The sequence below is a fragment of the Salvelinus alpinus genome, chromosome 3 (assembly GCF_045679555.1).
Source record: "Salvelinus alpinus chromosome 3, SLU_Salpinus.1, whole genome shotgun sequence".
Taxonomy (NCBI): Eukaryota; Metazoa; Chordata; class Actinopteri; order Salmoniformes; family Salmonidae; genus Salvelinus; species Salvelinus alpinus.
Genome location: NC_092088.1, coordinates 19,397,007 through 19,685,364, shown reverse-complemented (window position 1 = coordinate 19,685,364; position 288,358 = coordinate 19,397,007). Strand labels below are relative to the sequence as shown.

Here is a 288,358-nt window from a genome sequence, read left to right as displayed (position 1 = left end):
GCCATGACATCATTTTCTGGAATTTTCCAAGCTGTTTAAAGGCACAGTCAACTTAGTGTATGTAAACTTCTGACCCACTGGAATTGTGATACAGTGAATTGTATGTTATATAATCAGTCTGTAAAAAATTGTCATGCACAAGTAGATGTTCTAACCGACTTGCCAAAACTATAGATTGTTGATAAGAAATTTGGTTGAAAAACGAGTGATTGAAAAACTAGTTTTAATTACTCCAAACTAAGTTTATGTAAACTCCCGACTTCAACTGTACATGGTAGTGGTATACAAGGGAATAACTGCTGTGTCATGTGCTGTTATTGTAAAACGTGTACAGTTTAGAACTGAAATGTATAGCACTGAAATGTAACATGCTGCAGTACTTCTTCTTCCTCGTGTGTGTGTGTGTGTGTGTGTGTGTGTGTGTGTGTGTGTGTGTGTGTGTGTGTGTGTGTGTGTGTGTGTGTGTGTGTGTGTGTGTGTGTGTGTGTGTGTGTGTGTGTGTGTGTGTGTGTGTGTGTGTGTGTGTGTGTGTGTGTGTGTGTGTGTGTGTGAGAGTGAAAGATGAGGCTAAAGTGTGACGTGTGACTACCAGGGTTGGGGTCAATTCCAATTCATTTTAAATTCCAATTCAATATTGGAATTCATTTAGTGTAGTGGAGAATTTACATTGAATTCAATTTGAATTTTAAAAAATCTTCAAGTAATGGAGATTGAATTGGAATTGTAAAACTATTGAATCTTTTTAATTTAATTCAATATATTCCCAGTTAATGGAATTAATGGATTTAGTATAAAAAAACTGACAGCAGGAATTGAATTCAAATTGGAATTTGGGGAATTGTTAGCTAATTTAATTCATGGAATTTATCTAACATTGGAATTGAGAGGAAGTGAATTATCTCTGAATTCAAAGACCGACTTCAATGGAATTTACAGGGACAGGGAATTTAATTAGAATGTAATTTGTGGAATTAATCCCAACCCTGGTGACTACTACACTGCAGATTTATGCCTCTTGAAAAACAGTGTGTTGTCTGTGCCATTACTCTTCTCTGTGGGTACTAAACCAACAAGCATGTTACATGTGAGAGAGCTGATAGTGAGAGGCAGTCGAATGGTTTACTTTAATCTAGGTAGCCTAGCAGTTAAGAGATTTAGGGCAGTAACCGAAAGGTCGCCGGTTCCAATCCCTGAGCTGACTAGGTGAATCTGTCAATGTGCCCTTGAGCAAGGCACTTAACCCTAATTTATCCTGTAAATCGCTCTGGATAAGAGCGTCTGCTAAATGACTAAAATGTATATATTTCTTTATGAATAATCTGGTGCTTGTGCTTTCAGAAAAGCTGCAAAATACTGTCTGACCATACTGACATGATTATAAGTGACAGGAAAGAAAGATAGGAACATCTGAAAGAGCCGTTTTTATACTGTATGTAGGTCTATCAGAGAGAAAGAGGAGAGGCTGTTGTTGGCATGGCGATGTTCTCCTCGTCACACACAACTAAAGATAGATCTAAAGATAGATCTTCTATTACTCTCATCAATCTTTTTATCCTGGAGTAAAGGAGTGTGTGTGTGTGTGTGTGTGTGTGTGTGTGTGTGTGTGTGTGTGTGTGTGTGTGTGTGTGTGTGTGTGTGTGTGTGTGTGTGTGTGTGTGTGTGTGTGTGTGTGTGTGTGTGTGTGTGTGTGTGTGTGTGTGGTGTGTGTGTGTGTGGGTGTATACGGGCAATGGAGGTGAAAGGAAAAGAGAATCTGTCACAGCAAGATTAGTAGAAATGTGGCCTGTGTCCCAAACTCCCAGCTTGTTAGCCCATCACCCGTTCAGCTAACAGCATGGCACCTGTGCTATAAAGAAAGCTGAGAGAAGGTGAAACACGTCCATTGCGTCATTGTGTTCCAGGCTACTGCGGGAGCAATGGATCCGAGCCAGGTACGAGAGGAACGAGTTTGAGTTCATCGAGAAACAGGAGCCTTACTCTGCAGGTGAGCTGACATTAGGGGTGTTACGGTGACCATATTACCGCTACACCGGCAGTCACGAGTCATGACGGCAGTCAAATTCCACGTGACCGTTTAGTCACGGTAATTAGGCTTCCCCATGTGCTGATGGTGCTGATGGTCATTAGTAGCCTACCAAACTTCCTAACTGCCTAGTACTCAGTACTCTATTGTCCCTCTATCAATGCATATGTATTCGAAAATCTAATCAAACACTTCATGAGAGCCCATGAGCTCATGTTGCGCAACATTTCTATAGGCTATGCAATTGTGTGAGAAAACAGTGTTGATTGCCTCTATTAAAAATAGGAGGATCCCATCAGCTTTCTATAGGCTAGGCCTACTATATTTATTTCTCTACTTTCCTAATATTTAGCACATTGCTTATATTTACAAAAGGAGTATAGCCTACCAGGCTGGCATGAAAAGGAACCACAGGAAAATCATCCTCCATTCGCTATTTAAGTGCATAGATGTAAATGTATTTTTTCCCCTGCCCCTGTTTCGAGGCAGGTGCATGATAATGGTACATTCTAAATTTTTAAAAAGTCACACATACAGTACCAGTCAAAAGTTTGGACACACCTACTGATTCCAGGGTTTTTCTTTATTTTTACTATTTTCTACATTGTAGAATAATAGTGAAGACATCAAAACTATGAAATAACACATATGGAATCATGTAGTAACCAAAAAAGTGATAAATGATCACAGCTTTGCTTACTCTTGGAATTCTCTCAACCAGCTTCACCTGAAATGCTTTTCCAACAGTCTTGAAGGAGTTTCCACATATGCTGAACACCAAAGAGTTAATCTTGATTTCATCAGACCAGAGAATCTTGTTTCTTATGGTCTGAGAGTCTTTAGGTGCCTTTTGGCAAACTCCAAGCGGCCTGTCATGTGCCTTTTACTGAGGAGTGGCTTCCGTCTGGCCACTCTACCATAAAGACCTGATTTGTGGAGTGCTGCAGAGATGGTTGTCCTTCTGGAATGTTCTCACAGAGGAAATCTAGAGCTCTGTCAGAGTGACCAAAGAGTTCTTGGTCACCTCCCTGAACAAGGTCCTTCTCCCCTGATTGCTCAGTTTGGCCGGGCTGCCAGCTCTCGGAAGAGTTTTGGTGGTTCCAAACTTCTTCCATTTAGCAATGATAGAGGCCACTGTGTTTTTAGGGACCTTTAATGCTGCAGAAATGTTTTGGTACCCTTCCCCAGATCTGTGCCTCGACATAACCCTGTCTCGGAGCTCTACCTCATGGCTTGGTTTTTGCCCTGACATGCACTGTCAACTGTGGGACCTTATATAGACAGGTGTGTGCCTTTCCAAATCATGTCCAATCAATTGAATTTACCACAGGTGGACTCCAATCAAGTTGTAAACATATCTCAAGGATGATCAATGGAAACAGGATGCACCTGAGCTCAATTTCGAGTCTCATAGCAAATGTTCTGAATACTTATGTAAATAAGGTATTTCTGCTTTTTATTTTGAAAACATTTGCAAAAAATTCTAAAAACCTGTTTTTGCTTTGTCATTATGGGGTATTGTGTGTAGATTGCTGATTATTTGTATTTATTTTATCCATTTTTAGCATAAGGCTGTTACATAACAAAATGTGGAATAAGTCAAGGGGTCTGAATACTTTCCAGAGGCATTCTATGTAAAGACAAAATTAAATCAAGAACAGTCTGATGGATGACAATATTAGCCTATCACTTGTGAATTATTTACTGTATTATCACTTGTGAATGATGCCTTTTTAAAACCATAGTCACACACCTCATGTAGCCTAGCCCATATGCCTATATGTTTTGATAAGGTTTGTATCACAACTAAAGTGGCCAAATATATTCTTAAAATTAAGCACATTAATCCGCTTTACAACGGGTGTAGAGACTAACTGGCAAATTTGGGGAAGATCATTTTCACCATAAAAATGCACCTAAAAGCATTACATGCATAATTGCATTTGAGGTCACTTGAGAATGGTGTTTTCCCGCTAATTGATTGCATTTTGGAACATTCACGCTTATAAGGTAAGCTTATTTAAGCTAAAAGTTCTGATCTGTTGTGTAAGCCTCGTTTCTACTGGTTGTATTAATTTGGGATCTATCGCATCCCACATCTGTCCCAGACTATGTTTGGAATATTTATTTCACGCACAGAATAGAATAGGTCAACATTTGGACTATGAGAGATAGTAGATTGACATAGGCAGCCTATGTCAATCTACTATCCCACTCAGTACAAAAGTTGATAGGCTCGTGCTTTTGCTGTTCGTTCGGCTTGTTGACTGACGAAAAGTTAATGTGGAAAGTTCTTCCAATATCTTCAATGTGAGCCTTGGAATTGGATAAGGACGTATGCAGTTGCGTCCCCGATGTGTCTCTCTTCACTTGTGCCTGTGAGAAAGACCCGATCACATGAATGGAATTGGCTAATAAGAATTGAGCTATATGAGAGAGCCATGTGAGGGAGAGGTGCTTCGGAGCACGCTGCCGGGAGAAGGGAATTATAATTATTATATTCAGTCCAAGGGCACAACGGCCACTGGCCGCAAAAGGCATGGATTTTTTTAGGGGGCATTACAGCCACACAAAGGGGATGCCTTTGGGAAATTCGAGACATTATCAAGTGCTTGTCAATTTGTGAATGAGAGACTGATGAAGTGTGTACAGCCTGCGCATGAAACAAAGCAGAGCTCATGCCTTTCATGCAGCCTTAGAACGTATAAAAAATACAAACGTTGGTCTATATGTTTTGATCACAACTAAAGTTGCATAAATAACTCTAAATTAAGCATATAGGAAGAGCTGTTTCTTTGTTAACCGCTCAACACAGAATAGCCGGCATGTGCACACTCCCAAATATTTTGGAGAAAACATCCTTTCTATTTCAGTCAGCTATGTTCAATTGTATTCTTCATACTATACAATGATATAAAATAATGCCAAGGAATTCTAAGCAAATCTTGTCTGCTAAATGAACTAGTGTAGCCCACAGCCATATGGCATAGCCAGATCAGGGCCTAACATAAAGACAAGGAGTATTCTATTCTGTTCTTCTGAAATAGTCTACATTTTCTTCTTATCATGTTTCTTTAGACCTGTCTAAAATACATCAAATATTTATTGTGATGGTGGAGTCTATGGATTTATTAGACTTTTTAAAATGTAGATGTTCCAAAGGTCTGCATCAGTGGCTTGTAGGCTATGTGTGGAAGCCAGGAGATGCTAAATGTTAATTAACGGTCAATTACCGTGAGACCAGCAGTTATTTGCTTGACAATCACCGGCTGACAAAGTGTCATGACCTCAACAGCCCTAGTTGACACGCACACACACACAGACACACACAGACACACACACACACACACACACACACACACACACACACACACACACACACACACACACACACACACACACACACACACACACACACACACACACACACACACACACACACACACACACACACACACACAGAGAGAGAGTGACACACACACACACACACACACACACACACACACACACACACACACACACACACACACACAGAGAGACACACATACACACACACACACACACAGAGACAAACACACACACACATACACACACAGACACACACAGAGACAAACACACAGACACACAAACACACACAAGCTTTGCCTATGCAAAGCTATGGATGCAGAGCTATGGAAAATGTGTGTGTGTGTATGTGTGTCACTCATGACAACAAAGCATTGCCTAAACAGTTTGCAAATACTAATAAAACCTCGAGTTTAGTGACAAATCCTGTACCACTGCATCATCAAGTCAGAATATTTCAAATCCTTTACCCCTGCATCATCAAGTTAGAATATTTTAAATAATTTACCCCTGCATCATCAAGTCAGAATATTTCAAATCCTTTACCCCTGCATCATCAAGTTAGAATATTTCAAATCCTTTACCCCTGCATCATCAAGTCAGAATATTTCAAATCCTTTACCCCTGCATCATCAAGGTAGAATATTTCAAATCCTTTACCCCTGCATCATCAAGTCAGAATATTTCAAATCCTTTACCCCTGCATCATCTTGTCAGAATATTTCAAATCCTTTACCCCTGCATCATCTTGTCAGAATATTTCAAATCCTTTACCCCTGCATCATCTTGTCAGAATATTTCAAATCCTTTACCCCTGCATCATCTTGTCAGAATATTTCAAATCCTTTACCCCTGCATCATCAAGTCAGAATATTTCAAATCCTTTACCCCTGCATCATCTAGTCAGAATATTTAAAATCCTTTGCACTCCATAGTTTCCACAGAAATGCTTTGTTTGGGAACTATGAATTTAAGATATTTTGTGTTACATTTTATTCCATTTTTTACCTTAATTACTTAATAAATATTTTCTTAACTCTATTGAACTGCGTTGTTGGTTAAGGGCTTGTAAGTAAGCATTTCACTGTAAGGTGTTCGGCATTACACCTGCATTACACCTGTTGTATTCGGCGCATGTGACAAATAAAATCTGATTTGATTTGAGAAAGGATGACTGAGGCATAGAATAAAGGCAGAGTGACTATGTCTGGCCTTGTATTCTTAATTGTGCTTGTTTGTGTTCTTACTTAACGGAGACAGTGTCAGTGTCAGTGAATGAGTCTTGTTTCGTTGCGTGAAGGCTATCTTGCTCTTATTGGAGCCAGACTGGATTCCCATTTAATAAAGATGACCTCGTCTGTTTACCATGAGATTCAACTTCCTCTTTATGCGCAGCCACACATACACGCACACATGTACACACACACAGAGCCACGCACACACACACACACACAGTTGTATGACTGGCTGTAATACAGATGGATGCATTGGGCAGGAGATTTATATTAGTTTATATCTATTTGCATCACATATATTTGTATCACATATATTTGCATCATCAATACATTTGCATCAGATGTACCTAGGGCTAAAATCAATAGATCCATAGTTTCTACCCTCTTCAGGGTCCTAGATGTTCTGTTAGCTTCTGTAGAGCAAGGAGAGTGGTAGTAAACTAGCCTCCCCAGTGGTCGATGGCAGTATTGATTCTGTATGCAGAGAAAGAGAGGGAGGTGGAGGGGGGAGGTTGTTATTGATCGATGAGGTAATGCAAGGTGAATGATTCATGTCAGACTGGGAAAAGAGAGACACCAATCTCTGTCACCAGGGGATGGAGAGATGAGAGGGAGGAGAAAATGGGACAGAGGCGTGAGTAGAGAATTGGGTGGTATGGAAGTGGGGAGGTATGGAACTTGAGGGGGGAGAGAAACGGGGGGTATGGAACTTGATGGGGGAGAGAAGTGGGGGGTATGGAACTTGAGCGGGGAGAGAAGTGGGGAGTATGGAACTTGAGGGGGGAGAGAAGTGGGGGGTATGGAACTTGATGGGGGAGAGAAGTGGGGGGTATGGAACTTGATGGGGGGGAGAGAGAAGTGGGGGGTATGGAACTTGATGGGGTAGAGAAGTGGGGGGTATGGAACTTGAGCGGGGAGAGAAGTGGGGAGGTATGGAACTTGATGGGGTAGAGAAGTGGGGGGTATGGAACTTGAGCGGGGAGAGAAGTGGGGAGGTATGGAACTTGAGGGGGTAGAGAAGTGGGGGGTATGGAACTTGAGCGGGGAGAGAAGTGGGGGGTATGGAACTTGAGCGGGGAGAGAAGTGGGGGGTATGGAACTTGATGGGGGAGAGAAGTGGGGGGTATGGAACTTGAGCGGGGAGAGAAGTGGGGGGTATGGAACTTGAGGGGGTAGAGAAGTGGGGGGTATGGAACTTGAGGGGGTAGAGAAGTGGGGGGTATGGAACTTGAGCGGGGAGAGAAGTGGGGGGTATGGAACTTGAGCGGGGAGAGAAGTGGGGGGTATGGAACTTGATGGGGGAGAGAAGTGGGGGGTATGGAACTTGATGGGGGAGAGAAGTGGGGGGTATGGAACTTGAGGGGGTAGAGAAGTGGGGGGTATGGAACTTGATGGGGGAGAGAAGTGGGGGGTATGGAACTTGAGGGGGGAGAGAAGTGGGGAGTATGGAACTTGAGGGGTGCTGGATGGGAAAAGGAGATTGAAAATAGGGGTTATGAGTGTATATGAGAGAGGGAAAGGAGAGATATATAGAGGAGGATACTTACAGTATAACTGACATTCCATGGAGTGAGAGAGTGGGAGGGAGGTGAAAGGAAAATAGAGAAGTAAAAAGAGCAAACTAGAGGGGGAGGAGGGAGAGAGAAGGAGAGTGAGAGAGATGAAGTGCGTGTGTAGCCTGTAATGAATTACATACAGTGCTCTGTACTGCCACATCATATAATGAAACTACTTCCTGTCTGTAAGAGGGCCAAAAATAGACTGGGAAGAACTTATTGAGAATTATAAACTGGGTGGTTCGAGCCCTGAATGCTGACTGGCTGAAAGCCGTGGTATATCAAACCGTACACCACAGGTATAACAAAACATGTATTTTTACTCTTCTAATTACGTTGGTAACCAGTTTATAATAGCAGTAAGGCACCTTGGGGGTTTGTGGTATATGTCCAATATACCACGGTTAAGGGCTTTGCATCGTGCCTAAGAACAGCCCTTATATGGTATATTGGCCATATACCACACCCCCTCGGGCCTTATTGCTTAAATAGAGCACTGTGTCATTAACATGTAAAAGAATGTACTTTACCATGAGGGAGGTTATTTTTTCTCCCTGTCATCTTTTCTTTTACTTCCTCTCTCATGCACTCTCTTTCAGCTAAAGCCTCTCTTTTTCTGTCTCGCTTTCTCTCTCCCACCATCTGCTTTGGTATTTCTTTATTACACCAGAGTTATTTCTCCTTCTTTCTCTCTTGTTCTCTCTCCCACCTCTTCCATATCTCTTTCTGTCTCTCTCTCTTTCACCTCCACTATGTCAGTTTGTCTGAGTTTGTCTGGTGTGTCTCTATCTACCCAGGGTACAGAGAGGGGTTTCTATGGAAACGGGGCCGAGATAACGGTCAGTTCCTCAGTCGGAAATTCATCCTGTCAGAACGAGAGGGGGCGCTCAAGTACTTCAGCAAGCAGGAGGTAAGGCTGGAGTCAACACGAGTGCTCTCGCACATGAATACAAGCATGTTGCTCGGAAATGTAATCTCCAGCTAACTTTATGCTACTAGCTTTCAAGTTAACCATCTCAAGTTAAACATGAATACTTGTATAGCAGGATATGTACAGTATACAGGTATGGGTCTACAAGGAAACTAAAACAAATGCCTCAAAAGACGTCACGTTTGTGTTTACTGTAAGCATACAGTATGTGTTATTCTAACAAGTTATATGTATAATGATTAAGAAGGGTGGGGTTAAATGCGGAAGACACATTTCGAATGCATTCAGTTGTGCAACTGACTAGGTATCCCCCCCCGTATTTATGTACTGTACAGTTTGTGTATCTCCCCCAGGCGCGGGACCCCAAGGCGGTGATGAAGATTGAGACTCTCAACGCTACGTTCCAGCCGGCTAAGATAGGCAACCCCTACGGCCTGCAGATCACCTACCTTAGAGACAACAGCACCAGGAACATCTTTGTCTACCACAGTGACTCTAAGGTGACGCATATGGTTGACTGTGACAAAAGGGACTATGGGCAATATTTATGTAGCCTGGTCCAAGATCTGTTTATGCCGGTATAGCCAATGGTTTCGTGTAAATGCACTGAATTGTTAGAGATATTACGCATGAGGAATCAACATTTCAATGGTACACCCAATATGCTGCTGTTCCTCATATCATGGAACAATGATTTAGTCTGTTCAACTAAATCTGATTGGACTATTTCAGTGTCTAGGTCTCTAATGGAGATGGGCTGTTCTGGATAACTGAGTGAGAGTGGAAATGACAATGTCTGTTTAATCAGTAGACATCAGTCTTCAAAGTGACATACAGTTTTACTCGTAATCCTGCCATGTAATCTGATCAGTGGAATTGTTTAGAGAAATGTGGAGGGAGTTGTTCACACAAAGGGCTGGCTGGCTTGCTGGCAGGCACATAGGCTGTTTTTCTCTGAGGCTTTACTGCTTAGCACACCAGATGATCATGTCTCTCAGTAGTGAGTCAGCCTTCTCTGTGGTCGTCACTAGTTACCACCGTTACAAAGTCATAGACCCTGCCTATTTGTACAATTTCTCTGATTTTAAACCTGACCCTAACCTTAAACCCAACCCTAACCACACTGCTAACCATATGACTAACCCTAACCTGAAATGAAAACCAAAAAGCTCATGTATGTTTTCATGAATTTTTACGATATAGACAATTTTGTGACTTTCATTCTCTGTGGGATGAAAGCCACAGAGCGTACAGCCCCCTCTGTTGGTCAACAGACACAATAGCAGGCTTGAACAGAACAGCAATAGTAAAGCTGCCATGTCATGATATTATCATAGCTGGGGGAAGTAGTTTGGGGATGGAAGTGCTGAAATGTTTTCGCAGCAAATACATGACTAGTAAAGGCCCAATGCACTACTTTTGTGAAAAAATGTGTTTCCCAGAATTTGTAACTTGAGTATGTTTTCCAGTTTCTTGAAATACTTTGCAAATGCAAGTTATTTCTATGTGAACTGAAATAGTCTATTCATTCCTTTTACATTTTAGTAGATGTTTTTATCCAGAGCAACTTACAATAGTAAGTGAATACATTTTCGTACTGGTCCTCTGTGGGAATTGAACCCATAACCCTGGTGCTGCAAGTGTTATGCTCTACCAACTGACCCACATGATGTCTCAGTGTACTCAATTACTGTATTGTGCATAGTTTTTCTTCGTGGTGATGGAAAGTCTACAGGTAGAAACCTAGATGATCAGCCTATGTACAATTAATACTGCTAAAAAGTGGCTTTTTTTCTATGTTATTTGATATTCAAATTGATGTGGATGTTTTGGGTCTTTGCCCATAACTTTTCACCTTTTGATGTTAATGTTTGAGGACAGGGTTTTGTTCTTTTCTGGATTCCAGTCAACTCTTACATTTCCAACTATTGAATCCTGCAAGATACTGTTCTTAATTACACAACTACCTTTTCTGCCAAAGCGGAGATGCTGAAAAAAAAATTACCACACGTTACAAATATCTATTGGTCTGCTAATACAGGACTAGTAAAGGCACAGTGCACTACTTTTGTGAGAGAGAAATAAATGTATGAATTTTCTTTTTTTTTGTACTAATATATATTTTCAAATTCTGTTTTTTTAGGGGGTGCTGCAGCACCCTCAGCACCTCTACTTCCCGTGGCTATGGATATAATAGCTTAATCATGTCTCCTATGTTCTATACTGTATCAGGTTTATTTTATTCTATGTAGGAATGACTCTGAATAAGACATGTATCTGACTAGGATGCTCTTGTGTCTTTGTTTTGGTAGGAAATGGTGGACTGGTTCAACGCTATCAGAGCTGCCAGGTTTCATTACCTTCAGGTGGCCTTCCCTGGAGCCAGTGACGAGGAGGTGAGGCCACAACACATGCAGTACTTTGAAATGACTATGACAATGATGGGTCCGGATTTCTGAACTTTGAATATTATGAATCATTAGTTATGCTAGAGACATGAGGGGTGCCATAGTCTAGGGTCTACACCAGAAGTTAATGGGTATCTGTAGAAGGAATGCATATGATCAATGCAATTAGGTCAGGTCACATTAAGGGAGAAGGAACAGTTTATTGCCCGTATCACTTAATTTCCTGCCTGGCAATAAAGATGCAATGTTTAGCGAGAAGGAGGAGACTCCACCCCAAATTGGGGTATATATACCACCACTGGTAGAACCATGTCTTTGTCTCTTCCTCTGTTCGATCCTTTGGGGTGAATAAACTTGGTTTAAGCTTTCATGGTGTCCGTCAAGTTCTTACACTGATATTTATAACCTAACAACCACTATTAAACACCAAATTAGACAATATTATATTGTTTTCTCTCTTGTCTTCTCCTTCAGCTGGTGCCCAAACTGACGCGTAGCTTCATGAAGGAGGGCTTCATGGAGAAAACAGGCCCAAAACACACAGAGGGCTTTAAGAAGAGGTGGTTCACCATGGATGACAGGAGACTCATGTACTTCAAAGATCCCCTGGTGAGGAGACAGCATCACACCCGACACTAAAATAACTGATTGATTCTGAATGAACCCTAGTCCTCGTAACTTTTTATTCTGCGGCATACTTTATTCTCTGATCTCTTTCTCTCTCTTTCTCCCCCTCCTCTCTCAGGATGCCTATGCGAGGGGAGAGGTTTTCATCGGCAGTAAGGAGAACAGCTACACCGTGCTCTCGGGCCTTCCCCCCTCCACCCAGGGCTACCACTGGAACCATGGCATCACCATAGTAACACCAGACAGGAAGTTCCTGTTTGCCTGCGAGACAGAGGCGGAGCAGAAGGACTGGATCACTGCTTTTCAGAGGGTTATCAACAGACCCATGAGACCACAGGAGTACGCAGGTTAGTCAGTAAGATGCATTATACAAGTGTACTCAAAACTATGCACCAGATTAGGTGTTCTCAAAAGTATGCACTATGTTAGGTGTACTCTGGAGTATGCATTTATGCAGATGTTGCATCGTTGCAGTAATGTTTGCAGGGTATGTACAACACCCAATTTAACTAGTCAAGGTCTCAAAAGCAGTTGCTTGGCTGAAGCCAATGTTTTTTGACCAGGCTGAAACAAAAGCCTGCACACCGGGTAACTCCCTAGCTCAAGGGTTGGTATTAATTAATTTAAGTATAGATTGATGATGTGTTTTTATAGGTACAGATGCCGTATCTTAATTTGCCCCTGCTTCTTACAGCAGGAAAAGAATCCTGCAGCAACAGGAAATTTGAATGGAAATATGTTGTAGGGGTTGATACATTTTTCATTAGGGCAAATCAAATCTGACATTTTAATGTTCAGATTACAAACTTTAGAAGCCTTTTTAAACCTTGAATACACTAGTTCTCATTTCATGCTTTGCAGGAAAATTCCTGTAACAACAGGAAGATCAAGTTTAAGATACAGCATCTGTAGTCCAAAGCAATGTATTGTGTGATTACCTCTTTATATACAGTGTCTATATGCATCTCTATGTAATTGTATCTCTATGTTGTGGTAACACTGACTGGTTTTCTGCTCTTCACCGTGCAGTGGAGGCCCACTTCAAACACAAGCCCTGAGACTGGAGCTAGAGCTGTCGGTCTACTGGACTAAGACCAGAACAGACAGGATTTCTCGACAGAGACCCCAGAATAAGTCTATGGGGCTCTAGTGTACCTTTACAGAGGGAGCAAGATGGTAGACATGGAGGAAATGCATCCGAGAGGAGAGAGGTATCAATAGAAAACACTTTCTTCTCCACCTCTCCTGACCTGATGCCCAAACCTGGGGTTAGAGGTCAGGGGGTTTGAGAGGAGAGAAAAGGACATAGAAACATCAACACCCCTGCTGCTGCTCCCCACATAGACTCTCCAAACTGCATCCCCCGCTCTAAGTGTTGTGATCAGCATCCCATGTCCGCCGTGTTTGTTGAGAGCAGTACTGTCATTTTAATTATTGATTGAACACTTTTGATGCCAGTGGATTTATGCAATTTCTCAGATTGTTCTGCATAATCTGCATACATTTAACTTTCAAGGTGCTGACCAAACCTATGCTTCTGGACAGGGTTAGGGTTTTACGCATCTCGTGGCAGTTATTTATTTTTGAAATGCAAATGTAAATATTTTCTCAGTGAATGCTGCTTCATGCAACAGGATTGTAATGTATTTAATATCATACTGTATACAGTACCATTGAAAAGTTTGGACCCACCTACTCATTCCAGTGTTTTTCTTTATTTTTGCTATTTTCTACATTGTAGAATAATAGTGAAGACATCAAAACTATGAAATAACACATATGGAATTGTATAGTAACCAAAAAAGTGTTAAACAAATCAAAATAGATTTTATATTTTATATTATTCAAAGTAGCCACCCTTTGCCTTGATGACAGCTTTGCACACTCTTGGCATTCTCTCAACCAGCTTCATGAGGTAGTCACCTGGTATTCATTTCAATTAACAGGTGTGACTTGTTAATTTGTGGAATTTCTTTCCTTATTAATGCGTTTGACAAGGTAGGTATGGTATACAGAAGATAGCCCTATTTGGTAAAAGACCAAGTCCATATTATGGCAAGAAACAGCTCAAATAAGCAAAGAGAAACGACATTCCATCATTACTTTATAACATGAAGGTCAGTCAATCTGGGAAATGTCAAGAACTTTGAAAGTTTCTTCAAGTGTAGTTGCAAAAACCATCAAGCACTATGATGAAACTGTCTCTCATGAGGACCGCCACAGGAAAGGAAGACCCAGAGTTACCACTGCTGCAGAGGATAAGTTCATTAGAGTTAAATGCTCCTCAGATTGCAGCCCAAATAAATGCTTCACAGAGTTCAAGTAACAGACATCTCAACATCAACTGTTCAGAGGAGACTGAGTGAATCAGGCCTTCATGGTCGAAGTTGCTTCAAAGAAATCACTACTAAAGGACAACAACAAGAAAAATAGACTTGCTTGGGCCAAGAAACACAAGCAATGAACATTAGACCGGTGGGAATCTGTCCTTTGGTCTAATGAGTCCAAATTTGAGATTTTTGGTTCCAACCACCGTGTATTTGTGAGACGCAGAATAGGTGAAGGGATGATCTCCATGTGTGGTTCCCACCGTGAAGCATGGAGAAGGAGGTGTGATGGTGTGTTGGTGCTTTGCTGTTGACACTGTCAGTGATTTATTTAGAATTCAAGGCACACTTAACCAGCATGGATACCACAGCATTCTGCAGCGATACGCCATCCCATCTGGTTTGCGCTTAGTGGGACTATCATTTGTTTTTCAACAGGACAATGACCCAAAACACACCACCAGGCTGTGTAAGGGCTATTTGACCAATAAGGAGAGTGATGATGGAGTGCTGCATCAGATGACCTGGCCTCCACAATCACCCGACCTCAACCCAATTGAGATTATTTGTGATGAGTTGGACCACAGAGTGAAGGAAAAGCAGCCAACAAGTGCTCAGTATATGTGGGAACTCCTTCAAGACTGTTGTAAAAGCATTCCAGGTGAAGCTGGTTGAGAGAATGCCAAGAGTGTGCAAAGCTGTCATCAAGGCAAAGGGTGGCTACTTTGAAGAATATAAAATCTATTTTGATTTGTTTAACACTTTTTTGATTACTACATGATTCCATATGTGTTATTTCATAGTTCTACAATGTAGAAAATAGTTTTTTTTAAATGTAATTAAACTTGAATGAGAAGGTGTGTTCAAACGTTTGACTGGTACTGTGTTTCGTCTCCCCGAACTGATTAAATCAATGAGTGTTTACCATTGCAAAACACTAGAGGGCACTATGGGTCATGTAATACATCACCACAACGTGCATCATCATTTTGCAGGTCTGCCGGTGTAATAAACTTGACAATCCTATTGACCTTGTCTTGTTTACTTTGGGTTAATATTATCAAACGAATAAGGAAATAATGTGGAAGGAACAGTGTAATGATGAAATGCATTATTTTGGTTTTCATCATAATGATCCCTCTCTCTGAAGGTCATCTTTTTCTGTCACCTCTCTCTAGCACATGGGTTTCCAAACTCTTTTTCTGCACAAAGTTACACTAGAAAATGCAAGGAACCCCACAAGATGCACTCTCAAATTGTTTTATCATTTCAGCCAAAACGGGTCCCTGTTATTTGTGTACTACGTCATCAAATTGTGTACTAAGTAATCCATTTTGTGTGATATGTTACAAATTTGTTGTGCTTAAGATCCTGGAGTGCATCTTTAACGCTGTTTGTTGGTATTCACTCAAGTTTAGGTCCCGCAGGCTGACCCATCACATAATAATGTCATGAAAAGTGTAAAAAGTCCTTAGTTCACACGAAAAGATTGTATTCTGTACCCATTTGAAGAGAAGGGGAAAAAATCTTAAATTGTTTGATAAAAAAAGTTTAAAGAATTCTATGGGGACCCCATTTTCAATTTCAGGGTTTGGGAACCACCGCTCTAGTAGTTCAAAACCTCTTCTCTCACAAAATGTGTGTATGCCTGTGTTTGTTTGTGTGTGTGTGTGTGTGTGTGTGTGTGTGTGTGTGTGTGTGTGTGTGTGTGTGTGTGTGTGTGTGTGTGTGTGTGTGTGTGTGTGTGTGTGTGTGTGTGTGTGTGTGTGTGTGTGTGTGTGTGTGTGTGTGTGTGTGTGTGTGTTCTCACAGTATGCATGTGTGCAGAATGGATATGTAGCGGGCACCCTCCAAAGCTGTGTGATTCTCTGTGCTGACTGATGAGTGGACATGGACAGACACAGCTGTTCCTAGAGGCGGCAGTTGGAGAGCTCAGACAGCTGTTCCATCCAGGGAGACTTCCAACCAGGGAGAATTCTAGTGTTAAGCTGATTGCTGGATGGACACTCAGAGGGAAGTGGGAAGTGCGGCTGAGCAGTTGTGAAGTGTGGAGAACCAATATTATTGTAGATATAGACTGGCGTGTGCTGAATGCATGCACAAACTCCCGCTCAAGGAGCATGATAACTGCTGTGCAGCTTACACATATGCAAACAGACCTTGTACTCAAGGGGTTGGTTGTTACAAAAAATGTAATTCATAGGTTATAACAGTGAGATCGTAATACATAGTTATAGTAACATAGTTATGGTTAGATGTCCGGTGTGGCTCAGTTGGGAGAGCATGGTGCTTCCAACGCCAGGGTTGTGGGTTTGAGTCCCACAGGGGACCAGTATGAAAATGTATGCACTGAATACTGTAAGATGCTCTGGATAAGATTGTCTACAAAATGAAAAGTGTGGTAGAGTGTTGAATCCTGCCAGTCTGTGTGGCCAGGAAATGCTTCCATTAGCGCATGTCTCCATACAGTGCCTTCAGAAAGTATTCAGACCCCTTGACTTTTCCACATTTTGTTACATTACAGCCTTATTCTAAAATATATTAAATCATTTTTTCCCTCATCAATCTACACACAATACCCAACAATGAAAAAACAGGTTCCTGGAATTTTTTGCAAATGTATTAAAAATTTAAATATCACCCTTACGTAAGTATTCGAACCCTTTGTTGAAGCACCTTTGGCAGTGCTTACAGCATTGAGTCTTCTTGGGTATGACGCTACAAGCTTTACACACCTGTATTTGGGGAGTTTCTCCCATTCTTCTCTACAGATCCTCTCAAGCTCTGTCAGGTTAGATGGAGACCGTCGCTGCACAGTTATTTTCAGGTCTCTCCAGAGATGTTAGATCGGGTTCAAGTCCGGGCTCTGGTTGGGCCACTCATGGACAATCAGTGAATTGTCCCGAAGCCACTCCAGCGTTGTCTTGGCTGTGTGCTTAGGGTCATTGTCCTGTTGGAAGGTGAACCTTCACCCCAGTCTGAGGTGCTGAACGCTCTGGAGCAGGTTTTCATCAAGGATCACTCTGTACTTTGCTCCATTCATCTTTGCCTCGATCCTGACTAGTCTCCCAGTCCCTGCCTCTGAAAAAGATCCCCACAGCATGATACTGCCACCACCATGCTCCAACGTAGGAATGATGCCAGGTTTCCTCCAGACGTGACGCTTGGAATTCAGGCCAATCTTGGTTTCTTCAGACCAGAGAATCATGTTTCTCATTGTCTGAGAGTCTTTATGTGCCTTTTGGCAAACTCCAAGCAGGCTGTCATGTGCCTTTTACTGAGGAGTGGCTTCCGTCTGGCCACTCTACCATGAAGGCCTGATTGGTGGAGTGCTGCAGAGATGGTTGTCCTTCTGGAAGGTTCTCCCATCTCCACAGAGGAACTCTAGAGCACTGTCAGAGTGACCATCAGGTTCTTGGTCACCTCCCTGACCAAGGCTCTTTTCCCCCGATTGCTCAGTTTTGCAGGGCGGCCAGCTCTAGGAAGAGTCTTGGTGGTTCCAAAAATCTTCCATTTAAGAATGATGGAGGCCACTGTGTTCTTGGGGACCTTCAATGGTGCAGAAATGTTTTTGTACCCTTCCCCAGATCTGTGACTCCACACATACCTGTCTCTGTGCTCTACAGACGATTCCTTCAACCTCATGGCTTGTTTTTTGCTCTGACATGCACTGTCAACTGTGGGACCTTATACAGACAGGTGTGTGCCTTTCCAGATTATGTCCAATTGATTGAATTTACCACAGGTGGACTCCAATAAAGTTGTAGATACATCTCAAGGATGATCAATTGATCAATGGAAATAGGAGGCACCTGAGCTCAATTTTGAGTATCATAGCAAAGGGGCTGAATACTTATGTAAATAAGGTGTTTCTGTTTTTTATTTGTAATAAATGTGCAAAAATGTATCAACCTATTTTCACTTTCTCATTATGGGGCATTGTGTGTAGATTGCTGGTGGAAAAAATAATGTAATAGATTTCAGAATAAGACTGTAAAGTAACAAAATGTGGAAAAAGTCAAGGTGTCTGAATACTTTCCGAAGGCACTGTACGTACAGTATGTGCCTGTTCTGTGAACTATGTGCCTTTCCCGTGAACTTCCAGTACATCGTAACACATTGACATGTAGGATCCACATGGCGGGAAATCCTCAAGGGATACCCCTCAGAATGGGGAGAGTGTGTGTGTGTGTGTGTTGGGGGGTCAGGATTAAGAGCTTCAGGGGGTCAGGCTCATGGAGCTGCAGCCCAATCGTCATAGTAACAGCTGGGACACGCTCCCACATGCTGCCTTCACTCTCTCTTTCCCTCTCTCTTTTTTACTTTTTTCTCCCTCCCTCGCTCAATTTTCAAGAGTAAATTAACATTGTCTTTATCTATTGGTAATACAGCAAACAATGGCATTTATATTTTATTCATATGAAATAGTATGCTGTAAAGGTACATGTACTGAACATATAAAGCGGATATATGGTATGAGTGAGTTGGCAGATTTTTGGTCAGGCATAGAGACGGGCTATCCCTCTGTCTGCAAGATAGGGACTAGATGCTTTTTCAAGGACTGGCGCCAAGGCAACGTGCTGTGGTTGACCTCAGTCACCACAGTGAGGTTTCACGGTCTCTCTGTTTCTGGCATTGTGAACCGTCACAGACCACTCCAGACCACTCAAAGGCAAAGGGTCAGAGGGCACTATTGTTCGTTGAAATGAGAGATGTACAGTATCTTTGGGAACGTCAATGTCTTGGATCCTCCTTAGACTTTCTACAGTATTTATGTATTTGTAGAAAATAGAAGCTATTACTTAGATTGAACAATATAAATGGGCCTGCCGTTTGAACAACTGTTATTCATCCTTTTGTCATTGTTGCACTGCACAGGAACAACTTGCCAGTAGCATCCTGTTATGTTGAGACAGAGATTATCACATAGACCAGACTTGCGTCAGTAGAGCTGTTAGGTCTAATTGACTGTTATACGTCTATTACACTGCTGCCCCAGTCTATTTCAAGTTAGTCGGATGGCATTTCATGTTGCTAAAGTCTAAAGAAGGGCTATGGCGAAGCTGTAGCACTAATCTAATAACAGTCCCTGGATAGACACACACACACACAAGGGATCCCTTTCACTGCTTCTAATGGGATGAAACACTTCTATCTGCTTTAACTTCTAACAGCTGTAATGGAAAATGAGAAAGATGTGAGAAACCTTATAAACGTTTCAAAATAATTAAGAAGACCAATTAAACAGAACTTAACTTGAGAGACTTGGAAGGAAATGACGCTGCTGTCTGACAGGTCTATACTGTAAGTGTGGATGGGTGTGCATTGACGAAATTACGATTTTGTAGGTGATGGAACTGTACCCAAAATGTGTTGATTCTTCCATGCCAAGTCTTAGCAGAATTTGAACTACCTCTGTGTTTTTACACATCCAAATTAGTTGGAACTGCTTTCCCACCTATACAGTAGTAGTGTGTGGCTAACCACAGTGTCAGTAAGGTCTCCTGATGTATTCCTCCACCCTGGCTCCAGAACCGTGTTGCATCATGGGTAAGTCAATGTTGGTTCTGTCTGGCAGCTTGTTGTCTTTGGCAACCCAGTGAGACTCACCAGGTCTTTTCACCATTCAGGAAGTAATTAAAAGTGGGTGGAACCCCAAATCACTAACCATCATATTTGTAGTGAAACTCAAGGGAAGAAATGTAGGGCATTTAGAATAGCCTGAGAGTAGATATAGCAACCCATGAGCCAGGTACAGTATATCTGTCTAAATCTCCTGGCTTTGGTTTGTGCAATAGTTATGTTGGTCTGTGTACAGTGTCCATATTCATGGGATGATCTCTCCATTCCAGTGAGGAAATTGATGGCGGTAATTCATGCGTCATTTGTATAATCAAACACCTGTTATTATGCAATGACACCTGATTATTTCTGTCAATAACTCTTAACAATCTGTCTCCATTCTCTATCCTCGTCTAGTTGAGTTTCTACGGAAACGTCTTGGCAAACAATAGGCAGAACAGTCTGAGATACAGAAATAGGCAGCTATAAATGAAAATGAGTTCTAACTAAAGAGTATTCTGCTCACAAGCCACCCACATCCCATCTGTTCGGATCATCTTCCCTGTGGTTAAGTCTTCCCTGTGCTTAAATCTTCCCTGTGGTTAAATCTTCCCTGTGGTTAAATCTTCCCTGTGGTTAAGTTTTCCCTGTGGTTAAGTCTTCCCTGTGGTTAAATCTTCCCTGTGGTTAAGTCTTCCCTGTGGTTAAATCTTCCCTTCTGTTAAGTCTTCCCTGTGGTTAAATTTTCCCTGTGGTTAAGTCTTCCCTGTGGTTCAGTCTTCCCTGTGGTTCAGTCTTCCCTGTGGTTAAGTCTTCCCTGTGGTTAAGTCTTCCCTGTGGTTAAATCTTCCCTGTGGTTAAGTCTTCCCTGTGGTTAAGTCTTCCCTGTGGTTAAGTCTTCCCTGTGGTTAAATCTTCCCTGTGGTTAAGTCTTCCCTGTGGTTAAATCTTCCCTGTGGTTAAGTCTTCCCTGTGGTTAAATCTTCCCTGTGGTTAAGTCTTCCCTGTGGTTAAGTCTTCCCTGTGGTTAAATCTTCCCTCTGGTTAAGTCTTCATGTGGTTAAATTTTCCCTGTGGTTAAGTCTTCCCTGTGGTTAGATCTTCCCTGTGGTTAAGTCTTCCCTGTGGTTAAATCTTCCCTGTGGTTAAGTCTTCCCTGTGGTTAAGTCTTCCCTGTGGTTAAGTCTTCCCTGTAGTTAAGTCTTCCCTGTGGTTAAATCTTCCCTGTGGTTAAGTCTTCCCTGTGGTTAAGTCTTCCCTGTGGTTAAGTCTTCCCTGTGGTTAAGTCTCCCCTGTGGTTAAGTCTCCCCTGTGGTTAAGTCTCCCCTGTGGTTAAGTCTCCCCTGTGGTTAAGTCTCCCCTGTGGTTAAGTCTTCCCTGTGGTTAAGTCTCCCCTGTGGTTAAGTCTCCCCATACTCTGTTGCTTGTTGGTGCCTTTGGTAATGATGCAGTTGTTGTTTATTGGTCCAATTAATGTCCTTTTCTTTCCCCAGATAAAGGGAGAAATAGAAACCTTTAACAAAGTAATGGCTCATTTAAAATGCATTGCTTTCTATCTGTGTCACACACACACGCATGCGCACACACACACTCACACTACCCACTCTCTAACTGCATGGCAAGCATCCAGCCTGTCTTCAAGAAATGTTGCCCAACTACTCAGAAATGTTATGTTTATTTATCTGTCATTTGCAAAAATATTCAGAATTGTCAGAAAAAGGTGTGTGGGCAAACGTATTTAATGGCTCGGCATGAGTTCTTACTCTGCAATTCAGTTATTTCATCATAAAGGTAAACATAAAACAGCATCCCACACTAAGCTTATCAAGCGTTTACAAGAGCCAGTTACAAGTCGCTGGTTATCATAGGGCCAGCATACAAATACTCCAGTCGACATATCAAGTATAAATGTCAAATAATCAAAACCTGGAATGTCCATTAGGCAGTCTCTCCATGTTTTTGGAGTTTCGGAAATACAAGCATTCATCCATACAGAACTGCTGGGCTGGAATGGACATGTCTTCTTCAAATGTTGACAAGTGCAGCAGATGCACAGGGCTTAGCGGTCCATGCTACATGGTGAGTATGGCCGTTTCTGTCCTTAGTCCAGCTGTCCAGTCAATCACAACGTATGGTAGATCGTTTAACTTATTTCCTTCAACCCTGAAATCTAGTAAACTCCATTCGTAGGAAAAATAATTGAACACCTGTTGCCTTGAGTGAAATCCACGGCTTCTTTTCAGACAAGGAATGGAACTGCACTGAAGTGATGTGAATAGGAAATGGAATTACTGTTAGTTTGATAAATCTGTTAACTGCAATGGTCATTCCAAAATAAAACATTGTATTATAAAACATAAATACAAACATAATATTTTAAAGTTATAATAATTATTCAATCTGAGATGAAGAGTTGAACAAGAAAGGAACTGAAAAAGTAAATATAGAATTGGGTTAATTTGTGATGTGGTCCAAACAGAAGTGCGGTCCACGTTTTCCTCACGGAGGATTCATGCATGCTTGTGTGTAAAGACTCTCTGTCCATCGTGACAAAACCAGCAGGCACTTGGTCTTGAATAATGTCCAATCTTGAGCCTTGTGTCATGTCCTCATTAACACGGCACAGACAGAAGAATCCCACAGACTATGTGAAAGCCATGTCAGACAGGCACCATAGGCAGTCAGTGCTGAGTCTAAGGCCTGGTGAGTGTGGAATAGACAGTCTGCTCCCAGTTTGTGGTGGGGCTGTGGCTGTGGGGTGGAGGGATAACTAGGCTGTTGATGAGCGGGCTGCCGTAGGGGTGGCGAGAGGAGTGGAAGTAGGGGTACTGATAGAGACCTGCGGGGTAGCTGGTGTAGGCACTGTAGTAGCTGGGGCTCTGGAGGTCTGCATAGTCACACTGGGGGCTGGGCAAGGAGGAGGCTGCAGAGGAGGGGCAGCTCCCAGAGTTGAGGGGGGTGTAGTCGGGGTGGGGTGGCGGGGAGCTGTGGGAGTGCTGGCTGCTGTAGTGCCTGGGACTCAGCTGCTCCGTTTTGATCTGCGTTCTGTGGTGAAGGCCATCGCTGTTACTTGAGGACGAGGAGGAAGAAGGGGGTGCCGCTCCCGGCCCTTTGGGACCCCAAGGCGAGGCATTGCTGTGGGAGTGGCCGTAGGAGGAGCTTAGGGACCCAGAGGGGGGGTTGGGTCCTTGCCCCCCCTGCCCGTGGTTGGGAGGTGCATCGGCAGAGCCATGCCCGTTGAGTGGCAGGTACTGGTCAAACTCGTGGACGTCGAAGGCCTCCATGTTGCTGATGACGTCAGTGCTCAGCTCTGAGATATCCACGTTGCTGAAGTCGATGTTCTGCCGACCACCATCCAGAGGGTGCCGGCCCTCGTGTTTCACCCCCAGGTGCAGCTCTGTCTTGGGGGTGGTGGGGGGTGTGGGGGGTCCATGTGGTTGGCCTTTAGAAAAGACACAACAGATGCCTGAACATTAGTTACCATATGCAAACAAAAAGGGGAAACCTGCATACCGCACAACTAAAAGAGATCCTCTAGTGAGGACCAGATAAATACCATGCCCAGGTCACTTCCAAACTTTGGACTAACTGTTATTATTGAATATCGATTGATCGCGAATGCAAAAATGAATCGAATGGGGAAAGCCACTCACTTGTTCGCTCTAGATGATGTTGTCCATCCCCCATGGAGGTCGGTCTGGCCAGACCAGGTTCAGCCTTGTACATCTGGCCCGGGTGGAGGTGGGCCAGCTCAGCCCCGGAGTCCGAGTCACTCTGACCTGGCTTGGTGCTCTTCCTTCTCCGTGGTTGGTACTTGTAGTCAGGGTAGTCTTTCTTGTGTTGGACCCTCAGTCTCTCTGCCTCCTCCACAAATGGCCTCTTCTCACTTTCAGAGAGCAGGCTGGAAATTGATGACAGGTTGGGTTGAGTTGTGGACTACTATAAGATGCACAATGTTGGATGTCATAATGAATATCATGTAAATGGCATGTAGAATTAGGGTAATCATGATGAAAAGGCAATGTTGTGCAGTACGTTTTAGGAAACAAGACTAATAAAGTAATAATAACTATTTTGTAACTTGTCAGCAATGAACATTGTGTACATCAATTTTAATTAACTGCAGATTTTTGTGCCACGTTCTATGCAGGCACATTATGCACGCAGATGTGTATTATATCCCCCATTACATATATACATCTCTACTGACCGCCATAGCTTCCCCAAGGTCTTGCTGAGTTCGGCGTTGTGGAGATGCGGGTACTGGTCCGCTAGTTTCCTGCGCGCCGCCTGCGCCCACACCATGAACGCGTTCATTGGCCGCTTCACATGGGGTTTGTTTTTCAGAGCTCTGTCTCCTCGTGTAGGCATCGGTACGAGCGACCAGTCGTATCCGTTCAGCACCTGAGTCACCGCGTCTCGGATGCACGCGGGAAACCGGTTATCCTCCTCGCCGGTGTCCAGTTTTGGGGTAATCCCTTCGCCGGGTGAGTGCCTGGGCGCCTGTCCATCGGAGCCGGTTGGAGAGGACGGGACGTCCGAATCCGAGTCGTCCTGCGACATCGAGCTGGCAGTTCCCGTTGGACTGCATGGATGGTTGTTGAACGACTTACTATTTTCCTCGGTCATGTTCAGCGCAAAATTGATGTGGTGTATCTAGTTACCTGTAGGTTGCACCAAATGTGCATTTTACGCACGGAGCCTTAAGTGACCAAAAATAAAATGTAAAATCCCAAACACTCTTTGTGATGTTCGTTTTTATTTATTTACCTCTCACACTGTTGTACGTTTTTTGTTGTTGGATATGATGTCTACAGTGTAGTCTCAGTTTTATACTGACACTTTTTGTTCTGCCAAGAGAATGTTGTTGGAATCGGGTTGGGTCCTCTCACGCCACGCCTCATATCTTATTGGTTTGGACATAGCTCCACTGGTTCCTCCCATTTTTAGGAAATATGAGCCAGTGATTTGATAATTTGTGTTACATCATTTCTAATGATTCGTTTAGCTGTATAACCTATGTTAAATTTATTATATCAGCCAGACATTAAATATGATACTCTTAGCCATAATTATCCATGGTCAGAATTTCTGGTTTATATTCAGATACATTGACTGTGGAACCATATGTGCAACCTATGAACCTGCAACCTCATAGCTGTCAAAAAGAAATACAGAGATTTGTTCACTCTTTTCAGAGCTTAATGTTTTCCTCCTCTTCAGTACACATAGCCGTATACTGGGGGTAGCTCATCCAGGTGTTGTAGTAGTACACGGGCTGAGCAGCATAGCAAGGACCCTGGGGCAGCCACAACAATAGGTGGGCTGGACAACAGTCTCCCAGGTGTATGTCATCTGTTCATAGATCTTTAACCGGCAGGCCGTTTGCCCGTGCGCCAGGGGTCTCAATCTTCAGGAGGTTTTCTGGAGTGAGCTTCTTCCTGTTGACCTTGGAGGCTGCGCTGGTGTCCTGGTTGCTAGAGGAGGCAGTGGCTGCGTGGGAGTCCAGGCAGCAAGTCCTTAATCATCTGCCTGATCTCTGGAGTTTGACCATGTTTGAACTTTTAGGAAACGTTCTGTTAAAGTAATTAAAATGACAAGAAAATAACGTTATTTTGAGAAGTTCCTTAAATATGCTGAGAATGTTCCAAAGCCAAGCAACCAACCTGCACCATTCTCAGAACATTTTGGTAGGCTTGTTTGCAAAAGTACCATAGGACAACAACGCTCTCACCAAGCTCTAAGAAACATGGTTCTCGGAACGTTATGCACTAGCTGGGTATCTTTTGTTGGTGTCTTACATTTTCTTTCATTTTCTTTTTACAATCTGTTGTGTGGGATGTTTAAAGCTAACAACTAGTCTATAGACCTATTTGGAGGGCTGAAAGAAACAAACGGATAATTAGACTACATGTTGAAAATAAATGTTTCTCTGACTGTAGGCTAGGAATTGGACTGCATTCATCATGTAACATTTAGCTCCCACACATTTCTATAACCATCACAACACAAGTCCTAGGGCGCAATCCTCTGCCCAGGCTTTGCCGACACATACAGATCTTACAATACCTTGATAGGTATTTTATGTAGGCCTATCAGCTAATCACATCATATGTTATAGCAATCTGGTGCCCGACTGCACAGTTGATGACATCGCACGCAACATTGGTTGATTCATGCAACATCTGAGCAGGGTAACACAACCAATGGTTGATGCATGCAACGTCTTAGCAGTGGAACGCGACCATGCACTTGCCAAATTGGCATCGTGTCTATGTCACAGGTGTGACAAGTTGCCTCATTACCCCAAAATGACCTCCTATTGGCTAATTGATGTTCCATATGATTTCAGACGATTCCATAACATAACATCTGATTTGGATCCAACAATTAGTAAGACATGAGGATTTCAAATAAATGTTAAAAAATCACCCACAGGACCCCCCTGTGTTTGTGTTCTAGATGGCCGCCCACATGAAGTGAATGTAGTCTGAAGGTATACTGGAGCCATGTTTACTGCTTGGCCCCGGAGCTGCTCCACTTCCTGTGCCTGTTTTGGTTTGTTTGATTTTGTATAAGCAAACTGTGGAATGGAACATGTGAGATGTATCCTACCTGAGCCATATGCCCTATAAAAAAAAATTAAACTGTTGTTAAGTCTCTACTTCACTGCCTGCTCAACCCAGATGCAAAAGAACATGTCACTTTTGGAACCATGTGACCACAGTTGAATAGAAGGCCCACCTGATTCCCTTTCCTTTCCAATCGAGGGTATGGGATACGGCTTGGAAAATGTTGGATGGGAAGATGATGGAAGTGGATGCTGAGTTGAAATTAAGCAGCGCGTTGAGCAAACTTGTTGAAAACAAATGTTATGAAGGGACAACAGTAGTATCGAAAACTGGAACAAAAAGGAAATTGTCTAAAATTGGAGTGGAAGATACGTGTGTAAATGATAATGAATCGCTTCTTGTTGGGATGTGTTTGAGTAGGGATGCATATGTGGGGAAACCCGTTTGAGGTGTCAAATGGTGAAGTATGCGCTTGGAAAAGTGGAGTCTGTCAGTGACCAGGAGTGGTCTTATTTTGATCAATTGTATTTCTGAAGAGCACAGGAAAATTGCTGTGAGCCTCAAAAGAATCCGGACAACATACGTTTTGTGTTGTGCACTTCGGAGTAAAGCAACCGTCAAAGGAGTCATATCCGGATGTTCAGGTTGAATACCCAAAGAGAATTCCTGGTGTGGTTGGTGCCCGGCATTTGACCCGCTGGGTGAATGGAGGAAAGGAAGAAAGTCTGTCGGTCCTGTTGTTTTTGATAGAGAAAATACCTAAGAGCTTGGATCCCCAAACCACTGAAGTGTTAGAATTGTAAAGGATTTGGCCATGTTTCAAGTGTGTGCAGATGAACAGAGTATACTGAAGAACGTTGTGTTGAAGGACGACGGCGTAGACTATTTTTGTTGTTGTTGAAAACTAGTGAAGATACGATGGTGAATACACCACAGCCTGTAGTAAATGTCTGCTGCCAGACAAAAGATACCCTGTGTTAAGGTGGATTTTGTTGTGTTCATTGACACCGTTATAAACTGTACTGCATAAGTCTTAAAGAAGTTGAAGAAACTTAACATTATTGTGCCTGCGGCAGAAAAGTTTTTGGGACTCAAGGATTTTACATCTGAAGACTTGCAAGTGGTACTGGCGCCAGAAGACCTGCCCTCCCAGGTTCCCATTGAGCCTGTGTAGGGATCTGATCATTGCTTCTTCTTTTTTTATTATTATTGGTAGTTCAGTTTTTGGGGGGAATCTTGACTCCATTCTGCATAGTAGGTGGCAGGATGCACTTTCAATTGTGTGATCGCCAATATACCATAGAAGAAGAAAGCCCACCAATCATACGATTTTGCAAGACACATCTGCTGTTCAAGGGTAGATGAGCTATAGATGGGCTATCCATTCCACGGTAAGCATATGCAATGAGCAACGCACGGATTTTTCAAAACTCAGACACTACGCTTCTAGACACTCTTGAACGAGCCCTCTGATCACGTGTTTTTTTTAGAGCGTCAACCAACATGGCGGCTCACGGTGAGAGTTCTGAAAGCACTTTGAGAAAAAGACGCGTCGAAACATGGAAGACAACAACGACACATTCAGATGACAACATCCGAAATAATGAAGAGGACACTTGCAAAGCAAAGAAGAAAGAATTGGTTACATTGCAAACCGGGACTTACTGGCTCACTCGAATTGTGCTTCTACGTTCCATTGCTTTCATCTACTGTAAGTTCGAGTGTGATATTCTGACAATGTAGCGAGTTATGATGCACTGGCTCCATTACAATGGCTTCCAGACCATTGCGTAGGCTATATTATTCTCGTCAGTTTTCATGTGTGTATTGTATGGTGGTAGTTGGAGTTAAAACCAATTTAATGTTCAAGTAGACATGGACACATCGTCCACATTACCATTTACCAAGAAACATAGCAATTGTTCTCCTGTCACATTCTTAAATGAACCAGACAGTTCGTTCTAGTACTCATAAACCTATCTTTATTCACCTCACTTCCTCCACCTCTCTTCCCCCTCTCCCTTCATCCCTCCCCCTGTAGTCATTGCATTCACTGTTGCCTACAACCAGAACAAACAGCTGATAGGAGAGCGAGGCCTCTTGCCCTGTAAGGATTACCTTCTCAGTGTGAAGCGCTATGTGGGGGGGAAGATCGATATGTCTGCCTTCGCCTACACTCCCTCTATCCTGTGGTTCCTGGACTGGACGGACATGGATGCCAACCTGGATGGCATTGCCCTGGTGGGGATGGCGCTGTCAGGCTTTGTGTTGCTGACTGGCACTGCCAACATGATCATCATGGCCATGCTGTGGGTGCTCTACCATTCTCTGGTCAGTGTGGGGCAGATCTGGTGAGTGATGGGTTGGAAAAACACCACAGGAGGTTGGTTGCACCTTAATCGGGGAGGTCGGGCTCGTGGTAGTGGCTGTAGCAGAATCTGTGGAACTGTATCAAATACGTCAAACACATGTGGTTGATTCCATTCCATTTGCTCCGTTCCAGCCATCATTATGAGCTGTCCTCCCTTCAGCAACATCCACTGGTATAAACACACACACACACACACTGCTTATGTTCCATGTGTGTGGTAGGGTGTAGTTTACAGGGTTGTGTCTGGGCCAGTAGGAGGGGACCCAGTAGTGAGTGAGAGAACATGTTGATTGGGCCTCTGTGTTGTGGCTAGAAGATAGTTCAGTCTCAAGTCTTTGGGAGGGATGGACTGTACAACAGTGACAGACAGACAAACACGTGACCGTTCTCCCTCGTTCTCTCAGCTCTGTTGAAGTTCTTTGTGGCTCTGAAGAATAAGATGAAGAGAGGGTAGACAATTCCTGGAGACATTTTCAAAATTGTTCACCATCTGCTTCTTATGTTCTGAATGAAAGATGTGGATTTGGAGACTTCAAGGCCATCATGCCAACAGTGATTCAGTTAGCTGATTAGTCTTAAAGGGTCATTACTGGTATGTCCCGTTTTTTAGTCCAGCGTGTTTAATAGGAATAAGTCAATTTATTTATCAACACTATTCAGTGTTTCATCTTTATTAACTTCTGACACATGTAATTTGATATGTACGATTGTGGGTACAGTATTGCAATATGCGGTAAGTGCTTGGTACAGAATGTAGGTTAGGCCAACTCTCTAATCAGGTCAAAATATCTATTTTTATGCTGATCTATTTTATTTTTTCCTCTCCTTACAGGTATTCGTTTGGTAAGTTAACTACTTACATTCAATTACATTTGTAAGACTACAACATCCATCTGGGACCGGTTTCCCGATAGCGATGGAACTTAGGCTTGTGTTATTATTATGTGTTATTTTTTTGTATTTTCTACATTGTAGAATAATAATGAAGACATCAAAACTATGAAATAACACATGGAATCATGTAGTAATCAAACAAACAAAAAAAATATTTTATATTGTTCAAAGTAGCCACCCTTTGCCTTTGACAGCTTTGCACACTCTTGGCATTCTCTCAACCAGCATCACTTGGGATACTTTTCCAACAGTCTTGAAGGAGTTCCCACATATGCCAAGCACTTGTTGGCTGCTTTTCCTTCACTCTGCGGTTGGGTTGAGGTCAATTGGGTTGAGGTCAGGTGATTGTGGAGGCCAGGTCATCTGATTCAGCACTCCATCACTCTCCTTTTTGGTCAAATAGCCCTTACACAGCCTGGAGGTGTGTTGGGTCATTGTCCTGTTGAAAACAAATTATAATCTCACTAAGCGCAAACCAGATGGGATGGTGTTTCACTGCAGAATGCTGTGGTAGCCATGCTGGTTAAGTATGACTTGAATTCTAAATAAATCACAGACAGTGTCACCAGCAAAGCACCATCACACCTCCTCCTCCATGCTTCACGGTGGGAAATACACATGCGGGATATCTGTTCAGCTACTCTGCGTCTCACAAAAACACAGCGGTTAGAACCAAAAATCTCACATTTGGACATCAGACCAAAGGAGATATTTCCACCGGTCTAATAACCATTACTCATGTTTCTTGGCCCAAGCAAGTCCCTTCTTATTATGGTGTCCTTTAGTAGTGGTTTCTTTGCAGCAATAGACCATGAAGGCCTGATTCACGCAGTCTCCTCTGAACAGTTGATGTTGAGATGTCTGTTACTTGAACTCCGTGAAGCATTTATTTGGGCTGCAATTACTCAGGCTGGTAACTGTAATGAATTTATCCTGTGCAGCAGGGGTAACTCTGGGTCTTCCTTTCCTGTGGCGGTCCTCATGAGAGCCAGTTTCATCATAGTGCTTGATGGTTTTTGCGACTGCACTTGAAGAAACTTTCAAAGTTCTTGAAATGTTCCGCATTGACTGACCTTCATGTCTTAAAATAATGATGGACTGTCGTTTCTCTTTGTTTATTTGAGCTGTTCTTTCCATAATATGGACTTGGTCTTTTACCAAATAAGGGTATCTTATGTATAACAACCCTATCTTGTCACAACACAACTAATTGGCTCAAACGCATTGAGGACAGAAATTCCACAAATTAACTTTCAACAAGGCACATCTGTTAATTGAAATGCATTCCATGTGACTACTTCATGAAGCTGGTTGAGAGAATGCCAAGAGTGTGCAAAGCTGTCATCAAGGCAAAGGGTGGCTACTTTGAAGAATCTCAAATATAACATTTATTTTGACTTGTTGAACACTTTTTTGATAACTACTTGATTCCATATGTGTTATTTCATAGTTTTGATGTCTTCACTATTATTCTACAATGTAGAAAATAGTACAAATAAAAACCCTTGAATGAGTAAGTGTGTCCCAACTTTTGACTTGTACCGTTTTATTTTTTTTTATACCCCTTCTCCCCAATTTTGTGATATGCAATTGGTAGTTAGTCTTGTCCCATCATTGCAACCCCGTACGGACTCGGGAGAGGCAATGGTCGTGAGCCATGCACAAAACACGACCCTGCCAAGCCGCGCTGCTTCTTAACATACTGCTCGCTTAACCCGGAAGCCAGCCGCACCAATGTGTCAGAGGAAACACCGTCCAACTGGCGATCGTGTCAGCGTGCATGCGCCCGGCCTACCACAGAAGTCGCTAGAGCGAGATGGGACATGGACTTCCCGGCCGCCCAAACCCTCTCCTTACCCGGACGACGCTGGGCCAGTTGTCAATACTGATAGGATTGCAAGAAAGTTAGCACTGCTCTCAGATCAGCTTTCTCCATTTAAATCATACCTTTTAATAGGAATTGTTCCACAATACTGACGACAGATCGGCTCCTAGACTTAGAGAGATTATCTCCTATATATTATGGCTGCAAATATTGAGGCAGCATGGCTATTGGTTATCCCATAATAGTGCACAAAATCACAGATTTGACACAGGTAATTTTGCAAGCCAATGCTAACTAAAGTTACCCATAGACTTCCAGTCATTGCGCTATCTGTTAGCATGGAAGGCCATGTGTTTAGCATGCTAGCTGATACCCATAGACTTCCAGTCATTGTGCTAATACTAGTTAGCAATTGCACCAGCGCTTGTTAGCAACTTTCTTCAAACTGCATGCAGTGACCCCATCCCTGGGTCGCTCCTCTTTTCAGTTTGCTGCAGCTAGCGACTGGAACGAGCTGCAAAAAACACTCATACTGGATCGTTTCATCTCCATCTCTTCATTCATAGACTCAATCATGGATACTTACTGACAGTTGTGGTTGCTTCGCGTGATGTATTGTTGTCTCTACCTTCTTGCCCTTTGTGCTGTTGTCTGTGCCTAATGTTTGAACCATGTTTTGTGCTGCTGCCATGTTGTACTGCTACCATGTTGTGTTGCTACCATGCTGTGTTTTTTTATGCTCCGTCCCCTCAAAACCCCAAAATATCCCTTTTAAAATTAATTGATTTCAAAATGATTGAAATAGCTAGGCCCATGTAGCCTATACTGTATTTATTTTGTTTATGCAGTCATCTCTAGTTTTATTCTTCACTTATTTGTAACAGTTGCAAAGACACTGGCAACTGTGAAGGCCTATTTTCAGTCAACAATTAATTATATTATCGGCAGTCACAGAGAAACGTATAAACAGCTAGATTCTATGTTTAGCGGAGGTTTTCTGTGTATAAAGTGACGCAGAAAGGGCAAAAAAAGCACCTCTAACGACACATTTAGCTGTCCGACAAGTGGTCCGAGGCAGTCGGAAAATAAATCAAATCAAATCAAATTTTATTAGTCACATACACATGGTTAGCAGATGTTAATGCGAGTGTAGCGAAATGCTTGTGCTTCTAGTTCCGACAATGCAGTAATAACCAACAAGTAATCCAACCTAACCTATGAAATTCTATTGGTCACATGCACATGGTTAGCAGGTGATATTGCGAGTGTAGCGAAATGCTTGTGCCTCTAGTTCTGACAGTGCAGCAATATCTAACATGTAATCTAACAATTCCACAACAACTACCGAATACACAGACGTGAAGGGATGGAATAAGAATATGTACATATAAGCATATGGATGAGCGATGGCCAAGCGGCATAGGCAAGATGCAATAGATGGTATAAAATACAGTATATACATATGAGATGAGTAGTGTAAGATATGTAAACATTATTAAAGTGGCATTATTTAAAGTGCCTAGTGATCCATTTATTAAAGTGGCCAATGATTGGAGTCTGTATGTAGGCAGCAGCAAAAACTTAGCCTTAACATGCTTTGGAGAAACCTGGACCTGAGATTTGTAACAGCCTGCTCTTTCGTCACTCCACAACCTAGCCCTTATCTAACCTTCCCACAACCACTACTGAGCCCTTGTTATCCCCTCTGAAGCGGTCACATTCAGCTCAGATGTGTTAATATGATCTGGGTCATAGTCAGAGGTTTGGGATGATTACATTTCAATCCATAATCTCATCAACACTCAGCTGACATGGTTTAATGCCCCTCACTAGTCTCTATTGGCAAATTGGCCTATTGGCATAGAGATCAGAGTCGGTGTATCATGCCACCCAAAACCCCATTATCCTCAGACCTCAGTAAACATCTGGCCCTGGATGGGCCTGGCTGTATTCAAAATGTGTCTCAGAGTAGGAGCGCTGATATAGGATCAGTTTAGCCTTTTACAGTAGATCATAATGAATATTATTGTATGGACAGGGAGGACCTAATCCAAGATCAGCACTGCCCAGGGTTAGCAGATGTGGCTGGTAAGGCTTCAGCTGGTTTTTTGTTGCCTCAGCAGGATTCCTCAGTTGTTCATCCCAATAACTCAATTCAATCAGACTGTTGAGTCCAATCTAATCGCTGCAGGGCTGAGTGTAAATAGTTCTGGATGTAGGGCGCTAGTTCAGATAAGAGCCCAGATCAATTTGACCTCACTGATTGGTTAATGACACTTTGGAGTGAATGACTCCAGTCGGATGTCTCTGGTCAGGTTTTGTGGTCTCTTTTTTCCCTTCTCCTTTCTCGTTCCCTCGCTCATTATACAGAAGACCCGTTTATCAAGGAAATCTAACACTGTAGAGATGGTGTTAGATAAAAGAAATTAAAACAAAACCAAGAATAAATGTATTTCCTCCTTCTTTAGTCCTAAGACTGTTCAACTACATACTGTACTCTGTGTCCCTCGATCTCTCTCTCTCTCTCTCTCTTCATCTTTGTCATTATCTCTGTTTGCATGTCCACTGGGCGAGGGCTACAAAGACTGCCTTTGTTAGGAGGGGCGAACAGGCCAACAGCTGCACAGATCACACTGGATCTCTCTGAGGAGAGACGGGAGCAGGTGGGCCTTCACTGGGAGCCCTCTGCTGCATTCACATCAGGCCAGTCTGGAATTAGATCGACTGACATGTTTGTATTATACATGGGTGCGTGGACTCACACACACCCATGACGGCACACGTGCACTACCTCTGCACCTTTTCACTTTACATTTATGAACAAGCCTCCAGTGATTGGCCATCAGGGACATATGCACATAGCCAGAGGAGGTTATCTGTGGTCATCATTGTAGAATGACAGATAGAGATCGTTCCAGAACAGTGATGTTTGCATAGACAGACGGATAACTGGCCCTAATTCACTTCTACAATTACAGCTGTCCATATTTTGGTTATTCAAAGCATCCCCGGCTGCTCTTCTTGCTTTGACTGTAATGCTTCAGAATGGTGAGGGCAGCTCAGACTATTAAAAAAACACACAAAAACATGCAACGTGACATGCACAAGGGGAATTTGCTTCTTTTTTTTGCTCTCCACTTCTTAACTCTCCACTGCCTTAACTTTTTGACTTTCCCTACTTCCTCACAGATGTGGTAACTGAGTAGCTCCCCTGATGTATGTATCCATGCAGCATTCGCATGCTGAGAGATGTGGTCACTTTTGACCTTTGCCACACTTGTCCTTTAGCAATGGCCTTTTCTCTCATATATCCCATGTCTTCATCTCTCCTGCCCCTTAGTCATCTCATTCCATGTCATGGTTCCTCTTATTCTCCATCCTCACTCACACACTTGGACTGTCACTCTATATTCTCCCCACATCTGCTTGACTATTCGTCATGCCCCTGTCCTTTTTCTGAAACCCCTGTCTCCTGTTCTCCCTCTCCCTGACGTCCTTTCTCTGAACGTTTGCTCTGTCTCTCTCGCTCCCTCTGTTTCTCCTCCCCTCTGTCTCTCTCTCTCCCCCATTTCCTCTCACTTCTCCCTCTGTCTTCAGGTTGGGAGAGTCAGTTGTTGGAGACGGGCTTCTTGGGGATCTTCCTGTGTCCTGTGTGGAGTCTGTCCCAGGTGCCCCCTCGCTGCCCCCCCTCGCTAATCTCCATCTGGACCTTCCGCTGGCTAATCGTTCGCATCATGCTGGGCGCCGTGAGTGACACACACAGACACACACACACACACATCTATCACACTGACACTGAATTCCCCTCATAGTCTGTGGAAAAAAACACGGGTGAAATTTTCACGTGTTTATAAGAAACGTGTTTACTGGGCTTAGACACTTCTCTATGGTCAAAACAAAACACCATCCCTAAGAAAAACAGACGTTGTAAATGCAAATATGTGAACCAGTCAGTCAGGCAACTTGTCTGTCTCTTTTATGGTTTAGTGGAGAGAGAAAACCAACCCAACGCTGTTGTCTTTTAAAACGTGGGGGTTGGAACCTGCCACAATGCCCAAAGTGTTTTTTCAATTAGGCCCATAAAGAGGACGGAGCAACGAGGGAGCTATATGTTCATTCAGCTTACCCCAGTGCCAAGAGTATGATTGACTTTAAGTGCTTACAAGTGTACAAGCCCCTCTTGTCATTTCCCCTAGACACAAAGTCATTACAACACATTTATTCAAAACAGAAAAGCACTTCAGGTCCCCTCAGACATGGCTGAGGCTTAACCAATAAGCAGCTTTTTAATCACGGGGTAATCATGGTTTTTATTGTGGTCGGGGCAGCTAGGTTACATTTGTTTTTCACTATAATTGAAAGCATATCGTTTAGAAAATTGACTCAGAGCTTGATTTTTGGATGACATTAGGTTAAAGTTGAAACCTTTTTAGGAAATTCTTGTCACGTCTTAAGTTCCTTAGATTGACACTGTAAATACAAAGTATTATTTATCCATTATAAAAGCCATGCTATGTTCACTCAGTGTTTGTCATGTAAGTGTTGGTTAGATTAGGTCAGGGTAATCTATCCCTTGTTCTGTGGTTGACCACTGTTAGAGTGCTATTGAGAACCCTTTTAAGTGAAGGGGACGTAGCCAGTAAACTTTGAAGGGACCCTAAGGAAGAAGAAACTTTGTCCTGACTTGTTTCATGTTCGGATTCTGAAAGCATCAGTTTATAACCCAATTCAATGATTTTTTTTCTCAATGTCTACTTTCTGTCTGTTTTATCCAATCTTGATTGCTTATGCTGTCAAAATTGTTGAATAACGGTGCTATTGAGGACATCACATTTTCTTCTTTGCTAATTTCCTTCAGCAGATTCATCTAAACAGATTCTCTCTTTTGAGTGACTTTACAAGTCAGGCCCTTCCTCACATGTTAAAAATATCCCTCCTGGCAGCACACTTCTTTCTCTTACCCTGTTCCTCAATGGTTCCTCTGCTTTTGCTTTCGCGTCCTAAGCTATGTGTGTGTGCGTGTGCGTACACACCTTTCATTATCCAGGCTGTTAGCATCAGAGGGTAAGTCCAGGCGGTTTGCTAAGTGGTACTAATGGGATCTGATTCACAGGGCAGTGTCAGCGTTTAAGCTGTGAAATACAATCATGGTAATCAGGGTGCTAGTGAGCTGGTGTGGTGCCCCATGATTGGGTGTGGTAGAGGTTGGACCTGGCCAGTAAACTAGCTGTCTCACAGCCTTTGCACGAGGTATCACATCTCACACTCCTGCAGGAGGAACGGTAGGCCTAGTAGAAAGAGTGCACCAGGCAATGATGGAGAGCATCTCCCCCATGCTCCTGTTTTTGAAGAAGTCCAGTAAAACCATAATACAGTAAAGTGCTTGTCTGGTTGGACTGTTCCATTCTCCTTTGGGGTGATCACTTTGCGAGGAAGTGTCTCCTGCAGGCTGTTTGTTGGTTTGGCTCGTATCCATGTCGTTGGGTTGTTGATGAGTTTTGAGGTTGGCCCTGGCCCCAATTGGCCTCGGAGTTCTCTATTGTCTCGAAGACTGTTGATGGGACTTGGGACATTGTTGGTAGGGGGAGCTACGCATAAAACAATCATTGTTTTCCAGTATTGGGAATTACCGATGGTGAGGGGTCAACGTAGCATAAAAAGTTGACACAGAATAAAAGACTCACTGTAATGTAGTTGATTGCATCCTGCGGAGAAACATGTTCATGTTTCAAGGTTTCTGGGAGTGTTTAACGCCTTCCTGTTTAGGCGGTTGGCAGGGGCATCGAGGCGTACCTTTAGGCAGCTGGCAGGGGTGATCGGGTTTAGGACGTCCCTTGGCCCCTCTCTGGTCAAGCCCAGAGCCACGTCACTCTTTCATTTACTGTAGTCAGAATGAACCCCTGACGCCAAATGAAAGTTTTCTCTTTTTGGGGGAGAGAAAAATATACTACATGTAAGTATATAGGCTTTTTTCCTTTGTAGGGAAATGAATGCTGGCTTGATCCAGTGTGCAACTGGTTACTGACTGTCTTTGAATGCCAATGGCTGCCAGTGGGAGAAAGCAGTGTCATTGGGTGTTGGTGATTTGTTTCTGTGGTTCTTACACTGATGATTGGTTATCACTGAGGGAATTCTGTTTTTAGGAAGTATCATCACTGTAGGAAGCATAGTAAAAGAAAATCGAAACCAAACCCCTAACCCATTCGTCTTGTATGTGACAGTTATCAGCCGTACAGTACCTACATTAGCGTATCATGTCGTCTAGCAGGGAGTCTGTGTCTGTTTTTACGACTGTCCCGGGTCGACCTGCTTTTTCTAGGTCTGGGTAGTGCTAATGACATCCTCAGGGCCTGCTTACCTCAGCCTGCCCAGCCTCTCTCTCTCTCTCTCTCTCTCTACTCTCTCTCTACTCAGTCCCTGACTTACAGCCTTCCAAACCAGCCACGACACTTTCACCGCTCACTCTCCTTGCCACCATACCCTACTTTTATTGTCGGGAGTCTGCATAAATCTCCGCGCGGCACCCAAACAGGAAATAGACGGACTTGCTCGCTGTCGTTTGCACATTTGCGAAGGGCTCCAGCCAACGTGCACCTGGAGTTCTGTGGTTCGCCGTGGATGGATGGAGCCCAGTGCTGTGGAACAAAACGCTCAAATGGTCTTTTATTGGAGTCGCATGCATCGACTCAATTTGTCATGGCCAGGATTTTCTTTTAATGGTGGCTGACAAATTTCATGGGATAATGGCTGCCTGCACCCAACCACTCACTGTTTTTATGCCTGTTGACAAAGTAGAACTATTCTCATTTTCTGTTGTGGTGTTAACAACACAAAGCACTACTTCAGTGACAACTGAATATCGTTAAAGGCCTTTCCGTTCAACGATTGTCAAAATGGCCTCCCTAATAACTTTGCAGTCGAACCACCTAGGTTCTCTGGAGAACGGGAAACTGGCCTACTCCGTGGTCAGAATATGGGACAATGGGAATTGATGATCCTCATGACTGAATTGTATTATAGTCAACACCCAACGATTTATAAGCAGAATCTAATGCCCTGATAACCCCAATGTGGCCTAACAAAGTCAAACAGAGTTGTTGTGTATTCCGTGCCCCATGACCAGCAATGTGTCAATAATATGTCCTGGTTGCACATTCTCACAGAGCATCAATGCTGATTTATTTGTCTAAATAAGAGATTTTTGAAGTGAGTTTGCATTGTGTTCTTGCTGCTTCAACTGGAGTTGAAGTCTCAGTGCTTTTTATTGACTGTAGTCTTCTCAGAAGAAATAAGGATTTAAGCGCTTGTCCTCCAAGGGCTGTATGGTGTTGTAGTTGATTATACGTGGCCAAGACAGACTAGTGCTTTAAGCTGTTGTATACATTTTGATTCTGGGTTTTTCCCCTCTACACATGTGTCATATGAAGTTTCTTTCCCATGCTCTTTCGTTTCGAAGGGCCATTTTGATATCATTTCCGGCAGACATCATAATATCTTGTATAGAACGTTACGGTTTGCCAATCCAAGGCCGTCTTCCAGTCTGTCATTCAACCCCTAGCTTAAACTGCAGTTGATGTGGCATAACAGTGAGTAATTACCCCCTAAGAACTGTTAATATTCCCCAATTCTTTAATTCTTCTCTTTTGGCTCTGTGTTGGAGGAATAGAACACAACACACAACACAACACAGCTTGCACTTGCTAGCTACTTCCGGCGCCGACAGAGATGGCCGCCTCGCTTCGCGTTCCTAGGAAACTATGCAGTATTTTGTTTTTTTACGTGTTATTTCTTACATTGGTACCCCAGGTAATCTTAGGTTTCATTACATAGAGTCGGGAGGAACTACTGAATATAAGAGCAACGTCAACTCACTGTCATTACGACCAGGAATATGACTATCCCGAAGCGCATCCTGTGTTTTGCCTTCCAGGTGTGATCATAACAACATACAGGAACTCAAGTCATTCTGTTCACCTGACTTAGAATTCCTCACAATCAAATGTCGACCGCATTATCTACCAAGAGAATTCTCTTCGATTATAATCACAGCCGTATATATTCCCCCCCAAGCAGACACATCGATGGCCCTGAACGAACTTTATCTGACTCTATGTAAACTGGAAACCACACACCCTGAGTCTGCATTCATCGTAGCTGGGGATTTTAACAAGGCTAATCTGAAAACAAAACTCCCTAAATTCTATCAGCATATCGATTTTGCTACCAGGGCTGGTAAAACCCTGGATCATTGTTATTCTAACTTCCGCGACGCATATAAGGCCCTCCCCCGCCCTCCTTTCGGAAAAGCTGACCACGACTCCATTTTGTTGCTTCCAGCCTACAACAGAAACTAAAACAAGAAGCTTCAGCGCTCAGGTCTGTTCAACGCTGGTCCGACCAATCTGATTCCACGCTTCAAGACTGCTTCGATCACGGGATATGTTCCGCATTGCGTCCAACAACAACATTGACGAATACGCTGATTCGGTGAGCGAGTTCATTAGAAAGTGCATCGGCGACGTAATACCCACAGCAACGATTAAAACATTCCCAAACCAGAAACCGTGGATTGATGGCAGCATTCGCGTGAAACTGAAAGCGCGAACCACTGCTTTTAACCAGGGCAAGGTGACCGGAAACATGACCGAATACAAACAGTGTAGCTATTCCCTCCGCAAGGCAATCAAACAAGCTAAGTGCCAGTATAGAGACAAAGTAGAGTCGCATTTCAACAGCTCAGACACAAGAGGTATGTGGCAGGGTCTACAGTCAATCACGGATTACAAAAAGAAAACCAGCCCTGTCGCGGACCAGGAAGTCTTGCTCCCAGACAGACTAAATAACTTTTTTGCTCGCTTTGAGGACAATTACGTGCCACTGACACGGCCCGCTACCAAAACCTGCGGGCTCTCCTTCACTGCAGCCGAGGTGAGTAAAACATTTAAACGTGTTAACCCTCGCAAGGCTGCAGGCCCAGAAGGCATTCCCAGCCGCGTCCTCAGAGCATGCGCAGACCAGCTGGCTGGTGTGTTTACGGACATATTCAATCAATCCTTATCCCAGTCTGCTGTTCCCACATGCTTCAAGAGGGCCACCATTGTTCCTGTTCCCAAGAAAGCTAAGGTAACTGAGCTAAACGACTACCGCCCCGTAGCACTCACTTCCGTCATCATGAAGTGCTTTGAGAGACTAGTCAAGGACCATATCACCTCCACCCTACCTGACACCCTAGACCCACTCCAATTTGCTTACCGACCCAATAGGTCCACAGACGACGCAACCATACTGCACACTGCCCTAACCCATCTGGACAAGAGGAATACCTATGTGAGAATGCTGTTCATCGACTACAGCTCAGCATTTAACACCATAGTACCCTCCAAACTCGTCATCAAGCTCGAGACCCTGGGTCTCGACCCCGCCCTGTGCAACTGGGTACTGGACTTCCTGACGGGCCGCCCCCAGGTGGTGAGGGTAGGTAACAACATCTCCACCCCGCTGATCCTCAACACTGGGGCCCCACAAGGGTGCGTTCTGAGCCCTCTCCTGTACTCCCTGTTCACCCACGACTGCGTGGCCATGCACGCCTCCAACTCAATCATCAAGTTTGCGGACGACACTACAGTGGTAGGCTTGATTACCAACGACGACGAGACGGCCTACAGGGAGGAGGTGAGGGCCCTCGGAGTGTGGTGTCAGGAAAATAACCTCACACTCAACGTCAACAAAACAAAGGAGATGATTGTGGACTTCAGGAAACAGCAGAGGGAGCACCCCCCTATCCACATCGACGGGACAGTAGTGGAGAGGGTAGTAAGTTTTAAGTTCCTCGGCGTACACATCACGGACAAACTGAATTGGTCCACCCACAGAGACAGCGTTGTGAAGAAGGCGCAGCAGCGCCTCTTCAACCTCAGGAGGCTGAAGGAATTCGGCTTGTCACCAAAAGCACTCACAAACTTCTACAGATGCACAATCGAAAGCATCCTGTCGGGCTGTATCACCGCCTGGTACGGCAACTGCGCCGCCCACAACCGTAAGGCTCTCCAGAGGGTAGTGAGGTCTGCACAACGCATCACCGGGGGCAAACTACCTGCCCTCCAGGACACCTACACCACCCGATGTCACAGGAAGGCCATAAAGATCATAAAGGACAACAACCACCGAGCCACTGCCTGTTCACCCCGCTATCATCCAGAAGGCGAGGTCAGTACAGGTGCATCAAAGCAGGGACCGAGAGACTGAAAAAAAGCTTCTATCTCAAGGCCATCAGACTGTTAAACAGCCACCACTAACATTTAGTGGCCGCTGCCAACATAATGACTCAGCTCCAGCCACTTTAATAATGGGAATTTATGTAAAAATGTATCACTAGCCACTTTAAACGATGCCACTTAATATAATGTTTACATACCCTACATTACTCATCTCATATGTATATACTGTACTCCATCTACTGCATCTTGCCATCTTTATGTAATACATGTATCACTAGCCACTTTAAACTATGCCACTTTATGTTTATATACCCTACATTACTCATGTCATATGTATATACTGTACTCTATACCATCTACTGCATCTTGCCTATGCCGTTCTGTACCATCACTCATTCATATATCTTTACGTACATATTCTTTATCCCTTTCCACTTGTGTGTATAAGGTAGTAGTTGTGGAATTGTTAGGTTAGATTACTCGTTGGTTATTACTGCATTGTCGGAACTAGAAGCACAAGCATTTCGCTACACTCGCATTAACATCTGCTAACCATGTGTATGTGACCAATAACATTCGATTTGATTTGAGAACAGCACAAAACAACACTTATTCATGTACACCAGAAGCACATCTGCTAGCACTTCAATAGAATATTCATAATGGCCCTCCGTCGCTGCAGGTAGTAAACAATCCTGTTTGATATGGCATTAGGACAGCAGGCGGGTGGCACAAGCAGACAACTACATTTATCCTGGTTAAGTTTATAGCCCAGCTGAAAGGTGGAGGGTGAGGAGGGGGGATAATTTTCAAATGAATGGAATCACATTTTTCAAGGGAGAAAGTACATTCCCGGCGCGCTTATTAGATTATCTGTAATGTTGTAGATGCAAGAATGCTCGCTGATAAATAGCAAAAGTAACCCATGAATTAGGCGTCCACCGTCAGCGAGCGCATCTACCCCACCCTCTGTCCCTCAACCTCTCTCCCTGCTTCCCCAGCGATATATCAGCCTGCAATATAGACCCTGATTTCACCAATCAGCGTCTATTGCATTAGTGGAGAGGGACAGAGAGACCTTTAGGACTGGTCTGTGTGGTGCATGAGACCATTGAGGAGAGAACCTATGCATGAGCTCTGACTGAGCCATGTGTGTGGCTGCAGGCACTGGTAACTGCATTGGTTCATAGGTTTGTGCAAAGAGCAGATAGAGGTGTGGCTTTAAGTTCTCTGGAGCATCCAAAGAGGAAACACAAGTCGGAAAACGAGTGAAGACTACTTCTCCCCCTTGACTGTTTTCTGAGTCAGTCGTAATGTTCTGAAGCTCATTTGAAAGTAATGGATCGCTAACCAGCTTTTAATTCCATTTTTCCCGCTCGTCTTTTATCAGTGCTGCTTTTTATTTCCTAGAATTGGAGATTAAATCCGAGCCAGATAGCTTAGTCATAGCCCGCATCAGCTGTTGGCCTTCCTCATTTTTCTCTTAATTTTGTTCATGCTTCATTTAATATGATTACGCACATTAAATCCAGCTTCATATCCGTCAATGCATCCCTCTCTCGCTCAACATAAATTCCTCGCTCTCTCGGGTCATTCAGTTGCTTTAGTAGTCATTCAGTTGCTCCTGTCTCTCTTGTTTTGTTTGTGAATATCATGGAGGCCTAACATGCATACAGTGCTTTCAGAAAGTATTCAGACCCCTTGAGTTTTTCCACATCTTGTTACGTTACAGCCTTATTCTAAAATAATACCCCATAATGGCAAAGCTAAAACAGGTTTAGCTTTGAAATTGAGCTCAGGTGGATCCTGTTTCCCATGATCATTCTTGAGATGTTTCTACAACTTGATTGGAGTCCATCTGTGGTAAATTCAATTGATTGGACATGATTTGGGAAGGCACACACCTGTCTATATAAAGTCCCACAGAGCAAAAACCAAGCCATGAGGTTGAAGGAATTGTCCATAGAGCGCCGAGACATGATTGTGTCGAGGCACAGATCTGGGGAAGGGTACCAATTTTTTTTTTGCTGCATTGAAGGTCCTCAAGAACACAGTGGCCTCCATCATTGGCCGCCTGGCCAAACTGAGCAATCGAGGGAGAAGGGCCTTGGTCAGGGAGGTGACCAAGAACCTGATGGTCACTCTGACAGAGCTCTAGAGTTCCTCTGTGGAGATGGGAGAACCTTCCAGAAGGACAACCATCTATGCCATACTCTACCAATCAGGCCTTTATGGTAGAGTAGCCAGACGGAAGCCATTCATCAGTAAAAGGCACATGACAGCCCGCTTGGAGTTTGCCAAAACTCACCTAAAGACTCTCAGACCATGAGAATACACGATTCTCTGGTCTGATGAAACCAAGATTGAACTCTTTGGCCTGAATGCCAAGTGTCACATCTGGGGGAAACCTGGCACCGTCCTTACTGTGAAGCATGGTGGTGGCAGCATCATGCTGTGGGGATGTTTTTCAGTCAGGATCGAGGGAAAGATGAACGGAGCAAAGTACAGAGAGATCCTTGATGAAAACCTGCTCAGGACCTCAGACTGGGGTGATAATTCACCTTCCAACAGGACAACGGCCCTAAGCACACAGCCAAGACAACGCAGGAGTGGCTTCGGGACAAGTCTCTAAATGTCCTTTAGTGGCCCGGACTTGAACCCGATCTAACATTTCTGGAGAGACCAGAAAATAGCTGTGCAGTAACGCTCCCCATCCAATCTGACAGAGCTTGAGAGGATCTGCAGAGAAGAATGGGAGAAACTCCCCAAATACAGGTGTGCCAAGCTTGTAGCATCATACCCAAGAAGACTCAAGGTTGTAATCGCTGCCAAAGGTGCTTCAACAAAGTACTGAGTAAAAGCTCTGAATACTTATGTAGATGTCATTTTTCACCGTTTTATTTTTTTATAAATTAGCAAACACTTCTAAAAAACAGTTTTTGCTTGGCATTATGTGTAGATTGAGGGGGGGGAAACAATTTTAAACAATTTTAGAATAAGGCTGTAACTTAACAAAATGTGGGAAAAAGTAATTGGGGTCTGAATACTTTCCGAATGCAGCGTTTATTATTCATTTTAACTGACATGTAGGGGGCAACTTCACCGTGTGCCTTAACACTAAGCTTAGAACGAAGAGTAGTATATTAGAAATGACCACAGACCCACAGAGCTGCTACTAGGAGCTGTTCAAGTGGACAAGACACAGCGCCGCAGTATTTATTGCCCAGTCGAGTTACCATAGACGGACTGAGCTCCTCTATGGCTTTGTCTTCATCTAGCCAGCGACAAAGTTCCGTAAAGTTCCGTTGTATCTCAACAGACGCATAGCGGAATGAATGAAAGGGGAAATTTAATTACTGCAATATAATCTTCCTCTCCTCTTTGCAATACAACAAACGATCTCTTCATTTGTACAGGCAGACAATACGGCAACTTATACAAGGCTTGAATGGAGACAGTTTATTCAATCACAACAAATAGATTTTTGCCTTGGCTGTATACAAATGTTTATTCTGCCAGAATTGACGAGCAGAAAGAGCCTTTATGCAACAAACAGGTTGTTTTACATGATACTTGTTTGAGTCGCTCTGTGTGAATAGCTATGCTCTCACCATTTAGCTAGCCATTGGCGATTCAGTGTTAACCGCTAGCTAGCTTGCTAGTGCTAGCTAGGTACCAACAGAAGTAATATGCTGCTTTGGCCATCATGAGGGAGATTGGTTGAATATGGAGTCACTCTTATCTAATGTACATACAAACTGTATCATACCAACCCACATCTTGCAATCCTCCAGAATTGGTTGTGATTGTTAGCACACCTTCCTACTGTCGTGGTTCATATTGAATGATCACTGATTATATGCTGTATTGACATGGTAGTAGGCCTGAAGTTTTGGTTTCATGGTAATTTCGAGGATGTTAAATTAGATACAGACCGATCCAATACAAAATCTACAGACTTTAATACAGACTGTTGGTCAATTGGAGCAGGACATGTCATTGCTGTATGTCCCAATGATATGCTCTCCACAAACCTCACAAACTAACACACCTGGACAGAACCACTGGCTAGGGGGATGGTAAAGATGGAGGGTCCCATTTTTAAGTCTGCACCATGAAAATGTCACCCTGAGTTGAGCTGAATGATTGACGTGTCGTTGTCTTCTCTGCAGGGGCTGATCAAGATCAGAGGGGACCGCTGCTGGAGGGACCTGACGTGCATGGACTACCACTACGAGGTGCGTGTGCGTTCAGTGCAATACAGCTCCCTCAATCCTTGTCAGCAGTGCTTGTTGGCATCTTGTCGTCAGGGCTTTCCCCTGGCCTGTGCTGTGTCGTGCTGAGAGATCAGGCCTTGGCACATGATCCTTATCAATCGCCTGCTGTCCCAAACCTAGTTAAACGAATCACTTTGTTATCTATCTTCCTGTGCCACACCGTTGGATCGACTGCTCCTGTCTGGCTGGCCGTGGACACACCAGTGCTTCCCCAAGCTAGATATTCTCCTTAGGCGGAGCTCCCCAGGCTAAACAATAAGCTTACACATAGACCTAAAAGTTCAATTGAAACCGACTGAGGCAATGGTTTAAGTCTTGGTCCTGGATAAGAAATAGGACTTCTGTTTACTTAGTGGGTGACGATACATTTCTTAGCATATGATAGGACATTGGGAGCCACTGTCTGCCACAACGGCTGCTAGACATGCCTCATGTTGGGTTTTCTCCATAGGAAGGGAGAACACAGCGGTGTCATCTCTAGGCTATAACCCACACAGCTGGGAGATGAGACGGCATGGAGCGTTTTGTCTAATGACAGAGACCAGGAATACACCACGTCTCCCTGGAGTCTGACTGACTGACTGGCTTTTTATGGCCTTGAAAAAGTCCCTGAACGGTCTACTGTCCTTAGGCTGGACTGTACTGATGCATACATACTGTACTGACATGCTCTGCTGTCTGGGTAGAACTTACTCTCAGATCTAGGATCAGCTTCCCCTCACCAAATCCCTAACCTTAACCATCAAGGGGACGACACATTAAACTGACCTTGGATTAATGTTCAGGGGCGATTTCATCCTACTATTGATACCAGGAATCTCTCTTCCTTGTATAGTACTTCACTGCACAGGTTTTAACGTATGACAAACCCATGCTTAGTCTGTTAGCCCTGTCCGGCACTGCTCCTTTTTGCTCTGTTCGCCTGCTGGGTGGAATTCCCATTAAATGGGAAACATGGTTATTTTCTTTGGTCAATACGACGACTCATTAATTTCTTTATGCCCGCCATTTTAAGAGCCTGCCTTTAGCAAGTTATAGGCCATAAAGAGTCATGATGATATAAGGAGGAGACCAGTTGAACTGATTTGAGGTTGATTAGAGTTAACGGTGTGTTCAACGGCCTAATTTGCTGCCTTATAAGGGGGACAGACAGGGTGGGTGAAACATTGAACAGACATTCAAATGTCTAACTGGTCAAGCATGGCTTCTAATTCGTGGCTGCGATTTTCTCATTTCTGTTCCTTATTTGTGGGTTAGTGTTTGTTTTTGTGTATGTGTATGTGTTTTTAAGTGGGTAAGTGTGTCCATGTTAATTTGTGTCATGTACCTTTGTGTCCATGTTAATTTGTGTCATGTACCTTTGTGTCCATGTTAATTTGTCACTCCTCTACCCTATCAGTATTGTCATAATTGTTGCCTTGAAATTTTACCTCACAACACTTATGTCCAAATATGCCCGCAACCTCCCTTATTCCAGGCTGCTTCTGTCTTGGGGGTTCCTAGGTGAGAGGTGTGGAGGGATGCCTGGCACCTCACCATACCCCCTTACCACCTTCCTCTCTAAACCCTGTTAACTCGAAGGGACCTCTGTCTGTGGACCATCACGCCTATCTGAGAGAGTCTGCTGAGAAACAGGGGTCTCATTCAGGCCCATTGAGCCTCCTGTTACAGATCCATCAGCCTACAGTATGTCAGCTTTGTTAGGGCTTCACGTGGAGGCTAATGGGTTTCTGGCAACAGTGGTGGTCAGCCAAGTGAACCTGTATGGATCAGAGACTAAATGAACGCCTTGTAGAATTTGACAAAAAGTGTTTAAAAAAATTAAGGACACATTGCAATAGTGTTTGTGTTCAACCTGGATGTCCATGTTGTTCAACCTGGATGTCCATGTTGTTCAACCTGGATGTCCATGTTGTTCAACCTGGATGTCCATGTTGTTCAACCTGGATGTCCATGTTGTTCAACCTGGATGTCCATGTTGTTTAACCTGGATGTCCATGTTGTTTAACCTGGATGTCCATGTTGTTCAACCTGGATGTCCATGTTTAACCTGGATGTCCATGTTGTTCAACCTGGATGTCCATGTTGTTCAACCTGGATGTCCATGTTGTTCAACCTGGATGTCCATGTTGTTTAACCATCCATGTTGTTTAACCTGGATGTCCATGTTGTTTAACCTGGATGTCCATGTTGTTTAACCTGGATGTCCATGTTGTTTAACCTGGATGCCCATGTTGTTTAACCTGGGGTTATGGTAAAGCATATATGGATCCTGAAGACTCGGACTCAGTACCTCCATGCAGGCTAACGGGCCCATATCCCCGTCTAAACATTGACCTGCCAGCTCCTAACCTGTCAACACCTCCAGGGGTAAAGCGGATTTACATTTCACCCCCCCCACCTAACACCACCTACCCCCTCTACCGGAAGCCAAGGGCGCCAGGTAAGGTTTGCCTGCCCCCCCTTGACGCTGACACACTGCTCCCTTTCAGCCTCCAATCTCTCAAAACTCACGGCAGGGCCACACAGCGCAATGCATCATGGGTAAGAAGACTGCAGAAGCTATGTGAGGCTGGCTGAGGGGGGTTGGTGGGTGTTGTTTTGTTTTTTTGTTAGTTTGTTTGCCGTATGCATACTGGGTATGTTTGGTTATCTGAGGTTGTAGGCTCGGTGCCCTAGGCTGTCTGGGGGTGTGGTGTCTCTCACACACACACGCACACTCACTCTCTCTCACTCTCCAGCCCTGTCTGGTTCTGTACTGAAAGAGCTCTCTCAGGACATTTCTAAAATAGGCAGTAGCTTTACTTAGCTCTGGAAACCTTCCTGAAGGTGTGGTGTTATAATTGTACACTGTTTCCCCACGCCATTCTGTCCCATGGTTTTATGCCAAAACAATGAGGGGGAACATTTTTTTTTTTTATATAGCTATTTTACATTTAAGATCAGCTACATTTCATGTTTGGCACAAGGTGTCATTTGGGCAGTCATTGTGGCCAGTGGGAAAGCTGGTGGGGATGTTAAGTTATACACTATCTCACTGCCATTCATCGCCATGCAAATGCAGTCATTGGAGGGACACCATGTAAATCCATGCAAACATAGAGGTCATTTAGTGTTATCTGTGATGAGCTGTGCTTTCATTAGCTTATCCTTACCATTACATGCAAAAACACACAACGTAACACTCATGCTACGGCAATGACTTATCTTTCGTTTGCCTCTTTCTATCCCTCTGTCTTTGCTCATATTTGAGTATCGATATGGTTATTTTGAAACTGAGACAAATTGCTTTTTCCTTGACCTGGAAGTACTCATGTTGTGGTTGTGCTCTCCCTGGGTCAGTGTCTGGTCCTCTCTGGCTCATCCCAGTTCTGTGGTTAAGACTGGAAGGATGTGGTGGGTTAGGTGGACCCAAAATAAGGAGTGAAGGTACTGACTCCTCTCTCTAATGCGATCTCTGGAGATGCACTGTGTGGTTATCAACAGTACAATTCCCGTGGTGTGTGTGTCTGACAAACTGCCAGTGGCTGCCTGTCTCCGTCTGTCTGTATTCATTCTGTTTCTCTTTCTCCCTCCAGACTCAGCCGGTGCCCAACCCCATGTCATACTATATGCACCAATCCCCATGGTGGTTCCATCGCTTCGAGGTTCTGTCCAATCACTTCATCGAGCTCATTGTCCCTCTCTTCACCTTCCTGGGGCGACGCATGTGCATGGTCAACGGGACGCTGCAGATAGTGTTCCAGGTGAGATGACAGTAGAAAGGCTAGGATTTCGGGAGGGTAACTGATCCTAGATCTGTGCCTAAGTATACCTTTAGTAGCTCTGACGTCACATTGCCACCTAGTGGAACCATTGGTGCATGACAGCAGTTTTATGGCAACTGCAGTCATCAGTTTGATGAATGGAGTGTTATTCAGAGCCAGCTATAATTGAATGAATACAGCAAATCAGGACTTTCCCCGCTGCAGTATGCTGAACTATTAGCCAAAGCAGATGATCCTCATCAGTCATATCATGCTATCTTTCTGGCAGTACCTTTGGAGGAATCTAAATACTACTCCTTATCCTTTCTCCCCATCTACTCTCTTTCCTCCTCCTCTCGCCTCTGTCTCTCCTCTCTTCTGTCTCTCCTCCTCTCCCCTCTGTTTCTCCTCCTCTACCCTCATTTCCCTCTTCTAGGTGACTCTGATAGTGAGTGGGAACCTGAGCTTCCTCAATTGGCTGACCATAGTTCCCAGTTTGGCCTGTTTTGATGATGCCTCTCTGGGGTTCCTGTTCTCGTCTGGCCGAGGGGCCAAACAAGCCGTACTGGACCTCCAGGCTGAGGAGGCAGCAGGATGGACCCCCAAACCCACCAGGGGTACCTACTAAACAGACATGATTTATCCTAAAGGAGTTAGAGCCCACACACCATAGAATAGATCATTATATTTCTATCTTCATTCCCTCACAACCTACACCACTCTTTGCCCCTGCCCAGACCCAACTTTACAAATTAAGTAATCGATACAGACAGGGCTACGGTATTGTGGGTATTATCCAGGATTTCTGGGTATTTATTTTCAGCCAGTTGGTGTTAGAGGCCCTGCTATCCTGTCTGGGTGTTTTATGATTGGGACTAATGATGGCAGGCAGAAAGAGGGAGAAGAGGTATTACATCAGCCTTCAACATGACTACCGCTCCACTGGGTAGGCCTGACTGATGTCTCTACCAGCCACGCTGTGTGTGTGTGTATGGATTCCCCCTTCCCACGTGCCTGGCTTAGCTTTGTGTTTACAACCCCAAAGAGCAGTCATTGAGTGGGTCCACATGAGCACCCTACCCCTCTCCACCTTCTCCACTCCCCACCCTCCAATCCCCATCTCCAACACACACACCTGGCTGTAGGCACATCTGGAGCGGGCTAGCAGGCTATAGGGCCTTGACAGATGGTAGACAGCACCAGGGTGCTGGCAGGGGGTATTAGGCATTACTAATCACACATTACCAATGTGACTGGGTGCCTAGCAGTTGGCACATGAACATAAAGGAAAGGGTTTACGATTTGGACACGATGGGAGGAGTGTGGATTACTACTGGGACAGCTGAGGAGAGGGAGGAGGGAATGGAACGAGAGCGAGAGACAGCTGGAGATGATGTGGAAGAGGGTGATGGAGAGAGAGGAAGAGAGAAAGAGAGAAAGTGAGGAAGGAATGCCCATGTGGTGTGTTAGAGCAGGCATAGGCTCTAGCTAATTGGTCTCCCAGGAATCGCTAATGGCTTTAGTTTTATGCTGGGTAATATATCTGCTAAGTGGCCCTAACATTCTCTACCTGCACCATGGCTGCTTTTTAGAATTTTTGGGGGTCATAAAAGTCCATTATTTAAGTCAAACAACAGGTATAGTTCTGATGGATGGTTTTAACATGCGTGGGACTGGTTGACGGGTTGGCATTTCAATCCGAGACGGGTCGTGGGGATTTGGAGCTGTCAGCTCCTCCAGTTGTCAGTGGCTAAATGCCTCATGACCTCATAGGCTAAGCCCCTCTCTCTGGCTACTGCCAGAGGTATCTTGAGTTCCACAGACAGACAGACAGACACACACACACACACACACACACACACACACACACACACACAGGCACACACACTTCCTCTTTTTTTGCACCTCTTCTCCATCCTAGGTATGCTTTTTCGTCGAGTGGTGAATGTGGCTCTGGGCGTTCTGATTGGCTACCTGAGCGTTCCTGTAGTGCTGAACCTGCTGAGCACCAAACAGGTGATGAACACGTCTTTTGACCCGCTCCGCATCGTCAACACCTACGGGGCCTTCGGCAGGTATCGTTCTCCTCTTCCTCTCATTTTATTTCAACACTTTCTGTATCTCTCCACTTGATCAGTCCAAACTGCCACATCCTCTCATTCTATTCTTCTCTGGTCCTCTCCTTTTCTCTACTCTCTGCCATCCTTTTTAACTTTCCCTCCCTCACAACTTTCTTTGGCTCCCTCCCTCTCTCCCTCCATTTCTCTCTCTCTCTCTCCCTCTCTGTGCAGTATCACTAAGGAGCGGACTGAGGTGATTCTGCAGGGTACTATGAATGAGGACCCTAAGGACCCAGAGGCTGTGTGGGAGGAGTACCAGTTCCTGTGTAAGCCAGGGGACCTGACCCGACGCCCCTGCCTCATCTCCCCCTACCACTACAGGCTCGACTGGCTCATGTGGTTCGCTGCCTTCCAGGTACAGTCAGAGTCCGGGACTCAGCACAGACCTTTGATCTACAGTACCCGGCTCTAAGTTGACATATAAGAATCAGGGATTCTGTTTCATTTGTTTTACTGTTTGTTGGTTTTGTGGGAAATTCCTGCCTTGGATGTGAGCTGGCTAACTCTGTGTAAAGTCTGGACCCAGAACTACCTGCTCGGAGTAATTTCCTCTGTCAGGGCTAGCTGCCCACACTCTTCTCAACTCTTGCTACAGCTCTCTCAGGTGTAGTTCTGGCCAGAGACTCGGCCGCGTGGCGCGCTGTTTTATCGTCCCCTTCTCAGGGCATAGGGTTTCCCGCTGGTTTATATCCAATCCCAGAACCAAGAAAATCCCAGTCAGACATTTTGGCAAGAGGGGGAAGGTTTATGATGTCGCAGATCAGCTCAATATCCGCTCAAAAGTTTGGAATGGTAGACTGCTTCAGATTGAGGGCTTTGTTCGATATGACAGTTGATCTTTCACTCAAATGTCCCCTGTTTTTCTGTCTTCTTCAGAACACCCTCTTTCTCCATGTATTTAACCCTCCTTCTCTCTCTCCCAGACCTATGAGCAGAGTGAGTGGGTGATCCACATAGCAGGCAGACTGTTAGCCAACGACACATCAATCCTTTCACTGATGGAATACAACCCCTTCCAGGGCAGAGACAACCCCAGGTACACTTACACTGACTAACACAGAGGAGACTGGACGCCCTTATTTTTAAAGCCCACAAACTATGTACTCCACTACAGGGTTGTCCATGATAAAAACAGAAGATGGCGTAAATCAGTTTGATACATACTGTGTGAGTTTATTTTGTAAGTACGTTTAATTTGTTTAAAATGGCCAGGAGTTGCCGTTGGAGACAGCTGCATTGAAGGCGTAACTGACCTCAGCAGTGTTGTGCTGAGGCAGAGTGGAAGTGGAAGGTTGTGTGTGTGTGCGTGTGTGTGGGTGCGTGTGTCTGCGTTATAATACGTGCAAGCCTCACTTTCTCTTAAATATTAAATAGAATAAAATAAAGAATCCTTGTCCTCTAGCCCCCTCTAGTGGAATGTTTCCTCTCGATATGAAATGTGTATTTGTATTCTCTCTGTCAGTCACACTAACCATTCCTCTCTCTCTTCCCCCCCCCCCCCCCCCACCCCCCTCTTCCTTCCCCAGGTGGGTCCGAGGAGAACACTTCAAGTATAGGTTCACCCTGCCTGGCAGTGGTCCCCAGGGAAAATGGTGGGTGAGGAAACGTATTGGAGCCTACTTCCCCGCTGTGGATCTGGTCGCGCTCAGGGGATACTTCAAGTCCCGGAACTGGCCCCATCCTGACCTTTGACCTACTGTATGACCAATCACACTGATGTATTCTATGAGCGACGGATGCCTGAGACACCGAGGTATCGCTCCCCCTTATAAGTTGGGATCAAATATGCTCTGAAAGCAAACATGTTGACATGAGAACCCTGATATTGGGGAATTTGTGCCATTCTGAAAAAAATGTTAGATTTTTTGTTCCTCTATGTTGCCTGTCTCCAGCATGTCATGTTGCCATCTGCTGTATGCACTAAAGAATGACCAATCCTTCCCGTGAATAGGGATATGCCACTCTGCCACAATAGGAGAGTTGAGGGGATGACACACAGTCCATGTTGGGTTCACATCGCAAGACAGACAGACTGTACACACATTGTGTCTTTTGAAAATAAAAGTATATTTTGGAACAAAGCTAGACTTTCCATGTATTTTTTCCTTTTGTTTGTTACCCTAAGTAGGTTGTCCAACTAATCTAGTGGTTTAAATCATCCACTGAAAGAGCCTGAGTCCTTCCCTCAAATAAAATGACTAGATTGACATTGCAGTGTTGTACTACATACAAATTCCCCTAGCCGTTGTTGTCTTTGTGTTATGGGGATCTGACAAGGATCCAATGAATAAATGCATAGAAAGGGACGGTTCTCATCAGTGGAAGAAGTGTATCTGTCATCTTGTGTGTGTGTTCAGCCTACAGAGTAGTGACAACCGCAACAGACGAGAACCCCGTTGAGACAATACTCCTACCAGTCCTTGCATCCCACAATGCACTTTTCTCCCGGAATGTCCGTTTTTAATTGTGTTCACCTCATCACAAATATCCATCATAGATGGTGTATACAGTCTGTTCAATATTGATGCTTACCTACACTAAATACATCTGCTGGTTTCGCTATTTGTAGGCCAAAACAACATTTGGTGGCACCTGTGTGTCAGAATATACACGGACCAATTCTGACCATTCTGTGGTAAGTTATTACTCCAAAATGTGGTAAATGATCTCTGTGAAATGTTTCATTATTCTACCTAGTTGTGGATGAGATGGTGGTGTTGTCTGTACAGGCAGAAGTGAGCCACCCAGATGGGTGTAGCGCTACTTCGATGTGTGCAGGTCCATACTTGGAACATCTGCTGCTTCTAATGAGGACTTCTAGTCAAGCCAGTGGGACAGGACAACCTCATGTCCCTCACACAGTCCAAGTAAGAAACACAAAGTACACGCACAAATAAGTCACAAAACATTTTCTACAGTCTCAGCAAGAGAGTATAGAACTTAATTGTCCCAATGGGCAATTTGCAAGAAGAGAATCAAATGAATAGGACGGGTGAATAGCCTATATGAAAACAAATAGTGTAGTGACCATAATACAATCATGTTTCACAGGCAATGAGTCCTGCTATGCGTATAGTTCTTGACATGTTCACATAACCAGAGTAGCCTCTGTTGTTATGGCACATATCTTTTAGAATTTGAACCTCATATTGCATTTATTTTTGCTATATATTTTTCAACTGTGCTGTGATGCTTCACAAAAGTTCTGAACCTTTCTATTCTCATAGCTTCTACAGATTGTAAATTAAAGATAAACATTTTTGCTAAAAGTTTTATTATATTATTGATTGACTATGAATTTTTAATTCACCAAGTATTGATATCTGCAGCGTTAGCTCCAGGTAAATGTTGCAATTCTTCAGCCATTCCTGGACCTGTGACCAAAAACAAGCTACATATGGACAGTACCAAAATAAATGATCTATGACTCAGTCTCTTCGCAGCAAAATCTGCAGCGCTGGGAAGGTTGTATCCCCCACATATATAACATTCTATTGGTTGCACGAATTTTGTATAACTACTAGAAATAATAGAATATAAGTTGGTGGTTGAGGATTTCCCTCTAGTGGTGCGGGGGCTGTGCTTTGGCAAAGTGGGTGGGGTTATATCCTTCCTGTTTGGCCCTGTCCGGGGGTTTCTTCGGATGGGGCCACAGTGTCTCCTGACCGCTCCTGTCTCAGCCTCCAGTATTTATGCTGCAGTAGTTTATGTGTCGGGGGGCTGGGGTCAGTTGGTTACCTGGAGTACTTCTCCTGTCTTATCCAGTGTCCTGTGTGAATTTAAGTATGCTCTCTCTAATTCTCTCGTTCTCTCTTTCTCTCTGAGAACCTGAGCCCTAGGACCATACGTCGGGACTACCGGCCGTGGTGACTCCTTGCTGTCCCCAGTCCGCCTGGCCTTGCTGCTATTCCAGTTTCAGCTGTTCTGCCTGCGGTTATGGAACCGCCACCTGTCCCAGACCTGTTGTTTTTCAACTCTTGATGATCGGCTATGAAAAGCCAACTGAAAATTATTCATGATTATTATTTGACCATGCTTGTCACTTATGAACATTTTTGAACATCTTGGCATAGTTCTGTTATAATCTCCACCCGGCACAGCCAGAAGAGGACTGGCCACCCCTCATAGCCTGGTTCCTCTCTAGGTTTCTTCCTAGGTTTTGGCCTTTCTAGGGAGTTTTTCCTAGCCACCGTGCTTCTACACCTGCATTACTAGCTGTTTGGGGTTTTAGGCTGGGTGTCTGTACAGCACTTCGAGATATTAGCTGATGTACGAAGGGCTATATAAAATAAAATTGATTGATTGAATATCATGAAACATCTAAGAAGCCAGGCCTGGTATCTATAGCGGATTTAGAAATGTTTTGTGATTTTTTTTTTTGTGTGATTCTCTTATAAAATGGGTAAAGGTAATGTATAGCAACCCCAGGTGTGAAATAGTAAATAGCGGCTAGTTCTCAGAGAGTTTTGAATTGTCAAGAGGAGGGTGTCCACTGTCACCATATCTATTCGTTATGGCCATCGAAATGCTAGCTATTAAAATCAGATCCAATAACAACATTAGAGGATAGAAATCCAAGGCTTAATAAAAACAAAGGTGTCCATGTATGCCGATGACTCACGTTTATATTAAGTCCGCAAGCTAGATCCCTGCAATGTCTCATTGAAGATCTAGATAACTTTTCTGGACTTTTTGGACTAAAACCTAATTATGATAAGTGTACAATATTACGTATTGTATATTTAAAAAATTATACTTTTACATTACCCTGCAGTTTACCTATACAATGAGCTGACGGTGAAGTAGACATACTTGGTATTCATATCACAAAATATATTGAGCTCTCCACAATGAATTTCAATAGAAAACTTGTAAAAATAGACAAGATTCTGCAACAATGGAGAGGTAAATACCTGTCTATTTATGGGAAAATTGCCCTGATTAACTCCTTAGTCATATCTCAGTTTACCTACTTACTTATGGTTCAGCCTACTCCTGATGATTCGTTTTTCATATTATATGTGCAAAAAATATTTTGCTTTATCTGGGACGCTACACAAGACAAATTAAAGCTTGCCTATCTATATAATGAATATGAATTGGGCGGGTTGAGATTATTAAATTAAAAAAACTAAACCTCTCTCTAAAAGCTTCACTTGAACCCTAAATGGTTCTCAAGTAGATTACTAAGAAAAGCTCATCCATTGTTTAAAAATTGCCTTTTTGCCTTTGTGGGTATCTCAAATGCTATGTCTCATTTTTGATTAATTGAAAATGATACTTTTTTCAAAGTATCTCTCTTTTTCAAACAAGCATTGCAGAGCTGGCTACAATTTCAATTTCATCCCCCTGAAAAGATAGGACAAATTTTACAACAAATATTATGGCTGAACTCAAATGTGCTGGTTGATAAAATACCTGTATTTACAGTGGGGAGAACAAGTATTTGATACACTGCCGATTTTGCAGGTTTTCCTACTTACAAAGCATGTAGAGGTCTGTAATTTTTATCATAGGTACACTTCAACTATGAGAGACGGAATCTAAAACAAAAATCCAGAAAATCACATTGTATGATTTTTAAGTAATTAATTTGCATTTTATTGCATGACATAAGTATTTGATACATCAGAAAAGCAGAACTTAATATTTGGTACAGAAACCTTTGTTTGCAATTACAGAGATCATACGTTTCCTGTAGTTCTTGACTAGGTTTGCACACACTGCAGCAGGGATTTTGGCCCACTCCTCCTTACAGATCTTCTCCAGATCCTTCAGGTTTCGGTGCTGTCGCTGGGCAATACGGACTTTCAGCTCCCTCCAAAGATTTTCTATTGGGTTCAGGTCTGGAGACTGGCTAGGCCTCTCCAGGACCTTGAGATGCTTCTTACGGAGCCACTCCTTAGTTGCCATGGCTGTGTGCTTCGTGTCGTTGTCATGCTGGAAGACCCAGCCACGACCCATCTTCAATGCTCTTACTGAGGGAAGGAGGTTGTTGGCCAAGATCTCGCGATACATGGCCCCATCCATCCTCCCCTCAATACGGTGCAGTCGTCCTGTCCCCTTTGCAGAAAAGCATCCCAAAGAATGATGTTTCCACCTCCATGCTTCACGGTTGGGATGGTGTTCTTGGGGTTGTACTCATACTTCTTCTTCCTCCAAACACGGCGAGTGGAGTTAGACCAAAAAGCTCTATTTTTGTCTCATCAGACCACATGACCTTCTCCCATTCCTCCTCTGGATCATCCAGATGGTCATTGGCAAACTTCAGACAGGCCTGGACATGCACTGGCTTAAGCAGGGGGACCTTGCGTGCGCTGCAGGATTTTAATCCATGACGGCGTAGTGTGTTACTAATGGTTTTCTTTGAGACTGTGGTCCCAGCTCTCTTCAGGTCATTGACCAGGTCCTGCCGTGTAGTTCTGGGCTGATCCCTCTTCTTCCTCATGATCATTGATGCCCCACGAGGTGAAATCTTGCATGGAGCCCCAGACTGAGGGTGATTGACCGTCATCTTGAACTTCTTCCATTTTCTAATAATTGCGCCAACAGTTGTTTCCTTCTCACCAAGCTGCTTGCCTATTGTCCTGTAGCCCATCCCAGTCTTGTGCAGGTCTACAATTTTATCCCTGATGTCCTTACACAGCTCTCTGGTCTTGGCCATTGTGGAGGTTGGAATCTGTTTGATTGAGTGTGTGGACAGGTGTCTTTTATACAGGTAACAAGTTCAAACAGGTGCAGTTAATACAGGTAATGAGTGGAGAACAGGAGGGCTTCTTAAAGAAAAACTAACAGGTCTGTGAGAGCCGGAATTCTTACTGGTTGGTAGGTGATCAAATACTTATGTCATGCAATAAAATGCAAATAAATTATTTAAAAATCATACAATGAGATTTTCTGGATTTTTGTTTTAGATTCCGTCTCTCACAGTTGAAGTGTACCTATGATAAAAATTACAGACCTCTACATGCTTTGTAAGTAGGAAAACCTGCAAAATCGGCAGTGTATCAAATACTTGTTCTCCCCACTGTATGTGAAAGATGTTTGAAAAGGGTATTTTGTTCTTAAATTATATTGTAAATTGGAATGGCAGAGTTTTGTCTTTTATGGAGTTATCAGAATTGTACGGGAAGGTCTGCTCAATCCAAGAGTACAACCAATTGATTACAGCATTACCCCAAAAATGGAGGAGGCAGGTGGTAGCAGGAGGAGTTAGGGAACTGGTCTGTCTGCCCAATATAAAGAATCAAAACTGGCGGAGGAATAAAAATAGCATAAATAGGAAAGTATACCAGTTTCATTTGAGGACCAGGATGTTGACAGCTGTGCCATACAGATAGCAAAATAGTTGGGAAGAGATTTTTGATGCACCGATTCCATGGTACAGGGTTGATATATAAAACGATGCAAGATTCAAGACTTTGTGCTTTTCAGCTAAAATTATTATGTAGAATTCTTGCCACCAACAAAATGTTGAATATTTGGGGCATAGAATCATCGAAGCTCGCAGATTATGTTGTGAGGATACGGAATCAATAGACCATTTATTTTGGTATTGCCCTCAGGTAGCCTGTTTCTGGTCTCAGGTACATGGAATGGCTGAAAATGCATAACAATGATCTGAAATTGACCCTAGAAATAGTACTGATGGGAGATCTGGAGAGACCGGGTCAGTCAATTACTAATATACTAATACTCTTAGTAAAAGTATTTATCTTCAACTCGCATTCCGTGGATTCTATTCGATAGATTGAAAGTGTATGTTAAACATCACAGCATAGTTGAAAGATATATGGTGCATAGAAATCCGAAGAGGGTGGCCAGCAGAGATAGATGGGATGGATTGAGGGAAGCTGAGGGTTGGGATGTGGAATTGGAGACAAGTGGGAGTGGAGTTGTTGGGTGGGGATAGAATGACGTTCAAAGATAAAAGTATCAAAAATATAGTCAAAATAAGTGTTTTTACAGCTAATGCCGGTTTGCCTGAGGCTTATGTCATGCATGTGTTTGTACACATGCATATACACACACGCTCATTCAAATGCACACGTGCACATACACGGACACACATGTAAATAGCGTCGTACATGCACTCAAACATATGTAGTTGGCCTTGCTGTTATGATTTTTGTTGTCCTTAATGTCTTTTGTTTTTTGCATTGTTGTTTTCTGTTTTTCTCTTTTTTCTCTTTTGTTAATTTCTTTGTTATTGGGGGGGGTGGATTTTTTTTATTTTTTATTATATTTTCTCGGGGGGCCTGTGGGGGGGGTCTGTGGTGGGGGTCTCGGAGGGCTGGTGGCTTGGCGGTTGGGAGCTTGGGCCGGTGGCTGATGGATCGCTGGTTCGTGTTCCTGTTTTTGACCTTGTGGGAGCTCTGTCGACGTGCCATTGAGCAGGGCGTTGACCCTGGTTGCTTCTGTCGCTCTGGATGGGAGTCTGTTAGATGACTAATGTGATGTAGATGTTCAGCGGCTTCACTGCAAGAATGTTGTATGTTGTAAATATTAATATAAAAAAATAATAATACAATTCATTTTGTATAATTTAAATTGAACAATTCTAAGTTTTGAATCTTGCATTGTTTTGTGTATCAGTTCATAAACCATGCGTCATGGAATCAGTACATCAAAAATCTCTTCCCAACAATTTTTCAATCTATATGGCACTGCTGTCAATTTTTTGGTCTTTAAATTTAACTGGTATATTTTTTTTATTTATCACAATTTTCTTTAACCAATTTTGGTCTTTAATGCAGGGCCGACAGACAAGTTCCTTACTTTTTCCCCTTCCACTTGCCTCTTCCATTTTTGCGGTAATGCGATTAGTTGGTTGTAATTTTGGGTAAAGCAGACATTTCCATTTAGTTTTGTTAGCTGCCTGTGTGACAACTCCACCAGTCCTATTTATGATCTAATTTACAAAGATGATACATTTTTTAAACATTTTATCAAAAAATGATTTTTTTTTGATCAATTAGATATTTTTCAGAGCTGATCTGATTGGTCAAAATACCTATTAGTGGAAAAAAAATCCAATGCAGCCAGAGTGAGTCATCAAATCAAAATTGTATTTGTCACATGCACCGAACACAACAGGTGTAGGTAGACCTTACCGTGAAATGCTTACTTACAAGCTCCGTCGATGTTAATGGGGGCCTGCACGGCCCTCCTTTTCCTATAGTCTACGATCAGCTCCTTTGTCTTGCTCACATTGAGGGAGAGGTTGTTGTCCTGGCACCACACTGCTAGATCTCTGACCTCCTCCCTATAGGCTGTCTCGTCGTTGTCGGTGATCAGGCCTACCACTGTTGTGTCGTCAGCAAAAGTAATGATGGCGTTGGAGTCATGCTTGGCCACGCAGTCGTGGGTGAACAGGGAGTACAGGAGGGGGCTAAGCACGCACCCCTGAAGGGCCCCAGTGTTGAGGATAGGCGTAGCAGATGTGTTGTTGCCTACCCTTACCACCTGGGGCCGGCCCGTCGAAGTCCAGGATCCAGCTGGAGAGAGAGGTGTTTAGTCCCAGGGTCCTTAGCTTAGTGATGAGCTTTGTGGGCACTATGGTGTTGAACGCTGAGCTGTAGTCAATAAACAGCATTCTCACATAGGTGTTCCTTTTGTGCAGGTGGGAAAGGGCAGTGTGGAGTGCAATTGAGATTACGTCATCTGTGGATCTGTTGGGGGGGGTAAGCAAATTGGAGTGGGTCTAGGGTTTTCGTCATGATGGTGTTGATGTGAGCCATGACCAGCCTTTCAAAGCACTTCATGGCAACCAACATGAGTGCTACGGGGCTGTAATCATTTTGGCAGGTTACCTTCTCTTTCTTGGGCACAGGGACTATGGTGGTCTGTTTGAAACATGTACACTACCGTTAAAAAGTTTGAGGTCACTTAGAAATGTCCTTGTTTTTGAAAGAAAAGCAATTTTTTTGTCCATTAAAATGACATCAAATTGATCAGAAATACAGTGTAGACATTGTTAACGTTGTAAATGGCTGATTTTGAATGGTATATCTACATACGTGTACCGAGGCCCATTATCAGCAACCATCACTCCTGTGTTCCAATGGCATGTTGTGTTAGCTAATCCAAGTTTATCATTTTAAAAGGCTAATTGATCATTAGAAAACCCTTTTGCAATTATGTTAGCACAGCTGAAAACTGTTGTTCTGATTAAAGAAGAAACAAAACTGGCCTTTTTTAGACGAGTTGAGTATCTGGTGCATCAGCATTTGTGGGTTTGATTACAGACTCAAAATGGCCAGAAACAAAGTACTTTCTTATGAAACTTGTCAGTCTATTCTTGTTCTGAGAAATGAAGGCTATTCCATGTGAGTATAGTACCCGCAATAGTACCCGCAAAACACCAGTCTCAACGTCAACAGTGAAGGGGCGACTCCGGGATGCTGGCCTTCTAGGCAGAGTTTCAAAGAAAAAGCCATATGTCAGACTGGCCAATAAAAATAAAAGACTAAGATGGGCAAAACAACACAGACACTGGACAGACGAACTCTGCATAGAAGGCCAGCATCCCGGAGTCGTCTCTTCACTGTTGACGTTGAGACTGGTGTTTTGCGGGTACTATTTAATGAAGCTGCCAGTTGAGGACTTGTGAGGCGTCTGTTTCTCAAACTAGACACTCTAATGTACTTGTCCTCTTGCTCAGTTGTGCACCGGGGCCTCCCACTCCTCTTTCTATTCTGGTTAGAGTCAGTTTGCGCTGTTCTGTGAAGGGAGTAGTACACAGCGTTGTACGAGTTTCTTGGCAATTTCTTGCATGGAATAGCCTTCATTTCTCAGAACAAGAATAGACTGACGAGTTTCAGAAGAAAATTCTTTGTTTCTGACCATTTTGAGCCTGTAATCGAAACCACAAATTCTGATGAGCCAGATACTCAACTAGTCTGAAGAAGGCCAGTTTTGTTGCTTCCTTAATCAGGACAACAGTTTTCAGCTGTGCCAACATAATTGAAAAAGGGGTTTCTAATGACCAATTAGCCTTTTAAAATGATAAACTTGGATTAGCTAACACAATGTGGCATTTGAACACAGGATGCGCGCTGTGTTAAGAAGCAGTGCGGCTTGGTTGGGTTGTGTTTCGGAGGACGCATGGCTCGTGACCTTCGCCTCCGTGCGGGAGTTGTAGCGATGAGACAAGACAGTAACTACTAACAATTGGATACCACAAAAATTGGGGAGAAAAAAGGGGTAAAAAAATAAATAAATTGACTACAAAGTGTAAATAGGATAATTTTGGTCATTAAGTCAGTCTCATCTAAAATGGAGTTTGGAACCTGAGCGCGTCACACCGAGTAAGTGAAGGTTGGGTTTGGATTGCAATTATGTCAGCAATTCATGCCTCCTTTTACCTAGCTCCACATGCAAATCACCCTTCGGTGGTGGTGAGTATACCGGTAGCTAGACCATAGACTGCTGGTTATGTATCTGGTTGTGTATATTTTGATAATCATTATCACAATCATTGCTAGCATAGCTGACATTAGCTAGCTAGCTAGCTAGCTACCTAATTACACTATATATACACAAAAGTATATATTAGTGGATTTGGCTATTTCCGCCACACCCCTTGCTGACAGATGTGTAAAATTGAGCACACAGCCATGCAATCTCCATAGACAAACATTGGCAGTAGAATGGCCTTACTGAAGAGCTCAGGGACTTTCAACGAGGCACCGTCATAGGATGCCACCTTTCCAGTAAGTTAGTTTGTCAAATGGCCCTGGTAAACTGTAAGTGCTGTTATTGTGAAGTGGAAACATCTAGGAGCAAAAACGGCTCAGCCGCGAAGTGGTAGGCCACACAAGCTCACAGAACGGGACCGATGAGTGCTAAAAAAAGTGTCTGTCCTCGGTTGCAACACTACTGAGTTCCAAACTGCCTCTGGAAGCAACGTCGGCACAATAACTGTTTGTCGGGAGCTTCATAAAATGGGTTTCCATGGCCGAGCAGCCGCGCACAAGCCTAACATGCTGTCCAGACCGGACACGTCACGTGCGCGAGCGTCGCAAAATAAATTTAGAAATCCATGTTATTCAATTATTGCACCCACACTGCTCGCACGCGCCAACGAGCGTCTGCGTTACCAAGGGCTACAATAAAAGTAATTCCTATTTCTAACGCAGATCGCGCTGAAAGTCCTGCCTCTCCCATCTCCTCATTGGGTTATAGAAGCAGGTAACCACATGCCATCTCCTCATTGGTTATACCCACGTGGGTGATTGAAAGACTAACTGTTTTTCCGGTAATCGTGGTAATACTATGAAAGTTTAGATGCGATCACCATATAAGTTCAAAGATGAAAAAGCCTGGAAGGAGGAGAGATGACTAAAAACGATTCGGTTGGCCGTGTTATGTGTGGATTAATTTGTCGGAGTAGAGGACCTTGTGCAGTTCAGGTAAAATAACAACTCAATGTTTATATCCGAGGACAAATTAGCTAGCAACAGCAAGTTAGCTAAATAGGACAAATTAGCTAGCAAGTGCAAGCTAACTAGCTAAATTGCCATTCATGTTTAATGTTTTTCGACCTGTCCCCAAATGAATGTCATTGGTTCAGAGTTTGTTTTGATATTTTAACCTGCGTGTCGTGATCACGTTTGGTGTAGGGGGACAAAATAATTTTATGCACGATAGCACATGCGCGCAGCCGGTTTGGGTTCCGTGTAAGATCACCATGCGAAATGCCAAGTGTCGGCAGGAGTGCTGTAAAGCTTGTTGCAATTGGACTCTGGAGCAGTGGAAAAGGGTTCTTTGGAGTGATTAATCACGCTTCACCATCTGGCAGTCCCATGAACAAATTTGGATTTGGTGGATGCCAGGAGAACGCTACCTGCCCGACTGCATAGTGCCAACTGTAAAGTATGGTGGAGGAGGAATAATGGTCTGGGGCTGTTTTTCATGGTTCGGGCTTGGCCCCTTGTTCCAGTGAAGGGAAATCTTAACACTACACCATATGACATTCTAGACGATTCTATGCTTCCAACTTTGTGGCAACAGTTTGGAAAGGCCTTTTCCTGTTTAACCATGAAAATGCCCCAGTGCAAAAGCCAGGTCCATACAGAAATGGTTTGTCGAGATTGGTGTGGAAGAACTTGACTGGCCTGCACAGAGCCCTGACTTCAACCCCATCGAACACCTTTGGGATGAATTGGAACGCCGACTACGAGCCAGGCCTAATCGCCCAAAATCAGTGCCCGACATCACTAATGCTCGTGTGGCTGAATGGAAGCAAGTCCCTGCAGCAATGTTCCAACATCTAGTGGAAAGCCTTCCCAGAAAAGGGGAGGCTGTTATAGCAGCAAAGGAGGGACCAATTCCATATTAATAAAGCCCATGATTTTGGAATTATATGTTCGATGAGCAGGTGTCCACATACCTTTGGTCATGTGATGCAGCTAGCTAGATAACATTAGCCTTCCTCAATACAATTCGGGTTTGGCTTGGAAACATGATAACATCTCAAAAGAAGGCAAATAATTAGTAGGAAAACCTTTTGATTGTTGCCAGATATACTGCATCTAATTTAGTTTAGTTTATTAATTCGACCATTTAAAAAAATAAGCACACATAAAACTTAAAAGCCATACATGCACATGAATAAAATCATCGAGGATAACACACAATAAAGTCTGGGACTTATTTCCATTGTGGTCCTCTTGAGACAAGATGGCTATACAAGATCAAACACAGTATGGCAGTCTAAAGTCTATCTATAGCATTGTCTTCGTATTTCCATGCCACTATAACTTTGTAATTTAGACTTAACAGTCACATTAGCCTCAGAGGTGCAACCAATGTTTAAGGCACAAATAAATATTGGATGCAGCTATGGTGGTACTAGCTAACTCATGTCGAATTACAACAGTGTACTAACTAGCAGTAATAAACCCAAACCTCTACCCGGACTATCTGTATTGACCCTTTTGGCACTAACTTTTTTAACTCATCACATACGCTGCTGCTACTGTTTTATCTGTCCTGTTGACTTGTCACTTTATTCCTAGCTATACAGTATCAGTCAAAAGTTTAGACACCTACTCATTCAAGGGTTCTTCTTTATTTTTTAGTATTTTCTACATTGTAGAATAATAGTGAAGACATCAAAACTATGAAATAACACATGGATTCATGTAGTAACCAAAAAAGTGTTAAACAAATCAAAATAGATTTCATATTGTTCAAAGTAGCCATCCTTTGCCTTGATGACAGCTTTGAACACTCTTGGCATTCTCTCAACCAGCTTCATCTGGAATGCTTTTCCAACAGTCTTGAAGGAGTTCCCACATATGCTGAGCTCTCGTTGGCTGCTTTTTCTTCACTCTACAGTCCAACTCATCCCAAACCATCTCATTTGGGTTGAGGTCGGATGATTGTGGAGGCCAGGTCATCTGATGCAGCACTCCACCACTCTCCTTCTTGGTCAAATAGCCCTTACACAGCCTGGAGGTGTGTTGGGTCATTGTACTGTTGAAAAATAAATGATAGTCCCATTAAGCACAAACCAGATGGGATGGCGTATTGCTGCAGAATGCTGTGGTAGCCATATTGGTTAAGTGTGCGTTGAATTGTAAATAAATCACCAACAGTGTCACCAGCAAAGCACCATCACACCTCCTCTTCCATGCTTCATGGTGGGAACCACCCATGCGGAGATCATTTGTTCACCTACTCTGCGTCTCACAAAGACACAGCAGTTGGAACTTGTACTCATCGGACCAAAGGGCAGATTTCCACCGGTCTAATGTCCATTGCTCGTGTTTCTTGTGTCCTTTAGTAGTGGTTTCTTTGTATCAATTCAACCATGAAGGCCCAATTCACACAGTCTCTTCTGAACAGTTGATGTTGATGTGTCTGTTACTTGAACTCTGAAGCATTTATTTGGGCTGCAATTTCTGAGGCTGGTAACTCTAACTTTTTCTCTGCAGCAGAGATAACTGTGGGTCTTCATTTCCTGTGGCGGTACTGCTGGAGGTCATTTTGCAGGACTCTGGCAGTGCACCTTCTTGCACAAAGGCGGAGGTAGCGGTCCTGCTGCTGGGTTGTTGCCCTCCTACGGCCTCCTCCACGTCTCCTGATGTACTGGCCTGTCTCCTGGTAGCGCCTCCATGCTCTGGACACTACGCTGACAGACACAGCAAACCTTTTTGCCACAGCTCGCATTGATGTGCCATCCTGGATGAACTGCACTACCTGAGCCACTTGTGTGGGTTGTAGACTCCGTCTCATGCTACCACTAGAGTGAGAGCACCGCCAGCATTCAAAAGTGACCAAAACATCAGCCAGGAAGCATAGGAACTGAGAAGTTGTCTGTGGTCACCACCTGCAGAATCACTCCTTTTTTGGGGGTGTCTTGCTAATTGCCTATAATTTCCACCTTTTGTCTATTCCATTTGCACAACAGCATGTGAAATTTATTGTCAATCAGTGTTGCTTCCTAAGTGGACAGTTGGATTTCATAGAAGTGTGAATGACTTGGAGTTACATTGTGTTGTTTAAGTGTTCCCTTTATTTTTTTGAGCAGTGTATATATATATACAGTGGGGAGAACAAGTATTTGATACACTGCCGATTTTGCAGGTTTTCCTACTTACAAAGCATGTAGAGGTCTGTCATTTTTATCATAGGTACACTTCAACTGTGAGAGACGGAATCTGAAACAAAAATCCAGAAAATCACATTGTATGATTTTTAAATAATTAATTTGCATTTTATTGCATGACATAAGTATTTGATCACCTACCAACCAGTAAGAATTCCGGCTCTCACAGACCTGTTAGTTTTTCTTTAAGAAGCCCTCCTGTTCTCCACTCATTACCTGTATTAACTGCACCTGTTTGAACTCGTTACCTGTATAAAAGACACCTGTCCACACACTCAATCAAACAGATTCCAACCTCTCCACAATGGCCAAGACCAGAGAGCTGTGTAAGGACATCAGGGATAAAATTGTAGACCTGCACAAGGCTGGGATGGGCTACAGGACAATAGGCAAGCAGCTTGGTGAGAAGGAAACAACTGTTGGCGCAATTATTAGAAAATGGAAGAAGTTCAAGATGACGGTCAATCACCCTCGGTCTGGGGCTCCATGCAAGATTTCACCTCGTGGGGCATCAATGATCATGAGGAAGGTGAGGGATCAGCCCAGAACTACACGGCAGGACCTGGTCAATGACCTGAAGAGAGCTGGGACCACCGTTTCAAAGAAAACCATTAGTAACACACTACGCCGTCATGGATTAAAATCCTGCAGCGCACGCAAGGTCCCCCTGCTCAAGCCAGCGCATGTCCAGGCCCGTCTGAAGTTTGCCAATGACCATCTGGATGATCCAGAGGAGGAATGGGAGAAGGTCATGTGGTCTGATGAGACAAAAATAGAGCTTTTTGGTCTAAACTCCACTCGCCGTGTTTGGAGGAAGAAGAAGGATGAGTACAACCCCAAGAACACCATCCCAACCGTGAAGCATGGAGGTGGAAACATAATTATTTGGGGATGCTTTTCTGCAAAGGGGACAGGACGACTGCACCGTATTGAGGGGAGGATGGATGGGGCCATGTATCGCGAGATCTTGGCCAACAACCTCCTTCCCTCAGTAAGAGCATTGAAGATGGGTCGTGGCTGGGTCTTCCAGCATGACAACGACCCAAAAACACAGCCAGGGCAACTAAGGAGTGGCTCCGTAAGAAGCATCTCAAGGTCCTGGAGTGGCCTAGCCAGTCTCCAGACCTGAACCCAAAATAATATCTTTGGAGGGAGCTGAAAGTCCGTATTGCCCAGCGACAGCCCCGAAACCTGAAGGATCTGGAAAAGGTCTGTATGGAGGAGTGGGCCAAAATCCCTGCTGCAGTGTGTGCAAACCTGGTCAAGAACTACAGGAAACGTATGATCTCTGTAATTGCAAACAAAGGTTTCTGTACCTAATATTAAGTTCTGCTTTTCTGATGTATCAAATACTTATGTCATGCAATAAAATGCAAATGAATTACTTAAAAATCATACAATGTGATTTTCTGGATTTTTGTTTTAGATTCCATCTCTCACAGTTGAAGTGTACCTATGATAAAAATTACAGACCTCTACATGCTTTGTAAGTAGGAAAACCTGCAAAATCGGCAGTGTATCAAATACTTGTTCTCCCCACTGTATATATATATTAATGTGCAAGTAATTTGAGCTGTTCATGCCATAATATGGACTTGGTCTTTTACCAAATAGGGCTATCTTCTGTACACCTACCTTGTCACAACACAACTGATTAGCTCAAACGCATTAAGGAAAGAAATTAGACAAATTAACTTAAAAAAATAAAATAATACTCTGTTTATTCAGTTTTACACACAAGACAACACAAAACAATAAATAATATACTCAACTAGAAAAAATACAAATAAAAAATAATAGTTTTAAAGATACCGTACTTTAGACAAGTTAAACACACCGGGCAGAAGTCTACAAAGGTTAAAGGGCAATCTGTAGTACAGGGACAGAGCGTACTCCTCACCATTGTTCCTGTAAACAGACAAGGGATAGGGGTGGAGAAATGCAACCACTCACAGACAGTCATGGCCACAGACCGACCATCCACTGGACCAAAAATAAAGTTTACAATGCTTTATATATATATAATTTTATGTAAGCGAGAACAAAATATAAAACAGGGCAAAACAAGCTCACATTTTAGACTCTGACAGGGCAAGATGAACAAGGCATCCGCAAGTCACATTCAATATGAATAAATAGGCACATCCTCAACCTTAATGTTCCACCCCCTCCAAAAAAAACACAGACATGCTCATCCAACCCTTAAGTCACAGGGGAGTCAAATACAGACTTGTTTTTGTTTTAATATGAATGCTACTAGAGGATGGACTGTTTAAAGTAAGACCAGAATGGAGCCCAAGCCTCATAAAACAGTTTGGGATTCCCACGTGTATTGAATTACATTTTTTCTCGTTTCAGAGAGCACAACACATCTCTCACCTAATATTTATAAGCTGCCATCTTCCAGTTCTGTAGTATTAGCCGTCTAGCTAAAACAGTTCTATAAGCAACAGTGTCCAACTGGATTCTTGACAGGGGGGTACCTATGGGCAGTACTCCAAAAAGGGCTGTAAGGGGAGACGGATCTATAACAGTGTCATATATATCAGAGAAACATTTAAATATTAATTCCCAGAAACCTGACAGTTTATGACAGCCCCAAAACATATGATACAATGTGGCTTGTTCCGTTTTACATCGGACACAGGTAGGATCAAAATCAGAGAATATTCTTCAGAGTTTGGCCCCAGACCAGTGGATACGGTGAACCACCTTGAATTGAATGAGGCTGTGTCTAGTGCTAAAAGAGGACGAATGCACCCTGTGCAGCACAGATTCCCAGGTGTCTTCCCCAAGTTCCTCCCCCAAATCCTTTTCCCATCGAGTCTTTAAAGGCACCAAAGAAGGGTTCTGTAAGTCATGAATGATTGTGTATAAATCTGAAATTGCGCCTCTAGGAAGCTTGTTTAGCTCAAAGATGCTCTCCATAGCTGTATTCGCAGGCCGATGGGGAAATTCAGGTGTGTTAGCTCTGACAAAGTTCCTAGTCTGGAGATTGGGGGAGGTTGAACTTTTCCTGTAGCTGAGCAAAAGAGGCAAATGTATCATCAAAGAATAATTGGGCTAGTGAGGAGAGGCCTAGTGAGTGCCAGATGCTAAAATCCCCATCATTTAAAGATGGAGGAAATAAAATGTTCTGATTGATTGGGCCTGATAGAGAAAAGCCTCGGAGGCTAAACGCTAAATGGAACTGATTCCACATTTTAAGAGACTGCTTTACAATTTGGTTGACACACCTTTTGCCCAGGGACACTGGGAGAGACGAGCACAATACAGAAGAAAGTGCAGCAGGTTTACTCGATTCAGACTCCATCTGGAGCAGTCTAGGGCCAGTAGGATCAGTCTGCAGCCAGTACAAAAGGGCTCTGAAATTTGCAGCCCAATAGTATGTAGTAATGAAATTGAAGCCTGATAAAGACTAGGCGGTAGCTTTGAGGTATTAAGGCACTCTGAAAATAGTCGAGACAAGAATGGGCAAAGCAGACCAGAAAATGTCCTGTAAAATTCGGTTGGAAAACCGTCCAGACCCGGTGATTTACCACTTTTCATTGTGGACACTGCTGTTGCAATCTCCTCAGGTATAAAATATTTATCTTAACAGTCATGGGAGTCTGTTTCAATTGAAGGCATATTCAGACCATTAAAGAGTGAATCAATCAGCAAAGGGTCTTGACGAGATTCAGAGGTGTATAGCGCAGAGTAAGTCGCTCTGGATAAGAGCGTCTGCTAAATGACTTAAATGTAAATGTAAATGTAAAATTGTTTGAATTGATCATCGATCTCTTTATGTATAACTGTGGTGGCACCAGACAGGGTCCTTATTTGTGGGATTAAACATGAGGCCTCAGATTTAGGGATCTGATGTGCAAGGAGTTTACTGGCCTTGTCGCCTTGTTCATACACTCTGTATCGAGCTCGTAAAAGAAACTGTTCAGCTTGTCTGGTAGAAAGCTCATCAAATTCAGATTGTAGTAGTTGGCGCTCTTTATGTAGATCAGAGGAAGGATCTGTAGCATACTTCTCATCCAATGTAGCTATGGCTTCGCTCAGGTCTCAAAAGCCGCTGAGAGCGAGCTTTGTTTTTGTTGGCTGTATAAGAAATTATTTGGCCACGTAGGTATGCTTTGAGAGACTTCCATATGGTAGAGCAGGACATACCTGGCGTTGAATTAATTTCTAGGAATAAGGTGATTTCAGAAGAAATTAAATTGACAAACTCCTTATCTGAGAGTAAAATGGGGTTACGACGCCATTGATAACACATAGGAGGTCGCTGGGGAAACTAGTTCAAGCACTAATGGTGAATGGTCAGAAATAACAATACTCTCATAAGTACACCGCCGAAGGTTAGGCAGAAGTTTTTTGTCCAAAAATAAGTCATCAATGCGGGAGTATGTTTGATGAACATGAGAAAAAAAGGAATACTGTCTATCTGTAGGGTGTAGGAAACACAGAGCCTCACACATAGCATATTTCTGAAGAAAAGTTTGAATAAGTAGGGCACATTTAGATGGGCCTGTAGTTCTTCGTGAGGACTTGTCAAGAACTGGGGACATTGTACAGTTAAAATCACCCTCTAAAATCAACAAATGGGAATCTAAATTGGGTATAGCAGACAAAAAGGAAGACATGAAACCTGTGTCATCCCAATTGGAAGCATAAACACTAGCCAAAACAAGAGGGGTAGAAAACAGTTTACCGGTTACTATGGCGTATTGTCCCTTAGGATCAGCAATAACCTCAGAAGCTACAAAGGGAGTAGATTTATCAACCAAAATGGCAGCACCTCTTGATTTACTATGAAAGTTAGAGTGGAACAATTGACCTACCCAGTCCCTACGCATCCTAAAGTGCTCACCAGTCCTCAAGTGAGTCTCTTGTAGAAATGCAGCATTTGTATTCAAACCCTTTAAGTATGTCAGCACCCTCTTACGCTTCACAGGGTTGTTAGCCCCTTTGATGTTCCACGAAATGTACTTGATCGTATTATTTCGGCCACCCTGAGCACTCCCGTTATACAACCCTGTCATTAGAGCATAGAGTGGAAAAGCAATGAATACCCCAAAACCCCAGAATAACTTGTCTCAGAGTAATAATGTATGGTGTAAGATACTTGGAAAAAGTACAGAAGAAAAAACAAAACAGACAATGACAACATTAGAACAACATTAGAACAATTCAACCTCCTTCCTCCCCCCAACCACCTCCTCCCATCCCAGACAATACCTACCCAAACAAGGTGCAAGCCTAAATAGACCATGTTCTGTTCGCACATTATGTCTCTGTTAAGAGAATTATGTTCTCAATGTTCATAAACTGAACTTCAATTAACTACTCAGTCTGCAACCCAGAATTTGTAAGATACTGGTTGAAATGAAAACAGACAGAGGCCCAGCCTACAATAGTCAAATGTTTATTCACGAGAACGTTCTGAAGTCCACAATACAAAGACATCCATTTTATAGCGGCGCACATACTTCCACACAAACAGTAGATATCCTACACACATACTGTTCCACTACCCAGCCGACAAAGATTAGTGAGACCGTGTGAATCACTCCCTGTCCTCCCCCATGATTAGGAAAAACCGTGAGAAGTACTCCCTGCCATCTCCCAAATCTCTCAGTGGCCCCTAGCCAAGGTCGGCACCGAATTTTGCTCAGACAGCCTGTGTTTAAGATACTATAAAGACGTATTGTACAGATGTATTGTTTTACCCTAATTCTGACCCTAATTCACACATCATTTCTTATAATTTTACTGACTAAGACTACACACATCATTAATAATAATTGATGATTCTAATCAATTTCATACAATTATATGGTTTCAGGGTGGAATATTCTAATCATTCATTTAAACATATAAATGATATTCACAGTCTGTGAGAGTGCGGTGTTAAACCCAAACCCACAGTCCCGCTCTTTAAAGTCGCGTTTTGTGTTAGTGGATCAAGCAGCAAAAATAGAGAGAAAAAAAAGTGAATCCCTTGTGCAATCGAAATTACAAAAGTACCACTTGTAGATGTATTTAAATATATTCCCAGTCTTATAACAGGCATTGAGAGAGAAAATAAATAAAATGTATCAAGGCTCTCAACCCCAAAAATAATTTGAAGTAAGCAAATCGTAGTAAGACGATCAAAAAATGTAAAAGAATAATTGTCTAGTTGGACGATAAGACAACTTACAGCCAAGACCCAAAAACGGTGTGTGCAACGTTGAAAGATTGCTGGGCATGAATGACATTCAAAACCTTTAAAATTGAAGTGAAGACCCCCAAAAATGTGTAGCCTCCAAACATTTACTGTTTACTGGGTCGGAACAAACGGATGCAGTAAACAAATAACCAAAAATATTTTGAGTCACTGAGACACTATGTAAACAAACTTAATAGGTGAATGAGACAGCCTAGAAACAAATGAGTACAACCTTAATACAATGAAATTAAAATGACCGAATGCTTGTAAGGCAAGCACACTAGATGATCAAAACATTAGATCACATCAAATAAGCCTGAATGGGTTCGCCAATTCCCCAAATATACAAGAATACTACGATAAAACTAAACATAGTTATATCACAGGTGGGCTACTTACTATCGACAGTTCGCAAGCAACAGTTGCTGATTTATGGGCAGGTTCAAGGCTTCTTGATGTGACATTGAATGTGAGCCATAGCCTCATCCGGAGAATCAAATGTGTAGTCTTTACCATCATGAGAAAGCCATAAAAGGCCGGGAATAGCAGTCATACTTCACACCTGGATGGTCCCGTAGCAGTCGTTTGGCCTGCCCGAAAGCTGCGCGCTGCCTGGAAACAGTGGGGGAGTAGTCCTGGTAGATAGAGAAGCTCTGTCCCTGAAAGCTTAAAGAGTGGTATTGCGGGCTCGTCGGAGAATCTCCATCTTCTCATGGACAAAGTGCACTCGAAGAATGATGTAACGGGGCCTCTCACCATCCCAGGGCTTTGGGCGCAGCGACCGGTGGGCACGATCAATCAGGGGCTTCTCATCCATGGCAAGAACATCCTTCAGCAGCCCAGAAACGAAATCCGAGGCATTTCCGCTGACTCTGGGACCGATATCAGTCTCAGGTTATTGCGGCGAGAGAATCACTCTAAACTCACACAACTCTCCTGCACACTTTTCAGATCCGCAGCCAGGCGTTTCACGTCAGCCTCCAAGGAGGTAGTTAAGTTGGAGACATTTGTAGCAGAGGTCTCCAGTGCTGCAATCGTTGTAGTGTGCGACGCTGTTGTTGTTTTGAGTGATGTGATTGCTGGCACCGTCTCGTTCCGCAGGTTGGTTAGATCTGCTTTTAAAGTATCAGAAACCTCCTGTATTCGGGCCTCAATCGTAGCATCTACCTCCAATTTCATTTCAACTATCTCAGAGCGTAGTAGTTTGATGGCCATTTGAATGTTCATTTCAGCGCCGCCAGGCCAAGCCGTACCCCCGGGTAAAGTGTGAGTCTCCGGGCCCTCAGATTCAGGAGAGGGCCATGATAAGAGTGGGTCTTGTAGGCCGGGTTTTCTCAAAGTCATGTTTTTGGCCGTATGTTTTGTCGACATGCTGACATTCGAAAGCAAAGTAGTCTTGGTTTTTACGAACGGGATCACCAAACGAATATTTGAAAATCAATACGGTTCTGCTGCAAAATTCACATAGACTTTAAGAATACTGCGGGTGCAAACGGAAAACACGTCAGTCGCACATTGCCTCCCTCCAACCCCCCCCCCTCCCCACAAATTAACTTTTAACAAGGCACACCTGTTAATTGAAATGCATTCCAGGTGACTACCTCATGAAGCTGGTTGAGAAAATGCCAAGAGTGTGCAAAGCAAACGATTGCTACTTTGAAGAATATTAAATATAAAATATATTTTGATTTGTTTAACACTTTTTTGGTTACTACATGATTCCATATGTGTTATTTCGTAGTTTTCATGTCTTCACTATTATTCTACAATGTAAAAAATTGTAAAAAGAGGACCCTTGAATGAGTAGGAGTGTCCAAACTTTTGACTGGTATTGTACACTGCTCAAAAAAATAAAGGGAACACTAAAATAACACATCCTAGATCTGAATGAATGAAATATTCTTATTAAAAACGTTTTTCTTTACATAGTTGAATGTGCTGACAACAAAATCACACAAAAATTATCAATGGAAATCAAATTTATCAACCCATGGAGGTCTGGATTTGGAGTCACACTCAAAATTAAAGTGGAAAACCACACTACAGGCTGATCCAACTTTGATGTAATGTCCTTAAAACAAGTCAAAATGAGGCTCAGTGGTGTGTGTGGCCTCCACGTGCCTGTATGACCTCCCTACAACGCCTGGGCATGCTCCTGATGAGGTGGCGGATGGTCTCCTGAGGGATCTCCTCCCAGACCTGGACTAAAGCATCCGCCAACTCCTGGACAGTCTGTGGTGCAACGTGGCGTTGGTGGATGGAGCGAGACATGATGTCCCAGATGTGCTCAATTGGATTCAGGTCTGGGGAACGGGCGGGCCAGTCCATAGCATCAATGCCTTCCTCTTGCAGGAACTGCTGACACACTCCAGCCACATGAGGTCTAGCATTGTCTTGCATTAGAAGGAACCCAGGGCCAACCGCACCAGCATATGGTCTCACAAGGGGTCTGAGGATCTCATCACAGTACCTAATGGCAGTCAGGCTACCTCTGGTGAGCACATGGAGGGCTGTGCGGCCCCGAAAGAAATGCCACCCCACACCATGACTGACCCACCGCCAAACCGGTCATGCTGGAGGATGTTGCAGGCAGCAGAACGTTCTCCACGGCGTCTCCAGAATCTGTCACGTCTGTCACGTGCTCAGTGTGAACCTGCTTTCATCTGTGAAGGGCACAGGGTGCCAGTGGCGAATTTGCCAATCCTGGTGTTCTCTGGCAAATGCCAAACGTCCTGCATGGTGTTGGGCTGTAAGCATAACCCCCACCTGTGGACGTCGGGCCCTCATACCACCCTCATGGAGTCTGTTTCTGACCGTTTGAGCAGACACATGCACATTTGTGGCCTGCTGGAGGTCATTTTGCAGGGCTCTGGCAGTGCTCCTCCTGCTCCTCCTTGCACAAAGGCGGAGGTAGCGGTCCTGCTGCTGGGTTGTTGCCCTCCTACGGCCTCCTCCACGTCTCCTGATGTACTGGCCTGTCTCCTGGTAGCGCCTCCATGCTCTGGACACTACGCTGACAGACACAGCAAACCTTCTTGCCACAGCTCGCATTGATGTGCCATCCTGGATGAGCTGCACTACCTGAGCCACTTGTGTGGGTTGTAGACTCCGTCTCATGCTACCACTAGAGTGAAAGCACCGCCAGCATTCAAAAGTGACCAAAACATCAGCCAGGAAGCATAGGAACTGAGAAGTGGTCTGTGGTCACCACCTGCAGAACCACTCCTTTATTGGGGGTGTCTTGCTAATTGCCTATAATTTCCACCTGTTGTCTATTCCATTTGCACAACAGCTTGTGAAATGTATTGTCAATCAGTGTTGCTTCCTAAGTGGACAGTTTGATTTCACAGAAGTGTGATTGACTTGGAGTTACATTGTGTTGTTTAAGTGTTCCCTTTATTTTTTTGAGCAGTGTATGTACATATCTACCTCAATTACCTCGTATCCTGCACATCGACTCAGTACTGGTACCCCGTGTATAGCCAAGTTATCGTTAGTAATTTGGGATTTATAACTTTTAATATTATGTGTTATTACTTTTTTATTATTTCCTATTTTCATTCTCTCTGCATTGTTGGGAAGGGTCCGTAAGTAAGCATTTCACTGTTAGTCTAGACCTGCTGTTTATGAAGCATGTGACACATAAAATGTGTAACATGTCGGTTGTTTGCGTAGTGTAACGCCGTTATCGGCCAGAATCTAATCCAATCTAGATCTGTAAAGTGTAGAATTAGCTTCAAATGAGATTACGTTATTTCTCAAACTATGTTTATAATTGAGGGATGATGACAATCGTTTACTCTGTTTTACTGTTAGACATAGTGCCTCGTTGGGTGCCAGACTGATCACCTTGTCATGAATGGATGCCGGAACCTACCAGAAGGATCAAAGGTGGGTATAATATGTCCAGCAATGTGATTGCAATGGTTTAGCAACCTCCGAAAATGATTGATTTCACTGTTCAGTTGCTATTTTAACAGCTTGTCGGGCAAGTCCTCAGTTGTCGGGCAACAACCTCTGTTGTTGCCAGAGTCTCCCTTCATTTCTTTGAAAAGGACATGCCATCATGAGACCTCTGATAGTGACCCAAGTTACTGTCCTGAATATAGACTGCTTTATAAGCAATGTCAGGTATTGTGTGTGAAAAGTTATATTAAAAAATACCCAGCTTGATAAAGTAGTAAGCTAATTCCCCAGCCAAGCAGATACTACTAGTAGAGCTATTTTGGTTGTGAAGTGCATTAGCAAAAAGCTTCGTCCTTGACTGTCTATTATATGACCCTGTCACAAGCCTTCCCAGTCAACACCACCTCATAATATTGCTTTCTGCAGTTGTTCGAGAGATATCCAGCCGAACATGAAGCATAGAGACCAGCAAGGGGGCCCTCATCAACATCATCCAGACATGCCCTCGCTGTGAGCATTCCTATGAATGGAACAGTCAGCTTTAGTCCAGGTCTGGCAAGTATCCGGCCAGCAACCTTCACCTGTCAGCGGCAACAGCTTTCAAAGGCTCATCATTTGTACAAATACACAAGGTAACCCACTTCATTACTTTGATACATTTTATAACCCAATTGTGAAACATAATATGTAAGCTGACATTATTTATTGCATATTTTCTACTTATTAGATGCATATAATGTCCAGGGTGTAACCTAGCCTTGTGGAACCAGCCTGATCGCTGTGTTCACCATACTATTTCACTTCACATTTTATGATATCTGAAGTGAAATAGGAAAGTGAACGCAGGTTTACCACCAGGCTAATCATAACCACCGTTGTAGTGTGTATGTGACCGACCGACCAGTATCTTTGATGATAGGCCAGGAGCTGATCTATGCTGCTATGCCATTCATTGGGGCTCTGGCAAAAGACTTGGTCTGACTTGTTCAAACATGAACGTAGTATCTGTTTGTGTGTCAGATATCATCTATTCTAACTGCCATTGGCAATAGAAGAGTGACTGTGTGTATGTGTTCACAGATACCTGTATGGAGCCAGCACTTGGTTATGTGAGTCCAGACTGGCAGACGGGCTTGACGCTGATGTTTCTGAATAAATAGACACCTTGCACTCAGAAATACAATTATACAAGACAAATCTATAACTTTTTTATCATATTTTATTATTATTAAATCGAATGGTACTCTCAATAGGGGGGGGTGGACCTGTGTATTCTTCAATCATATCAGGGAACTCCTGTCTTAGGCTATATGGTGCCCCTTACACCATACAGTTAGGTATGATGACTGCTGATAGGTACAGTATCTCTGTTGGCTGTGAATAACAATAGAAGATGAAAGACAAGTGTAATATTTTCACATTGTTATATCAGCAGAACACTGCGTCCACAGTTATGTGAAGGATGGTTTGTTCTACATGGAACTGTTACACTTGAAAGTTATCAACACACTTTTATAATACACAAGTTCAGCAATTGCATTCATTACTTCTGTAGGCTACTCAGTGTGAGAAGAGTGCCATCCTCCTGCATCTCACATCTGCCTGTAGTTATTGAACTCTGCCTGCTGGACCCATGAGGCCAACTCTGTCATGTCCAGGGTGGAGTGTCATGCACTCCACCCCTCCTGCCACCTGACTGCACATGTCCATAACTTGTAATGCATTACATAGATGGAAAGGACTTCATCATCACCCACTGTCGACTTGAAGACAGAACCTCACCCAGAGAGCTGTGCACGTCAGTGTGTTAGATAGCCAAATCCTTAGATTTGTGCAAATAGACCATAGAAATTCCATTCTAGTTCTGGTTAGACAGATGAAGTTGTGCTCTACACACAACTGATTTTGATTTGTTAGGTAAAGTGTAGGCATACTGTCTTTATAAGCACATCGATACGATATTTACAGCAATATGTTTTGTCTTTGTAACAAACACAATTCAATTAGATTGTTTTGTATTTTGGGGAATGTAGCTACACTCAAACTGGGTGACGTTTGTGCAATGTCCGCATGTAGTCTACACTACAGTCTGTGGGGATAATAACTCTGGCATTTGTCTCTGGGAAAGCTCTAACAGCAGATATAAGCAGAAACTAAACTAGCCAGTTATAAAATATTGCGTTGTAGGACTGCTAAGCTGTCCACAGGCATTCAACTCACAGTAGCTGATATCGTTTCTATGGTCAAATGTATTTACAGGTGACGAAATGTTGAAAGTAAGTTGCAAGCTACTTTTGTAGCAAGGCGTTTTTTTAAATGAGTGTCTTATGAAATACATTCCAAATGCTGGCTCTTGCTATCCTGCCATAACTGATTTGACAGGGAAATATCAACTAGATAGGATAGCCAGCTGCAGCTTTCACCAAGCTACGTTAGCTGCTGTCAGCTTGTCTAAACACAAGGCCAGCGCAGGCTTTAGCCTAGACACAGAACTGAATTAGTTGACCATCTTCATTCACTCAACTTCAAAGCGTTGTTCTCTCCATAGCAAGGCTAGCTTAGTGTACCTCGCTGTCGGTAAGGTACTCACGACTGCACTTGTTTGTTGTGATTGAATGGCCAAGAAACACCCCCAAGACAACTCTCGTTTGCCTTCAGTTATTGCCGCTAGCGTTTCACAATGAGCATTGATGAAAAACTAGGCCAAATCAGGAAGTTCAGTCGCCCTTTAAAGTAGTCTGTCAAAGTAAAGTGACTTTTCAAGAAGAAAACAATTGGCTGGGAAAATGCAACTATCCAGTTTTAGTTTCAGCTTTACATAACTGTCTATAAAAATATACAGTGAGATCCAAAAGTAATGGGACAATGACAGATTCGGATTATTTTGTGCCCAATAGAAATGAATGGTAAATAATGTGCATCTGTTGTGGTGAGCACCAAACATGTGATTATCAATTTTTATTTGTGGTGTTTTTGCACATCATATAATCTACTTACAAGGCTTTCACTGACCACTGTGTCTTTAAACGCACCAACACTCCCACAAGTAGTAACGACGCTCCCCTGCTACACGCAATGGGCACTAAATGCCTAGTGTGCTAGTACCTTTTATTGGTGTGAACCGTGCGCGCCACGGTTTGTACACGTAGTGCTATAGAGGAAGAGAGCGCGAGAGAGTGTTGTCAAGAGTCTGTTTAGATTTCTGCACAGTTTGAGCTGGAAGGGGATTTACTCACCAATTTCCAACGGACAAGGAAAGCTATAAACTCGCACATGCGCATATCGTAAAGATATACGCGGATATGTAGCCTACATTCATGATTTTTACGCACAGGTGAAAAGTAATGTTTTTCTTATCGTAGATTATCCAAAGAACATAGGATAGTGATATAGTGTCAGATCAGTGAACATCATATTTATAGCCTAGTTATTGCACCATTAATTATAGACAACACCCTGGAACACCGTTAACAGTGAAACATGTCCAGGAAAAAGACCGTGAAAGGCAAGGGGAGCTCCAAAAGCCCGACTTCATCTCTGAACAACAACAAAGACACCGGGAAAAGTGGGAGAGGGATCGGCGCCGCGGCCCCATCCAACGGAGTGGTCTATCCGAGCCGCCCCTCGCTCAGCAACAGCGGGGAGTTTTATGATATCGCTTTTAAGGTACGACTTTTTACGCACACCATATTGTCAATACTCTCCAACCTCCAGTTGGTCATATCAGTCTCAAATGTGAAACTTCAATGTTGATGTGCCACGCTGGCTACAGTGACAGGTGCATATATGTTATTTCTTCAGGTCTGTCCATTGACATGATCTCAGGGCAATTCGTATTTTTCTGTATGTAAATCTGTGTCATTTAGTTACCTTAGGTTACATTATGAATGGAATAGCCGTCGTACAATAGCATACAAATTACAGGATTAATAGTATCATACATATTACCCGGTCGTACAATAGCATACGAATTGGATGAAGTACTCTTCCTCTTGGAAGATTTATAGTATTAGACATTTCTATCTGAGACCAGGTTGCTTGTTCCGTGTAATAACAAGGGAGAATTATTGGGAGAATTTATGTTGGCGGTTAGGGACCTAAACAAAAATAATGCATCCCCCTCCCCAAGTTAAACATATTTTCACATGACCCCCCCCCCCCCCCCCCCATAATTTACTCTAAATAATGTTTACAATCACACACAAAAATAACTGTAGTGTGTTTACAAATGTGAATATCGACTTTGTTACTTCAGCATGCTTTTGTGGCACTGTCGATGCCACGCAGGGCTACGGACGGGCCAGAAGGTTGAAGGTTCGCTGATCACCACGGACGAGCAGATATTCAGATATTCAACATTTTTATGCCGTATTTCTAATTACAGTTTATAAAATATATGCTACAAATTTTCCACGAGCAGGTTTCTGTGCCAATGCACCACACAACCAATATTATGGTTTGCGTTTTCAACACCACAATAAATAGACTGTCAATCTCGACAAACAAAAATGCATCCCTACCTAATTTGTAAGGCTACCCAGTATCAAAGGCTTGGCAATCTCCAAATGTCAGAAAACGTTTTGGTGTTTTATAACAGACGTCTCTTTCCATTTATCAAATGGCCGCTGCATTTGAATTGATTGGTTTTATTTGTCAGTAAAATCAAATCAAATTCTATTTGTCACATGCACCAAATACAACAGCTGTAGACCTTACAGTGAAATGGTTACTTACAAGCCCTTTACCAACAATCCAGTTCAAGAAATAGAGTTTTGAAAATATTTACTAAATAAAGTAAAGTAAAAAATAAAATAAAAAGTAACATAACAATACCGAGGCCATGTGCGGGGGTACAGGTTAGTCGAGATTTTTGTACATGTAGGTAGGGGTAAAGTGACTATGCATAGAGAGTAGCAGAAGTGTAAAATCAAAGGGGGGGGGGGGGTGTCAATGTAAATTGTCCAGGTGGCCATTTGATTAATTGTTCAGCAGTCTTATGCCTTGGGGGTAGAAGCTGTTAAGGAGCCTTTTGGCCCTAGACTTGGCGCTCCGGTACCACTTGCCATGCGGTAGCAGAGAGAACAGTCTATGACTTGGGTGACTGGAGTCTGACCATTTTTGGGGCCTTCTGATGCCGAGCAGTTGCCATACCAGGCGGTGATGCAACCGGTCAAGATGCTCTCAATGGTGCAGCTGTAGAACTTTTTGAAGATCTAGGGACCCATGTCAAATCTTTTCAATCTTCTGAGGGGGAAAAGGTGTTGTCCTGCCCTCTTCACGCCTGTCTTGGTGTGTTTAGACCATGATAGTTTGTTGGTAATGTGGACACCAAGAAACTTGAAACTCTCGACCCGGCTCCACTACAGCCCCGTCAATGTGAATGGGGGCATGTTCGAGCCTCCCTTTCCTGTAATCCACGATCATCTCCTTTGTCTTGCTCACATTGAGGGAGAGGTTCTTGTCCTGGCACCACACTGCCAGGTCTCTGACCTCCTCCCTATAGGCTCTCATCGTTGTCGGTGATCAGGCCTACCACTGTTGTGTCGTCAGCAAACTTAATGATGGTGTTGGAGTTGTGCTTGGCCACGCAGTCGTCGGTGAACAGGGAGTACAGGAGGGGACTAAGCACGCACCCCTCTGCATCAACCACCTGTTGCTGTATCAACGGGGTGATGACCTAATGATTAGCATTTTGGAAAACATGACATCCTAAATGACGTTCTTTTCATCATTGCTATACAAACAAGGCTGATTTCAGCGACAATTTTGCTGTTTTAACACGTTTTGTGTCGCTAATGAAATGAAAACATTACTTCGAACTACTTTTGCATACCTTTTTAACATTGCAACATGACATCCCTGTCTTAAACGCTGCTACTTTTCGGGTTTGGCAAAGAAAACGTGTAATCTGCACGACACATTAAAGTTACTTACCTTAGCCGTCTTTGTGGTCTGTATCTACACTGAAATAATATAATTTCAGTAGTCCTCTTATGATAATAATTTCTCTCGCATAGCTCATTAGTACACCCTTGTAGTTGAATAAATTGTAGGTCCTAGGATACAACAATGAATAATGTGGAACAAATAAATACCACCAAAGGATACTTTACAACTTACAATAATCAACACCTTGTGAAAAACAACCTGGCAATATTTAAGATTTTAATACACAAACTTTGATCGTTTTTGGTACAGTTGTGTCATTCATTTATTTTCAGGATTTTTTTGTACACTCACATGTCAATCAGACTAAAATACCGAATTCTGGTGTGTGGATTATAGAGGTGGTTGCTGTGTGGGTGGGCGGTTCTGTCTGTCACTTGTTCTCAACAGGCAGCCAGTCTTGGAAGGGGGACTTGAAGAAGGAGACTGCAAAGTCCAGGCACTGCAGCTCTCTTTGTTCTGAGTGTTTGCAGTGCTAGTGTTTTTAGTTCATCTGGGTATCTCACAGAGAAAAACAACTTTCTTAGCAGATAATGACCACATGACAACAGTAGCTGTAGATTATGTGATGAAAAGTTGGAGGGTGATTGGTAATAGAGAACATGGGTGGATCCACATCTGGGTGTTGGGCAGAACCCCTAGCTCCTGGAGAACAGAAGCAGAGTTAAAAGGAACAGGGTGGGAGACAGACGTAAACAAGCAAACAGGTTACACTTTACTGTGAGAATTTTATGGATTAGTGCAGTGTTATAAATGGGAGATATGTACTTTAACACTTTTGGAAGGTATAGCCTAACTCAAGCTGGTCCCCCTCCGACTCAGAGCAGAGAATTAGACTGATCCAAACTCACTGGTTCTGGTGGATGGGATACCTCCTGGGGGGCTCAGACAGTCGATGGTCCTATAGTAATTTGGAGAGGTAAATTAAAGAGGTACATTTTTTATAAGCTCAGCATAACTATAATTTCTTGCCTTCTCAAATGTCAACCAAAGCGTAACGTACTTTGTCTATTGGGCTTCACTGAAGTGTAGGGCTTCAGGGCTTTCAGTGGTCGACTGTCCCAACTGCTCAAACTGTAGAAGATTGTTGGCTTCCACCGAGGTAACATTGGGAAGACAAAGATAAAAATATAAGTGTTAGGGAAACTTAAACTAGCTTCAGGTTATTTTGTGTGCAAATGCAAATAGTTATCTGATATTTTTTTATATTCACTTTAACAGATGGTGAGCCCAGCTAGGAGCAAAAGAGGAGTGAGGTTTACCAGGTCTCACCTTCCTTTCGTCCTTCTTCCAAACCAAGTAATTCGCCCGGATGTCATAGCACTTGGTTCCCTTCTTGATTCTGCTCAATCCTCAATTGGTTGAGGTCTAGGCTTTGACTAGGCCATTCCAAGACATTTAATTGTTTCCCCTTACACCACTCAAGAGTTACTTTAGCAGTATGCTTACGGTCATTGTCCTGCTGGAAGGTGAACCTCCGTCCCAGTCTCAAATATCTGGCTGGAACACTGAAACAGGTTTCCCTCAAGAATTTCCCTGTATTTCGCGCCATCCATTATTCCTTCAATTCTGACCAGTTTCCCAGTCCCTGCCGATGAAAAACATCCCCACAGATGATGCAGTCTCTATTGCACTCCACACTGCCCTTTCCCACCTGGACAAAAGGAACACATATGTGAGAATGCTATTCATTGACTACAGCTCAGCGTTCAACACCATAGTGCCCTCAAAGCTCATCAATAAGCTAAGGACCCTGGGACTAAACACATCCCTCTGCAACTGGATCCTGGACTTTATGACGGGCCACCCCTAGGTGGTAAGGGTAGGTAACAACACATTCACCACGCTGATCCTCAACACAGGGGCCTCTCAGGGGTGCATGCTCAGCCCCCTCCTGTACTCCTTGTTCACTCATGACTGCATGGCCAGGCACGACTCCAACACCATTAAATTTGCAGATGACACAACAGTGGTAGGCCTGATCACCGACAACAATGAGATAGCCTATAGGGAGGAGGTCAGAGACCTGGCCATGTGGTGCCAGGACAACAACCTCTCCCTCAAGACAAAGGATATGATTGTTGACTACAGGCAAAAGAGGACCGAGCACACCCCCATTCTCATCGGTGGAGCAGGTTGAGAGCTTCAAGTTCCTTGGTGTCCACATCACAACAAACTAACATGGTCCAAGCACACCATGACAGTCATGAAGCGGGCACGACAAAACCTATTCCCCTTCTGGAGACTGAACAGATTTGTCATGGGTCCTCAGATCTTCAAAAGGTTCTATAGCTGCACCATCGAGAGCATCCTGACTGGTTGCATCACTGCCTGGTATGGCAACTGCTGAGCCTTCCGACCGCAAGGCACTACAGAGGGTAGTGCGAACGGCCCAGTACATCACTTGGGCCAAGCTTCCTGCCATCCAGGACCTCTACACCAGGCAGTGTCAGAGGAAGGACCTAAAAATTGTCTAAGACTCCAGCGACCCTAGTCATAGACTGTTCTCTCTGCTACCACATGGCAAGCGGTACCGGAGCGCCAAGTCTAGGTCCAAGAGGCTTCTAAACAGCTTCTACCCCCAAGCCATAAGACTCCTGAACATCTAGTCAAATGGCTACCCAGACTATTCGCATTGCCCTCTCCCCTCTCCACACCACTGCCACTCTCTGTTGTCATCTATGCATAGTCACTTTAACTCTACAACATGTACATACTACCTACACTAACCGGTGCCCCCGCACATTGACTCTGTACTGGCAACCCCCTGTATATATATATATTGTTATTTACATTTTTACTGCTGCTCTTTAATTACCTGTTACTTTTATCTCTTATTCTTATCCATATTTTCTGAAACTGCACTGTTGGTTAGGGGCTCATAAGTAAGCATTTCACTGTAAGGTCTATACCTGTTGTATTCGGCGCATGTGACTAATAACATTTGATGCTGCCACCACCATGCTTCACTGTGGGGATGGCATTCTCGGGGTGATGAGAGGTGTTGGGTTTGCACCAGACATAGCATTTTCCTTGATGGTCAAAAAGCTAAATTTTTGTCTCATCTGACCAGAGTACCTTCTTCCGTATGTGTGGGGAGTCTCCCACATGCATTTTGGTGAACACCAAACGTGTTTGCTTATTTTTTCTTTAAGCAATGGCTTTTTTCTGGCCACTCTTCCGTAAAGCCCAGCTCTGTGGAGTGTACGGCTTAAAGTGGTCCTATGGACAGATACTCCAATATCCACTGTGGAGCTTTGCAGCTCCTTCAGGGTTATCTTTGGTCTCTTTGTTGCCTCTCTGATTAATGTCCTCCTTGCCTGGTCCATGAGTTTTGGTATTCTTTCCATTTTTTATAATGGATTTAATGGTGCTCCGTGGGATGTTCAAAGTCTCAGATATTTTTTTTATAACTCAACCCTGATCTGTACTTCTCCACAACTTTGTCCCTGACCTGTTTGGAGAGCGCCTTGGTCTTCATGGTGCCACTTGCTTAGTGGTGTTGCAGACTCTGGGGCCTTCCAGAACAGGTGTGTGTATATATACTGAGATCATGTGACAGATCATGTGTCACTTAAATAAAGTCCACCTGTGTGCAATCTAACTAATTATGTGAATTCTGAAGGTAATTGGTTGCACCAGGTCTTATTTAGGGGCTTCATAGCAAAAGGGTTGAATACATATGCACGCACCATGTTTCTGTTTTATTATTTTTTGTATTTTTTGAAACAAGTCATTTTTTTTCATTTCACTTCACCAATTTGGACTATTTTGTGAATGTCCATTACATGAAATCCAAATAAAAATCATTTTAAATTACAGGTTGTAATGCAACAATAAGAAAAACGCCAAGGGGGATGAATACTTTTGCAAGGCACTGTATACAATTGCATTGTTTACCTCAGTCGACAGCTGCTGCTCCCGTCCGTACTCGGTGCAGGCCTGGATGCTGCTATTGTGTGCAAAGAGAATTACCTTCAGGTTGTTCTCCCACCCTTCCTGGTACCAATCAAGGGACTTGCCCATGGCAGTCTTGAGAGTCTGGTTGGTCCGTTCACCAAACCTGGAGGAGGGGGTAGGAAAGCGATATCTATTGACAATTTAAGATATTGAAATATGTCTTATGTACCATGGAAACAAAGAAAAATTGTAAAAAATAAATAAAACAAACCATTGGTGACAGAATATGACCTAAAACATTCGTACCTTGTTCCAGCGTTCATGACCCCGGTCACTCAAGATGACCTCAGGAGAACCGTGGGTGTTGAAGATGTCTACCATCGCCTTGGAGGTGGCCTCGCGAGTCTCGTCCTTGATGGGTATCATACAAAACGAAAAATATATTTTTGGTTCCAAGCACCCTTTTTAGTGGGTTATGGAGGGAATTTAGAGTTATGCACATTCTCTTCCTTTACAGACCTTAATGAGTATTGCCTCCACCCACTTGGTGAAGTAATCGGTTGCCGTCAGACACAAGCTGTTGCCATTCCAGGATTTTGTAAAGGGTCCGATGAGGTCCACCCCTAACATTTAAAGTGTTAGAGAGAAGATTACTTTATTATTACCATATCTGTGTCATACAGTATACAGATTTTCATGTTTGTAAGGATACTTAAACACACACTCTATAATATTGAACTCTGCTGTGGTCAAATAAAGCAACCATTACAAAACAACTTATCAGGGCAAAATTTGAATTGGGACACTTACCGATCATGTGCCATGGTGAAACAACTTTGATGGGCTTCAACTCCGGAGCAACAGTCTTCGCCCTCTCAAACTTCAGGCAGGCTAGACAGGGTACTGACCTTTAAGCAAAAAGTGACAAATTGAAACATTGTGTGCTCTCTGATATGACATTCATTGAAATGATAATAATTTCAGATATAATAGAATGTGATTGATAAACAAAAGGTTATTTCACTTGCCCAGCTGTCCCCTTCCTTGACAATTCCCATCAGAAGGAGCGTAGGTTGATTTTGGCAATCATGTGCTTCACTCCGAAATGGCCAGCATGCATCTCGGTCAGCACGGCCTCCTTCTCCTCCTAAGTAAAAACCACCCTCCTGTGTGGCTGGCCATCCTTCCCCCATAGGTAGAAATGATTGCCTAACAAGTTGGAAGAGACCGCTTTACGGTCAGATGCCGAGCAGTTTCATCACCGCCTGGTATGGCAACTACTCGGCATCTGACCATAAGGCGTCACAGAGGGTAGCGCGTACGGCCCTGTACATCACTGGGGACAAGATTCCTGACATCCAGGGCCTATTTACCAGGTGGTGTCAGAAGAAGGCCCCAAAAATTGTCAGACTCCAGTCACCCAAGTCATAGACTGTTCTCTCTGCTACTGCACAGCAGCGGTACCGGAGCGTCAAGTCTGGGACCAAAAGACTCCTTAAACCTCTTACAGTTACCCCCCCCCTTCTTTCAATTTCCGCCTGAAGACATACCCAAATCTAACTGCCTCTAGCTCAGGCCCAGGAGCAAGGATATGCATATTCTTGGTACCATTTGAAAGAAAACACTCTGAAGTTTGTGTAAATGTGAATTGAATGTAGTAGAATATAACACAATAGATCTGGTTTAGATAATACAATGAAAAAACCATACATTTTCTTTTTAATTGTTGTATCATCATCTTTAAAATGAAGATAAAACAAACATTCAGATATGAATATGGGGACAATTCCAGTGAAAAACATAAGAGGGCAACAGTACTTGTGCAACGTTTCAGAATGATAACTTCCAAAATGAGTGTGCTACATGACATTTATCATGAAGTCACCCAGGTGTCCCACACAAGTAGCCCAAATGTACCCAAGTGGCCAAATTGGTGAAGGTATACATTTTGAAACAAATAACTATATACAAAATACCAAAATGGTATTCTAACACACGCCCCCAAAAAATTGAGAAAAATAAATAAATGGGAAAACATTTTTTGAAGAAAAAATAAATATACTTTTACAAAACATGGGTAACTATTTACACACTTTCAATATTTGGAAGACCCTCAGTCCTCTATCAAATCAATTTATATAGCCCTCAAGAGTAAATATGAACAGTTTACCTCAAGATGGCCCGGGAGGTGTGGAGCCAGAGACAGCAGGGGTGCAGCTGGATGAATCAGCTTCAGAGGGGGATGGACACGTTGGGGATGGACACGTTGGCGGCAGACACACGCATCTCGACCATGCTCCCTCTAATCCATAATATGTAGACTGAGTTGAGGAAGCATGCCGCTGGAGGAAGTATAGACAATCTTTACTTTACACATTTCATTACATTTTTGTATATTGCAAATAAAATGTAAAAACAATCACAAATAATATTTTATATTATTAATTTCAAACAACGGCATTAGTATGAGAAGAACTTACCAGTCCAATACAATGTCCTCTCCGTTCAAAAAATATGCTTCCATTTGAGTCATGGTCGCTAACTGAGTCGTCTTCCAAAAGCATGTTTCACAATCAATTTCCTCTATAATTTTGTCTACATTCGTATATCTAGTCTTAGATTTAGCTTTCCCTGACTTATTCGCCATGATATTCGATATAATAAACAGCTGAAGATGCTTCTTACCGAAACAGTGCTGTGCGTAATGAGTTTGGCTCCTTCCAGTATGAATCTTCAATGGCGAATGACGGTCTTTACGCCGGAGTTTACTACATGGGTTGGTCTCCCAAAACACAAACATTACATATTGCCGTTTACCTCTGGGCATTGTCTATCTACCCAGCTAGATTTCAAGACGATCAGTGGTCATTGGGTTAAAATACAGTCAATCAACAAAACAGCGGTCATATAATTGGTGCACAATGAGGTCGTTACTTGTTGTCTTCCAATCGGTTTCTTTGGGTCAATACGTCCCGCGAAATGACCCATCAAGTTTGGTTGTGTTACAAACAGTTGATTGCAAGGAAACCAAACATGACTGGATAAAGTCAGGTTTAGTCTGTGTATTTACGTCGAATGTGTTGCCGAAAATTGAATGACACGAAATTCAACGAGATAAGCGTTCACAAAATGTTTCGTGTTAGGCTATAAAAATGGATTTAACCGAACAAAAGACCATTCATTGTGTAACAATGAGCCTTGGGATTGCAAACAGAGCAAGATCTTCAAAGGTAAACAATTTATTTCTTTGCAATCTGTGATTTTGTTACGCCTGTGCTGGTTGAAAAAGTATTTTGGTATGGGGCTCTGTGCTCAGATAATCGCATCGTATTCTTTCGCAGTAAATCCTTTTTTAAATCTAACAATTAGCAGATTAGCAAGATTCTAGGCTTTTGAAGCATGTGAGACACTTGTATTTTCAGGAATGTTTAATATGACTATTTGTGGCGATCACCGTATGTTGTCGAATTTAAACCCGCATCCGGTATCCGTAGATCAGAGAAGTTAACAGCTTCTAATCCCAAGCAATAAGACTGCTGAACAATTAATCAAATGGCTACCTGGACTATTTACATTGACCCCCCCCCCCCCCCCCCCCCCCCCCCCCGCCGCTACTCGCTGTTTATTATCTATGCATAGTCACTTTACAAATTACCTCGACTAACCTGTACCCCCACACATTGACTCGGTACCGGTACCCCTATACCCCTTATTGTTATGTCATTTTCTTGTGTTACTTTTTGATTGTATTTTTATTTAGTAATATTTTCTTATCTCCATTTCTAGAACTGCATTGTTGATGAAGGGCTTGTAGTAAGCATTTCCCGGTAAGGTCCACACCTTGTTGTATTCGGCGAATGTGACAAATAAAATTTGATTTGAAGAGAAGAGTTGTTGAAAGGCTCAAGTACATTTGCATTGCAGCCTTTGTCTGTTTTTTCTCTCTCCACCTCTCTGTCTTTCTCTCCCTCGCTCACTTTCATCCTTTATTTTTCACCCCCCCCCTCTCTGTGTCTGTCTAGCGAAGACACCTAGTTAAGGGCATTTGGAATTACCATAATTGCTTACACCTATCCATTTGATTGATCAGGTGGCTGGAATGGAGTCAATTGAATGGTATCAACCACATGGAAACCACGTGTTTGATACCATTCCATTTACTCCAGCCCAGACATTATGAACCATCCTCCCCTCAGCAGCCTCCACTGAACTATATGTATATAGCTAGCAACTCGCTAGATGGAAAATGGTTGTTGAAAAAAATGGTTGTACATAGCTAAATCAGTCCTGTTATCTAATAGAAGTTAACTGCTTAAAGTTACCCTGAATTGTGAATTTCTCTGAAATTTGCCCCTCTGGTCGAGATCAGTGGTGTCTTCATAGTACGTCACCTGGTTGGAAAGATAAAATCAAATATCCTCGAGGGATGCCATTAAAGTGCAAGCTACATACAAACAGAAACAAACAATAACAGTTAACGTAAACTCACCCCATTCCGTACAAATGTGCGCAACGGCAACATTCAAACGAGGCTACAAAGAAAACGAATGGGACTGTAGCGACTGTGTTGACTTCAAAATTGGGGGTGTGAACTACGTTTCTATTCAAGCGTTGATCGACATGGTAATGGCTCTATAGTATTGGAGAAAAGTTGAAAAATGGACCCTCCGTTACATCGTGACATGTCATGTCGTAACGTACAGCACGCATAAAGCAACTATTTCTGTCTTACAATCTCCCCACCAGGTGTAGCACACCTCTCATCCTTTAAAAACAAGAAATGGACAGTGACGGGGGTAAGGGGGGATACCTAGTCATTTTTTGCGTCATCATTGCATGCGATCATCATTCTCAAAGCCGCTGTTTACTTCTAAGATCACTTTAGCACCGCCCTAAAAACCCGATTCAAATTCGACAAACCTTCAAATAGGTATGTAATGACACATATAAACTCTTTATAGTGTTTTATTTACATTTTAGAGGCGATAAGGTGATAAGTTGGACAGATCGAGTGGAGAAAAAAAAGCCATTTTCCCACACAACATCTCTCCTTCTCACTATCACGCATTAGTTTCGCTTCCCCACCTGCCATTTTTAAAAAGACCCGACGGGGCTCATTGCCTTCTTTAATCATGCAGAAACGGGCAGCGTGGGGGTCATGTAATTGATTCTGTTGGAAAGGGGAGAAATCGTGCTTTACAATGGTATTGACATTACAGTTGATCTGGAAGTATTACGTTTTTGGGGCGCTAAAATAATTGTACGGACCAAGGCGATGTACAAAAGTGAGTGAGTTTACGTTACAGTAGCTAGCTAAATAAAACTGTCTAAAACTTGCTAGCTACTGTAGCTGGCTAGGTGACTACGCAGGCTGAGGTAAATAAGTACAGTACCTAGCAACGCCAATCTAAAAACAGCTTAAATTATTTATTCCTATTTAACAATAATTACTTATATTGACAAATATATGCTAAAGAAAGTGTTCTCTTTCCAGTCTTTTCGGTCCTCTAAAACAGCAGGTAGTCAGCAGGTTGTCACCGTCAAAAACACCATCCTTGGAGAGCAATTCTGAGGTAATAATTTTGCGCGGCCCAAGCAAACGTTTATGCGGTGAAATAGAACTAGAAATGCCCGTATCCTCCTTCCTTGCTGACCACTACGAGGTAAAATAGAGCCAAGCAACCAGCATAGCAACGGATGCTTTTGTTCATTACGTAATCCAGTCAGAATTTTGCATGTTCTAGCAACAACCCTAGCAACACCTATAACTCATTGAATCCAATTGTGACAGTTTTTGGCAGGGGGGCACTATTTGGCATGACTGGCCCCTGTGTTGAGCATCAGCGTGTTGCTGCCTACCCTTACCACCTGGGGTCGGCCCATCAGGAAGTCCAGGATCCAGTTGCAGAGGGAAGTGGTTAGTCCCAGGGTCCTTTTGTCCAAGTGGACAAAAGGAGCTGTGGATCTGTTGGGGCGGTATGCAAATTGGAGTGGTTCTAGGGTTCCCGGGATAATGGTGTTGATGTGAGCCATGACCAGCCTTTCAAAGCACTTCATTGTTACCGAATTGAGTGCTACAGGCGGTAGTCATTTAGGCAGGTTACCTTCGCTTTCTTGGGCACAGGGACTATGGTGATCTGCTTGAAACATGTAGGTATTAGACACTCGGTCAGGGAGAGGTTGAACATAGCAGTGAAGACACTTGCTAGTCCGCGCATGCTCTGAGTACACATCCTGGTAATCCATCTGGCCCTGGGGCCTTGTGAATGTTGACCTGTTTAAAGGTCTTGCTCACATCGGCTACGGAGAGCATGACCACACAGTCGTCCGGAACAGCTGGTGCTCATGTATGCTTCAGTGATGCTTGCCTCGACGCGAGCATGAATGGCATTTAGCTCGTCTGGTAGGCTTGCATCACTGGGCAGCTCGCGCTTGGGTTTCCCTTTGTAGTCCGTAATAGTTTGCAAGCCCTGCCACATCCGACGAGCGTCAGAGCCGGTGTAGTAGGATTCAATCTTAGTCCTGTATTGACTCTTTGCCTATTTGATGGTTCGTCTGAGGGCATAGCGGTATTTCTTATAATAGTATGGATTAGTGTCCCACTCCTTGAAAGCGGCAGCTCTAGCCTTTAGCTCGGTGCGGATGTTGCCTGTAATCCATTGCTTCTGGTTGGGAAATGTACGTACGGTCACTGTGGGGACGACGTCGTCGATGCTCTTATTGATGAAGCCGGTGACTGAGGTAGTATACTCTTCAATGCCTTTGGATGAATCCCGAAACATATTCCAGTCTGTGCTTGCAAAACAGTCCTGTAGCATCCACATCATCTGACCACTTCCGTATTGAAAGAGTCACTGGTACTTCCTGCTTTAGTTTTTGCTTGTAAGCAGGAATCAGGAGGATAGAATTATGGTCAGATTTGCCAAATGGAGGGCGAGGGAGAGCTTTGTATGAGTCTGTGTGTGGAGTAAGGGTGGTCTAGAGTTTTTTCCACCTCTGTTTGCACATGTGACATGCTGGTAAAAATGAGGTAAAACGGATTTAAGTTTGCCTGCATTAAAGTCCCGGCCACTAGAAGTGCCGCTTCTGGATGAGCATTTTCTTGTTTGCTTATAGCCTAAAACAGCTCGTTGAGTGCGGCCTTAGTGCCATCATCGGTTTGTGGTGGTAAATAGATGACTACGAAAAATATAGATGAAAACTCTTGGCAGATAGTGTGGTCTACAGTTTATCAAGAGGTACTCTACCTCAGGCGAGCAATACCTCGAGACCTCCTTAATATACACCGCGCACCAGCTGTTGACAAATAGACACACCCCCACCCCTCATCTTACCAGACGTAGCTGTTCTGTCCTGCCGATGCACGGAAAACCCAGCCAACTAAATATTATACGTGTTGTTCTTCAGCCACGACTCTGTGAAACATAAGATATTACAGTTTTTAATGTCCCGTTGGTAGGATAGTCTCAAACGGAGATCATCCAGTTTATTCTCCAGTGATTGCACGTGGGCCAATAGAACGGATGGGAGAGGCGGGTTACCCACTCGCCGACGAATTCTCATAAGGCACCCTGATCTCCGCCCCCTTTATTTCCGTCTTTTCTTCCCGCAAATTACACAGATTTTGGCTTGGTCTCAGAGAAGCAGTATTTGCTTCGCATCGGACTCATTAAAGAACAAATCTTTGTCCAGTTCGAGGTGAGTAATCGCTGTTCTGATATCCAGAAGCTCTTCTCGGTAATAAGAGACGGAAGCAGCAATATTATGTACAAAATAAGTTACAAACAATGCGAAAAACACACAAAATATCATAGTTGGTTAGTAGCATGTAAAACGGCAGCCGGTGCAAATTACATTTTTTTTATTTGTTTGTAAAATATTTTTTTTTGTGAGTGTTAGCAGTTGATGTTACTCTTCAATAATACAGACCCCAAAGCAAATCAGGGAGAGAAAAATAGGTTTATTTAAAGAGAAGGAATCAAGCTGGGAAGTAGATGGTCGTTGTTCATTCTCCCTTGTTCTCAGTGATTTTCTCCACAGAACAAAGTAACAGGATGTAATTTATAACCCCCAACCCTAGCCTGTGGTTGACCAATTAGAATTCCTTGCAGTAAAATTGGGCCAATGGCCAAATAACAAGTCTCCTGTTTCAGTGTCACGTATACGCCCTCTCCGGCCTCTAGGTCATCAGGCTGCTGATTATCCCACACACCTGTCACCATCGTCTCGCGCACCTGTGCCTCATGACACTCACCTGGACTCCATCACCTCCTTGATTATCTTCCCTATATCTGTCACTCCCCTTGGTTCTTTCCTCAGGTGTTATTGACTCTGTTTTCATGTCGGTGCGTTGTTTGTGTTACGTGTTTGTTTCATTTATTTATTACTCACTCCCTGAACTTGCCACCCGACTCTCAGCGCACTCATTACATTCAAGCTCAATGTGTAGATGATTTGGACAAATGAGAATTTGACACATGTAGGTATGAGTTCCGGACTGAAATTCCTACACATATTTGGAAAAGATGTGAAAAATAACTATTTCCATTGATTGTTTATTCCCTATTGACCTCTAGTTCTCTGCGTTGTGTATTATCTTACAATATTCATACATGAGTGAAAAAAAATACATAGGTACAGTGAGGGGGGAAAAGTATTTGATCCCCTGCTGATTTTGTACGTTTGCCCACTGACAAAGAAATGATCAGTCTAATTTTAATGGTAGGTTTATTTGAACAGTGAGAGACAGAATAACAACCCCAACATTTTTTTTGTGATTTTTTTGTTGTTATTCTGTCTCTCACTGTTCAAATAAACCTACCATTAAAATTATAGACTGATCATTTCTTTGTCAGTGGGCAAACGTACAAAATCAGCAGGGGATCAAATACTTTTCCCCTCACTGTACACACAGTACAAAGATTTTTAAGTGACCGAGATTGCATAATAGTCGGGACTTATTTACATTGTGTTCCCTATTTTCTTTTACATAAATACGTATACAATTACACATAGTCAAAACAAGTTGTTGAAATTCTTTTAAAAAGTGGTTATGGTTGGTATGGCTTTGAGTTGCTGTGGTAGTTTGTTCCACTCAGTGCTGGGATATAGAAATGCCTTAATACCAGATAGACTCATATTTAAAGCAGTGAATATTAGAGTCTTTGGCTCTGTTATTATGCTGTTGGACATCTCTAACAAAGGTAAAAAAGTTGGATAAGTACCTGAGGGCTGAGTCCGTGATAATTCTGTGGACCAGACCAACTTGAAATAATACTTGTCACAGCCGTAGTAGGGAGGAGACCAAGGCGCAGCGTGATAAGAGTACATGCTTCTTTAATTATATAACGACCACTGAACAAACCGAACCGTGAAGCTAATATGGCTAGTGCAGACAGGCAACTAACATAGAGTAAGAACCCACAAAACCAAAAGGGAAAATGGCAACCTAAATATGATCCCCAAACAGAGACAATGATAAACAGCTGCCTCTGATTGGGAACCAATTCAGGCCACCATATACATACATATGCCAAGACTTACAAACACCCCTAGACATACAAAAACCCTAGACAATACAAAACAAGCATACCCACCCTCGTCACACCCTGACCTAACCAAAATAATAAAGAAAACATAGATAACTAAGGTCAGGGCGTGACAATACTACTCTTTTTTTCCACAGATAGCCAGCCTAGCTGCTTAAAATGCTCAACCATCAGTTGTGTTTCCATCAAATTGACTTGTTGCAGATAAAAGTCTGTGCATAAATACTTAGTGCCTATAAACATTTATTTTGCGGGTAAATTATACAAGTTAAATGGGTTTCCATCGCATTTTCAACTCTAGGCCTACTGATGGTTATGTCACAAAAAGTGTTGGGTACAGTTGTTCCTCAATTAAAAGTTTTCAGATTATGCCGCAGGATTTAGAGGTAATTTGTGGTTTAGTACGTTACCCTGCGTCACTGCTTCATTGCTCCAGACCAGCGCAAGGGGGAGTTAGAGCACTGATTATGCTTTTGGAAGGTGTAAAAAAATATATATATATATATATATTCCATGGTATTCTTAAGATATAGGTGTTGTAGGTCTTTTATTTAATTTATTAAAAAAAAACATTTTTTCACCTTTGTTTAACCAGATAGGCTAGTTGAGAACAAGTTCTCATTTACATCTGCGACCTGGCCAAGAATAAAGCAAAGCAGTTCGACATATACAACAACACAGAGTTACACATGGAATAAACAAACATACAGTCAATAATACAGTACAGAGTGTGCAAATAAGGGAGGTAAGGCAATAAATAGGCTATGGTGGTGAAGTAATTACAATATACCAGTTAAACACTGGAGTGATTTATGTGCAAGTAGAGATACTGGGGTGCAAAGGAGCAAGATAAATAAATACAGTATGGGGATGAGGTAGTTGGATGGGCTATTTACAGAAGGGCTATGTACAGGTGCAGTGATCTGTGAGCTGCTCTGACAACTGGTGCTTAAAGCTGGTGAGGGAGATATGAGTCTCCAACTTCAGTGATTTTTGCAGTTCGTTCCAGTCATTGGTAGCAGAGAACTGTAAGGAAAGGCGGACAAAGGAGGAATTGGCTTTGGGGGTGACTAGTGCGATATACCTGCTGGAGCGCATGCTACGGGTGGGTGCTGCTATGGTGACCAGCGAGCTGAGATAAGGGGGGACTTTACCTAGCAGAGACTTGTAGTGGACCTGGAGCCAGTGGGTTTGGCGACGAGTATGAAGCGAGGGCCAGCCAACGAGAGCGTACAGGTCGCAATGGTGGGTAGTATATGGGGCTTTGGTGACAAAATGGATGGCATTGTGATAGACTGCATCCAATTTGTTGAGTAGAGTGTTGGAGGCTATTTTGTAAATGACATCGCCGAAGTCGAGGATCAGTAGGATGGTCAGTTTTACGAGGGTATGTTTGGCAGCATGAGTGAAGGATGCTTTGTTGCGAAATAGGAAGCCGATTCTAGATTTAATTTTGGATTGGAGATGCTTAATGTGAGTCTGGAAGGAGAGTTTACAGTCTAACCAGACACCTAGGTATTTGTAGTTGTCCACATATTCTAGGTCAGAACCGTCCAGAGTAGTGATGCTGGACGGGCGGGCAAGTGCGGGCAGAGATCAGTTGAAGAGCATGCATTTAGTTTTACTTGCATTTAAGAGCAGTTGGAGACAACGGAAGGAGAGTTGTATGGCATTGAAGCTCATCTGGAGGTTAGTTAACACAGTGTCCAAAGATTGGCCAGAAGTATACAGAATGATGTTGTCTGCGTAGAGGTGGATCAGAGAATCACCGGCAGCAAGAGCGACATCATTGATGTTTACAGAGAAGAGAGTCAGCCCGAGAATTGAACCCTGTGGCACCCCCATAGAGACTGCCAGAGGTCCTGACAACAGTCCCTCCGATTTGACACACTGAACTCTATCAGAGAAGTAGTTGGTGAACCAGGCGAGGCAGTCGTTTGAGAAACCAAGGCTGTGTAGTCGGCCGATAAGAATGTGGTGATTGACAGAGTCAAGCCTTGGCCAGGTCGATGAATACGGCTGCACAGTAATGTCTCTTATCAATGGCGGTTATGATATCATTTAGGACATTGAGCGTGGCTGAGGTGCACCATTGACAGAGGTACGGTGGGATTCGAAATGGTTGGTAATCTGTTTGTTAACTTGGCTTTCGAAGACCTTAGAAAGGCAGGATAGGATAGATATAGGTCTGTAGCAGTTTGGGTCTAGAGTGTCTCCCCCTTTGAAGAGGGGGATGATCGAGGCAGCTTTCCAATCTTTGGGAATCTCAGATGATACGAAAGAGAGGTTGAACAGGCCAGTAATAGGGGTTGCAACAATTTCAGGAGATCATTTTAGGAAGAGAGGGTCCAGATTGTCTAGCCCGGCTGATTTGTAGGCGTCCAGATTTTGCAGCTCTTTCAGAACATCAGCTATCTGGATTTGGGTGAAGGAGAAATGGGGGAGGCTTGGGCGAGTTGCTGTGGGGGGTGCCGGGCAGTTGACCGAGGTAGGGGTAGCCAGGAGGAAAGCATGGCCAGCCGTAGAAAAATGATTATTGAAATTCTCAATAATCGTGGATTTATCGGTGGGACAGTGTTTCCTAGCCTCAGTGCAGTGGGCAGCTGGGAGGAGGTGCTCTTATTCTCCATGGACTTTACAGTGTCCCAGAACTTTTTGGAGTTTGTGCTACAGGATGCAAATTTCTGTTTGAAAAAGTTAGCCTTAGCTTCCCTAACTGCCTGTGTATATTGGTTCCTAACTTCCCTGAAAAGTTGCATATCATGGGGGCTATTCGATGCAAATTCAGTACGCCACAGGATGTTTTTCTGCTGGCAGTCAGGTCTGGAGTGAACCAAGGGATATATCTGTTCCTGGTACTACATTTTTTGAATGGAGCATGCTTATTTAAGATGGTGAGGAAGGCACTTTTAAAGAATAACCAGGTATCCTCTGCTGTCGAGATGAGGTCAATATCCTTCCAGGATACCCCGGCCAGGTCGATTAGAAAGGCCTGCTCGCTGAAGTGTTTTAGGGAGCGTTTGACAGTGATGAGGGGTGGTCGTTTGACCGCAGACCCATTACGGATGCAGGCAATGAGGCAGTGATCGCTGAGATCCTGAGTGAAGACAGGGGAGGTGCATATAGGGGAGGTGCATGCAAGCAGACAAGGAGATTTGTCTAGGACAGAAGAAATTGCATGTGCCCAATAAAAAACCACACAACTGATGACAAAGGTTTGGAAATGTGCATAAGGTTAGAAGAACTAAAACAAATAGGGCTAGATGAGGCCAGGCTGGTCCAATAGCCATTGGCCTATAACTGTGATCGACACATGAGAAAAATGTATTTATTTTCGCCAGTGACCGGCTATTTCATTGAAACATCCTGCACTCCAAATTGAAAAGTAAGACAGAAAATTAACAAAAGATTAAGTGGTCAAGAAGTTGTATGATGTTATTTGGGGTTCCATTATGATGCACGTTCCAAAATGTATTAAAGCGTGGTATCGCCGATTTGCCTTCTGCATCAACTTGTTTGACTCAGTGCTACAAAAGGACGAAGGGGCCATTGATGAGAAGGCAGCCCGGGTCCGAGGATGCCCTGCTGATACCATAAACAAGATGGTGTTTGGGCTGGAGGAGGAGAAGTACACAGGATTTGAGCTCTGAGTCCACTGCCCCCTGCAATGGACCCAGCGCATCTTCAGAGACCACCGGAATGAGCTTGCCGGACTCCAGAGATCCAGCAGATAATTAAGAACTTTAAGATAATTAAGAAATCATGACATTTTAGTACCAAAGCGCATTTGTCTAATGATTGAAATGGATGTTTGGTTACATTACACTACGTACTGAACCTACATTAACAACTGTATTGTCAGCTACTGAGCCACAGCTGTGTCAACAAGGATATGGGAGACGATTGTGTGCCACTCCTGACGCAGCACTCAAACATTCACACTGTGACAAGAACAAACACTGACTTTGTAACACGCAGGGCACCACACCACAGTACATAAGGGATTCTGAGCCTGGTATAGTAAAGTCTGTATAACCCATCAATCATTTTATACAATCAGAATACTGTAGTACAGATGTAGGATCTTAATTTGATCACTCTTTTGTTGCTGTGAATTTTCCTGCTAAGCAGGAAATGCAAACTGGTTGTTTATTTGAGTTTTTACAACGCTTCTAATGTTTGTAATTTCCACTTTGAAATTTCAGACTTGATTTGCCCTAATGAAACATCTATCAAGGACCACAAAAATGTCAATTTATTATAATCCACATAATACAAACTGTTGCTGCAGGATTATTTTCCTGATGTATCAAACTGGCTCAAATTAAGATCATATGTCTGCTTAGTTGTATTTTGCCTGCATTGTGCCATCTGGTTGCACTTCTAAGTGTGGGGGGGTTTCTCATTCCCAACCATGCATAGGTTCTACAGCAAGGCTCTTCAACCCTGTTCCTGGGGAGCTACCGTCCTGTAGGTTTTTGCACCAACCCCTATACTAGCGCACCTAAGCTGAATCAGGTTAGTTACACCTGGGGTTGGAAGGAAAACCTGCAGGACGGTAGCTCTCCAGAAACAGAGTTGAAGAGCCCTGACAGTGTGCCTATGCATGTCAAACCTTTATTCCTTAACCTAAATGTACTCCATGTCTTCAATAATTACTCAAGTCAAGGTCTATAGCCTCCACAGCTCAACTGCCCTGCAATACTATGATGTCCAACTTGAGAACACTGGCACATTAGCCTGGTATGCCCCATGCCATTTTGTGATGTTACCTGTAATGTTCCTCAGATGTCTTGAGTGTCCAGTTTTCCGTTATGTACATTACCAGTCAAAGGTCTGGACACACCTAATTGTAGAATAATAGTGAAGACATCAAAACTATGAAAACACATATGGAATCATGTAGTAACCAAAAAAGTGTTAAGCAAATCAAAATATTTTATATTTGAGATTCTTCAAAGTAGCCACCCTTGGAATGCTTTTCCAACAGTCTTGAAGGAGTTCCCACATATGCTGAGCACTTGTTGGCTCATCCCAAACCATCTCAATTGGGTTGAGGTTGGGTGATTGTGGAGGCCAGGTCATCTGATGCAGCCCTCCATCACTATCCTTATTGGTCAAATAGCCCTTACACAGGCTGGAGGTGTGTTGGGTCATTGTCCTGTTGAAAAACCAATGAGCGCAAACCAGATGGGATGGCGTATCGCTGCAGAATGCTGTGGTAGCCATAATAGTTAATTGTGCCTTGAGTTCTAAATAAATCACTGACCGTGTCACCAGCAAAACACCATCACACCGCCTCCTCCATGCTTCACGGTGGGACCCACACATGCGGAGATCATCCGTTCACCTACTCTGCATCTCACAAAGGCAGGGCGGTTGGAACCAAAAATCTAAAATTTGACTCCAGACCAAAGGCCAGACTTCCACCGGTCTAATGTCCATTGCTCGTGTTTCTTGGCCCAAGCAAGTCTCTTCTTCTTATTGGTGTCCTTTAGTAGTGGTTTCTTTGCAGCAATTTGACCATGAAGGCCTGATTCACACAGTCTCCTCTTAACAGTAGATGTTGATGTGTTTTGTCTGTTACTTGAATTCTGTGAAGCATTTATTTGGGCTGCAATCTGAGGTGCAGTTAACTCTAATGAACTTATCCTCTGCAGCAGAGGTAACTCTGGGTCTTCCTTTCCTGTGGCGGTCCTCATGAGAGCCAGTTACGTCATTGCGCTTGATGGTTTTTGCGACTGCACTTGAAGAAACTTTCAAAGTTCATGAAATTTTCCGTATTGACTGACCTTCATGTTATAAAGTAATGATGGACTGTCATTTGTCTTTGCTTATTTGAGCTGTTCTTGCCATAATATGGACTTGGTCTTGGTCTTACTAAATATGGCTATCTTCTGTATACTACCCCTACCTTGTCACAACACAACTGATTGTCTCAAACACATTAAGAAGGGAAAAAATTCAACAAATTAACTTTTAACAAAGCACACTTGTTAATTGAAATGCATTCCAGGTGACTACCTCATGAAGCTGGTTGAGAGAATGCAAAGCTGTCATCAAAGCAAACTTTGAAGAATCTCAGATGTAATATATTTTGATTTGTTTAACACTTTTTTTGGTTACTACATGATTCCATATGTGTTATTTCATAGTTTTGATGTCTTCACTATTATTCTGCAATGTATAAAATAGTAAAAATAAAGAAAAACTCTTGAATGAGTAGCTGTGTCCAAACTTTTGACTGGTACTGTATGTTAGCAAAAACCTCCTGAAAACCTATTTAGCATGTTTTGGCGTTAGAGAACATTCCCTAATTTTCAAACAGGACTTAGCCAGAAATTGGTTGCCATGTTCTCAGAACATCCAATATTGTAGACATGTTTCACAGGAATGTTGGAAGAACATTCCTGTGTCCAGTTTTGTTAGCATTATGAGAATATATTCCATCAACATCCCACCAAACATACAGTACATAAAACATGGTTGCCCAGTACTCAGAATATAAACTATTCATTATCTACGTTTTATGGGAACGTTGTATGAACATTTCTGTGTATCAGTTGTCAGGATGTCACCTGATGGTTCCAAAGAAAGGTAAACACACACACACACAGAATGCTTTTAACAAAGTGTTTTCAACTTAACTATTTGACACACTTTGACATACATACATTGTGCAGGTCCTGACAACTGATACACAGGAATATTGTTGCAACGCTACCTGAAACGTGTCCAGAACATTCATATCTTATGTTCTAAGAACATGACAACCATGTTCTGTGTATGTTTGGTGGGACATTGATGGAATATTCTCCTAACCCTTAGAAAACTGTACACAAATCAAATCAGTTTATTGGTTGCGTACACAGATTTGCGATGTTATCGCAGGTGCAACGAAATGCTTTTGTTTCTAGAGCCAACAGTGCACTAATACCTAGCAATACAAAACAATACACACATATTCCAAAAAGTAAAAAAATAAAGAAATTAAGAAATATCAGATTGAGCAATGTCAGAACGAGTCCAGAATAAAAATATATAACAGTGGTAGCTGCTGAGGGGAGGACGGCTCATAACAATGACTGGAACGGAGCAAATGGAATGGCATGATGATTTATTTCATACCGTTCCACCTTTTTCACTCCAGCCATTACCACAAGCCTGTTCTCCCCAACGAAGGTGTCACCAACCTTATGTGATATATAATGGTGTGTACAGACAGTTTGAACAGTATATGAATGGGAAAGGTGTGTACAGCAGTAGTTGTATAGGATGACACATGACTAGAATACCGTATATACAAGTGGGTAAAGCAGTATGTAAACATTATTAAAATGACCAGTGTTCAATTACTCTATGTACGTAGGGCAGCAGTCTCTAAGGTGCAGGGTAGAGTACCGGGTGGTAGCCGGCTATAACCGTGACTAAAGTTCAGGGTAGGGTACTGAGTGGAGGCCGGCTAGCGCTGACTATTTCGGTCTGATGGCCTGGAGATAAAAGCTATTTAAAAGTATTGATGCACCTGTGCTGTCTCCACCTTCTAGATGGTAGCGGGGTGAACAGGCCGTGACTCGGGTGGCTGAGGTCTTTGATCTTCTTGACCTTCCTGTGACACCGGGTGCTGTAGATGTCCTGGAGGGCAGGAAGTGTGCCCTTGGTGATGCGTTGGGTTGACACGGGAATGTTCTTGCCATGTACCCATGACACTTGTCTAGAACATGAATATTGAATATTCTGAGAACATTTTCTGGTTAAGTTCTGTTTGACATTAAGGGAATGGTCTCTTGGAAACAGTCCTTGCACATCACTGGAACATTCCTATGAAAACGTTAGGTATTGACCAAATGAGACTCTTAAGGGGACGCTCTCTAAAGTTGTAGGAACATTTGTTGTTAGCTGGGCAGTTCTTGTGCCCCCTGTGCTTCCCTTTCCACCTCTTTCCCAGATTGATCCCATAGGATGTTGTCTTCAGTATTTCTCTTTGATGTGATAGTGAGTGCTCTTCTCGGGTGTCTGCTTGTTTACTCTGTAGCTGTGTGTATTTTTATGTGAACTGAACTCCTGTGTTTTCAAAGATGTGAATACAAATACATTTTTCCCCCTGAGATGTTTTGAGCTTCTCAGTCAGCACAGGGAGACTCAGTCAGCACTTCACACGCACGACACACACACGCACACGCACACACACACACACACACACACACACACACACACACACACACACACACACACACACACACACACACACACACACACACACACACAGACACACAGACACACACACACCACTGAGTCTCCCCTTAATCAGCAATTCGAGCTTCTACTTTTAAAAATCCACCTTTCCAGAAACAAGTCTCTCACCGTTGCCGCTTGCTATAGACCACCCTCTGCCCCCAGCTGTGCCCTGGACACCATATGTGAATTGATTGCCCCCCATCTATCTTCACAGCTCGTGCTGCCAGGTGATCTAAACTGGAACATGCTTAACACCCCGGCCATCCTACAATCTAAGCTTGATGCCCTCAATCTCACACAAATGATCAATGAACCTACCAGGTACAACCCCAAATCCGTAAACACGGGCACCCTCATAGATATCATCCTAACCAACTTGCCCTCCAAATACACCTCTGCTGTCTTCAACCAAGATCTCAGCAATCACTACCTCATTGCCTGCATCCGTAATGGGTCTGCGGTCAAACGACCACCCCTCATCACAGTCAAACGCTCCCTAAAACACTTCAGCGAGCGGGCCTTTCTAATCGATTTGGCCTGGGTATCCTGGAAGGATATTGACCTCATCCCGTCAGTAGAGGATGCCTGGTTATTCTTTAAAAGTGCCTTCCTCACCATCTTAAATAAGCATGCCCCACTCAATAAAAAAAAAAACTAGGAACAGATATAGCCCTTGGTTCACTCCAGACCTGACTGCCCTTGACCAGCACAAAAACATCCTGTGGCGTACTGCATTAGCATCGAATAGCCCCCGTAATATGCAACTTTTCAGGGAAGTTAGGAACCAATATACACAGGCAGTTAATACCTAGGTGTCTGGTTAGATTGTAAACTCTCCTTCCAGACTCACATTAAGCATCTACAATCCAAAATTAAATCTAGAATCAGCTTCCTATTTCACAACAAAGCCTCCTTCACTCATGCTGCCAAACATACCCTCGTAAAACTAACTATCCTACCGATCCTCGACTTCGGCGATGTCATTTACAAAATAGCCTCCAACACTCTACTCAACAAATAGGATGCAGTCTATCACAGTGCCATCCATGTTGTCACCAAAGCCCCATATACTACCACCACTGCGACCTGTATGCTCACATTGGCTGGCGCTCGCTTCATACTCGTTGCCAAACCCACTGGCTCCAGGTCATCTACAAGTCTTTGCTAGGTAAAGCCCCGCCTTATCTCAGCTCACTGGTCACCATAGCAGCACCCACCCGTAGCACGTGCTTCAGCAGGTATATTTCACTGGTCACCCCCAATGCCAATTCCTCATTTGGCCTCCTTTCCTTCCAGTTCTCTGCTGCCAATGACTGGAACGAAATGCAAAAAATCACTGAAGCTGGAGACTCATATCTCCCTCACTAGCTTTAAGCACCAGCTGTCAGAGCAGCTCACAGATCACTGCACCTGTACATAGCCCATCTGTAAACAGCCCATCCAGCTACCTCATCCCCATACTGTATTTATTTATGTATTTATTTTGCTCCTTTGCACTCCAGTATCTCTACTTGCACATTCGTCTTCTCCAGTGTTTAATTGGTATATTGTAATTACTTTGCCACTATGGCCTATTTATTGCCTTACCTCCCTTATCTTACCTCATTTGCACACACTGTATATAGACTTTTTTCTACTGTATTATTGTTTATTCCATGTGTAACTCTGTGTTGTTGTATGTGTCGCACTGCTTTGCTTTATCTTGGCCAGGTCAAAGTTGTAAATGAGAACGTGTTCTCAACTAGCCTACCTGGCTAAATAAAGGTGAAATAAATAAATATTCTGGTCTCTCTTAGACTTGACTTATAGTGAGTTTGCTAAGAGGGAGCAAAGTCTCTGGTATACATATATTAGTGACATTGATAGAGATGTTTCTGTGCTCCGTTTTATTTACTTAACAAATAAGGAACACTCACAATGTGCACTTAAAGATCATCAAGGACAACAACCACCCAAGCCACTGCCTGTTCACCCCGCTATCATCCAGAAGGCAAGGTCAGTACAGGTGCATCAAAGCAGGGACCGAGAGACTGAAAAACAGCTTCTATCTCAAGGCCATCAGACTGTTAAACAGCCACCACTAACATTTAGTGGCCGCTGCCAACATACTGACTCAACTCCAGCCACTTTAATAATGGGAATTGATGGAAATTATGTAAAAATGTACCACTAGCCACTTTAAACAATGCCACTTAATATAATGTTTACATACCCTACATTACTCATCTCATATGTATATGTATATACTGTACTTTATATCATCTACTGCATCTTGCCATCTTTATGTAATACATGTATCACTAGCCACTTTAAACTATGCCACTTTATGTTTACATACCCTACATTACTCATCTCATATGTATATACTGTACTCTATACCATCTACTGCATCTTGCCTATGCCGTTCTGTACCATCACTCATTCATATATCTTTATGTACATATTCTTTATCCCTTTACACTTGTGTGTATAAGGTAGTAGTTGTGGAATTGTTAGGTTAGATTACTTGTTGGTTATTACTGCATTGTCGGAACTAGAAGCACAAGCATTTCGCTACACTCGCGTTAACATCTGCTAACCATGTGTATGTGACAAATACAATTTGATTTGATTTGATTTATAAATCATACCAATTTTAATTAAATTACAGCTGTAGACAGTAGTCAAAGATCAAACATCACACATACAACTGATGTCTCTCCTGAGTTCTGCAAAATAGGAAAAGTCCCAAGTTATTATCACCAGCCCTAGTGATGTCACTGCATACGTCATTACCTTCTACTCATGAGACCAAGCCCGTGCATACACAGCTATACAAACTTGCAAGAGAGATACAATAGTTCCAGTATTTTCTATGGGCTCAGCAGTAAATATCCACTCCCCAAGTTGATTTATAGAGGTATGTCTGACTAGTCTTTTATCTTTCACTCCCCTGCAGGGTTCTGTGTCTAATCACTTTTAGCCTAGATGTGCCTTCTCACAGACACCCTGCAATAATTCACACATCTCTCAGACCGTTTCTTTATAAGAGGCAGAGACTAGAAAAGACTGTGGAACAATATTGAAACCTTATAATGAACATATATGTTGTTAATTTGTAGTCTAGGACCCTATAAATGTAGTGGGGGAGGGGTCTTATAACCCTTCCCCTTCTATTAATACAACATAAGCATAATCAATTATTATAATACATCAAACATTTGGTGCAGCCCCTATCATGACCCCAAGTTTACCCCATCAGAGGTCTGAAGGCAGGCTACATTCTCAGACAGACACAGAGACGGACTCATCACCCGACTTAGACAAATCACCTTACTGTGTTGAGTAGAGCTTCATGGTGTAATGATCGTTGACCTCCACTACTGAGGGCTCATCAACCCCTACCACAGGTATTCAGAGAAGATGGAGATGTCTGTCTGTCTGTCTGTCTGTCTGTCTGTCTGTCTGTCTGTCTGTCTGTCTGTCTGTCTGTCTGTCTGTCTGTCTGTCTGTCTGTCTGTCTGTCTGTCTGTCTGTCTCTCTTTCTCTCTCTCTCTCTCTCTCTCTCTCTCTCTCTCTCTCTCTCTCTCTCTCTCTCTGTCTCTGTCTCTGTCTCTGCCTCTGCCTCTGCCTCTGCCTCTGTTTCTGTTTCTTTCTGTTTCTCTCTCTCTGGGTGTACAGGCTGTGAATAATCCCCACAATGGGGCTAATCTTCCAAGAGTCCATGGAACATTAAACATAAAGTAATTTGTGTCCCTCTACAGGTGATGTTGGTGGGAGACTCAGGTGTAGGGAAGACTTGCCTGCTGGTTCGCTTCAAGGACGGAGCTTTCTTGGCCGGTAGCTTCATCTCTACTGTTGGCATTGACTTCAGGGTGAGTACAGACACACACACACACACACACACACACACACACACACACACACACACACACACACACACACACACACACACACACACACACACACACACACACACACACACACACACACACAAAATGGACACACGGATGAAAGAAAATGTCAAAGATAGTCATTATTTTCTCCAGGCCTTGAAGGTGATTTAAATGGGATCCGTTGATGGTGTAAATAATGGGATCCACCAGTCTAACTTAGGAGGGTTTGAGCGCAACCCAGAGATAAAAATATGGTGCAAAATTAAGGCTTCAGTGCAGTCCAATGAAAATAGTGCAGGTGAAAATAGTGCAGGTGAAAATAGTGCATTCAGAAAGTATTCAGACCTATTCACTTTTTCCACATTTTGTTGCATTACAGCCTTATTCTAAAATGTATCAAATGGTTTTTTCCCCCCTCATTGATCTACACACAATACCCCATAATGACAAAGCAAAATACCCCCGAAATGTCACATTTACATAAGTATTCAGACCCTTTAGTCAGTACTTTGTTGAAGCACCTTTGGCAGCGATTACAGTCTTGAGTCTTCTTGGGTATGGGTAAGCTAGCGTCAGCTTGGCACACCTTTATTTGGTGAGTTTCTCCCATTCTTCTCTGCAGATCCTCTCAAGCTCTGTCAGTTTGGATGATCAGTTTGGCCGGGCAGCCAGCTCTAGGAAGAGACTTGGTGGTTCCAAATTTCTTTCATTTAAGAATGATGGAGGGCAGTGTGTTCTTGGGGACCTTCAATGCTGCAGAAATGTTTTTGTACCTTTCCCAGATCTGTGCCTCGACACAATTCTGTCTCGGAGCTCTACGGACAATTCCTTGGTTTTTGCTCTGACACGCACTGTCAACTGTGGGACCTGATATAGACAGGTGTGTGCCTTTCCAAATAATTTCCAATCAATTGAATTTACCACAGGTGGACTTCAATCAAGTTGTAGAAGCATCTCAAAGATGATTAATGGAAACAGGATGCACCTGGGCTCAATTTCGAGTCTCATAGCAAAGGGTTTGAAATCTTATGTAAATAATGTATTTCTTTTTTTTTTTGTTTTTTTACTAAATTTGGCAAAATGTTCAAAAACCTGTTTTCACATTGTCGTTATGGCGTATTGTGTGTAGATTGAGGAGAGGAAAAAAAATATTTCATCCATTTTAGAATAAGGCTGTAACGTAACAAAATGTGGATAAAGTGAAGGAGTCTGAATACTTTCCGAATGCACTGTATACAAATAATGTTCAGTACTTGCAGTCGACAATAGAAAAAAATTATGAAGTTTCAAAATAAAGAACAATTTCAGTAGTAGAAACCAAACGGCAACATATAAAAATGCCAATAGAGCCTGTAACAGGCCAAGGCTATAACAATGCTAGAAAACTCAAGTCAACTGAGAATTTGTTTAGAGAACTTAGCAACAAATGTTACCTTCACAGCAGTCCTCAAGAGAATGGAAAATAACAGGCTTATATACCCACAATACCGTGACGCACACAGTTAGGCTACGGAGAAACCATACCAATGTGCTCTTAACGCGGCTACATGAATATGTAATCGTTTTAGACACAGTCAAATAGACTGAATTAGACGCAATAAACATACATCTCAATTGCTACAGTGGCTGATTTAGCAACCAAATTAATATTTGCAGGAATATAATATGAATTCACTACTGGACCAATGTCATGACAACTTATATAACTACTGCTGTACACACTTTTTCTATTCATATACTGTCCATACTGACTCTGACATTGCTCGTTCTGATATTTCTTAGTTTTCTTTTAAATGTTTTGGATTTGTGTGTATTTTCTGTATTGTTAGGAATTACTGCACTGTTGGCGCTAGAAACATAAGCATTTAGCTGAATCTGCGATAGCATCTGCTAAGTATGTGTAGCGAGCAGTCAACTTTGATTTGAGAACTTGAGTGATATACAGAGGTAGGGATATGGGTGCCCGACACAAACTAAGCTGTCAAACAAACAGGTGTTATTAAAAGGAGGGAAATTAGTCAAATAAAGCACATTCTTTTATAAACTAAAATGAAGGAGTCCCTTGAGTCCGTGTTGCCGCTAATAGCAGAAACTAATGGTGCACTCGTAAGTTTCATGTAACGGCCGTAATGGAATTTGTAGAAATGGAAGTGTTTGAACTTGGCGCTCGTGGGAAATGGAGAACGATAGTTCGACGTGAGAGCTTGCATCGTCACAGATGGTCAAAGTTAATGTGGCCATTAAAAGTTACGTTGTTATTGATTGGCAAATTATTTTTACTGCACACTGCAATCCCAAATACTGGGTATGAGGACCTGAGGGTAGCTTTGGGTGATGGCTGCAAAGCCGAAACGTCTGTGTACGTTATCCATGATGCAGTGGAAATAATAACAACATTGAAAAATGAAATAAGTTTAATGCAACATTTAGCAGACCCATGACAACCTTTTATTTATCTGAATTCACAGGTTTTTACGCACCAACCAAACCTCTGGGAGAGCGCGATTGTCCCCTTTTGATTAGCTTACCAAATCCTGAGACAACTAAAGAAGGCCGAATTTTGGTGTGGTGGCTTTGGATCAGAATCATTTAACAGTGTATATCAATCCTAGCTCAATTTAATGTCAGCAAACATCATAAAATTAGTCCGTGTTGACCAAACTGTCTCCATCAGCAGGAGGCCAATGATACCCAGCTCGATACACCATGATACAATTGGGCAGTATACCGTACAGTGCCTTCAGAAACTGTTCACATTTTTGTTGTGTTACAGACTGAATTTAATATTGATTAAATTTAGATTTTGTGTCACTTGTTTACTCCATAATGTCAAAGTGGAATTATGTTTTCAGACATTTTTACCAATTAATTAGAAGTGAAAAGATAAAATATCTTGAGTCAATAAGTGTTCAAGCCCTTTGTTATGGCTATCCTAAATAAGTTCAGATGTAAACATTTGCTTAACAAGTCACATAATAAGTTGCATGGATCACTCTGTGTGCTATAATAGTGTTTAACATAATTTTTTAAACCTCATCACTGTTCCACAAACATACAATTACAGTTGGAGTCGGAAGTTTACATACACTTAGGTTGGAGTCATTAAAACTCGTTTTTCAACCACTCCACAAATTTCTTGTTAACAAACTATAGTCTTTGCAAGTCGGTTAGGACATCTACTTTGTGCATGACACAAGTATTTTTTACAACAATTGTTTACAGACGGATATTACACTTATAATTCATTGTATCACAATTCCTGTGGGTTAGAAGTTTACATACACTAAGTTGACTGTGCCTTTAAACAGCTTGGAAAATTCCAGAAAATGATATCAATGCTTTAGAAGCTTCTGATAGGCTAATTGACATAATTTGAGTCAATTGGAGGTGTACCTGTGAATGTATTTCAAGGCCTACCTTCAAACGCAGTGCCTCTTTGCTTGACATCATGGGAAAATCAAAAGAAATCAGCCAAGACATCAGAAAAAAATTCTGTTTGGTTCAAGGATGAACCAAACAAGTCTGGTTCATCCTTGGGAGCAATTTCCAAACGCCTGAAGGTACCATGTTCAACTGTGCAAACAATAGTACGCAAGTATTAACACCATGGGACCACGCAGCCATCACACCGCTCAGGAAGAAGACGCGTTCTGTCTCCTAGAGATGAATGTACTTAGGTGCAAAAAATAGAAATCAATCCCAGAACAACAGCAAAGGACCTTGTGAAGATGCTGGAGGAAACCGGTACAAAAGTATCTATATCCACAGTAAAATGAGTCCTATATCGACATGACCTGAAAGGCTGCTCAGCAAGGAAGAAGCCACTGCTCAAAAACCGCTATAAAAAAGCCAGACTACAGTTTACAACTGCACATTGGGACAAAGATCGTACTTTTTGGAGAAATGTCCTCTGGTCTGATGAAACAAAAATAGAACTGTTTGGCCATAATGACCATTGTTATGTTTGGAGGAAAAAGGGGGAGGCTTGCAAGCCGAAGAACACCATCCCAACAGTGAGGCACGAGGGTAGCAGCATCATGTTGTGGGGGTGCTTTGCTGCAGGAGGGACTAGTGCACTTCACAAAATAGATTGCATCATGAGGATGGAAAATTATGTGGATATATTGAAGCAACATCTCAAGACATCAGTCAGGAAGTTAAAGCTTGGTCGCAAATGGGTCTTCCAAATGGACAATGACCCCAAGCATACTTCCAAAGTTGTGACAAAATGGCTTCAGGACAACAAAGTCAAGGTATTGGAGTGGCCATCACAAAGCCCTGACCTCAATCCTATAGAAAATGTGTGGGCAGAACTGAAAAAGTGTGTCCGAGCAAGGAGATCTACAAACCTGACTCAGTTACACCAGCTCTGTCAGGAGGAATGGGCCAAAATTCACCCAACTTATTGTGGGAAGCTTGTGGAAGGCCTCCCAAAACGTTTGACCCAAGTTACATTTACATTTACATTTAAGTCATTTAGCAGACGCTCTTATCCAGAGCGACTTACAAGTTGGTGCATTCACCTTATGATATCCAGTGGAACAACCACTTTACAATAGTGCATCTAACTCTTTTAAGGGGGGGGGGGGTTAGAAGGATTACTTTATCCTATCCTAGGTATTCCTTAAAGAGGTGGTGTTTCAGGTGTTTCCGGAAGGTGGTGATTGACTCCGCTGACCTGGCGTCGTGGGGGAGTTTGTTCCACCATTGGGGTGCCAGAGCAGCGAACAGTTTTGATTGGGCTGAGCGGGAGCTGTACTTCCTCAGAGGTAGGGAGGCGAGCAGGCCAGAGGTGGATGAACGCAGTGCCCTTGTTTGGGTGTAGGGCCTGATCAGAGCCTGAAGGTACGGAGGTGCCGTTCCCCTCACAGCTCCGTAGGCAAGCACCATGGTCTTGTAGCGGATGCGAGCTTCAACTGGAAGCCAGTGGAGAGAGCGGAGGAGCGGGGTGACGTGAGAGAACTTGGGAAGGTTGAACACCAGACGGGCTGCGGTGTTCTGGATGAGTTGTATGGGGTTTAATGGCACAGGCAGGGAGCCCAGCCAACAGCGAGTTGCAGTAGTCCAGACGGGAGATGACAAGTGCCTGGATTAGGACCTGCGCCGCTTCCTGTGTGAGGCAGGGTCGTACTCTGCGAATGTTGTAGAGCATGAACCTACAGGAACGGGTCACCGCCTTGATGTTAGTTGAGAACGACAGCGTGTTGTCCAGGATCACGCCAAGGTTCTTAGCACTCTGGGAGGAGGACACAATGGAGTTGTCAACCGTGATGGCGAGATCATGGAACGGGCAGTCCTTCCCCGGGAGGAAGAGCAGCTCCGTCTTGCCGAGGTTCAGCTTGAGGTGGTGATCCGTCATCCACACTGATATGTCTGCCAGACATGCAGAGATGCGATTCACCACCTGGTTATCAGAAGGGGGAAAGGAGAAGATTAATTGTGTGTCGTCTGCATAGCAATGATAGGAGAGACCATGTGAGGATATGACAGAGCCAAGTGACTTGGTGTATAGCGAGAATAGGAGAGGGCCTAGAACAGAGCCCCGGGGGACACCAGTGGTGAGAGCACGTGGTGCGGAGACAGATTCTCGCCACGCCACCTGGTAGGAGCGACCTGTCAGGTAGGACGCAATCCAAGCGTGGGCCGCGCCGGAGATGCCCAACTCGGAGAGGGTGGAGAGGAGGATCTGATGGTTCACTGTATCAAAGGCAGCCGATAGGTCTAGAAGGATGAGAGCAGAGGAGATAGAGTTAGCTTTAGCAGTGCGGAGCGCCTCCGTGACACAGAGAAGAGCAGTCTCAGTTGAATGACTAGTCTTGAAACCTGACTGATTTGGATCAAGAAGGTCATTCTGAGAGAGATAGCAGGAGAGCTGGCCAAGGACGGCACGTTCAAGAGTTTTGGAGAGAAAAGAAAGAAGGGATACTGGTCTGTAGTTGTTGACATCGGAGGGATCGAGTGTAGGTTTTTTCAGCAGGGGTGCAACTCTCGCTCTCTTGAAGACGGAAGGGACGTAGCCAGCGGTCAAGGATGAGTTGATGAGCGAGGTGAGGTAAGGGAGAAGGTCTCCGGAAATGGCCTGGAGAAGAGAGGAGGGGATAGGGTCAAGCGGGCAGGTTGTTGGGCGGCCGGCCGTCACAAGACGCGAGATTTCATCTGGAGAGAGAGGGGAGAAAGAGGTCAAAGCACAGGGTAGGGCAGTGTGAGCAGAACCAGCGGTGTCGTTTGACTTAGCAAACGAGGATCGGATGTCGTCGACCTTCTTTTCAAAATGGTTGACGAAGTCATCCGCAGAGAGGGAGGAGGAGGGGGGAGGGGGAGGAGGATTCAGGAGGGAGGAGAAGGTGGCAAAGAGCTTCCTAGGGTTAGAGGCAGATGCTTGGAATTTAGAGTGGTAGAAAGTGGCTTTAGCAGCAGAGACAGAAGAGGAGAATGTAGAGAGGAGGGAGTGAAAGGATGCCAGGTCCGCAGGGAGGCGAGTTTTCCTCCATTTCCGCTCGGCTGCCCGGAGCCCTGTTCTGTGAGCTCGCAATGAGTCGTCGAGCCACGGAGCAGGAGGGGAGGACCGAGCCGGCCTGGGGGATAGGGGACATAGAGAGTTAAAGGATGCAGAAAGGGAGGAGAGGAGGGTTGAGGAGGCAGAATCAGGAGATAGGTTGGAGAAGGTTTGAGCAGAGGGAAGAGATGATAGGATGGAAGAGGAGAGAGTAGCGGGGGAGAGAGAGCGAAGGTTGGGACGGCGCGATACCATCCGAGTGGGGGCAGTGTGGGAAGTGTTGGATGAGAGCGAGAGGGAAAAGGATACAAGGTAGTGGTCGGAGACTTGGAGGGGAGTTGCAATGAGATTAGTGGAAGAACAGCATCTAGTAAAGATGAGGTCAAGCGTATTGCCTGCCTTGTGAGTAGGGGGGGAAGGTGAGAGGGTGAGGTCAAAAGAGGAGAGGAGTGGAAAGAAGGAGGCAGAGAGGAATGAGTCAAAGGTAGACGTGGGGAGGTTAAAGTCACCCAGAACTGTGAGAGGTGAGCCATCCTCAGGAAAGGAACTTATCAAGGCGTCAAGCTCATTGATGAACTCTCCAAGGGAACCTGGGGGGCGATAAATGATAAGGATGTTAAGCTTGAAAGGGCTGGTAACTGTGACAGCATGGAATTCAAAGGAGGCGATAGACAGATGTGTCAGGGGAGAGAGAGAGAATGTCCACTTGGGAGAGATGAGGATCCCAGTGCCACCACCCCGCTGACCAGAAGCTCTCGGGGTGTGCGAGAACACGTGGGCAGACGAGGAGAGAGCAGTAGGAGTAGCAGTGTTATCTGTGGTAATCCATGTTTCCGTCAGTGCCAAGAAGTCGAGGGACTGGAGGGAAGCATAGGCTGAGATGAACTCTGCCTTGTTGGCCGCAGATCGGCAGTTCCAGAGGCTGCCGGAGACCTGGAACTCCACGTGGGTCGTGCGCGCTGGGACCACCAGGTTAGAGGGGCGGCGGCCACTCGGTGTGAAGCGTTTGTAGGGTCTGTGCAGAGAGGAGAGAAGAGGGATAGACAGACACATAGTTGACAGGCTACAGAAGAGGCTACGCTAATGCAAAGGAGATTGGAATGACACTACACGTCTCGAATGTTCAGAAAGTTAAGCTTTCGTTGCAAAAAAAAAAATCTTATTGACTAAAATGATACAGTGCTGCTGGCTGTTGGAGTAGGCTAGCTAGCAGTGGCTGCGTTGTTGACTTAGTTTGAAAGTGTAGCTGGCTAGGTAGCCTCGGTAACTGGCTAGGTAACCTTGACAATTACTCTAAACTACACAATTATCTTGGATACAACGACAGCAAAGACAACTATGTAGCTAGCTAACACTACACTAATCAAGTCGTTCCGTTGTAATGTAGAAACTAATGTAATAGTTTCTACAGTGCTGCTATTCGGTAGACGGTAGACGTTGGCTAGCTGCTAGCTGCTGGCTAGCTAGCAGTGTTGACTAGGACGAAAATAGCTGACTAGCTAACCTCAGTAATTACGATAATTACTCTAAACTACACAATTATCTTTGATACAAAGACGGCTATGTAGCTAGCTAAGATCAGACAAGTCAAACCGTTGTAATGAAATGTAATACTACCTGCGTAGCGAAATGCGAAATGCGACCACTCGCTCCAACAGTGCTGCTATTCGTTAGACGGTAGACGTTGGCTAGCTGCTAGCTGCTGGCTAGCTAGCAGTGTTGACTAGGACGAAAATAGCTGACTAGCTAACCTCGGTAATTACGATAATTACTCTAAACTACACAATTATCTTTGATACAAAGACGGCTATTTAGCTAGCTAAGGTCAGACAAGTCAAACCGTTGTACTGTAATGAAATGTAATGCGAAATGCGACCACTCGCTCCAACAGTGCTGCTATTCGGTAGACGGTAGACGTTGGCTAGCTGCTAGCTGCTGGCTAGCTAGCAGTGTTGACTAGGACGAAAATAGCTGACTAGCTAACCTCGGTAATTACTATAATTACTCTAAACTACACAATTATCTTTGATACAAAGACGGCTATGTAGCTAGCTAAGATCAGACAAGTCAAACCGTTGTACTGTAATGAAATGTAATACTACCTGCGGAGCGAAATGCGGGAGAGACGAAATGCGACCACTCGCTCCAACCCTGAAGTGCTAAGTTAAACAATTTAAAGGCAATGCTACCAAATACTAATTGAGTGTATGTAAACTTCTGACCCACTGGGAATGTGATGAAAGAAATAAAAGCTGAAATAAATCATTCTCTCTGTTATTGTTCTGACATTTCACATTAAAAAAAAAAGTAGTGATCCTAACTGACCTAATACAAGGAATTTCTACTAGGATTACATGTCAGGAATTGTGAAAAACTGAGTTTAAATGTATTTGGCTAAGGCGTATGTAAACTTCCGACTTCAACTGTTTCTGTAAGGTCCTTCAGTCGAACAGTGATTTTCAAACACAGATTCAAACACAAAGACCAGGGAGGTTTTCCAATGCCTCGCGAAGATGGGCACCCATTGCTGCATGGGTAAAAATAAAAATAAAGCAGACATTGAATATCCCTTTGAGCATCGTGTAGTTATTAATTACACTTTGGATGGTGTATCAATACACCCAGTAACTACAAATATACAGGCGTCCTTCATAACTCAGTTGCTGGAGAGAAAGGAAATCTCGCATGGATTTTACCATGACTTTAAAACATTTGAAGAGTTGAATGGCTGTGATAGGAGAAAACTGAAGATGGATCAACAGCATTGTAGTTACTCCTTAATACTGACCTAAATGACAGAGTGAAAAGAAGGAAGCCTGTACAGAATAAAAATATCCCAAAACATGCATCCTGTTTGCAACAAGACACTAAACTAAAACTGCAAAAAATGGGACAAAGAAATCAACTTTATGTCCTGAATACAAATCAAATCAAATGTTATTCGTCACATACACGTAGTTAGCAGATGCTAATGCGAGTGTAGCGAAATGCTGGTGCTTCTAGATCTGACAGTGTCTAGACTGCTTTTCAGTCTCGGTCCCAGCTTTGATGCACCTGTACTGACCTCGCCTTCTGGACGGTAGCGGTGTGAACCGGCAGTGGCTCAAGTGGTTGATGTCCTTGATTATCTTTTTGGCCTTCCTGTGACATCGGGTGCTTTAGGTGTCATGGAGGGCAGGTAGTTTGCCCCCGGTGATGCATTGTGCAGACCTCACCACCCTCTGGAGAGCCTTTCAGTTGAGGGCGGTGCAGTTGCCATACCAGGCGGTGATACAGCCCGACAGGATGCTTTTGATTGTGCATCTGTAAGTTTGTCAGGGTTTTGGGTGACAAGCCAAATTTCTTCAGCCTCCTGAGGTTTAAGAGGCGCTGTTGCACCTTCTTCACCACACAGTTTGTGTGAGTGGACCATTTCAGTTTGTCTGTGATGTGTACGCCGAGGAACTTAAATCTTTCCACTTTCTCCACTGCTGTCCCTTTAATGTGGATAGGGGGGTGCTCCCTCTGCTGTTTCCTGAAGTCCACGATCATCTCCTTTGTTTTGTTGACGTTGAGTGAGAGGTTGTTTTCCTGACACCACACTCCGAGTGCCCTCACCTCCCTGTAGGCTGTCTCGTCGTTGTTGGTAATCAAGCCCACTACTGTTGTGTCGTCTGCAAACCTGATGATTGAGTTGGAGGCGTGCGTGGCCATGTAGTCGTGGGTGAACAAGGAGTACAGGATGTGGCTGAGCACGCATTCTTGTGGGGCCCCAGTGTTGAGGGTCAGCGAAGTGGAGATGTTCTTTCCTACCTTCATCACCTGGGGGCGGCCCGTTGCACAGGTCGAGGTTGAGACCCAGGACCTCCAGCTTGATGATGAGCTTGGAGGGTACTATGGTGTTGAATGCTGAGCAGTAGTTAATGAATAGCATTCTTACATAGGTATTCCTTTTGTCCAGATGGGATAGGGCAGTGTGATGGTGATTGCATCGTCTATGGAGCTGTTGGGGCGGTATGCAAACTGAAGTGGGTCTAGGGTGACCGGTAAGGTGGAGGTGATATGATCCTTGACTAGTGTCTCAAAGCACTTCATGATGACAGAAGTGAGTGCTACGGGGCAGTAGTAATTTAGTTCAGTTATCTTTGCCTTCTTGGGTACAGGAACAATGGTGGCCATCTTGAAGCATGTGGGGAATGTGAGAGACTGGGATTGGGAGCGATTGAATATGTCCGTAAACACACCAGGCAGATGGTCTGCGCATGCTTTCAGGATGTGGCTACAGATGCCATCTGGGCCAGCAGCCTTGCGAGGGTTAACACATTTAAATGTTTTTCTCACGTCAGCCACGGAGAAGGGGGGGGGGGGTGCAGTCTTTGTTAGCGAGCCGCGATGGTGGCATTGTATTTTTCTCAAAGCGGGCAAAGAAGGTGTTTAGTTTGTCTGGAAGCGTGACGTCGGTATCCATGATGTGGCTGGATTTCTTTTTGTAATCCATGATTTCCTGTAGACCCTGCCACATACGTCTTGTGTCTGAGCCGTTGAATTGCGACTCCACCTTGTCCCTGTACTGACATTTCACTTGTTTGATTGCCTTGCAGAGGAATAGCTACACTGAGTATATTCAGTCATATTCCCAGACCTCTTTCTATGGTTAAATGCGGTTGATTGCGCTTTAAGTTTTGCGCGAATGCCGCCATCCATCCACGGTTTCTGATTAGGGTAGGTTTTAATAGTCACAGTGGGTACAACATCTCCAATGAACTTCTTTATAAATGCACTCACCGAGTCAGCGTATAGGTCGATGTTGTTCTCTAAGGCTACATATTCCCGGAACTTATTCCAGTCCGTGTGATCCAAACAATCTTGAAGCGTGGCTTCTGATTGGTCGGACCAGCGTTGAATGGTTCTTGTCACGGGTGCCTCCGGTTTGAGTTTCTGCCTATAGGACGGTAGGAGCAAGATGGAGTCGTGGTCGGATTTGCCGAAGGGAGGGTGAGGGAGGGCCTTGTATGCATCGCGGAAGTTAGAGTAGCAGTGGTCGAGGGTATTGCTCATGCGCGTAGGGCAATCAATATGCTGGAAGAATTTAGGTAGACTTGATCTCAAATTTGCTTTATTAAAATCCCCAGCTACAATAAATGCAGCCTCAGGATGTATGGTTTCCAGTTTGCAAATAGTCCAGTGAAGTTCCTTGATGGCCGTCTTGGTGTCTGCTTGAGGGGGAATGTACACAGCTGTGACGATAACTGACGATAATTCTCTTGGTAGGTAAAATGGTCGGCACTTGATTGTAAGGAATTCTAGATCGGGTGAGCAGAAGGACTTGAGCTCCTGTATGTTGTTAGAATTACACCATGAGTCGTTAATCATAAAGCATACTCCAACGTAACACATTACTGAGTACCACTTCATATTTTCAGGCATGATGGTGGTTGCGTCATGTTATGGGTACATGTATGCTTGTCATCGGCAAGGACTAGGGTGTTGTTTCAGGATAAAAATAAACGGAATAGCGCTAAGCACAGGCAAAATCCTAGAGGAAAACCTCTGCTTACCAACAGACACTGGGAGACAAATTCACCATTCAGCAGGACAATAACCTAAAACACAAGGCCAAATATACACTGGGGTTGCTTACCAAGACGACATTGAATGTTCCTGAGTGGCCTAGTTATAGTTGTGACTTAAATCTGCTTGAAAATCTATGGCAAGACATGAAAATGGCTGTTTAGCAATGATCAACAACCAACTTAATAAGGTGCAAATAGAGACTTACCCAGAAAGACTAACAGCTGTAATCGCTGCCAACGGTGATTCTAACATGTATTGACTCAGGGGTGTGAATCCTTATGTAAATTAGATATTTCTGTATTTCATTTTCAATAAATTTGCAAACATTTCCAAAAACATGTTTTCAATTTGTCATTATTGGGTATTGTGCGTAGATGGTTGAGAGGGAAAAAATATTTAATCCATTTTGAATTCAGGCTGTAACAAAATGTGGTATAAATCAAAGGGTATGAATTCTTTCTGAAGGCACTATACAGTATACCATATACTAGTGTATGTTTAAATAAACACAATATGAAATACATTTGTACAATTTGAAGCTTATATGGCATAAAGTATTTCAGGCACTGGACATATCGAAAGGATGAGGATGAGAGATGATGCTATTGTGAGATGGGCAGGATGGGTGTGGATACGGTGGGAACATGTTGGTCTGAGCAAGTGTGATGTCATTAATGTTAGTTTAAATTTATGTTGTGAAATGTTAAGTTCTCTTTTTGGTTTTTTTCTATGTATGTTTTTGCATTGTCTGAAAATAAAAATAAAATTTGACTAAAAACATAAGAAAAAAATACACACGGTAGGATTTCCAATACTGTCAATACTGTTAACTGTTTTAGCATGTTTTTTCATACATTTGAATTTTGTTATTTTTAAATAAATACCAGCAGTTCACTAGGTTCATAGATAAAGCAGATCACATTCTTCATTGTGTTTGTTGCATTATTTTTTCAATTAAAACTGTTCCCAGAGGATAATTTAGCTCAGCTGTGGGGAGTTGCCCTCTCAGCTACGCCTTCTGAGCTTCTCTCCCCTCTCTCCCAGCCCCCAAACCTCTAGTCCTGTAACTCGCAGCAGCAGCAGTACACCAGTTAATCATTAAAGGAGCTGTGCAGACAGCGTGGATGCCGGCGGAGACACAAACCTCCTCTGTGTGTGTTGTGTAGCGTGACAAGACTGACCAGTGACCACACAGGGACAGGGGTAATTGCAGTGTGGCAGTCTGAGGTGTTGTGTGCATAATTAGACTGAGCCGTTAACCCGTTCCTCTGGGAGGTGGAGACGGGAATAGAATTGAAAACAAATTCCTCACTTTAAAGTTTGTGTTTTACTCTGAAGTATAGGCTTCTGCTGAGTCATTGTTGTCTAGGTAGGACCAATCAATAGGAAATCAAACTCCAAATGATACTGGAGAATCTATTATTTGAACAACTCTCCGAGTGGAGGTGGGAATGGAATTGTTTGATGATAAATGTAGGCTTTTTATTGTGGCCATTACAGTTCCTCAAACAACAGCAAAGACTTCAACATATAGGCTGTTTACAGTATCTACTGAGAAGGATAGTGTTTATTGGTAATTCAAGGTTGTTGTTTATGTTGTGTTTAGCCTTTTTGAACAAAGCCCTATTATTCTGTGCAATAAATGGGTTTAATACATCTTGTAAAAGGGCAGCACATGCATGCAATAAAAACATCTGCCGAGAAAATATATAGCTGTAATTAACGGGCTGGTCGATGCCGTGTTTGCATGTACACACACACACACACACACACACACACACACACACACACACACACACACACACACACACACACACACACACACACACACACACACACACACACACACACTATGTTAAGGTGGTTGTTATCTGCACTGTGACATACTGTACCTCTGGACGTGTTTTATCACAACCAGCACCTCAGTAAAATGAGAGATTCATCATTTCCTCATTCTCAGATTGTCATTAATCTGCTGTCCGTGCTTCATATGAGAGGAGTTATGGTGATTCGAGCACCCCGCAGGTTTATGATGTCCTTCATGCTCTGCCTGGCTCTGGGGGATTCCATTTCCTTTTTGACCAAGACGCTTAGAGGCATTTGTTTTGAAGTAATGTGTCTTGTTTTGTGATTGTGCAGGTGTGCAAGTGCACCCAGACAAATATACATTTACAAAACAAACATTAACCAGAAACACACAAAGGCAAACAAAACATGGTATTCTCCACACACACACACACACACACACACACACACACACACACACACACACACACACACACACACACACACACACACACACACACACACACACACACACACACACACACACACACACACACACACACACACACACAGGATACAAAGAACACATACAGGATACAGGATACAAAGAACACATACTGGGCATAGACCTACAGTCTTTTTAAAAGGGTCCATCATGTCCTTGTCAGTAGCCTACAGAGCTTGACCCTAGAGAGCACAGTCTTTTATGCTGCATGGCTACACAATTAGTTTGTGTTCTATGGTCTATTTAAAGACACACACACACACACACACACACACACACACACACACACACACACACACACACACACACACACACACACACACACACACACACACACACACACACACACACACACACACACACACACACACAGTCATACACACCGGCTAACCCTTACCCTAACCCCAAAACCTTAACCCTAAACCTAACCGTAGCTCCTAACTCTAAAACTAACCCTAACCCTAGAAATAGGATTTGACATTGTGGGGTCTAACAAAATGTCCCAAATTGGTCAAATTCTGGTCCCCACAAGTATAGTTAATCACGTCCACACTTCCGTAACTCCTTCCTTAGCCCAAGAGGCTCTGTCACACACTATTGATCTGCTGCCGCGGTGCTCCAGGAGCCAAACCAATGAAGCAGACAACCAATCGGCTACTTTTTGGACTCAGCCACTGGAACGTACAGTACCAGTTAAAAGTTTGGACACACCGACACATTCCAGGGTTTTTCTTTATTTTTACTATTTTCTATATTGTAGAAATAATAGTGAAGACATCACAACTATGAAATAAATAAAAACTTGAATGAGTAGGTGTGTCCAAACCTTTGAATGAGCTGTATCTCTCTTCTGCAACATGTTCTCTCCCGTGTGTGTGTGTGTGTGTGTGTGTGTGTGTGTGTGTGTGTGTGTGTGTGTGTGTGTGTGTGTGTGTGTGTGTGTGTGTGTGTGTGTGTGTGTGTGTGTGTGTGTGTGTCAGTGTGTGTGTGTGTGTGTGTATCGGTGTGTATCGGTTTGTATGTGTATGACCATATTTCACTGCATTCTATTCATGTAACATATACTGCATGCATGGAGAATGTCATGTCTGTTTAGATTACAATATGATCTAATGTGGTCTCTGTGCTCTATGTGAAGGCTGTACTGGAGACAGCTCAGGGCCCTCGGAGCTGCTGCTTTCAAGGGAAGATGACTTTATACACTGTGGCTGACAGCGTGGCATTATCATCATTACCATCTTCATCAGCATTACCGTCATCGTTGTTGTTGTCATCAACATCATCATCCATCTTGATTTTCCTCCTCTACTTCTTCACCATCACATAGTTGTCCTTGTCGCCCTGGTTTGTGCTCATGCTGCTCGGACGGGCCGAGCTGCAGGGCTTATAGTCAGCCTTGTCATTAATAGATCTCTGCTATGGCAGTTACTGTCTGTCTGTCTGGGAGGAGGTCTGAGTTGTCTCAATGTGTAGACGGACTGTTCCTTCTGCAGACACATTGTTCTGTAGCCTGGTCCCGGATCTGTCTGTATTGTCTTGCTAACTTATTTATATTTTTGTCTGGAAACAGGCTGTTCTGTGGAGACTTTAGGAAAGGAGAGAGAGAGTTGTAAGCAATACAACTGCAGACATATACACTTCTCGTCAAACATCTCATTCCAAAATCATGGTCATTATTGTCGACTTGGTCCCCCCTTTGCTGATATACCAGCCTTCAATCTTCTGGGTAGGCTTTTCTCCATGGAAGCTGCAGGGACTTGCTTCCATTCAGCCACAAGAGCATTAGTGATGTCAGGCACTGATGTTGGGAGATTTTGCCTGGCTCGCAGTCGGCGTTCCAATTCATCCCAAAGGTGTTCGATGGGGTTGAGGTCAAGACTCTCTGGTGTGAAAGAATTTGACTGGCCTGCAATCTCAATAAACCATTTCTGTATGGACCGCGCTTTGTGCACTGGGGCATTGTCATGCTGAAATAGGAAAGGGTCTTCCCAAATTGTTGCCACAAAGTTGGAAGCACAGAATCATCTAGAATGGCATTTTATGCTGTAGCGTTAAGATTTCCCTTCACTGGAACTAAGGGGACTAGCCCGAACCATGAAAAACAGCCCCAGACCATTGTTCCTCCTCCACCAAACTTTTCAGTTGTCTCTATGCATTCGGGCAGGTAGCGTTCTTCTGGCATCCACCAAACCCAGATTTGTCCGTCGAACGTGTTTCCACTGCTCCAGAGTCCAATGGCGGCAAGCTTTACACCATTCCAGTCGACGCTTGGCATTGCGCATGGGGATCTTAGGGTTGTGTGTGGCTGCTCTGCCATTGAAACCCATTTCATGAAGCTCCCGGCGAACAGTTATTGTGCTGACGTTGCTCCCAGAGGCAGTTTGGAACTTGCTGGTGAGTGTTGCAACCAAGGACTGACGATTTTTATGCGCTACGTGTTTCAGCACTCGGCGGTCCTGTTCTGTGATCTTGTGTGGCCTACCACTTTGCGACTAAGCCGTTGTTGCTCCTAGACAATTCCCCTTCACAATAACAGCCCTTGCTGTTGCCATGTTGAAAGTCACTGACCTCTTCAGTAAGGCCATTCTACTGCCAATGTTTGTCTATGGAGATTGCATGGCTGTGTGCTCGATTTTATACGCTTGTCAGCAACGGGTGTGGCTGAAATAGTGTAATCTACTAATTTGAATGGGTGTCCACATACTTCGATTAGCCTTGATTTATGCAGTCTCAAACAAACGCTACTCACTTTCTACGCACTGAGGGATTGTAAATTTCACATGAAGGGGAGCTTTGGAGACGTGAGGAAAACACACTCCCTTATCACGACAGGGAAAACACTAGAACATGCTGAAAATTGAGGCCAAGCTTTCGCTGTGGTTGCGTAAGCATTCATTACTATTCGACTTTCCATCTTTCCATATTAGTTATTCTTCTGATCTGTTCTGCTCCTGTTTTTGGTGTATGCAAATGTATTCCTTTATGTAATTCACTTATTGTTACATGTAATGGACAGGCAAAGAGCTTCTATTGGACTAAAGGGCTGGCCTGAGATGGGTGACTCAGGGGGTTGTGATTACACACACACACACACACACACACACACACACACACACACACACACACACACACACACACACACACACACACACACACACACACACACACACACACACACACACACACACACACACTCTCTCAGAGCGATGGCCCTCCCCCACCATGTTTAGCCCTCCTTTAGAACCCCATTATCGTCCTGGTTATGTGATTCCTCAAGCTCTCCTGGGGCCGCAGAGACTGTTATGGCCACATTACCTTGACACCGGTCTCTCTGTTACGTATGCATGTGAGGCGTACTACAACTGGTTGTAGTACTGTTGGCTGGCCGGCCGGATCTTCTGTGTGTTGAAGTATTGATTGGGATTGTTATCTGCTGTTGAAGCTATATTACACAAGAAACCTGCGGTATATTTCCTTGTGTTTTTCTTCTACGTTTGTAGCTTATGTCTTAAAATACAGCAGCTTGGACACTATTAAAACAAGTGAGCGCTAAAGATCGTTAAGTTAATTTCCAATCCAAATCTCTTCAAATACCAGGTAAATACCAGACTAAAAAAGGGCTACCAATCTCTTTTAGGCAGGATGAGCCATCTCAAGGGTAAGAGTTTAGGGGAGCCATCTGGATGAGAAGCCTGGCGTTAAGCTCAGATCTGTGGGGGTGAGGTGGGTTGCCCCTCCATGGACACCAGGAAGGCTCCAGACTGGGACTCTGTGGGGTGGTTAGCATTCAGGGTGGCACAGCAGTAAGACATTGCCACCTGGCAAATGCTCTGTTCAATGGAATGGCTTCAAACAGCACGTCAGGTCACAAGCCACATCCTGCCATCAGGCAGGTGACGTGTCTCTGGGACTACACTGTCCCTTGGGGAGGATGGTTGAACCGGAGGAGGAAGGACATGCTTAAGAAGTTACTTTACCCGTTTTGTTGCTAAAGCTTATGTTAGAAGTTTATCATTGTATTTTTTGTTGTGAAAGCATGTTTCTGCCTTTCTGAGATGTGATGCATTTGGAATCTAATACTTAGGTAATTTTTTTACAGAGCTTAGCTATGCCAGGAATTGTCCGTCATGCTGTGAATTAAGACTATTTTACATAATTGTCGCCACCGCGTTTGTTTTGCAATACTTTAATTCAGTTCCACTTCCAGGTACTATACTTGTCATAATGGGTGTCAGCAAGGCCAGTCAGTGAGTCACAGGGATCAGCCCAGAGTCAGGCTTTAGGAGACATTACAGTTAAGAGTGTGTCAAATCCTCTCTTTGAAGAGGGGTACCCAGTGTGACAACGTTACTCAAACACTTCCTGGCAGAGTCTGGCATAGATACCAGGGAGCCATGGCATTTCTATACCCCTATTGTGCTGCCTTAGTCACACAGTGTGTGTGTGTGTGTGTGTCCCTGTTGTTGTGTGTGTGCCACCTTCTGCCCCCTGTGCCCATGTGTCATTAATTCAACGGTCCTTGCCACCTGAGAAGGACGCTGTTGTGTTTGGGCGCCCGCGGGTTGCCATCTGTGCTGACAACAACAACACCCGCTGAGCCTGTTTGTTTGTCTCACCCCCAGTTACACAGATACACACACACACACTCCCCTCTGATCTGACAAGACACTTTGTTTTCTGAATCATCACCACCCCATCTCCCATCTCTGCTTGTAGAGTCAGGTGAGTGTGCTGTCCTGGATGGATGGTGTGCTGAGCCTGAACACTGTATGCCTATGAGACTTCATTAGGCCGTTATTACTTCTGAGGAGGGCTGAGGGGCAGGAACCTGAGAGAGAGGAGAACTGGCTGCCTCAGACAGGTGTGAGAACTGCATGGACTGCAAGTAGACAGTGAGATTGATTTCAACTGCTGAGGACAGTGCTAGAGGGAATCTGCAGGGGAAGCTTTCATCTGACCTTATGTATGTGAGAACCCTCCCACTACACCTCCAGCTCTCTCCGTCCCATTCAATTACCCCACACTGTACCCCTTAGCTAAGGTCCTTCCAGTACCCCAGACTGTACCCCTTAGCTAAGGTCCTTCCAGTACCCCACACTGTACCCCTTAGCTAAGGTCCTTCCAGTACCCCACACCGTACCCCTTAGCTAAGGTCCTTCCAGTACCCTACACTGTACCCATTAGCTAAGGTCCTTCCAGTACCCCACACCGTACCCCTTAGCTAAGGTCCTTCCAGTACCCCACACCGTACCCCTTAGCTAAGGTCCTTCCAGTACCCCACACCGTACCCCTTAGCTAAGGTCCTTCCAGTACCCTACACTGTACCCATTAGCTAAGGTCCTTCCAGTACCCCACACTGTACCCCTTAGCTAAGGTCCTTCCAGTACCCCACACCGTACCCCTTAGCTAAGGTCCTTCCAGTACCCCACACTGTACCCATTAGCTAAGGTCCTTCCAGTACCCCACACTGTACCCATTAGCTAAGGTCCTTCCAGTACCCCACACTGTACCCCTTAGCTAAGGTCCTTCCAGTACCCCACACTGTAATCCTTAGCTAAGGTCCTTCCAGTACCCCACACTGTACCCCTTAGCTAAGGTCCTTCCAGTACCCCACACCGTACCCCTTAGCTAAGGTCCTTCCAGTACCCCACACTGTACCCCTTAGCTAAGGTCCTTCCAGTACCCCACACTGTACCCATTAGCTAAGGTCCTTCCAGTACCCCACACTGTACCCCTTAGCTAAGGTCCTTCCAGTACCCCACACCGTACCCCTTAGCTAAGGTCCTTCCAGTACCCCACACCGTACCCCTTAGCTAAGGTCCTTCCAGTACCCCACACTGTACCCATTAGCTAAGGTCCTTCCAGTACCCCACACTGTACCCATTAGCTAAGGTCCTTCCAGTACCCCACACTGTACCCCTTAGCTAAGGTCCTTCCAGTACCCCACACCGTACCCCTTAGCTAAGGTCCTTCCAGTACCCCACACCGTACCCCTTAGCTAAGGTCCTTCCAGTACCCCACACTGTAATCCTTAGCTAAGGTCCTTCCAGTACCCCACACTGTAATCCTTAGCTAAGGTCCTTCCAGTACCCCACACTGTACCCCTTAGCTAAGGTCCTTGCATTTTCTGGCTTCTCATCAGACTCGTTTGTGCTTTGCACTGTTACTATAGAACACCGTTCCCCCACCCACACACACACAGAGCCCAAACTCAATAAGACTGAATAGACGTCAACCTCCAGACTCCATTCAGATTCAATCAGAAGAGGAAATTGAATCAGACCAGAGCACAGAGTACATACATGGAGGCGTGATGGGGGTCTTTGGTGGGTTCAAGGCCAGATGGAAGAGATGATACGAGGTTAGACTCAGGCTAGAACACAGGCGGCCTCGATGGTGTTTGGATACTGGACCATTTTGTTCTGGGTCCGAGTGTTCTGGTCTGAAATGAATGTTCATCTGAATACGGCTAGGTCGATAAGGACGAGGACAGACGCTGAGAGAAAATGGACATGTAAAAAGAGTTCATCCAGCTCAGGCTGCCGTGGTTCGTGATGATTAGTTGATATCATTATTATGTGATCGTGGATGATTCATCGTTCCTGGGAGGAGCGCAGAGAGAGAGGGTCACTGCATCATTTGCTCTGTGAGAGGAGCAGGCACTATGCACAGGCTTGTTAATTGATCGCCTAACCAATCTAACCTGCCAGCTTTGCCCCGATTTTTAAATAGATTAGTGTCACTGATCTACTACTGTAATCTGAAATGATTTGATAAATTATTTCCTATATTTGATTTACTGTGGATTTGGATTGATATGTAATAAACATGATCGGATTTGCGGGAAGACACATTCCCTATGGGGGAAGGATGTTAACCATATATGTTTAAGTACCATATATAATTAAATAGTTATCCCTTCTTAGTCTACAATTGTCTGTTGTAACTAAGTACTGATGTTCTACCTTTTGACCTGTTTAACTGCCAGTATCAAATGTCTACCGATGTTGACTCTTATAGTTAAAGTTTGACGCCAGACTGAGCCGAAGGCACACAGATAATGTCTCTGTGAAACTGTGTGATTCTGTAACAGCTGATGCTGTGACTTCCTACAAGCCTCTTGGGCAGGTGTTTACAGAACATTCAGTGCTGTGTAATTAATATATAAGGGCCTTCTCAGAGAAGGCCTGTTAGATATTTTCTCTGCTTCTGTTCTGGTGGGGTCTCCCTGTTGTAACTTGTAATTAACCGGATCGATTTCTGATGGATTTTATCAACGACTTTTGGTTCACCTGGAAATTCCCATTACAACTACAGCACACGTAAGGTTCACACACACACACACACACACACACACACACACACACACACACACACACACACACACACACACACACACACACACACACACACACACACACACACACACACACACACACACACACACACACACACACACACACACACACACACACACACACAGCCATTCTGTCTCGGACTATAGTAATACCATGGTATATGTCACATCAATCTCTGTTAGTGGTAATTGACACCAAAATCCAGCAAGCTGAATAGCCTATATGGCCTGAAGAGACTTCAGAACAGATGAGTCTCTCTGTGTTTCCTCATCTGGAACTATAAGCAGCTTGGATGGAGCGGTCTCTTAGGTGTTACTATAACTGCAGTGATGTCTGTTTCATTAACTTTAGATTGCTGTGCTAACACTGAATGATTTGCCTCTCTACTTGCTGAGATGGAGTTAGATGAATCTGGATGATAGACTAGAAAGTCATTCAAATGGTTCATCTGGAAACAAACCACCATTTTATTACGTTTCTCTCTCCCTTCAATATTTGTATTCTCCCCCATCATGCTCACCTTTTATTTTAAGTGGACTTTATGTATACAGGTGGTCTCAGTGACATAAAATTATATTTGTCGGGAGAGACCGATTCTTTCAATCTCTTGCATTTTCATGATGGTCCAAAGGGACAGTGACCTTTTTGGGTGATAAACCCCAAAGGGTCATATAATCAGAGACCCAGTGACCTCTAACATCACCATGGTGACCTCAGAGGTGACCCCAGCACACACCCACTGACCTCTGACCGCCGACAGAGATGGTCACCTCGCTTCGAGTGCTTAGGAAACTATGCAGTATTTCATTTTTTGTATGTGTAATTTCTTACATTGTTAGCCCAGAAAATCGTAAGTGTTATTCAATACAGCCGGGGAAAACTATTGGATATAAGAGCGACGTCAACTTGCCAACATTACGACCAGGAATACAACTTTTCCGAAGCAGGATCCTTTGTTCGGACCACCACCCAAGACATTGGATCTAATCCCAGAGGCCGACCCAAAACAACATCGCCGCAGAAGAGGTTGACGGAGTGGCTTCCTGGTCAGGCTTCAAAGGCGTACACACCGCCCACCGCTTCCAAGTATACTACTCACCAATGTCCAGTCTCCAGACAACAAGGTGGACAACATTAGGACAAGGGTTGCCTTACAGAGAGACATCAGAGATTGTAACATTCTCTGTTCACGGAAACATGGCTCTCTCGGGATATGTTGTCGGAGTCGGTACAGCCACCAGGTTTCTTCATGCGTCGCGCTCACAGAAATAAACGTCTCTCTGGGAAGAAGAAGGGCGGGGGTGTATGCTTCATGATTAATGACTCATGGTGTAACATAACAACATACAGGAACTCAAGTCCTTCTGTTCACCTGACCTATAATTCCTTACAATCAAATGCCGACCATATTATCTCCCAAGGGAATTCTTGTCAGTTATCATCACAGCTGTGTATATACCCCTTCAAGCAGATACCACGGCGGCCCTCAAGGAACTTCCCTGGACTCTATGTAAACTGGAAACCATATATCCTGGCTGCATTTATTGTAGCTGGGGGTTTTAACAAAGCAAATTTGAGAACAAGGCTATCACTTCCGCGATGCATACAAGGCCCTCCCTCACCCTCCCTTCGGCAAATCCGACCACGACTCCATCTTGCTCCTACCGTCCTATAGGCAGAAACTCAAACCGGATGTACCCATGACTAGAACCATTCAACGCTGGTCTGACCAATCGGAATCCACGCTTCAAGATTGTTTTGATCAGGCGGTCTGGGAAATGTTCCGGGCAGCCTCAGAGAATAACATCGATCTATATGCTGACTCGGTAAATGAGTTTAGAAGGAAGTGCAATGGAGATGCTGTACCCACTGTGACTATTAAAATCTACCCTAACCAAAAACCATCGATGGATGGCGGCATTCGCGCAAAACTGAAAGTGTGAACCACCGCATTTAACCATGGAAAGAGGACTGGGAATATGGCCGAATATAAGTAGTGTGTAGTGTGTAGTTATTCCCTCCGCAAGGCAATCAAACAAGCGAATTATCGGTATATGGACAAAGTGGAGTCGCAATTCAACTGCTCAGACACGAGACGCATGTGGCAGTGTCTACAGGCAATTACGGACTATAAAAAGAAAACCAGCCACGTCACGGACACCAACGTATTGCTTCCAGACAAACTAAACACCTTCTTTGCCCGCTTTGAGGTTAATACAGTGCCACCGACGTGACCCGCTAACAAGGACTGCGGGACCCCCTCTCCGTGGCCGACGTGAGTAAGACATTTAAACATGTTAACCCTTGCAAGGCTGCTGGCCCAGAGTGCATCCCTAGCCGCATCCTCAGAGCATGCGCAGACCTGGTGTGTTTACGGACATAGTCAATCGCTCCTATCCCAGTCTGCTGTCCCCACATGCTTCAAGATGGCCACCATTGTTCCTGTACCCAAGAAGGCAAAGATAACTCAACTAAATGACTATCGCCCCGTAGCACTCACTTCTGTCATCATGAAGTGCTTTGAGAGACTAGTCAAGGATCATATCACCTCCACCTTACCTGCCACCCTAGACCCACTTCAGTTGGCATACCGCCCCAACAGGTCCATAGACGATGCAATCGCCATCACACTGCACACTGCCCTATCCCATCTGGACAAGAGGGATAGGGCAAGAATGCTGCTCATTGACTACTGCTCAGCATTTAACACCATAGTACCCTCCAAGCTCATCATCATTAAGCTGGGGGCCCTGGGTCTCAACTCCGCCCTATGCAATTGGGTCCTGGACTTTCTGACCGGCCGCATCCAGGTGATGAAGGTAGGAAACTCCACTTCGCTGACCCTCAACACTGGGGCCCCACAAGGCTGCATGCTCAGCCCCCTCCTGTACTCCCTGTTCACCCATGACTGCGTGGCCACGCACGCCGCCAACTCAATCATCAAGTTTGCAGACGACACAACAGTAGTGGGCTTGATTACCAACAACGATGAGACAGCCCACAGGGAGGAGGTGAGGGCACTCGGAGTGTGGTGTCAGGAAAACAACCTCTCATTCAACGTCAACTAAACAAAGGAGATGATCGTGGAGTTCAGGAAACAGCAGAGGGAGCACCCCCCTATCCACATCGAATGGACAGTAGTGGAGAAGGTGGAAAGATTTAAGTTCCTCGGCGTACACATCACAGACAAACTGAAATGGTCCACCCTCACAGACAGTGTGGTGAAGAAGGTGCAACAGCGCCTCTTCAACCTCAGGAGGCTGAAGAAATTTGGCTTGTCACCCAAAACCCTGACAAACTTTTACAGATGCACAATTGAGAATATCCTGTCGGGCTGTATCACCGCCTGGTACGGCAACTGCACCACCCTCAACTGCAAGGCTCTCCAAAGGGTGGTGAGGTCTGTACACCGCATCACCGGGGGCAAACTACCTGCCCTCCAGGACACCTACTGCACCCGATGTCACAGGAAGGCCAAAAAGATCATCAAGGACAACAACCACCCAAGCCACTGCCTGTTCACCCCGCTACCATCCAGAAGGCGAGGTCAGTACAGGTGCATCAAGCTGGGACCGAGAGACTGAAAAACAGCTTCTATCTCATGGCCATCAGACTGCTAAACAGCAATCACTAACTCAGAGAAGCTGCTGCCTACATAGACTCACTAGTCACTTTAAACAATGCCACTTTAATAGTGTTTACATATCTTACATTACTCATCTCATATGTATATACTGTATCTTATACCATCTATTGCATCTTGCCTATGCCGCTCGGCCATTGCTCATCCACATATTTCAATGTACATATTCTTATTCCATCCCTTTAGATTTGTGTCTATTAGGTAGTTGTTGGGGAATTGTTAGATTACTTGTTAGATATTACTGCACTGTCGGAACTAGAAGCACAAGCATTTCACTACCCTCGCATTAACATCTGCTAACCATGTGTATGTGACCAATAACATTTGATTTAATTAGATTTTCTGGTTTTATTATCCTGTGAGGTTTGGTGTTAGGCTTGGTGTTTGGTGTTAATGCATGAAGCAGGTGAAGAGGAAGACTGAGGAAAAGGGCACGCTGTTTTGGGGGAGGTGAAGCCCATGCATTATATATCAGTGGGTGGGCCTGGAGACTGTGGGAGCTATTGATCGGTGTTGTAATACAGTAATGGTATAGTCATGTTTAAAAGGTTTTGTACTGGACAAGGGTTGTTATGGGGTACCTATTTTCTTGCGATTGTGGATAGTAATCTTGTGATGGCATGGATACAGGTATAACATGTTGCATTTTTCATAATGGTCACCCACGACTGTGTGGCCGCGCACGACTCCTCCAACCTCATTAAGTTTGCAGACAACACGATGGTGGTAGGCCTGATCACCGACGACAGTGAGACAGCATACAGGGAGGAGGTCAAAGACCTGGCAGTGTGGTGCCAGGACAACAACCTTTACCTATCACATGTCAGGTATGACCCAGATGCAGGCAGTGTCGAAGAAACAAAAGTTTATTTCTAACACAGGGGCAGGCAAATGACAGGTCAAAGGCAGGCAGGGGTCAGTCATCCAGAGAATGCCTTCCAGAACCGGGACATGTTCTACCTGCATCCATCCAGAACGGCAAGCAGTCTCAAGGTCAGGGCAGGCAGGGGTCAATAATCCAGTGAGGTGGGGCAAGGTATAGAACGTCTGACAGATTCAGGGTCAGGGCAGGCAGAAGGGTCAAAACCGGGAAGGACTAGGAAACAGGAGCAAGAAACAGACAGGAGCAGAGGAACAAATGCTGGTAGGTTTCTCGAACAAAACGAACTGGCAACAGACAAACCGAGAACACGGGTATAAATACAATGGGGAAGATGGGCGACACCTGGAGGGGGGTGGAGACGAGCACAAAGACAGGTGAAACAGATCAGGGTGTGACATTACCTCAATGTCAGCAAGTCAAAGGAGTTGATTATGGACTATAGGAAAAGGTGCGCCGAGCAAGCCCCCATCGACATTGACAGGGCTGTAGTGGAGCAGGTCTATAGCTTCAAGTTCCTCTGTGTCCCATTCACTAAGGAGTTATCATGGTCCACACACACCAACATAGTCCTGAAGACGGCACGACAAAACCTCTTCCTCCTCAGGAGGCTGAAAAGATTTGGCATAATAGACAAGTCATAGACTGTCTGCTACTGCACAGCCAGCAGTACGGATGCACCAAGACTGGAATCAACAGCACCCTAAACAGCTTCTAACGCCAAGTCATAAGACTGCTGACAGTTCATCAAATGGCTACCTGGACTACTGCATTGACCAACTTTTTTTGCACTGGCTCTATGCACACTTACTAGACTTTACCCACACATACTACACTGACACTCCAACACACACACACACACACACACACTACATATGCTCACACACACAAAACACACACATATTGATACCTTACAGACAAACTTTCTCACTCTTTCACACTCTTCACATACTGCTGCTACTCTGTTTATTTTATATCCTGATTGCCTTGTCTCTTTTACCCCTAGCTTCATGTACAGTTGAAGTCGGAAGTTTACATGCACTTAGGTTGGAGTCATTAAAACTCATTTTTCAACCACTCCACAAATTTCTTGTTAACAAACTATAGTTCTGGCAAGTCGGTTAGGACATATACTTTGTGCATGACACAAGTAATTTTGGCTAAGGTGTATGTACATTTCCGACTTCAACTGTACGTACTGAATTACCTCAACTACCTTGTACCCCTGCACGTTGACTTGGTTCTGGTACTCCATGTATATAGCCTCGTTGTTGATATTTTATTGTTACTATTTCCTTTTTTTTATTTAGCAAATATTTTTGGGGTTGGGGATGGGCTCGTAAGAAAACATTTGCCGGTAAAGCCTACACCTGTCACGATCGTTATATATATCAATCGGACCAAGACGCAGCGTGAGTAGAGTTCCACATATTTATTACAGTGAAACTTCAAAAACAACAAAGAATTAACGAACGTGCAGTACGTAGCGCACATAGGCACTAACAAAACAATATCCCACAACGCAGGTGGGAAAAGGGACACACTAAGTATGATCCCCAATTAGAGGCAATGATATTCAGCTGCCTCCAATTGGGAACCATACTCACACACCAACATAGAACTATAATAACTAGAAACCCCCCCTATTCACGCTCTGACCTATTGCACCATAGAGAACCCCGAGGGCTCTCTATGGTCAGGGCGTGACAACACCTCTTGTATTCGACGCATGTGACCACAATATTTGATTTGAAAACAATCACAATTGTTACCCAGAAATCTCTTGCTAGAACAAAATATTTGATATTGAGATAAAAATGGCTGCATTGGATCAGACAGCGGTAGGATTGTCAAACATTTGCCTAGCGATAGTACTTAGCACCTCTGAACAGATTGTCGGAAGTGAATCTCTTTTGTGTTCACACAGCAAAGACCTTGGAAGTCGTCAGCCACTCAGCCTTGTTAAAATACTCCAAACCAGAAGGTGGCAGTAGCGTTGCTTGGCAATGCATATCCGTGCGTATTGCTTATGGTCTAGATTCGAAGCTATCTGCGCTAATGTTGCGATTTGGTAGAAAGCGATTTTGATACTAGCTAGATGACCACAGCTAGATAACTTCTTAGCAAGATGACGAAGAGACAATTTAATTCACTCTTCATAATCCATACTGCCAGCCCGTAGCCAAATGTTTAGCCAGCTAGCTAACATTAGCATATTCACTAGCTAGCACAACAATTAGCTAGCTAGCTAAGGACACTGCACGAACTCGGCAGCTAACATAGACAGCTGTTTCATGGAAACAAAATAATCCATTGTGATTTAATTATAATGTCATTACTAGCTACAGTAGTTAGCTAGCTTTGAGGAAGTATTAAGTGTTGTGTGCATTACATCTGTGCACTTAGCTAGCTACCATCCCATAGCTTCATTGCATATGAAGTGTGCCTGGCTCATCCATGGATGTACAGATAACATTTTTGCACTCTCTGATTGGCTCAAGTTGTTGGTGACTGACGAGCATTGCGAATCTACAAGTAGAATCGGTAGGTTCGTCGCTAGCCGGTCCCGGCACACAGCAGGTACTGCTTTTGTTCTAGCAAGAGAAGGAACGGCCTACCACTGTGATAAGTACCTCTCAGCAGTCCATCGGCAGTGAGATTCTCGGTGTGTTTCATGCTTTAGAGGAAGGAGTGTGAATGTGTGTGCATGTGCCTGTGTTTTGTTTGTGTGTGTGTGTGTGCGTGTGCTTGCACGTGTGTGTGTGTTATCTCAAACACAGGTCCATTTCCTCCAGGCTTGTTGGCACAGCACTAAGCTAAAATGGCAGCTACCCTCATGTATGTCTGGGTTACTCAAGCTGAGGAGAATTAGTAAGAAAACCAAACACCTGCAGAAAGTACTAGGGCCAGGAATTTCTTCTCGCCACATAAAAAAGTTTTATTGTCACATAAACCAGATAGGTGCAGTAAAATGTGTTGTTTTACATGGTCCGCCATAGTAGTACTGCGCCCCTGGATCAAATTAGGGTTAAGTCGGCATCAACAGATTTTTCACCTTGTGTTTTCGGTTACTGGCCCAACGCTCTAACCACTAGGCTACCAGCTGCCCTCATTAAACGCCTTGCACTACATTTTTATGACATGGGACAGGTATAGATATAAGTCTCTCCTCGCTCTGTTTCTTGTTCTCTCCCAGCTCAGAAACATTAAGTGTTGATATAATCAACCCTGTTTGGCTAGTGGTAATTAAAGTGTCCGTTATTTAATTATGTCTGGCTAATGCCTGCTTGAATGTAATCTAGGTGATTTATGTAAATGACTACACCCTATTATAGAGTTTTACAGTGTTGTAGATATAATTAGTGTCAGAACAATAGTTTTACGTTCACCTCACAGCATGGGGGTTGCTTCCATGGAAACTCTAGAATTGGAAAAGCACCTAAGACCACGGAGGTTTAACTACACCCTCATGTGTACACTCAATATGGCCGGCCGTCCATACATCACAGGCCCATTGACTTGAATAGGTAATGATCAATTCACAGGCATCTATAAACACAACAGGTACTCTCGTACACACCTGAGGAATGCATAGGCATCCAACGGACGGAAGCGTTTCATCTTCAGGATCAAATCAAATACATTTTTATTAGTCACTCGCGCCGAATACAACAGGTGTAGACCTTACAGTGAAATGCTTATTTGCGAGCCCCTAACCGACAGTGCAGTTTAAAAAAATACGTATAAGAATAAGAGATAAAACTAACAAGTAATTAAAGAGAAGCAGTAAAAAATAACAATATATACAGGGGGGTGCCGGTACAGAGTCAATGTTTGGGGGCACCGGTTAGTTGATGTACATGTTGAGTTTATTTGAGTTGAGTTTATTTTATTTTTACAGGGACAGTGCACATTAATCAACGTTTCAGTAAAAGTGCCGGTTTTAGCCAGCCGGCTAATTTTCAACCGCAGTCCCTGGGCAGGTTATTAAAAACAATTACAATATAGACAATCATTGAGCGGTGAGCACACGCAGAGCAACATAGGACAAGCAAGTCGTAGCATACAGACAGAGCAACATAGGACAAGCAAGACGTAGCATACAGACAGAGCAACATAGAACAAAAAGCAGCAAGACAAAATTCATAAAAACAACAAAGTGTTTCCACACCTCACAAGCTACAGACAACAGACAACATGGAAAGCGGCAATACACAGCTAGCGATTATGTTCACAAATCTGATTGACCTTTAGCCATGTCTTCATGCATTTTGTGAAAGTGTGATATGTGGTGCAGTTATGTGTGTCTGATGGCAGTGTATTCCAGACATGGGAAGCTCTCACAGAGAAAGCGGATTTACTAAAGGTGCTTTTCCTTAAGGGAACTATACAGTCACCTCTCATGGCAGACCTTGTGGATCTGCTGCCATATGTTTGGGTTTTCTGTTTAACAAAAATACTGAGTGGAGGGGGAGCCAGGCCATTTAGGATCTTGAATACAATACATGCGTCGTGTATTGCACAAGATTTTCCCAACTCAGGAGCTCATGCTTTCTGAGGATGTAACAGTGATGATGGCTATTGGGCTTCCTATCAAGCACTTTGAGAGCCTGTTTGTAGACAGACTGAATAGGTTTTAATGTTGTACAGCAAGCTTGGGCCCAACTAGTCAAGCAGTATGTTAAGTGGGGGAGTATCATAGATTTGAAGTACAGTTTTACTACCTCTGTACTCAAACAATTTCGTATAAATCGGAAATTAGCTAGGTTGAATTTGGTTATTTGAATGACCTTTTTCACATGCTTTTTAAAAGAAAGGTTGGAATCAAGTATGATGCCAAGGTACTTAAAATCTTAAAACCACCTGGAGCTTCTCCCCTGACACGTAGACATCTGGCTCAGTAGCATCTGTTGCCCTCTTTGTGAAGAACATGCAAACAGTTTTTTTCACATTGAGATGCAAACACGAGTCACTGAGCCACTTTGTAACCTGGACAATTACAGTAGTGAGTTCTTGTGCAGCTTGTTGTTTGCTCTTTGCATGCACTATATCACTATATCACTCTATCATCTGCATACATTTGAACTTCAGACCAAGTACAGACAGAAGGCAGATCATTAATGTACAGGCTGAACAGGAGGGGCCCCAGTATTGACCCTTGGGGCACGCCCACATCATAGCTAAGAGTGGGCGACAGCTCATTGCTCACTCTGACACACTGAGTTCTGCCTTCAAGGTATGATTTCATCCATCTCAAGGCATCGGGGGAAAAGTTGAACTTGGACAATTTTGAAATGAGAATCTCATGGTTAACAGTATCAAAAGCCTTCCTTAGGTCCAGAAACACAGCCCCAACAACGCCCCCTTTGTCCATCTTGGACTTCACATTTTCCAGAAGAAAGCAGTTGGCCGTTTCTGTGGAGTGTTTCGCTCTGAAGCCAAACTGCATGGAGTGTAATGTGAAGGGGCTGTTGTTGAAGTGGGCAATCAGTTGTTCTGCTACACACTTTTCAACAACCTTTGACACCACAGGTAGTATACTAATGGGCCTGTAGTTACTCACGTCAGCAGGGTCGCCCGATTTAAAGATGGCCGTTATTATGGCCGACTTCCATACCCTTGGAAACACCCCCAGACCAATAGATGTGTTGGTGACCTTAGTAATGGGGCCAATGAGTGACTCCTTGTAGTTTTTAAGAAAGGTAGAGTCCAGCCCAAACACATCTTTGGCTTTAGAGTTCTTTAGTGAGCTAATCACCTTGTTCACCTTTGACTCAGAAACCTCCCTTATGATGAAGACAGGTTGAGCGTCATTCTGTGTCAGTACCCTGACAGAGTCAATAAAGTAGGAATTGAAGGCTATTGCTATTTCGACTGCATCCTGTGTTAGATTGTTATTCACCATGATTTCTAGTCTTTTTGCAGTGTTACTATGGTCTTTCCCTGTTAACTTTTTTTATATTCTCCCAGATCAATTTAGAATTTCCCTTTGCTTCACCAATTATGTTAATACAAAAGTTTGCCTTGGCCTGTCTGATTTCTTTCATCACCTTATTTCTCAACATGGTAAACCTACGTCTGTCATGCTCTAATTTGGATCTTAGGGCTATTTTTAGAGCATAATCTCGTTCTTTCATCAATTTCCAGATTTCTCCATTTAGCCAAGGAAGAGTGCTCTTTTGGCCAGGTTTGGATTTGATTTTCTTTAGGAAACCATTTATTGTAGTCTGGATTGTGGATAGAAAAACCTGACTATCAGCTTCCACGTCTGTATAGGACAAGAGATCATTCCAGTTAATTCCCTTAATTGCGTTTTCAAAATAGTTTAATTCACTCTTAGGTATTCTTAGTTGATCCGGCTTTCTAACAGTAGAGAGGTTAAACCTGCTCTTAGACAGCTTTCTGGCTATAAGTTTCAGATTATGATCAGATAGCCCAGTAACCATATTGAATGATTTAGTCACTCTCTCTGGTTTATTACTGAACACCAAATCAATCTGTGTTTTAGAGCAACAAGTCACCCTTGTTGGCCCTTTAACTAGCTGTGTAAGGTCAAAGGTATTAGTGATCCGTTTGAGGGTTTTCCTACAAGACTTGTCATCATAATTAATATTAAAATCTCCCATTAAGATGACTTCTTTCCCAAAATCACATTCCCTAATCATGTTATTAAACTGATCAAAAAACACACTTTTGGTGGAAGGTGGCCTATACATTCCAATAAGGGTAAAAGACATTTGGGGAGAAAGTGTAACGTTCAGGCCAATACATTCTAGTGGGTTATCACATGACAACTCAATTTGTTTACATCGGATATGTTCTTTAATGTAAATCATCACACCCACTCCTCTTCCTTCAATCCTGTCTCTCCTTTGTAGCCAGGCAAAATCAAAGCAGCATATGGAGACTTTTTATGGAGCCATGTCTCTGAGAGGCAGAGGAAGTCAAGGTTGGAGTCTGAGTAGATGTTGAATTTTATCACTTTTTGGAATGACACTACGAATGTTCAAGTGCCCCCCTAGTAGTCCCTTGGGCTTAGCTCGTGGGTCCCAGATGACTCCAGAGTGAATGACACATTGAAAAAAGTTACGTTTTCTGTGTTTTCTGACGGCTGGGTTTAGACCGCTTTGTTTCGTTTTGATTAGGGGCAGTTCGGTAGCGCAAGTAACAATCCCTCCCACCTGCACTGGATGCGGGGAACTAATTAAAACAGCTTGCGTACCAGAAGCAGAGTCAGGGATTGCATATAGCGACTTGGGTATGTTTGAAGAGTCAAAATCTATCCTGGAGCCGAGTGAGTTGAGAGAAACCATGGGACCATAGCACTCACCCACTTCCACAGCGGCGACGATCAGTGGACGAGGCCATCCACTGCTATCCGGTGAGTATCGCTGGCTCGGTGATGTTAGGCCCAGGATTGAGTTGCACATCCCCGGAGAGCAGGAGGGTAGTGAACAGGTAGTTTAACAGTTTCCGATAAATGTTGGACTTGTGTTTGTTACGCCTAAGCGGTTCAATGGAATAGGGAGCGAGGTAGACTTGGCCATTATTCAGAACATTATGGTATGCTGTGTACTGTCCGCTCCCGTGGAACGGTGAACCAATGTGTTTGGTGTTGATATTCTCCGGTAGTAGACTGATTGTGTCATCCCAGCAAGAACGCACTGAGATTATCAGTAGAGCAGCTACATAACTGACAATCATGGCAAAGTACTGGAGATAAAACACATAATTGGGCTTTAACTCTTTGCATGAGTTACTTAGCTGGGGTCGGCGTACACCTGATGTTTTAGGTAAAATAACGGCATTCGTATGAGAAGCGGCACCTGCCGCACCACCCTGTCTTCCGTCCGCCATTATCCGTCCTCAAAAACCTCAAGTCGTAGGTAGAGTTAATTAAAGTGACTATGCACAGATGACAACAGAGAGTGGCAGTGGTGTGGGCAATGTGAATAGTCTGGGTAGCCATTTGACTAGATATTCAGAAGTCTTATGGCTTGGGGGTAAAAGCTGTTTAGAAGCCTCTTGGACCAAGACTTGGCACTCCGGTACCGCTTGCCGTGTGGTAGCAGAGAGAACAGTTTATGACTAGGGTGGCTGGAGTCTTTCACAATTTTCAGGGCCTTCCTCTGACACCGCCTGGTACAGAGGTCCTGGATGGCAGGAAGCTTGGCCCCAGTGATGTACTGGGCCGTTCGCACTACTCTCTGTAGTGCCTTGCGTTCGGAGGCCGAGCAGTTGCCGTACCAGGCAGTAATGCAACCAGTCAGGAAGCTCTCGATGGTGCAGCTGTAGAACCTTTTGAGGATCTGAGGACCCATGCCAAATCTTTTCAGTCTCCTGAGGGGGAATAGGTTTTGTCCTGCCCGCTTCACGACTGTCATGGTGTGCTTGGACCATGTTAGTTTGTTGGTAATGTGGACACCAAGGAACTTGAAGCTCTCAACCTGCTCCACTGCAGCCCCGTTGATGAGAATGGGGGCGTGCTCGGTCCCCTTGTTCCTGTAGTCCACAATCATCTCATTTGTCTTGATCACGTTGAGGGAGCGGTTGTTGTCCTCGCACCAGACGGCCAGGTCTCTGACCTTCTGACACTGTTGTGTCATCGGCAAATTTAATGATGGTGTAGGAGTTGTGCCTGGCCGTGCAGTCATGAGTGAACAGGGAGTACAGGAGGGGTCTGAGCAAACACCCCTGAGGGGCCCCTGTGTTGAGGATCAGCATGGCAGATGTGTTGTTACCTACCCTTACCACCTGGGGGCGGCCCATCAGGAAGTCCAGGATCCAGTTGCAGAGGGAGGTGTTTAGTCCCAGGGTTCTTAGCTTATTGATGAGCTTTGAGGGCACTATGGTGTTGAACGCTGAGCTGTAGTCAGTGAATAGCATTCTCTCATAGGTGTTCCTTCTGTCCATGTGGGAATAGGGCAGTGTGGAGTGCAATAGAGACTTCATAATCTGTGGATCTGTTGGGGCGGTATGCAAATTGGAGTGGGTTTAGGGTTTCTGAGATGATGGTGTGGATGTGAGCCATGACCAGCCTTTCAAAGCACTTCATGGCTACAGACGTGAGTGCTACGGGTCGGTAGTAATTTAGGCAGGTTACCTTAGTGTTCTTGGGCACAGGCACTATGGTGGTCTGCTTAAAACATGTTGGTATTACAGACTCGGACAAGGAGAGAGGTTGAAAATGTCAGTGAAGACACTTGCTAGTTGGTCAGCGCATGCTCGCAGTACACGTCCTGGTAATCCATCTGGCCTTGCGGCCTTGTGTATGTTGACCTGTCTAAAGGTCTTACTCACATCAGCTGCGGAGAGCGTGATCACACAGTCTTTCGGTACAGCTGGTGCTCTCATGCTTGTTTCAGTGTTATTTGCCTCGAAGCGAGCATAGAAGTAGTTTAGCTCGTCTGGTAGGCTCGTGTCACTGGGCAGCTCTCGGCTGTGCTTCCCTTTGTAGTCTATAATGGTTTGCAGGCCCTGCCACATCTGACGAGCGTCAGAGCCGGTGTAGTACGACTTGATCTTCGTCCTGTATTGATGCTTTGCCTGTTTGATGGGTCGTCGGAGAGCATAGTGGGATATCTTATAAGCTTCCGGGTTAGAGTCCCGCTCCTTGAATGCTGCAGCTCTAGCCATTAGCTCAGTGTGGATGCTGCCTGTAATCCATGGTTTCTGATTGGGGTTTGTCCGTACGGTCACTGTGGGAACGACATCATCGATGCACTTATTGATGAAGTCAATGACAGTTGTGGTGTACTCCTCAATGCCATTGGAAGAATCCCGGAACATATTCCAGTCTGTGCTAGCAAAACAGTCCTGTAGCTTAGCATCTGCTTCATCTGACCACTTTTTTATTGATTTAGTCATTGGTGCTTCCTGTTTTAATTTTTGCTTGTAAGCAGGAATCAGGAGGATAGAATTATCGTCAGATTTGCCAAATGGAGGGCGAGGGAGAGCTTTGTATGCATCTCTGTGTGTGGAGTATAGGTTGTCCAGAGGTCTTTTTCCTCTGGTTGCACATTTAACATGTTGATAGAAATTAGGTTAAACTGATTTAAGTTTCCCTGCATTAAAGTCCCCGGCTACTAGGAGTGCCACCTCTGGTTGGGCGTTTTCTTGTTTGCTTATGGCGGAATAGAGCTCATGCAATGCTATCTTGGTGCCAGCCTCTGACTGTGGTGGTATGTAAACAGCTATGAAGAATATAGATGAGAACTCTCTCGGTAGGTAGTGTGGTCTGCATGTGCATTGTGGGGTGCTGCCAGGGACAGAAGCCTCACTGAGTTTAAGAAAAATGACGTCAACGCAGTCTCCATCACTAATACTACTGACAGCATGGAGAGAGAGAAAGAGGAGAGCAAGAGAATATGAGTGAGTGATGACAGTGAGAATGGCAGAGAAAGAGAGAGGGACAGAACGAGAGAGAATGACAGGGAGACAGAGAGAGAGAGACGAGAGCAGAGATCAAGGAGAGAGAATGCATGAGGAAAGAGAATTGTCTTGGTTCAGGTTTAGTAATCAGAGCTTCTTCCTTCTCACAAGGAATGTTGGATCCAGTATGTCATTGGCCAGCTCAGACTTCCTCTCTAAACCTCGCCTCTCCCTACTTCTCCACTCTTCTGCCAAGGTCCTAAATGGATTGGATTCCTGAAGAATCCAGTCAGCTTTCTTTTCACCAATCCACTCACTGAACTTCCATGTTGTCATTTGCACAAACAAAAATGAGTAGTCACATTTCTCTCTCACATTGTTTCTCATTGATTTACAGATAACCTTCAAACTGCAAATTGACAGCATGGATAATAGTGATTCACATCTAGCATCATATCATCGTGCTGTGGAACAGCTTCTCCATACAGTCCCCCAGTAACTGTAAAACAGTCATATCCCCATAGAGACAGTTTAACAGCAGAGCAGTAACATTAACACCGGGCCATTTAGGTGTGACTGTCTGTCTGTATGCTACAGGACACTGTAACCTGCCCCATACAGGCCCAACCGAATGATCAAGACACAATGTGGTAGCCTTGACTGTGACCCTCAATGCCCTGTAACTCACTCACTCACTCTCTCTGTCTGTGTGTGTGTGTGTGTGTGTGTGTGTGTGTGTGTGTGTGTGTGTGTGTGTGTGTGTGTGTGTGTGTGTGTGTGTGTGTGTGTGTGTGTGTGTGTGTGTGTGTGTGTGTGTGTGTGTGTGTGCAACAGCATGATATTTGTGTACCCACGCTTGTGTGTACCCGTGCCTACATGCTTGTGTGTACCCGTGCCTACATGCTTGTGTGTGTGCTCACATGCCGACGTGTGTTTGTTTTGGCCAAAACTGCTTAGCCATGGCTGAGGGTTGAGGTGATGAAACACTGTGTAACAGCCAAGCAGCAGTGTGACTGAGCCGTACGGTCTCAGCCAGTACAGTTATACTGGTGATAGCAGTGATCAAAGTCAACCAGGTGGGGTGAGGGGGGCACTTACACACCCTGAGCATGTAAATAACGGGAAATACTTCCAAGAATCTTTCACTTCATTACATGTTGTCTACAAGCAAGGATCTTCATACTGTTATATAAGCATCACTTTCTTTTAACAGTAATCCAAATGTTGTCCTTGTTTTGCCAAGAGCTCCATCTGAATCAAAGGACATATTCTGTTCAGTGTTTTACTGTTTGAAAACCTATTATTTTTCTGTCCTTTTGTCTTTCAGAATAAAGTGTTGAACATTGATGCGCTGAAGGTCAAACTGCAGGTAAGATAAATAGCTTTTTTTAACCTTAACGCATTTTCATTTCATTTCATGTTCGTTCTTGAATATTGTGTGTTTGTGTGTCTGTCTCTCTGTCTGTGTGTGTGTGTGTGTGTGTGTGTGTGTGTGTGTGTGTGTGTGTGTGTGTGTGTGTGTGTGTGTGTGTGCCAAATATCTGTCAGAGTTAGCAGATGCCAATATTCTGCTGTTCCAGCATTGTCCTCTCTATGTAAATACTCTGCATACGTCTCCATCTCCAGACAGACAGAGGTAGGATGACGTCAACTTTAAATGAGGCTTTAATGAAGTCCATCGTTTATCTCTAACAGTCGATTAGCCCCGCTGGGTTCCAGACTGAAGACATTGTCCCAAATCGCACCCTATTCCCTATTTAGTGCACTACTTTTGACCAAGACCGATAGGGTTCTGGTCAAAAGTAATGCACTATAAAGGAAATTGAGTGCTATTTGGGACGTAGCCTGAAGACTCTCTGTAGATATTACACTGTCCATTAGGATTATTCTGTTCTGTTTGTCAGACAGACACACACTGTTATCAATGTTGTGTAATCATGCAGATGTAGGATTTTAATATACGCCAGTTTGCCACAGCAGGAAAATAATCCTGCAGCAACAGGAAATGTAATTTATTATGTGGATTATAATTAATAAACGTTTTTTCGAGGTTGATACATTTTGCGTAAGGGAAAATTTAGTCTGAAATTTCAAAGTGGAAATTACAAACTTCAAAAGCCTTTTTAAACCTCAAATACACTACATGTTTTAAATGTCCTTTGAGGGCACTATGGTGTTGAACGCTGAGCTGTGGTCAATGAAAAGCATTCTCACGTAGGTGTTCCTTTTGTCCAGGTGGGAAAGGGCAGTGTGGAGTAAATAGTAAAGTACAGATAATGATGCATGGAGGGACATGTCAAAATGCGGAATTTTGGCACTTTATCAAGTCTTTATTCATATAAAAAATCTGATTTATTGAATTTTCAATGTGGTCTATACTAAAGGTCACTTCAATTAATATAACTTTTAAAATTCAATATTTGTGCACAATTTCTACTTAAAATATCAAACGGATACAAATACATAAAGATGGGTTAGTTGACGTCACGGAAATGATGCTCACGCTTCAATGGAGCAGAAGTCTGAGTTGTTGTGATTCTGAATGGCCAGATAGCTACCAACAATAGCAAGGAACTGCCACATGGGGACTCGTAAGTGACTCATTTCATCTTGGTCTTGATACCATGTCTTGTTTTGAGGTGTTTTGACTGATTTCACATCAATGCTAATATGACTACAATTCGCTAGTTAGCTAACCAACAACTGTAAAGGTGTATTTGAGAGAGAACAAGTGCTCATTGCCAATCAGGTGTGTCCTCAGCCAACCCTTCAGGACTGTACACACGAGCAGCGCTTGGTGTTGCCGTTGTGAATTTAAAGTGGATTATAGTCATTGTTACTATAAATGGGCTACATTCAAAATACATTTTCCCAGAGAGAAAAATGCATTTCATGTACATGATTTATATCTCAGATCCTCTATTCCTAGCAGTTCATTCATTGAGCTGCTGGTAGCTGCTGTAGGCCCATTGATGAGTGAGAACAGTCATTATAGAGTGGGAGAGGGATGATGATGATGTCATATGTCTTCCTACTCAGATCTGGGACACTGCTGGGCAAGAAAGATTCCGCAGCGTCACACACGCCTACTACCGCGACGCTCATGGTAAGTTGTGTGTGTGTTTAGGAGCACCATACAGTACCCTGGCTGCATTTTATCTCCTCCATTGGTACACATTGCCTGGTGGTTGTTCATCAAGCTCGGTGTGTGTGACTCATATTTAAGTGTGTGTGTATGTGAAGATTACTTTCTCTGGTTCTCCAGCAGCAGATCGCTGACAGTTTCTCCTCTGCCTCCTGCTGTGAGGCTTGCTGATGGGAAGACGGTGAGGTGGGCTCCTCTCTGGTACACCACTGTAATGAGAGACAGACAAGTAGTGTTTATTGCTGGAGGGGACAACAGTTCAGTTTGGGGAAAATGGAGCATTCCTTAGTAATGTCAGGGACTAAGGAGGTAAACATTTACCTACTTGAGAAGACGCATGATTGTTGTGTTTACACCAGTTAGACTGTGTTGTATTTGTCGTCAAGTCTACTGCAGATGTAGAGAAGAAGTAGACAGGGAAGAGTATGTGTGTGTGTGTTTGTGTGTGTGTGTGTTCAGTATGTATTCTCGCATTCTCACAGCCAGTATCTCGAGCTGTGCAGAGAGCCAGTGCTGGGCTGATCTGTCAGAACAGCGCTCTGTGTTCACTGATCTTCAGGGAGCGTTCACTCGTCTCACATACCTTTTTAAATAAAGCTCATTCAAAGTGACTGTCAGAACTGCAGCAGTGGATGCTTTCAGACTGCGGGTCATGGACGCTGTCACTTCCTGGGAACCGCTGGATAATGGCTCCCACTCCGGTTTAGGCCTTAATGGAAGCTTGAACTTGTTCATAGAGGTGTTGAGAATATATCATTTGCTAAATGTCATGCCTGAGAATGTATAGTAAGACAGATAAATGTTCAATAGTGCCAGAAATCACCCTGTACTTGAAACCTTGTGTAAGTTTTGATGGGCCTAGAAACCAAGTGGCTTTACCATAGAAATGAATAGATTAATTTAATTGTGTTGATTTGGTAATCACCCCTTTACCAATATGGAGTTCATCATAGGTATTTTCTATCTAGACCAGGGGTGTCTAACTCATTTTGCCCGTGGGCCGCATCCGGTCTTCAACGAGGTCCGGAGAGCCGCACTGAAAATTGGGTATATTTCCTTGCAGTCACTATTATAAAACAAATTGTCCTCTATCCAACGTTTTTGGAGTTTTAGATGCTTCCTGACTGTCTAGTGATTATTAGCAAGCTGGACAGTCAATAAACTCTATGAATGTAGGTCCATTGACTCTGCACAGAGATTATTTGTGAGCTGGAAAGTCAAGAATATAGGTCCATTATAATTTTTTATTTGGTTTTAGTCATTTGAAAGTATATTGAGTTTGTTTCACCACCAAAATTATTATTATTATTTTTTTTTTTTTACTCAAACCACCCATGTTTGACACCATACTGGTCAATGATATCACCAACTCCAAGGATTTTTTATAGGCATCATAGACACACATAGGCATAATTTTGTCCTCGGGAGAACCATTAGTGCTTAGTACATAGTGACTTGCGCCCTTTCCAGTTTGGGCAGTGCCTGGGCATCCGTTGGCCCAAATCCATCAATTACGCTACTAACGAGTGAACATGAAAATCTCAAGTAAACAAATGGAGAAATTCGTTTTTCAACTGCTCCCACAATGCCTGCAATCTGTTGAACCCATCTGGGTTCATCCTGTCGCATCCAAAACCAGACAGAATTCTCTCTCCCAGGACTAGTGATAAAGTCACTCACTCCCTTACAGCCATCTGCAGAATGTCGTTCCACCACAGGGTGCTTCTTCACTAAAATATCTTCTTCACAAAGATATTAAGAGAATGATGAAGTTGATACTTGATAAGATTTGCAGTCCAGTGTGCGTGATACAGTATAATGAATGTAGCGATAAGTGTTATGAACGTAGAGGAACAGTGTGATACAATGTAATGAACAGTGTGATACAGTGTAATGAACGTAGAGAACAGTGTGATACAGCGTAATGAACATAGAGAACAGTGTGATACAGTATAATGAACGTAGAGAACAGTGTGATACAGTATAACTAACAGTGTGATACAGTGTAATGAACGTAGAAAACAGTGTGATACAGTGTAATGAACGTAGAGAACAGTGTGATACAGTATAATGAACGTTGAGAACAGTGTGATACAGTATAATGAACGTAGAGAACAGTGTGATACAGTATAATGAACGTAGAGAACAGTGTGATACAGTATAACTAACAGTGTGATACAGTGTAATGAACGTAGAAAACAGTGTGATACAGTATAATGAACGTAGAGAACAGTGTGATACAGTATAATGAACGTTGAGAACAGTGTGATACAGTATAACTAACAGTGTGATACAGCGTAATGAACATAGAGAACAGTGTGATACAGTGTAATGAACGTAGAGAACCATGTGATACAGTGTAATGAACGTAGAGAACCATGTGATACAGTGTAATGAACGTAGAAAACAGTGTGATACAGTGTTATGAACGTAGAGAACAGTGTGATACAGTATAATTAACAGTGTGATACAGTGTAATGAACGTAGAAAACAGTGTGATACAGTATAATGAACGTTGAGAACAGTGTGATACAGTGTAATGAACGTAGAAAACAGTGTGATACAGTATAATGAACGTAGAGAACAGTGTGATACAGTATAATGAACGTTGAGAACAGTGTGATACAGTGTAATGAACGTAGAGAACAGTGTGATACAGTATAACTAACAGTGTGATACAGCGTAATGAACATAGAGAACAGTGTGATACAGTGTAATGAACGTAGAGAACCATGTGATACAGTGTAATGAACGTAGAAAACAGTGTGATACAGTGTTATGAACGTAGAGAACAGTGTGATACAGTATAATTAACAGTGTGATACAGTGTAATGAACGTAGAAAACAGTGTGATACAGTATAATGAACGTAGAGAACAGTGTGATACAGTATAATGAACGTTGAGAACAGTGTGATACAGTGTAATGAACGTAGAGAACAGTGTGATACAGTATAACTAACAGTGTGATACAGCGTAATGAACATAGAGAACAGTGTGATACAGTGTAATGAACGTAGAGAACCATGTGATACAGTGTAATGAACGTAGAAAACAGTGTGATACAGTGTTATGAACGTAGAGAACAGTGTGATACAGTATAATTAACAGTGTGATACAGTGTAATGAACGTAGAAAACAGTGTGATACAGTATAATGAACGTTGAGAACAGTGTGATACAGAGTAATGAACGTAGAGAACAGTGTGATACAGTATAACTAACAGTGTGATACAGCGTAATGAACATAGAGAACAGTGTGATACAGTGTAATGAACGTAGAGAACCATGTGATACAGTGTAATGAACGTAGAAAACAGTGTGATACAGTATAATGAACGTTGAGAACAGTGTGATACAGTATAATTAACAGTGTGATACAGTGTAATGAACATAGAGAACAGTGTGATACAGTGTAATGAACGTAGAGAACCATGTGATACAGTGTAATGAACGTAGAGAACCATGTGATACAGTGTAATGAACGTAGAAAACAGTGTGATACAGTGTAATGAACGTAGAAAACAGTGTGATACAGCGTAATGAACATAGAGAACAGTGTGATACAGTATAATGAACGTAGAGAACAGTGTGATACAGTATAACTAACAGTGTGATACAGTGTAATGAACGTAGAAAACAGTGTGATACAGTGTAATGAACGTAGAGAACAGTGTGATACAGCGTAATGAACATAGAGAACAGTGTGATACAGTATAATGAACGTAGAGAACAGTGTGATACAGTATAACTAACAGTGTGATACAGTGTAATGAACGTAGAAAACAGTGTGATACAGTGTAATGAACGTAGAGAACAGTGTGATACAGTATAATGAACGTTGAGAACAGTGTGATACAGTATAATGAACGTAGAGAACAGTGTGATACAGTATAATGAACGTAGAGAACAGTGTGATACAGTATAACTAACAGTGTGATACAGTGTAATGAACGTAGAAAACAGTGTGATACAGTATAATGAACGTAGAGAACAGTGTGATACAGTATAATGAACGTTGAGAACAGTGTGATACAGTATAACTAACAGTGTGATACAGCGTAATGAACATAGAGAACAGTGTGATACAGTGTAATGAACGTAGAGAACCATGTGATACAGTGTAATGAACGTAGAGAACCATGTGATACAGTGTAATGAACGTAGAAAACAGTGTGATACAGTGTTATGAACGTAGAGAACAGTGTGATACAGTATAATTAACAGTGTGATACAGTGTAATGAACGTAGAAAACAGTGTGATACAGTATAATGAACGTTGAGAACAGTGTGATACAGTGTAATGAACGTAGAAAACAGTGTGATACAGTATAATGAACGTAGAGAACAGTGTGATACAGTATAATGAACGTTGAGAACAGTGTGATACAGTGTAATGAACGTAGAGAACAGTGTGATACAGTATAACTAACAGTGTGATACAGCGTAATGAACATAGAGAACAGTGTGATACAGTGTAATGAACGTAGAGAACCATGTGATACAGTGTAATGAACGTAGAAAACAGTGTGATACAGTGTTATGAACGTAGAGAACAGTGTGATACAGTATAATTAACAGTGTGATACAGTGTAATGAACGTAGAAAACAGTGTGATACAGTATAATGAACGTAGAGAACAGTGTGATACAGTATAATGAACGTTGAGAACAGTGTGATACAGTGTAATGAACGTAGAGAACAGTGTGATACAGTATAACTAACAGTGTGATACAGCGTAATGAACATAGAGAACAGTGTGATACAGTGTAATGAACGTAGAGAACCATGTGATACAGTGTAATGAACGTAGAAAACAGTGTGATACAGTGTTATGAACGTAGAGAACAGTGTGATACAGTATAATTAACAGTGTGATACAGTGTAATGAACGTAGAAAACAGTGTGATACAGTATAATGAACGTTGAGAACAGTGTGATACAGAGTAATGAACGTAGAGAACAGTGTGATACAGTATAACTAACAGTGTGATACAGCGTAATGAACATAGAGAACAGTGTGATACAGTGTAATGAACGTAGAGAACCATGTGATACAGTGTAATGAACGTAGAAAACAGTGTGATACAGTATAATGAACGTTGAGAACAGTGTGATACAGTATAATTAACAGTGTGATACAGTGTAATGAACATAGAGAACAGTGTGATACAGTGTAATGAACGTAGAGAACCATGTGATACAGTGTAATGAACGTAGAGAACCATGTGATACAGTGTAATGAACGTAGAAAACAGTGTGATACAGTGTAATGAACGTAGAAAACAGTGTGATACAGTATAATGAACGTTGAGAACAGTGTGATACAGTGTAATGAACGTAGAGAACAGTGTGATACAGTGTAATGAACGTAGAGAACAGTGTGATACAGTATAACTAACAGTGTGATACAGCGTAATGAACATAGAGAACAGTGTGATACAGTGTAATGAACGTAGAGAACCATGTGATACAGTGTAATGAACGTAGAGAACAGTGTGATACAGTATAATGAACGTTGAGAACAGTGTGATACAGTGTAATGAACGTAGAAAACAGTGTGATACAGTATAATGAACGTTGAGAACAGTGTGATACAGTGTAATGAACGTAGAAAACAGTGTGATACAGTGTAATGAACGTAGAAAACAGTGTGATACAGTATAATGAACGTTGAGAACAGTGTGATACAGTGTAATGAACGTAGAGAACAGTGTGATACAGTATAACTAACAGTGTGATACAGCGTAATGAACATAGAGAACAGTGTGATACAGTGTAATGAACGTAGAGAACCATGTGATACAGTGTAATGAACGTAGAGAACAGTGTGATACAGTATAATGAACGTTGAGAACAGTGTGATACAGTGTAATGAACGTAGAAAACAGTGTGATACAGTATAATGAACGTTGAGAACAGTGTGATACAGTGTAATGAACGTAGAAAACAGTGTGATACAGTGTAATGAACGTAGAAAACAGTGTGATACAGTATAATGAACGTTGAGAACAGTGTGATACAGTGTAATGAACGTAGAGAACAGTGTGATACAGTATAACTAACAGTGTGATACAGCGTAATGAACATAGAGAACAGTGTGATACAGTGTAATGAACGTAGAGAACCATGTGATACAGTGTAATGAACGTAGAGAACAGTGTGATACAGTATAATTAACAGTGTGATACAGTGTAATGAACGTAGAAAACAGTGTGATACAGTATAATGAACGTTGAGAACAGTGTGATACAGTGTAATGAACGTAGAAAACAGTGTGATACAGTATAATGAACGTAGAGAACAGTGTGATACAGTATAATGAACGTTGAGAACAGTGTGATACAGTGTAATGAACGTAGAGAACAGTGTGATACAGTATAACTAACAGTGTGATACAGCGTAATGAACATAGAGAACAGTGTGATACAGTGTAATGAACGTAGAGAACCATGTGATACAGTGTAATGAACGTAGAAAACAGTGTGATACAGTGTAATGAACGTAGAGAACAGTGTGATACAGTATAACTAACAGTGTGATACAGCGTAATGAACATAGAGAACAGTGTGATACAGTGTAATGAACGTAGAGAACCATGTGATACAGTGTAATGAACGTAGAAAACAGTGTGATACAGTGTTATGAACGTAGAGAACAGTGTGATACAGTATAATTAACAGTGTGATACAGTGTAATGAACGTAGAGAACCATGTGATACAGTGTAATGAACGTAGAAAACAGTGTGATACAGTATAATGAACGTTGAGAACAGTGTGATACAGTGTAATGAACGTAGAGAACAGTGTGATACAGTATAACTAACAGTGTGATACAGCGTAATGAACATAGAGAACAGTGTGATACAGTGTAATGAACGTAGAGAACCATGTGATACAGTGTAATGAACGTAGAAAACAGTGTGATACAGTATAATGAACGTTGAGAACAGTGTGATACAGTGTAATGAATGTAGTGAACAGTGTGATACAGTGTAATGAACGTAGAGAACAGTGTGATACATTGTAATGAAAGTAGAGAACAGTGTGATACAGTGTAATGAACGTAGAGAACAGTGTAATGAACATAGAGAACAGTGTGATACAGTGTAATGAACGTAGAGAACAGTGTAATGAACATAGAGAACAGTGTGATACAGTGTAATGAACGTTGAGAACAGTGTAATGAACATAGAGAACAGTGTGATACAGTGTAATGAACGTAGAGAACAGTGTGATACAGTGTAATGAACATAGAGAACAGTGTGATACAGTGTAATGAACGTTGAGAACAGTGTAATGAACATAGAGAACAGTGTGATACAGTGTAATGAACGTAGAGAACAGTGTGATACAGTGTAATGAACGTTGAGAACAGTGTAATGAACATAGAGAACAGTGTGATACAGTGTAATGAACATAGAGAACAGTGTGATACAGTGTAATGAACGTAGAGAACAGTGTGATACAGTGTAATGAACATAGAGAACAGTGTGATACAGTGTACTGAACGTAGCGAAGAGTGTGATACAGTGTAATGAACGTAGAGAACAGTGTGATACAGTATAATGAACAGTGTGATACAGTGTAATGAACAGTGTGATACAGTATAATGAATGTAGAGAACAGTGTTATGAACGTAGAGAACAGTGTGATACAGTGTAATGAACGTAGAGAACAGTGTGATACAGTATAATGAACATAGAGAACAGTGTTATACAGTGTAATGAACGTAGTGAACAGTGATACAGTATAATGAACAGTGTGATACAGTGTAATTAACGTAGAGACCAGTGTGATACAGTATATTGAACAGTGGGATACAGTGTAATAAACGTAGAGAACAGTGTGATACAGTATAATGAACGTAGAGAACAGTGTGATACAGTATAATGAACGTAGAGACCAGTGTGAGACAGTATAATGAACAGTGTGATACAGTGTAATTAACGTAGAGAACAGTGTGATACAGTGTTATGAACGTAGAGACCAGTGTGATACAGTATAATGAACGTAGAGACCAGTGTGATACAGTATAATGAACGTAGATACCAGTGTGATACAGTATAATGAACGTAGAGACCAGTGTGAGACAGTGTAATGAACAGTGTGATACAGTGTAATTAACGTAGAGAACAGTGTGATACAGTATAATGAACAGTGTGATACAGTGTAATTAACGTAGAGAACAGTGTGATACAGTATAATGAACAGTGTGATACAGTGTAATTAACGTAGAGAACAGTGTGATACAGTATAATGAACGTAGAGAACAGTGTGATACAGTATAATAAACGTAGAGACCAGTGTGATACAGTATAATGAACGTAGAGACCAGTGTGATACAGTATAATGAACAGTGTGATACAGTGTAATTAACGTAGAGAACAGTGTGATACAGTGTAATGATACAGCATCTCTCCTTCTTTATTGATTTTTTTCTTTCTTTCTCTTTCTCTTTCTTTATTTCCTTTCTTCTGCCTACAAGCCTTCCATACTGCAACTATAATAGGAGACATGCTGCTAGTCTCTCTGATGGTCTCTCTGTTTGTCGGTGCTTTCTGGGCTGGGGAATGTAACTTTTATCATTGCACTGCACATGAGGAATAGAGTTGTCAGCTATACTGGTCTGTGAGCACGGTGTGAATGAGGGCTTGTAGACGCGTGCTTGTGCCTCTAATACAGGCCAAACTGTGGGAGTGGGGCTTGATGTGGGGCTTGATGTGGGACCTGATGTGGGGCCTGATGGAAGGCGTGGCACACACATGGATAGAGAGAGAAAAATAAGAGGAGGAAAGGATGGAACAAAGGGAAATGATTTAGCGTTGTTGTTTATTGTGTTCAGTCCACCATTAGAGTTGTCCTCTAAAGTCTTACTTCTCAGACGAATGAGGGATATTTTGAATATAATACAAATCTAGAATAAGAAACTATTGAAGTGATTGATAGAGATGAAGAGATACATGTAGTGGGCTGATTTGGAGTATCACAGTTTGGAGCGCACTCGGCACTGTCGCTGCATGATAAGTGTCCACCACTCCTCTCCTTTTCTGGCTCGTTGTCTCCATCTTTAGTTGCTCCTCTCCTCCCTAATGGCTACCTATGCATCCTGCTCAACAGCAGCCCCAGGAGAAATATGTCATATCTCAGGGGGACAGGGAGTGAGGGATGAGAGAGAGAGAGAGAGAGAGAGAGAGAGGAGGCAGATGGAGGAGAGGGAAACTGAGGGAAAAGGTAGTTGAGAGAGAAGAAGAACAGGCCTCCTGCTGCATATTAAACCAGGACGTTCAGATCACTGGATGAAGGACCAGGGCTTTACTATATTGGAAGTGAGTGGAGGATACTCAGACGTTTTCTCACATTTCTGAACCCTCCAGCAGAGTATCCTCCTCTACTACCCTGCCGCTCATTTTCTCCATCACCCTTCTCCTCTCACACTTTCTCTCTCTCTCACACTTTCTCTCTCTCACCTTCTCTCACTTTCTCCCCCTCTCTCTCCTCTCCTCTCTCCATCACCAAAACGGTTAACTGAAGACAGCAGCTCCATTCAGAGTAATTAGGAATGCAGTTGTCACAGTAATTGATCCATTCTTTCCGTGATGGATGTCATCTAAACAAACACTCACCGGAAATCAGAATGTGTTATACAGGTGTATGATCTTAATATGATCGCCCTGTTGCAGGAGAACTTTCCTGCAATGCAGGAAACTTGTAGTGTATTTGAGATTTAAAAAGGCTTTGGAAGTTTGTAATTTCAACGTTCAAATTTCAGACTTAATTTTCCCTTACGGATAATGTATTAGATAATGTATTAATCCCTACAAAAATGTCAGTTAATTAAAATCCACATATTAATTCACATTTCCTGTTTCTGCAAGATTATTTTCCTGCTATAGCAACCTGGTTCAAATTAAGATCCTACATCTGTATACATATTGAAGTGATATCCCTTGTAATTTAAGGTGCTAATTTCTAATGCACGTTATTCATTCTAAATAATATCTTAGTCTGAAAATGAATGAATCAAAACTCATCAGTACATTTTTGCTTGTTATTTCACATCCCTGAAAGCTGAAATATTGAAAGATGTTGGTAAAATGGGGATTAAGATTTGATTACTAATCCAAAGAAGTTGTAGCAGTTATCAGAATGGGAAAAAGGATTGTTTTGTGAGGATGTTTCCATTATGAATTATGCTGATGATTACCTTGACTTGGCACTTCTCAGAGTTCCAGACACCGGCAGGCAGGCACGTACACTCGACGCATGCACAGACAGATACACAGACAGTCAGACGGCAGCATTCTCTGCCTCTTTCACTGTGTCTCTTCTGGATCCTGGCATCCACTCACACACCCTTTATCACTGTCACCCCGCCCTAGTCCCTCTTTAGGCAACAGAAAATGGGCATACAGCTGTCAGTATCAAGCGCAAAGCGTCCATCTATTCACAATGGACAGGGCTGGCTCATGGCTGGAATTTTACACTGGGTTGACTACAGGCTGCTTGTCAGAAGTTTTTTTCCTTGGATGATTTAATGGCAATACATTGTTGTATGTGGGAATGTTAGATTAGTTGTGGCTGGCACCTGGCAGGTTATTTACAGTGGGTTGACTACAGGATGCTTGTCAGAAGTTTTTTTCCTTAGATGATTTAATGGCAATACATTGTTGTATGTGGGAATGTGAGATTAGTTGTGGCTGGCACCTGGCAGGTTATTTACATTGGGTTGACTACAGGATGCTCGTCAGAAGTTTTTTTTCCTTTCGATAATTTAATGGGAATACATTGTTGTATGTGGGTATGTTAGATTATCTGTGTGTGTTGTGCAAATGATTACTGTTTGAACACCGACCTGCCACCGTTGGACATTTCCTTAATGTATCTTGAGACACCATTCCTCCCTTATAAAAATTCCCATTATTTAAAAATATTTAGATCCAAGCCTTAGAGGCTGCTGCCCTATATACAGTACATAGACATGGAAATGCTGGTCAATGTAATAATGTATATGTACAGCTGAAGTTGGAAGTTTACATACACTTAGGTTAAAGTCATTGAAACTCATTTTTCAACCACTCCACAAATTTCTTGTTAACAAACTATAGTTTGGCAAGTCGGTTAGGACATCCACTTTGTGCATGACTATCATGACACAAGGCGAGACCCAGATGCAGACACAGGAGTCAGATGGTTGGAGCCTTACAATATTTATTAATCCAATAGGGTAAGGCAAGAGAATGGTCGTGGACAGGCAAAAGGGTCAAAACCAGTTCAGAGTCCAAAAGGTACCGAAGGGCAGGCAGAATCAAGGTCAGGCCAGGTAGGATGATCAGGCGGGCGGGAAAGTAGTCCAGAGTCAGGCAGGGGTCAAAACCGGGAAGACTATCAAAAAGAGAAAAGCTCTAAGGAGTACGGGAAAAACACGCTGGTTGACTTGACTAAACATACAAGACGAACTGGCACAGAGAGACAGGAAACAGGGATAAATACACTGGGGAAAATAAGCGACAACTGGAGGGGATGGAAACAATAACAGGAACAGTGAAACAGATCAGGGCGTGACAATGACACAAGTCATTTTTACAACAATTGTTTACAGACAGGTTATTTCACTTATAATTCAATGTATCACAATTCCAGTGGGTCAGAAGTTTACATACACTAAGTTGACTGTGCCTTTAAACAGCTTGGAAAATTTCAGAAAATTATGTCATGGCTTTAGAAGCTTCTGATAGGCTAATTGACATAATTTGAGTCAATTGGAGGTGTACCTGTGGATGTATTTGAAGGCCTACCTTCAAACTCAGTGCCTGTTTGCTTGACAACATTGGAAATTCAAAAGAAATCAGCCAAGACCACAGAAAAAAAATTGTAGACCTCCACAAGTCTGGTTCATCCTTGGGAGCGATTTCCAAACGCCTGAAGGTACCATGTTCATCTGTACAAACAATAGTACGCAAGTATAAACACCATGGAACCACGTAGCTGTCATACCACTCAGGAAGGAGACGCATTCTGTTTCCTAGAGATGAACGTACTTTGGTACGAAAAGTGCAAATCAATCCCAGAACAACAGCAAAGGACCTTGTGAAGATGCCGGAGGAAACCGGTACAAAAGTATCTATATTTACATGTAAAATGAGTCCTATATCGACATAACCTGAAAGGCTGCTCAGCAAGGAAGAAGCCACTGCTCCAAAACCGCCATTAAAAAAGCCAGACTACGGTTTGCAACTGCACATTGGGACAAAGATCGTACTTTTTGGAGAAATGTCCTCTGGTCTGATGAAACAAAAATATAACTGTTTGGCCATAATGACCATCATTATGTTTGGAGGAAAAGGGGGAGGCTTGCAAGCCGAAGAACACCATCCCAACCGTGAAGCACGTGGGTGGCAGCATCATGTTGTGGGAGTGCTTTGCTGCAGGAGGAACTGGTGCACTTCACAAAATAGATGGCATCATGAGGTAGGAAAATTATGTGGATATATTGAAGCAACATCTCAAGACATCTGTCTGGAAGTTAAAGCTTGGTCGCAAATGGGTCTTCCAAATGGACAATGACCCCAAGCATACTTCCAAAGTTGCGGCAAAATGGCTTAAGGACAACAAAGTCAAGGTATTGGATTGGCCAGCACAAAGCCCTAACCTCACTCCCATAGAAAATGTGTGGGCAGAACTGAAAAAGCATGTGCGAGCAAGGAGGCCACTCAACTGACTCAGTTACACCAGCTCTGTCAGGAGGAATGGGCCAAAATTCACCCAACTTATTGTGGGAAGCTTGTGGAAGGCTACCCGAAATGTTTGACCCAAGTTAAACAATTTAAAGGCAATGCTACCAAATACTAATTGAGTGCATGTAAACTTCTGACCCACTGGGAATGTGATGAAAGAAATAAAAGCTGAAGTGAATCATTCTCTCTACTATTATTCTGACATTTCACATTCTTAAAATAAAGTGGTGATCCTAACTGACCTAAGACAGTGAATTTTACTAAGATTAAATGTCAGGAATTGTGAAAAACTGAGTTTAAATGTATTTGTATTTACATAAGGTGTATGTAGGAATTAGGAATACCTAGGATAGGATAAAGTAATCCTTCTAACCCCCCCCCCCCCTTAAAAGAGTTAGATGCACTATTGTAAAGTGGTTGTTCCACTGGATATCATAAGGTGAATGCACCAATTTGTAAGTCGCTCTGGATAAGAGCGTCTGCTAAATGACTTAAATGTAAATGTAAATGTATGTAAACTTCTGACTTCAACTGTATATACCGTATTCTATTCTACTGTATTTTAGTCAATGCCATTTCGACATTGCTCGTCCTAATATTTATATATTTCCTAATTCCATTATTTTCCTTTTAGATTTGTGTGTATTGTTGTGAATTATTAGGTAGTACTGCACTGTTGGAGCTAGGAACACAAGCAGTTCACTACACCAGCAATAACATCTGCTAACCATGTGACCAATAACATCTGCTAACCATGTGACCAATAACATCTGCTAAATATGTGTATGTGACCAATAAAATTTGATTGGATTTGACTAAGAACACCTGGGAGCAACAGTGTACCAAACTTTAGTTCCCTCAACCTCCCCCAGAACCTTCCCCTCTTCCTCCCACTGTTACAGGAGAGTTAGTTTGATTGGAGAGGGGGAAGGAGAGGAGAGGAAATGTGTATTTTTTTCTCCTTCTCTCACTCTTCTGTTAGAGGCTGATAAAGACGGGCTGCATTCCTCTCACTCTTCTGTTAGAGGCTGATAAAGACGGGCTGCATTCAGGCATGGTCTGTTCTGTTTTGGTCTGTTCTGTTCAAGGCTGCTTTATTCCAGTAGACAGAACCCCCCCCCCCCCCCACTCCACTGGTGGTGTGTAAAAGCCATGGCTGTGTTATCAGTGAGAGAAATGGAGCAGGCTACGGCTTCATTCTCCCCAGCCATACGCTAATTATGCACCCTTCATGGAATTGTTCCCCCTCCCCACCCCCCAAAAACTAAAACAGAATAAAATAATTAAACCATAAATAAATTGGGCGTGAAATGCCATAGGAGGATGTGGAGCGGGGGGGGGGGGGGGTGGAAACATTCATTCCTAATTGTTTTGAGGAGAGGAGAGTCTAGCTAAGTCCTTGTGGAGCAATTTCTTGTAAACCCTTATGTGAGGTCAAACGTTTGGACACACCTACTCATCTAAGGGTTTCTTTATTTTGACTATTTCCTACATTGTAGAATAATAGTGAAGATATCAAAACTATGAAATAACACAGCTTTGCACTCTCTTGGCATTCTCTCAACCAGCTTCATGAGGAATGCTTTTCCAAAGGTCTTGAAGGAGTTCCCACATATGCTGAGCACTTGTTGGCTGCTTTTCCATCACTCTGCAGTCCAACTCATCCCAAACCATCTGAATTGGGTTGAGGTCAGGTGATTGTGGGAGCCAGGTTATCTGATGCAGCACTCCATTACTCTCCTTCTTGGTCAAATAGCCCTTACACAGCCTGGAGGTGTTGGATTATTGTTCTGTTGAAAAAGACAGATTTCTACCGATCTAATGTCCATTGCTTGTGTTTCTTGGCCAGAGCAAGTCTCTTCTTCTTATTGGTGTTCTTTAGTAGTTATTTCTTTGTAGCAATTCCACCTGGAAGGGCAATAGTAAAGGGCTTACATGTGTTACATATATATACTGTATGTTACAGGAGAAGGTCAATTTGGGAAATATTCGACCACACAGTTTCCTCCACACAGCTGATGTTGAGATTAGAGGTCGACCGATTATGATTTTTCAATGCCGATACCAATTATTGGAGGACCAAAACAATCCGATACCAATTAATCGGCTGATTCTTATATATATATTTGTAATAAGGACAATTACAACAATATTGAATGAATACTTTTATTTTAACTTAATATAATACATAAATAAAATCAATTTAGTCTCAAATAAATAATGAAACATGTTCAATTTGGTTAAAAAAGGCAAAAACACAGTGTTGGAGAAGAAAGTAAAAGTGCAATATGTGCCATGTAAAAAAGCTAACGTTTAAGTTCCTTGCTCAGAACATGAGAACATATGAAAGCTGGTGGTTCCTTTTAACATGAGTCTTTTAGGTTGTAGTTATTATAGGAATTATAGGACTTTTTCTCTCTATACCATTTGTATTTCATACACCTTTGACTATTGGATGTTCTTATAGGCACTATAGTATTGCCAGCCTAATCTCGGGAGTTGATCAGCTTGAAGTCATAAACAGCGCTGTGCTTCAAGCATTGCTAAGAGCTGCAAGCAAACGCAGGAAAGTGCTGTTTGAATGAATGCTTACGAGCCTGCTGCTGCCTACCACCGCTCAGTCAGACTGCTCTATCAAATATCAAATCATAGACTTAATTATAATATAATAAACACACAGAAATACGAGCCTTAGGTCATTAATATGGTCAAATCCGGAAACTATCATTTCGAAAACAAAACGTTTATTCTTTCAGTGAAATACGGAACCGTTCCATATTTTATCGTACGGGTGTTATCCCTAAGTCTAAATATTGTGGTTACATTGCACAACCTTCAATGTTATGTCATACTTATGTAAAATTCTGGCAAATTAATTACGGTCTTTGTTAGGAAGAAATGGTCTTCACACAGTTCGCAACGAGCCAGGCGGCCCAAACTGCTGCATACTCCCTGACTCTGCTTGCACAGAACGCAAGAGAAGTGACACAATTTCTCCAGTTAATATTGCCTGCTAACATGAATTTCTTTTAACTTAAGGTTTAAAAAAATATTATTGTGTATTGATTTTAAGAAAGGCATTGATGTTTATGGTTAGGTACATTGGTGCAACGTCAGTGCTTTGTTCCGCAAATGCGCTCTTTAAATCATCACCCGCTTGGCGAAGTAGGCTGTGATTCGATGATAAATTAACAGGCACCGCATTGATTATTTGCAACGCAGGACAAGCTAGTTAAACTAGGAATATCATCAACCATGTGTAGTTAACTAGTGATTATGTTAAGATTGATTTGTTTTTTATAAGACAAGTTGAAAGCTAGCTAGCAACTTACCTTGGCTCCTTGCTGCACTCGTGTAACAGGTGGTCAGCCTGCCACGCAGTCTCCTCGTGGAGTGCAATGTAATCGGCCATGATCGGAGTCCAAAAATGCAGATTACCGATTGTTATGAAAAACTTGAAATCGGCCCTAATTGCTGATTAATTGGTCAACCTCTAGTTGAGATGTGTCTGTTACTTGAACTCTGTGAAGCATATATTTGAGCTGCAATTTCTGAGGCTGGTAACTCTAATGAACTTATCCTCTGCAGCAGTTGAACTCTGGGCTTTCCTTTCCTGTGGCGGTCCTCATGAGAGCCAGTTACATCATAGAGCTTGACGGTTTTTGCGGCTGCACTTGAAGAAACTTTCAAAGTTCTTGACTGACCTTCATGTTTTCAAGTAATGATGGACTGTCATTTCTCTTTGCTTATTTGAGCTGTTCTTGCCATAATATGGACTTTGTCTTTTACCAAATAGGGCTATCTTCTGTATACCAAGGCAAAGGGTGGCTACTTTGAAGAATCTCAAATATAAAATATATTTTGATTTTTTTAACACCTTTTTGGTTACTACATGATTCCATATCTGTTATTTCATAGTTTTGATGTCTTCACTATTATTCTACAATGTAGAAAATAGTAAAAATAAAGAAAAACCCTTGACTGAGTGGGTGTGTCCAAACTTTTGACTGGTACTGTATATTTATACACTCACCAGACAGTTTATTAGGTACACCAATCTAGTACCGGGTCTAACCCGCCGTTGCCTCCAGAACATTATTCAGACCCCTTGACTTTTTCAACATTTTGTTACGTTACAGCCTTATTCTAAAATTGATTAAATCAATAAAAATTATCATCAGTCTACACACAATACCCCATAATGATTATGTTAAAAATAATGTAAATAATATATTCAGACCCTTTGCTATGAGACTCGAAATTGAGATCAGGTCAAATCAAATTAATTCAAATTGTATTAGTCACATGCACCGAATAAAATAGGTGTAGACCTTACAGTGAAATGCTTACTTACGAGCCCATAACCAACAGTGCAGTTTCAAAAAATACTGATAAGAATAAGACATAAAAGTAACAAGTAATTAAAAAGCAGGAGCAAAAAATAACAATATATACAGGGGGGTGCCGGTACAGAGTCAATGTGAGGGGGCACCGGTTAGTTGAGGTAGTATGTACATGACCCACTCCAATTAGCATACCGCCACAACAGATCCACAGATGTTGCAAACTCTATTGCACTCCACACCACCCTTTCACATCTGGACTAAAGGAACACCTATGTGAGAATGCTATTCATTGACTACAGCTCAGCGTTCAACACCATAGTGCCCTCAAAGCTCATCAATAAGCTAAGGACCCTGGGACTAAACACCTCCCTCTGCAACTGGATCCTGGACTTCCTAACGGGCCACCCCAGGTGGTAAGAGAAGGTAACAACACATCCGCCCCGCTGATCCTCAACACTGGCCGTGTGATGCCAGGACAACAACATCTCACTCAACGTGGTCAACACAAAGGAGATGTTTGTGGACTATAGGAAAAGGAGGACCGAGCACACCTCACCAACAAACTAACATAGTCCAAGCACACCAAGACAGTTGTGAAGAGGGCACGACAAAACCTAGTCCCCCTCAGGAGACTGAAAAGATTTGGCATGGGTCCTCAGATCCTCAAAAGGTTCTACAGCTGCACCATCGAGAGCTTCCTAACTGGTTGCATCACTGCCTGGTAAGGCAACTGCTCGGCCTCCGACCGCAAGACACTACAAAGGGTAATGCGAACGACCCAGTACATCACTGGGGCCAAGCTTCCTGCCATCCAGGACCTCTATACCAGGTGGTGTCAGATGAAGGCCCTAAAAATTGTCAAAGACTCCAGCCACCCTAGTCATAGAGTGGCACGGCAAGCGGTACCGGAGTGCCAAGTCTAGGTCCAAGCGGCTTCTAAACAGCTTCTACCCCCAAGCCGTAAGATTCCTGAACATCTAGTCAAATGGCTAGACTATTTGCATTGCCCCCCCTTTACGCTGCTGCTACTCTCTGTTTATTATCTATGCATAGTCACTTTAATAACTCTACCTACATGTACATGTTACCTCAATTATCTTTCATCACATTCACAGTGGGTCAGAAGTTTACATACACTCAGTTAGTATTTGATAGCATTGCTTTTAAATTGTTTAACTTGGGTCAAACGTTTCGGGTAGCCTTCCACAAGCTTCCCACAATAAGTTGGGTGAATTTTCGCCCATTCCTCCTGACAGAGCTGGTGTAACTGAGTCAGGTTTAGTGACCTCCTTGCTCGCACACGCTTTTTCAGTTCTGCCCACTATAGGAGTGAGGTCAGGACTTTGTGATGGCCACTCCAATACCTTGACTTTGTTGTCCTTAAGCCATTTTTCCCACAACTTTGGAAGTATGCTTGGGGTCATTGTCCATTTGGAAGACCCATTTGCGACCAAGCTTTAATTTCCTGACAGATGTCTTGAGATGTTGCTTCAATATATCCACATAATTTTCCTACCTCATGGTGCCATCTATTTTGTGAAGTGCACCAGTTCCTCCTGCAGCAAAGCACCCCCACAACATGATGCTGCCACCCCCGTGCTTCACGGTTGGGATGGTGTTCTTCGGCTTGCAAGCCTCCCCATTTTCCTCCAAACATAATGATGATCATTATGGCCAAACAGTTCTATTTTTGTTTCATCAGACCAGAGGACAAAAAGTACGATCTTTGTCCCCATGTGCAGTTGCAAACCGAAGTCTGGCTTTTTTATGGCGGTTTTGGAGCAGTGGCTTCCTCCTTGCTGAGCGGCCTTTCAGGTTATGTCGATATAGGACTCGTTTTACTGTGGATATAGATACTTCTGTACAGGTTTCCTCCAGCATCTTCACAAGGTCCTTTGCTGTTGTTCTGGGATTGATCTGCATTTTTCGCACTAAAGTACGTTCATCTCTAGGCGACAGAACGCATCTCCTTCCTGAGCGGTATGGCGGCTGCGTGGTCCCATGGTGATTATACTTGCATACTACAGTTTGTACAAATGAACGTGGTACCTACAGGCGTTTGGAAATTGCTCCCAAGGATGCACCAGACTTGTGGAGGTCTACCATTTTTTTTCTAAGGTCTTGGCTGATTTCTTTTGATTTTCCCATGATGTCAAGCAAAGAGGCACTGAGTTTGAAGGTTGGGGGAGCCTTGAAATACATCCACAGGTACACCTCCAATTGACTCAAATGATGTCAATTAGCCTATCAGAAGCTTCTAAAGCCATGACATCATTTTCAGAAATTTTCCAAGCTGTTTAAAGGCACAATCAACTTAGTGTATGTAAACTTCTGACCCACTGGAATTGTGATACAGTGAATTATAAGTGACATAATCTGTCTGTAATTATTTATTTTTTAATTACTATAGTTTGTTAACTTAGCAAGACATTTGTGGAGTGGTTGAAAAACGAGATTTAATGACTCCAACCTAAGTGTATGTAAACTTCCGACTTCAACTGTAGCCTCGCTATTGTTATTTTACTGCTGCTATTTAATTGTTTGTTACTTTCATTTCATTTTTGTGGGGTATTTTTCTTCAAACTGCATTGTTGGCTAAGGGCTTGTAAGTAAGGATTTCACTTGATTTGAGACACATGCATACACACACACACACAATACCATAGACACTATACACACACGTACACGTGGATTTTGTGTTGTAGATATGTGGTAGTAAAGTAGAGACCTGATGGCACATGCTTAATGCGTTGTGAAATCTCTTGTGAATGTATTGTCATGTTTTTAAAATTGTATAACTGCCTTAATTTTGCCGGACCCCAGGAAGAGTAGCTGCTGCCTTGACAGGAACAAATGGGGATCCATAATAAATACAAAATACAGTTGTGGGATGTCCTTTGGGTGGTGGACCATTCTTGATACGCACGGGAAACTGTTGAGTGTGAAAAACCCAGCAGCGATGCAGTTCTTGAGACAAACCGGTGGGCCTGGCACCCACTATCATACCCTGTTCAAAGGCACTTAAATATTTTGTCTTGCCCATTCACCCTCTAAATGGCACGCATACACAATCCACGTCTCAATTTTCTTAAGTCTTAAAAATCATTCTTTAACCTGTCTCCTTATCTTCATCTACACGGATTGAAGTGGATTTAACAAGTGACATCAATAAGGGATCATAGCTTTCACCTGGATTCACCTGGTCAGTCTGTCATGGAAAGTTCTTAATGTTTTTTACATTATGTGTACATAAGTTCTACTGATAGTGTGCATAAAAGGCGTTAGTCGTTTGTCAGCTCGCTTGGACCCGTTTGTCATTTGAGAAGCTAAGAAATTGTCAAAGTGGCACCTGAAAATTAGAAATGTTTACCACCTGTGCAACTTATTGCGTGCATTTGTACCGTAGGGATGGCTTACATCTGACGGATGAGGGCAACGACGTCTTCCTTGAGAGTTTGAGCTAGTTTTTCCACTGTTCTCTCCTCCTCTTTGTAGTCTGTATAAAAATGTGGGATGGACCTCTCTGTTTGTAAGAAGAGAGCGGCATTCTCTTTGATTTATTTATAAAGCTATCGTTCAGAAACTCCCTTCATATGTAACTTCATTAATTAAGTCAAGAATCATAGGTTAACAAACCCGTTTTCAGGAATGGATAACACTAGAGATCCCTTCAGTCTCCACAATTTGGGAAAATCTGCGTCGTTTTTTTGCCCCTAATTTGTGCAACAATCTGCAGAGTTCACTGCAGTTACGTGTGCTGGTGCCACTCAGGCAGTTTTACATTATTGATTGAGGACCTCTGTGTAGTTGAATGTGATTGCTTTTATTAAATATGTTTATTTTGTTATCTTATGCTGAATTATATTGTTTCATACACATAGGTGTATGTTTTATTATTCTGTTTTTATTGTAATATATACAGGGCTCTCTTGTAAAATAGATGTTTAATCTCAATGTGACTCCCTGTTTAAATAGAGGTTAAATAAAATAAAAGACGTGCTAACTAGTACTAGTACACGTCACACCCCCTGTCTCTTGCCATTCAGCGATGCTCAATGAACCCAAAGGCTCTTTTCAGAGACACCTAATAAATGAAAATAAGCACACAGCATGTTGGCGGGTGCACACCGGTGTGTGAGTGTTGGGAAAGGGATGGGGTGTCAAAAACTATACACGAAAGTATAGGGGAACGGCACCTCCGTACCTTCAGGCTCTGATCAGGCCCTACACCCAAACAAGGGCACTGCGTTCATCCACCTCTGGCCTGCTCGCCTCCCTACCTCTGAGGAAGTACAGTTCCCGCTCAGCCCAGTCAAAACTGTTCGCTGCTCTGGCACCCCAATGGTGGAACAAACTCCCTCACGACGCCAGGTCAGCGGAGTCAATCACCACCTTCCGGAGACACCTGAAACCCCACCTCTTTAAGGAATACCTAGGATAGGATAAAGTAATCCTTCTAACCCCCCCCCCCCTTAAAAGAGTTAGATGCACTATTGTAAAGTGGTTGTTCCACTGGATATCATAAGGTGAATGCACCAATTTGTAAGTCGCTCTGGATAAGAGCGTCTGCTAAATGACTTAAATGTAAATGTAAAGTGAATGGTCAAAATATCTTCTCCAGTAGGCGAACCCAGGGCCTTCAAATCCCAGGGTGGTGACGCAAACCGTTACACTTCAAACGCTGTTATTCTGTAGATACATTAACTTGACACTATTTAAATGGGCAGTCTGGTGAAGTCGGAACACGTTTGTTCCACGATGTCTTTGTTCGTTCACTCAGTACATTGAACGTTTATGTCTCTTGCTTGTTAAAATTCGTTTTTGTCTAACAGTTGGTTTTACAACATAGCTAACCAGGTTAGCAAGCAATGATGTTGTTTTACCTAGATGCTTTGTGTACAACCCGCACCCCTGCTTCTTTTTACTTGTGGATGGCGACTTCTGGAACACGTTAAAAAGTAACTTGACACTGTGTTGATCAGTCAGCACAAAGTTGAATTATAATGACAAGAAGAAAATGGCACAATTAATGCATAAGGTTAGCGCTAGAAATTGCTCTGGATCTTCTAACAGTGTCTGTTCTGGTGTGTGCATGTATTATAAATTAGCAGCATAGCAGTTTTCCCAAGGTTCCCAAAGTTTGGTGTATCTAACTGGCTATAATAGCAGCCAAGGACGTCCGCTATCTTATTTGTTTGTGCTCTGATTACACACACGTTTCCTGGTCAGCAGTTTACACAGATGATTTCAGCCATATGCGCTCTAAGATTTGGCTGAAAAGATGTTAGCATTGACAGAAATGCTACAAAAAGGTAGCATATCATTGGTTTTTATTTGGACAGAAATGTGCACGTGAGCGGTAAAACTGTGAATTTAATAAAAACTGTTGCACATACAAACATAATTTAGTCTAAATGGATCTAAGTCTAATGGTCCCCTTATTGATGCTGTAGCCTCATTTTAATCCAACGTCTAGAATTTGAGCTAGGTTTGGGTCCAAACATGTCTGACGTCCCTAATGCTAACCACCCTGAGGCGGAGAGTGTGTTGTGTACCTCCAAGTTCATTTGTGAATTTTCATCGACATTGATGTCATAGTGGCTTAGATATGATGGTAGGGAATTTAACATTGAGCTTCAACCAATGCATACTATAGTTGCTCATGTAAAGGCTGTCATGTCACTATTGTGTATTGACTTCAGAGGTGGAAATGCCATTATGAATGTTATGTATTGATGATTGATGCTATATCACTGTGGTACAGGCCATCAGTGGGCTTTGTTCACTGTGGTTGAAATGTGATCATTCTCACTCGGCTGATTACATATTCAGAATTTCCAACCGCAGATAGACATATTCTGTTCTGTTCTAATTTCATGACATTGCGCCAAATATGTATGATCAATTTAAAAGGTTTTAAAGTCCACAAATGGAAGGTATCCATTGTTTGACTTTTACTTTCTGTCAAGTCTTATCATAGTGATTCTAGTGGAGGCCGTCCGTCGATAGCCTGTTGATATGCTCTGTGTCTGTGATCTCTCCCCAGCTCTCCTCTTGCTCTACGATGTCACTAACAAGGCCTCCTTTGACAACATCAAGGTAAGACTTGCTCCGGTGTCAAGTCCCGTCTGTGGGACAGACCTTTAACACTGCATAAAGGTTCTCCTTTTCTTAATCTTTCCCACCGCTATATATCTGCCATTGTCTAACCTGCGTCATCTGTGGAACGCCGTTTGGGTCTTGGCAAAGTTCCATAGTCATCCCTCCATTCTCTTCACTTCCTTTATTTCTCTCTCATTGACCTCTATGTCCTCCCTCTACCGTCTCCTTCCATTTCTCCCTCACCGTCCGTCCTATTCAATCCCTTCCTCCTTCCTCCATTTCTGCCTCATCTAAGTGCCGCGGCCTCTTTCTCCCTCTATTTCTTCCCACCTGTGTGATGGTGACGTGTGACGAGCTGTTACCATACGTTGTGTAGAAGAACATTCTGATGGCGCTGTCTTGTATCCTACCATTTTGAAATGGAGCCCATTGTGAGGTCAGAGTTGGTTCTGATGATGATGATGATGATGATGATGATGATGATGATGATGATGAAAGGAGTGTGTAGATGCAGATCACAGGTAATTATTTTCCAAAATGTTGGAACAGATCTGTCATGACACAAAATGGTGTCATCTCTCTCCGCCGTTACAGGCTGCTATCTAATGAGACTGTGATTCGGAGGCCATTTCAGCCTTAATCTTTTCACCCCCCCCAGTCTTCTCCACAGCTATGTTAGTCCTTTGATGAACATTAAAGGACAAGAAGTCTCCGCGACAGGGGGTTTAAAGAGACGTGGGCTGTTAAATTGCTTCAAATGGTGTGTAGTCATCAAAGAGAGGCTATGTTGTGTAGCTGCAGAGCCATCTGTTTCCACTTCTGTAACTGCAGCTGGTTCTCATGAATACAGAAAAATACAGGAGATACGCAGGGCCCTAGAGAGCAGAGACAGTGTGATTACTCTCACATACTTTGACTTAATCTGATCAACAGCACAGGTTACTTATTCTCATTACGGCTGGCGTTGATAATGACAGGTAATAATGGTTGGCTATTTATGCAGCGCATTTCACCAGGTTATGTAAACGGGAGAGAATCGCATTCACCACAAATGTGTAAGCTCATTTATTAATGTGTAAACGTGTTCCGTAGAGTTCAGTATTACTATGAAATTAATTTGTATACATTTGTATTTTTCCTTAAAATGTATACGGTTTACATGTTTTGTGTTGAGTTACAGTACCAGTCAAAAGTTTGGACACACCTACTCATTCAAGGGTTTTTCTTTATTTTTATTATTTTCTACATTGTAGAATAATAGTGAAGACATCAAAACTATGAAATAACACATTATGGAATCATGTAGTAACCAAAAAAGTGTTTAACAAATCAAAATATATTTTATATCTGAGATTCTTCAAAGTAGCCACCCTTTCCCTTGATGACAGCTTCACACACTCTTGGCATTCTCTCAACCAGGTCCTAAGGAATGCTTTTCCAACAGTCTTGAAGGAGTTACCACATATGCTGAACACTTGTTGGCTGTTTCTCCTTCACTCTGCGGTCCAACTCAACCCAATTGAGATGATTTAGGATGAGGTCGGGTGATTGTGGAGGCCAGGTTATCTGATGCATCTCTCCTTCTTGGTCAAATATCCCTTACACAGCCTGTGTTGGGTCACTGTCCTGGGTCATTGTCCTGTTGAAAAACAAATGATAGTCCCACTAAGCACAAACCAGGTGGGATGGCGTATCGCTGCAGAATGCTGTGGTAGCCATGCTGGTTAAGTGTGCCTTGAATTCTAAATAAATCACTGACAGTGTCACCAGAAAAGCACCCCCACGCCATCACGCCTCCTTCTCCATGCTTCATGGTGGGAACCACACTTGCAGAGATCATCCATTCACCTACTCTGTGTCTTTCAAAGACACGGCGGTGGGAATCAAAAATCAAGAATTTGGACTCATCAGACCAAAGGACAGATTTCCACCGGTCTAATGTCCATTACTCGTGTTTCTTGGCCCAAGCAAGGTTCCTCTTCTTATTGGTGGCCTTTAGTAGTGGCGTCTTTGCAGCAATTCGACCATGAAGTCCTGATTCATGCAGTCTCCTCTGAACAGTTGATGTTGTGATGTGTCTATTACTTGAACTCTGTGAGGCATTTATTTGGGCTTCAAATTCTGAGGCTAGTAGCTTTAATGAACTTATCCTCTGCAGCAGAGGTAACTCTGGGTCTTCCTTTCCTGTGGCGGTCCTCATAAGAGCCAGTTTCATCATAGAGCTTGATGGTTTTTGCAACTGCACTTGAAACTTTTAAAGTTTTTGAAATGTTCTGTATTCACTGACCTTCATGTCTTAAAGTAATGATGGACTGTCATTTTCCTGTTCTTGCCATAATATGGACTTGTTCTTTTACCAAATAGGGGTGTCTTCTGTATACCACCCTTACCTTTTCACAACACAACTGATTGGCTCAAACGCATTAAGAAGGAAAGAAATTCCACAAATTAACTTTTAACAAGGCATTCCAGGTGACTACCTCATGAAGCTGGTTGAGAGAATGCCAAGAGTGTGCAAAGCTGTCATCAAGAAAAAGTGTAGCTACTTAATATAAAATATGTTTTGATTTGTTTAATAGTTTTTTGGTTACTACATGATTCCATATGTGTTATTTCATAGTTTTGATGTCTTCACTGTTATTTTACAATGTGGAAATAAGAAAAAAAAGAAAAACCCTTTGAATGAGTAGGTGTGTCCAAACTTTTGACCGGTACTGTATCTATTTTTCCTTTTCACTGTAAACTCCCTCCTCCTTCTCATTCATATACAATACATCACTATCAAATTTCTGTTTCCTTCCTATCTGTCCGTGCTGCAGATTACAGTATGATAATCAACCATTCCCATTTGAATTTGGTGGATCCCTACCTGCTTATCTCTCCCATGCATATTATGCCCATCTACATCCTCAACATGGAGATTCACCCACATACTGGAGTATAGTTCATGGCAGCGTTTGCATTTCAAGCAGTTGCTGTTTCATGCTTCAGAGGCATGTGTGTTGAGAGAGACGGGGTGGAGTTTGGTGCAGGTCCACCTGGAGCAGGTTGAGAGAGTACACCTGTTCAGCTATGCTATACGTAGTGGCTCACACACACACACACACATACATACACACATACATACATACATACATACATACATACATACATACATACAGTGGGGAGAACAAGTATTTGATACACTGCCGATTTTGCAGGTTTTCCTACTTACAAAGCATGTAGAGGTCTGTCATTTTTATCATAGGTACACTTCAACTGTGAGAGACGGAATCTAAAACAAAAATCCAGAAAATCACATTGTATGATTTTTAAGTAATTAATTTGCATTTTATTGCATGACATAAGTATTTGATCACCTACCAACCAGTAAGAATTCCGGCTCTCACAGACCTGTTAGTTTTTCTTTAAGAAGCCCTCCTGTTCTCCACTCATTACCTGTATTAACTGCACCTGTTTGAACTCGTTACCTGTATAAAAGACACCTGTCCACACACTCAATCAAACAGACTCCAACCTCTCCACAATGGCCAAGACCAGAGAGCTGTGTAAGGACATCAGGGATAAATTGTAGACCTGTACAAGGCTGGGATGGGCTACAGGACAATAGCCAAGCAGCTTGGTGAGAAGGCAACAACTGTTGGCACAATTATTAGAAAATGGAAGAAGTTCAAGATGACGGTCAATCACCCTCGGTCTGGGGCTCCATGCAAGATCTCACCTCGTGGGGCATCAATGATCATGAGGAATGTGAGGGATCAGCCCAGAACTACACGGCAGGACCTGGTCAATGACCTGAAGAGAGCTGGGACCACAGTCTCAAAGAAAACCATTAGTAACACACTACGCCGTCATGGATTAAAATCCTGCAGCGCACGCAAGGTCCCCCTGCTCAAGCCAGCGCATGTCCAGGCCCGTCTGAAGTTTGCCAATGACCATCTGGATGATCCAGAGGAGGAATGGGAGAAGGTCATGTAGTCTGATGAGACAAAAATAGAGCTTTTTGCTCTAAACTCCACTCGCCGTGTTTGGAGGAATAGAAGGATGAGTACAACCCCAAGAACACCATCCCAACCGTGAAGCATGGAGGTGGAAACATCATTCTTTGGGGATGCTTTTCTGCAAAGGGGACAGGACGACTGCACCGTATTGAAGGGAGGATGGATGGGGCCATGTATCGCGAGATCTTGACCAACAACCTCCTTCCCTCAGTAAGAGCATTGAAGATGGGTCGTGGCTGGGTCTTCCAGCATGACAACGACCCGAAACACACAGCCAGGGCAACTAAGGAGTGGCTCCGTAAGAAGCATCTCAAGGTCCTGGAGTGGCCTATCCAGTCTCCAGACCTGAACCCAATAGAAAATCTTTGGAGGGAGCCGAAAGTCCGTATTGCCCAGCGACAGCCCCGAAACCTGAAGGATCTGGAGAAGGTCTGTATGGAGGAGTGGGCCAAAATCCCTGCTGCAGTGTGTGCAAACCTGGTCAAGAACTACAGGAAACGTATGATCTCTGTAATTGCAAACTAAGGTTTCTGTACCAAATATTCAGTTCTGCTTTTCTGATGTATCAAATACTTATGTCATGCAATAAAATGCAAATTAATTAATTAAAAATCATACAATGTAATTTTCTGGATTTTTGTTTTAGATTCCTTCTCTCACAGTTGAAGTGTACCTATGATAAAAATTACAGACCTCTACATGCTTTGTAAGTAGGAAAACCTGCAAAATTGTCAGTGTATCAAATACTTGTTCTCCCCACTGTACATACATACATACATACATACATACATACATACATACATACATACATACATACATACATACGTCACAATGCAGGCATATACATGCTAATCAATGGTAACCACAGTGATTGAAGTGCAGAGAATAAAGGCCATGGTTGGCAGATTGTGTGTGTGTGTGTGTATACACTTGCGCATGGCCAAGTGTGTGGGAGTAACCAGCAGAGAGTGCAGCGCATAGTGCCACAAGAGGTTGAAAGCATTTTGGAAAGCAGGACCGAATGCACTTAGTGAGGAACAAACCACCTAGTTTATTACACTAGAATTCTGTTTCTTATTACCTTACATCTGCGGGGTAACTATCCCCAGGACAACCATCGACCTGTTTTATTCAAATTAGTTTTCACTTTGGACTTTTTCTTATCACGTGTAACTATTACACTCTTAATGCATCTGGGTCATGGTACATTTACAAAGTCCCAGATTTGGATGTTTCCTTTTGGTCAGTCTACAGAAAGCCTTTCTCCATCCTACACAATAAATCATGTACATTCTGTAATAGTATGTGCTTTGTAGAGTATGTAATACATATGTTTTCTATAGCCTTGACGGGATGCTGGAGCTCAAGGGGTTGGTTCGACAGCATAACAAAAATCCACCTTCTTTCATCCGGAGGGATGGTCAAGCACTCTGCATTGACCATCCCTCCATCTCTCTCTTTCCCTCGTCTCTTTCTCTCATCTCTTTCTCTCTCGCTTTCCCTCATCTCTCTCTTTCCCTCTCTCTCTCTCTTTCCCTCGTCTCTTTCTCTCATCTCTTTCTCTCTCGCTTTCCCTCATCTCTCTCTTTCCCTCATCTCTCTAACCTCTAATCTTGGTGAAAATAATACATATGTTGAGAGTTGAGTCATCTGTAAAGACGTGAAGGGCCTTCAGAGCTCTGTTCGTTTGAATGGATAGGTTTGAAGAGGGACCTTGGCAAGACTGTCGGGAGATTGGAGACGGTCACTAGCTTGATCTGGTTCGCACCCACACCATTTTGTGAATTTGTGTTAGTGTGTTTTTAACTGTACCGCAATATTAGGTTCAAGAGAGCTACAGTACATGTAAACAATATTTTACACTCAAAATAACGAGTGGAAAAGAGAGAGATGGGGGTATAGGGAGAGGAATAGAGGGGAAGGGAGACAGGGGTATAGGGAGAGGAATCGAGGGGGAGGGAGACCGGGGTATAGGAAGAGGAATAGAGGGGGAGGGAGACCGGGGTATAGGAAGAGGAATAGAGGGGGAGAGAGACATGGGTATAGGAAGAGGAATAGAGGGGGAGAGAGACATGGGTATAGGGAGAGAAATTGAGGGGGAGGGAGACAGGGGTATAGGGAGAGAAATTGAGGGGGAGGGAGACAGGGGTATAGGGAGAGAAATCGAGAGGGAGAGAGACAGGGGTATAGGGAGAGGAATAGAGGGGGAGAGAGACATGGGTATAGGGAGAGAAATTGAGGGGGAGGGAGACAGGGGTATAGGGAGAGGAATAGAGGGGAAGGGAGACAGAGGTATAGGGTGGGGAATAGAAGGGGAGGGAGACCGGGGTATAGGGAGAGAAATCGAGGGGGAGGGAGACAGGGGTATAGGGAGAGAAATCGAGGGGAAGGGAGACAGGGGTATAGGAAGAGGAATAGAGGGGGAGAGAGACATGGGTATAGGGAGAGAAATTGAGGGGGAGGGAGACAGGGGTATAGGGAGACAGGGGTATAGGGAGAGGGAGACAGGGGTATAGTGAGGGGAATAGAGTGGAAGGGAGACATGGGTATAGGGTGGGGAATAGAGGGGGAGGGAGACAGGGGTTTAGGGAGAGGAATAGAGGGGAAGGGAGACAGGGGTATAGGGAGAGGAATAGAGGGGAAGGGAGACAGGGGTATAGGGAGGGGAATATAGGGGGAAGGAGACAGGGGTATAGGGAGGGGAATAGAGTGGAAGGGAAAAAGGGGTATAGGATGGGGAATAGAGGGGGAGGGAGACAGCGGTATAGGGTGGGGAATGGAGTGGAAGGGAGACAGGGGTATAGTGAGGGGTATAGAGGGGGAGGGAGACAGGGGTATAGGGAGAGGAATAGAGGGGGAGTGAGACAGAGGTATAGTGTGGGGAATAGAGTGGAAGGGAAACAGGGGTATAGTGAGGGGAATAGAGGGGGAGGGAGACAGGGGTATAGGGTGGGGAATAGAGGGGGAGGGAGACAGGGGTATAGGGTGGGGAATAGAGGGGGAGGGAGACAGGGGTATAGGGTGGGGAATAGAGGGGGAGGGAGACAGGGGTATAGGGTGGGGAATAGAGGGGGAGGGAGACGGGGGTATAGGGAGAGGAATAGAGGGGGAGGGAGACAGGGGTATAGGGGGAGGAATAGAGGGGGAGGGAGACATGGGTATAGGGAGAGGAATAGAGGGGGGAGGAGACAGGGGTATAGGGAGGGGAATAGAGGGGGGAGGGAGACAGGGGTATAGAGGGGGAGAGAGACAGGGGTATAGGGAGAGGAATAGAGGGGAAGGGAGACAGGGGTATAGGGTGGGGAATAGAGTGGAAGGGAGACAGGGGTATAGGGAGAGGAATAGAGGGGAAGGGAGACAGGGGTATAGGGAGAGGAATCGAGGGGGAGGGAGACAGGGGTATAGGGAGAGGAATAGAGGGGAAGGGAGACAGGGGTATAGTGAGGGGAATATAGGGGGACGGAAACAGGGGTATAGGGAGGGGAATAGAGGGGGAGGGAGACAGGGGTATAGGGAGAGAAATCAAGGGGGAGGGAGACAAGGGTATAGGGAGAGGAATAGAGGGGGAGGGAGACAGGGGTATAGGGAGAGGAATAGAGTGGAAGGGAGACAGGGGTATAGGGTGGGGAATAGAGGGGGAGGGAGACAGCGGTATAGGGTGGGGAATAGAGTGGAAGGGAGACAGGGGTATAGGGTGGGGAATAGAGGGGGAGGGAGACAGCGGTATAGGGTGGGGAATAGAGTGGAAGGGAGACAGGGGTATAGTGAGGGGTATAGAGGGGGAGGGAGACAGGGGTATAGGGAGAGAAATCGAGGGGGAGGGAGACAGGGGTATAGGGAGAGGAATAGAGGGGGAGGGAGACAGGGGTATAGGGAGAGGAATAGAGTGGAAGGGAGACAGGGGTATAGGGTGGGGAATAGAGGGGGAGGGAGACAGCGGTATAGGGTGGGGAATAGAGTGGAAGGGAGACAGGGGTATAGTGAGGGGTATAGAGGGGGAGGGAGACAGGGGTATAGGGAGAGAAATCGAGGGGGAGGGAGACAGGGGTATAGGGAGAGTAATAGAGGGGGAGGGAGACAGGGGTATAGGGAGAGGAATAGAGGGGGAGAGAGACAGGGGTATAGGGAGAGGAATAGAGGGGAAGGGAGACAGGGATATAGGGAGAGGAATATAGGGGGAAGGAGACAGGGGTATAGGGTGGGGAATAGAGGGGGAGGGAGACAGGGGTATAGGGAGAGGAATAGAGGGGGAGAGAGACAGGGGTATAGTGAGGGGTATAGAGGGGGAAGGAGACATGGGTATAGGGTGGGGAATAGAGGGGGAGGGAGACAGGGGTATAGAGTGGGGAATAGAGGGGGAGGGAGACAGGGGTATATCTCCCGGGTGGCGCAGTGGTCTAGGGCACTGCATCGCAGTGCTAGCTGCGCCACCAGAGTCTCTGGGTTCGCGCCCAGGCTCTGTCGCAGCCGGCCGCAACCGGGAGATCCGTGGGGCGACGCACAACTAGCATAGCGTCGTCCGGGTTAGGGAGGGTTTGGCCGGTAGGGAGGGAGGGTTTGGCCGGTTGGGATATCCATGTCTCAGTATGTAAAAAAAAAAAAAATGTAATAAAATGTATGCACTCTACTGTAAGTCGCTCTGGATAAGAGCGTCTGCTCTTGGCCGGTAGGGATATCCTTGTCTCAGTATGTAAAAATGTAATAAAATGTATGCACTCTACTGTAAGTCGCTCTGGATAAGAGCGTCTGCTAAATGACTAAAATGTAAATGTAAAAATGTATAGGGAGAGGGAGACAGGGGTATAGGGTGGGGAATAGAGGGGGAGGGAGACAGGGGTATAGGGTGGGGAATAGAGGGGGAGGGAGACAGGGGTATAGGGAGAGGGAGACAGGGGTATAGTGAGGGGTATAGAGGGGGAAGGAGACATGGGTATAGGGTGGGGAATAGAGGGGGAGGGAGACAGGGGTATAGAGTGGGGAATAGAGGGGGAGGGAGACAGGGGTATAGGGAGAGGGAGACAGGGGTATAGTGAGGGGAATAGAGTGGAAGGGAGACATGGGTATAGGGTGGGGAATAGAGGGGGAGGGAGACAGGGGTATAGGGAGAGGAATAGAGGGAGAGGGAGACAGGGGTATAGGGTGGGGAATAGAGGGGAAGGGAGACAGGGGTATAGGGTGGGGAATAGAGGGGGAGGGAGACAGGGGTATAGGGTGGGGAATAGAGGGGGAGGGAGACAGGGGTATAGGGTGGGAGGGGGAGGGAGAAGAGAGAGAATTACAGGAAAAAACAGACAGACTTTTGGAGATTTAAATAATTTCTCAGTTCATAGTTATTCTTCAGATGTTAATATGAGACCTGTGCCCTGTGGTGTGTCTGGTCTGAGACAGACGGAGACTGGGGGCAGTCGTGTGGGAAGCCTGATTTGAAAGAAACTTCCCTGCTGAGCTTGTTATTGGCTGATGGGTCATTTGTTGCCCCTGCTCCCTCTGTTGCGGTGATTGTACACACACACACTAACACACACATCAGCTTGCACACCAGCAGGCGGCAGGTAGCCTAGCGGTTAAGAGAGTTGGGCCAGTAGCCAGAATGTCGCTGGTTCGAATCCCCGAGCAGGCAAGGTGGAAGAATCTGTCGTTCTGCCCTTGAGCAAGGCAGTTAAACCACAACAGCAACTGCTCCCCGGGGGCCGATGACGTGGACTATTCCCTATTTCAATCAAGGTTTCACTAGGTATTCCGATCAAGGTTTCACTTGGTATTCCAATCAAGGTTTCACTAGGTATTCCAATCAAGGTTTCACTAGGTATTCCAATCAAGGTTTCACTAGGTATTCCAATCAAGGTTTCACTAGGTATTCCAATCAAGGTTTCACTAGGTATTCCGATCAAGGTTTCACTAGGTATTCCGATCAAGGTTTCACTAGGTATTCCAATCAAGGTTTCACTAGGTATTCCAATCAAGGTTTCACTAGGTATTCCAATCAAGGTTTCACTAGGTATTCCAATCAAGGTTTCACTAGGTATTCCAATCAAGGTTGCGCTTGGTATTCCAATCAAGGTTTCGATAGGTATTTCTGTCTATCAATATTAGTAGGCAGAAATGGTCCAGCAGGATGGAAAGGTTGTAATTTGATCAGAACTGACTGTACAGGTGGGAGTCATTCTGACAGACCCAGTACAGGTCAAATAGGTATTTATCTCAGAAAATATTTTTCAATCTCCAGCTTGGCTGCCCACTCCCTCAGCAAAAATAACAGATGTACCACAGATATACCAGTCCGATATCAACTGTCTCCCCAGAGCTGAGATTCAATCTTCTCCCCTGGATCTCACCATCTCTCTCTCTCTCTCTCCCTCTCTATACACAGCGATTTACACTGAGTGTACAAAACATTAGGAACACCTGCTCTTTCCATGACATAGCCTGGCAAGTTGAATCCAGGTGAAAGCTATGATCCCTTATTGATGTCACTTGTTAAATCCACTTCAATCAGTGTAGATGAAGGGGAGGAGACAGATTAAATAAGGATGTTTAAGCCTCGATACAATTGAGACGTGGATTGTTTATGCGTGCCATTCAAAGGGTGAATGAGCAAGACAAAATATTGAAGTGTATTTGAACGGGGTATGGTAGTAGGTGCCAGGCGCACCGGTTTGAGTGTCTCAAGAACTGCAACGCTGCTGGGTTCTTCACGCCCAACAGTTTCCTGTGTGTATCAAGAATGGTCCACCACCCAAAGGACATCCAGCCAACTTCACACAGTTGTGGGAAGCTTTGGAGTCAACATGGGCCAGCATCCCTGTGGAACACTTTCGACACCTTGTAGAGTCCATGCCCCGACGTATTAGTTCTGATCTTATGGAAACCAATGAAACCAGTTGAAACCAATGACACAGAGAGGCTGTAAAGATATGTCTATTGTCTTGCCTCATATCACCAGCCCTGCAGCTGCTGCTCACTGTTTATGTGATCCACACACACACACACACACACACACACACACACACACACACACACACACACACACACACACACACACACACACACACACACACACACACACACACACACACACACACACACACACACACACACACACACACACACACACACACACACAAACCAAAGCAGCACATTAGTAGCTCACAACAAGCTGGGTCTCAGAGTGGCTTACCTGCTCTAAGACAGCGTGAGTAATGGAGTGACCCAGGGGGTACATTTTCAAAGTACCCAAAGTCATAAATACGATTTAGTGTGGTAGCCTGTGTGTGATGAAAGGTACTGCTTAGTGTGGTAGATGCTGCAAGGCTCTGTAAGGATATTTGTTCCCTTGCATAAGAAAAGACACCAGCAACTCAAAATGTGCAAATAGCCCTAATAGGAAATGGTTTATGTGATAAGCTATATGCAGTCTCAGAATACATGTACCAGTGGAGGCTGCTAAGGGGAGGACGGCTCATAATAATGCCTGGAACCAAGCGAATGGCATGTCTGATGTATTTCATACCGTTCCACTTATTCCACTCCAGCCATTACAACGAGCGCGTCCTCCCCAATTAAGGTGCCACCAACCTCCTGTGGTGTACTCTAGCTACCAGTACTGAACAGACACCGAGAACCGTTCAAGACATCATGTGAGTTATTCATGTACAGTAGTTGAAGAGAAAGACAGAGCTGTGATTCTATGGTTGTTATCTTTACATTTCTTAATTGAGTCGGAACATTTGGTTATTGATACAGCTGACAGATGTTGAGACCATGGGAAATTATCACATTGGTTATTGATACAGCTGACATATAGTATTTAGACCATGGGAAATTATGACCTTGGTTACTGATACAGCTGTCACCTACACTGGACAAAAATATAACCTCAACATGTGAAGTGTTAGTCCCATGTTTCATAAGCAAAAAAAGCTTATTTCTCTCAAATTTGTGTACATCCCTGTTAGTGAGCATTTCTCCTTTGCCAAGATAATCCATCCACCTGACAGGTGTGGAAGCTGATTAAAGTGCATGATAATTACACAGGTGCACCTTGTGCTGGGGACAATAAAAGGCCACTTTAAAATGTAGTTGCAGTTTTGTCACACAACACAATGCCACACACAACTCAAGTTTTGAGGGAGCGTGCAATTGACATGCTGACTACAGGAATGTCCACCAGAGCTGTTGCCAGAGAATTGAATGATCAATTCTCTATCGTAAGCCGCCTCCGTCGTTTTAGATTATTTGGCAGAACGTCCAACCAGTCTCACAACCGCAGACCACGTGTAGTCACACCAGCGCGGGAACTCCACATCCGGCTTCTTCACCTGCGGGATCGTCTGAGGAAGGGTGCGGGTGGTGCTGAGGAGAATTTCTGTCTGTGATAAAACCCTTTTGTGGTGAAAAACGAATTCTGATTGGCTGGGCCTGGCTCCCCAGTGGGTGGACCTATGCCCTCCCAGGCCCACCCATGGCTGCACCCCTTGCCCAGTCATGTGAAATTCATAGATTAGGGCCTAATGAGTTTATTTCAATTGACTGATTTCATTATATGAACTGTAACTCAGTCAAATCTTTGAAAACCTTGCATGTTGCGTTTTAGATTTTTGTTCTGTATATTTCTGAAATGATCACAGAATGACAGTGTTAAAATGAGACGTTGTTTATCAAGTACTGCTGTTGAGTAGTGCTGCATATCCATTTTTTGGAGGTTTATACCATCTCTCTGTGTGTGTGTGTGGGGGGCTCAGGGCAGCACACCTCTTCACATGTTGTGATGTTGATTGACAGAGAGGTGGAGATTCTATGCTGTCTACAGCCCTTCACAGAGTGATCAACCTTTCAGAGCCGCTACACAGCAACTCTTCACACTTCACTTTCTCTCTTTCTCCACTCTCCCTTTTTTCCTTTCTCACAAAGGTTACCTAACCTTCTTTCTATGTTGTCTCTGCCTCTCTCCCTCTCGTTTCTCTCTGCCTCCGTCTGGTTTATTTCTTCTGTTCTTAGACCGTCTCTCTTCTATCAAGACCACATCTCAAACCTTTAGTTTTTCTCTTCCGCACACGGCTAACATCGTCATCGCGTCTTGTCGCCAATTAGAGATAATTCATTTTCTTTTCCAGTCTTCTCCTGATCAGACAGTATTAGGAAGGCGGCTTGAACTGGCAAGAATATGTCAATATGAATACATTAATATGAATAAGACGAGGGGTAGGAGATTTAAGGAACAAGAGGTAACTGTGTTGGCTAAAGTAATTGGTTATTTCGGGATTTTGTATTGACACACACACACACGCACGACACACACACACACACACACACACACACACACACACACACACACACACACACACACACACACACACACACACACACACACACACACACACACACACACACACACACACACACACACACACACACACACACACATTTACATTTTTACATTTAAGTCATTTAGCAGACGCTCTTATCCAGAGCGACTTACAAATTGGTGCATTCACCTTATGATATCCAGTGGAACAACCACTTTACAATAGTGCATCTAACTCTTTTAAGGGGGGGGGGGGGTTAGAAGGATTACTTTATCCTATCCTAGGTATTCCTTAAAGAGGTGGGGTTTCAGGTGTCTCCGGAAGGTGGTGATTGACTCCGCTGACCTGGCGTCGTGAGGGAGTTTGTTCCACCATTGGGGTGCCAGAGCAGCGAACAGTTTTGACTGGGCTGAGCGGGAACTGTACTTCCTCAGAGGTAGGGAGGCGAGCAGGCCAGAGGTGGATGAACGCAGTGCCCTTGTTTGGGTGTAGGGCCTGATCAGAGCCTGAAGGTACGGAGGTGCCGTTCCCCTCACAGCTCCGTAGGCAAGCACCATGGTCTTGTAGCGGATGCGAGCTTCAACTGGAAGCCAGTGGAGAGAGCGGAGGAGCGGGGTGACGTGAGAGAACTTGGGAAGGTTGAACACCAGACGGGCTGCGGCGTTCTGGATGAGTTGTAGGGGTTTAATGGCACAGGCAGGGAGCCCAGCCAACAGCGAGTTGCAGTAATCCAGACGGGAGATGACAAGTGCCTGGATTAGGACCTGCGCCGCTTCCTGTGTGAGGCAGGGTCGTACTCTGCGGATGTTGTAGAGCATGAACCTACAGGAACGGGCCACCGCCTTGATGTTAGTTGAGAACGACAGGGTGTTGTCCAGGATCACGCCAAGGTTCTTAGCGCTCTGGGAGGAGGACACAATGGAGTTGTCAACCGTGATGGCGAGATCATGGAACGGGCAGTCCTTCCCCGGGAGGAAGAGCAGCTCCGTCTTGCCGAGGTTCAGCTTGAGGTGGTGGTCCGTCATCCACACTGATATGTCTGCCAGACATGCAGAGATGCGATTCGCCACCTGGTCATCAGAAGGGGGAAAGGAGAAGATTAATTGTGTGTCGTCTGCATAGCAATGATAGGAGAGACCATGTGAGGTTATGACAGAGCCAAGTGACTTGGTGTATAGCGAGAATAGGAGAGGGCCTAGAACAGAGCCCTGGGGGACACCAGTGGTGAGAGCACGTGGTGAGGAGACAGATTCTCGCCACGCCACCTGGTAGGAGCGACCTGTCAGGTAGGACGCAATCCAAGCGTGGGCCGCGCCGGAGATGCCCAACTCGGAGAGGGTGGAGAGGAGGATCTGATGGTTCACAGTATCGAAGGCAGCCGATAGGTCTAGGAGGATGAGAGCAGAGGAGAGAGAGTTAGCTTTAGCAGTGCGGAGCGCCTCCGTGATACAGAGAAGAGCAGTCTCAGTTGAATGACTAGTCTTGAAACCTGACTGATTTGGATCAAGAAGGTCATTCTGAGAGAGATAGCGGGAGAGCTGGCCAAGGACGGCACGTTCGAGAGTTTTGGAGAGAAAAGAAAGAAGGGATACTGGTCTGTAGTTGTTGACATCGGAGGGATCGAGTGTAGGTTTTTTCAGCAGGGGTGCAACTCTCGCTCTCTTGAAGACGGAAGGGACGTAGCCAGCGGTCAAGGATGAGTTGATGAGCGAGGTGAGGTAAGGGAGAAGGTCTCCGGAAATGGTCTGGAGAAGAGAGGAGGGGATAGGGTCAAGCGGGCAGGTTGTTGGGCGGCCGGCCGTCACAAGACGCGAGATTTCATCTGGAGAGAGAGGGGAGAAAGAGGTCAGAGCACAGGGTAGGGCAGTGTGAGCAGAACCAGCGGTGTCGTTTGACTTAGCAAACGAGGATCGGATGTCGTCGACCTTCTTTTCAAAATGGTTGACGAAGTCATCTGCAGAGAGGGAGGAGGGGGGAGGAGGGGGAGGAGGATTCAGGAGGGAGGAGAAGGTGGCAAAGAGCTTCCTAGGTTTAGAGGCAGATGCTTGGAATTTAGAGTGGTAGAAAGTGGCTTTAGCAGCAGAGACAGAAGAGGAAAATGTAGAGAGGAGGGAGTGAAAGGATGCCAGGTCCGCAGGGAGGCGAGTTTTCCTCCATTTCCGCTCGGCTGCCCGGAGCCCTACGCAGCACACACACTGCATGCTGCGTTGCAACACCTTCAAACCCAACCCTAATCAGAGACAGTATTATGACTTCTCCCTCTCTTCTCATCCTCCGCTGCCTCTGGTTTTAACGCTCTATATGAAAGATGAAACACCTCTTCTTCTCTTTCTTCTCTCGGGGATGGAGGGAGGCTGATGATCACTTCAATGTTTCCTGGCTTGATTCTATTCTCTGTAAATGTTTTATCTAACTTTGACTTGGAATCCTGAAAAGTAATTGGAAGGTTAGAAGTCTTGCATCATCCCCTTGTGTTCTGCACCAGGTCCAGAGACAGTTGGATTAAAGCAGAGGGTCCCAATCTTCTCTTTGTTGTTGCCCACTTAAAGCCATCTCAGTCTTTTTGTGAGCCACCAAATAGATTTAAAAAAAAACATGTCTGGCCACAACCCAGTCCTAAGCCATGACACAGAAGAGACTGGTGTTAAAAACTCACCAATGAGCCCTGGCTCAATATTAGTTAACTCTGGTTTAGAGAACCATGGCTTGGTGGACTTTTGCATAAGACAAAGAATGTCAGAAATGTGTCTCTGCACCTGGTGCCTTGATAAGAGGAAATCTCAACGTGTAAATGACAGGGACTCGTATGGAGCCGTTAGGTTTGGAGGATAGTGCTGTGTGTGTGGGTGTAAGTGTTTTTCTTTCTTACCATATGTGCAGCATAATGTTTTAGAGGAACTGTGTGGCATAATCCCTCTACTCACCTACCTAAAGCACACATTCCAGCACCTGGTACTCTCTCTCTCTCTGTCTAAAGCATCTTTGATGTACTGGTTTTTCTGACACATCAGTATTTCTCTTCCTGGGGGGAAGAAGCCTATATTCAGTTTTATGTTTGCTTTTGGCAACGATGTATTTTTTTTCTTGTATATAGCCTCGTTATTGTTATGTACATTTATTGTGTTCCTTTTTAATTGATTACATTTATTTTTAACTTTAGTTTATTTAGTAAATATTTTATTAACTCTATTTCTTGAACTGCATTGTTGGTTAAGGGCTTGTAAGCATTTCACGGTAAGGTTGTATTCAGCGCATGTGACACAACATTTGATTTGATTTGATTTCTTGTCTCTGAGTTGTACAGTACTCCCACAAAACCAAACATCTGCATTTAATTGTGTCCATGCTTATTCATACTTCTCTTCCACTATGCCCTGCCCTTTTTTAAATGTTTAAATTTCACCTTTATTTAACCAGTTAGGCCAGTTGAGAACAAGTTCTCATTTACAACTGCGACCTGGCCAAGATAAAGCAAAGCAGTGCGACACAAACAACAACACAGAGTTACACATGGAATAAACAAGCGTACAGTCAATAATACAATAGAAAAAAAAGTCTATATACAGTGTGTGCAAATGGCATGAGGAGGTAAGGCAATAAATAGGCCATAGTAGCAAAGTAATTACAATATAGCAAATTAACACTGGAGTGATAGATGTGCAGATGATGATGTGCAAGTAGAAATACTGGTGTGCAAAAGAGCAGAAAAGTAAATAAAAAACAATATGGGGATGAGGTAGGTAGATTGGATGGGCTATTTACAGATGGGCTATTTACAGATGGGAAGCTGTATGGAAAGCTGCAGCAATCGGTTAGCTGCTCAGATAGCTGATAGCTGATGACCTCCCCTGAACTTGGCTGCAATTCAGAACAAAGTTATCCCTGATTGCTGCGTTGCATACCCTTTTGCTTTGAGCCTCTGCGTTTGGCTGGTGGAAGTGGGTCTGGGCTGGCCTCCTGGTGCCTTCATCCATCACACCACAGACTCACCACCTCAATTCAACTGATTGCAGCCAGGTCCACTGGGCTGGTGGAGAACAGGTCGAGAGCGAGAGAGAGAGATCGCCCCCCACAGTACTCAACTTCACTTCACTTTGCGTTTTGTGGCTGATTGCCAAGAACATGTGCCTATACTGTATTTTTCTTGTTGTTGCTGTAGTATATCTCTCTCTAAATATATACAGTTGAAGTCGAAAGTTTACATACACTTAGGATGGAAACATTAAAACTCGTTTTTCAACCACTCCACAAATGTCTTGTTAACAAACTATAGTTTTGGCAAGTCGGTTAGGACATTTACTTTGTGCACAAGTAATTTTTCCAAAAATTGTTTACAGACAGATTATTTCACTTATAATTCACTGTACCACAATTCCAGTGGGCCAGAAGTTTACATACACTAAGTTGACTGTGCCTTTAAACAGCTTGAAAAATCCCAGAAAATGTGGTTGTGGCTTTAGAAGCTTCTGATAGGCTAATTGACATCATTTGAGTCAATTGGAGGTGTACCTGTGGATGTATTTCTAGGCCTACCTTCAAACTCAGTGCCTGTTTGCTTGACATCATGGGAAAATCAAAAGAAATCAGCCAAGACCTTAGAAAAAAAATTGTAGACCTCCACAAGTCTGGTTCATCCTTGGGAGCAATTTCCAAATGCCTGAAGGTACCACGTTTATCTGTACAAACAATAGTACGCAAGTATAAACACCATGGGACCACACAGCAGTCATACCTCTCAGGAAGGAGACGCATTCTGTCTCCTAGAGATGAATGTACTTTGGTGCAAAAAATGCTAATCAATCCCAGAACAACAGCAAAGGACCTTATGAAGATGCTGGAGGAAACAAGTACAAAAGTATCTATATCTACAGTAAAACGAGTCCTATATCGACATAACCTGAAAGGCCGCTCAGCAAGGAGGAAGCCACTGCTCCAAAACCGCCATAAAAAATCCAGAATACGGTTTGCAACTGCACATGGGGACAAAGATCGTACTTTTTGGAGAAATGTCCTCTGGTCTGATGAAACAAAAATAGAACGGACCATCATTATGTTTGGAGGAAAAAGGGGGAGGCTTGCAAGCCGAAGAACACCATCCCAACCGTGAAGCACTGGGGTGGCAGCATCATGTCGTGGGGGTGCTTTGCTGCAGGAGGAACTGGTGCACTTCACAAAATAGATGGCATCATGAGGATGGAAAATTATGTGGATATATTGAAGCAAAATCTCAATACATCAGTCAGGAAGTTAAAGCTTGGTCACAAATGGGTCTTCTAAATGTACAATGACCCCAAGCATACTTCCGAAGTTGTGGCAAAATGGCTTAAGGACAACAAAGGTCAAGGTATTGGAGTGGCCATCACAAAGTCCTGACCTCAATCCTATAGAAAATCTGTTTGACCCAAGTTAAACAATTTAAAGGCAATGCTACCAAATACTAATTGAGTGTATGTAAACTTCTGACCCACTGGGAATGTGATGAAAGAAATAAAAGCTGAAGTAAATCATTCTCTCTACTATTATTCTGACATTTCACATTCTTCGACCATGAAGGTCTGATTCACACAGTCTCCTCTGAACAGTTGATGTTGAGATGTGTCTGTTACTTGAACTCTGAGAAGCATTTATTTGGACTGCAATTTCTGAGGCTTGTAACGCTAATGAACTAATCCTCTGCAGCAGATCCTGTGGCGGTCATCATGTGAGCCTGTTTCATCATTGAGCTTGATGGTTTTTGCAACTGTGCTTGAAGAAACTTTCAGAGTTTTTGAAATGTTCCATATTGACTGACCTTCATGTCTTAAAGTAATGATGGACTGTCGTTTCTCTTTGCTTATTTGAGCTGTTCTTGCCATAAAATGGACTTGGTTCTTTTACCAAATAGGGCTATCTTCTATATACTGTACCACCCCTACTTTGTCAAAACACAACTGATTAGCTCAAACGCATTAACTTCTCTAGGGTATGTGGTACGGTAGCGTCCCACCTCGTCAACAGCCAGTGAAACTGCAGGGCGCAAAATTCAAAACAACAGAAATCCCATAATTTAAATTCCTCAAACATACAAGTATTTTACACCATTTTAAAGCTACACTTGTTGTAAATCCAGCCAAAGTGTCCGATTTCAAAAATGTTTTACGACGAAAGCACAACAAACGATTATGTTAGGTATGAGCCAAGTCACAGAAAAAGACAGCCATTTTTCCAGCTAAAGAGAGCAGTAACAAAAAGCAGAAATAGAGATAAAATGAATCACTAACCTTTGATGATCTTCATCAGATGACACTCATAGGACTTCATGTTACACAATAAATGTATTTATTGTTTGGTAAAGTTCATATTTATATCCAAAAATCTGAGTTTAGGCAAGATGCTACTGTCTCACTGGGCAAAAAGCATGAGAAATTGCAGAGCGCCATATTCAAATTAATTACTATGAACATTACTATAAAATCAAACTTTCATTAAATCACACATGAAAGATACCAAATTAAAGCTACACTGGTTGTGAATCCAGCCAACATGTCAGAATTGAAATAGGCTTTTCGGAGAAAGCATACGATGCTATTATCTGAGTATAGCACCATAGTAAACAAAGAGAGATAAGCATATTTCAAACCTGCAGGCGCAACACAAAACGCAGAAATAAAAATATAATTCATGCCTTACCTTTGACGAGCAACTGTTGTTGGCACTCCAATATGTCCCATAAACATCACAAATGGTCCTTTTGTTCGATTAATTCCGTCGATATATATCCAGAAAAACACAGGTTCCAGAAAAAAAAAAAAAAAGAAAAACACAGGTTCCAACTTGCTCAAACGTGACGACAAAATATCTCAAAGGTTACCTGTAAACTTTGCCAAAGAATCTCAAACTCCTTTTGTAATACAACTTTAGGTATTTTTTAACGTTAATAATCGATACAATTGAAGACGGGATGATCTGTGTTCAATACAGGATTAAAACGAAATGTAGCATGCTTTCTGTTTGATTGAAGCGCATGTCCAGGACACCTGGAGTGACTCTCGTTCAAGATGGCCGTATTTCTTCATTCCACAAAGGAATAACCTCAACCTATTTCTCAGTACTGTTGACATCCAGTGGAAGCCGTAGGAACTGCAAGCAATTCTCTTAGAAATCTGGTTTCCCAATGAAAACTAATTGAAAAGACAGTGACCTCAAAAAAATAATCTGAATGGTTTGTCCTCGGGGTTTCGCCTGCTAAATAAGTTATGTTATACTCACAGACATGATTCAAACAGTTTTAGAAACTTCAGAGTGTTTCCTATCCAAACCTACTAATAATATGCATATCTTATCTCCTGGGGATGAGTAGCTGGCAGTTGAATTTGGGTATGCTTTTCATCCAAATGTGAAAATGCTGCCCCCTACCCTAGAGAAGTTAAGAAGGAAAGGAATTAAACAAATTAATTCCAGGTGACTACCTCTGCTGCGGCAGGTAGCCTAGTGGTTAGAGCGTTGGTAACCGAAAGGTTGCTAGATTGAATCCCCGAGCTGACAAGGTAAAGACCTGTTGTTCTGCCCCTGAACAAGGCTGTTAACCCACTGTTCCTAGGCCGTCATTGTAAATAAGAATTTGTTCTTAACTGACTTGCCTAGTTAAATAAAGGTTAAATAAATAAAACAAATTAAAAAAGACCTCATGAAGCTGGTTGAGAGATTGCCAAGAGTGTGCAAAGCTGTCATCAAGGCAAAGGGTGGCTACTTTGAAGAATCTCAAATATATTTTGATTTGTTTAACACATATGTGTTATTTCATAGTGTTGATATCTTCACTATTATTCTACAATGTAGGAAATAGTAAACATAAAGAAAAACCCTTGAATGAGTAGGTGTATCCAAATTTTTGACTGGTACTGTATATATCTCACACACACACACACACACACAGAGTTGTTGCCCAGAACTATAGAAATATCTTTTACAGTGTCTGCAGTTGAATCACTCAAGAATGTATATTTGGGATCACAGTGATTCCTGGTGCCTTGCAGATTTCACCAGCATATCACTGCAGATCTTATTTTTAATGCCCTGTTAAGGACATCAGTCCAACCAATAGCACTTGTTTTCAGTCGACAGACCTCCAGTGGTTGACCAATGAGGACCTTAGTTTCCAGTTTATTTACTACCTATAACTTATTCATGCATTATACAGTACATAAAGTATGTTGGATATGTAATGGCTCCCACTTTCCCCCTCCCTTTAAACTTCTGATATTATTCCAGTCACATTCCTCTCCATGAAATTCAGTTCACAGTTTCAGCTCTTGTGTTTTCTGTATTTTCCTCCTCAAAGACATGTTTAAGGAAACGTGCAATATTTATCATTACTCGTGAGTTTTTGACACAAACCTGCACAGCCAGTTAATTGGATCCTAACTTGGGTTGTTGGTTCAGTAAGGTATACCTAATACGTTTGTGTGTGTTTTTGCGAAAGTGTGCTTGTGTGAATGCAGGAATTCTTACAGAAAAACACCAGATTTACTCTAGTTCTGTGAGAGCGAGCAGCACAAATCCTCCCCTTGCTCTCTGCTCTCCCGTCAGCTGGAAAAGCTCTTTAATGAGAATGAGAAGCCGTCCCACCCTGCATCTGGCCTTGACTCTCATTAAGTACAGACCCATTAGGTACAGCACCATGTACTATCTCTCTCCTTCAATCTCTCTCTCTCTCTCTCTCCTTTTCTCCCCATCTCTCTCCCTCTTTCCACATTTATTTCAGATTTCAGATTCAGATAAGCTTTATTAGAATGAATGACAAACCCACTGTTGCTAAAGCGAAGTGAGATAATGACATCAACAATAACAGTAAAAAAAAGTATATATATATATACACTACATGAGCAAAACTATGTGGACACCTGCTGATCGAACATCTCATTCCAAAATCATGGGCATTAATATGGAGTAGGTCCGCCCCTTTGCTACTGTAACAGCCTCTACTCTTCTGGGAAGGCTTTCTACTAGATGATGGAACATTGCTGCAGGGACTGAATTCCATTCAGCCACAAGAGCATTAGTGAGGTCGGGCACTGATGTTGGGCGATTAGGCCTGACTCGCAGTCGGTGTTCCAATTCATCCAAATGTGTTCGATGGGGTTGATGTCAGGGCACACAATCGTCTATAATGTCATTGTATTCTGCAGTGTTAAAATTTCCCTTCACTGAAACTAAGGGGCCTAGCCTGAACCATGAAAAACAGCCCCAGACCATTATTCCTCCTCCACCAAACCTTACAGTTGGCACTATGCATTCGGGCAGGTAGCATCCGCCAAACCTAGATTTGTCCATCTGACTGCTAGATGGTGAAGCATGACTCATCTCTCCAGTGAACGCGTTTCCACTACTCCAGAGTCCAATGGTGGCGAGCTTTACACCACTCTAGCTGACGCTTGGCATTGTGCATGGTGGTCTTAGGCTTGTGTGCGGCTGCTCGGCTATAGAAACCCATTTCATGAAGCTCCCGGCGAACAGTTATTTTGCTGACGTTGTTTCCAGAGGCAGTTTGGGACTATATAGTGAGTGTTGCAATTGAGGACAGATGATTTTTACGAGGTACGCGCTTCAGCACTCAGCGGTCCCGTTCTGTGAGCTTGTGTGGCCTACCACTTCGCAGCTGAGCGATTGTTGCTCCTAGACGTTTCCACTTCACAATAACAGCACTTACAGCTGACCGGGGCAGCTCTAGCAGGGCAGAGATTTGACGAACTGACTTGTTGGAAAGGTGGCAGCCTATGACGGTGTCACCTTGAAAGTCACTGAGCTCTTCAGTAAGGCCATTCAAACCGCTCGCCCACACGACGCCATACACGTGGTCTGCGGTTGTGAGGCTGGTTGGACTGGACATACTGCCAAATTCTCTAAAATGACGTTCGATGCAGCTTATGGTAGAGAAATGAACATTAAATTCTCTGGCAACAGCTCTGGTGGACATTCCTGCAGTCAGCATGCCAATTGCACGCTCCCTCAACTTGAGACATCTGTGACATTGTGTTTTGTGACAAAACTGCCCATTTTAAAGTGTCATTTTTTTTGTCCCCAGCATAAGGTGCACCTGTGTAATGATTATGCTGTTTAATCAGCTTTTTGACAAGCCACAACTGTCAGGTGGATGGATTTTCTTGGCAAATGAGAAATACTCACTAACTTATGAAACATTTCTGGGATGTTTTATTTCAACTCATGAAACATGAGACCAACACTTTACATGTTGCATTTATATTTTTGTTCAGTGTATATAAATATTCCAATTTATTTTTAAATGTATAGAAATAAAATAAATACAAATATTAATATGAATGTGATCATCTAAACAGCATGTTTCTTTGATAAGTATAGAAAAGGTAAAGAAATGAACATGAGATTATGCAGTGCATACGTGTAGCAATATTAAATAAGCACAATGAGATACAATGACATCATCTATGGAATGTGGGTGTGCATGCAGGTGTCAGTAGTGTGTGTGTGTGTGTGTGTGTGTGTGTGTGTGTGTGTGTGTGTGTGTGTGTGTGTGTGTGTGTGTGTGTGTGTGTGTGTGTGTGTGTGTGTGTGTGTGTGTGTGTGTGTGTGTGTGTGTGTGTGTGTGTGTGTGTGTGTGTGTGCGCGTGCGGTATGTCCAGTGCCTTCGGAATGTATTCTGACCCTTTGACTTTTCCACATTTTGTTAGGTTACAGCCTTATACTAAAATTGATTAAATTGTTTTTTCCCTCATCAATCTACACACAATACCCCATACTGACCAAGCAAAAGCAGGTTTTTAGACATTTTTGGAAATATATATATATATTTTTTATCACATTTACATAAGTATTCAGACCCTTTACTCAGTATTTTGTTGAAGCACCTTTGGCAGCGATTACAGCCTCGAGTCTTGGGTATGATGCTACAAGCTTGGCACACCTGTATTTGGGGAGTTTCTACCATTCTCTGCAGATCATCTCAAGCTCTGTTGGATGGGTGGATGGGGAGCATCGCTGCACAACTATTTTCAGGTCTCTCTAGAGATGTTCGATCGGGTTCAAGTCCGGGCTCTGGCTGGGCCACTCGAGGACATTCAGAGACTTGTCCCGAAGCAACTCCTGCGTTATCTTGGCTGTGTGCTTAGGGTCATTGTCCTGTTGGAAGGTGAACCAGTCTGAGGTCCTGAGCGCTTTGGAGTAGGTTTTCATCAAGGATCTTTCTGTAGTTTGCTCCGTTCATCTTTGCCGTGATCCTGACAAGTCTCCCAGTACCTCCTAGTATCTGTAAATTGGTATAGAATTAGCTTGATCCCTTCTGTTGAAGATGCTTGGACCTTCTTTTTTGATATTTTCAGTGGTAATGTTAACCTTTCTGGCGCAGGCATTCCGCTAACGACCACCTCGACAACATCCGGTGAAATTGCAGAGCGCCAAATTCAAAATACAGAAATAGTCATAATAAACATTCATAAAAAATACAAGTGTTATACATCGGCTTAAATATTAACTTCTTGTTAATCCAGCTGCTTTGTCAGATTTCAGAAATGCTTTACGGCGAAAGCATACCATGCGATTATCTGTGGACAGCGCCCCGCTTACAAAAGCATACAAACATTTTACAACCAAGTACAGGAATTACAAAGGTGAGAAATAGCGACAAAATTAATCACTTACCTTTGAAGATCTTCGTATGGTTGCAGTCACAAGAGTCCCAGCTACACAATAAATGTTTGTTTTGTTCGATAAAGTCCCTATTTATATACCAAAAACGTTGTTTTGTTTGCGCGTTTTGGTCAGTAATCCACTGGCTCCAAGGCTGTCAAAACATGCAGACGAATACATCCTAATAGTACGGGTAAAGTTCGTCGAAACATGTCAAATGATGTTTATAATTAATCCTCAGGTTGTCAATTGTCTAAATAATCGATAATATTTCAACCGGACAATAGCGTATTCAATAGAAAGGAAAAACAACGAAGGGTGTGAAATCGGTCACGCGCGCAAACCAGCTCAGCATTCTTCCTCAGTCCACTGAAAGAAAGGTCTCATTCTAATTCATTTTTAAGAAAACAAGCCTGAAACAATGTCTAAAGACTGTTGACATCTAGTGGAAGCCATAGGAACTGCAATCTGGGTCCTAACCATTTAGATACTCTATAGGCATTCAATTGAAAACTACCCACATCAAAAAATCCCACTTCCTGGTTGGGTTTTTCTCAGGTTTTTGCCTGCCATACTCACAGGCATCATTCAAACAGTTTTAGAAACTTCAGAGTGGTTTCTATCCAAATCTACTAATAATATGCATATCTTCGCTTCTGGGCCTGAGTAGCAGGCAGTTTACTCTGGGCACCTTATTCATCCAAGCTACTCAATACTGCCCCCCAGCCATAAGAAGTTAAAGACCTGGAGAATAAACCCTCCTCCTCACAGCTGTCCATGTCCCTTAATGTGGATGATGTGGTTGTTACTGACAAGAAGCACATGGCTGAGCTCTTTAATCACCACTTCATTAAGTCAGGATTCCTATTTGACTCAGCCATGCCTCCTTGCCCGTCCAACATATCCTCATCTCCCACCCTTCTAATGCGACTATCCCCGATGCTACTCCCCCTTTTTCCCTTGCCCTGCTACACAGTTTCTCCCTGCAGGCAGTCACTGAGTCCGAGGTGCTAAAGGAGCTACTTAAACTTGACCACAAAAAAACATCTGGGTCAGATGGTTTAGACCCTTTCTTCTTTAAGGTTGCTGCCTCTATCATCACCAAGCCTATCCCCAACCTTTTTAACCTGTCTCTCCTTTCTGTGGAGGTTCCCATTGCTTGGAAGGCAGCCACGGTTCAACCTTTATTTAAAGGGGGAGATCAAGCTGATCCTAACTGTTATAGGCCAATTTTTATTTTGCCCTGTTTATCAAAAGTGTTGGAAAAACTTGTCAATAATCAACTGACTGGCTTTGTTGATGTCTGTAGTATTCTTTCGGGTATGCAATCTGGTTTCCGCTCAGGTTATGGATGTGTCACTGCAACCTTAAAGGTCCTCAATGATGTCACCATTGCCCTTGATTCTAAGCAATATTGTGTTTCTATTTTTATTGACTTGGCCAAAGCTTTTGATACAGTAGACCATTCCGTTCTTTTGGGCCAGCTAAGGAGTATTGGTGTCTATAAGTGGTCTTTGGGCTGGTTTGCTAACTACCTCTCAAAGAGTGCGGTGTATTAAGTCAGAAAATCTGCTGTCTCAGCCACTGCCTGTCACCAAGGGAGTACTCCAAAGCTCGATCCTAGGCCCCACAGTCTTGTCAATTTACATCAACAACATAGCTCAGGCAGTAGGAAGCTCTCTCATCCATTTATATGTAGATGATACATTCTTATAATCAGCTGGCCCCTCCCCGGATTTTGTGTTAAATGCTCTACAACAAACCTTTCTTAGTGTCCAACAAGCTTTCTCTACCCTTAACCTTGTTCTGAACACCTCCAAAACAAAGGTGATGAGGTTTGGTGAGAAGAATGCACCTCCTCCCACAGGTGTTATTACTACAGTGCCTCTGAGGGTTTAGAGCTTGAGGTAGTCACCTCGTACAAGTACTTGGGAGTATAGCTAGACGGTGCACTGTCCTTCTCTCAGCACATATCAAAGCTGCAGGCTAAAGTTAAATTTAGACTTGGTTTCCTCTATCGTAATCGCTCCTCTTTCACCCCAGCTGCCAAACTAACCCTGATTCAGTTGACCGTCCTACCCATGCTAGATTATGGAGACATAATTTATAGATCGACAGGTAAGGGTGCTCTCGAGTGGCTAGACGTTCTTTACCATTCGGCCATCAGATTTGCCACCCAGGCTGCTTATAGGACACATCACTGCACTCTATACTCCTCTGTAAACTGGTCATCTCTGTATACCCATCGCAAGACCCACTGGTTGATGCTTATTTATAAAACCCTATTAGGCCTCACTCCCCCTATCTTACATATTTACTGCAGCCCTCATCCTCCACATACAACACCCGTTCTGCCAGTCACATTCTGTTAAAGGTCCCCAAAGCACACACATCCCTGGGTCACTCCTCTTTTCAGTTCGCTGCAGCTTGCGACTGGAACGAGCTGCAACAAACACTCAAACTGGACAGTTTTATCTCCATCTCTTCATTCAAAGACTCAGTCATGGACACTCTTACTGACAGTTGTGGCTGCGTTGTGTGATGTATTGTTGTCTCTACCTTCTTGCCCTCTGTGCTGTTGTCTGTGCCCAATAATGTTTGTACCATGTTTTGTGCTGCTGCCATGTTGTGTTGTCATGTGTTGCTGCCTTGCTATGCTGTTTTAGGTCTCTCTTTATGTAGTGTTGTGTTGTCTCTCTTGTTGTGATGTGTGTTTTGTCCTATATTTATATTGTATTTATTTTGCCTATTGGTAGGCCGTCATTGTAAATAATAATTTGTTCTTAACTGACTTGCCTAATTAAATAAAGGTTAAATATTTTTTATAAACCTGCCGCTGAAAAACATCCCCACAGTATGATGCTGCCACCACCATGCTTCACCGTAGGGATGGTGCCAGCTTTCCTCCAGACGTGACTCTTGGCATTCAGGCCAAAGAGTTCAATCTTGGTTTCATCAGACCAGAGAATCTTGTTTCTCATGGTTTGAGAGTCCTTTAGGTGCATTTTGCAAACTCCAAGTGGGATGTTGTGTGCTTTTCACTGAGGTGTGGCTTCCATCTGCTCACTCTACCATGGTGGAGTGGTGCAGAGATGGTTGTCCTTCTGGAAGGTTCTCCCATCTCCCAACTCTGGAGCTCTGTCAGAGTGACCATTGGGTTCTTGATCACCTCCCTGACCAAGGCCCTTTTCCCCCGATTACTCAGTTTGGCCGGGCGGCCAGCTCTAGGACATGCACTGCCAACTGTGGGACCTTATATAGACAGATGTGCGCCTTTCCAAATCATGTCCAATCAATTGTATTTTTCACAGGTGGACTCCAATCAAGTTGTAGAAACATCTCAAGGATGATCATTGGAAACAGGATGCACCTGAGCTCAATTTAGAATCTCATAGCAAATGGTCTGAATACTTATGTAAATAAGGTATTTCTGTTGTTATTTTTTAATACATTTGCAAAAATTTGTGAAACCTATTTTCGATTTGTCATTCTGGGGTATTGTGTATAGATTGATGAAGAGTTTTTTTAAAATTGAATACATTTTAGAATAAGTGTAAAGTAACAAAATGTGGAAAGAGTAAAGGGATCTGAATACTTTATGAAAGCACTGTATGTTGCACTGTGAAATTGTGAAAATTATGATAATGCCCTTTTAGTGTAAAAGCTATTTGAAAAGATCGCCTTAAATTTCAGACTCTTTTGGTGGAATGCAGTTTTGGCCTTCCATGGTGACATCCCCATGCGGTAAATTAGTTAATAAGAAAGAGAGTTCCAAACCTCTGCCAATAACAGCACATTTTCAGTTTTCCCCTCCCTGCTCAGAACACTCCCAGACAGTCCTGGCAAAGTTCTTGCTTGATACATTTCCCTTTGCTAAGAAGCTTATATATTTTTTGTTGACCATTTGAATTGAAAACGATCAAATATTGTTCCTTTGTTATTTAGAATCCCTGCTCTCTCTCTCTTTATCACCCACCCTCTCTCTTTCTCTCTCTTCCTCTCCCTCCTCCCCCTTACCCCTCGATGACCGTGGTAACCTTGGTTTGATGCTTGTGTAGAGGAGAGAGACGCTCCAGGCGAGAGGTAGAGCTGGCTTGCTTATTCATCCATCCATGGTCTCATCACAGTGATAGGATAGTGGCTACTAAGGAGTGAGATGGAAGACAGAGATACAGTATACTTTCAAATATAGTTTTGGGTTATTTTCGTTTGTTACTTTCTGTTAATTAAAGCTACACGCAAGCGTGCACGTGGACACACGCAAGCACTTACTCAGACACTCTGCGATAGATGTGGTCACAATCTCTAAACACAAGCAACCCTCCCTCCCAGCACTGATCACTCTGCCACAGATCTACAGTAGACCTAATGGAAAGTAATTACCATAACTGACAATATGTCTCATTATGTGGGTTAATGAAAAACACTCATGTAGACCAGCACCCTGTGATAAGATAAGAGTACGCTGCTGTCATTAGCAGGAGTATCACATGGAGCTCTGCTCTAACAGGTAGAGAAGGAGACAGCACAGCAGGACAAATGGCTAGCTCATGTGTTCACTCACTTCTTTTCTCATCTCCCTCTCCCTCTATTCAGCCTCCTGCCATCAAAACTAATCACAGGAACAGTGTCACAGAGCGTGTCCCATAAGCCTCTACTGCTTTCAGGTGTGCCCGAGGCTCCCAATCAGATCGTAGGAAGACCGCTGGCGTTAAGTGCTGAGGAACGAGGGATATGAAGCACGGATGATTGGAGCTGCCTTAGATGAGAGAGACAGAGTAGAGGGAGAGAAAGCAAGATGGAGAGTGAGAGAGTACATAGAAGAGAGAGAAGAGATGGAGTGGACCATCCGAATGGAGTGGACCATCCTAATGCACAGATAATGAAATGATAGAGAGGGACGTGTGTAAACAGAGGGATTCATAGAAAGAGTAATGGTGGCGTGTTTGACTGGTTTCCTTCATGAAATCTGTCATGGTTCCCCAGAGACGCTAACCTCTATTTAACCAGAAGAGTTAAAAGGGTGGCCAGGGACCACTAACCTGTATTTAAAATAAGACATATTATGGGGGAGGAGAAAGGAAGATGCTAGTAGTGCACTACTCAAACTGAGAACAGGGGTGACAAGTTTCTTTCAAACAGCCCTATTTTTACCTCTTTCTTGTCAGCATGCACCTTTTATATAGCCATTGCTTTTGTCGGGAAGGAGAAAGAGACATTTAACATTGACCCTGTTGTCGCAACTGTTGTCAAGGTAACCTGACAGCTGCATATTCTAAATTCCTCTTGTTTAAATTCAGACCTTCCACTACTTTCATTTCTTCACATTCATTAGCAATTAGCCTCCCATGTGGCACAGCCCTCTAAGGCACTGCATCGCAGTGCTAGAGGTGTCACTACAGACCCAGGTTCGATCACGGGAGTATCACAACCAGCCGTGATCGGGAGTCCCATAGATCGGCGCACAATTGGCCCTGCATCGTCTGGGTTACGGGAGGGTTTGTCCAGGGGGCTTTACAAGTTGGCCGTCATTGTAAATAAGAATTTGTTCTTAACTGACTTGCCTAGTTAAATAAAGGTTAAATAAAATAAAATAAATTAAAATGAGGATGCGTTCCTAAATTCACTCGGTTAGCATACATAGTGACGCGGTTAGCATACATAGTGACGCGGTTAGCATACATAGTGACGCGGTTAGCATTCATAGTGACGCGGTTAGCATACATAGTGGCGCGGTTAGCATACATAGTGACGCGGTTAGCATACATAGTGACGCGGTTAGCATACATCCCCATGCCGTGATCACAGTTAACACACATAGGGTCTATATTGTAGAGTTAGAATTAATATAATGGAAGATAACAGAATAAAATACAACAGATATTTTGAGTGTCACAAATGGGTGGAACCTCTGTCATATAACAATAAAGTATTTTTTTTAACAGAGCCTATGTCATAATTTTTGTTGCTATAGATGCAGTAAAATCTGCTCTGTCCGATCATGTAAAGAAATAACAAATCTGACCTGGATGAATCTCTGTAGGATGATTTCAGAAAGTAGCTTTTTTGATCCACGTTGGATGTGATCACACCGTCGTGCACTTTCTCTTCTTTGAAACTCCCCAACATTTATTTTGGCTGAAGACAGATAGGCTACATGCAATTTGTATGCATATTCACCCATCATTTGTTAGTTAAATATAAGGTCCTTTACATATTAACGTGTCAGAAAGTAGCCCATCACTTTTTCCAACTGATCTGTGGATAGCACCTGCTAAATTCAGGGCATCAATGTTGTTGAGAAAAGTTGCAACACTTGTGTAGTTATCGATGTCTAATGTTATATCTTTCAAAAACTGCACGGTAGAAAGGACTATCAACACATACTGAACAGCTCACGTTATAGACAGAAGCATGCTGCATGGCAGACCAATCCAAACTCATCCCCTGGCATGTCCAGCCCATCCATTATCTCAGGCAATCATGGCTAGCGGGAAGGTTCCTGGCTTTTTCCGTGGCTAAACTAACTAGACTCGTAATTGAACAATTTTTTTTTTTTTTTTTCAAGAGCCAGGCTTGACGTTAATTATTTTAACCAATGACCAAGTGAGGGGGAACTGAGGTCAACCATTTTCTTCTCTCTCCTATGTAAAGTGATATTCCCTGGGTAAAGATTTAGGATGCAAAGTTTAGGGATTGGAGATATTGGAGTAGAGGTATAGTGCAGTACTGAGCTCCAAAACGGTTGTATCTCAGCACATTCCCACAGGCAATGATACAACGTTCAAAAATGCGTGTTACATTTAACACACAGGTCTGGGATATTACGGTCACATTTGTGGAGCTTAAAAGCAATAATCTCAGGTGGGTGTTTATTGTCTGTATCTAAGCTCTAGAGCATATCATACCCCCTCTGTTGAAATATCTTCCTGAATATCTTATATCCACTGAAGTCTCTTACTATCAGAGCTGTCTTTATGAGTAGCGACCATTCACCCATAACACATATTAACAGAAAGCGTTTCTAAAGTGGTCAAAGAAAGGTGTAGACCTTTCCGTAAAATGCTTACTTACAAGCCCTTAACCAACAGTGCAGTTCAAGAAGAGTTAAGAAAATATTTAGCAAATAAACTAAAGTAAAAAATATATAATAATAATAATAATAATAAAAAGTAACACAATAGCATAACAATAATGAGGACATATACAGGAGTTAGTGTGCGGGGGTACAGGTTAGTTGAGGTAATTTGTACATGTAGGTAGGGGTAAAAGGACTATGCATAGATAATAAACAGCAAGTAGCTGCAGTGTACAAAACAAATGGAGTGTGTGGGGGGGGGGGGGGGGGTCAATGTAATAGTCCGGTGACCAGTTGCTTACTTTTTCAACAGTCTTTTGGCTTGGGAGTAAAAACTGTTAAGGAAACTTTTGGTCCTAGACTTGGCGCTCCGGTACCGCTTGCCGTGTGTAAAGCGTCTGTGTGTAGCTGGTGCAGAGGAGTCAGGCGCAGGACAGCATAGATGAGTAATGAAAGTAATTTTACTCAATCTTACAAAATACATGAAGAAAATACTAAGCCCACACATAGGACCGAAATACATCAAACAATCACTCACAAACAAACATGGGGGAACAGAGGGTTGAATAATGAACAAGTAATTGGAGAATTGAAACCAAGTGTGTAAGACAAAGACAAAACAAATGGAAAATGAAAAGTGGGTCGGCGATGGCTAGAAGGCCGGTGACGTCGACCGCCGAACGCCGCCCGAACAAGGACAGGGACCGACTTCGGTGGAAGTCGTGACACCGTGCGGTAGCGGAGAAAACAGTCTATGACTTGGGTGACTGGAGTCTCTGACAATTTTATGGGCTTTCCTCTTCACATAATCCAAGAGGGTTTAATTTTCCCTAGTCCAGAGTGGTGGTAAACTTCACAGCGGCAACACAACTAGGAAGAAGATTCATGTATGCCACGGATGAACACCTCGGCTTGAGAGGGAGATGCGAACTCGTGTGACCATCCATTGTAAGTCAGACGTAGTTTAGCTGAGAAAGCTATTCCATAGGCAATGTTGACCTGAGCTGGCGTGTGACCCCGTCGTAACCTTTTCTTTTTCGGTGCAGGTTTTATTTAACCTATATTTAACTAGGCAAGTCAGTTAAGAACAAATTCTTATTTACAATGACAGCCTACCCCGGCCAAACCCTCCCCTAACCCGGACGACTCTGTGCAAATTGTGCACCCCCTATGGGACTCCCGATCACGGCCGGTTGTGATACAGCCCGGGATTGAACCAGGGTCTATGGTGACGCCTCTAGCACCGAGATGTAGTGCCTTAGACTGCTGCGCCACTCAGATAGGTCAGGGAAGAACATGATCTCTTGGTCCCTGTGCATCACCTTGCCCATAGCCCTGGCTTTCCGCATCACTCTGACTTTGTCTTGAAAGTTGAGAAACATCATGATAAGGACTCAAGGAGAGAGGTGGTTTCTCAGGCTTGTATGAGCCAGAAGCCAATGGGCTCTTTCAATGCGCAGTTGTCCGGCCCCAATGCCTCGGGAAGCCAACTCTCGAGAAATGCAACTGCGTCACCATTTTCCACTTTTTCAGGTAGATTAACCAGTCTCAAATTAGACTACCTGTGTAGATTGTCGAGCGAGCTTAGTTTTGAAGTAAGGTCCGCCATATGTTTTTCCAAACTTTTCGGTCGGTATTTTGACAGTGACGACAGTATCTTCCACCATGCTAATGCGTTCCCCTGCTTCGTCCAAGCATGTGGAGTAGGCTTGAAGGTCACGTTCACTAATCCCTGTTAGGACACCTTCGAGTTTGGTGGAAAAGTCCTCCCTCCCAAAACCCCTTGGTTCTGCTTCTGGTTTAGGTCGTCTACATCGTTGGTAGCCATGTCGGACTCGTGGTGTGAGGAGCTTGCAGGGCTAACTGTGTTAGTAGAGCTGGCTGAATTAGCAGGGCTAACTGGCTTAGCCTGGACCACATTGTCGATGCAAGATGTTCTTCTTGTTTTAGGAGGACTATGTTTAAGTCGATTCATCAAGGATGTAGATACGCCTGAAATTGTCCAAGACAATTGCTGTTCGTGTTACGAGGATATAAAAGAAGAGATGAAAAGAAGTTTAGCCGAAATTGTCAGGAGAGCACTAAAAACGAATCCGCTCAGTTCAATGCCATAACCACGCCCATTTTATTAGTATTTACGGATGGAATACACGTTTGTTATTAAGGCACATGATAGTTGACATGTTCCGGGAAGGCATTTCTGACAACAACAAAAAATCTGTTTACATTCAAATGCCCCTCCTGTGAAGCAGTGATGTGCAACATACGCCTAGTTTCCTGAAACGAGTCACATATCTCACTCTCTCTCATTACTTCTCTCTTTGTCTGTCTGCCCCTCTCTCTCTACCTCTCTCCAGGCATGGCTGACAGAGATCCATGAGTACGCTCAGCAGGACGTGGTGCTAATGCTGCTGGGGAACAAGGTCAGCCACCCCCCACTGAAAGGACGGACGGACGAATGAACGGACGAATGGATGGATGAATGGATAATAAGTACATTACTATGAATTGAGAGAGAAAGAACGAGGTAGATATTGATGGATGGATGATGAGTGCATTACTATCAATGGAGAGAGCGCGAAAGGACGTAGATATATGTGTCTCTGCAGAAAATAAAGGGGAGGATGCTGTTAGGGTGAGTAGAGGATGAAACAGAGAATAGATGAAAGGAGAGAATGTTTTCAGGAGATGTTTGTGATCTCTTACAGGCTGATGCAACACACGAGAGAGTGGTGAAGAGAGAGGAGGGAGAGAAACTGGCCAAGGTGAGCTGTTAGGAGAGAAAATACACAAAAACTCAATCACTCAGTATTGACCCTTTTGATGTCTAGGTTTCGATCTATTTTAGTCTGCATAGACAGGTGACAGTCCGGGTGTGTCTTGATCTCTACTTATTTATTCATAGGTGCACCTTCTGCTGGTATTGTTCAGAGTCTTTTTTTCTCTCTTCTTTTTTTACCCAATTTCATGGTATCCAATTGGTAGTTACAGTCTTGTCTCATTGCTGCAACTCCCGTACGGACTCGGGAGAGGCGAAGGTCAAGAGCCATGCGTCCTCCAAAACACAACCCAACCAAGCCGCACTGCTTCTTGACATAATGTCCACTTAACCCGGATGCCAGCCGCACCAATGTGTGCCAGCCGCACCATACACCTGACGACTGTGTCAGTGTGCACTGTGCCCGGCCCACCACAGGAGTCGCTAGTGTGAGATGGGACATGGACTTCCCTGCCGGCCAAACCCTCCTATAACCCGGACAACGCTGGGCCAATTGTGCGCCACCCCATGGGTCTCCTGGTCGCGGCCGGCTGTGACAGAGCCTGGACTCGAACCCAGAATCTCTAGTGGCACAGCTAGCACTGCGATGCAGTGCCTTAGACCACTGCGTCACTCGGGAGGCCTTGTTTGGAGTCTTTGAAGTGAGTTCGCAAAATAAATTTTTCACATCGGTACGCTCTGAGTTCATAGGCGTGTAACAGTAAATTACTGTGCATGGCTGTAAGGGAAACGGACGTCAGATACCCTTGTTATTGTCAGACTGTGTAATAATAACGTAAAAAATTCCCTACAAAACTCTCTCGCACACACACACAGTAAAACTCCTCTGTCACGCACGCACACAGGCACACATCAGGGTTTCTGTTAGGAAAATGTGGCACCGGACAAGGTGACTGGGAAGATTTTAATTTACCGGCCATTTAAGAAATTTACTAGACCCATATGCATTGAGTGCATAACACATTAGTGCATCCACCCACGGTGTTCAGAATGACAGAAATCATATTTAGATTATGGTAATGCATCTTACCAGAACATGTGACTCATGTAATGAGAAAGCCAATAAACCGTCATTTTCAAACATTTGCCAAAATGAAATTAGCAGGAAAACAGTGTTCTAAACAGCACACCTGGGAAACCACCATTCTAAACAGCGGACCTGGGAAACCACCATTCTAAACAGCACACCTGGGAAAACACCATTCTAAACAGCACACCTGGGAAACCACCATTCTAAACAGCGGACCTGGGAAACCACCATTCTAAACAGCGGACCTGGGAAAACACCATTCTAAACAGCACACCTGGGAAACCACCATTCTAAACAGCGGACCTGGGAAACCACCATTCTAAACAGCACACCTGGGAAACCACCATTCTAAACAGCACACCTGGGAAACCACCATTCTAAACAGCACACCTGGGAAACCACCATTCTAAACAGCACACCTGGGAAACCACCATTCTAAACAGCGGACCTGGGAAACCACCATTCTAAACAGCACACCTGGGAAAACACCATTCTAAACAGCACACCTGGGAAACCACCATTCTAAACAGCGGACCTGGGAAAACACCATTCTAAACAGAGCACCTGGGAAAACACCATTCTAAACAGAGCACCTGGGAAAACACCATTCTAAACAGCGGACCTGGGAAAACACCATTCTTAACAGAGCACCTGGGAAAACACCATTCTAAACAGCGCACCTGGGAAACCACCCTTCTAAACAGCGCACCTGGGAAACCACCCTTCTAAACAGCACACCTGGGAAAACATCATTCTAAACAGAGCACCTGGGAAAACACCATTCTAAACAGAGCACCTGGGAAAACACCATTCTAAACAGAGCACCTGGGAAAACACCATTCTGAACAGCGCACCTGGGAAAACACCATTCTAAACAGCACACCTGGGAAACCACCATTCTAAACAGTGGACCTGGGAAAACACCATTCTGAACAGCGCACCTGGGAAAACACCATTCTAAACAGAGCACCTGGGAAAACACCATTCTAAACAGAGAACCTGGGAAAACACCATTCTAAACAGCGGACCTGATAGCAGTTCCATATGCGGCAGAGATTAAAATCTCTGTTACAAATCTAAAGATCTAAATCTAAAGATGCAACAACTAGGATGGGTTGATAATATGACAAGGATTGTGCCTTTGGCTTCTGGACAACTAAAGAAAGTTGATATGAAAACAAATAAAAAAGGAGAGAAATGGCATAGCGGTGGGTCCAAGAGGAAAGTAAATGGAAATACATTTGCCAACATTATATAATTCCTCCTGTCTATACAGAAATACATGAAATCATTCAAAATACTTCAACAGAAAGCATGACAGAGAAATCAAGGACCATTAACTTCTTTTAAAAAATAGCTGTGGATTGTTTGAAATCACAAGCTTGTAGGCCTATGCCTATTTGGGAAGCCCGCAATACTTGAGTATAATTTTTAAATGTTGAGACAAGAAGAAGGGGAGGGGTGTGTGGCAAAGATTTTGGCGAGTCTCTCAAGAATGGTCAGCTGTCTCCCGCCAATTCTTGCACATTTTATTTTTATTATTATTTTTATTTCACCTTTATTTAACCAGGTAGGCTAGTTGAGAACAAGTTCTCATTTACAACTGCGACCTGGCCAAGATAAAGCAAAGCAGTTCGACACATACAACAACACAGAGTTACACATGGAATAAACAAACATACAGTCAATAATACAGTAGAAAAAGTCTATATACCGTATGTGCCAAGGGAGTTAAGGCAATAAATAGGCCATAGTAGCGAAGTAATTACAATATAGCAATTAAACACTGGAATGGTGATGTGCAGAAGATGAATGTGCAAGTATAGATACTGGGATGCAAAGGAGCAAGATGAATAAATAAATACAGTATGGGGATGAGGTAGATAGATGGGCAGTTTACAGATGGGCTATGTACAGGTGCAGTGATCTGTGAGCTGCTCTGTGAGGGAGATATGAGTCTCCAGCTTCAGTGATTTTTGCAGTTCGTTCCAGTCATTGGCAGCAGAGAACTTGAAGGAAAGGCGACCAAATTAGGAATTGGCTTTGGGTGTGACCAGTGAAATATACCTGCTGGAGCGCGTGCTACGAGTGGGTGCTGCTATGGTGACCAGTGAGCTGAGATAAGGTGGGGCTTTACCTAGCAGAGACTTGTAGATAACCTGTAGCCAGTGGGTTTTGCGATGAGTATGAAGCGAGGGCCAACCAACGAGAGCGTACAGGTCTCAGTGGTGGGTAGTATATGGGGCTTTGGTGACAAAACAGATGGCACTGTGATAGACTGCATCCAATTTGTTGAGTAGAGTGTTGGAGGCTATTTTATAGATGACATCGCCGAAGTCGAGGATCAGCAGGATGGTCAGTTTTACGAGGGTATGTTTGGCAGCAAGAGTGAAGGATGCTTTGTTGCGATATAGGAAGGCGATTCTAGATTTAATTTTGGATTGGAGATGCTTAATGTGAGTCTGGAAGGAGAGTTTACAGTCTAACCAGACACCTAGGTATTTGTAGTTGTCCACGTATTCTAAGTCAGAGCCGTCCAGAGTAGTGATGCTGGACATTCATTGTTTCCTTGCGTGAGTTGTTTTCCCATTGATGTTAGATTTTGATCAATTCCCCATTACATATGTCACAGGTAGTAAATGTACTGTTAATCCCTGTAATTTAGTTACATACATTTCTATCAATGCATTTATTAATTACAGTAATTTACCGTTCTCATTCTTGGAGTGGAAACATATATATATATAAGTAACTCTGGGTCTTCCATTCCTGTGGCGGTCCTCATGAGAGACAGTTTCATCATAGCGCTTGATGGTTTTTGTGACTGCACTTGAAGAAACTTTCAAAGTTCATGAAATTTTACGCATTGACAAACCTTCATGTCTTAAAGTAATGATGGACTGTAATTTCTCTTTGCTTATTTGAGCTGTTCTTGCATTAATATGGACTTGGTCTTTTACCAAATAGGGCTATCTTCTGTATACACACGCCTACCTTGTCACAACACAACTGATTGGCTCAAATGCATTAAGAAGGAAAGAAATTCCACAATTAACTTTTAACAAGGCACATCTGTTAATTGAAATACATTCCAGGTGACTACCTCATGAAGCTGGTTGAGAGAATGCCAAGAGTGTGCAAAGCTGTCATCAAGGCAAAGGGTGGCTACTTTGAAGAATCTCAAATATAAAATATATTTTGATTTGTTTAACACTTTTTTGAACTACTACTTAACTACTCCATATGTGTTATTTCATAGTTTTGATGTCTTCACTATTATTCTACAATGTAGAAAATGTAAAAAATAAAGAAAAACCCTTGAATCAGTAGGTGTGTCCAAACTTTTGACTGGTACTGTATGTTCGTAAACATACCATTAAAAAGTACCATAGTGATTGAGTGTCCATATAGCTATAATATTTGCTTTGCCTCCATGGTAAACCTCCAATTGTTCTGCACTGTTCCACCCGCTAAACCCATCCCCACCATCCCAAATTGGGTTGTCATTCTAGTGACCGGCAGACCACCCCGTTCTCCCGGATCCCAGGGCCCGAGAGACCGGGACACATACTTCGAAAAGAGCACACAGTGTCACCCACAGAACAGAAGCAGATCAACCGCCAAAAGCATTTCCAATGCCCTCACCTCGTTTTGTATCATATATAGGTCTAAAAAAATACATTTACATATTTAAAAAATGTGCGTATCTTAATTTCCACAATGAACAAATAAAATGCATAATAATGTAGGCAGTTCATGCAAAGGATTGTTATCTATTCCCAGGATTGCCATTTACAAAAATGACATTTTTGGCAAGCAATTATTATTATAGCAAACAATTATTGTGATTCATCATATAGTGTCCCTAACATCATTACCCCATAGCAACAGATGTTGGACACACACACACACACACACACACACACACACACACACACACACACACACACACACACACACACACACACACACACACACACACACACACACACACACACACACACACACACACACACACACACACTTGACCCCTTTCCCCCACAAACAACCACAAGCTCAGTTGTTTAACAGTTGTTCCATCCCTGAGCCCAACTCAAGAAAGGACTTGATGTGTGAATGCATATGCAGTTGTAGCTGTTTGAGAAAGCATGCAGAATTTAGCAAGAATTTGCAAAAAATGGGAGCTTTGATGAACCATTATCAAGTCCTATCTGATGGAGATCAGATACACCCCTTTCCCCTGAAACACACACACGGGCCACAATCATTTGCCCCCTTTCTGATTGTCCAAGTGTGACCCCCCTCCCCATTGGTTACTGCAGCTAGCTAGTGTTGCCAGCACTGCCACTACCTGGGTGGGGGCAACCCACCGGAATCCCCACCACCGGCTAGGTACAAGGTTCTCATTAGCAGCTTTGAGAAATTCCTTGTATATTATCCTCACCCATCAGGGGGCTTTGGCTTTGTAGACCAACCCTGGCAGGCAGGCTCAGAGTGGAAACATTGTTTTCAGAGTTCACAACCTGCTGCACTTGTAACGGAAATTATGCAAATTAATCTATAGAACGATATTTCCATGCAATGGGATTTTTTTGTGGGGGGGGGGGTCAGCAACAGTTTTATTTATCGGCTTTTCACAATATTGCATACACACACACAAAACACACACAAACACACCAGGTACTTAATACACTAAAACTTGGTGGACTCTCACTCTACCTTGTGCAGGAGTTTGGTGTGCCCTTCATGGAGACCAGTGCTAAATCTGGCCTGAACGTGGAGCTGGCATTTACAGCTGTGGCCAGGTGAGTAGGATGTTTACCACTGCTGTGTTCTCTAGAGATGACATGTCAATCAATGCCTTTTGTTTTGTCATACATGTGATTTCAAAATAAACACAGAATCAAAATAAACCTATGCAGTAAAATATGCTGAAACGAGATTGAATCTCCCCGTCCTTTTCTTCTTTCTTCATTGCTTTCTCTGCCCTTTGTTTTTCTCTTTTCTCTCAGAGAGCTGAAGCACAGGTCACTGAAGGAGCCTGATGAACCAAAGTTTCAGCTTGAAGACTATGTCAACAAGGAGATGAAGACTGCTGGCTGCTGCCGCACATAAACCTGTTCTTTCTCTCTCTGTGTGTGTGTGTGTGTGTGTGTGTGTGTGTGTGTGTGTGTGTGTGTGTGTGTGTGTGTGTGTGTGTGTGTGTGTGTGTGTGTGTGTGTGTGTGTGTGTGTGTGTAGCCTATTGGCTATGAGTCTGTCTGGTGTGTGTGTATATGTCTACCGGTGTATAAAGTGTGTGTCTCTGTTTCCTTTTCCCCATGTGTGTGTGTGATACGTTTTTAACAGTGGTGGTTGTGTATGTGTGTGTATGGTGTACGAGTGAATTCATAATGCGTTATCTTCTGCCCCCTACTGTATGATAAAATGATGACAGTTTCAGTGCATAGGTACAGTAAGAATCACAGTCTATTAGTCTATCAAACTCATTCAGTAAAGACCACCAAAGTAGACATCAAACAGCAACCTGTCAAAGTACACCCACTAGATTAAGGTGGAGCATTTCAAGTTACAGTACCTCTGTGTCATCTTACACATTCTCTGATGATTTCTCTTCCTGGTGATATTTTGTGTACTCATCCAAGTCCCCCACCCAACTGCAGAACTCTCCTGACCCACCTCTTCTTGCAGCTGTGAATGTATCTAAACTGTCCCCATTTGTACCCCTTCGCTCTATCCTCGTTGGAATTCCTCGTTTGGATCCATCGTTCATGATCCATTGGAGTCCTTCTGTGCAATATTACTAAGAAAGTATGTGGTGTATATATTTTAAATGAAATATATAATCTGGAGCTTTATAGTTTGCATTACTTATAAATGGTTGTCCTGTTGAGGCCAAATGGAACATGGTGTCAAGTGATGTAGAAAATCAAGAGATTGTCAAGTAGCAGAACAAGAAACCGTGGGCTGTTTATACAATTCAAAATGTGCATTGAAGCAAGATAATATCAATATGGATCTTTGTAATCTATAACACTCTATGGAAGGGTTTGTTCAAATGTTTAAATGTTGTTTATGTGTTTCTGTACAGGGTGTCCAACATCATGTTATTGATATTCTGGAGGCAAAACATCTGTCCTGTATTTTAATACAGTATTGTTCAGTATACCTACCTTGACTTTATTTCCGAAATGCTACAATTGTATCTATATCATTCTTGTCAGAACCGTGGTATTTTGAAGAGATGCACTCCGCAAATCTGACCTTCGTATCGATTTACAACACTTTTTAATTCAGTGGATTCATCATTCTGGATGTATAAAGAGAAATGTATGTAATTGCCTAATGTAAATGATATTGAGTTTCATACTGCTTTTTGTTCATGTTTAACTGAAGTACTATAATGCTCAATGAAAGAATATTACTGGAATATTGAATAATGTACAGAGGACAGCAAATCGTTCAATGTTTTGATTATAGAAAAGAGTGTAAACCTACTGTACTTCTATAATCCACTCAGACACAGTAAGTACATTTTTTAAAATGTAACTTCAGTACTCACAATAAAGTTTAAGATGCACAGTAGTGAATGATATGATCTTGATTTCCTCAGATCTGAGTCCAATCCATGCATGAGTCCACAGCACCACCATCTGGTCACATTAGGTCAGTTCAAGTCAGTCTAGGAACGTTCTTTCCATTATCAAGCGAGCGCTGAAGACACACACCCAAATGGTTGACAAGGACGGCAGTCCATTTATTCAGCTCTTTATACAGTATTGAGTTGAAATTAAATGATGTTCACCTTTAAAAAACAGATTCCCAGGAACACTATAACTGCTGCTTCTTTCTCGGTTATCTTTTAACAGTCACATTTTCATTCAAGTTTCAGGTTTTAATGTCACGGGCACACGTACATTTACATACTCTTAAACAGTTAAGAATAAAATGTTCGTTCTCTGCAATAGCTGTAGATGCATTTGCTGGGATGAAACAGGTGACCACTCTTACGGTAGCCATAAACAGCTTGTCAGAGGTTTTATGTATGTCAATAACTCCCTGCACCTGTCAGGCAACATTGCCACTTTGAGTATCCCAAACTGCACCACCTCTAATGGTTCTATTCATGGGGACCCAAGTTTCTATAGTCTTCAAGATGTTGTCTTGACTTCCCGTCGTCTGAAGACAATAGGGAGAGGTGTATTTTGAAGGTTTTAAAAACATTTAATCTCAGCATACCTCTAAATGATCTACTGCAGTCGGGTGTCAGCCAAGGGGAATCATTTGAATTCGGTCAGGAGCATGGTGACGCATCGACTCTATCAACTCTCAACTTCTTATGTTTCATTGACTGCGGACCATATCAACTTCTCAATGTCTGCTATTCAAAAATGTTCAACAAATATTTATTGATCGGACTTTTATCCATGTCTTGAGGAATCTCCAGAGTTTGTCTGTTTCTTTGGACAGTACTAGATTCACATCCCCTTTGTAAAACTCAACATAGTCCTATCTTGTGGTTAAAGGTATTCTCCTTGATGTACAATAATATTCATAGCATACATCATAGCCAATTCTGTTGCATGAAAAACCTAGAAGAACTGGACTTGAAATACTTTGCCTTCTAGGTTTTAAACCTATGCCACATATCTGAAATCCAATAATTAAATGTATTTGATGTGTACTGCTTAGAGTACCTCAATCTGGAGTTGAATCCACTGGTGAACATTGAGGCATTATCTTTTGCTCACCTTAGTTCAATACAGAATATGTCTCTTGGAGACCTGACGTTCCCTACAGAATCCAAGATTGAGCTCAATCTGACGTGTGTATTTGGCAGCATACCTCGGGACTGACATACCTCTACATCAGCCCTGGCATGAGGCCCATGACTCTCATTACTGGGGGCAATGGTACCCCGAACCCAGGCTTGGGCCTGCATACGGCGAGACAGTGTCTTTTCAGGATAGTGAGAGGCCTTTCTTTGAGGCTATCGTTGAACATAGTGGATCCTGTGCGGGTCCATCTTTGCTGGGAGCTACTTTTAAGTTCGTTCAATGCTTCAAGCTAGAATCGAATCCCTCAGATTTATTTGTGGATCTAACCAGTCTGAATACACTTGTGCAGGGATTTGCAACTTAACAGGAGTAGATCTCAATCAGCAGACTGGTTTTGCGATCATGTTTCACAACTGCAGGATCGACTACTTGGAAAAGGACCTTACAGTCATAGATAGAATTATGTTTGGTTATTAACAGTGAGCTTACAATAATGGAAGAATACCCTTAGCCCCTGAAAAGGTATCTGCTCATACAAGAGCTTATTTTTACAATGCAGTTGCAATGCTTGGTTTCATAACTGGGCAAAATGGAATCAATAAGTTAGTGTCATGTTTTGGTACTGTACCTTTGAGGGATTACATTGCAAATACGCCCACATGCATTGTTCTGTGAACGCAGGATTCATTTTGTTTGTCTATACCTCTCTGGGCCTCCTGCAGATGCAGAATTCATTTAGTTTGTCTCCACCTCTCTGGGCCTCCTGCAGATGCAGAATTCATTTAGTTTGTCTCCACCTCTCTGGGCCTCCTGCAGATGCAGAATTCATTTAGTTTGTCTCCACCTCTCTGGGCCTCCTGCAGATGCAGAATTCATTTAGTTTGTCTCCACCTCTCTGGGCCTCCTGCTTTTCATGCTGGTGGTTCTGCTACATCACCTGGCTGGCCACTATCTTCTGGCTCTGTTCTACATCCCTCGCGGCTGGTTGGAGGAACTCGTGTTTTGGAACAACAAGGGACGGTACCGGTACTACGCCCTACAGCGGGAAAGACAAGCGCTGGGAGGTGTAGGAGGTCCTGCCCAAGCTGGAACAAGGAGGTCCCCCTTTCCTGCGCTTGTGGCTGCACAGCAGAGACTCCAGCTGGGGAAGGACATTATGGACAATATCCCAGAGAGTCTTTACAGCAGCTGCCGGACCGTCTCCTTGGTCAGTAGCCACTACCTCCTCAGAAACTGGTGCTCTTTGGAGATGAAGCTGGTCACTAACCGGCTGCGGGTGGAGCACAGGGACATCCTCATCCTGGTCTTCTTGGAGGACATCCCTCCTCGCCAGCTGTCCGCACACTTGGACTGGCCAGACTGGTGAAGACCAGAACAACCCACCTGGACTGGCCAGAAGAGCTAGAACAATACCCAGCATTTTGGGACCGATTTGGGGCTATGCTGGTGCCAAAAGACAGCCATTGACATGGTTACGTCTCAAAACTCAGGATCAACTTTTATGAATGGATTGTAGTGAAATATATCCTGTGTCTCCTGTACAAAAATACAAAAAGAGACAAAGATGACTGCCAAGCTCATAGAATGTTTGCATCTTTACTCAAATCATTATTGTGTATGTTACCTTATTTGTTGCATATTGTTACCTTTTGTTCTGTAGATTATGTCTGCTTCAAATGTCTCTAACTATATACTTTGAGATGAGTTTCCAGTGGTGATTGTTTTTAGTTGGTAACACTTTCAACTGCCCTTTTGACATATGAATGACACTGTATAAGTGCATCATGATGCGTCTTCAGCGGTGCATCTCAATTGTCCGAAGGACCTTCCTGCAGCTTCTCTCCTTCATCTGCAGTGATCTGAAAACGCGGGTATGTGTGGTGATTCCAAGAGCAAGCCAATTTAGACTATTGAGATGCACTCATGTCAAAATCAAATCAAATCAAATGTTATTGGTCACATACACGTGTTTAGCAGATGTTATTGCGAGTGTCGCGAAATGCTTGTGTTTCTAGCTCCTACAGTGCAGTAATATCTAACAAGTAATATCTAACAATTTCACAACAATACATACAATACACACAAATCTAAGTAAAGGAATGCAATTAAGAATATATAAATATTTGGAAGAGCGGCATAGAATAAGATACAGTAGAACAGATGAGTAATGCAAAATATGTAAACATTATTAAAGTGACTAGTATTCCATTATTAAAGTGGCCAGTGATTTCAAGTCTATGTATATTGGGCAGCAGCCTCTAATGTGCTCGTGATGGCGTATTTAACAGTCTGGTGGCCTTGAGATAGATGTTGTTTTTCAGTCTCTCGGTCTCAGCTTTGATGCACCTGTACTGACCTCGCCTTCTGGATGATAGCGTGGTGAACAGGCAGTGGCTCGGGTGGTTGTTGTCCTTGATGATGTTTTTGGCCTTCCTGTGACATCGGGTGCTGTAGGTGTCCTGGAGGGCAGGTAGTGTTGAATGCTGAGCTATAGTCAATGAACTGCATTCTTACATACATATTCCTCTTGTTCAGATGGGATAGGGCAGTGCGATGGCGATTGCATCGTCTGTGGATCTATTGGGGCGGTAAGCAAATTGAAGTGGGTCTAGGGTGACAGGTAAGGTAGAGGTGATCCTTGACTAGTCTCTCAAAGCACTTCATGTTGACAGAAGTAAGTGCTACTGCTGATAGTCATTTAGCTCAGTTACCTTTGCTTTCTTGGGTACAGGAACAATTGTGGCCTTCATGTGGGGACAGCAGACTGGGATAGGGAGAAATTGAATATGTCCGTAAACACTCCAGCCAGCTGGTCTGCGCATGCTCTGAGGACGCGGCTAGGGATGCCGTCTCGGCCGGCAGCCTTGCGAGGGTTAACACGCTTAAATGTCTTACTCACATCGGCCACGGAGAAGGAGAGCCCACAGTCCTTGGTAGCGGGCCATGTCGGTGGCACGGTTTTATCCTCAAAGCGACGAAGGTGTTTAGCTTGTCCGGAAGCAAGAAGTCGGTACAGAGCCAAAACAACACTCTTAAACTAGTGTTAGATCGCTAAAGTTCTATATCTTAGATGACTTAGACTAGCTCTCATGCCCTGTAAGTGTTCTCCTGCAATATAGAAAGGAAGCACAGAGTTCAGCGGTGTAACGACTGTGTAATACATATAAAATAACTGATTATTAATTACCTCTGTCACCTCTGCTTTTGGTTCTCAGACAATGTCATTTTCAATTGTATTAAAGCTACAACATGATTCATTTGATGTCAACACAGAGCAAAATCCTCTCTCTTTAGCGACCTTTTGTGTCTCTGATCCAGCATTGGGTGTAGTCTCTCAAATGAACAGTTGAGGGCAGGCTTGTACCATAGTTTCTCATGGGAAACCATTTCCACTATAACAGGGTGGCTTCTGATGTTTTGAGGGAAATACAGTGAGCTCCAAAAGTATTGGGACATAGTCCCCCCATTTTAGGAGAGTATTGGGACAAATGTACTTTTGTGTATTAAGGTAGTAAAATGTATTTGGTCCCACTACATCAAGCTTGTGACACTACAAACTTGTTGGATGCATTTGCTGTTTTTTTTATTGTGTTTCAGATTATTTTGTGCCCAATGGAAATGAATGGTAAATAATGTATTACTTTTATTGTAAAGAAGAATAGAATATGTTTCGAAACACTTTAACATTAATGTGGATGCTACCATGATTACGGATTATCCTGAATGAATCGTGAATAATGATGAGTGAGAATGTTACAGAAGCACAAATATCAAAATGCTAACCTCCCCTGTTATTGTAATGGTGAGAGGTTTGCATGTCTTGGGGGTATGATATTTGTGTGTCTGTAACTTTCTCCCTCATCATTATTCATGATTCATTCAGGATGATCCGTAATCATTGTAGAATCCACATTAATGTAGAAGTGTTTTGAAACATGTTTTATTCTTAGGGGACTATGTGGAAAAAGTGCTGTAAAACACCCTCAAATAAAAGCTGACAGTCTGAACTTTAACCTCATAGTATCATTTAAAATCCAAAGTGCTGGAGTACAGAGACAAAACAACAAGAAATGTGCCACTGTCCCAATACTTTTGGTGCTCACTGTAGATAGACAGAGAGGGACCGCAGAGCTAGAGAGATACAGTGGGCTCCAAAATTACTGGCACCCCTGACTGGCAATGCACAAACAATGCTTAAACAAATATAAACAATATAATTATAGAGATAAACTCAAAATACCAACATGTGAGAAATACTGTACTTTATTAATGTTTCAATGGAACCGACCAAAATAATTAATTGATTTAATTAAAAATCAATGTCCTCCAAATCAAGGTTTCACAATTAATGGCACCCTTAAATATTATTGTAAATAACATCTACCAAAATTAAACCACAAATGAAATTCCACTTATTTAAGTTTATCTAAGTCTTAAGGAACTATATTGAGCCATTACATCACTTCCTGTTTCACTAGGGTATAAAAATTAGGTAACACACATGCAATATCACGCTGTCATCCAACACCATGAAGAAAACAAAAGAACTAGCAGTTCAAAAGAGACAGATGGTCATAGACCTTCATAAATCTGGTAATGGCTACAAGAAGATCCACAAACAATTGAATATACCACTGAGCACTGTCAGGGCAATTATAAGAAAATTCAAAAGATATGGAACAGTTGAAAACCTCACGGGTAGAGGACGCAAATGCATTTTGCCCCCCAGGATAGGGAGGAGGTTGGTGAGGGAAGCAACAAAATCCCCAAGAATCACGATGAAAGAATTGTAGGCCTTGGTGTCACCAGGTTTCAAAAAGCACCATCAGACGCCACCTCCACAACCACAGGCTCTTTGGAAGGGTTGCCAGAAGAAAGCCCTTTCTGACCCCAAGACACAGATGCAAGCGCTTGGAGTTTACCAAACGTCATTTAAATTATGACTGGAAGAAGGTGCTCTGGTCAGATGAGACCAAAATTGAACTTTTTGCTCAGATACAGCATCGGCATGTTTGGCGTCGCAACAGAGATGCATACAAGGAGAGGCACCTCATACCCACAGTGAAATATGGAGGGGGGTCAGTGATGTTTTGGGGCTGTTTTAATTCCAGAGGTCCAGGGGCACTGGTTAAGATTGATGGCATAATGAATTCTACCAAGTATCAGGCAATTTTGGCTGACAATCTGGTTGTCTCTGCCAGAAGGCTGGGACTTGGCCGTAGGTGGACTTTCCAACAAGACAATGACCCGTAATATACCTCAAGATCCACACAGAAATGGTTCTGTGACAACAAAATCAATGTTCTGCCATGGCCATCTCAGTCGCCAGACCTCAATCCAATCGAAAACCTGTGGGCTGAGTGGAAGAGGGAAGTTGATAAGCGCAAACCCAAGAATGTGAAGGATCTTGAAAGGATCTGCATAGAGGAATGGTCCAAAAACTTTCCAAATGTGTTCCTTAACCTTGTCAAACATTACAGGAAAAGAATCCATGCTGTTATCCTTGCCAGAGGTGGTTGCACTAAGTACTAAATGAGGAGTGCCAATAATTATGAAACCTTGATTTTGGTGAAATGTAATTTCTATTAAATAATTGTATGATTTTGGTGGGTTCCATTGAAACATTAATAAAGTACAGTATTTCTCGCATGTTGGTATTTTGAGTTTATCTCTATAATTAGATTGTTTGTATTTTTTAAGGTATTGTTTGTGCATTGCCAGTCAGGGGTGCCAGTAATTTTGGAGCCCACTGTACATGAGGATGCAAAAAATAAAGATCCTTTTTCTGTACCGGCTTTATGTTTGTCTCTGCATGATATCTCTAACTGAAGCCTAAGTACATGTTGTGGCCTTGTGGCTTGTCTTTGTTTTGGCTAATATTTGTGTGTTTATGTGTGTGTGTTTGTGTGTGTGTTCATGTGTGTGTGAGTGTGTGCGCATGCATATGTGTGTGTGTGTGTATAGGACAAGCAGGACATCTGTTGCTTGCTCTCCATATCATTAGCTGTATTAGAGGGCGTTATGACCCCAATGACTAGAGCGGCTTCACCCTTCACCACTCACCAGGCTGCTCAGTGCTCTTCACTGTAGTTAAGTAGCAACACTCTCACACCAGCCCTGATGTATGGGGTCCAAGTAATCCATGACATCCCTCAATGATGTGTGTGTGTGTGTGTGTGTGTGTGTGTGTGTGTGTGTGTGTGTGTGTGTGTGTGTGTGTGTGTGTGTGTGTGTGTGTGTGTGTGTGTGTGTGTGTGTGTGTGTGTGTGTGTGTGTGTGTGTGTGTGTGTGTGTGTGTGTGTGTGTGTGTGTGTGTGTGTGTGTGTGTGTGTGTGTGTGTGTACCAGACTAAATGAAAAAGTATTGAACACATCAAACGTGGTTTCCATGTGTTTGATACCATTCCATTTACTCCATTCCAGCCATTATTATGAGCCGTCCTCCCCTCAGCAGCCTCCTGTGGTGTGTGTACATGTGTGGGTGTGTGTGTGTGCATGAGTGTGTGTGTGTGCTTGTGTTGGTGTGGGGTCTAACTCAAGAGGCACATCTGGTGCGTTTTCATTCAGGTGCCCACTAAAATCAGGTGACTACTGTTTGTGTTTGTATTGGTCCTTCCTTCAGTGTGTAAGCCCAAAGCCAGAACACAATCGTCATGCATGTTTTCTTGACTTTTTCCATGCTGTGATGCACTAAGATTGAATTCTAGTCCCGTGAAAGCTTTTAACGTCATTTCCCCAGACGTTTGCGGGGATCGCATTCACGGTAAACACTGTGCACGTCGGCTCAATCGTAAATTACCTTTAAAAGTCTGTTATAGTGCGCTACATTATAACGTGCCCTGCAATGAATTCCAGCCCCACTCTCTTCCAAGTCCTGTATGTTCATGTAGTGTAGTCAAGTGGAGTCTTGAGTCACTGCTGCATGTCAAACATGCTAGCTAGCCTATCATTACCTAAAAGTACTTAAAGGTCCAATGCCGTCATTTTTATCTCAATATGGTGATGCCACCAGGCAGGCCAAAACTTCATTCCACCAAGGGCATTATCATAATTTTCACCATTTCACAGTATTATTAGAACCTCATAGTGTGGAAATATAAATGAATCAAGAAAATCACATTTTGACTGCACTGGGCCTTTAACTAATGCAGGCTTACTGTAATCATCCACTTATTTGAAGGTTAAGAGGTGTTCTGGTGTTCTGCATTATACACAGGGTTATAATGATGTCACCACTGACGATAATAGAGGACGGAATTGCCACTCCTATTTGCCACATCTTCAATTTAAGCCTACTAGAAAGTGTGTGCCCTCAGGCCTGGAGGAAGCAAAAGTTATTCCCCTACCTAAGAATAGTAAAGGCTCCTTTACTGGCTCAAAAAGCCGACCAATCAACCTTTAGTAAACTTTTGGGAAAAATGGTGTTTGACCAAATACAATGCTATTTTACAGTAAACAAATTGACAACAGACTTGAAAGATTGTGGGGGCTGTTTTGTTAGACTTCAGTGTGGCTTTTGACATTATCAGTCATAGTCTGTTGCTGGAAAAACGTATGTGTTATGGCTTTACACCCCCTGCTATATTGTGGATGAAGAGTTACCTATCTAACAGAAAACAGAGGGTGTTCTTTAATGGAAGCCTCTCCAACAAAATCCAGGTAGAATCAGGAATTCCCCAGGGCAGCTGTCTAGGTCCCTTTTCAATCTTTACTAATGACATGCCACTGGCTTTAAGTAAAGCCAGTGTGTCTATGTATACTCAGGGTTGGGTAGGTTACTTTATAAATGAAATCTGTTACAGTACCTGTCCAAAATTGTAATCAGTAACATAACTTTTGGATTATCCAAACTCAGTAACGTGATCCGATATTTTTTTTAAGCTTTATTTAACTTGGCAAGTCAGTTAAGAACAAATTCTTATTTTCAATGACTGTGTGTGTGTGTGTGTGTGTGTGTGTGTGTGTGTGTGTGTGTGTGTGTGTGTGTGTGTGTGTGTGTGTGTGTGTGTGTGTGTGTGTGTGTGTGTGTGTGTGTGTGTGTGTGTGTGTGTGTGTGTGTGTGTGTGTGTGTGTGTGTGTGTGTGTGTGTGTGTGTGTGTGTGTGTGTGTGTGTGTGTGTGTGTGTGTGTGTGTGTGTGTGTGTGTGTATATAGGCCAAGCAGGACATCTGTTGCTTGGCTTGCTCTCCATATCATTAGCTGTATTAGAGGGCGTTATGACCCCAATGACTAGAGCGGCTTCACCCTTCACCACTCACCAGGCTGCTCAGTGCTCTTCACTGTAGTTAAGTAGCAACACTCTCACACCAGCCCTGATGTATGGTGTCCAAGTAATCCATGACATCACTCAATGGTGTGCGTGTCACATGCGGCCGGTGAAACCTTAATTGGGGAGGACAGTCTCATTGTAATGGCTGGACCAGAATAAATGAAATAGTATTGAACACATCAAACATGTGGTTTCCATGTGTTTGATACCATTCCATTTACTCCATTCCAGCCATTATTATGAGCTGTCCTCCCCTCAGCAGCCTCCTGTGGTGTGTGTACATGTGTGGGTGTGTGTGTGTGCATGTCTGTGTGTGCTTGTGTTGGTGTTGGCGTGGGGTCTAACTCAAGAGGGACATCTGGTGCGTTTTCATTCAGGTGCCCACTAAAATCAGGTGACTACTGTTTGTGTTTGTATTGGTCCTTCCTTCAGTGTGTAAGCCCAAAGCCAGAACACAATCGTCATGCATGTTTTCTTGACTTTTTCCATGCTGTGATGCACTAAGATTGAATTCTAGTCCCGTGAAAGCTTTTAACGTCATTTTCCCAGACTTTTTCAGGAAAGTCTGTTATAGTGCGCTACATTATAACGTGCCCTGCATTGAATTCCAGCCCCACTCTCTTCCAAGTCCTGTATGTTCATATAGTGTAGTCGAGTGGAGTCTTGAGTCACTGCTGCATGTGAAACATGCTAGCTAGCCTATCATTACCTAAAAGTACTTAAAGGTCCAATGCCGTCATTTTTATCTTAATATGGTGATGCCGTCGTCCGGGTTAGGGTTTGGCGGGGTAAGCCGTCATTGTAATTAAGAATTTGTTCTTAACTGACTTGTATAGTTAAATAAAAAATGTAAAAACAGGGAAGTGTCAAATATTTTTTTTGCAAACATCCTTTCTGAATTTAGAAGTAGTCCTCAAAGTAATCATGTTGTTTTTCAAAAGTATCTGTAATCTGATTACAATATTTTTGCTGGTAACGTAACGGATTACAGTTACCGATTTTTGTAATCTCTTACATGTAACGAATTACTTGTAATCCGTTACTCCCCCACCCTCTCAACACTATACACGTCAGCTATCACAGCAACTGAAATGACTGCAACACTTAACAAAGAGTTGCAGTTCGTTTCAGAATAAGTGGCAAGGAATAAATTAGTCCTAAATATTTCAAAAACTAAAAGCGTTGTATTTGCGACAAATCATTCACTAAACCCCAACTAAATCTTGTAATGAATAATATGGTAATTGAGAAATTTGAGGAGACTTAACTGCTTGGAGTAACCCTGGTTTGTAAACTGTCACGGTCATAACATATTGATACAAAAGTAGCTAGAATGGGGAGAAGTCTGTCAATAATAAAGCGCTGCTCTGCATTCTTAACAGAACTATCAACAAGGCAGGTCCTACAGGTCCTAGTTTTGGCTCACCTGGACTACTGTTCAGTCGTGTGGTCAGGTGCCACAAAGAGGGACTTAGGAAAATTCCAATTGTCTCAGAACAGGGCAGCACGGCTGGCCCTTGGATATACACAGAGAGCTAACATTAATAATATGTCAATCTCTTCTGGCTCAAAGTGGAGGAGAGATTGACTTCATCACTACTTGTATTTGTGAGAGGTATTGTTGAGGTATGTTCAATGCACCGAGCTGTCTGTTTGAACTACTGGCACACAGCTCGGACACCCATGCATACCCCACAAGACATTCCACCAGAGGTCTCTTCACAGTCCCCAAGTATGGGAGGTGCACAGTACTACATAAAGCCATGACTACATGGAACTCTATAGCCCATCAAGTAACTCATGCAAGCAGGAAAATTACATTTAAAAAACAGATAGAAATACACCTTATGGAACAACGGGGACTGTGAAGCAACACAAACATAGGCACAAACACATGCATACAAACACACTATAACATACGCAGTATACACACACGTACACATGGGTTTTGTGTTGTAGATATGTGGTAGTAGAGTAGGGGCCTGAGGGCACACATGTTGTAAAATCTGTTGTGAATGTATTGCAATGTTTAAAAAAATGTGGAACTGCCTTAATTTTGCTGGACCCCAGGAAGAGTAGCTGCTGCCAGCAGCTAAAGGGAATACCATAATAAATACAAATACCAAGTCAGTCAAATACAGCGTCAAATAGTGAATGCCCATGTAACTTTTGATGCCTTTTGCACTAGCCTTTATCTCAGTTGTGAGGGAACAGCTGTGACAAGTATTAGACTTTTCAGTTGGATTTTATTTACTACTCATTCGTTTTCAATTGTGTATAAGACTGGAGCTTGGGATCTTGTAGGTGGTGAGACTGTCTCCAAAATGGTGTTGATGTTCCATGATCTTTCTTACCAGGTTCATTTGATTTCCACTGTGTATATAAACTGTCCCTCTTCAATTCAACCTCTGTATATTTACTCAGACTCAATACGTCCTCCAAAATTCTGTTGGAGTATAAAATGGAAATATGCACCGTACGTTGCTGATCCTTGGAAAACAGAAAATGCACCGAAGCGTAAAAAAATAATCTTCTTCCCTAGCTAAGCAAGTTCTGTCTGACTCTGGCATCATAACTAAGAAGAATGGGATAAGTGATACTTTTAATCATAATTTTCTCTCGGCAAGCTTTTTTATTTGATTCAGCCTCTAGCTGACTCAGTGGTTAACCAGTCAACTTCTAGTGAATCTTTGTTTTCATTTCAACAATCTACTATGCATGATGTGCTTGATTACTTGCAGATTTATGTTTTAAAAAATCCACTAGGGCTGATATGCTTGATCCATATTGCTGCAGCTCTCTGCCCCCTATGATTGCTTGCACAATTACTCATTCAAGGGTTTTTCTTTATTTTTACAATGTTCTACATTGTAGAATGATAGTGAAAACATCAAAACTATGAAATAATACATATGGAATTATGTAGTAACCAAAAAAGTGTTAAACAAATCAAAATGTATTCAAAGTAGCCACCCTTTGCCTTGATGACAGCTTTGCACACTCTTGGCATTCTCTCAACCAGCTTCACTTGGAATGCTTTTCCAACAGTCTTAAAGGAGTTCCCATATATGCTGAGCACTTGTTGACCGCTTTTACTTCACTCTGTGGTCCAACTTCTGTCTCAGTATGACTCCCTGATAAATTAAAGGTTAAATCAAAAATAACAAAATTAATAAATACATGTGTGTCTGATCCTTTCTATGCCTGTAGAGAATAGTAGGTCTACTGTGTGTGTGTGTGTGTGTGTGTGTGTGTGTGTGTGTGTGTGTGTGTGTGTGTGTGTGTGTGTGTGTGTGTGTGTGTGTGTGTGTGTGCGCGTGTGTGTGTGCGTGTGTGTGTGAGATTTAACGGGAGCACAGCAGGAAGTCTCAGGGTTTGTTTATGTACTTTGTCTGAACGGGAGGCAGGGCTTATCTTAATGGGCCTGTGTGGCTACTGGTCCTCCCGTCTCCATAACAGACCTATGCACACACACACACACACACACACACACACACACACACACACACACACACACACACACACACACACACACACACACACACACACACACACACACACACACACACACACACACACACACACACACACACACACACACACACACACACACACACACACACACACACACACACACACACACACACACTGTTTGCATTTCCGTAGAGTAAATGAGAAAATCACGTTTGTGTTTTCATCCACACATGCTCACACCCCCATTCAACCCACCTGAGAGAGTGTGCAACATAGAGGCAGAAGGTACCTGAGAAAGAGAATGAGATTTTGGCAGAAAGTCAAGTAGAGGCATAGAGAAAGAGACTATGTTTATTCACCCTTCTGTCTCAGCCTTACAGACGAACACACACACACACACACACACACACACACACACACACACACACACACACACACACACACACACACACACACACACACACACACACACACACACACACACACACACACACACACACACACACACACACACACACACACACACACACACACACACACACACACACACACACACACACACACACACACACTGTCCCCTACCTGTACTGTACACAGCTAAACACACCCTATCCAAGCAGAGTTTCGTTCACATAATTTCCTCTATATGCCTTTTTCAATGGAAACGGAGAGAAAGGGAAAAATGACAAACGGAAGTCACTGTTTGATTTTCCGCCGAAGCCTAATCGCCATACTCCCATAGAAAGCATTGAATCATCTACAGAACTAATAAGGGCTCTACACACGTTTACCGTGCACACATTTCATCTCCTCTAGGTATCATTTATATTCTGTGTCTATTTTATTTATGTCTATTTGCTGACCGTAGTTATGTAATGGAAACAGAAGTAGTTTCTTTCTGATTTGTGGGGAGCCTCAGGTCTCATCTGCTACGGAGTCAAAGGTCAAAGTAATTTAATAATTTAGCCATACTTCCCTTCCCATCTCCGGCCAGTAACAGCATTATAGAGTAGCCCAGAGCAGGGTTGTGTTCATTTGGCAGAAAACAGAAGACAATGGACTGAAAAAGGGTGAGACAACCTGGACTTAAGGAGTCCACCGATGAACAACACCTTATATTAAGAAGAGTGGGGATTGTGAAGGTCTTTATGAAAGTAAACTATGGCTCACAGAGCCAGATTCCAAAGACACCATGAATATTATTACGTATTTGATCATCGCAAACAGAGAGAGAAAATATAATATTCTCTGTCACATATTGTGATGTCTTCATATGTAATATTCTGTTTCAGCTGACCAGTGTTTTATAGCACGTAGACACACCTTGTGACTGGAGAGTCACTCTTTCTCTCGGACGCTCTATCTTTTCCTATTTTTACCTCTCTCTCTGTCACCCTATTGCTGTCTGTCTCTCTCTCTTTCTCTCTCTCTCTGTCTCTCTTTGTGTGCGTGTGCCCATCGTTATTACGCTATGGTTTCCATCGTCTCTCACCAATCCTGGTGTGTGTCCTCTGTGTTCTTTCTGAAATAAGATGTACTAGAGATGACATTGTGAGTGTTAGAGTGAATGCACATGCTCAATTGGGACTAGCAAGGAGAGGCATCAAATTGGGAAAAAGCTATTGGAAGTTCACTTCAATTCACTCGAAACAAATTGGGAAAAAGCAATTGGCAACATGTTGACAGGGCAGATGGTGGACCAATTGACCCTGGACAGAGATGGAGGGAATGAGAGAATGAAAGGACAGAGAGAAAGATGAGAGTTTAATGAGTGGAACACATGCCCTGGAAGCATCTGGTCACTTGCTTGATTGTGTCATCAGCTGATGGGGTTATGGAATACAGATGTATTACATAGAGAATGTTCTGTAGATCATCCATTTACCCTGTATGTGTGTGTGTGTGTGTGTGTGTGTGTGTGTGTGTGTGTGTGTGTGTGTGTGTGTGTGTGTGTGTGTGTGTGTGTGTGTGTGTGTGTGTGTGTGTGTGTGTGTGTGTGTGTGTGTGTGTGTGTGGGTGTGTGTGTGTGTGTGTGTGTGTGTGTGTGTGTGTGTGTGTGTGTGTGTGTGTGTGTGTGTGTGTGTGTGTGTGTGTGTGTGTACACATTTCCACAGTAGAGGCAGTCCCATTCATCTTGAGGAGGAAACCTCATCACAGACTCTCTATTGGGTTATGACTAGTGCTGGGAGAGACCATAGAAAGATACAAAATCCGATTACGATACAAATGTCTTCTGGGTTGGAGTGCTTCTTTTCCAGGCAGGTAGCACATTGCCTATTGACAGATAATACATTGTCTTAGGCTCTCAATGGAGTAGGCTATATCACCGGAAACTTATTTCCTGAATTGATTTGATTGGATACAGTAGATATTCATCCAGCGGATCAGCCAGTGATCCGTTCATGTTACGTATTCATCCATTTTGTTTGTCTTACAGAGCTCCCTTATTGTTTTGTTGGGAGTTTTTTCCTTCCTCCTACATGTTGGCAAATAAAACAAAGACAAAAAGGTGTTTGATCAGTAACTAGGGGCCACAGGTTCTCTCATGATTACGGATGGATTACCGATTGATAGTTTCGATCCCCTGCACAAATTATACAGTGTTTGTCTCCATAGCCGATTCGTGGAGTCATACTGTAGCAGCACTGACAACAGTTTGAATGGAAAGCACTGCTGCTGCTTTTGTAGGTTTGAATTTCAAAATGGGATGCGATCCTCTGTCCTTCTGTCTCGTCGAGTGGGGATAAGGTCAAGGTTCTCTCGCTCTCTCGCTCCTTCCCTCCTCCCTCTCCTTCCCCCTCGCTCTTCTCTCGCTCCCTCGTCTTCCCTCTCTTTCTCTTTCCCTCCCTCTCCCTCTCCTTCCCTCTCGCTTCCTCTTTCACTCCCTCTCCTTCCATCTCTTGCTCTTCTTTCTCCCTTTCCCTCGCTCTACTCCCCCCTTTCCCTCTCCCTCCTTCTTCCAGTCAATACTCAACAGTACTGTCCCAGAAGTGATCTCACATGTCTCCATGTTTGATTGGCTGAGACATGCTGTGGAACAGATATGAGTAAACAGTGATGGTGAGTGCTCCTATTTACCATACTGGATTGATATGGCTGATAGGCTCTCTGTGGACACAGCAGCAGACCGATGGAAAATTATTACATGGGTTATGGGTCCATTTGTGGGTATAAGGCTGAAAGTAAGCGAAGTTGATTCAAGCTTTGATTTAGCATTCATTGCTTCCTTGAGTACATTCGGAGATGTATGTGTCATCTCTCCGTGGGTGGTATATCTACAATTCTACTCATAGAATTAGACTAGTTAATTCATTCAAATTGTATCATTATATGTGTAATATCCTTGATGTAACGCAATCAGACTGTGATTGCTAAGATTATAGAGATATTTCTGACTGTCTTGTGGTTACATCTCAGTCATAGAAAGAGTTAGTGAGTCACGCAAGTACACCAATTAATTAAAGCAACTTCAATTATCTTTTCCACTCTCACTGAGGAAGAGGAGGCTCAATTTAGAGCACTCATCTTGACTGATAGGCAGCAGGTAGAGTACCAGTTAAAATTTTGGACACATCTACTCATTCAAGGGTTTTTCTTAATTTTTACTATTTTCTACATTGTTGAATAATAGTGAAGACATCAAAACTATGAAATAATACATATGGAATCATGTAGTAACCAAAAAGGTGTTAAACAATTCAAAATATATTTTAGATTGTCGATTCTTCAAAGTAGCCACCCTTTGCCTTGACAGCTTTGCAGACTCTTGGCATTCTCTCAACCAGCTTCGTGAGGAATGCTTTTCCAACAGTCTTGACTGGGTTCCCACATATGCTGAGCACTTGTTGGCTGCTTTTCCTTCACTCTGCAGTCCAACTCATCCCAAACCATCTCAATTGGATTGAGGTTGGGTGATTGTGGAGGCCAGGTCATTTGATGCAGCACTTCACCACTCTCCTTCTTGGTCAAATAGGCCTTACACAGTCTGGAGGTGTGCTTTGGGTCATTGTCCTGCTGAAAAATGAATGATAGTCCCATTTAGTGCAAACCAGATGGGATGGCGTATTGCTGAAAAATGCTGTGGTAGCCATGCTTGTTAAGTGTGCCTTGAATTCTAAATAAATCACTGACAGTGTCACCAGCAAAGCACCCCCACGCCATCACACCTCCTCCTCCATGCTTCACAGTGGGAACCAGACATGCAGAGATCATCCGTTCATCCTACTTTGCATCTCACAACGACACCGAGGTTGGAACAAACAATCTAAAATTTGGACTCATCAGACCCAAGGACAGATTTCCACCGTTCTAATGTCCATTGCTCGTGTTTCTTGGCCCAAGCAAGTCTCTTCTTCTTATTGGTGTCCTTTAGTAGTGGTTTATTTGTAGCAATTCGACCATGAAGCCTAATTCATGCAGTCTCCTCTGAACAGTTGATATTGAAATGTGTTTGTTACTTGACCTCTCTGAAGCATTTATTTGGGCTGCAATCTGAGGTATAGTTAACTCTATTGAATGTATCCTCTGCAGCAGAGGTAACTCTGTGTCTTCCTTTCCTGTTGCGTTCGTCATGAGAGCCAGTTTCATCATTGCGTTTGATTATTTTTGCGACTGCACAAGGAACTTTCAAAGTTCTTGAAATATTTTGCATTGACTGACCTTCATGTCTTAAAGTAATGATGGACTGTCGTTTCTCTTTGCTTATTTGAGCTGTTCTTGCCATAATATGGACTTGGTCTTTTACCAAATAGGGATATCTGTTGTATACCACGCGTACCTTGTCACAACACAACTTATTGTCTCAAAAGCATTAAGAATGAAAGAAATCCCACAATTAACTTTTAACAAGGCACATCTGTTAATTGAAATGCATTCCAAGTGACTACCTCATGAAGCTGGTTGAGAGAATGTCAAGAGTGTGCAAAGCTGTCAAGGCAAAGGGTGGCTACTTTGAAGAATCTCAAATATAAAATATATTTTGATTTGTTGAACACTGGTTACTACTTGATTCCATGTGTGTTATTTCATAGTTTTGATGTCTTCACTATTATTCTACAATGTATAAAATATAAAAAATAAGGGGAAACCCTTGAAGGAGAAGGTGTGTCCAAACTTTTGACTGGTAGTGTATGTCAGAAACACTCTGTTTTGTAACAGGATGTCACGTACACTCCCTCTCTGGCCTCTAGGTCACCAGACTGCTGATTATTATGCACCTGTCAACATCGTCACGCACGCTGCACTTATTGACACTCCTCTGGACTCCATCACCTCCTTGATTACCTGCCCTATTTATGTCACTCCCTTTGGTTCCTTCCCCAGGTGTTATTGTTTCTGTTTCAGTTTCATGTCTGTGTGCTGTTAGTTTTTCTTGTTTCGTATTATGTTTTGTTTATTTATTAAATATTCACTCCCTGTACTTGCTTCCCGACTCTCAGCACACATCGTTACACAGGACGTCTCGAGTCAGGCCCGCCAACAAACACCTTAACGAGGGTTATAAAAACACTGCGTTCAAGTAGGCCACTCTATTGTTAATCATCTTTGAAACATATGACCACCAAGCAGAATGGGTATTTGACCAAACCTACTTCATCTGTGGTTAAACCACAGAGGCAGAAACATTCTATGTCTGAGGGGACCGTTATGGAGTCTAGTTGATAGGTTATCGACTAGCTGGGCTGTTCCCCTGACTCTGTGTGTAGGGACTTATACAATGCTTGAACAAGGCTATTGAACTTGACATTGGTGTCGGTCTTTATTCTTTTATCCAACATATCATACTGAAACAGGGACCTGTGACCATGTTCTATATCCTCAGGCGAAACCACATTGGGCTGCTGTTGTGTTCTTGCAGCATGAGGCTTCTTGTCAAGGGGTTGAGGAGAACAGATTATCATCACATCACACCATGACAGGCCTTACACAACGGATCACCATGGACGCAGACTTCTGTCTGCGCCTCAAGTTGATCCCGGGTCTATATGAAGCTGATGTCTTATATTCACTCTCCATCAAGAAGGATAAAGTGTGTGCATTCAGAAAGCTAAGTAAGGGCACAGGAAGCCCAGGATATACAGGTACACTTGCATACACATGCATGCACAAACACATACACACTCAGGCACTCACATACACACTTGTGTGTGTATAAGTGTACTGTATGTGTCACAGATGGGACCTATTTGCATGCCGACTAAGTAAAGCCTTTTTATTGGTTAATTGACAGATCATGTGATTTTAACTCTGTGATATTGGGCACGTTCCTTTGCTCAGGCATTGCTGACGCACGGCAGATCTCACAATGCCTGGATAGGTATTTTACGTATCAGCTAACCACATAATATGTTATAGCAATCTGGTGCCCAACGGCCCAGTCGATGATGTGGCACGCAACCATTGGTTGATGCATGCAATGTCTGATTAGGGGAACGCTATCTTTAGCTCTGTGTAAACCCCCCATGTATTTGTGTTCCAGGCAGACGCCCACAGGAAGGGATGCAGTCCAGAGGCATGGTGGCTCTATGTCTGGTGAGAGCACACAGCTAATGGAGTTTAAGCTTAAATGAGAACTTGAGGAAATTGATGCCTGCCTCCTGGTCTGCACCACTTCCTATGCCCCTTTTGTTTTCTTTGATGTGTTGGTATGTTTTGGTGTGATTGTAACTAGCATGGTTTATAAAGTAAGAGAAAATTATATTTATGGAACAATGTATAGAAATAAATAAATTGAACGGAATTGAGATAGGCCAATACAGAGTGATACGATTTTGTGCTTCAGTAAGGTTGGCTTCTTAGCATATATTGCCATGGTTATCAACTGTGATACCAAAGAAGAAGAGAAGAAGTTCAACGTACTCCCATGGGGGCAGTGTTGTGTAGGCAATTACATGTTTATATTTTTTTATTTAACCTTTATTTAACTAGGCAAATTCTTATTTATGAAGCTTGAAGCTTGCTTGGTTCCTTCAATCAATCAATCAATCAATCAATCAATCAATCAATCAATCAAATGTATTTATAAATCCCTTTTTACATCAGCCAATGTCACAAAGTGCTTTACAGAAACCCAGGCTCTGAGGGGTGGCCAGTCCTCTTCTTGCTGTGCCAGGTTGAGATTATGACAGTACATGGCCAAGACGTTCAAACGTTCATAGATGACCAGCAGTGTCAAATAATAATAATAATCACAGTGGTTGTAGAGGGTGCAACAGCACCTCAGGAATAAATGTCAGTTGGCTTTTCATAGCTGAGCATTCAGAGTTAGAGATAGCAGGTGCGGTAGAGAGAGAGAGTCGAAAACACCAGGTCCGGGACAAGGTAGCACGTCCGGTGAACAAGTCAGGGCTCCATAGCCACAGGCAGAACAGTTGAAACTGGAGCAGCAGCACGACCAGGTGGACTGGGGACAGCAAGGAGTCATCAGGCCAGGTAGTCCTGAGGCATGGTCCTAGGGCTAGGTCCTCCGGGAGGGGAGGGGGAGGGAGAGAGAGAGAATTAGAGGGAGCATACTTAAATTCACACAGGACACTGGATAAGACAGGAGAAATACTCCAGACATAACAGACTAACCCTAGCCCCCCGACACACAAACTACTGCAGCATAAATACTGGAGGCTGAGACAGGAGGGGTCTGGAGACACTGTGGGCCCGTCCGACGATACCCCCAGACAGGGCCAAGCATGCACGATATAACCCAACCCACTTTGCCAAAGCACAGCCCCCACACCACTAGAGGGATATCTTCAAACCACCAATTTACTACCCTGAGACAAGGCTGAGTATAGCCCACGGAGATCTCCCCCAAGGGCACGAGCCCGAGGGGGGCGCCAAACCTGGACAGGAAGATCACGTCAGTAACTCAACCCACTCAAGTGATGCACCCCTCCTAGGGACGGGATGGAAGAGCACCAGTAAGCCAGTGACTCAGCCCCTGTAATAGGGTTAGAGGCAGAGAATCCCAGTGGATAGAGGGGAACCAGCCAGGCAGAGACAGCAAGGGCGGTTCGTTGCTCTAGTGCCTTTCCATTCAATTTTATTTTATTTTATATAGCCCTTCGTACATCAGCTAATATCTCGAAGTGCTGTACAGACACCCAGCCTAAAACCCCAAACAGCTAGTAATGCAGGTGTAGAAGCACGGTGGCTAGGAAAAACTCCCTAGAAAGGTCAAAACCTAGGAAGAAACCTAGAGAGGAACCAGGCTATGAGGGGTGGCCAGTCCTCTTCTGGCTGTGCCGGGTGGAGATTATAACAGAACTATGCCAAGATGTTCAAAAATGTTCATAAGTGACAAGCATGGTCAAATAATAATCATGAATAATTTTCAGTTGGCTTTTCATAGCCGATCATCAAGAGTTGAAAAACAACAGGTCTGGGACAGGTGGCGGTTCCATAACCGCAGGCAGAACAGCTGAAACTGGAATAGCAGCAAGGCCAGGCGGACTGGGGACAGCAAGGAGTCACCACGGGCGGCAGTCCCGACGCATGGTCCTAGGGCCCAGGTCCTCCGAGAGAAAGAAAGAGAGAAGGAGAAAATTAGAGAGAGCCAAGATTTTCAAAATGTTCATAAATGACAAGCATGGTCAAATAATAATCAGGAATAAATCTCAGTTGGCTTTTCATAGCCGATCATTAAGAGTTGAAAACAGCAGGTCTGGGACAGGTAGGGGTTCCATAACCGCAGGCAGAACAGTTGAAACTGGAATAGCAGCAAGGCCAGGCGGACTGGGGACAGCAAGGAGTCACCACGGCCGGTAGTCCCGACGTATGGTCCTAGGGCTCAGGTCCTCCGAGAGAAAGAAAGAGAGAAGGAGAAAATTAGAGAGCGCCAAGATTTTCAAAATGTTCATAAATGACAAGCATGGTCAAATAATAATCAGGAATAAATCTCAGTTGGCTTTTCATAGCCGATCATTAAGAGTTGAAAACAGCAGGTCTGGGACAGGTAGGGGTTCCGTAACCGCAGGCAGAACAGTTGAAACTGGAATAGCAGCAAGGCCAGGCGGACTGGGGACAGCAAGGTGTCATCATGCCCGGTAGTCCTGACATATGGTCCTAGGGCTCAGGTTCTCAGAGAGAAAGAGAGAACGAAAGAATTAGAGAGAGCATACTTAAATTCACACAGGACACTGGATAAGACAGGAGAAGTACTCCAGGTAACCAACTGACCCTAGCCCCCCGACACATAAACTACTGCAGCATAAATACTGGAGGCTGAGACAGGAGCGGTCAGGAGACACTGTGGCCCCATCCGAAGAAACCCCCGGACAGGGCCAAACAGGAAGGATATAACCCCACCCACTTTGCCAAAGCACAGCCCCCGCACCACTAGAGGGAAATCCTCAACCACCAACATTACAATCCGGAGACAAGGCCGAGTATAACCCACAAAGGTCTCCACCACAGCACAAACCAAGGGGGGGCGCCAACCCAGACAGGAAGATCACATTCACCTTCACACCCCTAGGCCAGACTACAATCATAGGAACTACTGAAGAGATGAGTCTTCAATAAAGACTTAAAGGTCGAGACCGAGTCTGCATGTCTCACATGGATAGGCAGACCATTCCATAAAAATTGAGCTCTATAGGAGAAAGCCCTGCCTCCAGCTGTTTGCTTAGAAATTCTAGGGACAATAAGGAGGCCTGTGTCTTTTGACCGTAGCGTACGTGTAGGTATGTGCGGCAGGTAGCCTAGTGGCTAGAGCGTTGGACTAGTAACCGAAAGGTTGCAAGATCGAATGCCCGAGCTGACAAAGTAAAAATCTGTCGTTTTGCCCCTGAACAAGGCACTGTTCCTAGGCCATTATTGAAAATAATTATTTGTCTTAACTGACTTGCCTAATTAAATAAAGGTAAAATTTAATTAAAATTAAATGTGCAGCAGATCCAAATCAGAGAGATAGGTAGGAGCAAGCCTATGTAATGCTTTGTAGGTTAGCAGTAAAACCTTGAAATCCTTGATCTGATCTATAGGCTATTAATCATTGTGACCTATTTTGCAATGATAACCAAATATAATCTCAGCGACTGTTCAAACAATAAACCAACATTGTAGCCTTATTGAAATCCCCCACACACATATTTTTCTTTTTTTAGATGTGATAACTTTATTCTAGGCTAAAACGGATAGTCATGCTTTTTTAAAAATCTGTCACTAAAAATTATGACATTTTTTGCTGATATGAGAGCAAATACTTGTTGTATCAGGAGCATGATGGGACGACTGAAGCATGACGTGGGGTGGGCCCCTGCCAAGCCCACCGAGGCAAGATGACCTCATGAGCCAGCTAAGGCGTGGAAGACCGACGAGCTAGCTGAGGCTAACTCGGCGACGGCACCCGGACCCGACGTCACCAACCAAAACACAAAAAAACACAAACCTCCCTGATGCTTCATATAGTGGTGTCAGCATTCTGTAAGGATCGACGCTGGTAGAGACGAGAAGCAGGTACAGGGAGTGAACATTTAATTATCAACGGATAAGGAACAGGACAGGACAGCGTCTGGACATGAACCCATTACGACATTAATGCTGACACCGGAAACAAACGGGGGAGCAGATAGTTATAGACGGAGCAATCAACAAAGGGAAGGAGTCCAGGTGAGTCCAATGAGCACTACTGCGCGTACTGATGGTGACAGGTGTGCGTAATGAAGGGCAGCCTGGAGCTCGAGGGAGAGCGGAAGCAGGTGTTACAATTTCATTATAAATCAGATTATTTCACATGTAGATGTGGGAAGCTAAAAGGCTAGCTAGCTTGCAGTGTTTAGCCAACTTTCTAGCAAGGGAAGACAACAAGACAAGAGACTCTTCTTTTGCTTTCACTACAAATAAGACAAGAAAAACCAAGAATCCACCCTAAAATGTATTTTGTTTAGAAGTAATATCTAGTTACAGGCTATTGTGAAATGGTAGAATCTGCTGTAGCCAAGTAGCTAGCCGTGTGATTTATTTTATCTGTGACCAAAACCTTTTTTACTGATATGGGAATGAATACACAAGCAGCATATCAAACTGGGATAATTTTTTAGGTTACACCGGCAATTATACGAATATTTGCTGGGCATATTTTTTCAATTGCTAGCTTGCTATGTTTTTAGCTAGGCTGAAGCCAGCTAGCCAGGTTGCCAGATGGCTTTTACTAGCAGACAGTGTTTCCAACTATTTTTCAAGGAAAGTAGCTGTTGGTTGCTCAATTTTTATCTCGAAGTCTCTAGATGACATCATGACATAGTAGTGATGACATAACGTTAATTTGTGCATGCACATTTTTTTGGTGATATTTTTTAATACTTATGCTGTCCCACATTCTCTCATGCAATGATCAGTTCTCCAAAGTAAAACTAAATAGAATGTTTGAAGGAGAACAAAAAATAACTGATGAAATATATGTTTGAAATTTATAACAACAAGGTACCGATTTATTAAATTCACTTCACTCGCTGCTGCAGCAGACTGGAGAGGACCAAGAGGCAGGTGCACACACAAGCAGCAGGAGGCGGAGCCGCAGGCAGCACAGCGAGCACAGCCGAGTGAGCACACACACAAACAGAGAAGTAGCTAAATCAACCAAAAGTGGCTGGGGCAACCTTAAAAAGTAGCTACATTTGTCACTATACTCTTTTACTAATAAAAGTCGCTGGAGGGGTCTGAAAACTCTCTAAATCTAGCGACAAAATCGCTAAGTTGGCAACACTGCTAGCAAGGGAAGGCAACTCTTCCTTGTTTTCATAAAAATAAAAGACAAAAATAACACCTTGCTATCGCCCCCTTGTGAATGGGAGTGGGACCAGCGAGGATATTATGTTACCAAAAGGTGTCCGCTACTCCAAAAATCCCACTCCACCCATGTGCACGCACACACCTCACACGTAGATTAACGGAGTGGAGCTTGTAGTAACTTTAAGACAAAGGGTCAGAAAAGTGGCCCTTCACACTTACAGTAGGTGCGATACCATGTGACCACACAGGACTAGAAAAGCACTGCTTCTCTCTCTCTTGTCCTTGTACTCTCTGCCCTGCTCTGTGCTCAACAGCTCCTCAAGGGAGAAGAACCTCCATCTTCAGCAGGCCGACCACAGGTTCTGGACCTTCGCTTTTAATGTCAAGAACTGGTAAACTGATAAATTAGGGAAAGTACCTTTTAGGGAATGGCACCTGTAATCCAGTACAGAAATTGGGATGGAAGAGCTCATGCATTAAACAGTCTCAGAAGAAGACATAAGACTTTAAAGAGCTAGTGTAGCCTGAACGTTAGATTTAAGCTAACTTTCTTCAAGGAAAGAAGGAGAAGACAATCGGAGTGCAATCTCCACAACTCAAGGAAGAGAAAAAAGAGAAAGCAACGAGGAACACAATCCAAAGAAGGACCACCGCAAGGAGCCCCTAACTCTGAGGAGAGGAAAAGAGCACAGAGGAAACTCAACTCAGGACCAAAGGACAAACAGATATCTTTCCTTTTGGTCCCCTCCAGCCAGCCTAGCAGAGCCAAGGATCAACAACAAAGACCTTGCTCTGACGGAGTATAATGTTCCATCAATATTCAGATATTCTCCAGGCCTTTACTTCATGTCTTTCACTCTATTAAATTAACTGCCTTTTCCCATGATCATTCTCATTAAATTTGTAAATATTTTAATTAGTGTAATTAGATGTTGATTGTATAAAGAAATTGTGTTTTATTTTATTCTCCTACAAAGTGGGATCCAATTGATTCTTAACATATTAATTCCTACAGATAAATCAATTATTACTATTGTTTAAAAAAATTGTCTTATAGAGTTATTGCTAAAATAACTCATAAGTCAAGTCTTCTTAGAATAGCGTTTTTGTCCAATACTGGATGGGTGCCCCGGTTCAATAATGTCAGACTTAGTAATAAGTCTACATAAGTCTGTCAGTGCTTTAACATAACAACCTCTTCTGTACTTATAGGGTCTTCAATGTGCTTCATTCTATAGCTAGAGGGCTCCTGATATCTCCAGGAGTGAGAAGTATACTTTTTGTATGTATCTGTTGTCTACTACTGTGTTTTTGCTAGCTAGGGCCATCTACTTTAAGTGCTGCCTGTCTTCCCTGTAGTCCACTAGGCATGTGAACTGCTGACTGCTATTAACTTGCAGCTGATTGTTGACACATCAACCAGGATTAAGATACTCCACACACAGAGACGCATACAAAGCTCTCCCTCGCCCTCCATTTGGCAAATCTGACCATAAATCCATACTCCTGATTCCTGCTTACAAGCAAAAATTAAAGCAGGAAGCACCAGTGACTAGATCTATAAAAAAAGTGGTCAGATGAAGCAGATGCTAAGCTACAGGACTGTTTTGTTAGCACAGACCGGAAAATGTTCCGGGATTCCTCCAATAGCATTGAGGAGTACACCACATCTGTCATTGGCTTCATCAATAAGTGCATTGATGACGTCGTCCCCACAGTGACCGTACGTACAAACCCCAATCAGAAGCCATGGATTACAGGCAGCATCCGCACTGAGCTAAAGGCTATAGCTGCCGCTTTCAAGGAGCAGGACTCTAACCCGGAAGCTTATAAGAAAGCTCGTTATGCCCTCCGACGAACTATCAAACAGGCAAAGCATCAATACAGGACTAAGATCGAGTCGTACTACACCGGCTCTGACACTCGTCGGATGTGGCAGGGCTTGCAAACCATTTCAGACTACAAAGGGAAGCACGGCTCCCCACGCCTTGGCTGTAACCCTTATAATTTAGTGTACCCTGCGCGCACAACCCATGTGGAATTCCTGGTCTCTGGCAACATTTGGATCTGCCGATCTGCGGTCAAGAACGCAGAGTTCATCTTAGCCTATGCTGCCCTTCAGTCCCTTGACTTTTTGGCCCTGACCGAGACATGGATCACTCCAGAGAACACTGTTACTCCAGCTGCTCTCTCTTCATCTGACTATGTTTTCTCTCATAGTTCGAGAGCATCTGGTCGTCGTGGTGGTGGAACAGGTCTACTCATTTCTCCTAAACTGAGATTTTCTCTTCTCTCCCTCTCTCACCTGTCCATCTGCTCATTTGAATTCCATGCTGTCACTGTCACTTGTCCCTTCAAAGGTAGCATTGTTGTCATCCATCCCCCACCAGGTGTCTTTAGAGTTTCTCAATGAGCTTGACACCTTGATAAGCTAATTTCCTGACGATGGCTCAACGCTCTTGGTGACTTCAACCTCCCGACGTCTGCTTTCGATAAATTTCTTTCCAACTCTCTTTCCCCTCCTTGCCTCTTTTGACCTCACCCTTTCCCAGTCCCCTCCCACTCACAAGACAGGCAATACGCTTGACCTCATCTTTACTAGAGTCTGTTCTCCTACTAATCTCACTGCAACCCCCCTTCCAGGTCTCTGATCACTACTTTGTTTCCTTTTCTGTCTCCCTTTCCTCCAACTCTAGCCACTCAGCCCCTACCCAGATGGTTATGCGCCGTCGCAATCTTTGCTCTCTATCTCTTCTTCTATTCTATCATCTCTCCCTTCTGCTAAATTCTTCTCCTTCCTGTCTCCTGATTCTGCCTCTTCGACCCTACTCTCCTCCCTTTCTGCATCCTATGACTCACATTGTCCCCTTTCCTCCCTGATGGCTCGGCCCTCCCCTCCTGTTCCGTGGCTGAGTGACTCATTTTGAGCTTACAGAACAAGGCTGTGGGCAGCTGAGCAACAATGAAGGAAAACTAAACTTCTGGAGGCCCTATCATCATTTCACTACCTCCTCTTCCTCTGTATCTACTGCTAAAGCCACTTTTTATCATTCTAAATTTCAAGCTTCTGCATTTAACCCTAGGAAACTATTTTCCACCTTCTCTTCCCTTAATCCTCCACCTCTGCAGACTACTTTGTCAACCACTTTGAAAAGAAGGTTGACTAGATCCACTCCTCATTCACTCAGTCTATTGAATCCACCGGTCCAACTCACACAACTACCCTATGCCTTGACCTCTTTCTTCTCTCTATCTCTGCGAGAGAGGTCCGGCCGCCTGACAACCTGCCCACTCGACCCCAACCCCTCCTCCCGTCTCCATACCCTCTCCAGAGACCTTCTCCCATTCCTCCATCAGCACATCCTTGACCATTGGCTGCGTCCCATTTGATTTCAAAACATTAGACTCATCTGACGTCAAACTACAGATCTGAATCCCTTTCTTTTCTTTCCAAAACACTTGCGCGTGCTGTCTCTGACCAACTCTCTTGCTATCTCTCTCAGAGCGATCTTCTTGACTGTAACCAGTCAGACTTCAAGTTGGGTCACTCAACCGAAACTGCTCTTGTCTGTGTCACGGAGGCTCTCCGCACTGCCAAGGTTGACTCTCTCTCCTCTGTTCTCATCCTCCTAGATTTATCCGCTAACTTCAACACCGTGAACAATCACATCCCCCTCAGGGCTGGGCGTCTCAGGCGCTGCAGACTCTTGGATTGCATCCCCAACACCTTACCCTCAACTAGACGGAGCTGCTCTTCTTCCTGGGGAAGGCCTGCCCGCTCCAAGACCTCTCCATCAATGTTGAGAACTCCACAGTGTCCCCCTCCCAGAGCATAAAGAACCTTGGCGTGACCCTAGACAACACCCTATCATTCTCTGCAAACATCAAAGCAATGACTCGCTCCTGCAGGTTCATTCTCAACAACATCTGTAGAGTATGACCCTACCTCAGACAGGAAGCGGCGCAGGTCCTAATCCAGACGCTTGTCATCTCCTGTCTGGACTACTGGCCGAGCTCCCTGCTTGTGCCAACAAACTCCCGTGGAGCAAACGGAGACGCAAGTTCAACTTCCCCTCCCTACCTTCAGGCTATGCTCAAACCCTACACTCCAACCTGAGCACACCATTCTGCCACCTCTGTTCTCTTGGCCCTTCCACCCCTAAGGAAGGCCAGCTCCCCCTCAGCCCAGTCCAATCTCTTTTCTGTCCTGGCACCAAAATTGTGGAACCAGCTTCCCCCTGAAGCTAGGACAACAGAGTCACTGCCCATCTTCCAAAAACATCTGAAACCCTTTGTCTTCAAAGAGTATCTTAAATAATCCCCCCCCCCACCCCCCAAAAAAGACTTTTGTGAATTAACATTCACACTTGATTTTTTCTACCCCCTTACTAGCTCTGACCTTGCTGATAGCTACACTATTGAGGAAAAAAGTATATGTATGCTGAACAAAAATAAACGCAACAATTTCAACGATTCTACTGAGTTACAGTTCATTTAAGGAAGTCAGTCAATTGAAATAAATAAATTAGGCCCTAATCTATGGCTATCATATGACTAGGCATGGGTGCAGGCATGGGTGGGCCTGAGAGGGCATAGGCCTATCCACTTGGGAGCAAGGCCTACCCACTGGGGAGCCACTCTCGGCTAATCAGAATCAGTTTTGTCAAAGGAAAAATGCTCACTAACACAGATGTAAACAAATTTGTGCACAAAAGTTGAGAGAAATAAGCTTTCTGTACTAATGTTAAATTTCTGGCATATTTTATTTCAGCTCATGAAACATGGGAACAACACTTTACATGTTGCATTTATATTTTTGTCCAGTATACTTACTATGACATGTGGTTGTCCCACCTAGCTGTCATAAGATGAATGCACTAACTGTAAGTCGCTCTGGATAAGAGCTTCTGCTAAACAACTGAAATGTAAATCTAAGCTTGAATGATAAAGTGACCCTCACAGATGGCTTTGATGTTAAGGTATTGGTTAAAAGGCATTGCTGTTCTGCACCTGTTCTCTCATGTGGTAGCCCTCTCTATCTCTCTCTCGCTCGCTCGCTCTCCCTCCTGTGAAGACATTGTGTTAGTGTGGAGGAGTGACTAGGGCCTGAATAGAGAAGAGCGGCGGTTAGCTACTGTTGTTACATAATCATCAAATCAATACATTCCTCTGTCTTCTGTGGCCAAGACTGAGGCCCTCAGTCTTGCATACAATATTGCCAGGTCAAAACAGGAAATGAAATGTCCAATATGTAATGACATAATGTAATGATGGAGCTGACAAACATTGGCATATCAGAAAGGACCTTGACCAGCAAGACTGGGAGAGTGAAAAACAGATTGTGCCTTTTGTTACTGTATATTTTTCCCTTATATACTGGGTATGAGTCATGATGTACTGTACAAACATCCATTTTACTGAGTGGGAGTTGGTCTTTTCAATCAACTGAAAGCGTTTTTAAAAAAGTAGTGCCACCAAATGCTGTGGAAATATTCCTATGGTTAGTGTGTTGTTTAGACACATATTTTAGAAATTCAGTGTGCAACTGTGAAAACGTCAGAGCAAATGAACAATCAAATAGTTTAAAAAGATACAAAGAATTGTGTTGAATAGAAAAATACTGTAAGTGCATCACCGTCCCTAGCTCAATTGTACAGCTGACGTTTCTAACACAGACCAGGATCATTCTTTATCCCATGACATTGGTTTTGAGTCAGTCAGAATTCATAGTCCTGCTCCATGTTTACCTGTTCACCCATTTTCAGGTTGAGAGCAACAGTTTAATTTGAGAGAATCCAAATATAGGCCTTATTTCTTAGAAATTCCTAGAATGTTGTCTAGTGTCCGCTATACGGCTACGACAAAAAAAAGTATTTCTACAGAGATAACCGTCCTCTTCATATCGTCATGGCAACCAGCTGATAAGTCTGACTAGCTAACCACATCCTTTTCTTTGTCAATATTTCTTTTATAGCCTCCCATCCACAATAAACAGACCTCTCATTTCCTCTTGACCTTCATCCCATCTTCCAATGAAAGCTCACCTTGTAGTTGACCTAGGATTAACCATACAATATTTGAAGCCATGGCTGTTGTTTTACAAAAAGCCAGCTGTGTTTTACAGTGAAACATTAGTTAAACATTGTGGGAACACTTTCTATGAGCCACCAGTGTATAATGCATTTAACCAAGGTTACAAAAAGTTATTGTTTTTAAAGTCTTGTGATCTTAAATGCTACTGTTTTTGAAGGTATTGTTTCTTAATTGGCACCAGACTGAGGTTGCAAAACTACCATCTCTCTCCTCTTCTGGCTCTATGCTAAAGAAGCCCCAACGATTACTGCTGGTTACATTACTTTGTCAGGACTACTTTAAAATCTTGGTCATTCAATACCTGTCCAAGAGATGGGCAGAGTGCATTATGCAACCACCCACGGTAAACAAAAGTAATCAGATTTCGCCCCCGCAATCAACATTAAGTCTTGGCTCTGGGCAGAAAGCATCTCTTGTCAGCTGCGTACCACAGTTTCGCGGAGCAGTTTTTCAGCTAATTTCCTGTAATTTGAGGAGGGGGTGTGCACCATAGAAATCCTATTAAATTACTAGAGGGGCGCTGTCACAAATCCTTGAAGTTCCAGAATGGGGTGAACATGGCAGCTATATCGGTCAGGGAGAAATACAAACCAGTCTAATTGGAATGAATGGCAATAGAGGCATAATACAGATTTTACTTATGCAGGAAAATAAAACAAAGTCATGTGATTTATCAGAAATTGTGTAATAGAATTATTGTCAACCTAAAATATTGTCATATAAATGATATATACAGTTTACACAGGTTTTATACACATTTTCTGTATAAATAGCCTGGCAGTAGACATTGGCAGTAGAATGGCCTTACTGAATAGTTCAGTGACTTTCAACGTGGCACCGTCATTGGATGTCACTTTTCCAACAAGTCAGTTTGTCAAATTGATGCCCTGCTAGAGCTGCCCCAGTCAACTGTACTTGCTGTTATTGTGAAGTGGAAACATCTAGGAGAAACAACGGCTCAGCCACGAAGTGGTAGGCCACACAAGCTCACAGAACGGGACCCCCGAGTGCTGAAGCACTTAGCATGTAAGAATCGTTTGTCCTCGTTTGCAACACTCAATACTGACTTCCAAACTGCATCTGGAAGCAATGGCAGCACAACTGTTAGTCGGGGAGCTTCATGAAATAGGTTCCCATGGCTGAGCAGCCGCACACAAGCCTAAAATCACCAATGCGCAATGTCAAGCATTGGCTGGAGTGGTGTAAAACTCACCGCCATTGGACTGGAGAAGTGGAAACGCGTTTTCTGGAGTGATGAATCACACTTCACCATCTGGCAGTCCAACGGACGAATCTGGGTTTGGCGGATGACAGGAGAACACTACCTGCCCAAATGCATAGTGCCAACTGTAAAGTTTGGTGGAGGAGGAATAATGGTCTGGGGATGTTTTTTTTCATGGTTCGGGCTAGACCCCTTAGTTCCAGTGAAGTGAAATCTTAACGCTACATCATACAATGACATTCTAGACGATTGTGTGCTTCAAACTTTGTGGCAACAGTTTGGGCAAGGCCCTTTCCTGTTTCAGCATGACAATGCCACCGTGCACAAAGCGAGGTCCATACAGAAATGGTTTGTCGAGATCAGTGTGGAAGAACCTGACTGGCCTGCACAGAGCCCTGACCTCAACCTCATTGAACACCGACCTCACTAATGCTCTAGTGACTGCAGAGTCCCCGCAGCAATGTTCCAACACCTAGTGGAAAGCCATCACAAAAGAGTAGAGGCTGTTATAGCAGCTCCGGGGGGACCAACTCCATATTAATGTCCATGATTTTGGAATGAGATGTTCGACAAGCACTTTTGGTCATAAAGTGTACTTATTTCCAATGATACAACAAACCCCCATTGCTGGATTTAATGTTAATGACAAGTGTAACTTCTTAAATTGCTTTGATTGCCCAACATTTGGGATACCATTTGAGCATTGCAAACCGTGGAAATTCATCAAAGAAAATCTGTTTGTAGACTAAAGTCATCAAACAACATCCTTGAGAATCAATTTGTTGCTATCCATCGGCCAATCTCCTGGACCGAAAAGACAACTAAATGGTTTGTTTATTTCCCCTTTTCTCGTCACTGATTTGTCAAGATAGAACAAGGGTAAAAGGCTGCTGAGTGTTTGTTTGGACCTGAAGGCTTGATATTTCCAGGCCTTATCCCATTCTCAATCTTTCCTAATAGATCTATCTGTTACACTCTGACGCATACATTCGGTTCCACTGCTGGGATGCAGTGATCAAAACTGGATATAACTTGGTTTCTCGAATTATAGTTCCTCCTTATCAGTTTCCTTGCTCTTCTCCTCAGATTTCCTGAGTTCACAAATATCTTGTGATGTGGGCATGTAATTAAAACCTTAAATATTCCATGATGCTACACTGAACAAAAATATAAACGCAACATGAAACAATTTCAAAGATTGTAACGAGTTACAGTTCATATCATGAAATCAGTCAATTTAAATACATGCATTACGCCCTAATGTATGGATTTCACATGACTGGGAACACAGATATGAATCTGTTGGTCATAGATACAATTGATTCTATTTTTAAATAGTAGGAGCAGGGATCAGAAAACCAGTCAGTATCTGGTGTGACCACGATTTGCCTCATGCGACGTGGCACATCTCCTTCGCATTAAGTTGTTGATTGTGGCCTGTGGAATGCTGCTCCACTCTTCAAGGGCTGTGTGAAGTTGCTGGATATTGGCGGGAGCTGGAATACGCTGTCGTACACGTCGATCCAGAGCATCCCAAACATGTTCAATGCGGTGACATGTCTGGTGATTATGCAGTAGAGGTTGACACAGAACACGGGTCCCACGGGATTCTGGCAGGAATGAGAGTCAAGGTCTAGAGTCAAATGTGGGACAGGACAGGAGCAACAGTCTACAGGAATGGGCAGTACAGGAATAGTTATGAGCAGAGTTTTTTGGGCAGAAATATGTCATGTTTAGAGCATTTAATTTAAAATACAGGGTAGGCTAGGCCTAATATAGTTTACTTATATGTCCCCCCTCCCCGTTCAGTCAGCTCACTCTCGCGCCCCGCCCCAGTTGTAGCTAGTCACTAGGCTACCTCAGATGCCAACCTACATCAGTAGGCTAAATGGTGAGGCCTTCAATAGATGAATTGCAACGTCTTGTTGCAGCCAAGAACCCATCACTAACATTAACATTAGAGCCAAGCAAATAGCAATGTTTAGGCTAAATTTGATGGAGTTGTCTTTGACAAAGAAGGAACCAAGTACGCTGCTTGTAAAAAATGCTGTAGTTTAGTCAAATAGGCTACCAACCAGAGAGCGGGACAAGTGGCATAGCTGCTCTACTCCTAAAAACGTTATGGTCAAGCCCAATTGTTAGTGTATTTAACTAAACCCGTGCCATCTGAGGTGAAGAGTGAAATAAAACTAGATTGACTTATGCAGTACAGCCGCACTGCAATTTTTTATGTTCCTGTTGTAAATGTTATTCTGTTGTAAGTGTTCATATGTGCTCAGCTGTAGGCTACAGATTCATGCCAGTGCTGTGCTGAGCAGACCATTCTGCTGGGTTCTCTGTCCTCACCTTCCAGCTTAATCCATCTACATTTAGGTCATTTAGAATACGCTCTTATCCAGAGAGACTACAGTCAGTGCATTGAACTAAAATAGGTAAGACAACCACATATCACAGTCGCATATTGCATTACTGAAATTATTTTCAATACTTCCTAAACAAACACAATAGCCTACATATTTCTGCACGCAAAACTGAGCACGGGATAGGACGGGAGTGGTTTTTATCTGGAAGGGTACAGGAAAGTTCTCGAGAGTATAGAACTGTTGTGGGATCAGGACTGTACAGGAAAAAAACTGACAACACGGGACAGGAATGAATTTTCACTGCCGTGTCAACCTCTATCATGCAGACCAAGGAAAATCGGTGACATTTTCTGCTACCAGGAATTGTGTATAGATCCTTTCGACATGGGGCTGTGCATTATCATGCTGAAACATGAAGTGATGGAGGCAGATGAATGGCACGACAATGGTCCTCAGGATCTCGTCACAGTATCGCTGTGCATTTAAATTGCCATCGATAAAATGCAATTGTGTTCATTATCCGTAGCTTATGCCTGCCAATGCCATAACCCCACCACCACCATGGGGCACTCTGTTCACAACGTTGACGTCAGCAAACCGCTCACCCACACGAATCCATATACGCTGTCTGCCATCTGCTCAGTACAGTTGAAACCGGGATGCATCTGTGAAGAGCACACTTCTCCAGTGTGCAAGTGGCCATTGAAGGTGAGCATTTGGCCACTGAAGTCGGTTACGACGCCAAACTGCAGTCAGGTCAAGACCCTGGTGAGGACGATGAGCATGCAGATGAGCTTCCCTGAGATGGTTTCTGACAGTTTGTGCAGAAATTCTTTGGTTGTGCAAACCCACAATTTCATCTTCTGTCCGGGTCGCTGGTCTCAGACGATCCTGCAGGTGAAGAAGCTGGATGTGGAGGTCCTGGGCTGGCGTGGTCCCCACGTGGTCTGTGGTTGTGAGGCCGGTTGGAGCACGATCATCCTAATATCGCATAGGAAATGTGGTGTCTTTTGTCTTACAATAACTTTATACTATGCTATTATATTTGGCTCTGCTATGTAGAATATTATCATTATGTGACCTTGCAGACATTAAGCTTTGATCGAACTTTATTAGACGAGCACCATTTATCACAGAAATTTGCCAGAGTAGCTTGTTCTCTGTGTAACGGCAGCTGAACGAGTAGAGAAGAGACTGTGTGAAGTAGAGAATCCTGCACCTGCGCAGAAGCTTTGGACCTTTAGCTGTCGAGAAAAGTGGTCCGGAGAAGTTGGATCCGCAGCCACTCCATAAAATACATTTGTTGTTTTCTCTGAGAATCCCCATTTTGGCATGTCCCACGTCATGTTTGTCCAACATTTAGGACGATTTTAACCTCCCCATTTAATGTGATTAGTGATTATTAATTTCCATTTGTCCCTCAGGTCAACCCTGTTATGTGAACTGATGGTAAATGGTAAATTTAAAAGACAATTAGATGTTTACAGTCAATAACAGACCATGTTTTTCTTTCCCCTCCACATCCTCTATTTCACATCGGAGCAGAGAGAAATGCAGAAAAAAAAGCTTGACATATCAAGGATGAAAGACAAAGGCGAGCGTCATCTTCTGTTACCTACTTCTGTGCCCTCATCTCTAACCTCAGCTTTTATCGCCTTTGTCTCATTCCCCCCCCCCCCACATCTAGTGCTCTTAATCCTTCTTCTATTGTAGTCTCTCCATTTCATTCTCTCTAATTCACGGTCCATTTTGTATTTATTTGTGTTACTATAGCAACATGGCAATTCATCTCACTCTTGTTTTTGGTGCCTTCATCGCTGTCAGACTGCCCTCTCTGTAAGTGGCCCACATTAATGGCTGAAACCATAGAGGAAGAGTGTGTTTTGTTCTTCTCTCTGCTTCGTTACTAACATGCAGGGGTCAGAGGTCAATCACTCAAACATCTAAAGGTGTTCATTTGTGTGGGTGGTCACATGTTTTGTTGGTGTTTGTGCAGTCACGGTGTGTGTGTGTGTGATAGAGCGGAGGTAAGAGACAAATCAAATCAAACTTTATTTGTCACATGCGCCTTACCATGAAATGCTTACTTACAAGCCCTTAACCAACAGTGCAGTTCAAGAAAGAGTTAAGAAAATATTTACCAAAAAATAATAAAAAAGTAACAATACAATAACGAGGCTAAATACAGGGAGTACTGGTACCGAGTCAATGTGCGGGGGTACAGGTTAGTCGAGGTAGTTTGTACATGTAGGTAGGGGTGAAGCATAGATAATAAACAGCAAGTAGCAGCAGTGTAAAATACAAATGGAGGGGGAGGGGGGGGGGGGGGGTCAGAGGTCATCAGAGAGAACAGTCTATGACTTGGGTGACTAGAGTCTGACAATTTTTTGGGCTTTCCTCTGACACCACCTAGTATGTAGGTCCTGGGTGGCAGGAAGCTTGGCCCCAGTGATGTACTAGGCCATACGCACTACCCTCTGTAACACCTTACAGTCAGATGCTGAGCAGTTGCCATATCAGGTGGTGATGCAACCGGTCAGGATGCTCTCGATGGTGCAGCTGTTGAACTTTTTGAGGATCTGGGGACCCATGACAAAACTTTTCAGTCTCCTGAGAGGGAAAAGGTGTTGACGTGCCCTCTTCACAACTGTCTTGGTGTGTTTGGACCATGATAATTTGTTGGTGATGTGGACACCAAGGAACTTGAAACTCTATACCTGCTGCACTACAGCCCCGTCGATGTTAATGGGGGCCTGTTTGGCCTGTCTTTTCCTGTAGTCCACGATCAGCTCCTTTGTCTTGCTGGCGTTGAGGGAGAGGATGTTGTCCTGGCACCACACTGCCAGGTCCCTGACCTCCTCCTTATAGGCTGTCTCATCGTTGTCGGTGATCAGGCCTACCACTGTTGTGTGGTCAGCAAACTTAAAGATGGTGTTGGAGTCGTGTTTGGCCAAGCAGTCGTGGGTGAACAGGGAGTACAGGAGGGGACTAAGCACACACCACTGAGGGGCCCCCGTGTTGAGATCAGCGTAGCAGACGTGTTGTTCCCTACCCTTACAGAAGGTGTAATTGTGTGTTCTGCTAAGAGCTTTGCTATTTTGTCGGAACAACCATATAATAAGCTGGACATGAGAGTGTGTGACACATGTGGTGTGTCACTATCAACCAGTCCCAAAATAACACAATTGGATATGATCCATCAAAACATTCCGATTGAATTCAACCTATTTTACGATTCGATTTTTATGTCTGCTCCTTGTCTTTCACCAAACTTCCACCCTCTGTATCATGTTACTATAGGACAGAGTCCCATGTAAATGGTTTGAAGAAATGGAATGTGTATTTCGTGGAAAGCACACCTCCTCTGAAACACACCGAGCTGCCCATCTCCACCCTGACGTATACTAGGTCTAAATCACGTTGTTCTGTGCTCGTATACCCGTAACCATGGTAGTGGTGATCTTAGCGATGATTTCCTTGGCGACATTGGTTTTGAGCTTTGACAGAAAAATATTTGAGAGGAAATGTGATCGTTTTCCCCCCACCAATCTCATTTTTATCAGTAGTAGGTTTGACACAGTCAACAAAGAGAGAGAGAGATTAAACCAATGTGGAATAGGCCTACCTTATCTGGTGGATGTTTTCTTCCCCCGTTCGTCTGTTATGAGCACGCTCTTGACATTCTACTGTACAAAAGATAGCAGTCTTGATTCATAGTGTCTGCGTTCCCAGAACGAGCTGTGATGTATACAGAGCACGTTGTTTTTGTTTTCAATCCCAGCAAACCAACTGAAATGTATGAGCTTTTGCTGGTTCTCACATTCACATTCCATTGATTTATTGAAAGAACTTGTGAGTGAATCTACTCCCATTTACAGAGTGGGTTGAACTGTTCCATTGAGTCATAGTTAATTAATAGGGACTTTCCTTACCGCGCTGAGGTTGAGACACTGTGAGACCCACCAGCACCTTGTGACACCAGGTCTCCTGAGCACATTCAGCATTGTAAGAGCTGAGGAGGGTGACACACACGGGAGCGATTGCATCAAAATATTCACACAGTGGAGCCTGGGGCAAGGCTGGGGCTGGATGCTTCAACAGAGACACATGCGAAACACATGAAACCCCCCCCCACACACACACACGCACAAAAGTTATTTTCTGACCGATCCCTTAGCTGACCACTCTGTTCTGACCCAATGTGGAAAACATACAACTCCAATATGCAGATGAGTGTAGGACATATGATACAGTATGTTTTCTGCTCTGAAGGTTGTGGAGTTTGTCTGTTCTTACAACCCTAATCCAGGATCTGGGGTCGCTGGACAGATGAGTAACTCAACCTGAGGATTATACACATGTAGCCATGTACTGTATTCTAATTTGATGAATAGGATAGGACAACAGACACAGACAGCAAAAGACACAAACATATCTATAGGACAATGAACTTAAAGAGGAAAGTTTTATTTTAGGAAAACATACAAAATGCTTTCATTTTTCATGCAAGAAAGTTATGTTGCCATAGTCTCCAACTTGTTTACTTTTTATTTGTTGGTGTCCTCCTCCAGTTATCCATCAGCTGTAGAGGTTAGAGGATAGTGTGTGGGTGACACTGATAAACGACTGGACAAATAAATACCATAACAGAGAACTGAAAAGTAGCAAACAAAGGTGGAAGAAAAAGTTTGACACAAAAGTTACGTTTTGTTAAAGGAAAACTCTTTCGGCATTTGTTTCATTAGTCCATTGTTGATATAGTCCCAACATGTTTTGCATGTCAGATAAAGTTTTCAAGATATATAACTTTCAAAATACAGAAATACAGCCGGTATGATGCCTATTGCATCACACGATGCTGCATTTTGCATCATATGATGCAAAATACATCATACTGGCTATATTTCTGTCAGTCTGTCTGTTTGGGTAGACATGAATAACTCGCACCTGTCTACTGTCTGCCCGTTCATTTGTCTGTCAGTCTGTTTTGAAAGCAGACAGGTCTGCCCTCGCCTAAAGCCATTGCCATGGATTCCTCAATATTTATCTGCTCTTTGCATCCAGGCAAGAACGAACCAGTTTACTGTCATTCTGGTTCACTCCGAGCAGACATACAAAAAATGATTCACATAAGAACTTTATCTCTTTCTCTAACTTAAAGGAGAATTTAGCTTTTTTTATAACCAAATCTCTATTTTTGATGTAAATGGCATGTTATAGAAGGGTCCAGACCCTTTTTTTATACAACTTTTCCCCCCACTTGTTTGTGAGAAACAAGCAGGACTCTGAAAAAACATAAGCAGATGCTCCAAAAACACCAAAATACTTTAGAAACAGAAGTATAGTGATGCACGTCTTCAGATGTAGTACACAAGTCACTCCGAACTTTATCCGCAAAATGATGTTACATTTTGTTGTGGTAAGTATCTCAAAAACAAGTGAAATTGTTCTCTATAACATGCCATTTAGGAGATTTAGAGATTTGGTTGTAAAAAAGCTTTCAGCTCCTTCAGATGGGTCAACCTTGTGGTTCAGACTGCCCTGGGGTTATGAGGTACAGTCATAACTTATAACTCGTGTGTAACAATTTGAATTGACAGTCTGGAATGTTGACCGCCTAACCAAACATTTCTCCTGAGGGTGTTGCTGCATGAATTTGGGATGTATGGACATAAGCCATCGTCTCTTTGTCTCTACTTCATCATCAAAGCTATGACCAAGTATTAGGCTGCTTGGCAGATAAGAGATTGTCTAAAAATAAATACACTGCCAAGCCACAAAATGTTATGTGCCTTTGTGTTCAAAGAAAGGTGGACCAAAACAGCTTGTTTTATTCTGGTTTTCCCTTAGTCTCTGTAGAACCAAATATAAACCAGGAGCTGCAAGCTCGGGCCTGTTGCATGCAGTCATAGGCCATCTTACATGAATGTCTAGACTTAAAATAACTTTCCAGACAATAAGAGAAGGGATTCTCATCTTGACTCACTGTCAGTCACATTTCTTTATGTCTTCTACAGTTCTGCCGTAGTGCACTAAAAGGTGACAAGCTTCCTCTTCTGCAGTCTACTTCTTTTGGAATACTCATGAGGTCCTGTTTGCTGATGTCTCAAATATGTTACAGTAAAGGCAGATTTAGACATTTAAGGGATATTTTTTGGAAAACAAATGTTGGTACATTTCAGTCATTTAGCAGACGCTCTTATCCAGAGCAACTTACAGTTAGTACATTCATCTTAAGATAGCTAGGTGGGACAACCACATATCTCAGTCATAGTAAGTACATTTTTCCTCAATAAAGTAGCTATCAGCAAAGGCAGAGCTAGTAAGGGGAAAAAAAAGAGTAAAGTAGGAGTGTTAGTTCATGATTTTTTTGGGGGGGGGGGGGGGGGGTGAGAAGGTGGTGTGAGGGGGGGGGGGGGTGCTGTGGGATTATTTAAGATACTCTTCGGAGGAAGTAGGGTTTCAGATGGTTTTGGAAGATTGGCGGGGACTCTGCTTTCCTAGATCAGGAAGCTGGTTCCACCATTGAGGTGACAGGACAGAGAAGAGTTTTGACTGGGCTGAGTGGGAACTGCCCTCCCGTAGGTCAAGAGACCAGAGGTGGCAGAACAGAGGGCTTGGGTTGGGGTGAAGGGTTTGAGCATAGCCTGAAGGTAGGTACGTTTCTCTTGCTGCTACGTAGGCAAGTACCATGGTCTTGCAGTGGATGCGAGCTTCGACTGGAAACCAGTGTAGTGTGAGGAGGAGCGGGGTGACATGGGAGAACTTGGGAAGGTTGAACACCAGCGTTCTGGATAAGTTGCAGGGGTTTGATGGCACAAGCGTGGAGCCTAGCCAGCTGCGAGTTCCAGTAGTTCAGAGGGGAGATAACAATTTCCTGGATTAGGACCTGCACCGCTTCCTCTGTGAGGTAGAGTCATACTCTACAGATGTTGTAGAGCATGAACATGCAGAAGCGAGTCACTGCTTTGATGTTTGCAGAGAACGACAGGGTGTTGTCCTGGGACAGTGCGAATCATAGGATGCAGAAAGAGAGGAGTACGATTGAAGAGGCAGAATCAGATTTAGCAGAAGGAAGAGATGATAGGATAGAAGAGGAGAGTGTAGTGGGAAAGGGAGAGCGAAGATTGCGATGGCGCATGACTATCTGGGTAGGGTCTGAGTGGCTAGAGTTGGAGAAAAGGGAGACAGAAAAGGAATCAAAGTAGTGATCAGAGACCTGAAAGGGGGGTTGCAGTGATATTAGTAGGCGAACAGCCTCTAGTAAAGATGAGGTCAAGCATATTGCCTGCCTTGTGAGTGGGAGGGGACTGCGAAAGGGTGAGGTCAAAAGTGGCAAGGAGGGGAAAGAGAGAGTTGGGAACAAATTAATCGAAGGGAGACGTCAGGAGGTTGAAGTCGCCAAGTACAATGAGTGGTGAGCCATCATCAGGAAATGAGCTTATCAAGGTGTCAAGCTCATTGAGGAACTCTCTAAGGCAGCGTATCCCAAACTAGGGGTACCTACCCCATGTGGGGTAACCTGATATGAAAATGAGGTCGTGGGAGAAATTCTAATATCGTCTTTGTATCTCAAAATCATTGTAATGTGGTTAACCTTAAAAATCTAAATTAAAATTATTAAAATCTAAAAGGTAAATTTCAACCATAGAGTGCCATTTAGATCATGGGAAAAGTCTGCACTTGACTGTTGCCCTTGAACCATTCCCACAGTGAATGGCTAGGCCTGCTACACTATGAAACCACACAATATTAGACAGATTTTGATATAAATGGGGCAATTGATATGGTGAGAAAAATGTGTGAGGAAGCAGAGGCAAAGAAACTCATATCAATACCTTTGTCAGATAACACTGTTGAACAAAGAATTCATGCTTTTGCTAACAATGAAGAAGAAATTCTTACTGAACAACTCAAAAACTCCCCAGCTTATGCTCTCCAAATGGGCGTTAGCTGTGAGGGCTGAAAGGCCCATGCATTGACTTTTGTTCGCTATACACTATCGGACAAAAGTTTTAGAACACCTAATCATTCAAGGGTTTTTCTTTATTTAAATTTTTTCTAAATTGTAGAAAATAGTGAAGACATCAAAACTATGAAATAACACATATGGAATCATGTAGTAACCAAAAAAGTGTTTAAAAAAATCTAAATATATTTTATATCTGAGATTCTTCAAATAGCCACCCTTTGCCTTGATGACAGCTTTGCACACTCTTGGCATTCTCACAACGAGCTTCATGAGGCAGTCACCTGGAATGCATCTTCGTAGGGCTAGGTCCCTTTTTTCTCCGCTTCCTGTCTGAATGACGTGCCCAAAGTAAATATGGACATATGGACACATTGTATGATACACAGAGAGCAACTGGCGGCAAAAAAGCTGAGCACAGAACTCAGAGATATACTGCAGCACGTAACTTTGATCGTAAACTGCAGCAAACCACATCCACTTTGCACACGCCTGTTCACGAAACTATGTGGAGAGACGGGATCAGAGCATGACAGTGTTCTATTTCACACAAAGGCTTGGTAGTTATAGAAGGGGTGTTGTAAAGATTTTTCGCATTGAGAGGGGAACTGTTGTCATTCACAATAAATGTAAAAAAACAGACTTGGTTGACTTTCTGTCTAATGAAAAGAAAATGTGTCTCCCTGCCTATTTAACAGACATTTTTGGGGAAACTGAATGAACTGAACGCAAGCATGTAGGGGAAATACAAAAACATTCTACAGATGAGTGACAGAATCAGTGGATTCAGAGGAAATTATTATTATTGGAGAATAGGGGAATATTCAGAGGTGGAAACTTTCCGTGGGAATTAATGGGAATATATGGGAATTAACGGGAATATTAACCTTTATAGAGTCACAAACCCGGATCCGGGATCCCCCCCATCAAAAAAGCTGACTAGCATAGCCTAGCCTAAAGCGACAGGGATATCATATAATCAAATGTTCATGAAATCACAAGTCCAAGACACCAAATGAAAGATACAGATCTTGTGAATCCAGCCATCATGTTTTACAGGGAAGACAAAATATGTATTTCTATTAGCTAACCACCATAGCAAAAGACACAACTTTTTTTTGTCCACCATTTTTTTCCTGCATCAGTAGCTATCACTAATTCGACTAAATAAAGATATATATAGCCACTAACCAAGAAACAACTTCATAAGATGACAGTCTGATAACATATTTATGGTATAGGATATGTTTTTTTAGAGAAATGTGCATTTTTCAGGTATAAATCACAGTTGTACATTGCAGCTGCAATCTGAAATAGCGTTGGAAGCAGCCGGAATAATTACAGAGACCGACGTCAATTACCAAAATACTCATCCTAAAACATTTCTGAAAAATACACAGCCTACAGCAATCGAAAGGCACAGATCTTGTGAATCCAGACAATATTTCAGATTTTCTAAGTGTTTTACAGGGAAGACACAATATGTAAATCTATTAGCTAACCACGATAGCAAAAGACACAACTTTTTTTCTCCACCATTTTTTTCCTGCATCAGTAGCTATCACTAATTCGACTAAATAAAGATATATATAGCCACTAACCAAGAAACAACTTCATAAGATGACAGTCTGATAACATATTTATGGTATAGGATATGTTTTTTTAGAAAAATGTGCATTTTTCAGGTATAAATCACAGTTGTACATTGCAGCTGCAATCTGAAATAGCGTTGGAAGCAGCCGGAATAATTACAGAGACCGACGTCAATTACCAAAATACTCATCCTAAAACATTTCTGAAAAATACACAGCCTACAGCAATCGAAAGACACAGATCTTGTGAATCCAGACAATATTTCAGATTTTCTAAGTGTTTTACAGCGAAAACACAATATATCGTTATATTAGCATACCACATGAGCTAACATCACCCCAGCATTGAATCAATGCAAAAGGGGTGATAACGTTATCGCCACCAAAATATATTAATTTTTTCACTAACCTTCTCAGAATTCTTCAGATGACAGTCCTGTAACATCATATTACACAATGCATATAGAGTTTGTTCGAAAATGTGCATATTTAGCATCACAAATCGTGGTTATACAATGAGAAAAGTAGCTAAACTGGACAGAAAATGTCGGGCGCCATCTTGGAGAGTGACTTAGTCTAATCATTAAATAATCATAAACTTGACAAAAAAATACAGCGTGGACAGCATTTGAAAGACAAATTAGTTCTTAATGCAATCGCTGAATTACATTTTTAAAATTAACCTTACTGCGCAATACAAGTTGCGCCAAAGCGAAGCTACCCCAAAAAAAATGGCAGCTTATGCGTTTAACATTTTTCAACAGAACAACGATTTATCAGCATAAATAGTTCTTACTATTAGCTGAGCTTCCATCAGAATCTTGGGCAATGTGTCCTTTCTCCGGTCTAATCGTCTTTTGGTCGAAAGATGTCCTCTTGTCCTGTCGAAATGGCCACTAACGTTCGGCATGTACAGGGAAAGTGTCCAACTCTTGAAAGTGCGTCACAAAGAAATGCCAGAAAATCGCAATAAACTGATATAAACTGAAATAATTTGGTTCAAAATAACAAGATTATGATGTCTTTAAAGCTTATATCGAATAAAAACATGACCGGAATTATCTAAGGAGCTAAAACCAGAGCTTCCACAACGATACGCAAAGCTCCTCTTTGCGCCCGAGCGAAGTCCAAAAGAATGGCCACCGTGATTCCAATTCAATTTATAACCTTTGGGAACTACGCAGAGAGTCCATTTCAAGTCTCCCTATTCGCTGACACCCAGGGGAAGGCGTATGCAGTGCATCTCAACCAATAGAGGACAGGCAAATTAATACACAGGTCTCAGAACAGCCAGTACAATTCTGAATTCTGACATACACATAGGAAAATTGCTCTAAGTCGAGTTCTGTTTCACCCACAGACATAATTCAAACGGTTTTAGAAACTAGAGTGTTTTCTATCCAATAGTAATAATAATATGCATATTGTACGAGCAAGAATTGAGTACGAGGCAGTTTAATTTGGAGACGAATTTGGACTATGTCGAAATGGCACCCCCCTAGTGGCAAGAAGTTAATACCATTTAAATGTAGATGTTTTTTGCATTGGATATATTTATGATATCATATGAAGACAGAAACATAAACCTTTTATAAAATAAACTTGATTGATTGATTTTACCTCATAAGTAGACATAATTGCAAATGATTAAATCCTTCCAATAGAAATAAAAAACTATGTAGTTACAAATTTAACATTAATTAAATGAGTTGACTCTTCACATGGGATGATTTCACTGAACAACAGAAAGGGAATATTGAATGATCCCCGGTGATCCATCGCATCTCCCAAAAAACGTTTTCAACATACATCTCTAAAATGATAGTCTAGAAACTAAAGCTTTGGTTGTCTTTCTCTCAGGCTTCCATGTCTTTTCACTGGACCTCCTCAATGTCCACCTCTTGAACATCAGACTCTGAGGCCTCATCTTCCCTATCACTTACCAACCTGGTTGAGGATGGCTCGTTGTCAGGCTCAAAAAGCCTCAAATTTGCCAGGATGGCCACCAATTTTTCAACCCTTGTATTGGTCAGCCTGTTGCGTGCTTTTGTGTGTGTGTTCCCAAACAAGGACCAGTTGAGGCAGCTGATGTTGGTGGGATTTGGAGGATGATGGAGCCAACAGGGGAAAGAGCCTCAGAGCCAAAGTCCCTTCCACCAGGTGGCTGATGAGATATGGTGGCACGACTGCCATATTTCATCTCCATTCCAAAGCCCTTCCTTTGAAGTGTACTTCGCCAGACTGCCAAGAACCTTGCCCTCATCCAGGCCAAGATGGCGAGACACGGTAGTGATGACACCATAGGCCTTGTTGATCTCTGCACCAGACAGGATGCTCTTGCCAGCATACTTGGGGTCCAACATGTACGCTGCGGTGTGTATGGGCTTCAGGCAGAAGTCTTCATGCTTTTTGATGTATTTCAGAATTACTGTTTCCTCTGCTTGGAGAAACAGTGAAGTGGGCAGGACAGTACGGATTTCTTCTCTTACATCTGCAAGCAGAGTCTGAAAATCAGACAGGATGGCATTGTCTCCCTCAATCCGTGCAATGGCTACTGCTATAGGTTTCAGGAGTTTCAGGCTGCTTACCACTCTCTCCCAAAATACATCATCCAGGAGGATCCTCTTGATGGGGCTGTCCATATTGGCAGACTGTGATATGGCCATTTCTTGGAGAGTCTCCTTCCCCTCCAGGAGACTGTCAAACATGATGACAACACCACCCCAACGGGTGTTGCTGGGCAGCTTCAATGTGGTGCTGTTATTCTTCTCACTTTGCTTGATGAGGTAGATTGCTACTATAACTTGATGACCCTTCACTCACTATTTCCTTGGCTCTCTTGTATAGTGTATTCATTGTTTTCAGTGCCATGATGTCCTTGAGGAGCAGATTCAATGCATGAGCAGCACAGCCATTGGGTGTGATGTTAGGACTCCTCCACTTTAGTCCAAGCAGCCTTCATGTTTGCAGCATTGTCTGACACCAGTGCAAATACCTTCTGTAGTCCAAGGTCATTGATGACTGCCTTCAGCTCATCTGCAATGTAGAGATCAGTGTGTCTGTTGTCCCTTCTGTCTGTGCTTTTGTAGAATACTGGTTGAAGGATGGAGATGATGTAGTTAGCTATTCCTTGCCCACGAACGTTCGACCACCCATCAGAGATGATTGCAATTCAGTCTGCTTTCTCTATGATTTGCTTGACCTTCACTTTAACTCTGTCGAACTCTACATCCAGTAAATGAGTAGATAAAGCATGTCTGGTTGGAGGGGTGTATGCTGGGCGAAGAACATTCAAAAATCTCTTCCAATACACATTGCCTGTGAGCATCAGAGGTGAACCAGTTGCATGCACAGCTCGAGCAAGACATTCATCAGCATTTCTCTGACTACGTTCCTCTATTGAGTCAAAAACTTCTGATTCCAGGAGGACCATGAGCTGTTGCTATCGATAAGGTGTCTGATGCATAATTTTCACCTTGAATAGAAGTAGAGGGACTTTTGTCAGAGGTTGCTTGTTGTGAGCGCTGAGGGAACTTTATGCACTTGGCCAGATGATTCTTTGTTGCATTCTTCACATATGATTTGGCACAGTATTTGCAAATTTAAACAGCTTTTCCTTCTACATTAGTAAAATGTCCCCACACATCAGATAGTGCCCGTGGCATTTTCCTGTAGAGATTAGAAAATAAATGAGTAAAAAAAAAAAAATACAATTCCATGTACAGATAAATAGTTAAACAGTTAGATGAAACAACTCCTTTGTAAGATAAATGTTTTAAAATGAAACATGTATGGAAACAGGTGAAGTAACACTCCACATTTAGCAAGCTCAAGCAAGCTACAACTCACATGGTAGCAAAAAGTAACTAGAAGAAATTGTTAACAAGTTAGAAATGATTTAAACACACTTTGCTGTAGGCTACTATTTACTAGTTAACAAAAAATAATGTATGTCATATAAAATATATTCACCCCACCCAGTATTGTAATCAAACTTACCAGAAAGCATGTAGTCCTTGGCTCAGACAGTATAGTAGTGCGGGATCAATATCATCTCATTAGTGTGCAAGATCTTGAGAATCAGCTGTACATGTGATGGAAGAGTGCACTGCACATGTGATGGAGGAATGCACTGTGCATGCAGAGGGTTGAAATTCCATTAAATTGGTGATAGTTTAACAAAATATGCCACAAGACCTAGAATTGCCTTATGTGTATCCCACAAAAAAGGTCAATTGTTATAAGCTAACTTTTTTGATGAATTTAAGCAACATTTCCCAAATTCCCACTGAAAATTTCCGGGAAAATGAAGAAAATTTACCAGAAAGTTTCCGACCCTTTGCAACCCTATTGGAGAGTCGTTCAAAAGCTAACCATGCCCCCTTCCGTCGGCTGTAACAGAAAACAGCATCAGGAAGTGTCCCGGGTGCTATGAGACCAGGCCGGTGTCCCACACGAATGATGACTGCTCACCTCCAAGGACATCCCTCCAAGGACATCCCTGCCGGCCAAACCCTCCCCTAACCCGAACGACACTGGGCCAACTGTGCATCGCCCCATGCGTCTCATGCGACAGAGCCTGGACTCGAACCCAGAATCTCTAGTGGCACAGCTAGCACTGCGATGCAGTGCCTTAGACCACTGCGCCACTCGGGAGGCTCTCCTAGCTACCTTCACTATAAGTCACTCCCCACTGGGCACAGATGTCAGTTCAACGTCTAGATTTGATTTACATTTGGTTGAGTTATCAACTATTGTGAATTCAATGTGAAATCAACAAAAAATAGCACCAGGTCATTGGATTTTTACTGAACAAACATATAAAACGCAACATGCAACAATTTCAATAATTTTACTGAATTACAGTTCATATAAGGAAATCTGTCAATTTAAATGAATTCATTAGGCCCTAATCTATAGATATCACATGACTGGGCAGGGCCGCAGCCATGGATGGGCCTGGGAGGGCATAGGCCCACCCATTTGGGAGCCAGGTCCACCCACTGGAGAGCCAGGCCCAGACAATCAGAATGAGTTTTTCCCCACAAAATAGTTTTATTACAGACAGAAATGCTCCTCAGCTTCATCAGCTGTCCGGTCACTGCTCTCAGACGATCCTGCAGGTGAAGATTTCAGATGTTGTGGCGGGTTGGACGTTCTGCCATATTCTCTAAAACAACGTTGGAGGGGGCTTATGGTAGAGAAATTAACATTTAATTATCTTGCAACAGCTTTGGTAGACACTCCTGCAGTCAGTATGTCAATTGCACGCTCCCTTAAAACTTGAGATATCTGTGGCATTATGTTGTGTGACAAAACTGCACATTTTAGTGTGGCCTTTAATTGTCCCCAGCACAAGGTGCACCTGTAATGATCATGCTGTTTAATCAGCTTCTTGATATGCCACCCCTGCCAGGTGGATGGATTATCTTGGCAAAGAAGAAATGCTCACTAACAGCAATGTAAACACATTTGTGCACAACATTTGAGAGAAATAAACTTTGTGTGTGTATGGAACATTTCTGGGATCTTTTATTTCAGCTCATGAAATACGGGACCAACACTTTACATGTTGCGTTTATATTTTTGTTCAGTGTAGGTTAAAAGTTAAGTGAAAAATATCCGAAATGCCATTACGTTGATGACTTTTTGCAAATCCAACACCTTTTCCACATTGATTCAACGTCACCACGTTGATTTAACCAGTTTTTGCCCACTGGGTATGGATAAGAGCATCTGCTAAATGTAAACTTACTTCTACCCCCATCCAAAACCTCTCACTACTTACGTCTCCAACAGAATCATGTCATAGCTTCCCGATCTGTGACAAAAGACAAAAAAATAATCCTAATCAATAGCTATCATACGTGTGCAACAAGATAGGGATGGGTCACTATCGTCCCTATAATCACACCTCTGTGTTAGGTCAATGTGGTTCTGCGGGACCTGCAGGGGGCCAGGGCTCGGTAAAGAGTCCCAGGCAGCGGCCCCGGCTGAAGATTCCCATTTACAGCTGGATAATCTGGTTGCTGTGAGATAGGTATTGACTGTAGAAGCACCTGACCTCTCTTTTATTTCCCACTCTCTCTATGACCCCTGTAGTGTAGTAGCTAATGTACTCTGCACTGTCTTTAACCAGTGCCAAATCGAAGGGGAAGAGGGATTAGTTGGTAGGGAGGGGGTTGAGTGCAGTGCCGTTCAGTCTGCACGTGTGCGTATAGGGAAGAGGTGGCAGGCCACAAACATCACACTGTTGCCGGGTGGGAGGCAGGAGGGAGTGAGTCCATGGGTATCAGTACACTTAGAGTATTAGAAATACAGAACATTGCTCATGGCTCTCAGTCAATATCTGTTCCCTCCCTCTCCCTCGGTCTTCTACTTCTCCCTTTATCTATCACTCTGTTTCTCCTTCCTCTCCCTCGGTCTTCTACTTCTCCCTTTTATCTATCACTCTGTTTCTCCTTCCTCTCCCTCGGTCTTCTACTTCTCCCTTTTATCTATCACTCTGTTTCTCCTTCCTCTCCCTCGGTCTTCTACTTCTCCCTTTATCTATCACTCTGTTTCTCCTTCCTCTCCCTCGGTCTTCTACTTCTCCCTTTATCCATCACTCTGTTTCTCCTTCCTCTCCCTCGGTCTTCTACTTCTCCCTTTTATCTATCACTCTGTTTCTCCTTCCTCTCCCTCGGTCTTCTACTTCTCCCTTTTATCTATCACTCTGTTTCTCCTTCCTCTCCCTCGGTCTTCTACTTCTCCATTTTATCTATCACTCGGTTTCTCCTTCCTCTCCCTCGGTCTTCTACTTCTCCCTTTATCTATCACTCTGTTTCTATCTCTTTTGGAGCATAACTCTCCTTTATCCTCTTCCTCTGTCTGACTGATCAGCTCAGAAGTACACATGTATAATCTCCTATTGCCCAATCTCTACTGGTCTTCTTGTTGTGATAAAGCACACTCACAAACAAACTGACCTTCTTCATAATAAAGTGAAACCGACCAGGATGTTAGTCTGCCTGATGTCTGAAAAAGGGCATACAGTACCAGTCAAAAGTTTGCAATGTGTGCAAAGCTGTCATCAAGGCAAAGGGTGGCTACTTTGAAGCACCTCAAATATGAAATATATTTTGATTTGTTTAACACTGGTTACGACATGATTCCATGTGTGTTATTTCATAGTTTTGATATCTTCCCTATTATTCAACAATGTAGAAAATAGTTTTAAAAAATAAAGAAAAACCCTGAAATGAGTAGGTGTGTCCAAACTTTTGACTGGTACTGTACAGCATGAGAAAATGTTAAGGAAATTATCAGACTTAATTGTTGTGTATAGGCTTCTTCAATTACTAGTTTTAGGATACACAGTAACATAACTATCATTCATTGCTGTGCATTCAGTCTTTTAAATGGAAAGACGAGGTACTGCACACAGATCATATGCTTAAAGACAAATTAAAATGTCTCTAAGAAATAGTATTTGCTTTGTTCTCTTTTCTATATCTCAAGGTCTGACATTCATAAACATCCACCCATGCACCAACCTCTATTACAACCAATGTTCCCTCTAAATTGTGTGCGCGCGTCCCGCGCAGTAGCCTTGAGACTGCTATGCAGCTCCCTAGGAGGACTGCTGCACAGAGTGCATGAGAAGAAATATCCGCCCAAGGAGAAAAGCACGAGATTGAACTTCACTCAACTTTCTAGAGTTTCCCCCGTAAGTTAACAGTATCAACGTTTCCCTTTACTGTGGCAATTGTGATCGAATCAACGCAATATTAGCCACTTTCAATGCATCATACTGAAAGAAAAACGATCTATGCAAGAGATTTTGTTGAAGGCACAATGCATCGGAGTAGGATTCTATTGCGCAGGACTCAGCCCGTACGCTACGCAGACCTGTGTGGCATAACCAATCAGAGCTGCAGTAGGCCTATATGCAAAAAGTCTATTGCCATACATAGATCTTTGCCGTTTACTTTGTACTGGACTGTGTTTACAGCTGTGGTTGTGAGTAGATGCTCTTGTTTTGAGATCAAACCAAGAGCTGCATGTAGCCACGTGCACATTTTGTTCATATCCTTTGCTAGTTAGTGAGTTATAGATCATTTGTAATATTTCTATTTATTATGGATCCCCATTAGCTGCTGCCAACGCAGGAGCTACTCTTCCTGGGGTCCAGCAAAATTAAGGCAGTTTAAACAATTTTAAAAACATTACAATACATTCACAGACTGTGGGCCCTCAGGCCCCTACTCTACCACTACCACATATATACAGTACAAAATCCATGTGTATGTGTGTGTATAGTGCGTATGCTATCATGTGTGTATGCATGTGTCTGTGCTGCACCATCGAGAGCATCCTGATCGGTTGCATCACCTCCTGGTATGGCAACTGCTCGGCATCTGACCATAAGGTGCTACAGAGGGTAGTGCGTACGGCCTAGTACATCACTGGGGCCAAGCTTCCTGCCATCCAGGACCTACACCACCGTTCAAAAGTTTGGGTCCACTTAGAAATATACTTGTTTTTGAAAGAAAATGACATTTTTTGTCCATTAAAATAACAGCAAATTGCTCAGAAATACAGTGTAGACATTGTTAATGTTGTAAATGACTATTGTAGCTGGAAACCCATTATCAGCAACCATCACTCCTGTGTTCCAATGGCACGTTGTGTTAGCTAATCCAAGTTTATCATTTTAAAAGGCTAATTGATCATTAGAAAACCCTTTTGCAATTATGTTAGCACAGCTGAAAACTGTTGTTCTGATTAAATAAGCAATATGCTGGCCTTCTTTAGACTAGTTGAGTATCTGGAGCATCAGCATTTGTGGGTTTGATTACATTTCACCCCTACCTACATCATTTCACCCCTACCTACATTGACTCGGTACCGGTAACCCCTGTATAAGGCAGTTAACCCACTGTTCCTAGGCCGTCATTGAAAATAAGAATTTGTTCGTAACTGACTTGCCTAGTTAAATTAAGGTAAAATAAAAGAATAAAGAAATTAGAATATAGCCTCGTTATTGTGTCACTTTTTATAATTTTTGATTTGGTAAATATTTTCTTAACTCTTCTTGAACTGCACTGTTGGTTAAGGGCTTGTAAGTAAGCATTTCACAGTAAGGTCTACACTTGTTGTATGTGACAAAGTTTGATTTGATGTTTGTGTTGCTTCACAGTCCCCGCTGTTCCATAAGGTGTTTTTTAAATCAAATTTTACTGCTTGCATGAGTTACTTGCTGTGGAATAAAATTCCATGTAGTCATGGCTCTATGTGGTACTGTGCGCCTTCGATAGTCTGTTCTGGACTTGGGGACTGTGAAGAGACCTCTTGTGGCATGTCTTGTGGGGTATGCATGGGTGTCCAAGCTGTGCGTCCGTAGATCAAACAAACAGCTCATTCAACATGTGCATTTAACATGTCAATACCTCTCATCAATACAAGTAGTGATGAAGTCAATCTCTCCTCCACTTTGAGCCAGGAGAGATTGACATGCATATTATTAATATTAGCTCTCTGTGTACATCCAAGGGCCAGCCGTGCTGCCCTGTTCTGAACCAATTGCAATTTTCCTTTTTGCGACAAAACTAGACCCTGTAGGTTCTGTCTTGCTGATAGTGCTTTTAAGAATGCAGAGCAACACTTTATTATGGACAGACTTCTCCCCAGTATCAATATGTTTTGACCATGACAGTTTACAATCTAGGGTAACTCCAAGCAATTTAGCCACCTCAACCTGCTCAATTTCCACATTATTTATTACAAAATGTAGTTGAGGTTTAGGGTTTAGTGAATGATTTGTCCCAAATACAATGCTTTTAGTTTTAGAAATATTTAGGACTAACTTATTCCTTGCCACCCACTCTGAAACTAACTGCAACTCTTTGGGTGGCTGGTAGTCAAGTGGTTAGAGCATTGGGCCAGTAATCGAAAGGTTGCTGGATTAAATCCCCGAGCTGACAAGGTAAAATGTGTTGTTCTGCCCCTGAACAAGGCAGTTAACCCCACTGTTCCCATTGTAAATAAGAATTTGTTCTTAACTGACTTGCCTAGTTAAATGAAGGTTAAATAAAAAGTATTTCAGTCGCTGTAGTAGCTGACATGTATAGTGTTGAGCCATCCACATACATAGACACTCTGGCTTTCCTCAAAGCCAGTGGCAATTCATTAGTAAAGATTGAAAGAAGTAATGGGCCTAGACACACATTCTAGTAGGCTTAAATTGCAAATAGGAGTGGCAATATCGTCCGCTATTATCCTCAGTAATTTTCCATCCAAGTTGTAAGACCCCGGTGGCTTGTCATGGTTGATAGCTGTTCCGGAGTTCCAAATTAAGCAGCAGCAGCTGAAAAGATGAGCTCCTACAAATATTGAAATTTAAATGTTTTTTTTAGAGTAAAGTACATCGAAAAAAAATCAAAAGAAAACTGCAAACTGAATAGGAGACCAAACAAGCAGCAAACAAAGAAGAAAGGCTTTTGAAAAGTAACAATTTTTCATAAAATTATACCGTTTTCTTAGCTAGCTAAGTTGTTTACCTGTTGCTAGGCAGTTGCTAGGGACATTCCTGGAAGAAGCTAGCTAGCTAACAAGGAGTGTCTAGTTGGTAGAAGAGAAGAAGGGACAAAGAAGGGACAAAGTGGGACAAAATAAGGACAGAAGAAAAGGGAAAGGGGACATTAAGGTGAAGCAGTCCTCTAAAGACACAAAAGACAATAATACAAGAAACAACACTTCTATTGCCTCTCCCTCTACGATACGCACTTCCGGGTTGGAGCGAGTAGTTGCATTCCGCTTTGCTCCACAGGTAGTATTACATTTCATTTCATTACAGTACAACAGTTTGATTTGTTTGATCTTAGCTGGCTACATAGCCGTCTTTGTATCCAAGATAATTGTGTAGTCTAGAGTAATTGTCGAGGTTACCTAGCCAGTTAGAGGTTACCTAGCCAGTTACACTTTCAAACAAAGTCAACAACGCAGCCACTGCTAGCTAGCCTATTTCACCAGCCAGCAGTACTATATCATTTTAGTCAATAAGATTTTTTGCAACGTAAGCTTAACTTTCTGAACATTCGAGACGTGTAGTCCACTTGTCATTCCAATCTCCTTTGCATTAGCGTAGCCTCTTCTGTAGCCTGTCAACTATGTGTCTGTCTATCCCTGTTCTCTCCTCTCTGCACAGACCATCCAAACGCTTCACACCGCGTGGCCGCTGCTACTCTAACCTGGTGGTCCCAGCGCGCACGACCCACGTGGAGTTCCAGGTCTCAGGCAGCCTCTGGAACTGCCGATCTGCGGCCAACAAGGCAGAGTTCATCTCAGCCTATGCTTCCCTCCAGTCCCTCGACTTCTTGGCACTGACGGAAACATGGATTACCACTGATAACACTGCTACTCCTACTGCTCTCTCCTCGTCTGCCCACGTGTTCTCGCACACCCCGAGAGCTTCTGGTCAGCGGGGTGGTGGCACTGGGATCCTCATCTCTCCCAAGTGGACATTCTCTCTTTCTCCCCTGACTCATCTGTCTATCGCCTCCAATTCCATGCTGTCACAGTTACCAGCCCTTTCAAGCTTAACATCCTTATCATTTATCGCCCTCCAGGTTCCCTTGGAGAGTTCATCAATGAGCTTGACGCCCTGATAAGTTCCTTTCCTGAGGATGGCTCACCTCTCACAGTTCTGGGTGACTTTAACCTCCCCACGTCTACCTTTGACTCATTCCTCTCTGCCTCCTTCTTTCCACTCCTCTCCTCTTTTGACCTCACCCTCTCACCTTCCCCCCCTACTCACAAGGCAGGCAATACGCTTGACCTCATCTTTACTAGATGCTGTTCTTCCACTAATCTCATTGCAACTCCCCTCCAAGTCTCCGACCACTACCTTGTATCCTTTTCCCTCTCGCTCTCATCCAACACTTCCCACACTGCCCCTACTCGGATGGTATCGCGCCGTCCCAACCTTCGCTCTCTCTCCCCCGCTACTCTCTCCTCTTCCATCCTATCATCTCTTCCCTCTGCTCAAACCTTCTCCAACCTATCTCCTGATTCTGCCTCCTCAACCCTCCTCTCCTCCCTTTCTGCATCCTTTGACTCTCTATGTCCCCTATCCTCCAGGCCGGCTCGGTCCTCCCCTCCTGCTCCGTGGCTCGACGACTCATTGCGAGCTCACAGAACAGGGCTCCGGGCAGCCGAGCGGAAATGGAGGAAAACTCGCCTCCCTGCGGACCTGGCATCCTTTCACTCCCTCCTCTCTACATTCTCCTCTTCTGTCTCTGCTGCTAAAGCCAATTTCTACCACTCTAAATTCCAAGCATCTGCCTCTAACCCTAGGAAGCTCTTTGCCACCTTCTCCTCCCTCCTGAATCCTCCTCCCCCTCCTCCCCCCTCCTCCCTCTCTGCTGATGACTTCGTCAACCATTTTGAAAAGAAGGTCGACGACATCCGATCCTCGTTTGCTAAGTCAAACGACACCGCTGGTTCTGCTCACACTGCCCTACCCTGTGCTTTGACCTCTTTCTCCCCTCTCTCTCCAGATGAAATCTCGCGTCTTGTGATGGCCGGCCGCCCAACAACCTGCCCGCTTGACCCTATCCCCTCCTCTCTTCTCCAGACCATTTCCGGAGACCTTCTCCCTTACCTCACCTCGCTCATCAACTCATCCTTGACCGCTGGCTACGTCCCTTCCGTCTTCAAGAGAGCGAGAGTTGCACCCCTTCTGAAAAAACCTACACTCGATCCCTCCGATGTCAACAACTACAGACCAGTATCCCTTCTTTCTTTTCTCTCCAAAACTCTTGAACGTGCCGTCCTTGGCCAGCTCTCCTGCTATCTCTCTCAGAATGACCTTCTTGATCCAAATCAGTCAGGTTTCAAGACTAGTCATTCAACTGAGACTGCTCTTCTCTGTGTCACGGAGGCGCTCCGCACTGCTAAAGCTAACTCTCTCTCCTCTGCTCTCATCCTTCTAGACCTATCGGCTGCCTTTGATACTGTGAACCATCAGATCCTCCTCTCCACCCTCTCCGAGCTGGGCATCTCCGGCGCGGCCCACGCTTGGATTGCGTCCTACCTGACAGGTCGCTCCTACCAGGTGGCGTGGCGAGAATCTGTCTCCGCACCACGTGCTCTCACCACTGGTGTCCCCCAGGGCTCTGTTCTAGGCCCTCTCCTATTCTCGCTATACACCAAGTCACTTGGCTCTGTCATATCCTCACATGGTCTCTCCTATCATTGCTATGCAGACGACACACAATTAATCTTCTCCTTTCCCCCCTCTGATAACCAGGTGGTGAATCGCATCTCTGCATGTCTGGCAGACATATCAGTGTGGATGACGGATCACCACCTCAAGCTGAACCTCGGCAAGACGGAGCTGCTCTTCCTCCCGGGGAAGGACTGCCCGTTCCATGATCTCGCCATCACGGTTGACAACTCCATTGTGTCCTCCTCCCAGAGTGCTAAGAACCTTGGCGTGATCCTGGAGAACACCCTGTCGTTCTCAACTAACATCAAGGCGGTGACCCGTTCCTGTAGGTTCATGCTCTACAACATTCGCAGAGTACGACCCTGCCTCACGCAGGAAGCGGCGCAGGTCCTAATCCAGGCACTTGTCATCTCCCGTCTGGATTACTGCAACTCGCTGTTGGCTGGGCTCCCTGCCTGTGCCATTAAACCCCTACAACTCATCCAGAACGCCGCAGCCCGTCTGGTGTTCAACTTTCCCAAGTTCTCTCACGTCACCCCGCTCCTCCGCTCTCTCCACTGGCTTCCAGTTGAAGCTCGCATCCGCTACAAGACCATGGTGCTTGCCTACGGAGCTGTGAGGGGAACGGCACCTCCGTACCTTCAGGCTCTGATCAGGCCCTACACCCAAACAAGGGCACTGCGTTCATCCACCTCTGGCCTGCTCGCCTCCCTACCTCTGAGGAAGTACAGTTCCCGCTCAGCCCAGTCAAAACTGTTCGCTGCTCTGGCACCCCAATGGTGGAACAAACTCCCTCACGACGCCAGGTCAGCGGAGTCAATCACCACCTTCCGGAGACACCTGAAACCCCACCTCTTTAAGGAATACCTAGGATAGGATAAAGTAATCCTTCTAACCCCCCCCCCCTTAAAAGAGTTAGATGCACTATTGTAAAGTGGTTGTTCCACTGGATATCATAAGGTGAATGCACCAATTTGTAAGTCGCTCTGGATAAGAGCGTCTGCTAAATGACTTAAATGTAAATGTAATGTAAATGTTCCACTGGATATCATAAGGTGAATGCACCAATTTGTAAGTCGCTCTGGATAAGAGCGTCTGCTAAATGACTTAAATGTAAATGTAGACAACAATAATTTTTTCACCGGAATTTAAAATTACAATGGTTGTCTTTCATAATTTGGTCAGATATACTTGGATGTCAGCATTTATTGCTGGCATGTCATGCCTAAGTTTGCTAATCTTGACAATGAAAAAAATCATTAAAGTAGTTGGCAATATCACTTGTTTTTGTGATGAATGAGAAATCTGATTAAATGAATGATGGAGCTGACTTTGCCTTTTTCCCCAGAAATTAATTTAAGGTGCTCCAAAGCTTTTTACTATCATTCTTTATTTCATTTAACTTTGTTCCATAGTATAGTTTATTTAAATTTTTTATTCAGTTTAGTCACATGATTTCTCATTTTGCCAATCGGTTGTGCAGCCAGACTTATTTGCCATTCCTTTTGCCTCATCCCTCTCAACCATACAATTTTTCAATTCCTCATCAATCCACAGGGATTTAATAGTTTTTACAGTAATTTTCTTAATTGGTGCATGCTTATTAGCAACTGGAAAAGCAATTTCATAAATGTGTCAAGTGCAGTGTCTGTTTGCTCCTCATTACACACCACAAACCAACATATATTCTTAACATCAATAACATAGGAATCACTACAAAACGTATTGTATGACCTCTTATACACTATATTAGGCCCAGCCTTTGGAACTTTGGTTTTCCTAGATATGGCTAAAATATTGTGATCACTACATCCGATTGATCTGGATACTGCTTTCAAGCAAATGTCTGCAGCATTAGTAAAGATGTGATCAATACATGTTGATGTCAGCAATAGGGGAGTGATTGCTTCCTACAAGAGCACAAGTGAGTCAGGTAAATTAGCTTTTTTTTGTCTTAAAGGGGTAGCGTTGTATTTTAAGACAGACTTGAATAAGCTAAGTAGCCAATAGGCAGAGGGTGGCATATTTTGTCTGATTCTCTGTAGTAATGGTATGGGAATAATAATACATTTTATTTTGTACAGGTTTTTTTTTTGCATTAAAACAACAGTTTCAGTCACCTCCTTGTCTGAAAGACAAGTGGATAAAGAGGTTAATATTAAGCCCTGCATGTATTTTTAAAAGTCTCATGGAATGTAGGCCTACATTGAACACCACACATTGGCTGTTACTCTAGGATGAATGATAGAACAGCTATTTCCATGTTAAAATGTTATGGGATGCACTTTCTCCATTGTTTTTGATGGTAGGCCACTCTGGTAGGCCACTCTGGTAGACCTACATTATGATCAAATAGCCACAGTACCCTACTTGGCCACTGTTAAAACTGTAACTGAAAGTGGGTACAGCCTCAGTGTTCACAGGAAAAGCACACTGGAAGTTGCACAGAAATTGCACAACGTTCAAGTTTGCACTCAGCAGAGCTGAAATTTGCTCAGTGACCCAATTTTTTTTGACCTGTCCCATGTTTTGATCATAGTCACTCCATGTCGGCGTTTCCTGTTGAGTTCCTCAATGCCGTGACGTGCTTCCACAAAGCCTAAACAACATTGTAGCACATCCGTCCTATAAACAGTGACGGAACTAGAGATTTCTACATGGGGTGGCCCCTACTTCAGGGGTCCATAGACCATGACATAAAATGAGTGTGTAACCCTAACCTGGCATCTAAGGAGCATGAATGAATCCTATGATTGCTGATTAGAGGTAGAAGTGATAATTCACTTAACCAGGAGTTCAATGTGGTCCAAAAGGGTTACTTCACTAGAATTCTTTAACATACTATGAATAGTCAGTGTCTCTACCTCGGAACTGCAGCTCAATTTCTCTCTCTCTCTCTCTCTCACATTCACACACACACACACACACACACACACACACACACACACACACACACACACACACACACACACACACACACACACACACACACACACACACACACACACACACACACACACACACACACACACACACACACACACACACACACACACAAGAGAGACTTGGGTCACTCTGTTTTCATTAATATACAGTGGGGCAAAAAAGTATTTAGTCAGCCACCAATTGTGCAAGTTCTCCCACTTAAAAAGATGAGAGAGGCCTGTAATTTTCATCATAGGTACACTTCAACTATGACAGACAAAATGAGAAAAAAAAAAATCAAGAAAATCACATTGTAGGATTTTTAATGAATTTATTTGCAAATGATGGTGGGAAATAAGTATTTGGTCAATAACAAAAGTTTATCTCAATACTTTGTTATATACCCTTTGTTGGCAATGACAGAGGTCAAACGTTTTCTGTAAGTCTTCACAAGGTTTTCACACACTGTTGCTGGTATTTTGGCCCATTCCTCCATGCAGATCTCCTCTAGAGCAGTGATGTTTTGGGGCTGTTGCTGGGCAACACGGACTTTCAACTTCCTCCAAAGATGTTCTATGGGGTTGAGATCTGGAGACTGGCTAGGCCACTCCAGGACCTTGAAATGCTTCTTACGAAGCCACTCCTTCGTTGCCCGGGCGGTGTGTTTGGGATCATTGTCATGCTGAAAGACCCAGCCACGTTTCATCTTCAATGCCCTTGCTGATGGAAGGAGGTTTTCACTCAAAATCTCACGATACATGGCCCCATTCATTCTTTCCTTTACACAGATCAGTCGTCCTGGTCCCTTTGCAGAAAAACAGCCCCAAAGCATGATGTTTCCACCCCCATGCTTCACAGTAGGTATGGTGTTCTTTGGATGCAACTCAGCATTCTTTGTCCTCCAAACACGACGAGTTGAGTTTTTACCAAAAAGTTCTATTTTGGTTTCATCTGACCATATGACATTCTCCCAATCTTCTTCTGGATCATCCAAATGCTCTCTAGCAAACTTCAGACGGGCCTGGACATGTACTGGCTTAAGCAGGGGGACACATCTGGCACTGCAGGATTTGAGTCCCTGGCGGCGTAGTGTGTTACTGATGGTAGGCTTTGTTACTTTGGTCCCAGCTCTTTGCAGGTCATTCACTAGGTCCCCCCGTGTGGTTCTGGGATTTTTGCTCACCGTTCTTGTGATCATTTTGACCCCACGGGGTGAGATCTTGCGTGGAGCCCCAGATCGAGGGAGATTATCAGTGGTCTTGTATGTCTTCCATTTCCTAATAATTGCTCCCACAGTTGATTTCTTCAAACCAAGCTGCTTACCTATTCCAGATTCAGTCTTCCCAGCCTGGGGCAGGTCTACAATTTTGTTTCTGGTGTCCTTTGACAGCTCTTTGGTCTTGGCCATAGTGGAGTTTGGAGTGTGACTGTTTGAGGTTGTGGACAGGTGTCTTTTATACTGATAACAAGTTCAAACAGGTGCCATTAATACAGGTAACGAGTGGAGGACAGAGGAGCCTCTTAAAGAAGAAGTTACAGGTCTGTGAGAGCCAGAAATCTTGCTTGTTTGTAGGTGACCAAATACTTATTTTCCACCATAATTTGCAAATAAAATCATTAAAAATCCTACAATGTGATTTTCTTGATTTTTTTTTCATTTTGTCTGTCATAGTTGAAGTGTACCTATGATGAAAATTACAGGCCTCTCTCATCTTTTTAAGTGGGAGAACTTGCACAATTGGTGGCTGACTAAATACTTTTTTGCCCCTCTGTATAATCTGGGTCTATAAGTATTGAACATCCAAAATATTTTCAGAAAATAAAGCTCAAGCACCAAGGAGATAAGATAGCATTTGTGTGTTACATAAATTCAACTTAAAAAACGTAAAAAATATAAAATATTTTGGTGCCCATCAATATTACAAATTTACAGTATCATATTTATGCTCATATATATATTATGTTAACTAATAGTAAAGAAACGTTTTGGAATTGGCCTAATCAATTAAATCTGTGTGACATGATACCATTTGGATTTATCGTTTTAGAATGTCAGTGTACTAGCTAGTACACAGTGCATGTTTTAATCATGACCAGAGGGACCGCCTAAGTGCCAAATTATACAAGGTAGATTTAAAACTGTATAATTATGCGGTTCTGGTGAGAACTAGCAAAATGTTAGTGAACTAGCAAACATGGCTGTACAGGACCCTCTTCTCTGGACCTTGAAATGTCTGAAATACATGTTAAATAATGTGTCATATCTCTATGGAAATGTATAATTAAGGGATCCACAAGATTAGATACTAACAGCTGCTAACTAAAATGTGTAGTTTAAAGTATAGGCCTGGCCTACCATTGGGTCCTTCTGGAACAGCATATCTGGTGCTTGATGCAGTTGGGAGGCGCTCGATGACATCTCCTGGCAGCTCTGGCTCACTGTCTTGCTCAGAGTCAGAGGTCTGAGCAAGACATCAGTACCATTAGTGTATAATCACAATAAAAATGCCACAGCCATCAAAACAAGAACACACATGAATCAACAACCAACATTTTAAAGTGAAGTTTAATCTGACAAAATCATCAAGATGCTCTGACCTGGTGCTGGAAGACTGGGTCCTTGTGAAGTCTGACCACACTGACTCTGACTAGTCTCAGGTAGGGAGATGCTCTGACCTGGTGCTGGAAGACTGGGTCCTTGTGAAGTCTGACCACACTGACTCTGACTAGTCTCAGGTAGGGAGATGCTCTGACCTGGTGCTGGTAGACTGGGTCCTTGTGAAGTCTGACCACACTGACTCTGACTAGCCTCAGGTAGGGAGATGCTCTGACCTGGTGCTGGTAGACTGGGTCCTTGTGAAGTCTGACCACACTGACTCTGACTAGCCTCATGTAGGGAGCTGCTCTGGGGTCCAGTGGTGATGCAAGGGCTGGATTCTGTTTGCACCTGATCTGCCTGTTTGGGCTTCTTTAAAAAAAAGTCTGATATCTCTCCTTTTCTTTTCATGTTTAATTGACCTTATGCAAAAATAAAACTGTATATGGTTACATCTAAGCATCCAATTACCCACATTTTAGTCCAATCTCAATCTTAATTACAAATCCCCATTATCATAACTGTGCCTTAAAACCAACTACCAGTCTAAGTTACTAGTTAGATCATGGCTAGCCCTACTCTGCAGTAAGTAACTTAGCTAGCTATAATTTCTTACACCTTTACGATAGCAAACAGGCTATCTGCAAATTGTGGTAATTTTTTGAGTAACGTTAACAGATTGATAATAACAATTGTTTGTTTCGAGTTCAAGTACGAAAATCTAACTGAGTTAATGGGTTTCAAATTGCTGAAGGTTAACTTGCTGAACACTGACAGCTGTAGCCTACTAGTTACCCTGCATTAGGTAAACATTCATATACTGTAACTTATGACACTGCACTGTTTATGCATGTATTACTAGCACAGATGTAAACATAATGTTAGGTTAAATTGGGAACCAATCTCTCTTATCTGATTAACTCTGTTAATGGAGCCAAAGGTCTAACGTTAACCTACACAGCGACTCAACTTTCGTAAAAGTTGTTCAAGAAACGTAAACCCGATGCTAAACCTTAAAACTTACTTCAAATGTGATGCTTTCGCCAATCGTGAAAAGAGCTTGTGGAGCTGTGGAAATATTCTCTCTTCTTATTCTGTATGTTCTTCTTATTTATATGTATCTCGCAACCAACGTTAATATTCCCTCTTCCTCATCCTCAATTTCAAAAATGCGCAGCCGAATGTCAAAATAAATGTTTCTTTCAATAAGAGTTAAAATGAGATGTCAATCAGCATCAAACTGCCAGTAGCGAATGAAATTTTGCGGTGGCACCCGGGGTGGCCAATCAGATGTCAGGGGCCACCCTGGACACCCCTCTGGCTCCGCCCCTGCCTATAAGCCTAGCGTCTTTCCGAACACATGCAGTGTACAAGCTACCGCATGTCTTTTCGTGTTCACAACGTTTTCTTACAATTACACCTGTTGCGTTTCCCTCTTGGTGCACATGTTATATACTGTGACTGATCTCCAGTTCAAAGAGCAAGATACAAAAATAAAAAGAATAACAATGAATAAATACAAAATTCTAATGAAAAGGTCCTCGCACCACACATCACCACACATGGATGCCTATAGGTAAACGGATGTAATGATGGAAGGTGTTGATAGAAGTGCGCCCTCAGAAACATCACTCATCAAACAGGATATGCTATAGGATATTGTGTACTTTCTCAGGTGAAAAGAATCAACACGTAAGGGGCAGCTACCTCAGAAAACCTTGAAGATGTTGATGCGTGAACACCATGCGCTCAGTCAGTAATGCTGGAAAGGTGAGTTGAGGTAAACGGAGGGAGAAGAGGAGGAAGGCTTCCGACACTTACCGTCCTAATGAGATCCCCTGTGGTTAGTCATTGAGCTCTGGCCAGATGATCCTTGAAGATGATTAAGAAGAGCATATCGTAAATGGCTAACTGACTTTAGTATCAGCATGGGGTCAGATGGGGGATGGTGAGACAATCAGTAATGTTACAGGGCTTTGGCTAGACATATGGGATCACGACTCTGCTTTCTTAACGTAATCATCCAGGGAAAATCAGTTCATTCTTTTATCATCATCCTCTGTGCCTATCCATATCTCATCCTGTCTACACCTATTGTCAAAGCATTTAGCGTCAAAGGCTGTTGACTTTGTGGTCCTGTGTGGCTCTGTCAGTAGAGCATGGCACTTGCAACGCCAATGGTTGTGGGTTTGATTTCTGCTGGGGCCACCCATTTGTAAAAATATATGCACGAATGACTAAGTTGCTTTGGATGAAAGTGTTTGGTACATGGCTTGCTGTATATGATTATATACTGTATTACTTAGCCTCTGTGACTTACCTACAGTGCAGTCGGAAAGTATTCAGACCCCTTGACCTTTTCAAAATGTTGTTATGTTACAGTCTTATTCTAAAATGGATTAAATTAAAAATTTTCCCTCATCAATCTAAACACAATACCCCATAATGACAAAGTGGTTTTTAGACCTTTTAGCAAATTTATAAAAAATAAAAAACAGAAATACCTTATAGGTATTCAGACATTTTGCTATGAGACTCGAAATTGAGCTCAGGTGCATCCTGTTTCCATTTATTATCCTTAAAATGTTTCTACAACTTGATTGGAGTCCACACCTGTGGTAAATTCCATTGATTGGACATGATTTGTAAAGGCACCTGTCTATATAAGGTCCCACAGTTGATTAAAACCTGCTCCAGAGTGCTCAGGACCTCAGTCTGGGGTGAAGGTTCATCTTCCAACAGGACAATGACCATAAGCACACAGCCAAGACAATGCAGGAGGGGCTTCGGGAGAAGTCTCTGAATGTCCTTGTGTGGCCCAGCCAGAGCCCGGACTTGAACCTGATCGAACATCTCTGGAGAGACCTGAAAATATCTGTGCAGCAATGCTCCCCATCTAACCTGAAAGAGCTTGAGAGGATCTGCAGAGAAGAATGGGAGAAACTCCCCAAATATTGGTGTGTCACGCTTGTAGCCCCATACCCATGAAGACTTGAGGCTGTAATCGCTGCCAAAGGTGCTTCAACAAAGTAAACGGTCTGAATACTAATGTAAAATAAATATTTCATTATTTATTTATTTTTTAGAGAGATTTGCAAACATTTATAAAAATCTGTTTTTGCTTTGTCTTATGGGGTATTGAGTATAGATTGATGATTTAAATTATAATTTAAAAAAAATACATTTTAGAATAAGGCTGTAACGTAACAACATTTGGAAAAAGTGAAAGGGTCTGAATACTTTCTGAATGCACTGTATGTGGTTATTACTGACTGTGTCTCCCAATAATAGCTAATATTTAACATGATACAAATTGTAAAATAAAACAGAAAAGACCGGGCATATAATCAAACCATTCTAAAGTGCATACATCAACTCGGCAGGTTCAGCCCTCCAGAAGCCTATAGCGTGGGTCTCCACATTTAATCCACGCAAATAATGAGGGCACACAATTAATAGCACAGCTATTTATATCTTATTTCACTGTGGAAAAGGGGCTGCAATTCATATCATGTTGATATGATTTTCAGTTTACTTCCATTTGGCTGGTTTCATATTCGTCTCCAGGGATCATGAGGAAAAATAATCTAAAACGATTGCTATGTGTATTTACAATCCCCTTCTCCAATCAGATTACTTATTTACCTAGCTCTTATCAATAGATCTTATCAATTTATAAATTACAGTGCATGGAGATTGTTGTTATTTATAAGTACAGTGGGGAGAACAAGTATTTGATACACTGCCGATTTTTCAGGTTGTCCTACTTACAAAGCATGTAGAGGTCTGTAATTTTTATCATAGGTACACTTCAACTGTGAGAGACGTAATCTAAAACAAAAATCCAGAAAATCACATTGTATGATTTTTAAGTAATTAATTTGCATTTTATTGCATGACATAAGTATTTGATACATCAGAAAAGCAGAACTTAATATTTGGTACAGAAACCTTTGTTTGCAATTACAGAGATCATACGTTTCCTGTAGTTCTTGACCAGGTTTGCACACACTGCAGCAGGGATTTTGGCCCACTCCTCCATACAGACCTTCTCCAGATCCTTCAGGTTTCGGGGCTGTCGCTGGGCAATACGGACTTTCAGCTCCCTCCAAAGATTTTCTATTGGGTTCAGGTCTGGAGACTGGCTAGGCCACTCCAGGACCTTGAGATGCTTCTTACGGAGCCACTCCTTAGTTGCCCTGGCTGTGTGTTTTGGGTCGTTGTCATGCTGGAAGACCCAGCCACGACCCATCTTCAATGCTCTTACTGAGGGAAGGAGGCTGTTGGCCAAGATCTTGCGATACATGGCCCCATCCATCCTCCCCTCAATACGGTGTAGTCGTCCTGTCCCCTTTGCAGAAAAGCATCCCCAAAGAATGATGTTTCCACCTCCATGCTTCACGGTTGGAATGGTGTTCTTGGGGTTGTACTCATCCTTCTTCTTCCTCCAAACACCGCGAGTGGAGTTTAGACCAAAAAGCTCTATTTTTGTCTCATCAGACCACATGACCTTCTCCCATTCCTCCTCTGGATCATCCAGATGGTCATTGGCAAACTTCAGACGGGCCTGGACATGCGCTGGCTTGAGCAGGGGGACCTTGCGTGCGCTGCAGGATTTTAATCCATGACGGCGTAGTGTGTTACTAATGGTTTTCTTTGAGACTGTGGTCCCAGCTCTCTTCAGGTCATTGACCAGGTCCTGCCGTGTAGTTCTGGGCTGATCCCTCACCTTCCTCATGATCATTGATGCCCCACGAGGTGAGATCTTGCATGGAGCCCCAGACCGAGGGTGATTGACCATCATCTTGAACTTCTTCCATTTTCTAATAATTGCGCCAACAGTTGTTGCCTTCTCACCAAGCTGCTTCCCTATTGTCCTGTAGCCCATCCCAGCCTTGTGCAGGTCTACAATTTTATCCTTGATGTCCCTACACAGCTCTCTGGTCTTGGCCATTGTGGAGAGGTTGGAGTCTGTTTGATTGAGTGTGTGGACAGGTGTCTTTTATACAGGTAACGAGTTCAAACAGGTGCAGTTAATACAGGTAATGAGTGGAGAACAGGAGGGCTTCTTAAAGAAAAACGAACAGGTCTGTGAGAGCTGGAATTCTTACTGGTTGGTAAGTGATCAAATACTTATGTCATGCAATAAAATGCAAATTAATTACTTAAAAATCATACAATGTGATTTTCTGGATTTTTGTTTTAGATTACGTCTCTCACAGTTGAAGTGTACCTATGATAAAAATTACAGACCTCTACATGCTTTGTAAGTAGGAAAACCTGCAAAATCGGCAGTGTATCAAATACTTGTTCTCCCCACTGTATATGCTTTTTCCACTTGGAACCGACAGGTTCGCTCGACGTTATTCATGATTTCCTCGCGCTTAAAGGTGGTGGAATTAAGTCAATGTAGGAATACGGCACATCTCTAGACACACCTCCGAAACACATTCATTTATTCGAGCTCCATCTCAAACGAATAGCGGGTGAAATGAATTTTCATGCTATTCACCCGCTATTCGTTTGAGATGGAGCTCGAATAAATGAATGTGTGGCGGAGGTGTGTCTAGAGATGTGCCGTATGCTATTTTCATGCTCAAGTTCAAGGTCAGAATACGCAGAGAGAAAATAGCATAAAAAAGGAAATACGTTCCATTTACGCACGCTTAACTCTGAATCCGGACCATGGAGATGAGCAGCGAGAGAGGAGTTCACAGGAACCAATCAAAGGTTTCAGATAAGGTTTCATCCAGCATGTTTACCCATTGTTCTCTGAGAGATGGATTTATCTGCTTGTACTGGGCCAATATGAATAAAATAAAGATTAATTTACCAGAGTGATAAATATACTGTTGCTATGCTGCTGAATATCATATTCTTTGGAGCTTGCAAGAAAAGGATTTCACTGTACTTGTGCACGTGACATTAAAACTTGAAGCTTCTTGTCTCCACATGTTTTGATCCCAGTCCCTCCATGTCATTGTGTCATGTTGAGTCCCTCAATGCCATGACGTGCTTCTTTGTCCTGATCATACCATGAATGGTTAATTAACTGAGACTTCAGTATCAGGGGGTCAGATGGGGGATGGTGAGACAATCAGTGATATATTGCCTGGCTACACCACACACACGGAAGTTAAGTTTCTTCTTTGTAATGAGTCTGGTTCGGAGTACCTCCCTAACCCTTCAACGAATGTGAACAAATTCAGCATTGTCTTTGGTTGGTTAAAGACGATCCTATCGCTGATTACTTTATTTTGTACAATGCCCCTCGTGCCCCACGTCAACACAAACTACTTGATTGATGGCAGTCTCAGACTAAAGTACTTGGTTTCCAAGATGGCGTAGCAGTCAGACGTCTTTGTCTTGTCTCGTCCCATGTATATATATCTTTTATATATTTTTCTTCGCATTCTTTTTAATATTTTTCCTAAACCTCAACTTAAAAATACTCTCCTGCAACCTGCCTCACACAATGTGGTGTGGATCTGTTTTTTTCTAAAGTATTTCTATTACCTCCGAACTGGAATACCTCAACTGAAGCTAGCTAGCTAATCAGCTAACCACTGCTAGCGGTCATCAGCTAACCTTTAGCTCGGAAAGCTCTCGCCAGTTCGTACAACGCGTTTCAAACCAGAGTATACCGGATCTATTTTTCTCTCCATATCCCCGGATTCCTACAGCAAACTCTGAACCTTTTCATCTGATTCATCGCAGCTAGCTAACCGCAACCCGGGTTGACTACTCCTGGCTAACGTTTCCATCCCGGAGCAAGCACCAACTAGCCTGGAGCTAGCCCATGCTAGACCCATCTCCCGGCTAGGGCTCCTGGGCTACTCCTGAAGCCCACTCCTCGGCTACAATATCCGGACCCCTTCTACTGCCGGTATGGGGCACGGAACCCCGCCGATCCTTCACGACTGGAATACCGACACAATCTGCCCGAGGATCCCAACAGGCCCCTCAGGCGCGACGTCCCCTGAAGGCCCATTCTGCTAACCACGGCATGCTAGCTATCTAGAGCATATTGGACTGTTAGCTGATCCATCGGCCAGTTTCTTGGACCACTATACCCATTTTGCCAATTGGACTTGGACCACTCTGGTACTTGGAACCCTACTAATTCCACGACTGGTCTATCGACGTCACCGCACGAGAAGGCAAAAATAGACTTTCCCCCATCGCGACGTCCCTCTAAGGCCCTTATGCTAGCTTGCTAGCCCCGGGCTGCTAACTGCTAGCTTGCTAGCCCCGGCCTGCTAACTGTCTGAATCGCCGTGTCCCCAGCCAGCCCAACCACTCACTGGATCCATAAGATCACTTGGCTACGCATGCCTCTCCCTAATATCAATATGCCTTGTCCATTACTGTCCTGGATAGCGATTACTGTCTTATTTCACTGTAGCGCCTCTAGCCCTGCTCAATATGCCTTAACCAACCATGTTGTTCCACCTTCCACATATGCGATGACAACTCCTGGTTTAAACGTCTCTAGAGACTATATCGCTTTCATCATTACTCAATGCCTAGGTTTACCTCCAAAGTACTCTCTTCCTGCCATACCTTTGTCTTTACATTATGCCTTGAATCTATGCTATCGTGCCCAGAAACCTGCTCCCTTTACTCTCTGTTCCGAACGTGCTAGACGGACAGTTCTTATAGCGTTTAGCCATACCCTTATCCTACTTCTCCTCTGTTCCTCTGGTGATGTAGAGGTTAATCCAGGACCTGCAGTGCCTACCTCCACTCCTACTCCCCAGGTGCTCAATTTTTTTTTTTACTTCTGTAACCGTAAAAGCCTTGGTTTCATGCATGTTAACATTAGAAGCCTCCTCCCTAAGTTTGCTTTATTCACTGCTTTAGCACATTCTGCCAACCCGGATGTCTTAGCCGTGTCTGAATCCTGGCTTAGGAAAACTACCAAAAACCCTGAAATTTCCATCCCTAACTATAACATTTTGTTGCAATCTACTGCAGAGATAGCCTGCAGAGTTCTATCTTACTATCCAGGTCTATACCAAAACAATTCGAGCTTCTACTCCTAAAAATTCACCTTTCCAGAAACAAGTCTCTCACCGTTACCGCTTGCTATAGACCACCCTCTGCCCCCAGCTGTGCCCTGGACACCATATGTGAATTGATTGACCCCCATCTATCTTCTGAGCTCGTGCTGCTAGGTGACCTAAACTGGGACATGCTTAACACCCCGACCATCCTACAATCTAAGCTTGATGCCCTCAATCTCACACAAATGATCAATGAACCTAACAGGTACAACCCCAAATCCGTAAACACGGGCACCCGCATAGATATCATTCTAACTAACTCGCCCTCCAAATACACCTCTGCTGTTTTCAACCAAGATCTCAGCGATCACTGCCTCATTACCTGCATCCGTAAAAACGACCAGCCCTCATCACTGTCAAACGCTCCCTAAAACACTTCAGCGAACAGGCCTTTCTAATCGACCTGGCCGGGGTATCCTGGAATGACATTGACTTCATCACGTCAGTAGAGGATGCCTGGTTATTCTTTAAAAGTGCATTCCTCACATCTTAAATAAGTATGCCACATTCAATTTTTTTTTAACCAGGAATAGATATAGCCCTTGGTTCACTCCAGACCTGTCTGCCCTTGACCAGCACAAAAACATCCTGTGGCGTTCTGCATTAGCATCGAATCGCCCTGTGATATGCAACTTTTCAGGGAAGTTAGGAACCAATATACACAAGCAGTTAGAAAAGCTAAGGCTAGCTTTTTCAAACAGAAATTTGCATCCTGTAGTACAAACTCAAAAACGTTCTGGGACACTGTAAAGTCCATGGAGAAAAAGAGCACCTCATCCCAGCTGCCCACTGCACTGAGGCTAGGAAACACTGTCAGTACCGATAAATCCACAATAATTGATAATTTCAACAAGCATTTTTCTACGGCTGGCCATGCTTTCCACCTGGCTACCCCTACTCCGGTCAACAGCCCTGCGCTCCCCACAGCAACTCGCCCAAACCTCCCCCACTTCTCCTTCACCCAAATCCAGATAGCTGATGTTCTGAAAGAGCTGCAAAATCTGGACCCCAACAAATCAGCCGGGCTAGACAATCTGGACCCTCTCTTTCTAAAAGTATCTGCCGAAATTGTTGCAACCCCTATTACTAGCCTGTTCAACCTCTCGTATCGTCTGAGATTCCCAAAGATTGGAAAGCTGCGGCAGTCATCCCCCTCTTCAAAGGAGGAGACACTCTAGACCCAAACTGCTACAGACCTATATCTATTCTACCCTGCCTTTCTAAGGTCTTTGAAAGCCAAGTGAACAAACAGATTACCGACCATTTCGAATCTCACCGTATCTTCTCCGCTATGCAATCTGGTTTCAGAGCTGGTCATGGGTGCACCTCAGCCACGCTCAAGGTCCTAAACGATATCATAACCGCCATCGATAAGAGACATTACTGTGCAGCCGTATTCATCAACCTGGCTAAGGCTTTTGACTCTGTCAATCACAGCATTCTTATTGGCAGACTCAACAGCCTTGGTTTCTCAAAATGATTGCCTCGCTTGGTTCACCAACTACTTCTCCGATAGAGTTCAGTATGTCAAATCGGAGGGCCTGTTGTCCAGACCTCTGGCAGTCTCTATGGGGGTGCCACAGGGTTTTAAATCTCGGGCCGACTCTCTTCTCTGTAGACATCAATGATGTCGCTCTCGCTGCTGGTGATTATTTGATACACCTCTACGCAGACGACACCATTCTGTATACCTCTGGCCCTTCGTTGGATACTGTGTTAACTAACCTCCAGATGAGCGTCAGTGCCATACAACTCTCCTTCCGTGGCCTCCAACTGCTCTTAAATGCAAGTAAAACGAAATGCATGCTCTTCAACCGATCGCTGCCCACACCTGCTCGCCCGTCCAGCATCACTACTCTGGACGGTTCTGACTTAGAATATGTGGACAACTACAAATACCTAGGTGTCTGGTTAGACTGTAAACTCTCCTTCCAGACTCACATTAAACATCTCCAATCCAAAATTAAATCTAGAATCGGCGTCCTATTTCGCAACAAAGCATGTTTCACTCATGCTGCCCGACATACCTCGTAAAACTGACCATCCTACCGATCCTCGACTTCGGCGATGTCATTTACAAAATAGCCTCCAACACTCTACTCAACAAATTGGATGCAGTCTATCACAGTGCCATCCGTTTTGTCACCAAAGCCCCATATACTACCCACCACTGCGACCTGTACACTCTCGTTGGTTGGCCCTCGCGTCATACTCGTCGCCAAACCCACTGGCTCCAGGTCATCTACAAGTCTCTGCTAGGTAAAGCCCCGCCTTATCTCAGCTCACTGGTCACCATAGCAGCACACACCCGTAGCACGCGCTCCAGCAGGTATATCTCACTGGTCACCCCCAAAGCCAATTCTTCCTTAGGCCGCCTCTCCTTCCAGTTCCCTGCTGCCAATGACTGGAACGAACTGCAAAAATCTCTGAAGCTGGAGACTCTTACCTCCCTCACTAGCTTTAAGCACCAGCTGTCAGAGCAGCTCACAGATCACTGCACCTGTACATAGCTCATCTGTAAATAGCCCATCCAATCTACCTCATCCCCATACTGTATTTATTTAGCTCCTTTGCACCCCAGTATCTCAACTTGCACATTCATCTTCTGCACATCCTACCATTCCAGTGTTTAATTTCTATATTGTAATTACTTTGCCACCATGGCCTATTTATTGCCTTACCTCTCTTATCCTACCTCATTTGCACATGCTGTATATAGATTTTTCTACTGTATTATTGATTGTATGTTTGTTTATTCCATGTGTAACTCTGTGTTGTTGTATGTGGCCAACTGCTTTGCTTGATCTTGGCCAGGTCGCAGTTGCAAATGAAAACTAGCCTACCTGGATAAATAAAGGTGAAATAAAATAAAATATGTAGCGAACGACAGATCAGTGGAAGAATTTAGTGTTTCGTCAGGCTAAGATATATGGGATCATGCCTCTGTTTATGTCTTAATGTAATCATCCACTGAAAATAAATGTATGAATGTATCCATGATTGATTGATTTTTATTTGCCAGTGAAAAAAATACATATATAGTACATACATTTTAAAAA

General features: G+C 43.2%; 4 protein-coding genes and 1 pseudogene across 8 annotated transcripts in view; 4 read left to right on the top strand and 1 right to left on the bottom strand.

Moving 5' to 3' along the window:
- Window positions 1-15,478, top strand: part of LOC139570197 (arf-GAP with dual PH domain-containing protein 1-like) — a 35,952-nt gene extending 20,474 nt beyond the window's left edge. The window contains exons 4-10 of one of the 2 annotated variants that reach the window (XM_071391833.1): window positions 1,902-1,984; window positions 8,957-9,069; window positions 9,426-9,590; window positions 11,403-11,486; window positions 11,973-12,107; window positions 12,244-12,472; window positions 13,155-15,478. In XM_071391833.1, coding sequence (XP_071247934.1) covers window positions 1,902-1,984; window positions 8,957-9,069; window positions 9,426-9,590; window positions 11,403-11,486; window positions 11,973-12,107; window positions 12,244-12,472; window positions 13,155-13,183 — 838 coding nt within the window. In that variant the 3' untranslated portion in view covers window positions 13,184-15,478. The remainder of the gene's footprint in view (window positions 1-1,901; window positions 1,985-8,956; window positions 9,070-9,425; window positions 9,591-11,402; window positions 11,487-11,972; window positions 12,108-12,243; window positions 12,473-13,154) is intronic. The other variant, XM_071391834.1, reaches the window with a different exon arrangement.
- Window positions 15,479-21,670: 6,192 nt separating this feature from the next.
- On the bottom strand, window positions 21,671-24,867 carry LOC139570196 (transcription factor Sox-8-like). Of its 2 annotated transcripts, none has more exons than XM_071391831.1 (3): window positions 24,225-24,867; window positions 23,668-23,915; window positions 21,671-23,480 (listed from the first exon to the last, which is right to left on the bottom strand). In XM_071391831.1, exons 1-3 carry the CDS (start codon window positions 24,641-24,643, stop codon window positions 22,708-22,710), a joined length of 1,440 nt encoding a protein of 479 aa, XP_071247932.1. In that variant the 5' UTR covers window positions 24,644-24,867; the 3' UTR covers window positions 21,671-22,707. The 2 variants fall into 2 exon arrangements, with proteins under 2 accessions (XP_071247932.1, XP_071247933.1); XM_071391832.1 differs by having other exon boundaries at window positions 21,671-23,456.
- Window positions 24,868-27,956: 3,089 nt separating this feature from the next.
- On the top strand, window positions 27,957-54,117 carry lmf1 (lipase maturation factor 1). 3 transcript variants are annotated; one of them, XM_071391828.1, is made up of 11 exons: window positions 28,024-28,297; window positions 28,628-28,937; window positions 29,790-29,800; window positions 35,274-35,422; window positions 46,066-46,131; window positions 49,749-49,916; window positions 50,353-50,533; window positions 51,838-51,991; window positions 52,208-52,391; window positions 52,960-53,072; window positions 53,563-54,117. In XM_071391828.1, the coding sequence occupies exons 1-11, from the start codon at window positions 28,090-28,092 to the stop codon at window positions 53,726-53,728; spliced, it is 1,710 nt and encodes a 569-aa protein (XP_071247929.1). In that variant the 5' UTR covers window positions 28,024-28,089; the 3' UTR covers window positions 53,729-54,117. The 3 variants fall into 3 exon arrangements, with proteins under 3 accessions (XP_071247930.1, XP_071247929.1, XP_071247931.1); XM_071391829.1 differs by lacking the exon at window positions 29,790-29,800 and having other exon boundaries at window positions 27,957-28,297; window positions 28,628-28,948; XM_071391830.1 differs by lacking the exon at window positions 29,790-29,800 and having other exon boundaries at window positions 28,039-28,297.
- Window positions 54,118-80,824: 26,707 nt separating this feature from the next.
- On the top strand, window positions 80,825-214,602 carry LOC139570194 (ras-related protein Rab-26). Its single transcript, XM_071391827.1, has 9 exons — window positions 80,825-81,423; window positions 109,133-109,243; window positions 147,183-147,224; window positions 148,895-148,961; window positions 172,127-172,179; window positions 206,567-206,632; window positions 206,918-206,974; window positions 212,747-212,823; window positions 213,031-214,602. Exons 1-9 carry the CDS (start codon window positions 81,238-81,240, stop codon window positions 213,131-213,133), a joined length of 762 nt encoding a protein of 253 aa, XP_071247928.1. The 5' UTR covers window positions 80,825-81,237; the 3' UTR covers window positions 213,134-214,602.
- A 1,303-nt stretch (window positions 214,603-215,905) lies between these two features.
- Window positions 215,906-217,326, top strand: LOC139569786 (toll-like receptor 13; annotated as a pseudogene).
- The last annotated feature ends 71,032 nt before the right edge of the window (window positions 217,327-288,358 follow it).

Coding starts and splice junctions, on each gene's coding strand:
- LOC139570194 (XM_071391827.1), top strand. CDS start 81,238: ATGTCCAGGAAAAAGACCGTGAAAGGCAAGGGGAGCTCCAAAAGCCCG. Junction 81,424..109,132: donor TTTATGATATCGCTTTTAAG/GTACGACTTTTT, acceptor GTCCCTCTACAG/GTGATGTTGGTGGGAGACTC. Junction 172,180..206,566: donor CCTCCTTTGACAACATCAAG/GTAAGACTTGCT, acceptor ACCTCTCTCCAG/GCATGGCTGACAGAGATCCA.
- LOC139570196 (XM_071391831.1), bottom strand. CDS start 24,643: ATGACCGAGGAAAATAGTAAGTCGTTCAACAACCATCCATGCAGTCCA. Junction 23,916..24,224: donor ACCTTGGGGAAGCTATGGCG/GTCAGTAGAGAT, acceptor ATCAATTTCCAG/CCTGCTCTCTGAAAGTGAGA. Junction 23,481..23,667: donor ACATCATCTAGAGCGAACAA/GTGAGTGGCTTT, acceptor ACTAATGTTCAG/GCATCTGTTGTGTCTTTTCT.
- lmf1 (XM_071391828.1), top strand. CDS start 28,090: ATGGCGGCTCACGGTGAGAGTTCTGAAAGCACTTTGAGAAAAAGACGC. Junction 35,423..46,065: donor TTCGCATCATGCTGGGCGCC/GTGAGTGACACA, acceptor TCTTCTCTGCAG/GGGCTGATCAAGATCAGAGG. Junction 52,392..52,959: donor TGTGGTTCGCTGCCTTCCAG/GTACAGTCAGAG, acceptor TCTCTCTCCCAG/ACCTATGAGCAGAGTGAGTG.